At 42.9% G+C, this 239,750-nt stretch overlaps 15 protein-coding genes and 4 long non-coding RNA genes across 41 annotated transcripts in view; 11 read left to right on the top strand and 8 right to left on the bottom strand.

Moving 5' to 3' along the window:
• Positions 1–15,959: 15,959 nt before the first annotated feature.
• Positions 15,960–18,763, top strand: LOC119117393. Its single transcript, XR_005096512.1, has 3 exons — positions 15,960–16,271; positions 17,311–17,460; positions 17,938–18,763. It is a non-coding gene; the product is annotated as an uncharacterized LOC119117393 (long non-coding RNA).
• A 4,265-nt stretch (positions 18,764–23,028) lies between these two features.
• On the bottom strand, positions 23,029–42,044 carry LOC119117392. 2 transcript variants are annotated; one of them, XR_005096511.1, is made up of 4 exons: positions 41,531–42,044; positions 41,345–41,435; positions 40,870–41,228; positions 23,029–23,041 (listed from the first exon to the last, which is right to left on the bottom strand). It is a non-coding gene; the product is annotated as an uncharacterized LOC119117392 (long non-coding RNA). The 2 variants fall into 2 exon arrangements; XR_005096510.1 differs by lacking the exon at positions 23,029–23,041 and having other exon boundaries at positions 40,759–41,228; positions 41,531–42,041.
• A 3,775-nt stretch (positions 42,045–45,819) lies between these two features.
• On the top strand, positions 45,820–46,943 carry LOC119117534 (secretory phospholipase A2 receptor-like). The gene is made up of 6 exons (XM_037243872.1): positions 45,820–46,059; positions 46,126–46,214; positions 46,273–46,394; positions 46,459–46,521; positions 46,599–46,754; positions 46,825–46,943. The coding sequence occupies exons 1-6, from the start codon at positions 45,820–45,822 to the stop codon at positions 46,941–46,943; spliced, it is 789 nt and encodes a 262-aa protein (XP_037099767.1).
• A 787-nt stretch (positions 46,944–47,730) lies between these two features.
• LOC119117355 lies at positions 47,731–49,068 on the top strand. The gene is made up of 5 exons (XR_005096504.1): positions 47,731–47,843; positions 47,909–47,959; positions 48,030–48,194; positions 48,789–48,890; positions 48,967–49,068. It is a non-coding gene; the product is annotated as an uncharacterized LOC119117355 (long non-coding RNA).
• A 1,958-nt stretch (positions 49,069–51,026) lies between these two features.
• Positions 51,027–55,141, top strand: LOC119117050 (NACHT, LRR and PYD domains-containing protein 12-like). 10 transcript variants are annotated; one of them, XM_037243006.1, is made up of 7 exons: positions 51,028–51,186; positions 51,527–51,797; positions 51,979–53,761; positions 53,835–54,005; positions 54,080–54,274; positions 54,373–54,543; positions 54,642–55,141. In XM_037243006.1, the coding sequence occupies exons 2-7, from the start codon at positions 51,542–51,544 to the stop codon at positions 54,817–54,819; spliced, it is 2,754 nt and encodes a 917-aa protein (XP_037098901.1). In that variant the 5' UTR covers positions 51,028–51,186; positions 51,527–51,541; the 3' UTR covers positions 54,820–55,141. The 10 variants fall into 10 exon arrangements, with proteins under 10 accessions (XP_037098907.1, XP_037098901.1, XP_037098909.1 ...); XM_037243005.1 differs by having other exon boundaries at positions 51,029–51,186; positions 51,958–53,761; XM_037243007.1 differs by having other exon boundaries at positions 51,030–51,186; positions 51,958–53,761; positions 54,104–54,274.
• On the bottom strand, positions 55,032–57,400 carry LOC119117052. The gene is made up of 2 exons (XR_005096409.1): positions 56,031–57,400; positions 55,032–55,490 (listed from the first exon to the last, which is right to left on the bottom strand). It is a non-coding gene; the product is annotated as an uncharacterized LOC119117052 (long non-coding RNA).
• A 7,613-nt stretch (positions 57,401–65,013) lies between these two features.
• st8sia1 (ST8 alpha-N-acetyl-neuraminide alpha-2,8-sialyltransferase 1) lies at positions 65,014–70,996 on the bottom strand. Its single transcript, XM_037243016.1, has 5 exons — positions 70,399–70,996; positions 68,655–68,799; positions 66,834–66,943; positions 66,278–66,370; positions 65,014–65,985 (listed from the first exon to the last, which is right to left on the bottom strand). The coding sequence occupies exons 1-5, from the start codon at positions 70,578–70,580 to the stop codon at positions 65,523–65,525; spliced, it is 993 nt and encodes a 330-aa protein (XP_037098911.1). The 5' UTR covers positions 70,581–70,996; the 3' UTR covers positions 65,014–65,522.
• An 890-nt stretch (positions 70,997–71,886) lies between these two features.
• Positions 71,887–74,455, top strand: LOC119117458 (troponin I, slow skeletal muscle-like). Its single transcript, XM_037243734.1, has 7 exons — positions 71,887–72,135; positions 72,417–72,455; positions 73,363–73,404; positions 73,469–73,600; positions 73,659–73,748; positions 73,969–74,151; positions 74,221–74,455. Exons 1-7 carry the CDS (start codon positions 71,902–71,904, stop codon positions 74,320–74,322), a joined length of 822 nt encoding a protein of 273 aa, XP_037099629.1. The 5' UTR covers positions 71,887–71,901; the 3' UTR covers positions 74,323–74,455.
• A 2,681-nt stretch (positions 74,456–77,136) lies between these two features.
• iqsec3a (IQ motif and Sec7 domain ArfGEF 3a) lies at positions 77,137–116,067 on the top strand. Of its 3 annotated transcripts, none has more exons than XM_037242602.1 (14): positions 77,137–77,828; positions 84,422–84,502; positions 92,008–92,521; positions 95,504–96,663; positions 100,422–100,583; positions 102,760–102,882; positions 107,829–107,995; positions 108,348–108,487; positions 110,798–110,923; positions 111,637–111,736; positions 111,811–111,969; positions 112,171–112,260; positions 112,860–112,903; positions 114,674–116,067. In XM_037242602.1, the coding sequence occupies exons 1-14, from the start codon at positions 77,293–77,295 to the stop codon at positions 115,157–115,159; spliced, it is 3,888 nt and encodes a 1,295-aa protein (XP_037098497.1). In that variant the 5' UTR covers positions 77,137–77,292; the 3' UTR covers positions 115,160–116,067. The 3 variants fall into 3 exon arrangements, with proteins under 3 accessions (XP_037098497.1, XP_037098498.1, XP_037098499.1); XM_037242603.1 differs by having other exon boundaries at positions 114,691–114,839; XM_037242604.1 differs by lacking the exons at positions 77,137–77,828; positions 92,008–92,521.
• Positions 116,068–117,061: 994 nt separating this feature from the next.
• LOC119116895 (sodium- and chloride-dependent GABA transporter 1-like) lies at positions 117,062–122,921 on the bottom strand. The gene is made up of 15 exons (XM_037242618.1): positions 122,831–122,921; positions 121,760–122,088; positions 121,567–121,698; positions 121,381–121,481; positions 121,200–121,309; positions 120,984–121,116; positions 120,663–120,797; positions 120,489–120,592; positions 120,285–120,409; positions 120,104–120,216; positions 119,910–120,041; positions 119,746–119,848; positions 119,581–119,681; positions 117,663–117,830; positions 117,062–117,564 (listed from the first exon to the last, which is right to left on the bottom strand). The coding sequence occupies exons 2-15, from the start codon at positions 121,998–122,000 to the stop codon at positions 117,472–117,474; spliced, it is 1,791 nt and encodes a 596-aa protein (XP_037098513.1). The 5' UTR covers positions 122,001–122,088; positions 122,831–122,921; the 3' UTR covers positions 117,062–117,471.
• A 2,133-nt stretch (positions 122,922–125,054) lies between these two features.
• Positions 125,055–136,890, bottom strand: LOC119116894 (sodium- and chloride-dependent betaine transporter-like). Of its 2 annotated transcripts, XR_005096386.1 has the most exons (17): positions 136,763–136,890; positions 136,351–136,552; positions 135,359–135,493; positions 134,371–134,511; positions 134,138–134,255; positions 133,055–133,108; positions 132,520–132,649; positions 131,559–131,693; positions 128,845–128,948; positions 128,654–128,778; positions 128,390–128,502; positions 128,128–128,265; positions 127,535–127,637; positions 127,378–127,478; positions 127,163–127,309; positions 125,812–126,402; positions 125,055–125,676 (listed from the first exon to the last, which is right to left on the bottom strand). XR_005096386.1 is itself a non-coding variant. In XM_037242616.1 (16 exons), the coding sequence occupies exons 2-16, from the start codon at positions 136,538–136,540 to the stop codon at positions 126,250–126,252; spliced, it is 1,887 nt and encodes a 628-aa protein (XP_037098511.1). In that variant the 5' UTR covers positions 136,541–136,554; positions 136,763–136,881; the 3' UTR covers positions 125,055–126,249. The 2 variants fall into 2 exon arrangements, 1 of the variants encoding a protein (XP_037098511.1); XM_037242616.1 differs by having other exon boundaries at positions 125,055–126,402; positions 136,351–136,554; positions 136,763–136,881.
• A 1,090-nt stretch (positions 136,891–137,980) lies between these two features.
• On the top strand, positions 137,981–141,066 carry LOC119116899 (protein mono-ADP-ribosyltransferase PARP11-like). 2 transcript variants are annotated; one of them, XM_037242625.1, is made up of 8 exons: positions 137,981–138,307; positions 138,877–138,997; positions 139,063–139,138; positions 139,197–139,269; positions 139,497–139,624; positions 140,017–140,168; positions 140,232–140,339; positions 140,461–141,066. In XM_037242625.1, the coding sequence occupies exons 1-8, from the start codon at positions 138,191–138,193 to the stop codon at positions 140,532–140,534; spliced, it is 849 nt and encodes a 282-aa protein (XP_037098520.1). In that variant the 5' UTR covers positions 137,981–138,190; the 3' UTR covers positions 140,535–141,066. The 2 variants fall into 2 exon arrangements, with proteins under 2 accessions (XP_037098520.1, XP_037098519.1); XM_037242624.1 differs by having other exon boundaries at positions 140,232–141,066.
• Positions 141,067–142,723: 1,657 nt separating this feature from the next.
• On the bottom strand, positions 142,724–167,118 carry tmtc2a (transmembrane O-mannosyltransferase targeting cadherins 2a). The gene is made up of 12 exons (XM_037242610.1): positions 166,703–167,118; positions 154,415–155,012; positions 148,234–149,062; positions 148,037–148,151; positions 147,178–147,263; positions 146,744–146,928; positions 146,586–146,664; positions 145,891–146,012; positions 145,242–145,323; positions 144,204–144,318; positions 144,070–144,133; positions 142,724–143,461 (listed from the first exon to the last, which is right to left on the bottom strand). The coding sequence occupies exons 1-12, from the start codon at positions 166,783–166,785 to the stop codon at positions 143,270–143,272; spliced, it is 2,550 nt and encodes an 849-aa protein (XP_037098505.1). The 5' UTR covers positions 166,786–167,118; the 3' UTR covers positions 142,724–143,269.
• A 1,196-nt stretch (positions 167,119–168,314) lies between these two features.
• Positions 168,315–173,343, bottom strand: mettl25 (methyltransferase like 25). The gene is made up of 13 exons (XM_037242619.1): positions 173,275–173,343; positions 172,727–172,960; positions 172,391–172,564; positions 172,220–172,326; positions 171,663–172,151; positions 171,445–171,592; positions 170,778–170,872; positions 170,671–170,700; positions 170,308–170,381; positions 169,894–169,987; positions 169,647–169,721; positions 169,332–169,403; positions 168,315–168,839 (listed from the first exon to the last, which is right to left on the bottom strand). The coding sequence occupies exons 2-13, from the start codon at positions 172,950–172,952 to the stop codon at positions 168,753–168,755; spliced, it is 1,671 nt and encodes a 556-aa protein (XP_037098514.1). The 5' UTR covers positions 172,953–172,960; positions 173,275–173,343; the 3' UTR covers positions 168,315–168,752.
• Positions 173,344–173,527: 184 nt separating this feature from the next.
• On the top strand, positions 173,528–175,148 carry ccdc59 (coiled-coil domain containing 59). Of its 2 annotated transcripts, none has more exons than XM_037242623.1 (4): positions 173,528–173,763; positions 174,019–174,561; positions 174,660–174,769; positions 174,848–175,148. In XM_037242623.1, the coding sequence occupies exons 1-4, from the start codon at positions 173,625–173,627 to the stop codon at positions 175,025–175,027; spliced, it is 972 nt and encodes a 323-aa protein (XP_037098518.1). In that variant the 5' UTR covers positions 173,528–173,624; the 3' UTR covers positions 175,028–175,148. The 2 variants fall into 2 exon arrangements, with proteins under 2 accessions (XP_037098518.1, XP_037098517.1); XM_037242622.1 differs by having other exon boundaries at positions 173,529–173,763; positions 174,019–174,592; positions 174,661–174,769.
• Positions 175,149–175,625: 477 nt separating this feature from the next.
• On the top strand, positions 175,626–181,672 carry cracr2ab (calcium release activated channel regulator 2Ab). Of its 2 annotated transcripts, none has more exons than XM_037242612.1 (17): positions 175,626–175,896; positions 175,965–176,076; positions 176,745–176,934; positions 177,008–177,154; positions 177,451–177,541; positions 177,599–177,694; positions 177,772–177,959; positions 178,250–178,321; positions 178,427–178,475; positions 178,555–178,637; positions 178,755–179,274; positions 179,348–179,483; positions 179,871–179,952; positions 180,122–180,236; positions 180,312–180,413; positions 180,505–180,581; positions 181,088–181,672. In XM_037242612.1, the coding sequence occupies exons 1-17, from the start codon at positions 175,756–175,758 to the stop codon at positions 181,173–181,175; spliced, it is 2,289 nt and encodes a 762-aa protein (XP_037098507.1). In that variant the 5' UTR covers positions 175,626–175,755; the 3' UTR covers positions 181,176–181,672. The 2 variants fall into 2 exon arrangements, with proteins under 2 accessions (XP_037098507.1, XP_037098508.1); XM_037242613.1 differs by having other exon boundaries at positions 175,628–175,896; positions 178,848–179,274.
• Positions 180,956–186,720, bottom strand: LOC119116897 (protein arginine N-methyltransferase 8-B-like). 2 transcript variants are annotated; one of them, XM_037242620.1, is made up of 10 exons: positions 186,361–186,720; positions 185,628–185,843; positions 185,078–185,233; positions 184,940–185,003; positions 184,189–184,331; positions 184,030–184,117; positions 183,852–183,967; positions 183,294–183,444; positions 182,383–182,504; positions 180,956–181,782 (listed from the first exon to the last, which is right to left on the bottom strand). In XM_037242620.1, the coding sequence occupies exons 1-10, from the start codon at positions 186,427–186,429 to the stop codon at positions 181,699–181,701; spliced, it is 1,209 nt and encodes a 402-aa protein (XP_037098515.1). In that variant the 5' UTR covers positions 186,430–186,720; the 3' UTR covers positions 180,956–181,698. The 2 variants fall into 2 exon arrangements, with proteins under 2 accessions (XP_037098515.1, XP_037098516.1); XM_037242621.1 differs by having other exon boundaries at positions 183,294–183,381.
• A 1,107-nt stretch (positions 186,721–187,827) lies between these two features.
• On the top strand, positions 187,828–196,129 carry tspan11 (tetraspanin 11). 6 transcript variants are annotated; one of them, XM_037242633.1, is made up of 9 exons: positions 187,828–188,046; positions 189,357–189,464; positions 189,790–189,981; positions 191,779–191,853; positions 191,940–192,044; positions 192,529–192,687; positions 192,766–192,852; positions 193,183–193,303; positions 194,312–196,129. In XM_037242633.1, the coding sequence occupies exons 2-8, from the start codon at positions 189,381–189,383 to the stop codon at positions 193,258–193,260; spliced, it is 780 nt and encodes a 259-aa protein (XP_037098528.1). In that variant the 5' UTR covers positions 187,828–188,046; positions 189,357–189,380; the 3' UTR covers positions 193,261–193,303; positions 194,312–196,129. The 6 variants fall into 6 exon arrangements, with proteins under 6 accessions (XP_037098528.1, XP_037098530.1, XP_037098527.1 ...); XM_037242632.1 differs by lacking the exon at positions 187,828–188,046 and adding an exon at positions 188,107–188,307 and having other exon boundaries at positions 189,360–189,464; XM_037242631.1 differs by lacking the exon at positions 187,828–188,046 and adding an exon at positions 188,107–188,307.
• A 35,125-nt stretch (positions 196,130–231,254) lies between these two features.
• Positions 231,255–239,750, top strand: part of sema3aa (sema domain, immunoglobulin domain (Ig), short basic domain, secreted, (semaphorin) 3Aa) — a 22,685-nt gene continuing 14,189 nt past the window's right edge. Inside the window, exon 1 of the mRNA XM_037242611.1 lies at positions 231,255–231,360. Within this exon, the coding sequence (XP_037098506.1) occupies positions 231,255–231,360 (106 nt within the window). The remainder of the gene's footprint in view (positions 231,361–239,750) is intronic.

Below are 239,750 nucleotides of genomic sequence, written 5' to 3'. Positions count from 1 at the left end.
GACGCAAGCTTGCTTGTGCAATTGCAACACGTTAGTTACAAACTGATTAGTTGAAACATTTTTTTAAAATTATTTTCTAAAGTCCTGATTTGATGAAACAGGGCTTTGTGCTGGTCTGATAGTTTTAGAGCGCCTTGTTGTCAGCTGTGAGTGCCTGCCCTTCATGAAGAAGGCTGCTTATTGTGGATTTCATAGTCTGTGGTTTTAGTGGCTCACAGTCTAAAGTGACACCATTCCTCTAATTTTCATGATAGCTAACAGTCGTGTCTAAATGATGCAGATGTGACTAAGTTGGCCATGAAACCACCAAATCTCCACTTCAAATCTATTACACGCTTAACACCCCGCTGCAGGCTGGCCTCACAAATACGGCTGTTGTTTTGATTTATTTCCTGTCACTGATGTCAATGATTTTTTACAGAACAGTCATTTATCTCACTGCTGTTGTTTTGTGTGTTGACTCAGTTGCTTAATGGAAACATGCTACCTGCTCTGGAGCATCACGTGAACTGCAGTCAATGTCAACTGTCATTATTTCCTTTGAATGCTAATGTGTTGTCACCAGAGTTGGACTATATGACTCAACATGGCGGTGTCACGGCATGCTCCCTCCACCCAAAAAAGTTCAATGGATGTTGAACTCTTTTCACAGATTAAAAAATACAAGTGTGGTGGAAAGTAGCGGTTTTCAGGCTGAACTAAATTAGCTGCGGTTGAGTGTGTGCGCGTTCATCCCAACATAGAACTTTAATTGCCGGGGAAGAACTTCCATCCATGAGACAAGCCAGCATGACTAATAATTAAAGGTTGAACAGCAAGTGTCACAATGAGAGCATGTCTGTGGTCGCTTTTTTTTTTATAATGTTACTTACATTGCATTTAATTACATTTTAATTGTATTCATTTTATTTTATCAGATTTTATTGACACAGTGTAATATTTTGTATTCAATTGAATTTATTGAATTTTACAAGAATCTAGAAATACTTTCAATTTAAATAAATTTTAATACAGTGATAGCAGATAGCAGTCACTTGATGTGTTTGTTACTTTACACACCTACATACCAACTGCGAAAAAAAGTTTTAATTTATATTATTGATAAGAAACTTTTTAGGATTTTTCACACACATACTAATAATTATTATTTGCATTTATATAGAAAAATATGGGGGCTGAGACCAGTTCCTTGAGGGATGCCAGTTCCCATTGAATGCTAATACCTTCCCATTAATTACCGTTATGATACTATTTCAAGTAAGTTATAACGGCCAATCATTCTCATTTGGAGACCTTTGACAGTTTCAATGAAAACCTTCAATGACGTGATCACTTTCACTCGTTGCGGTGATCTTATCACATGTTCACATAGCTGGCTGCATTCAAGTGTTTCGTCTATTCAAACTGGGAACAATGTATCATTCAGAGAGGATGGAAAAAGTGCATGACACGGCACAGCTCATCAGTAAAAAAAAAAAAAAAAACTGTTACATGCTGACTGGAGGGAGATGTTGTTCCTCTTTGGGTCAAGCGAGTGGAAAATAACAATGTTCCTGTTCTTACTCAAGTGCTGTATGAATATGGCTTCCACGAGGTCACTTGATCTTTCTACACGACGCCGTTGCTCCAACGGACGTCGCTTTTTCCACTGGCTCAGCACATTGGCACATGGTGGAAGGCAGTGAGGGGAAGGCTTTTGTGGGCTTCCTCCTTTTCAAGAGGGAGGAGAGAGAGAGAGAGAAGTGGCGAATAGTTTTCAGACACATGATGTGTGGGCAAAGTTTTGAAAACATGTCATCTAGGGTCATTTCTGTTGATCGTATGCTACAGTTTGTTTTATTACTTTTTCTACTCAAAAGGTCTTCAATTATATGATTAGCAAAAGTGTTAAATTGTTTGGAAAATAGCTGTCAGATAAGAATGAATTCATGATACAGGTGTGTGAAGGGAAAGCTTGTGAGCGCGTCGTACAAAGCGCCGCTTGTGTTGTCACTTCTATCGCGAACGGCCCATGTTTGTGTTTCCAACCGCCGCAGGAATTTACTGCAGGCGGCCGCCGAGGGGCCGAGCGTCCGACGGGACAAAGGCCAGAGTTGTCGGGAAAGAGGGAGAAAAAATAAAAATGGAGAAGGGAGCGGACAAGGAGTTATTGTGAAAGACGTGTGGACTGGAAATAGGCGTGATGTTGCACAAAATGACATTATTGAGCAAAATGTGTTTCTTCCTCCAGTACCATAGGTGGCGCTATGCCTCATTTCATCTTTTATTTTCAGTTAATCAAATCAATTACATCCTTAAGTGATTTCTATGTTACACATAAAGACAGATAACAACAATTCTTTATCATATATTCTTTATCATCTGCAAAGAGAAATTAATAACATTCAGGCCAAACAGGCCAAGTCGTACAGACCAAATGGCAGCACAAGCGCCACTGAATTCGAGCAGAAAATAAAAAAGAATATGTGATAATCATTCAATTACATTCTATGCATTTGGGTCATTGAAGTGTTTTTGTAATATATTAAATAATTTTTTGTGTGAGGCCAGAATGGATTTGAACAAAAAAAAAATGTGACAACCGTTTAATTACATTCTATGCATTTGGGTCATTAAAGTGTTTTTGTAATATATTAAATACTTTTTTTTGTCAGGCCAGAATGAATTGAACATATTTAGATTAATTTCAACGGAGAAAGATGATTTGAGTTACAAATGTTGCACGGTCATTGTATTATTGTAATCATCTGCAATCCACAAATTCTGCCTAGCAACAAGTGACAATAGTGTGGCTCGGATTATAGCAGCGTATGAAAATATTTATTGCCATAATCACAACTATTTTCTGTAATCTGTCCCAACCTTATCATCTTTACCCATTTGTCGACATAAAAGTAAGTTTAAAAAATACATTAGTATCTGTTGACATTATGCAACCATGTATCTCAACCACTCTCCAAATTTTCCAGATGTGTTCGCTCAGCTATGAGAAATTCAATTCGGTATAATTTCGTTGCAGTTTTCTAACCCAGTAATTCAATTTTGTTCAGGGCTGTGCAGCCTAACGGCAGCAACTAAAACAATCTGGCCAAGTTTCCACTTGCACACAATAAGTCACTACAAGTGCAAGGAGAAAGTGACCCACCCAGCCTAATAAGTGCATGTGTGAGTGAGAGACTATATAGGGTCTGTAAAAGTGTGTTAGTGTGTGTGTGGGGGCACAGAAGTACCATAGAAGGGTGTTGGCACGCTTTTGGTTGCGGACATGTTGCCTTCTGTTTTCCGTCAATAGCCTGCATATTTACAGCACAGCAGGCAGCAGTGAAGGTTTGACAAGGCGGCAACAATCCGAGGCGCCTAAATAGACTTGATACGGCAAAACACGTCTCAGACATCACCTGAGATCCTGCATTTGAACCCGTGGAGAAGCTAAAGTGAAAAACATAACAGGAAACGTACACGATCAAAATATCAAGTGGTGCTTAAGGACAGTGGAAGGTGTTGGGAGCAAGGATAAATGAGACCAGAGAGGAACTGACGCCTCTGGCTAAGGGGACTTTGGTTAAATTGGAGGCAATTAAGAAGTATTGTGTTAGCTGGTACAGACTGAGGATCAATTAATGTCAAATTAATGAGAACATTTGGAAAGCAAGAGAGAATTGAGTTTTTCCTCCTCGGTGTAGCCGAGTTTTGCCTGGATTGGGCACAGATGGCAAAGACGGGGGCAGATCCAATGGGAACTCGGCGCCCTTTACACCCCATTTCTTCTCGTTCTCATGGGGGGGCTTTCCCCCTGGGAGACGAGAGGGCACTGCGAGGAAAAAGCAATATGTTGCTTTGGGGTCGAACACAAATAAACACCTCAACCTCCTCCTTGAGGTAATAGCCTCATGAATGGACAATGGGAAATTTGAATTAAGATTATTTTCATCTCTTAGATTCGTCGCAGTCCAAGCAAAGCTGCTGAAATATAGCATAATAAAACCTAGCATAAACCTAGCATAATAAAAAAGCGCCACCAATTGATGTTGCAATTAAGCGGCAAGCTGTTCAAACGAGTTGACATGTTTATTGTGGCTCCACAGCGCTTGGACTGGAGAACACATTTCACATAAACCGGTTCTAATGTCAATCACAATGTACCGATAGTAGAGAACAGAACTTAAGTGGGCGGCATCAGACACAATCCATCAAGAACTAATCATCCTTAAAGCATTCACTTATTTCATTCAGGCCCAATAAAAGTCACATCCATGTGGGCGAAAAACATTAGGAACAACCCCGTCATTACACAATGTTCCATCACCACTAGCACTGACACACCCCTAACCCCGATTTAGAGAGGGAAAGATGGGGGGAGCGGGGGTGGGGGATGGGGAATTCGGCATGATCCTGGTGTAGCAGATGGATATGTCAGATATGCTTGCATGGGTTTATGGAGATGCTTATGGAGACGCTTAGCGGTAATGTAATGACCTGAGTGTGTGTGTGTGTGTGTGTGTGTGTATGTGTGTGTCAATTATCTCTTTGGTCAGTCAGAGGGGAAACTCTTAGCTGGATCAAAAACAGCAGGATGTGCTTCTAACTTCACAGTAGTCTGTCGTAAATGAAAAAAATAGTCTTCATTTGGCGAGAGGACTTGGCGGCCATTTTGAATCTGAATTTGTTATCTAGTGAGGTTTTGGAAAAGTAGCTTCAAAGTTTTACGATTGCAGTGTTGTGGGCATGCGTCCCAATACTTTTGTCCATATAGTGTAAAAAAAAAAAAAAAAAAAAAAAAAGGACAGTGGGAAGTTCTTTCAAACGCACTCAACCCTTGACTTTTAACATGCAATTTTCCTCCGCTGTCATCTATTTTCTAACCGAGATGGTTTATGGAAACTTTCCGCCCTTTTAGTGTGTCACGTGACATGCACTTGAGTTTTCCGACTGGTTTGCAGGTCATGTGACACATGGTGCCTAAATCCACAGAGAGCAGACCGCGTGATTCTCATCCGTAGCCCAGTTTAACGGCTAGCCTACTTTTCGGCTAGCCCAGTTTCAGAATCACCCAGAGGAGTCCAAATAAGTCATGGCAAGTGTGAGCTCACGCCAGAGACCTCGCCTCTAAAAAAACTGAACCGGAGTCAAGGATTTACAACCTATCTATCTGGCAAGTTTATCCTCGGTGACACGTGTCTCACTTGGATGGCACGATGAAAATGTCAGAGCCTTGGTCTGCAAGGTCTGCCTGGCCAAGATTGGCGATTGGCTCGGGGCCTGAATTTTCTGTTTTACTTCCCCGTGTCAAACGGTCGAGTGTCAAACACAAACGGTAGGGTGCGAGCGACAATACATTCTCCAGAGCGCTAGCATCTTGCTAAAAAAGGCAAAAAGAATCGAAGGGGAGTACAGCACACAAGTCTGCAAATCATCACGAAGCTTGTTATCTTGATATTCACGTTGGATGCGCAGCGAGACGGAAAACAGCCAGTTCAAGACCTTGTTTTGTAAGGTAGTAAATTATTCCAGGAAGTTAGAATAATAAATGTGATGATTTTTTTTTTCACCCTCCTGTTGAGCCATCTCCAATTTTCCTTCTTTATGTAGGTCACAACCTTGCGACGCTCCCGTCCGGCGCGAGCCTGGAGCGTCATTCGGTGGCTTTGTACCGGCGACATCCATTATGGATGAGGTCCACTAATAATGGATGAGACCGGTGAGTAACCCGAGGAAGCGCTGAGACATGGAGACTGCTCACGGCTTGGCCGTCTCCTTTTCCTCCTCCTTCTTTTTTCTCCTGTCGTCAAGCCATTCTCGAAGAACTTGATCCCGTTCCCGGACACAAACAAACATGGAGGTGTTCTAATAAACCAATACCGACGTGTCAACAAGTCGGTACTTTGCGGTAAAGGAAGGACGGCCTCGGGTTTTACAACCCCGTGTCAAGTCGCATTCATCAATGTGGTTCTGGGATTTAATTAGCGAGACTCGACAGTTCCCAATTGGTGAGTTATTGATCTCATCAGTCCTGGATTTTTGGGATGCTTTAAAAAAAGATCGGAGCGGAAAAGACGCTATCATGACGCTATCTGGCTTCTCGTTCTACATGGGGACTGCTAACTGTTAGATTCCTTTCCGACATTTTCCCGAGAGATTTGCGGTCCAATTTTGATTCAACTTTAAATGAACCTCTATTGAAAACAAAAAGTGTTAGCTTAGCTTTCACTCGCCGATAATGAACCAGGCCGATTATCCAACAAGCGATTGTTAACTCTCCATGATGAGATCTTTAAAGTCAGCTGTGTCCAAACAGCTGCCATGGCTAAAACACACACACACACACACACACACACACACACACACACACACACACACACACACACACACACACACACACACACACACACACACACACACACACACACACACACACACATGCACAAAACAGTTGTGTGAAATCTAATAGCGACAAGGCCCACCTTGCAGTAGCAATCAATGAGCAGCACTTTTGACAGGTGACACTGCGGTCTGCTGAGTAGCGGGTGACAGATGGGGAACAGGGAGGCCTCTGTGTGTGTGTTTGTGTGGGCGGCGGCACTATCGAGTCTCATCCTCCATCACGCTGACAACGGCACGCTTAGTCACACACCTGATGGACTGTGAGAATATGTGTTTAGCGCCATAGAAGCCAGCTAGTTTAGGAATACCCTCCTCTTTTATTCCACCGGCACTCATTGACAAACTTGAACGAGGAAGGGTCAAAAGTGGAGCCACGCCCACTAAAAGCCAACCCCTACGCGAAATTCTAAAGCAGGGGTGTCTAGACTTTTTCACCTGAGGCCAATCCATCAAGCAATTTTTATTACTTATTTTATCCTTTTGTGTGTGTGTAGTTATATTTAACTATCTTTTAAAGGTCAGGAGACAAACACTGTTTTTTAAAATAATTTTGGGGTGGCCCGCATCCCTTATCCCACTAAAATAGGGCAGCCCCTGCTCTGAGCAGAACTTCCCATTCAAAACCAAAACAAGAGTGATAACATGACACATGAGGATCTTAAATGATAATTCATGTGATATGTTCACAAATCAGACCGAAACACAGGCAGCAGAAAGTTTTTTCAATTAAAAAAAAAACAACAACAAAAAAAACAGGCCTTTTGTCCAAGGCTGACTGCGCCACCGATAATTCTCACTCTCCTCCAGTTGACACCTTGCTTTTGCACATTCTGTGCGGTTTTGAGAATGTTGTCGAGCCACTCGATCGCATGATGAGATTACCGCAGAATAATGTTGCATGCTAAAAGGACCCCCCGCCCCCTCCTCCCCACAACTTTTACCAACCAAGGTCACGTCTTTGAATTGTTCCTTTCCATCTGTACAGATTGAAAAACTGACGTCTTCAGACAGGTGGATACAGTAAAATGAAAAATGTTTCTATCAGTCGGTGCAGACGGAACCCTGGCAAGGTTCTTTTGATTGGATCTCTGATTGCTGATAGTGATTGATGACTCATTGTTTGCGACATGAATAGTCCGTAGACATGGGCTGAGTGGATTGTATGTAAGCAAGCACAACCCATGACAAGGTTAGGCTAGCATAGATATAGGATACGTATGTTACATTCGATTTTGTAAAATGAAATTGGAATGCAACATTTCCCGGATCAACATGTAGTGGGTCAGCGGGACTTAAGATAGCAGATACCATTTTTAGAAACACAGAAATTTTTTTTTCCAATTGTAGCAGACATAAATTAGCATGTGATAATTTGCAGGAAATCCACGTTTTGAACCACATGACGCACTTGAGTTGGCCAGTATCATTTTATTACCATCAGAGTGAAAGTTTTGACAATCGAGTGCCTGTGAAACATCACAACCCCCCCCCCCCCCCCCCCCCCCCCGACTCCCACCTCGATAAACCACAGCGGGGGCGCTGAACGCTGCTCTCACCAAAAAAGCAAGAGGAGATTGTAACCAAATCCGCCAGTTAATTTTCAATATCTAATAGTACACATATCCCCACGGGCTTTGGCGAATGTGGTAATCCAGCCTGATGTGATTGGCGAATATCTCAAAACAGTGACCTATTTTATTCTCAGGAGGTTAAAACAGCTGACGAGCCAACGTGTGGCTTAACTGATCGTATCAAACCTAGAACGGATGCTCTCTTATGTCGCAAGGTACCACATTGGAGCGAGCGGGTAGTAACTAGGACTGAACGATTAATCAAATTTAAATTGACATTGCAATGTAGTAGGATGCAATTGAACTGAAATGGATAAAAAAAATATATGGGAAGAGCATCTTGAACAAATAATTGCATATTAAATGGGATTCACAATATTGAGGTGGGAAAAAAATGCAATTAGATTATTTTGCAAAATCGGTTTGTCGCTATGAAATATTTTTAGAATCGATTATTCTACCAATTATTTGATCGATTAATCGGATGCAATTTTATTTGCATTACAAATTATTTTCAAAAAATTCCCCGTTATTGCTATTTATTCAAAAAATTATTTTGTTTATTTTGTATTGTTTAGTGATTGAAATAACTAAACAACTATTAAGCAACATCACACAAGAAGGATTGATAGTTATTGTTTTCTAAAGTAAAAGCAGATGTTTGCAAATTACTGATTTGGATTAAACCGAAAATAAAAATCAGTCTGCTGTCATGAAGGACTAGAAAAATCGGGGAATAATTATGTTAGCGAGCCTGAAATCAGAAGATTTGAACAATTTAAATGTCTTTAAACGATTACTCAATTATTTAAATACAAGATTAATTTGCTAATCGATTTGTTGTCGATTAATCGATTCTGATTCTTTTATTCTATTCATCATTCTTTACATTCTATTTCTACCTACATAAAGTCCAAAACTATAGGGTAGTATTTTTTTACTTTTTACTTTCACTTTCAGTGATATTATTTTCAAGTCTCAGAAGTCATACTTAAGAACAATTTTTGGCTTCTCCAACCACCTCGGCACACAAGACAGTTCTAACCAGTAGAGTGTCCTTTTATTTCACTTATTGACCGCCATGGCAACAAAACAGCAAGTGCGCGGAGACGAAGGGAAGTGCATCATTCACTATTTCTAGTCCAACACAAACCTGGTCATACTGTATGTGTTAATCAAGAGTGTGTCACATGGTGGAAAGGAGATAGGGGAAGACTTCAGCACAAAAGTACTTTATAAATAACTGAGCGCATTGCAGCCGTCGTCAGTGTCGAAAACCTTATCGATTTTAAATCATGGCCTAGCGAAAATATTTGTGGTCAAAGTTCAGTTGTGCGTCAAGCCATTAAAATCAATAAGGGGAACAAGTGAGAGAGTTTGTGGAAGATTGAAGAGGAGGGAAAAACAGCAACATAATTATTTGTGTTTGTGCAAAGGTTGCCTGCTGTGTTCTAGCCTTTCCTATTTTTCAATAATCAGCAGTACGGCAATCAAAAACAACTTCTGACCAATGAGTAGAGAAAAACAGCATTATTGTAGGGAAAGAAAAACAACTATTGCTTCTATGCATTTTTTTTCTTACAAATTGACATAAGACTGAGAAAAAGGTTTTTGATGGTAAAATTAATTTACAACCAACTGTGTGATCTTTTCTAATGATCACAACACAATTCTTACGACCAACCCATTCTCCGTTCACACCAGATGTGTACATACCCCGTTTGTCTGCGACGTTCCTAAACGTGTCCGACTTCCATCATGTTACTTATTCTCTCCAGAATAGACGTGGCGAGCCGAAATTCACTATACGCTGATCTCAAATCCAAAGCGACGCAATAGCGCCATCTACGGGGATCTATCAGTCATAACAGTGGTTTATAAACATGGATTTGACAGAAACATACACGAGACCCTCTTCCATGCCGTTGGAAAATACACTTTGCGAATATATTTGTTGGTGGCGGTAAACGATTGGATTCCAGTTGACGACTATAAACGTCCTTGGCGGTGAATAGCATTTATTGCGATGAAATGTAAATAGAATGACATAGCGACAGGGCAATATTACTACCACACGCACCGTAATCATATTTCTTTATAGGTAGCACACAAGATTATAGTGAGATTACGCAACCCGATCTGCTTGCATCCCATGAATTCCATCCCGCATCGCCGCTGAATTGCACATTCCTGTCCTATGAGGAGTGAGCACACGGGAGGCCTGCAGGGGTCTGTCCTCAGCTGACCCGGGCACAGCGATAACATCATTCCTCCGGAGAACAGCGTTCCCTCGGCTGCCCAGCCTGCCGTTTCCAAGGCGATGAGCAACTCGCCTCTCGGAAGGCTTCACGAGATGCGTCGGTAATGGCCGACTTATTCATGTAGAACAATGAATGGCGAAGCGGGTTAACATTGTGTGGTAAATGCTGTAACCGTGCGTGTGTGTGCTTCTGTGAGTGAGCATCTAATTGGGCTGCGAGGCGATCTGAAGAAACAGAAGTCAGGACATTCATGGAGCCTTGGGGCTGGACAGAAAAAGAACACACAGCAACACACTGGGCTGAAAATATGTACCCAGCTCCCATGGGACATTTTTTCTCTCAATTTCCACTTTAAAAATGCTAATTTCTGAATGTGTGTTTGCATATGAGGTATCTGGTCGAGCAAATAGCGCTCCTTGAGTGTGTTAGCATCTTTATGACACGTTTAATTTGACGGAGAAGAGCTTGTAAGGTCTTAGGGTGGTTATTGATTGACGATTAACTAGCACTCAAGGGGTAAAAATTGAACAGGGGATGCAAATGATATACAAGTGGCTTGATAAAGTTAATGTGATTTTGTGATGGGTGGAAATGAGATTATGCAAATAAGAGTCAAGATATTTTTCATCTGATTTGACTCGTGTTGATACTCCCTGTAAATGAATCAGCGCGAAGACTCTGTACACACGCTAGCTGTTGGGTTAAATTAAAAATAATAATAATAAAAGCCTGCCTACACACTCTTTTGGCATTCTCAGTGTGGTATGCGTGTACTCGCAGCAAACCACGAGGTACTCCGTGACGCCAGCAGACTGAATTTTCAGGCAATGCACATTGGGTTAGCAAAACTTTGAATTCACTTTACAGAAACAGGTTGAGTAAAAGAATAATAATAGACATCCCATTTCAAAGCAAAGAGCTTCTGTAAATACGTAGTACATAAATTTGTCATTGTGAGCGTGTCTTTTATTCCAGCAAACCAAGGACACGAAAATAGCATTTTTTTTCCCCACAAGCTAGAACTACATTACAATGGAAATGACAAGATAAAATATGTCCTCTAAAAACAAACTGGAGCATATTAGTGACCGAAGGACACGTCTTACTCTTGCTGCTATTTCTTGTGTAATTGCAATTTCAAACCTTTTGACAAATTCTGCAGCTTTCTCTGCTTCACGCTGCGGCAAATATTAAGTTTGTCCTTGGAGGGAGGGACCCACACCCACTCTCACTCAATATAGTTTGTGTTTGTGTGTAGAAATAAAATAAAAATATAAAATATATATAAATAAATCAAACATACCGTTTTTTTCCATGTATAATGCGCCCCCATGTATAATACGCACCCTAAAAATGGCATGTTGATGCTGGAAAAAAGCCTGTACCCATCTATAATACGCACCCAAATTTTGACTCCTACTTAAGTCCGTAAACGTAAAATTATTTCAGAAAAAAGATCATCTTTGGGAACAACCGGATGTTATTCTGCCGGTCAGTATCACTGCGCATGCGCTAGCAAACTCAATAGCGAAGAAATGTTTCGGATTTGTGCAGGGTACATTGTGACAGCAAGCGAGCAGGTGATCGAGCAAGCGTCTGATACGAGAGCATTGTGTTCGTATGGAGCGTGTTTGAAGTGAACAGCAGAGAAGAAAGCGCATCTGTAATGGCGGCCTCCGTATGATATCCGGATTAAAAAAAAAAATAAAAAAAATTGTACCCATGTATAATGCGCACCCCAGATTTTAGGACAATAAATTTGTTAAATTTTGCGCATTATACATGGAAAAAAACGGTAATATAAAAATAAAGCATGTAATCAAAGCAATAGTTTGTTCTATTTAAATAAACAATGCTAACACAACAATGCTAACACAAAAACACACAAACACACACCAACCCTAATATATATATATATATATAGTACGTATATATATATATATATTTTTTCCGGCTGCGTTCATCTGTGCACCATCTCAGTCTCAAAACGAAAACGTGACGACTCAACTGCAAACACACGTCGCACACACGCACGCACGCACATAGCGCGTGCTGGCCGAGCGCCACGAGGCCCCGCTGGGACCGACCAGTCTCTAAGTAAACAGATGTGCTCTTTAGTGCAACTGTGGCGATTGAAGGCGTTGCTGGCAGAGTCAAAATGTGCGAATGGAAAGTGAGAAAAGGAGGGAGAGGATGTGATAAAAACAGACACGCACAAATATACAAACGTACACGTGGGACTTGTGTGATGTCACTGCACTCGCACAACTTTGGAAATGGAAGCCTTTGGGGAAGCTGTGTTTATTCCATACTAGATGTTGATTACATTGGAAGGAGAATTTTGTAGAATCTCTCTTTGCAAATACATTTATACACAAAACAAATTCAAACAAATTAAATAACCAAAGTTTTCATTTTGGCGAGAAATGTCCCCTTGTACGGCACTTCCATTTTGTTTTACATATTGAAGCCTGATTGGCAGGCAATTGTCTCGTTAAGATACAACAATGCTTTCATTCATCCCGGACGTACTTGTTTGGTCTCCCGAGGACTTCCCAACAATTAAAAGGTTCGAAATTGACATTTTCAAGACCTTTGCAAACTCATCAAGTCTGTTTATTAGCATTTAAAAGGAGTGAATAAATTAAATGTACTTGATTTCCCCACCTGGGAGTAATCTCATTTTTATCCTTGAGTTTTCTTTGAAAACCAGAGGAGAAACATCTTGTAGTAAAAGTTTCGATTAGCGTGCCGCGTTGTTAGTTGATGACAGCGCAGCTGATTCCCTCGTAGGGAATACTTCCTCTCAACGGGGCTTTGCCGCTTCCTGTTGTGTTTCCATGGTGCAGCGTACAAAAGAGGACAAGCTCCTCTCCTGCAGGAAGCCATAAATATTTGATTGGCGTGTGGCTTAATCAGGCCTGAGGCCCGCCCAGCAATTCCGCAGCCGGCTATAAATAACTCAGGACGCTAATTACGCCATACGTTGACGCAAATGCGGTCGGGTTGGCCTACAAATCGGGTAGAATGTGTCAGTCTGAAAATAATATTTTAGTAGTGTGTTTCGATCGTGACTGCGAGAGGTCATCATGAAGCCGCTTCTCTTGTTTTTGACGGGAGGTAGTCAGTGACAGGAAGTTGAGGGTGCGACACTTGAGAGTCGATGTGCTAACGACCTCTACGTCTATAGCCGGTTTCACCAACGACAGGAAGTGGCGATAATGCACGGGAAACAGTGACGCGGCCGCACCGGGGGAACGGTCGAATGGTGCTTTACGTTTCGAGTGGAGATGACTCACAGTTCAAGGTTAGCTAACAAAGCTAGCAAGTCAAACCTAGCATACAGGGAGGCACCCCGCCAAGCACTTATGTTCACTTAGGTCCATTAGGTTGCCGATTCAGCACTTAGACCACACACAGACAAGACCCAGACTCCAGCCGACAGACAGCTGAATTGATTGCAAACTAACACTATGGCCGGTATACCCAAAACAATTGCAACATTTTCTGGTTGGGCCACGATTTACCCAAGAGAGTATCGTCATGATCACTTAATTTATTCTTCGTTTAACCAGGTAAAGCAATTTAGTGTATTGGTCTGAAATGCTAAAAAGATTTGATTTATTACCTCGATGAAATACTACAACTGCATACAGTATTTCATCTATTTATGCTCATTATGCTGATTGCGCAATATACTCTAATGTCGTCCAATGGCTTTACCACATGGGATCCGTCTCCGTACCAAACACAGCGACATCGGCTAGTTCGGCCCATAAAAGTCATTTCTACAAGGCTTCTAAAAAGGTTTTTGATGTTTATCAAGGCCGGTACAAATGGAGAAGGTCAAAAATAACCAGTGAAGATGGGAGGCGGACAGAGGGGAGGGGAGGGGAGGGGGGGGGCTAGTCCCTTTTCCCGGGGTCATTGCCAAATACGGTCACTGCACTAGCTCCCCCCGCGGCTCTTTTTGCGGTGCCATGAGTCGCTTGGGTCGAGATGCATTCAAAAACAGTCCACAGCATGAGCTGGTTATTTTTTACGAGGGCTCCCAAATGCTCCTTATTAAGTTCCTTCCCAGGATGCAAGGCAGGTTCTGAGGGCCCGAGAGGGAAGCCTAACTGGGTAGCGGGGCCACTTGAGATTAGAGGCAGCGTCCAACCAGGTCCATCTTGGACTTCAGTTTTTTTATTTCCCATATATTTACCCTGAGGTCAACTAAGAACCCAGTTAGAACTGTGAAGGGTGGGCTTGGTACTTGAGTTTTACCAGGTATCGTCCCATATTCCAATTCAAGTTTTTTGTAGATGCCTCCCGGACACGGCTGACGGGGTCTTGGCAATTCAAGTGACTGCAATCATCTGACGACATAACCACTCTGAGCAATTTTATAGCAAATGTTGTCCACCAGTTTAATAATATTTTTGTAATGAATGTTTATATGTGGTAGGTAGCCTGAGGGGTGTGTCATGAAAGGTACCACACACAGAGGAGCGCTCGCCCTCCTGAACTTTGCCCCCTCGTGACAATCGCGTTTCTTCAGAACTCACGACATCAAGTGCCAGTGTGTGTCTGTGTGTGTGAGACCGTGTGTGACGTAACATAAGCCATGCCCTGATTCTGCACAGCTGGGCTTCTCAGTATTCCAGATTACAATAACGTCACCGCCTCGCCCCCGCCCCCTCCTCACCCCCTCCCGGTTGCAGTACACGCTCCACTGAACTCACATCTACATTCAACACACACACACACACATGCAAAGTCCAATGATGTCACTGAACTCGCACTCCGTCTCCATCTGCTCAGAGCACGCCGTTATCATATTTTCCCTGGCAAATGTCGGTTCCACTCTGCATATTTACCGCTCGTCTTATTCGATTAATTTTTTTATTTTGCTTTCCTTCACTTGTTCTCGCTGACTCGCTGAGCTCTTGCATGGAGGCAAAAAATAGAGCACACCGCCAGCCAAATGTCAAGCCTTCATTTTGGCCCATTCGCACTCTCACGAAAAGTAACTACAGCGATTTGCTAGTGAGTGTGTCGAAATAAATGTTTTGTTAGACTGTGCGCTATGTCAGGAAATAGGATGATTCTTGACTCTTGTTTCTGGCTTTGCCAAATTTCAAGTGTCAACCTAATATCACTACTAAACCTGAAAATTTGTCTCGCATCTTATGCCTTCACTTCAATATCTCACCGAGTGGTTGCGGGGCTTCCCGCGCTACGGCTACAGGTGCTAGCCACCAGCTAGCTCATGAGCTAACGAACTCAGGCTTGAGTAATTCGCATCTGCGCAGGATAACTGATGTGAATAAAAGTATTCAAGTTATTATACAAAGTTTGTCACTAGGTGCAATTTCAGATACCCCAAAAATTCAGAAAAACAGACATTGTAAAAAAAACGAGGACCCAAGGTCTGTAAAGTAGTGGTTGTTTGAAGGTATGCTAATTTCCATTAGCTTGACAATGGTTTTTCCCATTGTGTTAGCATTAAGCTTTCATTTTCACACTTTTGTTTGACAAAATCATGAAAACAAAGAGCTGGCGGTGAAACCATCTAAAAAAAATCTTTAATATGGACTCTCCATGTAATGTATTATCATCCTTGGTGGCTGGGCCTGGAATGTATGCTTCACATTAAACTGGGGGTTCACTGTATTACGTTTCACACACTTGCCCCTAAATACAGGACTGGCAAATGATATGTTGCAATATTGACATCACTGTGCCTTGGCCCGTCGGGACACACGTGTCAACCGGGTCGTATCGCTGTCAGGGTGTTGGCGACGAGCATCTGTAGTATCTAAACTGAGCTACGGCAAACGTGCCATTGACGTCAACTATACAGCAATACAGAGCGTAAATACCTGGATCAAAGCTCTGCTAAGGTAAGCAGAGATGAAAACAAGCTCAGAGTGTTTGGTCTCAAGCGGAGATGAAGCTCCTACGCCTGCCTCCTCCTCCTCCTGCTCTTCACGGTGTCATGAGTCAACAGGCAACAGGAGTACAAGAGTGGATACGACACGGCTGCTTATCTGGGTCAGCCGGGGACATACCAGTGAGGAGGGACTATGGCTGTCACTGTCGAAATTTTTTAGAATCGATCATTCTGTCGATTAGTCCATCGATTAATCGGATAAAATTTCACTTTGCATGAAAGTGTATTACAAAACTATGTTCCCCATTTACTGTTGTTTATTGTGTACTGTTTAGTGATAAATAACTAACAGTTAAAGGTGCAGTTACTTTTTTCTGAAGTAAAAGTAGATGTCTTCAAATGTCCTGTTTTGATAAAAACAAAAAATATTTTCATGAATGACTACAAAATTAATGGATAATTACTGTTGAGAAGCTGACATTCAAAGATTTGAACCATTCTGAGGTAAAAAAATGGCTCTAAAAAACTAGTTGATTATTAAAACAGCTGTCAATTAATTTGAAAATCAATTACTTGTCGATTCATCGATTATTTTTGACAGCTCTAGGAGGGACAGTCAAAAAATTATTAAAAAATATACACTGAATTAGCAATTAATGGAGAATTTTAAACATTTTTAACATGGGAATTGAGGAAGTCAGTAAATCTTTTTAAACAGTCAAACGCAAAATGGCAGCTGACGAAAAAAAATTTCACGTCCGACCTATTTCTTCCTGTTACTTCAGAAGAAGCAAACACAAACTTTTAAGTTGCATTGTACAAATGTTATGGATTGAAATTTTATGTAAAATGATCAATTATCTATACAAATCAATTCAATTGAATGATTATATATTTTCTTAGTCCAAAATGACCGTTCACTGTTTGTCAGTCTCCCTGTGTTTCAATAAAAGGCTTAATGGTGTCATTTAGCCTGCTAATGCCTGTTTATTGCAAGGAAGGAAACATTTTGTCTAAGTGGAATATATGATGAGCAGAGAAGTGAGATAGCGAAGACTACACTGCTATATCTCACCTGACTGACAGTAAAACAATAAAGAGGCCATGTATTGATTGGACAGGAGAAACCGGGAAATTCTCTTGCAGTCCTCATGGAGCCTTAAAGAAGGAACCAAAAGAGGGCGTGACCCTGAGGGTTTTAACTCACTTGCTGTTTAAGGGAATGATGGCGACAAATAAGATGGAAGCGTCCAGTAAATGGCTTTTGGGGATTAAAAACAGCGCAGCCGCCGGCGATTGGAAGCGTGACACAACATCCGCCTCCCCCCCTTGTGGTTTGGAGGATGTAGCGATAACGAGGACACAGCAGGTGAGCCATTCCCGTCCCCTGTCCATTTTGTGATTTTGCCGAGCCGAGTTGAGACCTGCAAATCAATTTTCACGCTTGATTGAGGAGGGGATGTGAATTTCAGACAAGGCACACACAATAAAAGGCTTGCCGGCTGAATTTAGCAACAAATTGCTAACTGAATCCAGTAGGCTGGACAGTTGCAATAATGGTACTATTAACTCATTCACTGCTATTGACGGCTATAGACGTCAAAGATCCACTTGGCTGCCAGTGAATGAGTTAACCATAGACATTGACTTTTATATATGGGATTCACGGTTCTTTCTCCATTGGGACTTTAAGCCCAATTGGGATCAAGTGAGTTGACATCACATAATGATAAAGTAAATTAGAGGAATTTTAGTACTGATGAGGTACGGTAGACATTTTTCGTCTTTTCAGGTCAGCTCTGTCGAGAGCACTCTATCGTAATGAGCTGCTCCACTTTATCGACAGATGGAAAAACACACTACGCCACATCACGCTCCTTGGTGTGGCTTCCCAGGCGTCGGCGCCGTGACACAAGTTGTCAACTGATCAGGGCGAGGCCAGCGAGGAAGGGTGGAAAAAAAACACGGGTTCATCAATATTGCAGCAGCAAAGCTGGTGAAAGGCAACACCGAGCGACCAACATATTCCATCATGTCATCGGGACGGCGGATCGAATGCCTCGGCCTGACATGCCAACATTGTTACCTGAACAAACCATGATGCAAAGGCGCTTTCATTATTCATGCGCGGTTTCTTTGAGGAAAAACCCAAATGAGCAATTATTAGTAACAAGTAGGTCAGACCCTGAACGTGAGGAAAGGCTGAAAACACATAAATAATGCTACGGATGAAGTTTAATGCTAACTTCCTGATGAGAATTGATTCTCATTTGCAATACTGACCTGGATTATATTTCATCATGGCATATGATGAATAAAATGTTCTTCAGACTTCAAACATACAGAATGGGGAATGAAGAGGCTAACAAAACTGCTAGGTGTGTGTGGGTGATGGTATGCATGGTGTTTTTTAGCTAAACATAAATTTGTTCTTTTTGAGTATTAGCGTATTGTTCGGATTATTTGGTGCATCGTATTATTCGGCGTAGTATCAATTTTACTTTAGGTTCATTTGATAGCTTTAGCGCTGTTATGCTAGGTTCAGACCTTGAAATATGCGGCGTGTTGCTTGCTTTTGTCACACTGGTCTCACATTGGGATTCTGGAAAGAAAGATGCTCAACTTGCGTTGGGTTTAACCAGCAACCATAGAATTTGGCGAGTTCGACTACATTTCCCTGAACGTATTTTCACCGTTTGATGAAAACATGGACGCCACTAGCAGTTATATGCGGAATGAGAACCCGAACATAATAATGAAAAAAATTGGGATGACAAGGCAAACGATCAAATTTGGAAAACATTAAGTGTTTTTTAGTGTGCCATATTGTCTGAAAAATACGGTTAATATTATATACAGTATATAAATTCCATTCAATGCATCACAGCAACAACTTGAGCTGGCGACTAATGAAAGAATCCATATGAGCTCTAATTAGCTTCGCTCGTGCTAATTCCTCTACTCCCAACAATGACGGTAATTTGAGCACAGTAGGCTCACAGACACACACAAGCACACACACACACACACACACACACACACACACACACACACACGGTAAACGTTAGCAACTACCTCTCAGCTTATTGGTTCGTGTCAGAATATTGTCACCTCTGCCGCATGTTTCTTTGTGCAGTCCGACCGGGGTCAGGGTCAGTGCGCTTTTAATCCACACTGTTTTCCAAGCCACTTTCTATCTATTATTCAAAAGTGGCAAGACCTTCAAGTGTGTGTGTGTGTGTGTGTGTGTGTGTGTGAGTCAGAGTGTGTGTGTGTAGGCTAGAAATAATTCTCCTGCATGTTACTCGCTGATATCATGAGAACCCCTGTTGCATAATCACGCTCCGGTTGCACAACAACGCTTGAATTTGGGGATATTCAAACGGTCCGGTTTCATAAGCAGGCAGCTGAGCCATTACGAAGGGAACAATGTATTTATTTTGGGGGGGGGGGGGGTCCTCTCTGCGAGAATGCTCAAATGTGTGTGTGTTGCAATCAGGCCCAGCGCCAAGGCGGGGTGACCGGCCTCAGTGCTATCAGTGCAGCCCAGCTTGTTTACCCTAATGAACACGACACGGCCAATTGCATACTGATGCCGCGGCGAGGACAATACCAGCGGACCTCATCGGGACGCGGTCAACAATGCCGACTGGACCTTTTGATTTCTTTGTGTCGGGAACTCGCTTAAATAGGTGAAGACTTTGGGGCTTTATTGTCTGTATTCATGCAGGCAGACTTGTACTAATACCGCAGGGTAGAGTGCAGCTAGCGCTCAAATCCAGTAGCTAAAGCTTTAAATCCATCCAAACATGTTTTTTTTTTTGGTTGACTCATTTTGGACCAATAGGAAAATAGTTAATATGAGAGAAGCTGGGGAAACAAACTCCCATTCGTCCAATAGTAGAGCTTCTTAGTTGTTTACTCAAATCTCTAAAATCCCTCTGTGAGCGTTTATTCAGCCAATGTGAGGGTCTGCGGCGATGGCGTGCCTGTGCCCATTACATCATGGTGAGTGGCAAGGAGGCAAGCCCCCCCCCCCCCCCTTACACACACACACGTGATCTTGCAGTTACAGCTCAGAGACACCTCCACGTTGATCTGATTCTGCGGTCAGACCAGTTCCCCCCCCCCCCCCCCCCCTCCACCACTGGCATCCTCGTAATGTCACATCCCATAGTTCACATTTTGACATTTTCGCATGTACAGTCCCAACTCTGTGTCAAAGCTGCTTTGAGCTCTTTGCGCTGACATCATCCTGATTGTCGTCAGTGGGCATGGGCCAGACCATTAGGTGAGTAACAAGGGGGGAGGATTACACGCAAATGCCAATACTTTTGCACTCACTGGGAATCAACTTTCATATTTGACTCACATCATTACAAACCTGATACACCTTATAAAAAAAAAAAAAGTAATTAAACTCTTCCTAAATTTTCCCCATTCAAAGTCTCATACAACTAAAACAGTATCACAGGGGAGCATGTAAAAAGTCTACGATCAGATTAAAATGAAAATTAAATGTAAATAAAAAGTTCTGGATCTTCACTAATATTGAAGACTTATTGAAGTCACTGGTCTGATCCCAATCCTGCTACAAAGTACTTTGTCAAACTTCTAGGAAGGCTGTCTCTCTTTAGTCTGCGTCTTAGTTGAAGGGAAATTGAAAGCTAAGTCTTTACGCCATGATGAGACAATCCCAGTCACACCCTCAGTACGCAAGAAGTTTCCAAAGGTCACACCATGTGTCAGAGTGACCTGGCAAGACACTCACTTTTGAAAATAATCTAAATTTATTCTTGTGATATTACAAGTTGTAGCAAAAAAAACAAGATGTCTTACTCAAAAAATAAAAATTGTATTCCGGTGATACTACAGTATTTTTGTTTTTCTTTAGGAAAAACACATTTTACTAGCAAAAAAACAAAGATTTTCTTTATGATTGTCCACCAGATGGCACTATATTTTCCCATTCAAAGCATGCTGTGAAATTTCAGATTTTTTACCGATTTTCTTCAAGGGTGCCAGACATTTTTATTGTTATGCTTGGAACGACTGCAAAGCATGCAGCCAAATTTTTCAAAAGCTACATTATTATATTTTAAGTGTGAACCTTGACACACTGGAGCTCGAACTTAACAATTTCCACCACATTTTAACACCACAAATAAATTTCCACTCCTTATTCCGTAAAAGCCACCCAGTTTGAGTCGTGCCGGAAAAGTGTGCATCATCGTGTGGGCCGACTCTTGACGCAAACTACTTAAAAGTACTTCACAAACACATGCGGCTGCCACTTGACCATTCAGTCCAAGGACGAAGCCCTGATGCAAAACAAGGTGCAAGTTTCACACGCCTACGCCAATATTTTCTTGCCTTCTGCGTCAAACAAAACAACATGATTTCGCATACATTACAAGGTACTGGAAGTGCAACTTCCACTCCTCCAGAAAGACTTTTGAGAAGACGTGTGGGACATTAAACCTCCCCCGTATCTTCTTGAAGGACTTTCCAGCTAACTTAACAAATCATGTGCTTGATTTGGCTGGCATTCCTGTAAGGACACCCCAGGCACAAGTGCTGGGAAGTACCTTCCTGCCTTTCTGGGTGGGTGGAAATCCCCCCCCCCCACACACACACACCCTTCAGCTGTTCAATTTCAGCCCACTATTTGTTAAAAATAATCTCCTGAAGATGCCACACTGGTCCTGATGACAAACGTCTCCATGGCGATGAGGGATAACAGGTCGTCAAGGGGGTCAGAGGTGGGATCTTCAAGGGGGGGGGGCATGGATGACTGGATTTGGGTGGCTTGGGGAGGGGGAGAAGGGCAGCTGCACCGGGAGGAAAATCCCACTGACGCTAAAATTAAATAGAAGCACATTAAAATTAAATAGTAATGCCTTAAATGGATACTTATTTTGAATCGCACCTCATATTTTTTGTCACCTCTACTTCTCTGAGGAGTGCGAAGGTGCAATGGAAACATTAAAAATGAGGAAGTGAGAAAATGTTGGAGGGGGGTTGTACGTGAGAGGGGAAATCCTCAGGGTCCAAATGCCAGTTAACTCTATGCCCTTAGATTTGGTAACCCCCTCCTCGTCACGTCCGTCCTTAAGTGAGAGTATTTTTTAATGCGCTTGTGACCTCTGACCTTTGTCCCCTTTTAAACACATCTGCGTCTTTTCTCAAATTTATTTCAATTTTTGTCTATTTTCCTGTTGAGTGTGAATGCCTGGCACGTGTTTCATTTCATTCATTTTCCCTTGACTGCTATGCAAAATGATAACCAGCTTGCTCTGAAAGATTGGACAAATGGGCTCTCTGTGCATATTTCAATAAATATGAGTGTGAATAAATGCCCACACGCTGGAGCGCACTCAAATGGGTCAGGAAATTAATAAGCAGCAATGCAGAAGGAGCCATTGTGTGTGTGTGTGTGTGTGTGTGTGTGTGTGTGTGTGTGTGTGTGTGTGTGTGTGTGTGTGTGTGTGTGTCTCTTTGTGCTCTTCACATTCTAATTGGAAAGGGATGAATGAGACCTGAGTGTGGATCCACTCCGCTGCAAAGTAACCAAAAGCCAATTTGGCTCTTTAATTTACGGCTTTCAATGGCTCTCAACTCCCGGAAGGTTCGACTGCGAAGGCATGCGCAACAGGAAGTGGGATGCGCCGTTCGGCCGCACTAAGTGTGTTTGTGTTTGCTTAATGAGTCGAGATCATCAGCGTGGCTAATGGAGTGCGAGCAGAGGCGTTTACATCATTCTTTAAACTCCTTTGCAATCTTCTTATCCCTGAGAATAGGTTACCTAACTGGTCGTGGGCAGCCGGGGGGCCTCGGGCGACCCACCTGACGGCTGCTGAGTCTGAGACTGAGTCACAACACGCCGCGCTGCTCACATTAACATGACAATTACATAAAGACGGGAGGATGTCGCCGACACAAACACGATCCTGTTGGAATATCTGCACAATATTAATTAAAATACATTACAGTTGTAATATTCCATGTTTTTACAAAAAATCTCAACATACAATAATAATTTTAGTATTACGTTATTTAAATTTTTTTCTTACAAAATCCAACTTTACGCTTGTAATTTTTCTTCACAAAATGTGACATTAGTCTGACTATTAAAATCCATTTCCCAAGAAAAAAAAAAATTCCTTGAAAAAATACGACTGGAATACATTTTCATAATATTGTTTAAGAAATAAAATCATAGAAAATTGCTTTATTCAATTCTAGTTGTGAAACTTCTTTTGTGTATTAGTGTATTTTTTTTAAATTGCTCCTTTACATTTTATTTAGTTATGTTAATACTGTGGATTTTTATAAAGTTCAATATCAGAAAGATATTTTCTTTATTAAAAGAACATCAGAAAGAAATTTGTTTTGTTTTTGGGCCAAGCTGGAACACATTAATGGCATTTCCATTCATTTCAATGGGGAAAGGAGATTTGAGAATAAAACTGGTACCACAAGACAATATGTTTGAACCAGCACTTACAATAAGGTTTATTTTGAGGTCTGACACACACACGCACACACACATTGATTCTTTTCTTCCTCCCTGGCATCTCTTGTTCCTGCCGCCATCCAAACAAGACAGCGAGGGTTGCAATTACGGGAAGGAAATCGTTTATTTATAGCTGGCTCAGGATCAGCGGCAGAACAACTAGTCATGTGGCACTGAAGAAGGCTGAGAGTGAAGGGAGCTGGGGTGGGGGGGGGTCGTGGCTAGCGAGGGGTGGGTGTGGTTATATTTAACCGCACTGTGATGTCAACACGTGGCATGCGACGTTGCCATGGTTTCCCCTCCAAGACAGGCGACCGCTTGCTTATCAGCGTGACACACAAGCGGATAAGGCGGGGACGGACGGTTGAACTGGAAGAAAATGCAAAGATGGACGCCGGTGGTCTACAACAGCCCACTTTGAACTTCATCTGTCCTTCATTTACCCCAGACATCTAACCTCTGTTGTTCTTTCATTCGGCCTCCGAACGCAAGACAACACAGATGCTATTTGTTAGCCCTAGATTGCAGTTAGCATTGTGTTAGCATTTCTGCTCATATTTTACAGCACCAAATTATCTGTTTATGGCCATTAGAGGAACGATATTTTAATCATCGTTACCATTCTTTCAATTTGAATAAAAATGGTTAGTCCAGTGTTCGAAAGTATGTCTAAAAATATGCCTGTTAGCCTAATTGAAGGTTCTAAATTGCCCGTAGGTGTGAATTTGATTGTAAATTGTTGTTTGTGTGTGCGTGCTCTGTGATTGGCTAACGGCTGGTCCAGCAGAAAAACTGTTAGGTTTGCACAACTCAGCTTATAGAAGGTTGGTATGGTATTAAAGGTTAGCCTCTAAGGTAAAAATTATAATGCGCATCTCAGGTAAAAACAGCAAGTGTCAGCAGAAGCTGCCTCAGTCCAGCGAGTTAAATAACCCCCCCCGCTGCATCACTCACACTCAGGTTTAATGGCCCCCCAGGGAGGGCGTCATGGCTCCTGTCAGGGGTGCAACACGGATGCTGCCGTGAGACGTCTGCCTACGCTCGCCACGTTATCTTTGAGTCCAGCCAGATTGAGTCCATACGGGCAGTAAAGCATGAGTAAGAATAACCGGGTGGTGGTGGTGGTGGGTCCTCCTCGAATGGCGTCGATTAGCCAAAGCTCCCTAAGCTTACTGCTTCCATTAGCAGGACACTACAGCAGATGAGAGGTGTCACTGATGCTGCAGCTCCAACACTTGAGGTAGACCGACATGTCAAGTGGGCCATGTGTAGTATTTACTCTGGACGCCAGCTTATTCCATATATAGGCTATTAAAACCGTTTATATGAAGCCTTGACATTATTTTTAAAAGATCATAAAGAAGCTGTAAATGCATATATAAATGCGTGTAGTAATAAATACCGTATTTTCCGCACTATAAGGCGCATCTAAAAACCTCCAGTTTTTTCAAAAGCCGACAGTGCGCCTTATAATCAGGTGCGCCTTATGTATGGACCAATATTGAGCCACTACAGCAGGCGTGTCCAAAGTCCGGCCCGCAGGCCAAATGTATATATCTTATATATGGACAGAGTTTTAAAATGGGTCATTCATTGAAGGTGCGCCTTATAATCCAGTGCGCCTTATATATGGACAAAGTTTTAAAATGGGCCATTCATTGAAGGTGCGCCTTATAATCCGGTGCGCCTTATAGTGCGGAAAATACGGTAATCCTTATTGTAAGTGCCAGTTGAAACGTGCAAAAGTCTCGCATTGTATTTGGATATTGATATTATATTTAGATACTAATTAATACTCAAATCATCGTTTCCCATTGAAATTAATGGAAATGTCATTAATCTGTTCCAGCTTCCCCAAAAAACAAAACCCATATATATTTTTTAGGGTTGGTGGCATGTTGGCACATTATTTATTTATTTATTCATTGAACTGGATTAAATAGAACAAGCATGAAAGGAAATATTCAGCCGTCTATATAGGAAGCACACACTACATAATATGAGCAATGTTTCTGACTTGAGGAAAAGGTCAGAGTGATTCAGACCTATTTCCTGATGTTAAAAATGAAATGGTACAAAATGAAAACTGTAAAAATAATGTTATCCCAAAAATAACCCCTGCCCCTTTATTATGCATGCATGTGCAGCTTTTTATTTCCCCCGCAAGACAAAAGGGCGAACATCAAGGATGCATTATTAGCGAGCACGTGAGTCCCGTGTGACGTTTGCACCAAAATAGATCACAAGTCATCTCCAGCGGGGCTTTTGACTCATCAAAGTGAATCTATTCTCTGTAAACGGGGGGGAAAAAGCTGCTTTGAGTGACAGCCCCCCTCTTGATGTTCTATTTTAGGACTGGCTTGGATTCATGGGAAGCATACAATTGAGTTCAGGATGAGGAAAAATAACACCACCAAGGTGAACAGACCATATTTGTGCAAATCTATAAATGTAATATTTATATATTACATGATAACATATATTATTATAGTATATTGATCTGGTAGCTGACTCATGAGTTTTAATGTGGGTGTTTCATATGAACACAGTCCCATCCCCAGTTATAGGAGGGTGTGCATACTTGTGCAACCACATTATTTTATTTCACCTCGAACAGATTTTTTCCCCCTTAACTTTGGTGCATAGGTCGTGTCAAAATAATAACAGAAATGTCCTCATTTTTCTATATCACTAGTTGCTGTACCTAATCTAACGACCATTTCTTTATATTGCGGGCGTTCACTATATACATTTCTTTTCCCAAGAGCCTTCAAATAGATTTATCCATTTGATGTTCAGTGAGGTGTGAATTAAGCCCGCAACACAGCTCCAGGCAAAGCACACAAACGAACACGCAAACACACACACCTCAACCATAACAATTCATCACCCTAATAGCCTCCAATTATTAAGCTAATAAATGTTTGTATCACATGTCCTGACTTTAACTTCCCGGTTTATGATTTTGATGTTCTGTTGCCGTGGCGGTGCGACGTGAGCGTGATGAAATGTGACGGGCCGCATTAAGGAGCCGCAACCCACGCGTTGGGCCCCGGCACCACGTGCACGAGGGGGGAACGGGGCGCGCACACGCTTCTCTTCACGGGCCAGCTCACTAATGTGTTGGGACATGAAGACTGCTCTGCTCTGCTCTGCCCTGCTCATCTTTTTGCTAAGGAACGGCAACACCTCCTCATTTGACGCACTATGGCGAGAATAAGTGCCGATGCTATTAAAAGTGCCGTATTTACAAAAGTTTACAAAATTTCAATAAATTATTACCATTTCACAATTTTCATGTCAATAAAAGCGCAATATTCCAGAACTGTTATATGTTTAGGCTGTTAAATGTAATTGTTTGAATGAGTAAGATAGTTTCTCCTTTCCTTGCATTGGAATGTATTGTGAGATGTTGATGCCATGACATATGGTTTAAAGTTAGCTAAACTTCATTTTACATACCAAAACTATCTACTTTAGTATTTCAGAATCACTAGCAGTTTGAGCTAATGAACGTAATACCTCAACTGTCTGAACGAGCAGCACCATTTTCGTCTTTAATGTGTTTGAATCCGTTGGGAAACGGCAATGCTATTAGCCGCCGTTTATACATTACGACTCCGTTTTTTTTTTTTTTTTTTACTGAAAACTGCTCACGAATTTTACTTTGGGCTATGACGCCTGATTGAGGTCAGAAATTAGCCTCAGAAAAGATGGTGAATACGATATAAGGCACTTTAATAAAAAAAAATTTAAGTTTGGGTTTTACAGTCATATTCAACTAAAAATTACTCAATTTTGATCATTAAGTATTTCAGGATGAAAATAACTCGAACTGTGTTTTTCAGGTTTTGTCTTCGTGTAACCTGCTTAAAAAGAAAACAATCAGAAGCAAGATTTATGATTTTCAGACTCTAACAATCGTCGTCTATCATGGCGAAGGTTCCTTTTAAAAAAAAAAAAGTAATCTGTCACGGATTAGCGGGCGCCCAAGCTCGAGATTTGACCTAGCATTATAATCTTTTGTGTTGATCTAACGTAATCTGATTTCTCTCAATTACTTTGTCTCCAAAATACATGCAGGCAGACGCTAAAGTGAACAATGGACCCGACCGACGTGCTGCTTCAGTCGTCGGTATCGTATCACTCAAATTTAACGCAAGATGAGCTTCGACAATGCAACTCTAATCTAATATTTCAATCTAATAAAATCAAATACGAGAGCTCTATGAAAACAAAATCTCCCTTTGCGACTTTAATAATGCTCTGTTCCGATTAAGACAGTGAGGTTGTGTTCAGAACGAACCAATCACAATCAAACTCGTGTCACAGGAGTCAGCATTTTAAGCAAACCAAAGGCCTGAATTACAATTAGGAGTTTGAACGTGTTTACTTCTGAGCACAGCCACAACGCCCGGTTATACTGGAAAAGGGTGTGCAGACTTGTGCAACCACATTATCTTGGTTGAGTTTTCCGTGTGATGTAAAAGTTTTTTTCTGAGCAGGGGTGTGTAGACTTTTTCTAGCAACTGTGCTTTATTACTTGACTCGGTCAGCGTAGCTTGAAATCTTTTTACGCAGGTATTACATCAGTGAGGCCGCCCCTCCCCTACCCTCCCAGGGGCTAATCTTTTAGCAGTGGAATTATCTGACCTAAAAATGACATCAATGGAGGATTTTATCATATTCAGACAAGAAAAGGAAGATCAAATCAGAGGGCAGACGGAGAAGCAGAGCCGAAGTCCAGATAGCATTTTTATAACCTTTGATTTCCACCGGGCAACCGGGCTTCGCTATCGATCTGATCTTTCAAACTCATTTGAGGCCAGAGCGGAGTCTCGAACGGTGCCCCCGCTAATGCAATATGGGACGCGCGGCCCCTCGTTTGTCATAGTAACCTGACTCGGAGGAGTTAAATATAGCCGTTTCCGGTTTGGCACAGGAGGGATTTCGGGCTCTATTCTTAGCGTGGCGTCCTCCGCATCAAAGTAGACGAACACGCATGAAATCAATGTTGAGCAGGAAATATATAATTGCTAAGGCGGGTTGAAGGGACGGCGGTTGATAAATAGCTTGTTGCAGAAATCTTGCAAGTTGACTAATAGGATGTGTTCAATTTATAACATGGCACTTTTTCACACTCAAATATATTCAAAGACGATGCGACATATAATGACATTTTTGCATCAGCATGTCTTATTTGTAATCTTAATTAGCTTCCGCTTCAAAACTCTGGAGGCAACGCCGCACTTCAACTTCTATGCTAGGCTACAAAGCTCAGTTGTCTAAATAACGGGATTTGACACACAACCAAGCAGAGTATAACCTGGTTATTTTCTTGTCTCTTTCCTGGCTTTCAATGCTAAATTAAGTACAGAATAGCAACGTGTGGGTGTAGTTGTGTTGTCAGATGCTAACGCTTAAAGCCACCTACGCACACTCCCGATGACAGTTCATTTCATCACAAGGCCACGGACCTTTGTCAGCTACAATCCCCATGACAAAATAATAAATATACTTACAATGGTTCTTAAACTTTTTAAATCTCCCAGAAAACATTTTATATTTTATATTTCTGTAAGCTGCGGTGTCATGCGCAGTTTAATGGTGAAAATCTGCCAAAGCAAAATTGTATTGTTAGCCCAATAGCATAATTGCTAATGTCATTTTTAAGATATTGTCACAATATCAGTAATGGGAAGTCTCTTTTCCTGATGTACAGTATATATAGATTCTCATTCATCAGGAATTCATGGTCAAATTTTCAGTGTTGTCCCCACAATCCTGTCTGTAGAAGACAATTGCACCATTTTGACAGCAGTTTATATTTCAGCAACTCTCTGCCAGGAGATGTCCCAAGGTTGATCTATTTGAGGGTTGTTAATCTGCGCTCGGCGGGGCGTCTTTACATGCCACCATGACGCCGCTGGGCTACAAAGGGAAATAGATAGCAGAAATCAATAGACGGCGGGGCCTTTCCTTGCATGATGTCACATCACAGACCACCAAAGTATACGTCATGTGGTGACCTCATCCGGGCGCATTTGGAAATAAAATGGAAGGAGGGACGATATTCTACTGCTGCATATGAGTTCTACATTCGCATTTGTGCTTTGAGGTTCAAGGTTGGCAAGTGGAGTGGGGTCAACCTGATGGATGCACGGAGCGCGGCGTGACGCTCCGACATCAAGGGTGGAGGCTATGAATAAAAAGTGGAGCAATCCCCTTGGTGGGTGTAAAATAGAGCAAATGACCACAAACGCTCAAGAGACTTTATGGTGTACTCTGACTACTTGATAGTCATCAACGTTTTGAAAATTCGGCCCCTCGGTAGGCCTCGGTAGACCCACAAAAAAGTCCAACAAATGTATGCCGACCTCAGGAAGTCGGCCATTTTGGTTTGAAGCAGCCATTTAAGGGTGACACAGGAGTACCCTCTTTAACTTAAATTCAGTTCAAAGCCAGTTTGATTCATCACCATGAAATTTGGTTGCCATGTCGATTTTGAGTATACCCACAAAAAAATCTCAAAATGCCTGATAAAAAGTACAGGATTAGTGATTAGTAACTTAGAAGGAGTACCCTCTCTAACTTAAATTCAGTCCAAAGCCAGGTTGATTTATCAACATAAAATTTGGTCGGCATGTCGATCATGAGAAAACCTACAAAAAAGCCTCAAAAAGCCAAACCTGAAAAATCACAGTAAAAATTCCAATTTTAGTTTCAAGCAGCTTTATAAGGGTGATAAAGGCGTACTCTTTTGACTTTTCTTTTGAAAATTCAGCCCCCAAATCCGGTTTCACTCAGTAACATGAAATTTGGTCAGCATGTCAATCATGAATAGACGCACAAAAAAAGTCTATTTTGGTTTGGAGAGGCCACCTTAAACTATTTTTTTAGCTGTATTGATCGACTACTGATTTTACCCATCCAATCGAGCGCGCCCACCGACCGCCAAGCAGCATCGAGTGACTCTTTAACCAGAGAGAGGCCCCAAGCACGGACGTTTTGTAAGGGGCCGAATGCGGGCCACTACTAAATCAAGCCTGTTGCACTTATTCAAGCAGCAATTATGGTGGGCATTCAGTGAGTGAATGGAAGACATCTTTCTAATAAAGACAGAGCAGAGCATTATTTCTCGCTCTCTGGAGGGCACGCCGCGTCTCCAGCTCAATGAAAAGAACGAAGCTACCTTGACAAATAAAGTGAGCCTTTTTTTTTTTTTTCCTCCCGCTGCTGTCGTCACTCGATTATGCCTTTTCAATATGCCTTTGTGAAGGCTACGCTCTAATGCAGTATGTGTCGCTGCTTGGGAATATGGTCCATTTTGTGTTTTTTTATTTTTTTGTTTTTTAGATAATAACACCAGGTGATGATCTTTCAACTGAGGGCAGAGCAGCCATGACCTTACCTCAAGGGCATGTGAGAAATTCATAAGTGTGCATGGTGAAGGACGTGCCGCACTAGATAAACACGACTCTCAATAAACAGTCGGTGTTGATCAATTTTTATTGACGCGTTTTGTCGACGCTGGCTGGTGTTTGCTCTCCAAAGAAGCTTTATTGTATTCTTTAATTATCTGCCCACAAACATGCACATTAAAAGCTCATTCAAAACAACCCGTTTGAGAACACAGTATCGTTATAAAATCAAAATTTCCTGTGATGTTTTTTTTTTTTTTTTACTGTCTTGTGCAATAATGAAAAGTAAATGAGTAGGTGTCAATTTGATGACATAATCTTTGGACTGCCCAAAGTTGGCAAAAGCGAGCAAAAACAGCTTCACTGCGACACAAGTAATTGCCGGGATTGATCGTGGGAATAAGTGGACTGTTTCCATGGTAACCGCCGCAGGACCAGAGCGGCCAGCGAGGGGATTGATCGACGGCCGCGCACGCCCCGAATGTTGCAAAGTGTAATTTAAGGAGCGATATTTGTGCGTCTCCTTCCGACTTTCTAGTAAACAGTAATTGATTGGTGATTATACGCTGGAATTGTTTTCTGTCATCAGCCAAGCAATTAATTAGATGACTAAAAGCCCCGGAGGACGGCTTGTTGGGCACAGCATGTTTCATTACGAGAGAGGAACGCCTCCGCCTCTGTTTTCTTTTGTTGGTTTTTTTGTGAGGGACTGTCAGACACCCGCTGACCACCGCAGGGTCCTTCCATTTTTTACAAATAAGAAAATAAGACACCTCAATGCAAAAGTAGGAATAATCCGTTGTGTAAAAGCCACATTTTTAGACACTAGTGAATATTCAAAATTCGATTTTTTGTTTCTTTTATCTACCATAAAAAGAAAATATCACCCACCACCTGGGCCCCACTACAGATCTTCCAGAGCAGATCCTTCCACGGTGTTGATAAGCTAAAAATATGCTAATGCAGTTCCTTGATGTCTTCCAGGCTAATTTGCGGCAATGATCAAACATGTCACTTTTAACATATGCGTAAATGCTCTTTAACACTCACACAACCTTTGGATGACCTCTAACATTCGGACTTTCAAGCATTTTATTCACACCCCCAGAGACCCGAGCCGGTTGATCATTGGTCGTTTTGGATGAATGTCACCCTCTGGGCTGTAACCAACCTGCCCCGAAACAGGAAGTGTGAAATTCTCGCCTTCGCCATCCCTGCGGTGTCAAACACCTCGTGCCCGGTCGCCGGTTTGCCTCAGTGGCTAGCAGTGAACTTTCAATTAAGAGGAGCGACATCCCCTATAGCTAAATCAGCGTCCCCCGCGCCATATTTCTCCAAATGTCACTAGTGTGGTGTTAGCATCCCGGGGACAATGAGCGGTATTGAGTTTCGCAGGGAGACTTAGCAGCACCCAAACTTAGCACTGACTCCCTAAGGATGCCGGTATGCGTGTGTGCGGATATACACGGTAAAATTAGCTTCTTAACAACAGGATGTTGCACAATTTATGTAACTGGTAGTTTAGCGACATGTACATTTGGCACGTTTTGACTGTGACTTTTAAACTGGAGGCATCCCAGTAGACAGGGGGCAGCATAACATAAATGCTAACTTCCTTAGCATGAACGCTAAGCCAGACAGAATGTGTTAGTTTCTCGATACAGCACTTGTATTGCAACATTGAACAAAAAGCTGACAATTAATTACTTGGTAATTAAAAGCATAACAAATGCTAACTTCCTTAGCGTGAATGCTAAACCAGACAGAATGTGTTAGTTTCCCAATACAGCCCTAGTATTGTAACATTGAACAAAAAGCTGACAATTAATTACCTGATCATTTTGAAAAAGGATGCAAAAACAAGGCCGCCCGCTCCCCCGCCCCACCCGCAGGGCAAAGTGTGTCGTGCTCAAGTCAAAGTGACACGTTCAACAAACAAGCCAAGGTCACCGGGTTTGTTCATGCAATCTATTACTCATACTTGACTCAGGGCACACGAGGAGAGTAATTCTAGCATTTCATCAAAATAAATGAGTTGCTTTTTTTGTGCTGTTTGAGATGAGAAGACTGATATACCACACACAAAGGCACATACTGGGGACAATAATCCTGGACGGACGGACACACATCTTAGGAGTTCATTTTAGCAGCACTGATGCATAAATCAATGCAGATACTCTATATACATCACTCAGCTACAGTTCCCTATCAAATCTATACCCCGTTACATGGAACTAGTGAGTGTGACTAAGATAAAGATTGCCTAATTTACTGTGCGGCCAGAAAGCAATATTCCATATAAGTGCGAGTGATCAGAGAGGATTTTCATAGGAAGTGACAGCAGGTGCAAACGTGAGGATAAAGGAAGCATTTTCCCTCCCTCGGGGTGAGGGAAGAGCTCCAGCGTTGTCATGAGTGAATCAAAAAAGTAAGAAAAATCCTGATGATGGATCTTCTTTTTCTGGATGGTGGGTGGGGGGCTAAAAATAACCCCTTCGTGTGTTTGCCATGCTAAATGTAATCACAGTCAATATCTCCTCCGACTCCAAATCACATCATTTGAGCACCCTTTTTAAAATCACCCCTCATCCCTGGACACACACACACACACAATCGTGCCAGTGCTCATCACACACACACTCCTCTGCAGGGCATTTCACTGCACACTTCCAAACGGGAAGAGACAGGCCCCCATGTTGGAACCCGAGGCTGAGACAGAGCTCTTCGCTCCCCTCGCAATGCTGACGCCATCATTCGTGCGATCATTTATGCTATGCTATAGCAACACAACACACCTTTCATGAGGATGTGACGAGTGGGCGCGGATTCTCAGTACCGCTGTGCGGTGGGTGCCACTGCCTCCGCTGGGAGAGAGAAAGAGAGAGAGAGATTGATTTTCCACACAGTCAACAAAATGATTTTGTCATGAAGGGTAAATACACAGCCTCCCATGCTCATTTATCCCAAACACACACACACACACACACACACACACACACACACACACACACACACACACACACACACACACACACATATCCCCGCAGAGAAAGTGCTACCAGGCAACGCCATGCAAACACAACGCGCACATGACTCAAACATTGTGCCGCATTTGTGCTTCTGGAAAATTGAGGAATGCAATAGACAGATATGCAGTATTTATTTGACAGTCTAATGGTGTTAAAATGATCAAATGAAAAAAAATAGTCTCAAGTATAATATTCAGTGGAGTACATATATGATATCAGTGATTCTGAAAGAGCGACACTAGTGGTGTGCTGGCTCCCTCTAGTGGTATTCGAAAGAATAGCCGTCCAAGTACAGTTCAGTTGTATTTAACTTTGATATTTTTAGTGAACATTTTTTTTTCTACTTATACCGAGTTATACCAGCGCGGTGCAGTTGCGCGGTCAGCGACGCGCTACGGTTGCGCGTTCGGCGGTGCGCTGCAGTTGCGCGATCAGACAAAAATGCGCAAATGAAAAAATGCTTAAAAAAGGTGGGGGTTTTTTGTCTTGGAAGGGATTAAAATTGTTTCCATTATTTGTAATGGGAAAAAGAGATTCGGAATTCGAACGATTCGCTTCTCGAACCGCCTTCTGGAACGGATTGTGGTCGAAAACCGAGGTTTGACTGTACAATATAATTTTAGGTAGTAGTGTTAAAAGTTTGACATCCAATAGTTTCATATTACAAAATGAAATATTAGTTTGTAATAATTTACAAAAGGACACTTTCAAAGTGCCATTAATTTTTCAGATTTTTTTTCCAAATTATTCAGAATCAATTCTGATGCAACATTTCGCGATTTGTATTCTTCTTTGAAACGTCACCAAAAAAGATAAGCTTTTCAATGTGAGTTTTTTTTTTTTCTGTTCACGGTTCTCGTAGTGCAAAAAGCAATAAATGAATGAATAACTAAATAAATTGACAAACACCTATCTACTACCACCTATTCATTAACCAAAGAAAATGTGCACTCACATTTTATTATAAAACGTGTCAAAAAAAAAAAGCTAAGTGCAGAGTGACTCCCGGACCACTTTGTAGATTCATTTACGATTCAATGCACTTCTGACCAGTTTAAACTTAAGTTGGCCTTTCATTTCAAGAATAGGGAGAAAAAAAGAAACAAAAGCAAGCCTCAATGGAAGTTTGTGATTTGAGAAAAAGTACTCGTTGGATGCATACACAAACGATCACTTGTTTAATGACCTTTTGTGCCAATATGGGAAAATTAATGAGCTGTGACATTCAATTATAACCCCAGCGCCTCCAATCATGGCAGCTCTTTGGAGAGACAAACACAGAAAACGCTTGAGAAGGACTTGCTTGTTTATGTGTGTCTTCATTGGCACGGGGAGACGTATCATTTGCATAATCATGAATAGCAGATACGGTTGTCAGGGGAAACGGACGGGAGGGGAGGGCGAATGCTGCAGTGATGAGCAAAGACGCAGAGCATTCCGCAGCAAGAATGGGACAAATAGTTATTGAACGAGGACGGTTCCGAGCCATTTGGATGTGCAACTTCAATTGAATGATGAAGGGAAAATGTATACATTTATTTTTAACGTGCTAGCAGAATGATTTCAATTACATAGATTTGTTTGTGAAAATCAATATCATTGAATTGTAAAAAATATCTACTTGTAATAAAAATATATAATGTTAAAGTGAACTGCTATTTAATAAATTAATTTTGTTCTGTATTATTTCATTTAGGATTAGAAAAGATTTATTTGAGTTGTTCATTTTAACCTAAATTTTGTAGTAAATAAATAAAACAATGAAATAAACAATAACATAGAATAGAATAATTGTCATAATGTATATTAAAAAGTACATTTATATTACGGAATGTAAATGAAATATTTTTATGCATTATCTTGTCGTCTTAACCTGAATTTAACATGCAGATAAGCAAAAGTACACTTGTAAATGTAAAATTAAACCATTTTTAGATTTACTTATTCATAATTTGAATGAATTAAAAAAAATTAAATGATTATATTGCGTTCAAGTTTTCTATATTATAAAAAAATATAGCTAGATTTCTGTTTAATGTGAATTCATTTAAAAAAGAACGAGGTTGCAAACTACAAAAGTGTAGATGCAACTTCCTTTGTTGCTCACTGTTGCCACTGTGTGGTGAAAGGTAGCCTTGCAAGACGGGGCACAGCCCAAGCCGAACGTCGTAAACCTCCTATCGTGTCATTTTACTGTTATTTGTGGTTAATATTTCTCCAATTCAGGGGCTTGCCCTTCATTCCTGCAGGCGCCTGAATCGCTATTGTCGGAGTGTCTTTGCACGTTGCTTCGCAGTCCCTCGGATGCCCTCCTCTCCCATCTGTGTCATCGCGCGCCCACGCCGCGTCAACCTGCCTCCCTCAAACAGCTCATTCCCTCGGCCTCAGCCCACGGCCACCCTCCCCGTGGCTCAATAAATAAACACACTTCTGCAAACTGGACGGCTGACAAGTAAGATGGACCCCCCGACATGGTGCCTGAGGCCCATCTTTTTCCGCGTAAAGAGCACGGCGAGGATTGTCGTTTTAGTTTTTCATTAGTGATGTCACTTTGCCATTTTTTTCCATCTCCAGGCGATGAGACAGTGAGTCATGCTTCACCACGGAGAATTGAGCAAAAATCAATTTTCTCCTTTTTTTAACCTCTCTCTTGCTTCTGGGGCTCGGCAAGGGAGTGACGGGATAATCGATTGTACTGCCTTTGGCATCCGTAGTTTAGAATATGTGGAATCAATTTCTACGCTGTCAATAAACAACTTCCTATTTTTAAAAATTCACATTCATGTCTCGAAATTGTAGCAACACATATTGAGCTCACTGTTACCGCCCTTAATGTACAAATTGATTTTGAAAGATTTGATCATGATTCTGTTGCCCCCTTGTGGTATAATGTGGAATTGCAAAGTGGGAATTTGTTTCAATTCTCAGCATGGGTTGACAAACTAATTTCTTGCATTTGATGTCAGTTTGCTATTTTGTGCCATCTCGATGCTCTTACTTTACTGATTACTTGATTTTAAAAGTATCTAAATTGCATTGAAATTTATTTTATGAGTTTCTATCACCGGATGCCGACAAACCAGTTCGACAATTCAAAGTTCAATTTTAATCGGGATATTTAAATATAATTATTTGTACTTTTTAAAATGTCAGCCTGTTTAGGATTTTACTTAACGGGATTTTACAACAATGACTTGAATTAACATTTTTTTTCCAGGCAGTCTGCCCTGGCTCATGTAATATTGTCAAGGCTCGCTTAATATTCATAATGCACTTTTTTTACATTCATGTGCTGTTTTTTCCACTCGTGCTACGGAGTATAAGTGGCAGGACAGCGTGGACTTGTATCGCACTGGGTGACAAATAGCTGCCAGGCCACGTGTCTGGTGGCAGGTGTTGGACTGGTGATGGCGGGGCTCATGCTCATATTGTGCTTGGCGCTCTATGCCGTATCGATCTGCTTCAATCTTATTTAACCGCTGCCAAAACTCACAGGTCCGCATCGACTCGAGATGATTACACCTTGATTTTGCCGCGGCGGGTGGCTGACAGGCGGCACCGTCTTTATCACAATTCGGTCACTCATTGCTGGGGACTTTGTTTTTTATGAGAGGATTGGTTAAAAGCCTTTGAGGCCAAATGTCTGATGATTAAAAAATAGTCAATCCTCGTGATTCAATTTAATGGATGTTATGATGTCCCTTCTGGTGTGTGTGTGTCTGTCTGTTTGTCTGTCTGTCTAACCCTGCCTGCCTGTCTACATGTGTTGCTGCACCATTTCTGTTCTGTTTGTTAGCCTGTCTGTGACGTTTCCCTTTGTATTAAGTTTTGCTTGACTTTTTTAGCTCTGATACTGCATAAAAATGATAGCTTTTTATTTTTTAATAATATATTTCAATGTGAATTGTTGAATTAAAAATGTAATAAAATAGTAAATTATCATGATTTAAAAAACAATTACTATTTCGCTGTTCAACATTTTTATTTTCTTTAAATCAGAGATTCATGTAAACTTCTATATTTGCTGAACTGGATTGTATCTCCTATGGAGGTGTCCCTAATATTCGGACTCCCTCATACTCAATTAAAAACAGCTCTCAGAATAATGCACTCCACTTCTGCAGTACATCACAAATGAAAACATGGTGTTAAATAAGTACGTCTATGAAAATTGATCGTGCAGGTGTTCCTAATGTTATGTCCAGTAAGGATACAGTTGCCTTGTTGGAAGGGTTTTGGACCCTGGTCTATTTTTAGCACATTAGCGGCGTTGTTGCTGTCCTGTGCTGATGCGATGTGACGAGTCGGTCTTCTTTTCTTTTTTTTCTTTCTTTTAAATTAACACTAGCCTCAGATGGCATCTCCGTCTTGTTAGAGGCCGAGAGAGCGCAAGGTTGGGGTTAAAGGTCAGGCGGGTTTACAGGGATACCATAATGCGCACACCCACCACCCGTGTATGCACCTGAGCCACGTCGGAGAGGCGCACCAAAGCTGGCTGCTGACTTTTTCTGGCAGCAAATATTAGGAACAGCTCAAAAAAGTATAGACTGCTACATACATTTCTGACTATTGCTGCTGCTCTTCGCTATAGTGAATTTTATTTATGTAGTTTGCTCATGCACATTTTTCTCAACTGCTGGAACGTTAAAAGTTTTGTGGGGGGTTTGCGCCCCCTTGTGGCCACGTTCCCGGTCATGTTAAAAAGCTTATAGGTATTCAGTATGTTGCTATTTTTTGCTACAAACAAATCTGCTGACGAGTATTGCTGATATTCACAGTTTTTTTTTTAAAAATATCGATTTATAATTGGTCAATCCAGTGGTATTAGTATTGTTTGTTTTGTTTCACACGTTTACCGCATGTTTAGATACAACGCTGCGATTGTACTTGCTGCATTCACTTGCATGTGCATATACAGTAATCCCTCGTTTATCGCGGATAATTGGTTCCAAAAACCACCCGCCATAAGTGAAATCCACGAAGTACGGTCACCAACAAGAAGTCCTGGGAAAGATGCTAATTCGCGATCGTGCTAACACGGGGGGAAAAAAGGACTTCTAAAGCAGTAGTTCTTAACCTTTTTCCTTGTTCGCACCCCATTCAATTCACCAACCAGTTCTCGCACCCCTAACCCTAACCCTAAATAATTATAATAATAATTGGTTTACTTTACAGCTATAAGGCTTAATTAGCATTATCCCTAATGCCAATTAACACAATGACTTCTTAATTTCCAGAATTTTTCACTTTTTTCGGTTACCCGACCATTATCCCCGAAAAATTGTAAATTTCCCCCAGGGTATCCTCGTACCCCCTAGGAAGCATTCTCGCACCCCTAGAACCACTGTTCTAAAGGAATGTAAACGAACATTTGGAACAATACTACATTGTCCTAAAGGTTAGACACATGTTTCCTCAATTTAGAAGTTCTATTTTGACTTTTAAATTGTTTTTTAATTTGGAAAAAAAATCCGCGATGTAGTGAAGCCGCGATAAACGAAACGCGAAGTAGCAAGGGATCACTGTACTATACATAGCCGCTAATTGGTATGTTCTATTATGTTCTGAAAAAGATCTATAATGAAAAAAATGGGACAAGGAAAAGACGGGGATGTTACCTCTCTGAGACTTGACCCATCCTGTCTTCCCGGCTCATTAGTCAATGGTCCGAGGGACTCTTGCGCCACATCTATTTCCGTGCTCATCCCCCATTTTGGCCTCTGCAGGGACATGGACAAGTCGGAATAGGACATGTGAAGGTTTGTGACACACTGCAGTAGTATTTCTTTAACTGTGTCAAGGACGTGACATACAGAGTTCTATGAGGTGGAATTAGAAGGTTGGCTGCCATGGTAACGATTCAACTATTTGATCAAATGCAGCATGGCGAGAGAGTAAACTATACTTAGAAACACGACAACCGAGACACCTGGGCCTGGACCGAACCTAAATTGATGGATTGTGTGGCAGCTTTGTAGGAGCGTTCATTAATCCTCCACTGGTGGTCTCGTCCAAGTGTCTGCACACGCTGAAGGTCTGGGAAGCTTCTGGTGCAAATTGCTGGCCGTTTTCCAGCTGCACACCGACAAGGCGCCTACGTGCAGTGGTGACGTCACTCCGATTACAGGTCACCAAATTGTCAATTACACGCATGAAGTTTCAGAGAAGGAATTAAGGTTCATAATTACTGAAAATGGTGCAGTGATGTGGGGATGGATATGTAGCATCCGTGGAATTACATTTGAGAAAGCAACATGCGTTCAGTGCACAAGTGGCTGCTTTTGTGAGACACTGCTGTCACCCTGTGGCTCTTTGGAGTACTGCAGACAGTGCTAGAATTTGTACTTTATCTCACCCAATTATTTACGTAGGTAATAACAAACCTGCATTTTGGTTTGCATTTATCTATTTTTTTCCAGTACTTTTACTTTGTCCAAACCTTTACAGAACTTTGAAGCTGATCCAAATGAGTCAGAAGAACTGAACCATACTGTTCACTTTGTAGAAGACTTGACGTGACGATGACTTTTCTGATCTACTGCTTGATGGATACTTTTAGTTCCCTTAAATTTATCACCGCTTGTAAAAATGCAAATATAGTTGGCAATTTAATGTGATTATGTCGATTGCCTTTTTTTATTTGACCAATATTATTGTCAAGACAACACGGTTCCTTACCTGATCACATTATACAACACAAATTTCCAGTTTACATAATTTCCTTTTATTTTGAACAGCACACATGATTAATTTCCATTAACACATGATTAATCTTCAGTAACAAAAATCCACGCCGCGTGTATTTACAGGACGAACCCGATCCCGCGACTCTCGTCATCGAGTTTATAATAAAATGTCTTCGATTGCACTCTAAAAGTCACCTCTCAGGAGCTCCTGGGTCTCCCCGCAGCAGAGCCTGTAGTCCCCAGGTGGGCAGGCAGGCAGGCAGGGCTGACCTGGAAAACGCTCACACAGTGTGACAGGTTGCATGGCACCATTCAAGGACAAAGTAGTGCAACAATACCTGCCCTTGGTGGCTTGGTTACCTGACTTTGCAAGCAGTGGCCACACCGCCAGCTCGGGTGCCCTTTTGCTCCGCTCGCTCGTCGAGGGGGGCCGGCGCGGGGGGAGGCTTTTGCGAGGGGGAAGAGCACTCCCTACTGGGCGCCCACTGCGAGACAAATACAGCCCATAAATCGTCCGACATTGACATGATTGACACAAGCCAGCACCACTTTTGTTCGATTCGGTCACAAGATCCCAAAGGTGTAAATGCAATATTCACACCTTTTCCGACAGAGTGGGGAAAAGTTGCTGCTGCTTCGTCATTCCGTCCTCGGTGCTACCAACACGAGCCATATATTTCCTCAAAGTCCTTCTGTTGGAATGCAAGATAATTCTCATAATAATCAGAATCCAGCGCTGTGTACACGCTGCCGGGTGAAAGGCATTCGCCGTAAAGAGACGAAGTACCGAGCGAGGCGGGGGTTTCGTTCTCTGGGTTAACGCAATTGGGCGCCATGTTGTCTGCATGCTCGCGTATCAAGTACTGCGTTGTGTTCTCCGGTGCCATTGCTCCAGGGTGAAGTCGTCTTGCGGTTCGTCGCTCCTCTCTCGGTTCCGCGTTGTAAGGGCCGTTGGTCAACTTTCGACGACGGTCCCGTCCGTTTCGTTTCCTGGTGCTTGTCGACTTGACACCGGCGACGCTGCGTCGACACTGTCCGGAGGCCTCGTCCTCCTCGGCGGCAACGCGAAGCTGAGTCCACCGTAGCTTGGTTGCGGGCGTCAAGGTTAACCGTACGGCCTCCATGTGTTTAGAACTGGTCACCTCCATTGAGTCGATATACATTTCAAAAGTTTGTCGATTGAAAAAAGGAAAAATGTGAGCTCTTCTGCTAAAAACTCGGGAGTTTTATAAAGGTATCACCACACGACGTTTGTACGTAACTTCGACGTCGACTATCAGGCAATAGCACGTCCCTTTTATTCAAAGCCTTTTCCCATAATGCACTGTATTGCTCGCCTTTATGACGTTGCTGCCACCTCGTGGTGCGGAGGAACGTCACCCTTTATACAACGATTCAAAGATAACGCAAAATAATCATATACAGTACACATTTGTAGACGGACTTTTTTTTTTTTACACAAAAGGCGCAATAATAAATTGAGAACACTTAAAGAGAAAAGTACTTTTGACACTTATCATTTCACCCTAAAAAGTTGATATATTTCATTGAACTTTGTTTATTGTAGCGCCTTACTAACATCTTCTAAGTGCCGTTTAACATTCATATTGGTCAAGCTACCAAATGTAACGAAATAAATATTTATAGTTACATTAAACCTGCAGTAAGATATGAGCGTGGTGACAATAACAGTGTGGGATTTTGGCTAATGTTGCAATTAAGCACATAGTGGGCCTTCACTTTCCAGCGGGATTCCGTAAGCAAGCTCGCTCATTTAAAAAAAGTATTGCAAATTTCCGAACAAACAATGACAGTGGTCATGTGATGCAAAATATCCACTTTGTACTAGAAAATAATTATGATCAAAATGAAAACCATGCGTGCAATGTTGCTAGCAGAATGTGGAACAAAACCACGTAAAATGACAAATAAAATGGTATAACAAATTACAATAGACTTAATCATTGTTCTGTTATGTATTCATTTTTTTTTAGCATCTCACAATAAGTCCTTTGCTCTTTGTTCTACACTTTGTGATTCTGATGAGGGCATAAGTCACTTTATAGTGATATTAATTAAAATGGCAATAAACAGCTTTGTTTTTTTTGTTCCTTTTAGTGCTTTTTAGGTAACAGGATGAGGAAGAAAGTCACAAAAGGTTTTAAAAACAGCCTTTACTGACTTTGTGTCTCGGGGAATTATTTTAAGCCACACGTAAGCTATTTATGTAAGTAAATATGATTAAGTAGAATGAAATGTATTATTCATTTATTAATTCAAACCATTTGTTGTTTGAAATCAAAAGGCATTGCACACTAACTCATTTTGACTGACACACACACACACACACACACACACACACACACACACACACACACACACACACACACACACACACACACACACACACACACACACACACACACACACACACACACACACACACAAACACACACACGCACACACACACACAAATATACTTTGCAATTTATTGAGGAACCATTTGTTGGATACATGTTGCTTTTCTCAATCACTTTGCAATCTATTGAGGAACAATTTGTTCCCAAATGGATACTTGTTGCTTTTCTCAACCAGTTCGTGCAAAGTATTTTTGGTATGAGCTTGTTCCCACTGCCATCGTGCATGTGCCAAGTACAAGTGAGGCGGACGCAAGAAGAGAAGTTAGGTGCTCTCCAATAAGTGAGTGTATGTCCTCACTGACAAAGACAAATGTGGCAGGTGGACGCAGCAGATAACAGCTAAGAAATGTTTCATTGTCTGAGCAAAATAATCTGTTTATAACCTTGAATGAAACTAAGATGACCTGAGCATCACATGGGGCATGTAGTGGAAACTTTGTTGCCAGTGGCATCTGGTTGGAAATATTTTTCTTGAACAGGGAGGAAGCAGGGAAAAGAAAACAAAACCTGCCTAACTCGCACGCACGCACGCACACACACACACACACACGAGCCAGCGCCCGTCGGACATCACTTGCTTTGAGTGGAGCATTACATCGGGATCTTTGCTTTCATCCTCCGATGGGCTTCGTCGCCATGAGGACCCCGCCGGCCGCGCGCCTGGAGTTGATTCTCCCGTCTTGCGTCGCCTGGATAATGTACTGTTGTGCAGCAGGTTAGTTACATTCAAGAAAATGCCCAACTTTGCGATTGGTGTACACTAATGATCACTTTGGAACGACGCATGGTTCGCATCATGGCAGTGCGGCTCCATCGCTCGGTTGGAAATTGGACCAATCTAGGGAACTGGGTGAATTTGACCCAATTATGAGTGGTTTACCATTTTGGGGGTTGTTTTGTTTAAAAATGGGGTGTGAAAGGCAAAAAATAATCGGTCCGGTTTTTAACCCAAATTTGGTCAAACGTTTGACCCAAATCGTCACGTGACTCTTGTTCTTAAACCTTGTGGGTCATGTGATTGCAAACAGTCTTTTTTATACCTCTTCAACAAACTGACAATAACTGCGAGAAACAATGGCGCATTCCACCCCCCCCCCCCCCCCCCAAAATGCGCACGGGATTTTTAGAGAATTCTGCGAATAAACCGAATCCGAAAAAGGTTCCTTAAATGAAGTGAGACAACAAGAAAATGATTGTAATTGCAAAATATGAACACGCAGTAACCCCGATATCTTGAGCTCCTCAATGTAGACATGAATAAATAAAAGTTTTTGGAGTAAAGCAGCACCCTTACAGTGAATACAAAATTGTGTATCACTTTTCTTGAAAGACAGATTCCCTGTCGTGAAATTAACTCCTTTCTACAATAAAGTCCACTGATATGTTAAATGTGTGCTTTTCAACGTGATGTTAAATGTGTGCTTTTCAACGTGAGGCTAGGCACAAGTGATAAAATAAGCATTTGAGTATTTATGTTTAGTCTATAAAGACCCCTCTATATCTCAATAGGCAGAAAACCAGACAAGCATTTGAAATGATGACCGATATACTGATCCAATTTAAAAGCATTAAAGGATTTAGAACCTATCTCATAGGTCAACTTTTGCTACTTTTTGCCCCTCCCGTCAGACAATATTAACACATCCAGCACCCGATACGGCAGTGTGTCTTTGTTTACACGCGCGCACACGCAAACGCCCTCACACACGTCCAATGGCTTTAATATTCGCAATTACACTTAAAAAACGATTGTTTTTCTCATTCCAATGAAAACAGCAAACGTGTGTCAAGTGTGAGGTCATCAGATGTTTCAAATGGAAACACACGGGCTCCAGCGCGTGCTCGAGGAAGCGCGCACTGGAGCGCCTCTGCGTGTGCGTAGGCAGGAGAGGTAAGAGGAGAGCAGAGGGGGACTATCAGTGACGTGCCTCTGTTATTGATCATACGTGAACAAACAGCTTTTCAATAAATACATAAAATGACGACTCGAAAAAACTTTGCGCCCGCCGCTTTGGCGCCCCCTGGCGTAGCTCTCCTATACCGATGCAAAAAACATCAAAGACATAAAATGGGGAGACAACTAAAGCCAGTTTATTTTAAAACGTTTTTCTGTCAGCTAGTTTATAAAATGTTGACGAGCTAGCCTATCATGCGTATGTTGGAATAGAGATGCACCACAAATGTGCAAATGGGAATGATTTTTTTTTTTTATAACTATGAAAAAAAAAAGAGGCGCGACTTGTCAACACGTCTTCCTTTGCATAGATTGCAAATGACATCTTTAGCGTTGATGAATGAAAGCGGAAGTGAAATTGAATGGAATTTGTTGATGTAGCGCCACCTTGTGGGCAGTACTCGACGAAAACAATGTCTCTGGCCAAGTGGTAGCACAACTGAAGTGAAATGAATTTCCTCCGTTCTTTGACATGTGCAACAGTCCTTGAAGTTATTCAGCATCCTGAAACTCGATGATTATCCCGTGATAAAAAGGATACCTTGTTGATTTCTTGTGACTATATTCTTTTAGGCCTTGTAAAAGTCTTGTCAATGTGAGGAATATCAGTCATGCAGGTGACACAATTTGACAAAAACTGAATTAGGACGACTGCATTCCTGCCTGTTTGCTGAATTTCTGGGTTTCACCAATGACCAAGGCATGTTTGCGGTTTCATCAGGACTATCCGATTATGAGTCAACATGTGACACGGCCAATGGATGGCGTCCTCACGGCTCCAACTGCTACAAAAAGATGGAGACCCCCAACGGTTGGCTGGGGGCTCGTCACGACTGCCTCTGGGAGGGCGGCGACCTGGTCTCCATCACCTCGTCATACGAGGAAAACTTTGTGAAAGCGCAAATGGGCAACAATCTGTACTGGATCGGACTCTCCAATCTGGTGAGACGAAAGTTGACTGACACCGGGCATTGGTTTTGTCAGAACTGTGACCAGTACTTGTGTTAGTTTTTTGAAGCTAGAGAAAATATGCTGACTTGGTCCAACACTGGTGTGACGCCGACCTACACCAACTGGGACAGATATTATAACGGAAGGTAAGAAAGTCACCTCTTTGGTCACCAGGTCAAAAAAAAAAAAATCTTCTCCCGACAGCTCCAACGTTGAGTCCTGCGGGTACATCAGCCAAGGCGTTCACCCCCTCAGTCCGCCTGGCAAGTGGAGACACGGATCGTGCAGATCCTCATCGGCATACATGCGCGAGCGTTCGCCGGACGGTGAGTCTGCACGTCTGTCGTGATGCTGAAAGGAGAAAAGCGCAATCATGTCGTCTTTCTGCAGCCTGTCCGGACGGATGGCCGTGTTCCTACAAAGACTTAGGTTACAGTTATAATCGAGTGGAGAGTGAGTGGCAGCGACGCTTCTTTCGACACCTGCACCGTCTGGTTGTGATTTTGTAATTAATTTCCTTTGGGTTTCAGCTTCTTACTGCAACTCTGGCGAGTTCCTGTTCAAGAACTCTTGTTATTTATTTGAGAAGACATTTAAAACTTGGCAAGCGGCTGAAGATTTCTGCAAGACAAAGCAAGGTCACCTGACCAGCATCCACTTCCACTTTGACGGGGTATTCTTGGCTGGTGAGACAAACTGACAACGCCAGCAATCGTCCCGAAATGTTTCACAAGTGCTTGTTCTGCTTTCCTCAAGCTCATCGGCGAGCAGCAAATGGACGGTACGCTTGGGTGGGACTCAGGAAGATCAATGGCAATTTCAAGTGGTGCGACAGATCACCTACAGCAAGTGACACGTATGCAACAGAGGTCTAAAAAGTTGTCATTTGTCCAGAATGAAGCTGTTATGTTAGAAGGCAAAAAGTTAAAAGTGAGGACAAAAAGTGTCACTTTAGCACAGGGGTAGTCATACTTTCTTTCGCAGGGCCATTAGGACTGAGGATACACAATAAACTGATGAATAACTAGTTTTGGAATCAGAGACTAGTAAGAACTGTTCAAACAATTTAAAAAGATGAACGGTAATAAAAATAGCAATTTCTCTAGTTATAAAAAGTGAAGACAATTTGTAATTTTAGTAAAATATTTATGCAAAATTTGTCTTTGCAAGCCACATAAATTGATGTGATGGGTCGTATCTGCCCCCCGGGCTTTGAGTTTGACACCTATGCAGTTTGGAATAAAAGACAATTGGCAAAATGTTGATGTAAGATTGATGTTAATAAAAATTGCTAGAATTTTTTTTTTTAAATCGAAGACAATTTGCAATTTTAGTACTGACACAAAGTCGATGCACAATTTGTCTTCGTGGGACAAATATAATTACACTGGCACCCCTGTAATTTAGCAGAACAAAGTTGTATTGAATAAGGAGGAAAATGTCAACCTCTGTCAAACAGATTTTAATTAGCTTTGCCTTGAGTCATGTTACAAGGGAAAAATGTCTTTTAGTTTAAGGATTCAAGAGATTGTGAAAATTATGAGAACGGTGAGAGGGGGAAAAAAAGATATGGATCAATGAAACGACTTGGAAGTCGGAAGCCATCTGAGCAACCGCAACTCCAAACGCGCTCAACTCACATCTGCTGTGTCCTCCGCAGTACGACGTCCCGTGGTATTTTCCAAAAGCTTCAGGTGACTGCACATTACTGCACCCCGATGGTCACGTTACCACCGGCGGTTGCACGGACTTTCGGCCCTTCATCTGTAAAAAAGGTCAAAGTCACCACGGCTCACTTTGCCCTTTCTCTTCTCATCGCTGTCATATTTGTTCCTTACAGGGAAGGTCAGAGATTCTCTTCCTCTTCTTCCGCCGTCGAAATCGGCATCAGGTAGGCGTTCACTCGGCAGCCCACATGCTGTGGCTAGTTTGCCCTCAAGTGACTCGAGTCTCTCTTGCAGGCTGGAGTGCAAAGTGCGGCTGGTGGCAGGAAAACCCTAACAACTTCTGCTACCTGATTAACCTCAAGCCCACCAAGACCTGGAAGGAGGCGCGAGACAATTGCGTCAGCCTCAGAGGCAACCTTCTCGGCATCACCGACTCGCACGAACACACCTTCATACATGGTGGGCTGTCCTGTTGCGCTTTCTTGTTGTGGCCGAAGGGCTTGACAAAAGATTCCTTTCCAAAGAAAGTGAAATCGAGAGAACTTACATCAACATTTTGCCAATTGTCTTTTATTCCAAATGGCATAGGTGTCAAACCCAAGTACCGGGGGCCAGATGCGGCCGGCCACATCATTTTATGTGGCCCGCAAAGACAAATTTTGCATCAAAGTTTTACTAAAATTACAAATTGTCCTCGCTTTTTAAAAATAGAGCTATTGCTGGTCATTTTTATTACCATTCATTTTTTAAAACTATTTGAACAGTTTTTACTAGTCTCCGACGTCAAAACTAGCTATATATGTTTAGTACCCTATGTACTCTATGTATATAAAAGTCGTTGACAGTCGTAATGGCCCCCCAAGGGAAACTATGACTACGATGTGGCCGGTGGTGACAAAAATGAGTTTGACACCCCTGTTCCAAAGAAATGATAAAAGACTTCCACCAACAAGAATACAACCCTAACGTCACCGGCACTTTTATTTAAGCGCTTTGCACACGCACTTGTAAGCTGTTTCAAACTCATGTTCTGTGTTTACCTTTGCTCCAAAGGTCTTCTGCCGAACGATCACTCTTTGTGGTTGGACACCATTGTTGAAGACGGGAGCAAGCAATCTGAAGAATCCTCACCCAGTTCCGTCCACTTGGGCGCAAGTGGGTCTCAAACCCCCGCCGATGTTTATCAGCCGGCGACGTTGTGTAGGAGCGCTGAGCACCTGTGGTCTTCTAGGTAACCCCCCCGGTGGACACTGTAACTCCTTACTAAGTGGCAAGGGTGACTGGGAAGTTGTCGACTGCGAGAAGAAGAGCGGCTACGTCTGCAAGAGAAGAGGTAAGACAAGATGGTTGAAACTGAATGACTCTACTTCTTGTCAAACTCATTTTAATAAACAGTAATTACTCATTTTACGTTTTACTGTACGTTTGAGTTTGATTACGTTTGGTTGAATGTATCGATTCCCACATGTAATTTCAGACTCTCCACTTACAAGGTAGCCATACATATGTTTTTCTAAATTGTTCTGCGAAGTGAGCTTCTGTCACTCTAGCAATCAACACATTTGAAGGAGCTCGAGTACCTATGCCTTCCTTAGCAGCTCGATGGTGACAGCCAGCAGGTGGTGACAACAGGTCTTCAGCAAGGTCAGCATGGATCCTCTCAGCTGCATGACAAAAGCAACAAAATATACAGTTCTTATATGTTTGTGCTTCCCTGATTTTGCATGAACTACCAATGTCCTTGCGGAAAACCCCACTAGTTTATCTAGCTAGCTAATTTACCTAGCTAGCTAGCTAGTTTATCTAGCTACACACACGTATTATACTTCCTAAATAATTAATGGAATTTGACCATTAATTGGTTGAATTATTTTCCCCCATGTGGACATGCGTCTATGCTAGATAACGAGAGAGGTCATGAGACAAGAAGCAGCAGTCAATGACGGACATCAGCTACAAAATTCACTTCAGTTCTGCCTTCAACACCATTGTGCCACAACGTCTCATCAGCAAACTTGACATGCTGGGCCTCAGTACCTGCCTCTGCAACTGGCTACTGGACTTCCTCTGTCAGAGGCCACAGGTGGTACGTGTTGGCGACAAAATCTCCGCCAGCATCACGTTGAGCACAGGGGCCCCCCAAGGCTGCGTGCTCAGTCCGCTGCTCTTCACCCTGCTGACGCATAACTGCACTGCAACCTACAGCGACAACCGCATAGTGTAGTTTGCTGACGACACGACTCTGGTGGGTCTCATCACCAAGGGAGATGAGACTCAATACAGGTTGGAGGTCGACCTTCTGACCACGTGGTGCAGGGACAACAACCTCCTGCTGAACGTCGACAAAACCAAGGAGATTGTTGTTGACTTCCGGAAGGGTCACACCCAACACCTGCCGCTGACCATCGACGGTGCTGTGGTGGAGAGAGTGAGCAGCGCCAGGTTCCTGGGGGTGCACATCAGTGAGGATCTCTCCTGGTCCACCAACACCGCATCACTGGCGAAGAAGGCCCAGCGCCCCCTGTACTTCTTGCGGAAACTCAGGCGGGCGGGCGAGCGCTCCTCCGGCCGTCATGACTACATTTCACCGTGGCACCATTGAGAGCGTCTTCTCCAGCTGTATTGCTGTTTGAGGTGGCAGCTGCACTGACTACAACTTGAAGGCCCTGCAGCGCATAGTGAACACAGCTGGTAAGATGATTGGTGCTTCACTCCCCTCCTTGAAGGACATTTACACCTCCCATCTCACCCGCAAGGCGACCACGATTGTGAGTGATGTGAGTCACCCCGCTCACTCTTTGTTCGATCTTCTGCCCTCTGGGAAGAGGTACAGGAGCCTGCGCTCGCTCCCGCACCACCAGACTCACCAACAGCTTCATACTCCAGGCTGTTAGGATCCTGAACTCTCTCCCCCTTTCTGCGTAGTGTCCTGTACTTTTGCGCTATGCTTACTGTCTGCTGTATGCACACTTGCTCCGTTTTGCTCCTCTTATTTATTGGGTTATTTGTTTATTTATTATTTATTCATCACTCTTATTATTTATTGTTTGTGCCTTCTTGTTTTTATTTTGTGTCGTTTACTTGTATGTCTATCGTGTGCTATGTCTCGTCACCGTGGGATAGAGGAAACGTAATTTCGGTTTCTTTGTGTGTCTTGACATGTGAAGAGATTGACAATAAAGCAGACTTTGACTTTTTAATAAATAACCTAGCTAGATTAGTTTTATGCTTATGTTGGTGTGTAACCAACTTGTCAAGCGAAGAATTTGCTTTCTCCCAAAGTGAATTTCCCCGTCTGTCTGTCTGTCTGTCTGTCTATGTATGAAGTGGGCGGGCTTGTACAGACAGGGAGGGCGTTGGTCTGACCTTTGGATGCCACGGCGACAATTACGTTGGGAAGGCGCTCGCTCGCTCACACGGTGAGACCAGACGACGCGAAGGAGGCCGACAAGTGAGTTTGCTTTCTTTTGTTTGACCCGTATAGACACATAGTTTTGCTTTTAAAAAGGAGCGACCGTTTGTGGCGTTATTTAGTGAGCCGGCCAGATGGTCGGACGCTTTCTCCCTATATTGTCAGTTGTTTTCTTTGATTGAGGTTTGGGGGAAGGTGGGTCCCCTACTTCTTTAGGGAACGCAACGACAAGGAAGCGAAGCCAGTAGCAAAGTCAGTGTCGAGCAGCCTCGAGAACCAGGAAGCAAGTCCTAACAAGGGTGGAAATCAGGCCACCTTCTGCGCTTTGGGTGTGGAATGGTATTGTGCAAGGAAATCAAGGTTCGCCTTTTGCTTTCAGTTTCACGGGGGAAAGATGGCTCTGGATGCTGAGAGCAAGGAGCTGCTGTTGAAAACGCTGGAAGACCTGGGACATGACGACTTCAAGAAGTTCAAGTTTCATATGCATCTGCCTAAGAGAAAAGAAGAAAACGCAGACCGGACTGACATCGCCGAAGAGCTGGTGAACAGGTACAGCAAGAACGCTGTGGCGGAGACCATCAAGATTCTGGAGAAGATCAACAACTACGAACTGGCCGAGAAGCTGCGCAGCCACGTGCCGCAAATCAAAGGTAAGCGTGGCTTCTGGTGGTGGGGAGGGCTTTCCACAAAGCAGCTCTCCGATGCTGCCCTACCCCTCTTGCCCCCTTCACTTGCCTCCTTGAGTGGAAGTGGCGGCATGGGCGCAGCACGCTTGCGGCCAGGCCTAAAGACGCGTTTGATCTCCTTCAGGTGTCACCCGTGCGCCCTCAGATAACATCTCCTTAGAGGTCCAGATGGGCGAATTCAAGCGGGAGCTGCAAGAGAACCTGCGAGCCATGTACCGCAAGGCTCCCGAGGGCAACACAGAGCCCAGCCAGCAGGAGGCTCTGGAGAGCGTCTACACCAAGCTCCACATTAGCCGCGGCGTCGCCGGTCTTCCCGACAAGCAGCGCAAGATCCTTCACATGGAGATGCGCGGCGAAGACGAGGAGGAGGAGTCAATCGAGCCGTGCGACATCTTCAAAAGCGAGAAGCCCCTTCGTACCATGGTCAGCGTGGGCTTCGCGGGCATCGGGAAGACTTTCCTGGTGCGCAAGTTTGTCCTGGACTGGGCCAACGGGACAACCAACACAGACGTGGACTTCATCTTTCCCTTGCCCTTCCGCGAGTTGAACTTGGAGGAGGAGGAAAGCTTTTCGCTGGCAGAGCTCATCCAGCACTTCATGTGCGACAGCAAGGAGGGCATCGAGAGGCTGCAGCACATCTTGGTCAGGCTGCAAGATTTGGGCAAGCGCACCTACCAAAGCAGCAGCGTCAAGATTTTGTTTGTACTGGATGGCTTGGACGAGTGCCGCCTCAAACTGGACCTGAGCGACGAGCGCAAGGAGCGCCTGGATGTGACCGGAGCGTACCCCGTGGAGGTCCTCCTGGCGCATCTCATCAAGGGGAACCTGCTTCCCTGCGCCCGGCTTTGGATCACCACGCGGCCCCAGTCGGCCCGCGACATCCCGCCGCGCCTGGTGGACGGCCGAACCGAGGTGAATGGCTTCAGCCGCTCCCAGAGGCTGGACTACTTCAGGAAGAAGTTCCCCAATGACGAGAAGGACGTCATCAAGCACATCCAAAAGTCCCGCAGCATTTTCATCATGTGCCACATGCCCATCTTCTGCTGGCTCACCGCCACCGTTCTCCGAGATTATCGGCAGCACGGAAAGAAGCTGCCCGAAACCCTGACCGAGATGTACACAGAGTTCCTACTCTATCACCTGGGCAGGTCCGAGGAGCGAGGGGGCCAGAAGAGCACGGAGTACGTCAAAGCGCTGGCCAAGATGGCTTTTCGGCATCTCATGAAAAAGCAACAGATCTTCTACGAGCGCGACTTGCGGGAAAGCGGCTTGGATGACCCGCAGGTCGCAAAACACTTGGGAGTCTTCACCGAGGTCTTCGAGGAGGTACTCCCGCTCAAGAAATACCAACGCAGCAAGATCTTTCAGTTCATCCACCTGAGCATCCAGGAATATCTGGCCGCTCTCTACGTGATGATGAGCCTGTTCCAGGACAACAAGAACGTGCTGGGAGAGCTCCCGATGCATTGCGAGCAGACGTCGCTCGTCCGGGTCCACGAGGCGGCCATCCGCAAAGCCTCAGAAAGTGAGGGAAACCTGGACTTGTTCCTCCGCTTCTTGGTGGGCCTTTCCTTGCAGTGCAACCAGGAGCTTATTGGCGAGCTGCTGAAGGCTCCCAAGAACTTCAGCCACAGCAACGCAGAAACAGTCCGCTTGATCGAGCAACAGATAGATAAGAACTCTCCTGAGGAGAACATCAACTTGTTCTACTGCCTGAAAGAGCTGAAGGACGAGTCCCTGCTGAAGCAAATCCAAAGACAAGCGCAGATCTGCGGTGAGAACGTACCTCCGGCCATGTGGTCGGCCCTGGTCTTCTTCTTGCGGGCTTCCGACGAAGCCATGAGCTGCTTCGACCTCTGGAAATACGCTCCGTCTGAGAAGGGGCTCCTGATGCTGCTGCCGGTGGTCAAGGCTTCTCGAAAATCACAGTAAGTGCCGTCGAGCCAGCACGTTGAACCGTCCGCCCACATGTGTCAGCCGGCCGCCCTCTTGTCTTCTCAGGCTCCGGCACTGCAACCTGAGCAAGAAAAGCTGCGAGGCGCTGGCCTCCGTTCTAAGCTCGCCCTGCAGCCTGAGGGAGCTGGATCTCAGCCACAACGACTTGCGTGACGACGGGCTGGAGGCGCTCGCCGCCGGACTGGCAAAGCCGCAGTGCGCCTTGCAAGTCCTCTGGTAAGGCTCTCCTCCACCCCCGTCGAGCGAGCGGCAGAAGGCCAGCCGGCCCAAGAACCTTGGGCTTGTGTCAGCCGGCCGCCCTCTTGTCTTCTTAGGCTCCAGTACTGCAAGCTGAGCAAGAAAAGCTGGGAGGCGCTGGCCTCCGTTCTAAGCTCGCCCTGCAGCCTGGGAGAGCTGGATCTCAGCAACAACGACTTGTGTGACGACGGGCTGGAGGCGCTCGCCGCCGGACTGGCAAAGCCGCACTGCACCTTGCAAGTCCTCAAGTAAGGCTCTCCTCCACCCCCGTCGAGCGAGCAGCAGAAGGCCAGCCGGCCCAAGAACCTTGGGCTTGTGTCAGCCGGCCGCCCTCTTGTCTTCTCAGGCTCAGTAGCTGCAAGCTGAGCAAGAAAAGCTGCGAGGCACTGGCCTCCGTTCTAAGCTTGCCTTGCAGCCTGAGGAAGCTGGATCTCACCTGGAACGACTTGTGTGACGACGGGCTGGAGGCGCTCGCCGCCGGACTGGCAAAGCCGGAGTGCACCTTGCAAGTCCTCAGGTAAGGCTCTCCTCCACCCCCGTCGAGCGAGCGGCAGAAGGCCAGCCGGCCCAAGAACCTTGGGCTTGTGTCAGCCGGCCGCCCTCTTGTCTTCTCAGGCTCCAGTACTGCAAGCTGAGCAAGAAAAGCTGCGAGGCGCTGGCCAAGGCTCTCCGGTCCAACCCCTCCCACCTCCAAAACCTGAACTTGTGGGCCAATGACATCAAAGAGGAAGAAAGGCAGGTCTTGGCAGAGGTCCAAAAGGATCCTCGCTGCAGTGTGAAGCTCGAGTGGTAGGTTCCAAACATCTTCCAGGGCGCTCGCTCGCTCGTCTGAATGGACCGGCGACACTTGTGCGTTGAAGAAAATGGGTAGCTACAAAGACAGATGTGCTTACAGCTCATGGACTAAAGCACCTAAAGTCACACCAGAAAGAAACATTTGAAGCATCTCATTCTAGCTAGTACACACCAAATCAATAACGGCGACAGAAGTAGATATTTTTAGACGAGATGTGATGGACTATGTGGTCATGAGAAATGTTTTGAGAATAACTTGATGATCTGATGATATTTGTATTTGTTGTGCACTTTGAAATAACAAATGTTGCCTTAATGAAGTAAGTGGTCAATGCATGCCAAACGCTTGATGATATCGCAACATTTGTCCTTTTTGGCGTGAACATATTTGCGCTCATACTTGTGATCCGACAACTGAAAATCGAGAGAAGTGGTCGTTTTTGGTCATGTAAAAATTTAGCAAATGTGTGATAAACAGGAGGGAAATGTTCGAATAATTGAAGTAAAGCCTTGGCCTGACAGACCTGGAGGCCTTGTCTTTACGAGTTTATGACTTTTCCTTTTATCTAGGTTCTTCCTCTTTAGTGACAGGGCTGTCTGGCCGGCTGAGGTCGTTGAGGTTGGCCAAAGGGTCATGAATTTCAACGCGTCCGTTTGCCATTAGCTCTGCTGCAAAGAAACACAAAACTAGCGTTTATACAGCAGAATTAAAAGATGAATATTCCATTCATGACCAAGTTGATCTTACAGTTTTGTCGCCCTCTGGTGGCGAGATGATTTAACATTACATTGGAGGTCACAAAAGTGCGTCTTGTGAGTTCACCGAAAGCACCAAGCAAATCCCATTTGGGTTACCGAAGCTGCCATGTACACCGAGACAAACTACAATGCATAGCTTTGTGAGAGAATCTATAATGGTCGGTTATATACTGAAGATTTTATTTCAATGGGTAAACCTGACAGACATAACACTACTACATTGGAAAGAAACGTTTCCCTTGGAGTCAAAACAATGTAAGTAATTAAGACTTTTAAATGGGAGTACAAATGAGATTATAAAAGTAGACGAGCAACATTTCAAAAAGAAAATGGCTTTATTCACACAGCAACTGGTTGAAAAACTTTTGACGAATGGATCAACTCGAGAGGTCAGCAGTTATTTTCAGTGCGACGAAAATGTTACTTAAAGAAAGCTAAAGAAATACTTACAGAATAATGAAGGCTTTTTTTTAACCGGCCAACAAGTCCAAACAAGTCGCTTCGCTTTTTTCTGCCGCCGCCGCCGCTCACTTCTGCGTTCAGGCAAGTGTAATACGTATTGCGTCATGAAAATGTCATGACGTACGCGACCCCACCGCTTCAACGTCAACGTAAATTCATTTCAAACAAGAAAGCACACATTCAACTATATTGACTTTCTTATTGAAAAAATGCCATTTATATTGATACTAAATAATAATAAAAAAACTGAAACAGTTTCCTGGAAATTCCCTGTCGTGATTCATGCGGGCAAATTCATCATCGTTCTTTCACTTCCTAAATGAGCGCTGCAAATACTTTTGTCCCCTAAAATTAAATAAGCTCGCATTGATACGCCCGAGCATTTTGCTCACAAGCTACCAGCACCATGATCGTGGGTGATGGACAGAAGATGCACTTCATACAAGAATTTCAGCGTGTCACTTTTATTTAAAATGAAGTATTAATAGACTGTCCATATTTGTAGATTCCCGGGACCAGAAAGCAGAAATAAGTATGGATGATTGTGACAATGGAAAAAGAGGAAACATGCATTCCAACAAGAGAAACAGCATCATCTTCCAAATAAAGCACTTCAAGTCATCTTCAGCAGCGATACCAAAATAAGCCCGGATATGAAACACTCCAAACAATCATTTAATAGTTGAAACAATAAGATTCATCTTCATAATAATAATAATAATGTTTATGCCAATACTGGAAAAGAATCAATTGTGAGGTCAGAAAATGCCATGCAGAACCAACGCTAGTGAGAATAAATGGAATACAAAATTTTGATTAAATGTGTGGATTAGAAGAAGCAGGCCCCGCCCACAAGCAGCCATCGTCGTGTGCATATCAGTCGAGCAAATCAAAATCAAATATCTTTCTTGGAGCAAAGATGCGCCCAAAATAAACAATTGGTCTTTCAACACAAAACTGTACAACAAGCTTTTCATTCAGTTCACACCATTCAAACTATTTTCATTATCATTCCATCCCAGTCCTGCTTAGAACGAGTCAACTCGTCCGACTTTGCTGTTCAAGTTATCGCCGTACATTCGCTTTGAGATGCACGTGTGGCTCTTTAGAGTTTTTGTTTTGTTTTTCAATCTATTTCAATCAAATTGAGCAAATAACTCACTGGGGTTCAATTCACAACTGAGCGGAAAAACTGCAAAAGGGCCGTCGTCGTTACATGCGAGTCATCTCTACCGTGGCAAAGTTCTTCTCTGATGTATTGATGAGAAAAAAGGCTCGATAAATAGGTTGGGACGTCCGAAAACGAGAAGACAATCTCCAAGCCGAGCGGCGCTCAAGTACAGCACTGTACCTCCCTCAGTGCAGTGGTTGAATGTGTGATTGTGCGATTCCCACATATAATTTCAGACTCTCCACTTACAAGGTAGCCATACATATGTTTTCCTAAATTGTTCTGCTGAGTGAGCTTCTGTCACTCTAGCAATCAACACATTTGAAGGAGCTCGAGTACCTATGCCTTCCTTAGCAGCTCGATGGTGACAGCCAGCAGGTGGTGACAACAGGTCTTCAGCACCAAAGGTCAGCATGGATCCTCTCAGCTGCATGACAAAATACACAGTACATGCACAAGTCCAACATGTAAGAATAAAAGAAGACGAAAACAAACAATATGACTCAGAGAGAGGGCAGAAACAAGTTCATGATCAGAGGTAAAGTCATGCATATACTAAAAGACAAAATGGAGTGGACAACTCAATTCCTCTTAGCTTATCAGTGTGACGCTATTATTAGTTACGCTTTGCAGATGATAAAGAATATATGACTAAGTACTGTTATATTGTGGGTATGTGTGGATCATTTGAATTGAATCTCTTGCTTAAAGGGTTATAGCGCTGCAACATTCGATGCTATTTAGCATTAAGCTAGCAGACTGAAAGTCTACAGTGATGTGTTTGTTTTAAATGCACAAAGCGTATTTCTCTTTCTGTTATGCCCGGTTTGATTGCAAACTCAAACTGGGATTGTCTAAAGAGCAGCTGCCAGCATCTTTTTGGGTGGTAGCAGAAATGCTAGCTCCAATGTGCCACGTTAGCAAAAGTAGCAACTGTAAAAAGGCCCACGAGACATTCAAGTGCGCCCGTTTTCCCCAACGTCATCTGATTACCTTTCACCCCATGGCCCCCCCTGGGCCGATTATTACTCCCTGCCCACCCCCTACACCTTCCTAATGCAGGGGGAGAAGACTCACAGGAGAACGATTAACACATGAAGGAATGTTTTTAGAAGTCAATCTTCTTATTACATCTAAAATGAACCAATTGACACCAAGACACATGCTCTCATATGAAATAAGTCTTTTTTTCCACTGGAGCAAAAATACAGAGGAATGCTTGTATCTGAGTGACTGTGCCATTTCCCCCTCTTCCCCCTTCCAACAAATTCATAATTTACCACACAGCCAACAGTAGGAGGAGAAATAGAGGGCTTGAGGGGCCGCCGGAATGCCTCTTGGGTGCTTTCCAAAAAAGGAGCTTAGCATGGATAGATCGTAGTTTCAGACATCCTTTGTGAAAAATATCAATCATTTTGTGTTTGTCCCAGATGGGACGAAAGAGTCAAGTGTGTTCTGAGAGGAAATGGGAGGGGGGGCAGCAAGTCCTCCAGTTCTTTTAGAGGAGGAAAATTAGATTCTCACTTCCATTCCAGACTCGGCAAAATCTGTTTTGACACTCTGTAATGCCATCTGGCTCGAAAGGTGAACAGGATCCTTGCATGTAAACACGATAAGGAAGGGTCGGATGTTACATTTGACCTGGCTGACTCGGTGCTAATTGATGCATGAGCACAGTCATGCGTTACGCAGGCTAAGAATTAGAATATAAAGAGCCATGAGAGCCTGAAAATTGTCCCAGTAGTAGCTCTTGGATTTAAAAAAAAACAAAAAACAGCCTCTGAAAATGGTTTCCATCAGCAATGTGAATTTTGTATGTCTCTGATGAGTTGACCCACAAAAATCTTCCAAAAAAAAGGCCTCACAACACAGAGGCTGCCTTTTTTTTTTTTTGAAAATTCAGCCCCACTAGCCGCTTTCTGTTATCAACATGAATTTTTGTAGATTTATAACAAGTAGACCCACACAGTTTTTTTTCGTGTGGGTCTACTCATGATAAGAGTCTAAGAAGCCAAACCTGACTGCCATTTTGTTTTTAAGCTTTTATTTGAGGGCCATCTTTGAAGGTCCTTTAAAGACAAACGTGATCTAAATAAAATTGGAACTTTATACATAAGTGAACAAAACCAAATTGCAAAATGATTAAAGTTTTTATCATTTTGTGTGTTTGCTGAGCTTGATGAGGAGGTTTGACGACTTGCCATCATTAGTTCTCTCTGCCTTTATCATTAGGTCTGTAAAGTATGTGTGTGTGCGTGCGTGTGTGTGAATGCGTCCGCACCAGTTCTTCAAGATTTTTATAGAGCACATTTAACATATCCTGTTAGACTCAGCGTCAAAATGGGCGTTGTTGCATAATACACACACATACACGTTCACACAGGTAGTAGATTTCTGCCAACTTAAAATGCAAGAACCGATTGTGCAATTCCAGCTCTACGGATGTTTCTTTTGCTGAATCCGAAGCTTTCTGCTGCACACTGTCTCATTCACAAACACAAAATCAGCATAATTCATCTGTTTGTTCAATCCCACAATGTATCCTAGTGCAAGGATGGAACAATAATATTGTTGGAATAATTTAGCGGTGAAGCCTTGGCCTGCCAGAACTGGGGCCTTATATTTTACGAGTTGAACTCTTTTTGTTTAACTAGGGATGTCCTTTGACCCCCAATCAGTTTTATGTATCCTTCCTGTCCTTCTCTTATCTTTCTCTTTGTTACTGTAAGACAGGGGTCTCAAACTCCAGTCCTCGGGGGCCGCATTCCTACATGTTTTCCAAGTTTCCCTCGTTAAACACACCTGATTCAAATGATCAGTTCATCCTCACGTTCTGCAGGAGCCTGATACAGTTTAAAATAGTTGCATATAAGTTATCCCATATTTACTCAATGTTTGTTTAAGGATCTGCATACCTCGTATTTACTTAATGTGTGTTGAAGTGTTTAGGGCAGGGGTCTCAAACTCCGGTCCCCGGGGGCCGCATTCCTACATGTTTTCCAAGTTCCAAGAAACTTGGAAAACATGTAGGAATGCGGCCCCCGAGGACCGGAGTTTGAGACCCCTGGTTTAGGGCTAGTTACTCATTATTATTGTGTGTTGTCAAAGTCAAAGTCTGCTTTATTGTCAATTTATTCACATGCCAAGACACACAAAGAGATCGAAATTACGTTCCCACTATCCCACGGTGACAAGACATAGTACACAATATACATACAAGTAAACAACACAAAAAGTAAAAACAAGAAGGCACAAACAATGAATAAAAAGAGTGATGAATAAATAATAAATAAACAAATAATATAATAAATAAGAGGAGCAAAAATGGAGCAAGTGTGCATACAGCAGACAGTCAGAATAGAGCGCAAAAGTACAGGACGCTACGCAGAAGGGGGGAGAGAGTTCAGGATCCTAACAGCCTGGAGTATGAAGCTGTTGGTGAGTCTGGTTAGTTTACCAAGAAGATACACTTAGCAAAGGTTTAGTTGCATTGTTCCACAGGAAAGCGGCATTCAACGTGCTTCAAGTTATCTGATCACAGTCCAGGATGAGTCAGCCAACCATGGAGATGACAGCGTTGCTACAGCCACAATTTTAGTGTAGCAACGCCTCTGTAACCAGGGCAACCAAAACATTAAAAAGAGGGGCGCGTGGAGTAAGGACTCAGAATTGATGGAGATTGTAACTGAGTTTCCTTTCTCTATCGTTCTCCTCGCGAGTAAACCTATCCTGGTTATCTTCTCCTCTTCCTTCCAGCGTGTGGTTTTATGTCTGATGGTACTTAGACCTGACAAATATTAATATTATTATTATTATTAATATTATTACTATGATTAATATCATTAACATTATTAATATTATTCATAATATTCATATTAATATTATTATCATTGTCCAGTCCACTGACGGACCTAAAAGCGGTTGCTCGGGGGCACTGAAGTGTTTGGACTTCCCAGGTGCCAGGCCATATTATTGACTTTTTGGTATTTTCCCATTTTTCTGGGTATTTATTTCCCACTCTTAGGGACCACGCTTCATCAGCATTTTTGGAGGAATTTTTGGAGCTTTTAAAAAAAAAAAAAATTTGTTTTGCAGACAGCCTGAGATATCCATGCACCACCTCCCCCCAATTAAAAAAAAAAAAAAAAAAAAACTTGTTGCCAGGCAGAATTAGAGGATCTACCACACGCAGCAGTGAAACGAAAGGGACACCAGACAGGAGGAATTCCGCACGTACTGGGTTGGCACATGCAGAAATGACATCATCCGATATCTCCCCCGATGTCAAACGATATGTGACAAGGTCCCGTCGACGTAAACGCCCTCACAGTATCTTATCACACGAAGCGATGCATCAATTGGGGCTGCTACTTACTTACAACTGGCTGACTGAGTGACGTCTTTTTGGGGCAATGCCCTTGGGCTTGGTGCCATTTACTCCCCCCCCCCCCCCCCCCCCCCCCCCCGCCCCTCAACAAGCCGCCGCACTGCAGAGCAAACTTGAACCGTGCCGAGCTTTAATCAAGACCACACCAGTCGAACTAAAACCACGTTTACTCATAAAATGAGTTTCCGTGAAACCAAAGAGCACTTTGCTGATTTCCTGTTATGTGCTACATACAGCAAAACAATGCTTCATTTCATTCAGGGGCATAATTAAGAGTCTATTGATTGTAGTGTGGCTTTTTAATTAAAGTGCAGGGCTGTGAACAAGCTCTATTATTGTGTCCTATTAATGTTGATTCTTCTTTATTTTGATTTTGTTATGGTTGAAGCCTAAGCAAAAGCCAAAAGCTTATACATTTGCAAGGCACTGTAATTCTGCATGCATTATTGAGTGCTGGCACATCTGCATCTCAGTTCAGAGGGTGCGGGTTCGATTCCAACCAGTACAGGATGTACTTTGCCTACCACCATAAGACTGCTACAAATACACTAAGGCACAGGTGTCAAACTCAAGGCCCGGGGGCCAGATACGGCCCGCCACATCATTTTATCAAATTCGTGTCATTACTAGAATTGCAAATTGTCTTCACTTTTAATAATATATATATTTTTTTAATATTTGACCGGTTTTTACTCATCTGATTTGAAAACGAGTTATTTGTCAGTTTGTTTTGTAGCTTTTACTGTATATAATATGAGGTGCTCATACATTTATTTGGGTTGACAGTCATAATGGCCCTCCGAAAGAAGCTATGACTACAATGCGGCCCGCGAAAAAAAAGAGTTTGACACCCCTGCACTAAGGTGTTTGTCATAATTAGCGGGAAATCTTAAAGTTTATTCGTTGACTGTTCTTTCAGTTTGCTGTCTTAACTAAGTGTCCTGAAGCAGCAGGCAGGAAACTTCAGCGAGCACTGATTTGCAGAGTGGTTCATGAACGACTTCATAAGGAACCGTTTTCAGCATTTTGGATTTATAAATATCAAATTCTTATATCAAATGATTTAGATAGAAGACTTCCGTGCAAGCTTTTATATGTTTGTGCTTCCCTGATTTTGCATGAACTACCAATGTCCTTGCGGAAAACCCCGCTAGTTTATCTAGCTAGCTAATTTACCTAGCTAGCTAGTTTATCTAGCTACACACACGTATTATACTTTCTAAATAATTAATGGAATTCGACCATTAATTGGTTGAATTATTTTCCCCCATGTGGACATGCGTCTATGCTAGATAGCGAGAGAGGTCATGAGACAAGAAGCAGCAGTCAATGGCGGACATCAGCTACAAAATGAAGCTTTAATCTAAATCTGAAGCGGCAAATAACATCACAATGTTCTTCAATTCCCAACAGTCCGCAGCCTCTAAGTAACAAATAGGATGGAATGGGCACAAATATAAAAAAAACCCAAAAAATAGTTTCATTAACCACCACAGCAAAGTCACATGAGTGTCATTCACTAGCACACACCTTTACATTTTGTTCAATTCAATAAATTAACAGAGATCATGTCATCAGGCCGATCAATGGTGCCCATAAATGGAATGATCCATTCACATTGAATTAAAAAAAGGCACTCAACCTTCATCTTGACCAGAATAATAATGAACATATGAGAAAATGGCACATTCTTGTACAAAACAAACAAATCAAGATTTATCAAGCGCACTCTTCTGTCCACAAGCCGCTCTGAAACCGTTATTTGGCCTTTGTGCACGTGCACAAAATCACATTTGTATTTAAAAAAAATCATCAGTTGAATGTGAAACAGCAACAGCGCTACTTACAGAAAAGAAACTGTGCTTGTCGCAAAAAAATCATTGCGAGCGTGGAACTGATGCTTCCTCGTGGATCCTGAGCAAAAACAACAGCAAGTTTTTCTCCTTTTTTGGCAAATGGGCCCAAAAAGCCAAGTAATATGGCATCTAGAAAAAAAAAAAAAAAAAAATGCAGGGAGAATCCATCAATTCAACCACTTGTGGAGTGGTGGGTCAGCTGTGGCCTATCCTAGCTGACTTTTGGACTGGAATCGCCAACCAATCATAGGCCGCATAGAGACAAACAAGCACACTCATTCACACCTACAGACAATTTCAAGTCTTCAATGGACCTAACATGCACATTTTTGGAATGTGGGAGCGAGAAACCCCACGCAAGCACCAGGGAGAAGAAGGGATTCGACCCCAGAACCTCAAAACTGTGAGGCAGACACACAAATCAATTTTACGGCACTGTGGAAAGCCGTTTGGGCATTTATTTGATATCCTACTAGTGCAATGAATGGTCCATGTATGAGTATGTTGTCCTCACTTGTGAAAAGATTAAAAACTATTTTAAAAATTCAGAACAACGTAATACTGATGTCCAATCTACAAGTCCGCAAATGTCATGAAAAAATAAAAATCTGCCGATACTAATATTCGGCAGGATAAAATTCCGCCAACTGATTAATTGATTGATAAATTAAAAACAATCATAATGAATTGTTTAACTTATTTTTTTGATTGCTTAACATTAAACATTATCCACAAGCAAAAAATTTGACTACCGTAATTTTCGGACTATAAGTCGCGGTTTTTTTCATAGTTTGGGTGGGGGGGGCGACTTATACTCAGGAGCGACTTATATATGTTTTTTTTCACAAATTTTTACTTGATCATTAACACATCACTTACTTACAAGTATAGTTGACCACTTCACATGTTATTTTTAGTATAGTTGATCACTTCACATGCTTTGATATCTTTATCTTGAACATATTCAAAACATGAAAAATAGAGAGAAAAAATCAAATAAAGTAATTAACACTTTAAAGCGCCATATCCTCTGGACATGTCCTCTGTCACCAGGATGACATAAAGGACGAGAAATTTGATCGATGGATTTAATGATTTGGAGTGACACAAATGGTTTGATAATATTGTTGTTTATGTGATAGTTATTTAAAATATAGTTTATATATCGTTGTATGGGCCTGTGGAATAATTTGAACTGCGGCGCGGCACACGGCATTGTTGACAAAGGACGATCGATGGATTTAATGAATTGGAGTGACACAGATGGTTTTATAAACGTGTTATTTATGTAATAGTTTTTTTTAAATAACTGAATGTTACGTCAGGCTCGTTCTCAGCTCCTCGTTTGTGTTTGTCACGTTAGCATACCGTAACGTTTAGCCTGTTGTTGCTCGTTCATGTCTGTTCTTGGTGTTGAATTTTGTCGAATAAATTGCCCCCCAAAATGCGACTTATACTCCGGAGCGACTTATATATGTTTTTTTTTCACATTTTTGGGCATTTTATGGCTGGTGCAATTTATACTCCGGTGCGACTTATAGTCCGAAAATTACGGTATGTCCTTTAGTTTTTAACTTTACGAGAGAGAAAAATCTGCGAAAATCCGCTGGGTTGAGGAAATGTTTAAATGTCCTTAAGTTTTGTTTTGTGTTGGAATAGTTTAATGTGCAAAAAAATAAGAATTAAAAGAGATGATGTGGATTAAATCTGCCGGGCGATTAATCGGTTGGGCCCAAGTCTGCATTGTCTTAGTCATCAAAACAAAGCACATAGTACATGGGACAATTCAACGCACTAGTATGGTGTTGAAAAGATGCTCAAAGGTCTTTCCAAAGGCCATCGTGCCACCAAGCAGGAAAAATCTTACCACCCAACCTCCTCACCTCAATAGTCATCCGGGGAGTTCACAATTTCCGAAGCTCCTCCCCCCTAACTTCTGCTGGGCAACTGGGAGTTCTTTAACGGCCGCATCGGCCCCATTTGTCAAGCAGATCTAGTAACAACACCCCCGTCCTTGCCAGTCCCGAGAAGCCGGCATGAATATTTGACGCCGGGACTGCGGCCACCTAACCGCAGTGTCCCAGATTAACACGGAGGGTCCCGCTCTTGTGCAGCTCCCATAGCTGCACGAACTCCTCGGACATAGCGTGGAACCAGCGGTAGGGCTGCATGTCGTCGTAGTAGTGATGGCTGATGGGCCGCTCGGCCAGGTCCGAGGAGAAGGGCCAGAAACCGTAGACGCTCACTTCGTCGCACAGGCCTAGCGCCAGGGTGACCATGAAGAGACCTGTAGAGAGGCGCCGGGCGTGCACACTGCGGGCCTTCCAGAACTGACCCACGTTGCGCAGGAAGGCGGGGTTGGCAAAAAGCATGGTGAGGTCGGACGAGGTGTCGGCCAGCGCGTAGGTGGCGCGCAGAGATGGGTCGGTGCCGGGACGCATGGAGAAAGCCGGCATGTAGACGAAACTGCTACCATACGCTTTCATGCTGTCCACGAAGGCCTTGCGGGACCACATCAGGTTCTGGAATCTGAGGGGACATTTCATTAGGTACACCTGCACAGTCTACATAACTACTATTGCGTGATCAATTCTACTTGTAACTAGTCTCGCACATATATTCTTTATCCTCTGCAAAGAAAACAAATTTTACTGCAGTTTACGGAGTCACCTAGTTGTAAAACTCTTATTTGCCTGTTTGTATTAAACTGCTCCCTAGTGGCCACAGCATGCACACTATGTCGCCAAAACTGCTATTTTTTCCTAATCAATCAGACAATCATCATGACAATTTCTTTTGTTGACGTCAAGCGTGCGCTCACCTCTTCTCAATGATGCTGGGGTTGGCGGTCACCAAGTGCGTTTTGGTGCCCACGTCCTCCACGTATTCCTTGGAGAGCGGCGGGAGGTTACACCTGCAAATATATAATGATTGGAATCCATTTCCTTGTGCTGTATGAGATCATCATTAGTATAATTGGCAGTTTAACAAGCGCCACGACTGGTTTGGGTGAGTCGTGCAAATAACTGTCAAACTTGCACGACTTGTTGGGTCAGGGGTTTTTTTTGGGCTTACATTGAAACATGGGAAGTAACAATCTAATCAGCATACATAAAAAGCATGACTTGCCTTGTATATTTCAACCAGGAAAATTTGAAATATATGAGTTAAAATCACTTTTATATAGATCCACCAATATCTATCCACCAAATTGTAATGAGATTGGTTTAATTGGGACAGGGCAAAGTTTTGGATAGCTATGCAAAGTAACCACCACGATGCTACGTTCATTCAAATTAGCGCAGCGGTGAGTCAAACCGGAGTTTCTCCAAAGCCAAGTTGGAACGGCTCGGGAGACAGATGTCGGCGGACGTCACCTCATGACAAAGTCGGCCTGGTCGATGTCGCGGCCGCATTGGCTGTGCCGGAGGATGCCGCCGTTGCCCACCACTGCGCACTTCTTGAGGGGGAGCGGGAGGGGGTTAGCCTGCACGAATGTAAAAAAACAAAAAAAATATTATATAATATCTGTATTTGTCCTTTATTGAATTGTAAATTACTCAGTGCTAAAATAAATAAAGCAGGAATGATTCAGCTCGTCATCTCATTGCAATGTACTGTACAGAAAATCCCTCTGGAAACATGTCTGGCTTCTAATAACACTCACAAGTGCACACATCTGGTTTCACTCACAAAAAAATAAGTTATTAAAAGGTTGGAGCGGTACAGAAAATGGATGGATGGATGGGATGGACTGATTTTCGTCATTTCATTTACATTGACGTGTGAAAAAGAGGACAGCGCTCCTTATTAGCTTAGCATCTTAGCATAAGGCTAACAAATCAAAGAATTAAAACTGCTTTTTTTTATTTTTAAAGGTACTGAAAGTCTTTCTCCTCTGGGCAAGGAAAGCCTCAGTCACAAATGTACTACCTGAAACATGTACTGCATATTCTCTGTGTGACCAAACGACTGTAGTCTCAATGTCTACTTTCCTTAGCTAATGCCCAAATACAATAAAGGAGCTTAGCATGTGCTGCCAGCATTAAATCGCGGCTCTTTTGAGAGAGGGGCGACAGTGTGAGTGTGCATCCAATGTAGCTAAACAGGCCTGTAAATTAGGCGCTAAAAATAGACGCACGTCGGAGAGTCGCGCGGTAAACGCACAGAATCATGTAACGAAGAACCAGGAGTCATGCAAATGAGGCATTTATTGCTCCGTGAAATGTGATATTCCTCATAGCGCTCACTACAGAGAGACTCATGATTTTTTAAAAATGATTCTTATGTGGTGGGAAGCTACAATTGTTTGTAATTGACACTTCAAAACAACAGGGGGCAGTGTGTTTTGAGGGAAACACGCAGGAAGTTCTGACTAATTTGTTCGGCCACATTCCAAACTGAACACATAGTACATTCCATTCAAGTTTTTGTGGTGACACCCAATCTGAATTTAGTAGCTTCGCAGCTAAGCTAAATTTACGAGCACCGGCGATAGCTTTCAGTTATGCTAATAAATTGATTTAATGCTAATAAATTGAATGAGCATACTAACACCATGACCACCAAGTAAATAAATAAATAATTTGCATAGCCTTTGCAATGGGAAAGGTGAAGTGCTGAAACATTTTATGGAAAATAATTCCATTAGAACTCAAAATACTGCAATTTCATTGTACAATTTGCCACTAAAAGCCTTTCAATGAGCCCCCGGGCTCACCTCTCGAAGGTTTAGCATAGCCGTTCTGCTTCTATTATGTCTATTTCTATTCACCTCCCCCTTCATGAATGAGCATGCACAGCTCGCGTCTGCAAATTAGGGTCAAATATTCACCACACCGCTCCATCCCCCCACCCCCACTTCCCCTCAAGCCGGATATTAATGTGGCGCTCTGAGGCCTCGGTGATCGTCTGAATTATTAGAGCGAGCCCAAAATACATTCAAAACAAGAGAGCCCAATTTGTTTTTGAAAAAAATAAAACTTTACACACTCAATAGGCCCTTTTTTTCTCCCATTGTGTACTTTATGCAAAGAGCGGGTAAGTGGAGGGAATCTCATCTCATATTATTGACCGCAACCAACTCTCCCACCCTCCCCTACCCACCCCCATGATCCATATCATAAAACCCATAGTCGCGTCATGTTGCGCTGAGTGCACGGAAAACAAAAACAGGCCCTCGCTCCTTCTTTGCTCACCTGCACAAACAGCGAGTGGGTCTCGTTGTTGACCGTATGCGAGTGGTAGAACTCGCCGTCATACCACAGCACCTTGCCCACCGGCGCGTTCTCCTTGGTCAGCGCAAATAGACGCTGCGGGTGGCAGCAGTCACTCAGCAGCTTCCTGGGAGGGGCAAATTAAAACGGGCTCACTTGAGTGGACAGACCTCAAAATGAAATGTTTGTCATGTTAAAGAATTTCTGCAGGTATTAGCAAATTTAATCAAATACAATAATATAGTTTTTCAAAAATTTAACACTATTGTTAATTAGCATATAAGTGGGCAAGTATGTTAACCAAACACAAATATGGTTGCTTATGTAAAGTTAAAAATATATTTTTCTGCTACAAGGTGGTATGAGCGTCTCATGTTGATGAAAGGAATTGTACATTTTTCTTTTCAAATTAAGAATAAATTAATTGGAAAATGAAGGAAAAATTAATAATAAATCAATTGGAAAATGAAGGAATAATTACAATTCTAACTTATATCAATTATATTATGTTTGATGTTCATAAATTCAATTTAATGACTGAATGCTTTTTACTGAAAAAAATGAAAAATGATTAAACAACTTTTTGTCATTGTTTTTCCCCCACTTCAATTGCCCTCATAGTTTTTCTTTTATAGTATCAGGCAATTATTTGGTTAAGCTCTTTGGAGAACACTTTTTATATCCACTGTGGCTTCTTTTCACCTGCTTTGTAAAGATTTATGGACTGTCAACAACTTTAACAGAAATTAATTGATTGTGTGAATAATTTTGGCAATTGGTGCCCGTCTTTTGGGCTTCAGCAACTTCCCTCAAAAATGTCTGCGTGCGTGCCAACGTTTTTGACATACCAAAAAGGGGATTGACTCATAATCGGTTGATCGTTGGGGCTTTTTTTTTTACGTAACCAGTACATAAGTATAAGCAGTACTGCAAAGAATAAAAAATTCCACCAAATTTTATCCATCATGATAGATTTTTGTAGTTTTTGGTACAAAAAGTAATCAACTATAATTAGTACAAAAGTGAAATATCCTGGTGGTGAATTGAAGTTTTTTTTCGCCTATCTACTTAAGCATAAGAATTTACTGGAATTTTGTCAAAAATTGAAGTAATTCACTCTAACTAGTGCAGTGGATGGATTTCAGGCTAATAAATTTTGTTTTATGCAAATTAAGATTGCCTGCTCTTGAGTTAAGCCTCTTATAAAATGTCAAAAACTAAAGCGCTTCATTACAATGAGTCGACTGCACATATAAGTATTTTGAAGGGTAGTTAAAGTTTCTGGAATGAAAACTAATATCTTCTGCTCTTGAGTTAGCCTCATTTGATGAGAATTTTGTAGGATTTGGTACAAAACTGTATTTTGTGGTAACTGAGGGTTTTGGGGTGCAAAATAACATTGTCATGTAATGCCTGTCATCGCACAAATTTTGTAGGATTACATACACAAAAAGCACAAATTTGTTCAAATTATATTTCGGGGTGGTAACTGAAGATGTGTTCCAATTCCCAATCCCCTACCCCCCACCAGCACACACACCTTTTTTTTTTCTTTCTTTTTTTTTGCCATGCTAGAGACATACTTGGCTAATCTGTCGTGATAAGCATCTTTTGGAACGGGATTGCATTGGTGTGTGACAATCACTGTGATGATTCAGGTGATGAGATTTATTGACACAATGGGTGTTAAAGTAAACACAGAAGGAACGTGTGTGTGCGTGTGTACCTGTAATGGTCGATGCCAGTCTGGTTCTTCTTCCACGGGTGGTCCTGCTGCCTCAGCACCTCTTCCACGATGTCCTTGTCCCGGGGCACCCGATACACGGGGAACACGTAGTACCAGCCTAGCACCAGCAAGCACACCGCGGCCCACGCCGACAGCTTGGCCCGGTAGCACCGCATCAACATCTTCCCCGCTTCGTACGTCTCACACGCCAAATGTCAGACGCCTTATAAGAGCAGAGTGCTGAAGTGGAGCCTCCGTCTCATGCCGCACACACGCAAGGCGGTGTGACTGTCAGGGGCGGCCGGATCGGAACGGGTGTTATGAAGCTTGCCCTGCCGAACCGGTTTTGAAGGACTGCCGTTCCGCTCACAGCGAAGCGCGAAAACCAATTGCGGGATTCGTCTGCACCGTTGCAGATGAGCCCCTGCAGCCGTCTTCCTTGGCGGGTGTCCCGCCGAATCCACGCCCGCCAAGGAGGCGCTCCTTCCCGGCGTGGCTTCCTCACTCGTCTCGCGGCCTTTCCTGGGCCTCTGCGGGGCTACTGGACCGAACCTCCCCCAGAGTGCGGACCCCCTCTTTTTTGTCCTCCTGTTAACGCCCCCTCCCCCGAAACAAAGCCGTTCTCCATGAAGGGGTACCGAAAAACGGAAATGAAACCTTCAGAGTAAAAAATATTGATATCATTTCTTTCGTCAACGTCTCTCTTTTTGTTTCTTTTCACAGCAGTTTTATCTTCACGCTAGTAGCAGTGCGAGTGACGTTCTAAAAATAATTTTAATTTTAATATAATTATATTAACATCAATTAAATTTTGGTTATAGAGAACTTTAAAACCATTGTTACATGCACGTAGTTGTAGAAGCAATCCAATATAGCAACTACAGCAGTTTTGCCGTGCAATCGTTCTACTATAGTTATGCGTTGTGGAGAAATTGAACAATTAATACGATGAATCACGGTGTAATATGAAGGAGCTGTAGTTTACTTCCGTTTTTGACATGCACTAACTTGACGGACTCCCCGGCAGATTTTAATTCATAGCTCTGTCGCCATCCGGTGGCCAGTTTGAGCACTGACACCTCCCCAGCTTTGAAGCATTCTGAACGTCCATTCATTCCAAGCAATATGTTGTACGAGTTACATTTTCAATGTATCTGTTTAAAAACCAAACACCAAATAGAATGTTTGACCGATTTCACATATTTGTCCGTTTTGAAGTCAATTCGTCGCCCTTAAAACAAGCGTGGTATAAAAACAATAGCCCACAATGAGAAGAAGGTTCTGACATCATCTCTTTTTGTGTGTTTGTGTGTGCGGAGTTGGGTTGCATCAGGAATAGCGCGTCCACCTGCTGAGGATCACTGAAGAGCAATGACAGAACACTCAGGATGGATGGACGGACAAACAGACAGATAGCTAGATCATCCTCCTTGTATTTGCTGATCCCCCCCACTTTTTATTTCAGCCTCATTTGCATAAACAAGAAGCAAAAATGTGTCAACAATGTTTGTTGCAGTAACCGAGGCTCATCATGACTTATTCTTCCGCTTTCTTCCCCCCTGCGGCGGCGATGTCAGAGTAGGTCATATATCAGGCCTGGGGCCGTGCCAGCATTCTTGGTGGACCAGACTTTATCTCGCCTGTTCGCTGGCTCATATAAAGGGGCCCATTGTCCGAAGGGGTCCATTGTTGCAGACCCTTCAACTCCGAGAGCACTACTCAGACACTCCAGGAAAGGTAATGACATATATTTATAAATATGTGTGACTGAGACAAATTTTTAAAAACATATCTTTATAAATATGTGTGACTGATGCTATATGTAAAAGATGTCCAATCTTTTTTTTTTTTTATTAAAAAAAATGGAAGGAAGCGGCGCTATTGTTAACTTCTTTATGAAACATGCACGATTTAAAACCAATTTAATATCTCCCTTCAGTCCCTCATTTGTTCACCACTCCACTTTAAAGTCAAACTAAGCGTGGTTGCTTCATACTTAATCATATTTTTTTTTGCAGATGCAGAGCAGAACAGCGATCAACGCCAAGTGGGATAAGGTGAGTGAGGATTCACACACCGCTAATCTTTCGGGTTAAGAAAAAAAGGGGTCACGCCGTCCTTGTTACGAACATACGCCTAAATAACCGGCTTGAGCTAATCTGCCCCCCGTTGTTATCAGCATCCATGTGAGCTATTAATATAACTTTTATCTTTTCACATGCCACTCGACTGGCGGTTTACCCATATATGACATGCACTGCTGTCGGAGGTTAGGGAGAAGTAAAAGCAACAGCAAGTAATTCAAGGTTGACAAGTGTTACATTTGGTCTATACTATCAGAATTTTGAGGGGAAAAAACTAACATTTAAGGGTTTTTTTTGTTTACATGCATGTCCATCAGAAGGCTACGAATGTGACCATTCTACTGTCCCATTTTTGACATAAAATAGCTTTTGTATTAATTTAATTTATTGTAGTTATTAAGATTATTCTATATTTATTTTTGACTGGATTGTGTGTATTTTTTAGCCAAACGTGTACCATGAACCCAGCCCAAATGATTTGGATTTGTTATTTTTTAGTTATTGACTTTATTTCCAACATTTAATTTAAATATCTATTTTAAGATTTTATTTTAACTGAAAGAAAACTACAAAAATAACCATCTTTTCATTTTTTTGTCAGTTTATTTGTGTATTTTTTTACTTGTTAAATTACTTTTTATGAGCATTTTTGCAATGCTGCTTTAATATCATTCATTTGATGGTTTTTAATATTTGCATATTTAGTAATCATTCATTTAAATAATTAATAATAATTATTATACAAATTACATTTCGTTCATACATCAAATTAATTAAAAAATATATTTTCTGTTATATTCTTGTGTATATTGGTTTCTGTATTTTGTTAAATTTTTGTATAAAAATAAAATTACACTGACAAAATATCTTTTTGCTGCAGCCGAAGTCAAAGATCACGGCTTCCCGCAAGCTTTCCTTAAAGGTGAGTCACTCACCATAGACAGCATCAGGATTTTTTGATTGACATGCCCCTTTCGTCCAATCAGATGCTCCTCCTGACGAGAGCCTGCGAGGATCTGGAGAACGAGAGGCAGGAACGAGAAGAGGAGAAAGTGCGCTACCTGGAGGAGAAGCTGCCTCCTCTGCAACTGTCTGGGTTGTCGCTGGACGAGCTGCAGGTTTGGCAGATGAGACCGTAATTTTTAGAATCATCTTGAAATACCTTCACCTCCTCAGGAACTGTGCAAGGAGCTGCACTCCAAGGTCGACGTGGTGGACGAGGAGAGATACGACTGTGAATACAAAGTCAACAAACACAACACTGACGTGAGATTTTTGCAGTATCTTTCGACGTTAAAAATTCCACTTACGTTTCTGTATTTAACTTAATAAAAAAAAAAAAAGAACATACAATATATGCAATAAAATATAGTATATATTTTTGGGATTGGGGAGTAATCGTAATTTACAATGAACAAAATAGGCAAGAGTCATGTTCTACTTTTAAAAAGAAAAATATACTTTTCCTGTCAATAACATCGTGTAGATACGTGAGCTGAAACTGAAGGTGCAGGATCTCGGCGGTAAATTCAAAAAGCCCGCCCTGAGGAAGGTGAGGGTGTCTGCCGATGAGATGATGAGAGCCCTACTGGGATCCAAGCACAAAGGTTCCATGGATCTCCGTGCCAACCTCAAGTCGGTCAAGAAGGAGGATGTCAAACTTGACAAGGTACGACCCCCCGACCCCCCAATGAGCCCTTACGGCCTTACATTGCGGCTCGCTCTCTGCCTCGACCAGGTGCTCACGAGTGAAGTGGGCGACTGGCGTAAGAACGTGGAGGCCATGTCGGGTATGGAGGGCCGCAAAAAGATGTTCGACACAGGCAGCGCTGCGCAGTGAGGATGATTCCAACGTCGGGGTCCTGACGTGGAAAATGTAGGAATTAGCTTTCATGTTTGACGGTATGTTTTGTATTGTTTATTGGCCGGTTAAAGGGGAGATAAATAATTAAATAATTTTTCCTCATTTGAAATGGCATTCATCATGTTTTATATGTACCCTTCTAAGTGGATGACACACGTTTACATTTCAAAAATGTTTTTTTGTCTGTTTGTCAAAATACCAGAACACCAGCGACGTGTACCCGTACGACTTGGTGCTACCATGACAATCACGAGCAGCGCTAAGTGGCAGCCTGTATCATGTTGAATATTTATTTATTTATTTATTCATCTAGCTATCTATTTATTTAATTATTATATTATAATATATAAATAGTGTAAATATGTAAATAATATACCGTATTTTCCGGACTATAAGGCGCACCGGACTATAAGGCGCACCTTCAATGAATGGCCCATTTTAAAACTTCGTCCTTATATAAGGCGCACCGGACTATAAGGCGCACCATTAATGCATCATGTCAGATTTTTAATCCAAATCAAATCATTCTCCATTTTATCTTTTTTATTTCAACTTCAGACGCAGCTATTTACTTTATAATCACAAAATAATGATCCATAGTTTTTTTGATTCATGATTCATAGTCTTCAGCGGGCCACTTATGATTGATGATTATGATTAAGGCCCACTGTCGGCTTTTGAGAAAATATTAGGTTTTTAGGTGCGCCTTATAGTCCAGAAAATACGGTAATAATTATTATTATATCTTATATCATCGAGGTAAAAAAAATGAGCTGCCTCCTTGACTACGTGTTACAATACCATCAAAAATTCTGCAGTATAAGGTCACACCTAATTTGTGTCTGTGAGGCCCCAGACAGATGGTGAACACCAGGGCTTTTTATTTTTAGCTGAATAACCTCTATATCATTTTGTCTTTGAACAGCACCACACATGACACACATTTACTCGTCTATGCACGGAATGGCTCGTCTGGCTTTCGTCCACGCAACCTTTTGTCATCCCAAGCAAGGCCACACCAGTAATAGCATTTGGATATCTGCTTACACAAATGTATGAGGCATCTCAGCATTCACTTATAAAAGGACGGATGCGGACGCTCGCATCCATCTGCGGCCGATCTCCTGTTTGCCCTTGTATGACCCCGTTGCTAAGCCGTTGACAGTCTCGTCTATAAATAAGCACAACCTTCACATAGAACAAATGCTCCAGGTGTGCAAAACACAAATGTTGACTTGTTGGAGGCTCATCCGGAGATGACGGACACATGCAAGTGTGGCAGTGAGGCCCTTTATCCAAGCCACTAGATGGTAGCAGACCACCACATGACTTATATATGGACAGAAGAAAAAAAAATGGCTGTAAAATGAAATTTGATATGTTTTTGTGAATCTTATGGCACCCCCAAGAAAAGAAAACTTAGAATTAGTATACAAAGAAAACCCAGATTAGCATCTTTTCATTCTTAACATCCACAACAAGTCATCTATTCACCGCAACACTGGAATTGGGGTGGTGGGCAGCTGGTGATTAGATCCCCCGTGACTGGACGCCTTGGGGTCTGTTTATGCATGAAATAATGTTGTGTATGCTGCGGCCTAGTACACTGTTAAAATATCCTTGCAGCATGCTCAACTTTTTCTAACCTTGCAGGGTACAGAAGTCCATTTTTGGGCCAGATTTTGGACTCCAGTGTGGATTCTGATGCTATAAAATCCCAAATAAAGATTTGCCCATGAAGACATTGACCTCCTGGGGCTGATTTATGGTTTTACGCCGACTCATCAAAATTTCCTGCCACACGCAATGACAAATGTTCCAATCCTTGACAATTTAACGGCGTCCATGTCTAGTAGGTAAACATGGAGTAAAATTTGAAATAGAAGATCGTTTTGGAAGGACACATGGAAATACAAAATGGCAGACTTCCTGTGGGCTTCCAGGCATGAGTTTTGGGGAATTTTATGTCTATATTTGTGTCTTTTCATGAAAGACTTGTCCGCCAAATTTCATGGTGTCAATGAAAGCTGGCTTCAGGGGTTACATTTTCAAATGAATTAAATGGGGTATCCCCACCACCATCAGGATGACCTCATGATAACTGGCTTTGGGGGCTGAATTTTCAAAGAATTTCATGGATGGTCCTCCAGTGCTATAATTTGCCTAAAATGGTCGCATCAAACCACAATGGCAGACTTTCATGAGTGCTTGCGACTTTTTTGCTACCAAATTTCATGTAGTTTAGTGAAACTGGCTTTAGGGGCTACATTTTCAAAGAATTGGGTGGGTCGCTGTGGTACAAATTACCCTAATATAGTCACTTAAAACTAAAATGGCAGACTTCTCGTGAGTTTTCAAAATGGCTCCCTCTAGTGGTAAAGAAAAATCACTAACCAAGCACAATTCCTTTACAGTACAGTACACAACATACGATACAATATTTAAATGTGATGTTTAGAAACAGTTTAATCAAGGTAAATCTAAATTCTATGTCTATAATAGTACAATGACTTACAACAAAAGTTGCTTATGATGACTTGGCGACCTATGATTGTCTTAAATGAAAGACTTTGTTTTTTTTACATTTCAAGCTTTGTATTGCATGTGAAAGAAAATCCGCAGGGATTAATACCGTGTATGATTGTTATTAAAATGCATTCAAGCAGGTCATGCGAATGCGGAAATAAAAGAAATGGGTCAAATTGGTGAATCCCCCGCTCTTTCCCTGCGTGCCTACTCCGTGACGTCATTGGTCGCTCATGACCACTCCCCCTCACTCCACTGATGTCGACACTGCCCCCCCTCTTTCCTTGCACATCCGAGAAAGAGCGAGACGACACAAACCCAGCGTCAGTCTCCCGGATCTGCCTCCTCCTCCTCCGTCGACGCAGCCAAAGGAGCGCGCCGGCACCGCGGCTGCACCTCCCTCCCCCCCCGCCGCCAGTGATGGAGAGCCTGCTGGATAACCCCATGAAAGCCGTGCTGTACCTCAAGGAGCTCACCACCATCGTGCAGAACCAGCAGAGCCTCATCCAGACTCAGCGGCAGCGCATCGACGAGCTGGAGCGCAAGGTGGAGAACCTGATCGGCGAGAACCGACAGCTCCGGGACCCCCATCAGTACGTGCAGCATCAGCACCGCCACCACCACCCCGCTCCCCAACCCCAGCCGCAGCCGCCGGCTCCCCAGCCGCACGCCCACCCGCATCAACACCACAACAAAGCTGCGACCGGCCAGCATCAGCATCACCACCATCAGCATCGTCCCAGCTCCTCCCCTCCTCCCCCGGCTGCGACCCCCTCGCCGGCGCAGCACCACCACAACACGCAGCATCTGCAGTTGGTGCCCGCTACTTCGCCACCCGGACAGGCCAGCCCGGAGACCCCCGAGGAGGGCAAGAGGAGCCCTTGTTGCAAGTCACTGGTCCCGCAGACCCCCACCACCACGCTGTGCCGCTCCGTGGGATTGGCCAGGAAGGCTGAGTAAGTACAACACGTACACAATGCATTTTCTATTCAGTATGTTTAATTATATTAACACTTCCTTGATATTCCAATGTCGGAACATTTTCACCTTAGATAGAAAACAGAAACTAATAAACATAAATGACACACATGACAAGTCTTAATTCCAAAGGTCCAACCTGGACAGTAGAATTGGTCACACAGCTGTTCCCCAGTTTAATCAATAAACCCTTTTAATGGGTATTGATTTTTCAGACCATGGCTGGAATTTTATCTTTATTGCGGCAAGCTGAGTGAAATCTAAATGCCTTGCAGATATTATTCAGCATTTTTGTACTCATAATTCGCCAATATTGTCAGATGAATATTATGTATGGGCTTCATGTTGTCGCTGGGGCACGTCCCAATAGGATCAATACACTTTCGTATTTTTCACAAATCGATACTTTTGATGCATATTACTCTATTTCAAATGTTTGAATATTAACTGTTATGAACTCTTGACCTGTAAAAAGTGTAAAATTCCGCCTCTTAGTTACTCTGCGGGAGCCATGCAGCATTATGTCGCCTAAAGATTGAAAGATTTTTTTGATGAGTTTTGAGAACGCCTGATTAGCATTTCTTTTACTGCAATGTTTCAGTTCAGAAGCTGAAATTTTTGAGTTTCAGAAAAATGATAGAATCAGATAGTAAAAGGCTTGATAGGGACGACTAAATTTAAAAAATTTGGTGCGTTAAAATTAAAAAAACATTTAAACATGTTTTAATATATGATGGCAACGTATGAGCACTAGTATGGCGTCAAATCCACGTCAGAGCCCGTTTGCATGCCGTTGCACACTCAAGGTCACAGACTCGGCCGCTGAGCTCCATCTGCTCCCCTCGGCTACATTGTTTGATAATCCTGATTGAATCACAAAGATTTGATTTTGCAAATGTATACTGTCAAAAACAACACGAGGGAAAATGAAGGGAAGACTTTAAACTAGGACGAGGATGAGAGTTGACAAGAGAGATAATCGTGGTTGAACTTGAGATGACATCACAGTGGTGTGCACCAATGGGAACCTGGGTGACGTTTGACGGGCCAAGCGGGATGTAAACAAAAGGGTTACCCCGGCAACCAGAATGGGGATGACTTTGAGAGGCTGCATTTGGGAGATCACTCGAATGTGTCACGGAGATCCATTGGATTTTTCGACAGACGCCTCAGCCTGACATCAATCCTCAGGACGGTGCTGGATTCGGCTCATCAACTGGATTTTTTTTCCCCCTTTCTCATTTGCCTGATTAAAAACAAAAGAAGCAGAGGGCGAGTAATCTATTTGCCAGGCGGTAAATGAAAAATGAAACGCTGGCTCACGTCACACACCTTCCTCATCTCACGCTTTGATGAAGGCAAATCGCAAGGGAATACAACGGCGCCTTGAATACGTTACAGCCTCTCCATAAAATCCAACAAAAAAATATTGTGTACTTCAAAAAGGAAAATGACACTCGATAATTTTGTAATTAATAAACAAACATTCCATAATTATGAAAGTGATGTCAGTAGAAGATCAAACAAACTCAAACGTGGCCACTGGGGGGCAGCGTATTACATATGGAAGAATTTTACAACTAAAGTGCTGCAGTGATATTGTTTTTTGCAGAGGATAAAGAATATATGTATTATATTAGCTGGCTACATGGTAGTTTTTAAATATCAATTGGTATTGGTTAGCCTCCCTATTCAGTTTCCCATTATGTACCGTTTTTTTCCATGTATAATGCGCCCCCATGTATAATACGCACCCTAAAAATGGCATGTTGATGCTGGAAAAAAGCCTGTACCCATGTATAATATGCACCTAAATTTTGACTCCTACTTAAGTCCGTAAACGTAAAATTATTTCAAAAAAAAGATCATCTTTGGGAAGAACCGGATGTTATTCTGCCGGTCAGTATCACTGCGCATGCGCTAGCAAACTCAATAGCGAAGAAATGTTTCGGATTTGTGTAGGGTACATTGTGACAGCAAACGAGCAGGTGATCGAGCAAGCGTCTGATACGAGAGCATTGTGTTCGTATGGAGCGTGTTTGAAGTGAACAGCAGAGAAGAAAGCACATCTGTAATGGCGGCCTCCGTATGATATCCGGATTAAAAAAATAAATAAAAATAATAATAATAATTTACCCATGTATAATGCGCACCCCAGATTTTAGGACAATAAATTAGTTAAATTTTGCGCATTACACATGGAAAAAAACGGCATTAGCATTAAGCTAACGGATTTATGCAGTTTTTAAATAAATAACTATATAATAGTTTGACAGTAAACTTCAACTGGGGGAAGCATTAAAAATAATTATTCAGACAGTCTTTAGGGGAAGAAGAAGTATGAGGAATCTTGACATTGCTATAGGTGCCCACCGTTTCCTTGCTAGCATGTCATCTCGCAGGCCCCTCACCGATTTCCTCGAGGACCAAAGTGGAAACGTACGTGCGTGGCAATTAGAGGCAGCCGAAACAACGGCGCATAGTGCATACTGAGCGGCCCCACTGAGTTCCTGCTGCTGCATCATGCTGGTTCCTCTTGTTCCGAGAAGCTTTGCCCGTCGGTTTAGATCAAGAACAGTTTGTCAGTCATAGAGTTGCTCATGGGGTCTTTTGGTACCAAGTAGTAATGTCAAACGTTCATTTTTTGCAAAACTCTGCTTATATCTGAGTGTTCCGCTTGCTGGTCACGACTCGGCACCGCTAGGATCTAAATCACATTTGGGTGCTTTTAAATGACTTCATTTCTCAGGAGTGTGGAAGGAGCTGCCGGCGGGATGTGAGCAAGTTGAGCAAAGACATTCCCTTGTCAGCAGTGCAGCTCTATTCGTGAAACGTCCAGAAGAGCTGAACTGTAGTCCGGCGTGAGTCACCGTCGTCAGTTTCAGTAAATGTGGGCCTTTTCTGAAACACTGGCGGAGATAAGATTTTTTCCTTCCTTTATGTGGGGGGGGCCAAAAATATCTCAAAGGGTCTGCAAACCCTCCTATTTTTTTTAGAAACCCCCAAAAAAATCTGTAAAAAAAAACCATCTACCTCTTGTACTGAGGCATTCGAAACAGGCACAGAGTGTCCAATGGAATCCAATGGATTTTTTTTTTTTTTTTTATCGGATTCTACACAACCCAAAAAAAAAGCAAGGATGCAACTAATTATCTTGGTGGAGTAATCAATCACTCTCCTTATGACCATTTGCCTCTGCTACAGTGCAAAGGCTGTGCTAGCCATCCTTTATAATCTACACATAGATAAATAATCCCCAAGTGGGGGAGAATTGCATTCCCCTAACTTCACAGCAATAAATCAGTGCCAATCCGCGGACGGCAAATGAACTCCAGGAAAGAGTCCGCATCATTCCCAGAGCTCCCCACTCTCTATTTTTTTTTTCATATGTCAGTTCTGCTTCTCTTTGCGATTAAAAAAGGCTTTTAAGTTTTTATTTTCCTGTGAGAGGGGAGTTGGGAGTTGTTGAGGAGAGTAAAAACTTGAGGATGCTTATGGGTGTTGTTGATGTTGAAGGTGATGATATTCCATGCAGTGATTTTTTTTTTTAAACTTGATGAAAACAAAAAATATTTAAAAAAATGTTTTTTTGGTATTCAGGACTAAAATTGTAGTGATAAAGGCACTGATTTGACCTTAAACAGGTGAATAGTGCGTTGATTTATTGTTAATGCCTTATGTCAATATTTCAAAGTATTTACTAATTGCTAAGCACCAATAAACCTCGGGACTAGTTTTATTTACCATTGCTGTGATTTAAATAACAGCCTAAAAACATTTTCGCTTAATCGACATGAGAGGATTATATAGCTGTGTCATCACAAAGTTGTATATGTTGTTAAAAAATATTATAGTTTTAGTTTTGGCCATGAGTCCAAACATTTTATTTTATTAATTGATAGTGCATCGTTTGATTGGTGACGCCTGCCTTGTAACCCGGAAGTAGAAAGTGCGGCCCGGTAAACAATCATTTTCAGGTATTTTCTCTTATTTGAGCACTTCTAAAGCCTGTAACATTCGTTGTTTATCGTTGTTTTACTTTAATATACTTGCGTAAGATATTTTTCTACATTGAAACAGGTTTTATTTGAATAATTCATCGCTATTTTACCAAGATGCTAGGAAGCTAACTCACGGTAATGCTAATTAAAACGTCAATTAAAACTAATTCGCCAGCTCTATGCTTTTAGATTTTATGTGATCTCACCTCCCCTTTTTAGATGAATATTAAAGTACAAAAAAGTGTGAGTCAAAACTGAGCTTTATCACTTCCTATAGGGCCTCAGTAAAGTGCCCTCTGTCTAGTGACTGCCAACCTTGAACACTTTTCTTTTTCTTTCTTTTTTTTTGTGTAGGACAAAAGCCACACTTTTGAGCATGTTCTTCTTCTGTCCATCAAGCTAAGTCTCCCAAGAGTGATGCATTGACGCAAACCTTTCAAGCAGTCTTTTTTAAGATGTCTCTATTTATATGTGCCTGTGTGTGTGTGCGTCTGCGTGTGTGTTTGTGTTGGCTTTTAGGATGGATTTAGAGATGTCTTTGGAAGGTTGCCGCAATCGCTCGACACACACAGCTGCCCCAGCGTCATGTATTTCTCTCCCTTTCTGCCAAAATTGAAAGTGAATACTTTTGGCGCAATCTTCATTGATTAGGCAAGGTCCTTTTAGCCAGATTGCCATTAGTGGAATTGATAAATGAAGCAAGCTGAAATGACGAGTTATAACCGAGCTAATTGCCTTTCAGCGGTCGTGCTGGCATAAACATGGCGCTAAATATTACTCACATCATGCTTCTTCTATTTTGTGTCACCGTTTAGGAGTGTCATGAGCGGAGAAAACGGTGGTTATTGACACAGCGATGAGCCGCACGCAAACACTTTAGTTACGGAAGGTTAAAGCAACACAGTGGGAGCGCAGTATACAGATTAGACCCCCCACTCCCCATGTCCTCCCTCCTCTTTCTGCAAACATGACTCGGTTTAGAGATTTCGGCGCCCAGGCGGTATTAGCCAGTTTTGGCCGGCAGGGGAGACGAGAAGGGCCAGGCAGCGGGGTCGCGCTAGTTCAATTTAATCTCGGGAAGGCTGCATTGATCAAGGGAGTGTGTGTGTGCGCTTGTGTGTGTATGAGTGAGTGAAAATCGAGACAAGTGTGTCTTCACATGATAAATATGTAAAGGAAATGTCAGAAGATGAAATATTTATGCATGTTTTTGTTGTTTGTGCAGTGGAGCCTCTAAAAGTGAAAACAAGCTTGAAATAATAAGAAATAATGGGACATTTGTCCTTGGATTGACTTTAAAAAATATTACACGCACACACACACACACACACACACAAACACACACACGATCAGGGGTCACCAACACGTTGCCCGCGGGCACCAGGTCGCCCGTGAGGACCGCATGAGTCGCCCGCAGGACTGTTCTAAAATTTGCTCAAATAGCCGCACTTGTCAGTGAGCTGCATCTTTTTATTTTACAGTCAAACCTCGGTTTTCAAACGTCCCGGTTCTCGAACAAATCGGAATTCGAACGAAAAATTCTAGATTTTTTTGCTTCGGTTGTCGAACAAAATTCGGAGGTCGAACCTCGCGAGATGAGCCGGAAGGACCCGAGAAAACCCGACCGCGCGGCCCGGATGCCGACTGACTCCGTTGTTATTGTATTTTCGTTACTTTGAGGATTGTATTAACCCCTAATCATGCCTCCAAAGAAAGCAAGTGGGAGCAGTAAAGCCATCCTAAAACACAAAGACGCTTTAAAGCAATGCGACAGTGAGCGCCCGGCGCCCTGCGGTTGCGCGATCGGACCAAATTAAGCTCCCTGCGCACTGAGGTCCACTTAAATTTTGGAAAGTACATCAGGACTTTAAAAATATTTGTCTTGAAACGGATTAGAAATGTTTCCATAATTTGTAATGGGAAAAATAGATTCGGAATTCGACCGATTCGCTTCTCGAACCGCCTTCTGGAACGGATTGTGGTCAAAAACCAAGGTTTGACTGTATTTTTGCTATTCTTGTTAAAATCACACTTACATGTGAACTGGAAATGACAATGATAACACAGTGAGAGCCAAATTGAGCAAATTGGCTATTTCAGAAGTGTGTGTCAAACTGGTAGCCCTTTGCCTTAATCAGTACCCAGGAAGTAGCTCTCGGTTTAAGAAAGGTTGGTGACCCCTGCACTAGATGCATATACAGGACTGTCTGAGAAAATTAGAATATTGTGATAAAGTTCTTTATTTTCTGTAATGCAATTCAAAAAACAAAAATGTCATACATTCTGGATTCATTCATCAAGAACCTACGTATAATTTAATATTACTAAACAAGGACAATAAGTTCAGACTGAAACTGTTTGTGAGGTGAAGGATGTCACTGCTGTTCTACTGCTGGCAGCCATTTTGATTTATCTTGTTTTGAGGTGACATAACGTCCCAGTATCTCATCGGGTTATTTTGTTGGTGTTTTTTTTTTTATCGCTGTGAAAACTCTTTGTCTATCTCCATGGCGACGCCATCCCGTTTGCCTCCTCTGAATCCTGCTTTCTACCCTTCTTTGTTTACCCAGCAACCAAACGGTTCTCCATCAGTTCTGCTGCCCAGCCCCGGAGGCTCCCGAGGGGGAGACATCGTCCGCCTGTGTCCCCAGGTAAGACCATTGTGTGGCATTTGCGCCACCAAGACTAGAAAAATAAAATTACCATGCTTTGACACAAATGACCCCTGTAGTCCTTTGAAGTGGTTTGTAAACGCTGGAATCATTTTCAGCTTCTGGCTTGAATTCTAGCGATTTAGCCTTCTCAAGACTTAATGATAATTTGTTACTTTTAAATGACCAGATGGCTTTTCAGCGAGCGCGCCAATCAAAAAATTCGATTCGTTTTCGACTATCATCTGTTTTTTTGGTTTTAGTGTCTCAGGTTTTTTTTTAAGTGAGTGATTCATCTGTCCAAAGAGCATCAATAGCAATTAAGCCTTGGGCACCAAAATGCTTTTTTTTTTCTTTTTATCTGCCTTGTCAGAGATAGCAGATACACTAATGGTGACGAATCACATTGGGGCTAAGCCACAAACCCAAAACAATATAAACCACTTATGGAACTTGCAAACCACGTCAAAGCAGGACTTCCCAGGGGGCGGACAAGTCCTTTTTTGTTGTTTTTTGATCACATCTTATCCCCCCCCCTCCCCCCCTTTCTTCCAAATGCTGTTTTATTGTTGATTTCTGCTTTGTTGTCCGTGATTTCACGCGGCATCACTTCCACCGCCCACCCCCCCTCCTACACACAAAGCGCCGCACCTCATCTTGTTCATCACCGTCCATGCTCACACCATGCGGACCTTTGTCTGTCCAATGTGGGTCGCATTGAGTGTCCGATTTATTTATTTATGTATTTATTTATTTCCAACCACCAAAATTGTATTTGTGCAAGGGCGGGGGGTGTTGATGTGTGTGTTGTTTGTAGGGGGTCTTCATGCTGGAAACGTGGTGAGCACATGTAATGCATCCGTGTTCATGTGAAGGCACAAGGAAAAAAAATGATGTTGCATGCTTTTCGCTTGGCAGTGGTTAGAATGTAGTAGCGCCTTGTCTTATGTGTGTGTGTGCGTCAGTGTGTGACCTGTGCACCATCAGGCATATTTTACATACCAGGATGATGCGAGAGACAACTTTGCGGACAAAGATGTCCAATGTTTTCAACTCTCATAGAGATCATAGATTATTTTAAAACCAAAAACAAACAAGACACCTGAGTGACAACGGGCAGCATAGGGCAATGACATCATAGCAATTTGAGACTACAGTATCTGTGATCTTCTTGCATGCATGTTTCCTACAAGGAGAAATGTAGATAACAAAAATTCCCATAAAAATACCCAAAATTATCAATTATTAGTTATTATCAATTATCTGGGGTTGCACCTGGTAGGTCCAAGCATATTTTGGTGGGGGCAGTGCTCCCGCGGCCCACCCTCGAACTGCGCCAGTGATCTAAGTCCGTGTCAAATGGTCATACACAATTTATGGTTCACTATTTGAATTGAAACAATTAATTTAAGTAACTTGATTACAAAAAAAAATTCCAACGCCCACATCACTCACTAGGCTTAGCCCCACCTCCAAAAACCACGCGAGCTGAAAGTCACACATATTATAGTGCTGGACGGAGCTTAATGGCCCCAAGTAGACATAATACGTGCTCCTCACTTATTCTTGTTTTGTAAAGTAATAATTTTTATTTGATTACTCCATTAATCGATTTGAACAACATTCAATAATGATAGCCTTAGCCCTAAGATTCCATAAGATGGTAGTGGGTTGAAAGCAGCAATACAATTAAAGCTAAAGGACATGACCTTCAAAAATTGTCCGGTAATCCATGTGGACAAAAATATTGGGACACGGAGAGAAGTGGGACCAATGGAGTTGTCTTTGGGTTTCCACTTAGCTCTCAGTTTTTTTTTTTACCTCGGCCAATCAGGAGCGAAGGTCATCTCCCTCAGGGGAGAGTCCAGTCAGCTGTTTAAAAATGGCCTCAGGGACCCACGTTGGCCTGAATTCGTCTTGAAATCCTCAACATTGAGTCACTTTTAATTCGATAGCTCATGAGTATCCTGAGGTTTGCCTGACCAACTGATCATAGGCGGCATGAAGGTGTTCATCACATCTGAGGGTTTCTCTCGCTTCTCCATTCGGCAGCTTATCTCCACGTTGTGAAGTGAGCCCAAAAAGGAAGCGGAATGGGGAGTCGTGGGTTTTATTGCAGAAGAGATTTCATAGAAGCGCAACATTTTGATGACTTTGCTGCAGCATCAACCGCGCTCGTGCGTTGCATCCTCTGAATCAGCAGTTTTGACCTTTTTGCTGCTTCATTTTTCAGCTCGTGTACCGCTTTAAAGCAATTTTCATAGTTTGGGAGATTAAAAAAAAGCTATTGATTTTTGACACATCATCACCACAGTTAAAACAAGTTGACTTTTATTTAAATGTCATTGTTATGTCATCGTTAAATATCACGTATGATTAAATGTTGTACTATCGCAAACAAATTATAATATAGCTGAAACAAAGTTGACCTTTGACCTTCACGGATGAAATACTGTTGATTTCGACTAATTATACACTTTCCTAACCCATGCTAATCAGATCCATTCAATTCTCCCCAAGCACTGTTGAATTATACACACTATAATGCGTTAGCGCTATTATAATAGCGTTGCAAAAAATGCTTTAATAAAGCCAATTGCAGCTCAGGGGCTATTCCTCATGCCGCCGTGCTGGAGAATAAACACGTCAGTCCTCTCTTCTGGGATGATATTTTGCACGCCGCATCACATAGACAACAGTTACGGCCGGAGCTGGAGCCAATGTCATTACATGCCGTCTTATTCGTCTCTCAGGGGCACTTAGAACAATTGTGCAGGCCCGTCGATACCTCAGCGACGCTACTGCGGGTACAATGTCCCCTCCCCCGAGTGTGAAGGTGAGTGTTTGTGTATGCAAGGGAGAAGAAAGCAACCACCAAAAAAGGTTTTGTTGAAATTGCCTGCAGAGCCACAATTACAGCGCTCTGAGGGTGCTAATTTGGTGAAGGCCTTGTGTCCCTAAACAGCCGAGCATTCTGGAGGCTTCACCGGCCCACCATCGCTCAGAACTTCGTGCGGGGCACGTGGCAGGCACAAGCTGTAAAACCTAAAAATGTGGTGGCACGGAGACCTTCGTAAAGACTTACAAATCATCCGTATAGTCTCTTTATGCTCCTTGTTTGGTCAACTACAGCTGGGCCTGACGTCAGCAGGGTAGATTAGGGGGGGGGGATAAAAGCGCCGACAAGGCATTACTGGGCTATAATGAATCGGGAAGCAGCACTTGGAGGAGGAGTGTGCCGTTTAGATCACAGAAATGAAGAGAAATAGGGCTGCCATGAGAAATCGAGTAATTTGATTTCCCCCTCCCAAAAATAAAAATCAAAGCAGAATCCCGACTCCGAATTTTCAAATCAAATTTATCTAACTCATTCACTGCCATTTACGGCTTTAGACGTCAAAGATGTTAACTGAGCTGGCAGCGAATGCGTTTATGCAGAAGCAGAACATATTGTGGTCACGGGTAACAAACTGTAAGCAAACAGAAATTTAATGAGCACATTCATGGTCAAACTGAATCGCACAGGACATTAACAGTCAACAAACACTACACCCATATTAATTGACACCCTCTAAAGTCAAACACGCAAAGTCACAGATACTTCAGTTGAACTAAAAAAAAAAAAAAAAAAAAACACCTGCACCTTACATGCATGTTATTGTGTGTCGTTTTTTTTTTTTCGATTAGTCAATGGAATAATTGGTAGAATACTCAATTCAATGATGTACATGAGGTGAACCTCGGGATAAAATATTAGGAACAGCTTTGCATTGTGATATGTAATTTCCTCATTATTCCAAAAATGTTTCTTCCTATTTTGTTTTTGACTGTGTCATGCTTTTGACAATATAGCGCTAAACCGTCGAGCAGTTTTTCTGTGCTGAGTCATGCTTGCAGCGTCACGCTCTCACTCCAGGTGTCGTCTCGGCTTTGGCTCTGCCTGTCACCCTAAATTATCTGTTAAAAAAAACACCAGGGAAAAGAGTGGTAGTGGGAGGGAAAATGTAAAATGTGAAAAGAATGAAAATGAATATTAATAGGACTAGCACAATGGGGAAGACGCTTGTTTGTCGGAGCCGACCCCATGCCACCGTCGTTGAAGCACGCGTTAGCCGCGAGGTTTCACTCGCGAGATGGGAATACCGAGCTTCAAGATGGGGATGATGGAGTTCGCAGGTGCACAAACAAAACAAAGCGTGAGCTTCCTGGTGTCGAATAAATCTTATTTCTGCCAGCTGATGCACGTACACAGCTGCGTTTTTTTGTGTTTTGGTCAACAAAAGTGAGAAAATGTGGCATGATTTAGAAACTCTTGTCAGCTTTGATAGATTAAATATAAAAACACTGATTCACTGTCATTTTTTATGCCGACTTTGCTAAAGAGTGTTATTTACGAGGCCACCCGAGTGAGTTATTGATCGGCTTGTCCATAACGGAGCCATCATTTTATGATTAATGGCACGAGATGAGCCCTGCGGATTTTTGCACTTTCGGTGCTTTTCGAAGGATTACCTATGGCGTTGGCTTTTCGGGAACGCAGTGTGCTGATTTTTGAACACGAGAGAGGTCGACGGCAGGTTAGATGACTCATCGATGGAATAAATGCTGTCAAAGGAAAAATGTTAACCTTAAAATAGACAAGAGGCAGGACAAGCACTGGGTGAATAATCAGAGATACGATTGCTTCAACATCATCAACCTTATGCAACTGTGAATAGAAAGAACTGAATAGTAGCAAAACAAAAACCTAAACACTGCAGTAGTGGTGAAACGATTCGTCAACGAATCAATTTTCCAAGATTTTTTTCTTATTGCATAATTAGACATTGTTAAAAAAATAATAACACTGGTCAACAGAAAATTTTAATCAGAGATGGCTTTATGTAGCCCTAAGAATATTTTCAGTTTTTTATTTTTTTGTAGCTCATCAAGATTTTGAGATTTTTCTTTTTTTTTTTGAGTTTGACCAAAAAATGTTTTGCGATACAGATTTTATAGCGCACTATGATCTTCTAGGACAAAAAAAATATATTAAAATTATAATTATGAAACTTCTGAAACAGCGCTACTAATTCAGCTTGAAAAGTCATTTTTGCATCGCTGATGAAAAAAGAATTGTTGACCAGTGCATCAACATTTTTAACCATTTTTTGGGACAGCTGTTATGGACCAAACCGATATCTGAAACCTAATTAATTCACATTTGTGCACTTTCTGTGCTGTAAATTTGAAATTATGTCTCCAATTTGTCATTGAATAAAAGGCTAAAAATGATTTTTTTATTCCAATTTATTGACAAAATAATAAACCGATTAAAAAAAATCATTGTGGCTGTAGCACTAGACTACAGAGTAGTATGCTTGTCTTTTTTTTTTTCTCTGCTCATATGGAATGTTTTCTTGGCCTTGTGTTCTCCTCGTAATTATGCGAACAGATGTGACACGATAGCGAGAAAGCCCCCGCTCGGTAACCACGACAATTGTTCGGCAATTATGCACAAACACGTGGTTGTTCGTCATGAGAACCTCTGTTCTCAACGTGCCATCTTTATACTTCTTGAGGGTTTAAATTGAATTGACACAGGTCAAAAGATAAATTCAGCCCATAGGTTACCATCTCTGAGTATATGAGCAAAGAGATGCTTATTAATGTAGACTCTTTCCACTCTGCCTGATTCATTCTCAGTAAGGGGCAGGAGATATTGTGCATAAGAGGGGGAGGGTCGGAAGAGATTTAATCAAAGTGACAAGACTCAACTTCAAAATATACCCAAACTCAGGTCGTGGAATAAAGGGCAAAATGATTGTATTCCAAGTCAGGCACATGGAGGACAGCACACTCGTCCATCTTCACCGCCGAGGGTTCGTCTCCGCCCTCGCCGGTCCTCTCTGACACCCCGAGGCGCTAAATCTTCCTACCTAGCGGCGGACGTTAAGAATTGGACAACGAGGCGGCTTGACAGCACCGGTGAAGCCGAGTAAAGCTTCACTTTGTGATGACTCTCCAACTGAGGCGCATAAATATGCACACATGCTGCGCATCTTCGCTGAGGCTGCTTTCAATTTACATACTCAATGATTCATTAGCCTCTGGACCATGTGAGCGGCTTTTTTTTTTTTTTTTTTTTAAATACATGCTTTATTTTTCCCGTGAGGAAAATTAGTTTGTCACAGTAGCAGTACTCACAATATATACACTAAGTTCATCTGAATGTGCGAAACTGCAAAAGTCTAATTATTTTCCTCTGTGTTGGTAAATTTCCATTTAAGCAGTGTATTGTTCCTTAGCTCTTTGTTTTTATACGGTCTCTTCGCACATTTTCATCTTTGTCACATATGACAAAAAAAAATCACAAGCCATAACACCATAACAAGGCACTTAGGAAATGGCTGGGCTTCTTTTCAAAAGACTTCAAGTAGACATAGCAAGCTGCCTTTTTAAGACATCTTCAGACTCAACACCCCCCCAACCACCCACCTCTACCGTGTCTATTTTTTGCTCACCTGCAGTTCTGTGAAGAAGCGACTATTTTACTATCCATTATTCATCCCACGTACATCTATTTTAGAAGGATCCCGCTAAAGCCCATTACAGATACTTTCTCCGCAAGCTAAAGCTCCGCCATGTGTGATGACACCGACAACGAGAGACGCAGATGGGTTATTGCAGATTTAGACTCATCTTTCCGAGGCGAAGTGGTCCAAAAGTTAAGCGTTGTGCCACGTTTTGCCGCCAGGTAGCCATCTTGTATCGTGATGTGCCAGCAGACCTGCAGCACTTACAGCAATCCGTGGGAGTCGTGTTCTGGCACCTCCACTGTGTCAAAATAGTGACATTTCAGCGTGAATTTCCAGTTTTAGGGGGAATTTGGGAAATAAATCCAGTAAGTAGGTCAGGTTTGAACCAGTGGAAAAAGACTGGGATGATATTATGGGATGGGGCAATTTTCTTATTGGCTGCAGGTCCAAATTGGGATTGTCCACTGCTGCGTGGAAAATTTCATGTAATCAAGTTTTCCCCTCAAAACTATGAGATCATTTTTCCCCACAATCAATTTTAATTCACTGCTCTCCAATAGTGGACACATAATAAAGTGTTCAACTTTAAATCCGCTGCATACACACGCAGACCCACGCTGTCAAAAATGAAAGCACACACGCATGACTGTCCTGATTTGTTATTCTGTGTGTGTGTGTGTGTGTCACTACTGGCTGTCAGTTTCACATTTCTTTTTCCTGAAGATGTTGCTGCCGTATTTCTTTTCCATCCAACTTTTTCTGCACCAACCCTGTGGGTTTTTTTCCAGCTGTGTCCTCTCCTCCACAATGTCTTTGTCTGTCAAGTGCATAGACGACAAGCGAGGCACAGTCAAAATAGTAAAAAAAAGGGGTCCCCGTGTCTTACCACTTGCATCCCAGGAGAGTTAGAGAGAGAGAGAGAGAGAGAAGAGGTCATGGCGGATGCAGCAAGCCACCTCACTCTGCGTTTTCTCCTCCTTTCTGCAGCGATGACCTTTCTCCAGACCCATCAGTGGGGGAGGAAGGGAAGGGAGGAGAGGGGGAGCTGCAGAGTGAGGCCCCGTCACAACCGCTGCCCCATCAAGAGACGCCGCCGCCTCCACAGCCCGAGTGTGAGCCCCTCCAGCCGCAGCCCCCACCCGAAACCGAACCAGAATCTGAACCCCAGACAGAAGCCGAGCCCGAACCTCAATTTGATGCCCCGGGTGAGGAGGAGGAAGCGCAGGACGCTGTTGAACAAGAAGGGCCGGATGAGGAGGAAGTAAAGCAGGACGATGCTCAGGAAGAGGCTGAAGTAGAAGACGTAGAAGAAGCACAGGAGGAGAAAGAGGAAGAGGAGGAGGAGGAGGAGGAAGAAGGTGAAGCCGCAAAAGAGACCAGCACGGCAAGGAGAGCCAGTCTCCATCACACAGCGTCGCCCTTGAGGGTGCAACGCAACGGGGCCGGCTCACACTCGGCCACCTCCGACTATGAGCTCTCGCTTGACCTCAAAAACAAGCAGGTAGGGGTGTGTTTGGAATGGGGCTACACCTGGTGCGTGTATGGAACCTTGAAGGTTTTTTCTGTTCTCTATTTGAGCCAGTGGATTGGCCAAACTATATCTGCTTCAACATCATCATTATCATTATCGCCATCATGGATCCCCATCATGCTTTTGTCTTTTTCACCTCTGTTGAATACTTTGATGTATACAGAATGCTGGAAATTGATATTTAATTCTCTCTCTGATACTTAATGATTCTCAGTGGAGCTTCCACAGAGAATAAAAGCACATGATTGTCTCCCATCTTGTCCTGTTCTGATGAATGTCTTTAAAAATATTAAGAAATGTGCAAACATGCGACCCCCGTCCCCCCCCCCCCCAGACAACCCCTCACCCCAACCCCACTCCTCAGGCCTCAGTCTGTCCGTTCATGCTGTCTCATCAGAAAACCCATACCATCTCCATGTCTTGGACCATCATCAGTCATTTTTGCCTTGTATTGTTTTATGTCCTTCAACTAACCCAGCATCCCCCAAGAATTCTGTACAGGTAAGGAAACAGAATTAGTGCCCGTTGGCCACAACACATTGATATGAAATGTGACATACCTGATTTACTTACTTTTGCAACTTCCTTTCTTGAGACTCCTGTGGTAGAACTCTGTCTTTTTTACACCGTCGTCACGACAACAGAGACGTAGATTGCTTCCATCGATCTCCTGTCTGTAGAGAGAAGTGTACGTGGAATGGATGCATCCTCCGATCAATGTGGGACTAATTGGAAGTGCAGGGCGATACCTCGATTGTGGTGCAGTAACCTCATGATTGACAATCAATTTGTGTACGGTTTGCGGAAACACATGGAAAATTATGTTTGTCCCATGTGACCCTGGCTGTGATGGGATAATTCGGAGGAGAAAATACAACAATGAATATCCAACAGGGTCACAGGTCACATTCTTTGAAAGGCATCCTTAGCCAGCGTCACCGACTTTCCGAGAGAGATTGTGGGCAAAGATTCCTCAGCAAAACAGTGACGTCAGATCTTTAATTATCGTCTCGGCTTGGCACGGGAACGTTATGTTGTGTCGTGTCCCACTTCTTGCCGTTGCATAATCAGGTCGTTAATCATGCAGATGTTTCTCCGCTCTGAGACATTTGCATGAGCACGAGTGCAGTAATGACCTCTTGGTTCTCCTCGCTCGCTTCGGCGGTACATCTTGTGTGTGTCGTGATACCCAGTACTTGTGGGGATGATTCATGGCGGAGTGTTTTGGTGTTTGGTAACACTACTTGACCTCCAGTTGTATTCAAAACACTTTTAAGGCGCTTATTCATCAAGACCATCCATCACTACCTGGCGTCTAGATAAGTCAGGACTAGTTGGGAACCATGGAAAGACTCCAGGTTTAAATAGTCCTTAATCATTGTGAACTTCCTCCAACCTTGCATTTTTTGCAATTATCTTCCACCCAAGTAGCTTTGAAGTGGCGTTAAAATATTCACATGTCCCTTGTATCCCCCCGTGTATGCATCCTTTGAAAATGCAGTGTTTACTTTCACCTTATGGTTTAGTTTACTGTGGGTTCAATCTGCCCTTCAAAATCGATTGAGCGAGTCCGGCCGGTGGCAACACAGATCTGCAGATTAATCTCTCTCCATCAGCGCTTTGTCAAGTGATCAGGAGTCCAAGCGACTGCCTGCTACTGAAGAGGAGGGGCGTCTTCCCCCGCCATGTCCTCCCCATTGCATTGTTCACGTGTCATTTTCTCATCTTTGTCTGCCGGAATAGTCTTAATTTACCGAGTCTAAATGCCAGGCTAGTTTTAATCCTCTTTCCTACCTTCCCGGTGGCTGTAATTCCGAGTGTGTCAGACAGGCACAAAGAGAGCAGCGTGTCCTCAAATGGTTTCTTCAAAATCCCTGACCCAGCTTACGCAGAGGCCAAAACAGGCATAAAAACCTGCAACGTTTAATCAAATGACTTTTATATTTTATTCAGTCAAGGGCACCTCTTCAGAGTTTCTTTGGAAGCAAGGGATGTTTTTAGAAATTGTTTGTAAAACTTTTGGGATGCCGTGTTTTGACAATCCGAGCCTCACTGGATGAATTAGCGGGAGAAGAGTAACTGAGAGTCAATCTTTCACACGATACGTATCTCTAGCTCCTTAATGACACATTATTTCTGTTGTACACAACTTGGGGTATTCTCGGTTATCTCCGCATGCCAAAGCATCCTCCACTTGTAGCTTTAATGAGGTTCAGAGAAGCAACAGAAGTATAATCGTCCATTAAGTCTGAACGAGGGCAAGGTTGTGTTGCAAAGATGTGCGGCGCACAATGTGACTTGCCAAGATAAGAGCTCGCACTTGGGTGTTTCCAGAGATACACATGCCTTGATTGTTCCGACTAAGCGCGGGGGTTTCATCAAGTCTTTGAGCGTCCGCCAGACAACGGCGGCGGCTACATGGCGTCTATCAGTTTCCCACAGACTTTTAGCCATCTTTCACAGGCAAGATTAACGGCGCGTTCGCTTTCAGACGATTTAAAGAACCTCTCTGCGGAGTTGGCGGAGATTATGAGTTGTGTTTGCAGAGAAAATGAGCGCTCTGTTCAAATGCTGTGAGTCGGCCGCACGTTTGTTTTTCATGAGGTCCAAGCAGACCTATTGGTATGGATCACTCCAACTCTGTGGATTCATGACCTCGCAATTTCCCCATTTATGTCTGCATTCCCAGGATGTCCTTCCTTTTTACTGCCCAGTTCCTTTCAGTCTGACCCTTTTCTTTCTTGATATTCATCTTCAATGCACCACCAAGGTCGATAGCATCAACAGTTTATGTTCACTGTCCCCATTTGGGCTCCGTTACAGGACATCATGATCGCTTAGAGCAACAAAGGATTGTTTTCTTTTACTCTCCAAATGTTACTTTAAAAGCTTGGTAACATACCTATCCCATGTTCAGCAGTCATTAATTTATATCTCTATCCTTATTTCCAGATCGAAATGCTAGAGCACAAATACGGCGGCCACCTCATTTCCCGCCGCGCCGCTTGCAAGATCCAGACCGCCTTCCGCCAGTACCAGCTCAGCAAGAACTTTGAGAAGATCCGCAATTCCCTGTTGGAGAGTCGCCTGCCGCGCCGCATCTCTCTTCGCAAGGTGCGCGTGCAGAACACTGAGGGATTCTCGGCTGAACGGGCCCTGGCAGAAGGCTGCAATTTAGCGGGCATCCCTCTGGTGAGGTCACCGTCACTGCCTGCCACGGTGGGTGGAAGCTTGACAGACCTGGAGGACTCCTTCACTGAGCAAGTCCAGTCCCTGGCTAAGTCCATAGACGATGCGCTCAGCAACTGGAGCTTGAAGACCATGTGCTCGCTGCAAGAAGGCGGCGCTTATCAGTTCGGTTCAGCAGCAGGTGGAGGAGAGATGTGCGGCGTAGGGGAGTCGGCCATTCATCAAGCTCCGCTGGACCCCAGCGACCTGTCCAAAAGCGCCAGCAAGCTCATGATGGCCTTCCGGGATGTGACGGTCCAGATCGACAGCCAAAACTTCCGCGTATCGTCTTCCGTCATGGAGTCCGTCACGCTGGGCAGCTGCGCCCAGCAAGAGGGAGCTGCATCCATCACAACGAACTTCGCTCCTCAGGCCGTCCCACCCGAAGAACCACCCGCGCCCCCATTAGCTGAGCCCATAGATCCCCCTCCACCCCCTCAAGAGAACCCACCTCCCCCAGAAATAGACTTATGTGATCAAGATATGGAGTTCCCCGCTCCCCCTCCCAGTGAGGAAGAGCTCGGCGGCGAGGACCTACCACCCTCAAGCCCTCTGGACAAAGCGTTTCCCCAGGAAGAGGCCGTGGTGGTGGTGGCGCCGCCGCCGCCGCCGGAGCCCCCTAAACCTCCCATGCCTGTGTCTGACCTCGGGGTCAATCGGAGCAGCTCGGAGACAGCCGACAGCTCGGAGCAGATGAGCAGCAGCAGCGCGTCCACCGAGGCGCGCTCCACATCGGAGGCCTCCTCCAAGGAAGCTCTGCAGGCCATGATCCTCAGCCTGCCGCGCTACCAATGCGAGAACCCTGCCAGCTGCAAGTCCCCCACGCTGTCCACTGACGTCATGCGGAAACGCCTCTACCGTATCGGCCTCAACCTCTTCAATGTGTGAGTAACCGCCACAATATATTGATTTTTCAGGTTAAAATAAAATCTGTGATTGAGATCTCAATTGATGGGTTGAGATTTGGATGTCAATAAGGGCAAGTGACAGTAGTCATTTCTACTTTAGTGCAGAGTGTGAGTACTTCTTCCTCCCCTGGTAACCACTGCTCCACGATTCTTAGTTAGAGAGCTATCCCCCTTCGAAAAGAGCTCAAGCCTTTGATGGGAACATGGCGCGGATTAGGGTCATGCAATCTTTCTTAGAAGTATCTTAAAGTCTCCGCTGTCCATTTCGTCTTCACATCTGCGACTAAAAGGGAAAAAAACGGAAGCAGGCAATTGGACGTTAAGACTCGTGACACACAAGAACGAAGTGGTTCTCGCATGCCGCCGATAGACCTGGGGGTGTTGCCATGGCGACAGGAGTGCACGGGAGCTGAACGCGGTGAAGCCCGCCTGAAACGTGTCACGCTCCGTCGGTTTGGAGGCTGTAAAGTTTGTTGGGCAACATGGCATTGCACTGCACTGGCCACTTTATTAGGTACACTGTGTAATTCTACCGTAGCAAAGAATGTTTTGGTTACCTTATTAAAATCAGAAGTTGTTAAAATTATTATCATGCTGGGATAAATTGGATGTACAGTTGATTCACACAGCCATCTAACTAGTTTCCAATCCAGTGCAGGCTTTCCTATTCCGAAAATTACTAACATTTTTTTTGTTTTGCCTTATTGTATTTGTAAAGACAAAATTTGACAGTTGCTGAATGTGACCCCATGATGATATGTGGGTGTATCTAATGTCAGATTAGCTGTCTCGAAAAATCTAATCGGATTAAATAAAACGAAAACGCCTTCGCCGTGTTATTCACAATGTCATTTGACACTCCTTTGGCAACACGTGACATCACCTCTTGCTCAAAAATGCCGCAAAACATCCCCATCTTGGGTTCTTGCGTTGTCACGGCAACATGTCTGTCAAAGCTCCTTGTCGAGATGGATCCCCCGGGAGCAACTACAAGATTTCACAGCGATATTGGCCCAATTAAGGCTCCTCACGCAAATCTGGAAGAGGCAATAAAAATGCGACCGTAAAGCCGATTATCTTGTGCTTTGCGAGCGTGACGCTTGGAACAAGAGTTGCAGTAGGAGAGCGGAGGAGTGTCATAAATAGCAAGGAGTTTACACACTTTGGAATATTAACATTTAAAGTACTAGTCAGGGGGAAGAGGGCCCGAACAATTCAGCTGTCCATTTTTAACAAAATAGCCTTCCTCAAATGTTAACAGTGTAACACTTCACTGGGGCGGAGCTATTTTAATTGCAAATACAGATAAAATCAGGAAAAGCTGTTTGATTGACAGCTGGTTTATGTCCTCTGAATCTGTTGGACGCATTTTAAAAAGGTCATGGAGACGTGTACACACTTTGGATGTGTTATGAATAACACGCTGTGTGGTTAAGGGGAATAAGGTGACGGAGAGTCTGTTTGCAGTCTCACGATAAGCACACATTTAATCAATTGGCTGTGATGGAGGTGCGTGTCGGGACAGTAAAAACAAGAGGCAAAGCAAGCGCCGGGTTATTTGGTTCCACCACACTCTAATAACGGCAACCAAGGGGAGGGGGGTCCTATCTTGAACAGGCTTCGGGTTAAATGCGTCGCTTCTTCGGCAACGCACGCCAATTAAACCTCACCAGTGGTTGTCAATCAAATTGTTCAGATCGCTTTTATGGATTCTTAGTAACTGTTAGCATGTTAGCATTTGGTCAAGTCGCACTAGAAATGCAACCCGACTATGTATGGGTGATGTAAACTCTTTTTCAACGACTATAGAGAATCGAAATTATGAGTCGTCAACGGGTCCAGATTATTGTGATGTTTCAGACGCTGAGATTTGTCTTAAAAATGAACTAGCGCAAGTGAAAGATTGGTGAAAAAAGCAGTGAACAGGAACTTTCAATTATTTTTCCCGAATTTAGTATTTGCCATGGAGGATTTTAGATGCATTTGAAGTGTTTGGCCCTTTTTTGGGGGGGTGGGTCTACCAAAATAGTGGCAACATATTGCGCTACCACCGCTAGCAGGTTAGCATTCTTTGAATAAAAGCTTGTCATTGGTGGTCATAGATTGTCAATCAAACTCAGGACATTTGCGGGGTCCGATATTTTCATATGTTAGCATGTTAGTGCATTGATCAATTCCAATTCGAAATTTTGTTACTCAGATCTGGGAAAAAGTTTCGCATGTATGGGATGAAGGCGGACAAAAAGGTACAGAGGCAGAAAAAGCTGATCACTGACGGACAATGACAATGGCAAGGTGAGAGATCGTCAAGGGCGACGAAGAGGAAGGTAGTAGGAGGCTGACGTTGGGGTGATATTTACTGTTACATTAATTGCCCTTTCACCCCCGCTCAAGCTGCGCTGATTCAACATCTGAGTGGGCAACGATAAAGTCAGGAAAATCTTTGTGATGAATCATCATCAGATAAATGATAACACAATTTGTTGCAGAGGCCTCCTGCGTGCTTTCTTCTAACACAGCACAGCAGTAAATGTATAGCACAGTTCTGTAGATTTAAAGCATGTGAATCAATGCTAATTAATAAAATAGTCAGCAAAGGGGGAGAGCAAATTGTAATTGTTTTGCACAAGCGTGAGTGTGTGTATACATGCTCGCAAACATCAACATCCTGTTCCCATCCAGATGGTAAGCGTCGGAAAGCGAGTTTTCTCACAAAACCCATCAACGGTGACCCTCGTCACGCTCTTTTGGATATTCACACGGGAATCATGTTAAAAAAAAAAAAAAAAGAGAGAAGTCGCTTTAAAGTTTGGGTTTTTACCGAGGCAAAAAGTGATGCTGGAAAACAATTGAATCGACCAGCTAAATGAACACACCATTCCAAACAGCCCACAGCGTGATTCAACTATCACAATATCGATCATCACTTTGCCAAGAATCGTCTCTCCCTCATTCCGCGCCACTCATCTCTGATTCGTCTCAAATTTGCCACCCCCTCGTCTGTTTGCCGTGGCAAATGACATTCAGCGTGTAGGATCTGCGCACGTGTTGGGAAAACATCAAGTAATCAGCCAAATTCGCTCGGCGACATGTCAGCCGTCAGCAGAGTGGGCGAGCAGATGCTTTCAAAGCCGGGAACTGCCGACTAGCTCATGCTGCTATTTGCTCACATCTGCTCGGTCTGATGCTCTAACAACCTCCCCCCTTGCCCTTTACCTCCCCCCGACCATCTTTCCTCACCTAGCTAAACCCATTAGCCAGGACAGGCGTGCTGTTACTTAAAAAGAGAACACAGAGGGAGGGGGATGGCATTCACATGCTAGCCTCCCTGGAGCATCTCTCCTCCACGTAGGCCTAATAGCATTCGAAATACAGTGGACACTGGGAATTTTAACCGTTTGACTTATCTGGAATAACAATATCGAAAAGTCAAGCCTTGGTTTTCACTTGGCTTGTAGCTAATGCCCTTTTTGGGAGCTTAAGATCAGGGGATGCTTTGAGAATAATTGTCAATTTTTGTCTATGTGAAGCCCTTTGAGACTGCTTGTGATTTAGGGCTATACAAATAAACTTGACTTGACTTGACTTGACTTAATGCTAATTCGTACTACATACATTTTGAGAATCATTGCCCTAATATACGTACAACCTACTTCCCGACATGTTTTAGTTTTAGAAAAAGTTCTTTTTATGCTAGGCTATGTTCTAAAAGCTTCTACCTCCATTTTTCCCAGTAATCCCGACAAAGGCCTCCAGTTCCTGATCTCGCGTGGCTTCATCCCGGACACGCCCATTGGCGTCGCCCACTTCCTGCTGCAGAGGAAAGGGCTGAGTCGGCAGATGATCGGCGAGTTCCTGGGCAACAGCAAGAAGCCCTTCAACAGGGATGTCCTCGAGTGAGTACCTCGGGGATGTAAATCTCATGCGAGCAAACATTTGCATTTAAATGACCGCTTTTTATTGGAGTTGCTTGCTCATTTTCACATCGTGGTAATGGCTGCTTTGACATTGTGATACATCAATTCATTTTGAGGGGATCAGAGGAAGGAGGACAGAAGATGTGCCTCCTTCACTGTCTTTTACCGAGCACACTTTTTAATATTAGCAAGGTCACAGATAAGGGCTAGGGCTGTCATTATCGAATATTTTTCGACTCGATTATTCCATCGATTAATCGAAGAATCTAATAAAATGTAATTGTTCATTTTAGTTTGAATAAAAAAAAATTTCTAGGGCTGTCACTATTGAATATTTTTCGAATCGATTATTCCATCGATTAAAATCGGATAAAATCTAGTTTTTGCAAGATATTTCAAAGCCCTTTTCCCATTTACTGTTTAATTGGTATTGTTTAATAATTAAAAAACAAACAATATCACACTACAAGGATTTATGTTGTATTTTTTTTAAATGATTTTGTTACTGGTGCAGTGATTTTTTTTTTCCCCAAATGAAAAACAAGTTGCAGATATTCTGATTTGATTAAACACGAAAGATAATCAGTCAATTTCAGGAATTACTACACAAATTAATGAATATTCAGTTTTAAGGTAAAAAGTGGCTACAAACAATTACTCGATATTGAAATAGTTGTGGATTCATTTGCTAATCGATTATTTGTTGATTAATCGATTAACGTTGACAGCTGTAGATAATACGTTTTAATGTGAAGTGGATGGAGGTCTACTTAATGCTGTCTCCAGCAAGAGTTGGTTTGACCTCTAATGTGTCTCCTGCGGCGTGTCAGCAATGCTTCATTCTCCGCACGTTTCCTTAAGCATAAACTACACGCATTAAAACGTCGCAAAGTCAATTAAGTCAAATTGTGGTCATGCATTTGACCCGCAGGACTCGTCCCATTGATGGATGTCGAGCAGTAAGATTATTGTCTGGTTCCAACCCCACGATTGTCTTGTTACGCTTCACAATACGCTTCCATCTGGCGCCGTGTTGCTTTTTATGTGTCGCTGCGCCGTCGTCTGTCCGACTGCCAGCTTAGTAAAAATGTACGTTTCTAAGGCTCGACAGCTGCCGAGGTTGTATACTGTATGTACCGGCATGTTCGAGTTGTGTGGGTGTGGGAGGCGGGGCAGCTGTAGAGCATCTCATCTGGTGTTACGTAAAGGAGGAGTGACAGGAGTCGGCGCTGTCACGAGGAGCCGTCAAGACGAATCACAAAGTCACAATATTAGCTACACGTTGACTTCATATGGAAAACTAAATATTTAAAAATCTTTCAAATGACCGTATTTTCCGGACTATAAGGCGCACCGGACTATAAGGCGCACCTTCAATGAATGGCCCATTTGAAAACTTTGTCCTTATATAAGGCGCACCGGACTATAAGGCGCACCATTAATGCATCATGTCAGAGTTTTAATCCGAATCATTCTCCATTTTATCTCTTTTATTTCAACTTCAGACGCAACAAATGACTTTATAATCACAAAATAATGATCCATAGTCTTTATGATTCATAGTCTTCAGCGGGCCACTTATGATTGATTTCATGACACAATGCTTCGGGCCAGTTTAAATTTAGGAATTTGGTCCATATATAAGGCGCACCGGACTATAAGGCGCACTGTCGGCTTTTGAGAAAATTTGAGGTTTTTAGGTGCGCCTTATAGTCCGGGAAATACGGTAGTTGGGTCACTCCCTAATTTCCACGTATAGATACAACAAACTAAACATAAAAAACTCCATGTCTTAATAAAGCACAAGAAAGAAATGAGTTTGAAAGTCCATTAAAACTTACTTCCAAACCTCATTTGGCCTGAACCATTTTGTATCCAGCTTCCAGTGAACTCATGTCACTAACTTTTTTTTTTTTTTCGTTTTGTTAATTAAGGTAATTAAGATTTACTTGTCAGGTGTGAGGAGGATTTTCCGCTCGAGGAGATTTGCACGTTTGTTTGCCAGCTGCATCTTTATCCTCCTCCTCCCTTACGCACATTCCTGCTTGCGAATGTGCGGCGTGTTAAATTTGAGAGAACTCTTATCTTCAGTCCGCATCCCCGGGGCTCATCGATCCCATCGCGCTCACGCGTAATTATTACGTTACCTCAACAGCTGCGTAGTGGATGAGATGGATTTCTCGGGGATGGAGCTGGACGACGCGCTGAGGAAATTCCAGGCCCACATTCGTGTCCAGGGAGAAGCCCAGAAGGTGGAACGTCTCATCGAGGCATTCAGGTAATTAGCAAGCGATTTGCATATTTTTTAATTGTTCTATTGCTAGGATGTGATTATTTTTTGTCTTACCTGTATAATTAATTATTTTTAAAAATATTTTATTGTTATGATATTGTTTATTGAGTTTCATATGATTGACACTCCAAAAATAGTTACTAAGCAATATCCCATTGAACAGCGGTCGTTTATGAAGATAGCAAATGGTGATTTTTTTTTTATCAGGGTTCGTTCAAATTTGAATCTGGCTAACATCTATGTGACCTTGAACGAACTCTGGCGAAAAGCCACTGAGCGCTTTCTTCGCAAACCTTTGCAGCTGAGTGGGATGCAGGCTTTTGTGTGTACTCCCAATACAGTTTTGGGGTTATATACTCTTATTTAACCCCCCAAAAATTTAGATAAATGATTAAACTACAAAAACAGCCCAATTTTCAGTGTTGGAAAAAAAATTACAATTTTTGGGGGGTTGTTTTATCATAACCATCTAATTTTTGGGGTTACTTTGTGGGTTATTTATTCGACCCAACTTTTTTGGTCGGTCCCTTTTTGACACAGTTTGAACAGTTTGGTTATTAATGACCAAACTGTTCTTAGAGTTTGCTCAGTATTTATTACCAATTTGTTACAGCTACAGTAAAGTCCATTCCAAGTAATCAACTAATGTAAAATGTAATGTCTGATGTAAAAAATATGACATGACTCTTTAATACACTAATTTTTTGGCTAAATAAAATGATAAAAACAGTTTTTAATGGGTCCAAATGCAAGGTTTTGACCTTGACCGGTTTTATATCAGGTTATTATTTTTATACATTTATAAAAAAAAAAAAAATTCAGGGGATGAAAAAGAATGTATATATTTTGCATTTTCGAGAAGCTCCAACATGAGACTTGCAAATTTGTGTTGGATCTTTCTTTCGGTCCTCATCACAGTTGAAAATAAACACGAGTTGACGCTGTCTGGCATCTCTGAGTTGAACGGTCACCTGTCACAGTTGCCTGAGGTGCACGACAAGGAGGTAAACAAAATGTGTGGCTCAAGAGACCATGGCACCGGCAAATGCCTGGGCATCTGCGTGTTAGAGCAAAAGGCGTGAGAGCGGAACAAACCTGAGGGGGGTGGCAAGGATTGAAAAGGGCATGAAAACAAAAGAGGGGAGAGGATTTATAAATAACCAGTGTTGCGTAACGTCCACCGGCGTTTCATGTACCCCTCCCCATCCCCAACCCCCCTCTCTTACCTCCCCTGCTGAGATCAGAAGCATCTCCAAAAACAAGCAGGGGGGGGGGGAACGACGCATCCCCCCAAAAATCGTGGCTGGCATGGGAAGCAGCAGCAGCTTCACTGTTTGCTGCGTCAGTGGACAAAACGAATGAACAAAATGGTGCATGCTGCAAATGTTTACACTGTGCATTTGCATAATGTAGCATCCCAAATAGGATTAGCCGTGCTGCGGTTTCAACAGTAAAATAAATACAGTAGTGCCTTGAGATACAAGTTGAAGTTATTCTGTCACCACACTTGAAACTCATAGAAGTTATATCTCAAATCATCTTTCCCCACTGACATGAATGGAAATACCATTAATGTGTTCCAACCTCCCAAGAAATACATCAACAAAAATGTGCATAATGCAAAATCTATAGTATTGTACTTTATATATAAAATCTAATAACTGTTGGAATTCAGTGGACATTTTGTAGTAATACTGTAATAGTACTAGTCGTTCTCCACAGAAGATAAAGAATATATGCCTATGAGTTTTTGATTATCTGTCACTCCACCGTTTGTGTTCAAATATTAGATTAGATTAGATTAGATTAGATTAGATTAGATTAGATTCAATTTTATTGTCAGTGTACAGCACAAGTACAGTACAGCGAAATGAACTTTGACATCCAACCAGAAGTGCAAAAAGCAGTAAAGTGCAGAGTAAAAAGAATACTGAGCAGTAGGTACAGTGCAATCAGGTAAATATGAGGTGAGTTATACTATGCGGGATAATATACAAGAGGGACGAGTGCGGATATGACTGGTTAAGTATTTACAATAAGGTACAGTAGAACAAATATTTGCAGGCGGTACTAGAATGCTAATTATAAATATAGGGTTATAAATATATATAGTGTCGGTATAACCAGATATGAACAGATATGTACAAGCGGAGTAAGAGTGATGAATAAATATATAGATTATATAGAATTATATGCAGATATGGTCAGTATATGCAGGTAATACGGGTGTTGTTGTGGTGGGGTTATTGTGCTGCAGGGTTCAGAATGATAAGAGTTCAGGGGTGTTGTGCTGCGGAGTTCAGGGCGATGACGGCAGAGGGGAAAAAGGTTTTCCTCAGTCTACTCGTCTTGACCCGAAGAGTCCGGTATCACTTCCTAGAAGGAAGAAGAGTAAACAGTCTGTGGTTGGGATGACTGGAGTCTTTGACGATGCTGCGTGCCTTCTTCAGGCACCGTTTTTGGTAAATCGACTCGATGGTAGGAAGTGATGTGCCGATGATGCGTTGGGCCATCTTCACCACCCTCTGCAGTGACTTCCGGTCCGCGGCTGTGCAGTTGCCGTACCAGACCATGATGCCGTTGGTGAGGATACTCTCGTTGGTACACCGGTAGAAGTTCACCAGGATTCGAGGAGATAGATGGGCTTTCCTCAGTCTCCTCAAGAAGAAAAGACGCTTGTGGGCCTTACTGACCAGCGACGAGGTGTTGAGGGACCAGGAGAGGTCATCAGAGATCTGGACACCCAGGAATTTGAAGGTGGCGACCCGCTCGACCTCCTCCCCGTTGATATGGATGGGGTGCGTGTCAGCCTCAGTCTTCCTGAAGTCAACGATGAGCTCCTTCGTTTTCTTGAGGGCCAGGTTGTTGTTGGCACACCACGTCGTCGGGTGCTGTACCTCCTCCCTGTAGGCCGTTTCATCGTTGGTTTTGATGAGGCCCACCACTGTTGTGTCGTCTGCAAACTTGAGGATGGTGTTCGAGCTATGCGCAGGAGTGCAGTCGTAGGTGTAGAGGGAGTAGAGGAGTGGGCTCAGCACGCAACCCTGTGGGATGCCGGTGCTCAGGGCTAGGGTGGAGGAGGTGAGGCCGTCTAACGGACTGGGGTCTGTTGGTTAGGAAGTCAAGTATCCAGTTGATGACAGAGGGGTTGATGTTGAGGTCCTTGTTCTCCACAAGGTTGCCAAGTTTGGTGATGACTTTGGAGGGGATGATGGTGTTAAATGCAGAGCTGAAGTTAATGAACAGCATCCGCACACGGGTGTTGCTCTCGTCCAGGTGGGAGAGGGCTGCATGTAGTGCAGAGGAGATGGCGTCATCCGTGCTCCTGTTTGCTCGGTAGGCAAATTGGTGTTTGTCCAGAGAAGGTGAGGGCCCAGATTTGACGTGACCCAGGAGCAGCCTCTCGAGGCACTTTATGAAGTGGGAGACGAGTGCAACTGGGCGGGAGTCGTTGAGGCCCTTCGCAGAGCGGTGTTTAGGCAACGGCACAATGGAGGTGGTCTTGAAGCACAATGGGACAGTTGCCTGGGCCAGAGACAGGTTGGTGAACACCTCCGTCAGCTGCTCAGCACAGTTCCTGAGCACCCGGCCAGGGATGCCATCAGGGCCAGCTGCTTTGCGTGCATTTGTCCTTTTCAGTGCCGCGCACACTTCAGTGGTTGAGAGAGTGAGGGGTTCAACTGCCAGAAAGATAACTGATGCTTTTCGTTACCCCTTCTATGGTGTTTTCCATTCTGTGTTAGCAAAAAGCTAGCAGACTTAAACTCAACCTTATTTCTAGAACACTTGAACAACAACAACCTCAACTCTGGAAAAGTGCTGTTCATCAAACTAAAAATTAAAATCATACAATCATAGGGATATGAATATTATAAATTAATAATAATAATGTTGCCATATTAAAAAACACATTAAAAAACTACTAGCCTTGCTCCTGCATGTGTGTTTTTGTGGAAAACCAATTCAAGCGAATAAGTTCAGTAGAGCCTTCACACAAGCTCAACAGGCCCATAAAACTGCGCCACAAGCCCAGTGTGTAAAAGATGACTGCTCTAATTAACTATTACAGTACAATACACACACGTTTCCTTCTTTACTTGCTGTCTGATTCCTCATACACCATTGTACTGTTGTATTATTCATCCTCGAGCCTGGGAGTGTTCATACTTTATGCATTTGATTTGAAATAATCCCTCTCCATTGGGTGCACACACACACAGACACATTTTTAAACGGATGGGGCCTTTCTTATGAAACACTATTGGTCGACTACATTTGGTAGTGAGTTAGAATGTTGTGGTTCTCCTGTGTGTTGTGCATTTATGCTCTCTGAGTGTGCACATAGTGTACATAAAAGATTCTGCATGTTTAACTACAGCCAAGGACCCAGCGGAGTTCTCTGTGATGCATGATGCGTTCGACCCGGTAGGACAAATGGGTTTTAAAGCCACAGAGAGGAAAATGTTAGTGTCAAATGAAGTCAAATTAAAGCAATAAATCCATACTAGCTTTCATGCACATCCACGGTATTTGAATATTATACGTATGTTGAATGCTGTGAGATGTGATTCTTTTCTACTTATTGTACAAAAAAATGGATGGATTGTTCTATCTTATGAATTGAGTAATCAGGAAAAATTGTGCTTGTCCAATTGTGGTCATCTCATGTTCCATACTACATATATCTGTGATTTTGTGTGTGTGTGGCTTTAAAAGGCGGAGCCTAACCCGGTGAGTGACGTGGGAGTCAGAAAATAAGAGTGTAAAGTTTGTTGTTTTCAGCTCAGGTTAGCGCGGGCTAGCCATTAGCCAGTCTGTATCTTGACTGTCTGGGTTATTTGTGGCTATCGCAGCTTATGTATTTGACGCCAGACCCATATTTGTCCCCATTTTAATGAATGCTGTCTGTCTATATTCATGCCTCCCCGCAGTCAGCGCTACTGTATGTGCAACCCCGACGTGGTGCAGCAGTTCCACAACCCTGACACAATCTTCATCCTGGCTTTCGCCATCATTCTGCTCAACACCGACATGTACAGTCCCAACATCAAGCCGGACCGGAAAATGCTGCTGGAGGACTTCATACGCAACCTCCGAGGTACGCAACAAAAACGCCAATCGATCAGGCCCGCGGGAGGTCGATGCGCACCAACTTTCGTAAATTCATCCAGACGGAACGCGGCGATTAGATCAAGCGGGAAAATCAATCCCGGCATCTTAGGCAAATGAAAACGTGCCACGAGGTCCCAGCCGGCCTACTTGTCTTTGGAATTTTTTTTGTCATCTCACCGTCCACTACCGTTTGTTAATCTCATTTTGGGAACACTTGGATTGATTGTCTGTTTGGAGGCCGACATAATTTAAACCAAGATGCTTTTTTTAAAAAACTTGTTTCAGAAGTGAGCGGTGAGTATTGCAACATCTATCAACGTTTGTCTCCTATTTCTCAGGCGTGGACGACGGTGCGGACATCCCCCGCGACATGGTGGTGGGCATCTACGAGAGAATCCAGATGAGAGAACTGCGCTCCAACGAAGACCACGTCACTTACGTCTCCAAGGTGGAGCAGTCCATCGTGGGCATGAAAACGGTGAGGAAACAAAAAATCCCCGTCCTTATCCCCGCCTCCCCGTCTTGCTCTCGGCCTCATTTCTTGGACCATCGGGCGGTGTCTTAGTCGAGCGCCGGTTGACGATTTATCACAAGTGCCGAGACTCACGCACTTTCTGTGCCAAGCCGGTCATTATTCAAGACCTTATCGCTAACACCTAGCTTAAGTACTGTTAGCTGAGCACATTTGTTATCCATTAGAAGGCAATGAGTACATCCAACTTGTTACGCCAGCTCCATCCGTCATTAAGTGCCGAGGGTTTCTTGTGTAAGTGTTCTCGGTATACCGCAAGTCCTCAATGCAGTAAGGTCTTTTTGTTTTTTATTCAGAGCCAAACATTTATCTGTACGCTTTCAAAATCAACTACAATCCAACATTGTTAACTTTACCCTCCCTGTTATTCACATCCAACATGGAGGAAAAAGTTAGTCATCTCCCATCGACTTTCTCGATGACATTGAAAGTCTTATTGGCGCCATCTTCCTCACCGCCCCGCCCCCTCCTGTGTTTTTACGCCCCCCCCCTTTAGCAACTGTGTCAGTGATGGATGGGTAGCCATCGGATGACAGAGAGCGCGTAGTCAGAGCCCCAAATGATGGATCGTTGAGACAGGAAGTGACTCCTCATGCCCACAAAGAGCTGTCAGTACCACAAAAGGCAAGAGGAAAAGAAAGTTGATTGTGGACTGACTGCATTGTGCAGTTTTTTTTTTATTATGATTATCCAATCAGGTTTATTTACATAACCCTTGCTCACCCGCATCTAGGCGAGGAAAATCTCATATGCAAAGTAATATGCTTTGATTTAAATGCTATTTATTTTCTGTGTCAGTTTCAGAGGTGATAAATATCAGGAGAACTAAGTGAGGCGCTGAGGAATACTTTAAAAGTGTGCTATAATAGGTTTTGTGTTCAAAGCGTGTAGAAGACTGATATGGTCTCACTCTAATGTGAATTTATACGTATTTGGTCGAAAACGTATTAAACAGTGCCTCACTGTAATGGCTTTCTCCACAATGAAAGTTTGGCCGTTATGAATATTTTAAGGCTTAATTACAGCAAAGTCACTGCATCTCAAATATTTAGCGCCATGTAACTACTTTTATGTCTATTTAGGACAAACTCAAGGGGGTCGTGTAAGTTCATAATAACACTGTCAGGATATGACGTGGGTTTCATACTAATGATGTCATTACATGGCTCTTCTGACATGAGCTGTGATGAAAAAGGAGGCGAGCGGGGAAATGTGCATGATCCCCCGTGGTGACAAGTAGAAGGTTGTGCAAATTATCCGCAGGGGTGCTGGCGGAAAATGAAAAGTGGAAACGTTGGGCGTATATTCGGATCCGATCACAAATAGGAGCCCGGCTGTGCTCGTGACAGCCCTTCCATTGCTTCCCTTTTATTCCAAGGATATGATTGGACTACTCGGCAAAGGCAATTTTGTGCAGCCAAGCCTCTGTTGTGATAAACCTTTACATGACCCCTTTTAATCGAGCGCTGTGCCAGGACCCACGCGGCTCGCAATCAACGTGATCGGATTAGAGTAAGAAGGAAGCAAGAAAGAAGAAGCCGCCTCCTATCCTCTTTTTGAATCTTCATCCAAGTCACCAAACATTGTTTGAATTGTACAATTTGCTGGTATGAAGTTACAATGCTGTTAGCGACGTTAGCGTCAAGTGATTTAGATGATTAAATTACAAAATAATAATAATAATACAGACACGAGCAAAGCCTTCAGAATTATTTGATCAATCAACAACAAATCCATAATCGAATTAATCGGCAACTATTACATAATCAAGTAATCGTTTAGAGCATGTGTTAAACTTAAAATCGCCCAAATCCTCTGATCTCATCTTCTCAACAGTCATTTTTAGTTAATAAGCTTTAATGCAATCTAAAATGTTAGCGTTTTATTCGATTAATCGAGTGAAGAATCAAAGAATAATCGTTTCTGAAAATATTCGGTTATGACAGGCCAATTTGGTCCTGCAAGGCAGTACTGTATCACCGACTCAGTGTTGCTATAGCAACGCCTCAATGATCATTTATGACCAGATTGCTCACTTAGTCCAACACACCTCCACCAAGGCCAAACTATTATCAAAAGAGTTTTTGTGTATGTCCTTTTGTTCATTAGCAGCCTCCCCCCTCTAGAAAAATAAATGTCAACAATGCTTCCATCCTGCCAAGTGACAGAAATGAGCCAATATCCTTTTTTTTTTATTACAGCAAAGTTTTAAGTCTCCACAGTGGTGTGATTAGTTTTTCCCGAATGTGCCTGCAGGTGCTGTCGGTGCCTCACAGACGATTGGTGTGCTGCAGTCGTCTTTTCGAGGTGACGGATGCCAACAAGGCTCAGAAGCAGGCGGCACACCAGCGAGAAGTGTTCCTCTTCAACGATCTCATTGTGGTAAAAAAAAAAAAAAACACGTCTGATTCCCACACCAGTAGATTTCACATGACAAATGACAGTTTAAACCTTCCCGCACGTTAAAGCTTCTTATACTGTTGTGACATCTCTGCATGTGTTGCTTCTAATAAAGTCAAGCGGGAAAAATCCATCTCACAGAGCAGCCGGAAGGTGCGGCTGTAAAAAAAAAAAGGTTTGACTCGGGCCACGGCACAAATCAAAGACTTTGTGTCGGGCATGATTATTATTCTCATTAGGAGTCACATGGTGGGTTATGGTTTCAAAGTCGTTCAGCAGCCGTCATTATGCAAAATGCTGATCTCACACAAATGGGACGACAAAAGTAGTGTCTGCTTAATTGGTGGCTGGAGGTTAAATGGCACATTTCGGGCAGAAAAGTTACAAGTGGGATGAATTCCCATGAGACGTTTGCCGCTCGTATCTGAAAAGTGGGACAAATGTCATCTCAAAGTCACAATGATTGCATTTCATCAGGGAACTAAGCTTTGATTCTGAGACCAAATTGTTTTTAAAATTAATGCGAGGTTAAAAGACAAACAAAATAAATGCAAATGTGGGCGAGTGACATCACTTGCTAAAGATCAAAATGTTCCGCATTTTAGTTATTTCTAGATCCAACAACAAGAATCAACATAATTTTTCTATATTAAATAAAACAGATATATTTTTATTGTGTGTGTGTCCGTCCACAGATATTAAAGCTTTGTCCAAAAAAGAAGAGCTCGGCAGCCTACACGTTCTGCAAAGCCCTGGGCCTTCTCGGGATGCAGTTCCACTTGTTCGAGAATGAATGTGAGTCACCGTCTCTGCATTTTTTACCCATGTAATTGGAATTCATTTTCAATTTGTCCATTTTTCTCCATCAGACTACCCACACGGCATCACCATCCTTTCGCCGTTCGGCTCTGACAAGAAGCAGGTGCTCAACTTTTGCGCTCAAAGCGCTGAGGAGCTGCTCAAATTTGTAGAAGATCTGAAGGAGTCCATCGCCGAGGTGTCGGAAATGGAGCAGATACGCATTGAGTGTAAGATTTTATGGAAAATTGTAGCCAAAACAACAATACAAAGTCAGTGTGATTGGCGGCGACGGGCAATTAGTATCAACTGTGGCATTTAATTACCGCGATGAAGCGCCCGGCGTGGGAGGTGCATGTCGACGCCCGTGTGATAATGGCGACGATGATGAGGGCGGCGGTGCGTGTCTTACGCTCGCTTGCTCACTTCAGGGGAGCTGGAGAAGCAGCAGGGGGCAAAGACGCAACCGATCAACAACGGCACGCAACTGGAGCTGCGAGGAAAACACGCCGGCACGTCAGGTAGGTAATTTGAGGCTCGACTATGCCACTGATTTTAGTCAAGTGAATTTTTTTCTTTGCTATAATATGTTCTATGTGGCCCCACTAGTCTCAAACTGTTTTCAGAATTTTGGTCATGTGCCGTTTCAACCTGAGCCCCTGCGCAACTGTGATGTGATTTTCACTCGACAGCAAGTAGCAAAATGGCTGCCCCCTGAGATGAATAATGCTTAATTCATATTCCACAAACACAATATGAACCAAAATACCTTGTTTACACCATTCCCAGCTTGACTCTCCCTTTGAAAGAGAAAAGTACATTAGCTTCATGCTAACACATAAGGTAAAATGCCATGAACTTGCTAACAAAACTAGCATCGATGTGTTGGCATTATAACTCCCACTTGAAAACAAATCGTGCAGCAACACAAGTAGAAAGACAATGTAATAATACTCACAGGCATATATTCTTTGAGTTTTATGAAAACCAACAAATATTAGTGGTAATAAATATAAAATTACTGAACTTTATTGAAAGACTAGTGGATTTTAGTTGTGTGATTTTTCCAATGTAAAATGTGTACCTTAGCTCAGTGAAGGTTGTAACACTGTGGCTTCAGGAAACCAGGAGCTTGAGGACAGAAGTGGACAAAACGCCGTGGAGGTGAGTGCTTAACAACATGGCCAAGTACGTCCCCAACGACAGGTAAGTGCTCGAGCTAGCGTAGTGAGGCGTAAACAGGATCGATAAAAAAATAAAATAAATAAAGAGGTAGATTGACGTCAAGAGTGGTGAAGGTGGAAAAACAAAACTCCAAATGCATTTGGATTCCCTTTTTCCACTCATCCTGGACAAGCAAACAGAAGCCATCTCAACTACGTTACCCAGGAGGCTTTGCGGCTACAGGATGACCTTTTCTCCCTCCCGCTTCTCTGCGGCGGTGCGTCCCCTGGAGGCAGAGGACACGCACTCAGCCTCAAGTTGACATTGAATGTAACTCAGGCTTGAGTGGCCTAATTAGATATTGAGCTTTTTTTTTTTTTTGGCCATTGATTTAAACCCCATAATTTAAATTACATTTAAGATCTAAAATGATTCTCATTGCGGGAGATTGTCCTCTTGTCCCGCCACACGGGCTGCGGTGAATGTCAGCAGCTGGTGCGAATGAAACGCTAGCTGTCAAAGCGCATTCATCCGGACGGGGAGCGGTGGGGGTGGGAGTCGGTCGCCGCAGTGCAGAGTGCAGCTCTTCTGTCCCCATCCTTTCATCCGTCCGCCAATCGGACGAAGCCGTCGTGCAAAGTCACGAAAACAGCTGCTCGCCAATGACGACGCGATGTGATGAGACGGACAATCAGCTCGTGTTTTTTCACAAAGTGGCGGAAAACAAACGAAAGAAACTTGGACTATTAGCATCAAGAAACCTGCGTGGAGAGCCAATCTTGGATCTACCGCTGGCCTGTTGTGTCAGTCGCTCACAATCATTTGCACTGGAAGATGATCGGATGATCAGAACATCTACTCAGGGACTGGATATCGATAGTGTTCTTCTTCTTAAGCTAGTTCTAAAAAGTAGGGGTTGGACCCATAGGTCGGCGAGTTGACAAATTGACTAAAACCATATCATAGAGCAAAATGGCACTGCTCCGTTCTGAAAAAAGAAAAAAAAAAAAAAAACTGATTGTGTTGGTAATCATTGAAATCACAATTCAAACAATCATTTATTTTTGGATACAAAACAAGACAAACATGTAAAAAATACAAATTTAGTTTTTGTCAATTATATAATCGGTGAGCTTTCTGATTTTTTATTTTGGTAAATTAAAAAAATTGTAGAAAATTGTAGTTTATGACACAATACTTGGTGACCTTTTTTTAAAATCTTACACTCGTTATCGCATTTTCACCTGCTCTAAATACGAATTAAAACTAATACAAAGGCCAAAACAAAATTAAAACTTCTGAAGTGGTTCAACCCCTACTTGGGAGGACAAAGACAGGAGAAAAGAATAAGAGTAGCAATAATAGGACTTGTGCATCGTGCCTTGTTGCTTGTTAGACGTCTTGTGTGCTTGCCCTCCTCTTCTACCAACCGCACGTTCTGGTTCCCTCCACCCAATCCTGAGTATGTCCCCCCCCCCTCCCCATAGCGCCACACAGTGGTTTGGAAGGGCGATACAGGTGCCCTCAGTGTCCCCTTTGGAACCACCCGGCTTCCCCCCACCACCCCTCACGCACAATTCCCAGCATCCACAGAGGACCAAACCAAGCCCCCCCTTCACCCCACGTGTGTGCGTGTTTGTGTTATGACATCACCACCACTTTCACCCCCCCCCCCCAGAAAAAAATGAATAAAGAGGGCTTGACGGATCATAGCGGAGGAACCAGCTTGATAACATTTGATGCTGTTCTCTTGGCTGTTTTCTAAACTAGGTGTCAATTCACAACAGGCTTCAGACGTACCAGCTCAGCAGCAGTCCCGAGAGCGCGGGGCTTCTTAACCACGGGGGGGAGCCGCCGGTCCACCCGGGCACCCCGGCCCAGCGGCCACGCCCCCAGCCCGCCGCCAGCGTGGCCGACCTGCGGCCCGAGGCGCTCATCCAGTGTCAGCAGATCGTCAAGGTCATCATGTTGGACAACGGCGGCCACGCCCGCATGGAGGCCTTCCTCAGCCACGCGCCCCCCCACCCGCACCCCCACTACCACCCACACCACTACTACCAGCATTACCAGCTGAGCCAGTCGGCCACGTCCACACCTCTGCGTTCGCCTGACCCTTCGCAATGCGGCGGCGGAGACGGCTACCAACCCCCTCTTCCTCCGCCGCCGCCGCCATACAACCACCCGCATCAGTACATCCCCCCGGACCCCCGCCTCAGCCTACATCGGACCCCTAGCGGCTCTCGGAGCATGGTGTAAATAGAATTTAATTAACCCTGCTTATTTAACAGTACACAATGTACATAAAATATATCATCAGAAGAATTATTTAAAAAAAAAAAACAACATTTAATTATATTTAGGAAAATATGCTTAGATTTGAAAAAAGCAATGTCATGTGTGGATAACATTTGATTCGATTTTCAAAAGCCACCTTTTTAACTCGAGCTAAAATTGGGATGGACAGAGAGCAGAAAATATCCTCACCTGCGACTGTTGTCCCAAAAAAAATGAGCAAAGCGGAAAAGAAGGACTTCCAAAAATCTACTCACGATGGATGATTGATGGATGGATGGATGGATGGATGGATGGATGGATGGATGGATGGATGGATGGATGGATGGATGGATGGATGGATGGATGGATGGATGGATGGATGGATGGACACTTCCACACTGGCTATTTATTTATTTATTGCTTCTACAAGAAACAAACTGCTTCTATCCAACAACAGACTTTCAAACTGAGACGCACTGTGGCCGCCATGTTTCTCTTCGAGGGGGACGCTGACGCTTCTTCGCTTTTTCAGGGAATCTCGAATTTCCTCGTTCAATTTTGGTTTTTAAAGCCTTTGTGTGTATTTGGTACCTCCCCATTTTCCGTGTGTTTTGTCTTCTCCTATCTCCTGCTTATCTTTCTAACCTGACATTTATCCCCAAAACGCAAGAAAAACAATGAATAAACAACAGCTTTTGTCCAGACAGAAAATGCTGATAATAATAACTGGGGCATTAGTTGAACTTCGTTCCTGGTGCGTGGATTGTAAATATCACATCCTAAAAGATATCGGAAAGGACACGGAGCATCTTAATAATCACATGACTTTCACTCTCCGATGAGTCACTCGATGCCCTGCCTCATATTTTATGCACTAAAAAAGAAAAAAAGCCCCAAGTGAGCATTAACTTCCAGACCCGTCCAGTCAGCTGACAGCCATCAGGCAGCCATCAGGCAGATTTATTGTTTTTTTTTTTTTCAACTCTAGCCATCTTTTATTCACTGATAACATCACATGGACTTTAAAAAAAAAAAAGAAATGTGTGTCCTGAAATGAAACATGAGCAAATCCTGCTTAAAACTTCAGCATTATTGCAGCTAGTTGTGCTTTTTTCAAGACATTTTAAACACATCAAAGTACAATAAAATAGAAAGAATAAGTTAAGTACGCCCCTGAACAAGCACTTCTGTTGATTTATTTCTATTGGCTTGAAAAACATGAGAAAGTGTTTGTTCCAAGATTTTAATTTGGTTTGCATGTATGTTTTGATGCATGATTGAATTAAGTGTGTGAGCACATGAATAGGGAATAAAGGGGTGCATTTTTCGGTCATAAAAAAAAAAAAATCTCAATGCATTGAATTATTACCCCATTCAAGTGGGGTGACCAGTGGAATAAGCAAATGTCAGGTTCCCCCCCCCCTCGAACTTAACTGTTGAATTTTCTTGGGAGATGCTTTATATATGTGTGTGCGTGTACGGGACGTTACCACGGCAACCAATGTAGCATTTAGGGAGTCCCACGAGTGGCTGACTTTCACCTATGACAGGACACTGACCAAAGGGCTCTCCCATATATACAAGTGCACTGCTTCATGAATGACATGATGACATCATATTAGTGAATTTACATTTAATTAATTGATTAAAAAAAAGTTAAAGATAAGGGAGTGTGAGAGAAATGAGCCATGACTTCCCGCGGTTGAATTCCTCTCTTGAACTGTCTTTGCAGTATATCAACATGCTATTAAATATCATTCAAGTTTGTTTGTGTTTGCTTTTGGAAGTTGTTTTTTATTTTTGAAGAATATAAATATTATTTACATATTTATCCAACTAATTGTGTGCACTTTACATCAGAGTTCAATTACAATGCATTCAAGTATTTGTTATATAAACAGCAGGTTGAGTATTCAAATGTCACTGGACACTTTATTAGGTACACCTGAGGAATCTAAAAATCCTTATTTTTTTAAACCACATTCTTTGTTCCACATTATTCAGAAGACTCAGTTTTAAATTGAATATATGTGTCTAACAGTTTTAATCCATTATACGTGTGTATTGCTTTTTCGTCATCAATAATGTATGGCCTACGCTATTATACACAAATTTTAAAAAAAAGATTTTATTACCATATGATGGCCTAGAATCACAGTTATCGACAAAATTTCCCTTTTTAAAGCTTTAAAATGTCACAGCAAGTCGTTACATCCAAGTGTCAAATCTCACTAAATCTGTCCTGACAGCGTGATTATTATTCTAGGGATAACACAAGAGGAGGACGGGGGGGGCTAGACGAGAGCTTCACCAACATTCCCAGTATGCATGAACCCATCGTGACCCGATGGCTTGTCTTGCTGTGACGTCGTCATCCTCTTCCAGCGCTGAAGGTCACAAAAGAGCAATATTTATTGTTTCTATTAACTCCCTGCGTCATTTCCGAGTAGGGGGGGAGAGAGAAAGGTCAAGGGTGACCCTGTACCTCCTTGATGCATCCCGGCGTGGTGTACAGCATATAGATGACGTAGCCCGGGATGAGCACCATGGAGGACAAGGCCATGAACCAGCCGATGGTTTGGCCCCACACGGGGTACACGTACTTGCCCAGAGTCAGGGGTGTCATCTCCACAGCGCTGAAGGTAAACACGCCCTGTAAGCAAAGATGTTTGAATTATACAGAGATGTGTGTTGTTGTTTTTTTTACAATTACCTGGGCAGAACTGTCCTCAGATCTTTGGGGTGTCTGGTTCGTCCATGACGAGCTAGCAGCTAGGCTAGGAAAACTAGCCTATCAATTGACCATTATTTTATGTTCACTTCAACAAATTCTTTGTTTTGCACATTTATATGCAATAATATTTGTTCTATTTTATTTATCTAACTCTTTATTGAACATAAATATGAAAGGTCAAGCCTTTCCATAACAGGACAAAAGGATGCCACATCTTTTGATGGAAATAAAAGTTTCCAGCCTACAGAGGGCTCAGTATATAGACACCCCAAAAGTCAAAGTGAAAAAATGATGTGGCAGGCTTGTCCATTTTGCCTAAATTGAATTTCTGCAACTCAAAATTATTTTCAATATCTTGTGTGGCCCCCCACGTGCTTGTATGCATGCTTGACAACGTCGCGGCATGCTCCTAATGAGACGACGGAGGGTGTCTTGTGGGATGTCCTCCAAGGGCATCAGTGAGCTCCTGTAAAGTCTGAGGAGCAACCTGGCGGCGTCGGATGGACCGAAACATTATGTCCCAGAGGTGTTCTATCGGGTTTAGATCAGGTGATCGTGAGGGCCATTCAATTGTGTCAATTCCTTCATCCTCCAGATACTGTCTGCATACTCTTGCCACATGAGGCATTGTCGTGGATCAGGAGGAACCTAGGACCTACTGCAACAGCGTAGGGTCTGACCATGGGTGCAATGATTTCATCCCAATACCTAATGGCAGTCAGACTGCGGTTCTCTAGTCTGTAGAGGTCTGTTCGTCCCTCCATGGAAATGCCTCCCCAGGCCATCACTGACCCACCACCGAACCGGTCATGCTGAATGATGTTGCAGGCAGCATAGCGCTCTCCTTGGCTTCTCCAGACCCTTTCACGTCTATTACAGATGCTCAGGGTAAACCTGCTCTCATCTGTGAAAAGCACAGGGCGCCAGTGGCGGACTTGCCAATTCTGCTGTTCTATGGCAAATGCCAATCGAGCTCCACGGTGCTGAGCAATGAGCACAGGGCACACTACAGGACGTCGTGCCCTGAGGCCACCCTTGTGAAGTCTGTTTCTGACTGTTTGGGCAGAGACATTCACACCAGTAGCCTGCTGGAGGTCATTCTGTAGGGCTCGGGCAGTGCTCAACCTGTTCCTCCTTGCACAAAGTAGCAGATATCGGTCCTGCTGATGGAATGAGGACCGTCTACGGCCCTGTCCAGCTCTCCTAGAGTAACTGCCTGTCTCCTGGAATCTCCTCCATGCTCTGGAGATTGTACTGGGAGACACATCAAATCTTCTTGCAACAGCACGCATGGATGTGCCATCCTGGAGGAGTTGGACAATCTGCGCAACCTCAGGAAGGTTAAGAAATCGCCTCATGCTCCCAGTCGTGATAATGACTCTAGCTAAAGCCAACACTTGTGGAAAAACAGTTAAAAAAGATCAAGAGGGAGGAACTTGAAATGGTCTCCATCTGCAAAACCAGTCCTGTTTTGGGGACCATCTCGTTGTTGCCCCTCTTGTGCACCTGTTGTTAATTCCATCAACACCAATGCAGCTGTAACTACTGTATATAATCATGTTGACCTGTTTCTTACCACGATAATACCAGACGTATTGATTGTCACCATGATACTGACAGATTGATGTCACAGAGGTCGAGTCAATGAAATAATTTCCTGTTCGCCTACCAGGCAGATGAGTGGCGTGAAAAACTTCCAACAGAGCTTCCACCAAATGCAGGGTCGGTAGCCGATCATGTCCTCGATGTCGTTGTAGAACCTCTCGGCTCCTGCGCCGTTAAATCGACGTCAGGGCAAAAAAGATGAGGTTTAACCGGCTTGGACGCTTCCTACCATAAAGCCAGGCGATGGAGACGGTCTCGAAGAAGACAAGATAGAGTAGGCACATTCCGCTGGCTGAGTAATAATCAAACAGCTTAAACACATACAGGCCACCCTGGAAGACATGGAGGGGGCAAATTTAGCCAATACCAAGATTGTTTTGTCATGTCGTGTACCTGTGTGATATTGGAGAACCCGATGATGAAGGACACGAAGCAGACGATCAAGATGAAAACCTTCTTCCTCTTCCTTAACACTAATGGATACTCATCCATCAGAGCTGTGATGAAACCTTCCACTGTGCAGAACTGATTGGATGTGAAAAAGAGTCATTCCTGTGTCTGTCTGTTACATGTTGTGTTGCGTGTACCTGGCTGTCCAAGCCCAGCATCATGAGCATGGAGAAGAAGAGGATGGCCCACAGGGACGACATTGGTAGCTGCGTGACTGCCTGGGGGTATGCCAAAAACGCCAAGCCAGGGCCTATGTTTTCAAAAATACTCAATTATTGGCTCGCTGTACTTCACAACTCCGACATCTCAATCGAATACCCGAAGCTGCTAGCTCCTGTACAGGCTTCTTAGTGATGTGCGACATGAAGCCCACGATAGAGAAGATGACAAAGCCGGCGAACATGCTGGTAAAGGAGTTGATGCAACACACGATGATGGAGTCCCTAAAATGGACGACAGGACAATCGTCAACGTGTAAAAAAAAAATGGCCAACGTCGTAAAAGGTTGTGATGGGCCCATACTTGTAGACGTCGTTATTGTAGCTATTGTAGCTGCCCAGTGCAATGAGCGAGCCCAGGCCTAGGCCGTAGGAGAAGAAGATTTGGGTGGCGGCGTCCAGCCACACCTTGGACATGTATACATAAGTATTTACTACCAAGGAGATGCCAAAAATAAATACTCCAAGGACGGTATACCTCTGAGCGAGTGAGCTTATTGAAATCTGGGGTGATGTAGAAGCGGATGCCGTCGATGGCTCCAGGGAGGGTGACCCCACGGAAGAACAGGATGAAGAGCATAAAGTAGGGATAGGTAGCTGAGAAGTACACCACCTAAATTGAGGAAATCGTCTCACATCAGCCTCCATCTCCCCGTTTAATCTCCATCGTTTGGTTTTAATTAACTCCTCATGACATTTTCTCTACCTTATGCTTGGTGGTGGACATTTGTACTCCAATGAGCACAGATAAAATTCCCAGATATCAGTCAATTTAAATAGTTACACAAAACAGTCTGACCTTCCCAGTCCACTCCACTCCCTTCCAGATTGAGAAATAGACGAGAACCCATGCGAGTGCCAGGGTGCCCACCAGGGGCCAACGAAGTTCCCCGGGTTCCTCCAGACCACCGGACAACTGGTGCATGTTACGCCTATAAAAACACAGAAATGATCTCTGAAAGGGAAAGACCAATAAATGCCCTTAGGAATCTGATGTGCAAGACATTAGACTCACTCCCAAAACTCTGTAACAGCACTAGTCAGGTTTGTGGTGTCCTTCAGGCTGTAGTTGCAGAAACACTTATCTGTGTTCCAGGGATTGTCACAGTTTTGCCAGGGCAGCTCCTGCACGCACAGAAACAGAACTTCCTGATCTGAACGACGGAAGCCTTGGCGGATTCTTGTTTCTAACATACCGAGCCGAAGGAGTTGAACAAGTAGTAGAGGGCCCAGGCTATGATGATAATGTAGTAGATGTTGAGCCAGAAGGATAGCACCACTGCGGCCAGACCAACACCTGCCGACACACCAGAACCATTCCGCCGGTTTCTACCTTGACCATTCTCGGAATCTATCATGTCATTGGAATCTTCGGTCTTTACCTTTCATCATCGGCAAGAGCTTCCACACCCCGAGACCTCCAACTGAGGTGAACTGTCCAAGAGACGTCTCCAGTAGAAAGAGTGGTATCCCAGCAAACACCAGAGTCATAAAGTACGGGATCAGGAATGCTCCTTGACGGGAATCAGATGAATCAGTTGGGTAAAATCAGGGGCTCAATGGATAAGAACTTACCTCCGCCATTCTTGCCGCACAAATACGGGAACCTCCAGACATTCCCTAAACCAATGGCGTACCCCACGCAGGAAAGCAGGAAGTCAAACTTGCCCTTCCAGCTTCCTCGGTCAGGTGGCTCCTCTTTTTGCTTCTCTTGGTCCGCAAGTGGTGCCGCAAGCTCCATTTCCTCAAAAGGAACCGCTTGCTTGACATCACTCGGTGAGTTCAAGTCTACCGTACTCTGTCCGGTTTTGCCCATGGTGGACCTCCACTAAGAGAGTGGATCCTTTGGCGTTCTCAAACTGGATTATGGTTCTTTGGTAGATGGATGCGAATATGCAGAAAAGCTATAAAGAAATGATGATCCAAGTTTAGCTTTTCTACTTGGGAGGGTACGTTTCCATGACTGGATTTATTCCTAACTATGTATGTCAGTACACCCAAACACCCAACCCCACTATCTTGTATTCCAATTCTGGATGACATCATTTGATCAAGAAATTGGCACACTGAGAGGAAAACATTTGCCAGTGATTGATTGGCCTAGAAAATGTTCACGTCGCTACTTTTCATTTGATCACTGCACTGAATGAGCAATCACATAGATGCAATATTTATAGGTAGTTGCTGATTGATGCTCATGAAAAGACATTGTGCAGTGATGCAAATGATCCATACTTGAAATTTAGATGACTCTTTAATAAGGGAAAAAATGTCAAAAAGTAAAATCCATTTGGATCAAAAAAAGGAAAGTAACTTGTAGATCAGTGGTGTCAAACTCATTTATGTCACAGGCCGCATTGTACTCATAGTTTCCCTCGGAGGGCAATAAAAAAATGCTAGCTATATCTCTGTTTTTAAAAGATAAAGACAATTTGTAATTTTAGTAATGACACAAAGTCGATGCACAATTTGTCTTTGCGGGCCACATAAAATGACGTTGGCGGGCCATATCTGGCCCCCGGGCCTTGAGTTTAACACCTATGTTTTAGATAGCTAACAGATTTTGATTTTATTATTGCTCTCCATTAACGTGCATGCCTTTATCTTTCTCAGCCATACAGTATGACAAGAGGAAGAACAGCCTACCTGGGAGATGTCCACCTCATCAACTTCTTCACAACTTGATCCGAAAGGTAAAGAAAAAAAAAACTGTCAATTCGGGCTGCCTCCTCAGGCCCATGGGAGGCTATCCGCTTCCCGAAAAGACCTCCGACGTTTCCCACTCACTGTTTCTGTCGTATCGCCGCACTGGCTGGTTGTCCTTGTTAGCCGCGGCTATCGAGTAGTTGCTAATAAAGTTCGACCTGTGTGCCTGCTTTGATTACAGCTCAGCACCCGGACCGCCTGAGGCCATATGGGATATGCCGATCACACACACGCACAGTGGTGGTACATTGTGTGTATATGTGTGTGAGAGTTTGAAACTTGCCAGCATGGTTGCCATGGTATTCCCGTGATAGAAAAGGCCCTCATCTTGAAAAGAGCAAAATGATTTACTGTAACCAGCCAAACGTCCACTCTGGCCAGTTTAAAAGAGACGTTTTGATTGGAACATTATTAAATGCAATGAGCTTAAACAGACATTGAGAAGCGACAGGATAAATATTTCTACATGTTTTGTTTCAAAAATTATGTTGAAAGTCTTCCCAGCAGAGCCCCGAGGTGAGTTTTTCTGATCGTGTGCCATTATTTATCGAGGGCCTTGAAGGCAGCAGTTTAGTTCATGATTTGCAAGTTTTCCTTTTTTTCATGGCTTGCGGTATTCCAACAGAATGCACTCGGAAATCCCCTTTCCAATCGAAAATAAATCAAAACACACTTTTCAAAATCACCTCTGGGCTTTTAAGTACACGCAAAGATGGTATTGTTCGATTATTTCATGTCCCTACTGCTGCAGGTCAACATGTACAGTAGTGCCTTGAAAGTTCAATTCATCCCGTGACCACGCTTGCTGATCAAAATACATCTCAAATCATCTATCCTCATTGAAACAAATGGAAACGCCATTAATCCGTTCTAGCACCTTCCCAAAAATTTTTTTTTTTTCAATAAATCAGCATCAATTGTTCCTTCTGGTGCTTGACTTGGCCACATAAGGGCAGTAAAATACATATAAAGAAGAAGGTCATAGTTGTGGTAATGGTAGTTGTTATTTGCAGAGGATAAAGAATATATGCCTCCAAGTCAGGGTATCACAAAAAAAAAGATGTCGGCCTATTTTGTTGCCAAGCTATCCAACTTGGTCCACTTTATGTTTCGCCACTGTTTGTGTTCGAGTATGTTTCTTAAAGACGAGAAAGTTGGGTCGCTTCTATCGCAAGGCGCCTCTGTATTTGTATGAATGGCTGCCATTTATCCTCCATGTCAGGGAAGAGGCCGGGAAGTCTGACACCGAGAAACAGTTGCCCCACGGTGCCAAATGTTCCTCGGCTGAACGGTGCCACTTGTCAACTGGATGAAAATAAGTTTGTAATTCATGACATCACAAGACGGCAATCGTCACTTTGACTTTCATTTATGTTCTCGGCGGCAGCGCCTCCAGAACGTAATCAGCCCCGATTATCTTTGCGAGCGACACTCGGGGGGATCAAAATTAAGCCTCATCGATCGGCAGCCTAGTAAACACACTGATGGAAACCAGCTCTGACAGCCGTAAGCCCGGCAGCCATTTTGGTGCGAGATGACAACGATATGGAGGGAGCCTCATTAAGTGCTTTCAATGGGATCTCATCTTGTCATTTGAAAAATCAGTGCGCCGGTACATTGTGAAAGGGCTCATCCGTCTTCTGTTATGGAAATTAAAGCTCAAGCATGCTTCATGTTTTTGTAAATTGAGAAATGCTGGGAAAAAAAGTATAATAAAAAATAAATAAATAAACCAAAAATAAAAAGCCCCATGATTAGTTACAGTATGTGGCAAATTTGCTGTCATTGTCATTAGATTTAATCAATTGCTTGCAAATTATTTATCACTTAAAAAAATACCCCAAAAAACATCAAAGTTATCTTTATTTTTTGGCTTGCAGGAATAAGTGTTATTTAACGAATACGTTATCATCTCTAGAAAAAGAAATATCGGGATGCGTGGCTATCACATATACAGGAAGTGGAAATATTGAGCTGGTTATAATCAGTAACACTTCAAATTTCCCCTGTTCTCATTTCATCTACCTGCTGCGCTATCATTCTCTCCAATCTATGTGTTTATGCCAAGTCCCTAATTAATAAGCCCGAATGCCGCAGAGATGCCGTTGCTACGGAAACCCCATCAAAGCGAGCCGTGACTAAACGGACGCGCTGAGCGGCAACATGATAATCACGTTATTTATTGGAATAATCAAAAAGTTCATACAGTTGACCACACAATACAAACACATGTATGCGTAATGCAAGCCAGCATTTGTACAAGCACACACAACGAGGATTAATTGTCTTCCCTCAAATTGTGGGGCAACCAATCAAACAGAATCATCTGTTCATCGAATGCCGCTTCACATCACACACACATGACCGACTTTGGCCGTACACACACATGCATACACACTCACATTCAATACAAAAGAATGTGGTCAGATGTGTTATGTTACATGTTATATACAGTTAACGTATGTAATACAGAATATGGACATGACAAAAGTGCTGAAAGTTATATGTTGGAAGCATTATATATGTTTATAATACATGTATCAAAGACAGAATAATAAATTGGTGTCTACATGAGATTAAAAAAAACCTAAATACTCACGTACCTCATGGGGTAATTATTTCGCGCCATGCTAACATTTAAAAAATGTCTTTAGAAACTATCCTTCATTATTAAAACAAAAAAATTGATTTGGCACAATTTTGGTGCCATGGAACTAAGTAGAAGTGAATTGAGGAGCTTCGTCCAAACAAAAGTAGTGCTTTGCCACCATGAACCAGAGTGGTACCTTGAGTGATGCTTGTTTCTCAAAAACACAATAAGTCATCATTTCCCATTGAAATGAATGGAAATTAAATCACTCTGCTCCAGTCTCCCACAAAATAACACCCAGGTGATTTTTTTTTTCTTCAGAAAAAAGAACCGTATTGTATAACAGCATTGTAGTTAACAAACAGTCATAATATTTGCCCACCACATAATGATTAAATGTGGAATATATGAGCACAAACCACAACTGTATCTAATTAGTATCTAATTTGGTCCAACCTCGTTCTTCTTCTGCGAGTCTTGTTGGCTATTGGCAAACCATCGTCATGGCGGATTACCGCCACCAACTGATAATGTCCAATGAAACTAATGTGGATTGATAGTGGCTCGATTTTAGGACATTTGCCGCCTCCATAGTTTAGTGGTGGGGGTCTAGTTTCTTGCTGAATTTCGCGAGTCCCTATCAAAATGGTGGCTACAATATGTTCATGATTCAGGATATGTTAACGATGTAAGATAAGAAATAGGTCAATTAATAGGTCCCTGAATACCTGCTTGAACTGTAAACACACAAGATGATGTCAGCCGGCCTTTAAACACCGGTGACTTCCGACTTCTTAATGCCTTCTCTCGGCAGCCTGGCTCGGGCAGGCCCCTGGACGACGAGGCCGCACAAGGTCAGGGCGGGATTGTGAGGTCGGGCCTGGCGCAAATCGTCAGATGACGTCGTCATGTTCTGGGGAGTCTGATTGGGTGGATAAGAGTTTACGAGAAGAAGATGAGAACATGGAGGGATTTTTTTTTTTGTTCTGTACAGTACAGTGATCCCTCGCTACTTCGCGTTTCGTTTATCGCGGCTTCACTACATCGCGTTTTTTTTTTTCAAAATTAAAAAAAACATTTAAAAGTCAAAATAAAACTTCTAAATTGAGGAAACGTGCCTAACCTTTAGGACAATGTAGTATTGCTCCAAATGTTCGTTTACATTCCTTTAGAAGTCCGTTTTCGCGTGTTAGCACGATCGCGAATTAGCATCTTTCCGCTAACTCGTTAGCCTGCCCAGTACTTCTTGTTGGTGACCGTACTTCGCGGATTTCACTTATCGCGGGTGGTTTTTGGAACCAATTATCCGCGATAAACGAGGGATTACTGTATACCTATTTCAATAGTGGGAACCTGTTTTGGCGAGTTCGACTAGCCTAGTCCTAAAAATACTTTAACACACATTATTTACAGAATTTGTAATGTGCGGTACAGTTTAATTAAATCATAGATTAAGTAGAGCTGGCAAAATTAATCGATTAATCGACAAGTAATATGCTTAGGCCCCCAGGTGTTTGGCCATCTATAATTGACTTTTATGTATTTTTTTATTTTCATAGGTATTTTTGTCCCACATTTCCCACAGTCCCCTATAGGGAACATATTCTAAATGTTCATTTGAAAAAAAAATTGGGGTGTAAAAAAATCCTAGTTTTGCTTGTACTGTAATGGCGAGCACTCACCTTGCCCAACGAGACAAGGATGAACACCGGTATGCAGATGAGCGGCAGGAGGATGAGCAGTGACCCAATGGCCAAGCCCCAGCTGCCCAGCTGGTAGTCATACACCATCAGCGAGTGCGTCTGGACCAGGTCGAACAGCATGATGACCTGAAATTCAGTGTCAGTCAGTCAATGTGACGCCAACAACAGGAAGTGACCGAGGAAAACGGCCTCACCAAGCAGAGCAGCGGCGTGACGAACAACCAGCAGTACTTGAGCACGGGAAACGGACGGTACCCGATCATGTCCTCAATGTTGTCCAAGAAACGATCGGCGCCTGTTAGTGAGAATCATTGAATGCAAATCACTCAGTATTCGTTATAAACTACCTACCATACACCCAGCCAATGACGATGCTCTCAAAGATGGCGATGATAAGCAGGCTGGTGCCGCTCGACCCGAAGCTGTCAATTATGTGGAAGAGCATGATTCCTCCCTTGAAAAAAAATTGAAAGGAAATATGAAAAAGAAGAATGCAAATGTGATTGTATTTTTAAAAATATACAAATATGAATTCCTTCCTAAAAATTATTTATAGAAAAAGTCTACACACCCCTGTTCAAATGCCCCTTTTTGTGATATAAAAATGAGACCCAGATGAATAATTTCAAAACTTTTTTCACCCCAACAAAATTAATAAATAAGGAATGTGGGGGGGAAAAAACAACTGCAACAATGTGATGTGTCTGCATAAGTGTGCACACCCTCAGAACTAACCAGTAATGGGAAGTAATGCAAATATTAATATAATATGGCAATATAACTTGCTGTTAAACCCATATGAATCACAATAATGTATAAACATAATAATCACAACAAATAGTGCATTTTATAAAGTAATGTCTGGCAAAATAATTTCATTTTACAATTTTAGTGTTAGCTTTTCTTTCTTTCACCACCAGGTGGCTTTCCCACTTGCTGTGTACCTCTGTGACGAGGGGCAGGCCCAGCAGGAAGCAGACCACCACAATCACCAGAACCAGGATCTCCCGAGCGTAGGGTCTCCTCATACGTTTTGGGAACAGGTCGCTGATGGCCGTTGCTAAACTCTCCACGCACACAAACTGTGAAGAAAATCAGCTGAGGTTTTTTTTTTTTTTTTTTTAAAGTCCCAATGATCGTCACACACACATCTGTTTTATGTTTATTTTTAAGAAGAAGATGGAATGTGTGAGATGCATGACATGCCTGTGTGTCCAGACCCAGGAGAAGCATCATCAAGAAGAAGACCACGGTCCAAAAAGTGGAGCCGGGTAGCATTGAGAGTGCTCTAGGGCAGGCAATGAAGGCCAACGTTGGACCTGGAGAAAGCACGGAGCCAGTCACGGTGAGTAACAACATCAAATATGTTTTTACCCTTCGTAGATTTGAATTTTTTTGACTTTGACACCATTCTTGCACGACAGGTTAGTAATTATTCAAATTCAAACTTGGACCCAGAATCAAACCCACCGCTATGAATGATGTCCTCCAAGGCCACATCCAAGTTGAACGCCATGAAGCCCAGCATGGAGAACACCACAAAGCCAGCGAAGATACTGGTGACGCTGTTCAGAAGGCACAGCGCCAAGCAGTCCCTGTTGTGGGCGCACACAGGTCAGTAATCTCACAACATGAGGTGGCTACTTACAGTTCATTTGTACCTGTAGCAATTGTTGTTGTACTTGTTGTAACTTCCTAGGGAAGTCAGGACTCCTTGGCTGACGGCGTAGGAGAAAAACACCTGAGTCCCCGCGTCCAGCCAAATCTAGACCAGGAGATATTTTAAATCAGCAGTGTCAAAACTTATTTTCGACGCGGGCCGCATTGTCGTCATAGTCTCCTTTGGGCTGTGATGACTGTCAACCCAAATAAATGTATGAACGCCTCATATTATATATAGTGTAAGGTACGAAACAAACTCTTTTTCAAATCAGAGTATTTAAAACTGCTCAAATATTAAAACAAAAGATGATTTTTAAATGTGAAGACAATTTGCAATTTTTGCAATGACATGAAACTGATGCACAATTTGTCTTTGCGGGACACATAAAAGGATATAGCGGACCGTATCTGGCCCCCGGGCCTTGGGTTTGACACCAGTGCCTTAAATAAATAATACAGTGGATCTCTACGAATAACTGATAGTGACTAGGCCAACCCACAACCCTCTAGTGGAAGTTCCCAGAGCAGCCGCATACCAGCGCCTCCTGTTCGAGCCCCTCCCTGACAACACAAGGTTGCCTTTAGCTACGGGCACCAATAAAACAGATGCAATTTATACGCTGACACATGGCGGCTTCGCTCGCACAGAGGAAGCGGTTATGTCCGGCCTGTTTTCTTTTTCTTCTCAAGTCATCCTCCCTGGCGCCCGCTGTTTCACTCAGGACAAAGGAAACACATTCATAAGTAGGGAAACACCATCCAGCCCAGATGTTTGATGCTCACATGCATAAAAAAAAAAAATCATTAAGAAACCACATTGCATCACATCCCTAATCGAAGAAGTGTTAATTCCAAAGATCTGCATAATGTCATCTTTGATAACTTGACAAGAAACTAGAAGGCATAATCCCCACGGGGTGATAACCTCTGATTTCTGCTTAAAGGCGCTTGACAAATCCCAGATTACTTTCGCTTTCTCTGTTTGTTTTTCTTATTTAGGAGGAAAACTTGGGAGCGGAAACGAGGCAAGAGGAAGAAGGAGTACACATGTGCTGGATGCTTTAAGGGGGCCCCTTTCCTCATGTGGGGCTTTGAGAAAAAGAAGTGGATCTCTATAAATGCATTACGGTTAATGCACTGAAAGGTAAAATTGACATAGTTATGGTAAATTATAATCTACAAAATATTTTTTTTAAAAAGGCTGCATATGCACGTATACATATTTTGAATTCTAATAATTACAAATACAAAATTAGAATGTATACATATGCTATATAATCTTTCTTATAATATTTCTAAATTATTTTATTAAAATTATTTAGTTTTTAATGATACCAAATGTTACATCAGAATTCTATTTTTAATTTGAGTTCTAAAAATTCTGAAAACGAAATATCCACTGTAATAATTTGTTGGAAAGTCTTTAAAATTGTGTGATTTAAAAAAAATAATAATATATGAGCAGTTGATCAGAATCACATAAGACTTAAAAACACATAAAAGCAACAAAAGAGTACATTTGTGAATACTGAAAATTATTTTCTAATAGCGAAATAGGAATCTTGTTTTGATTATACCGTTTTGGCCCGAATATAAGACGATGTATTTTGCATTGAAATAAGACTGAAAAAGTGGGGGTCGTCTTATATTCGGGGCCTAGACATTATACCGATTTTCACTTGTCCACTGTTGTGCTGTTTGTCCGATCGCGGTTTGCTTCGTGTGCGCGCCGTTTGATTGACAGCTCCGGCGCGCTCCTTTAAGTTTGCCACGCATCCTACGAGTAGCCGTTACGCAACGGCACGGCGCCTAACGGTCGCCAGCAAATGTATTTTGTTGTCTCGATCGATGACTTATGTTTGGTCCGTGCGAGCCAACCTAGGGCCAACTGTATAGGGCCCCTATACGGTCCTCAGGCTCCCCAACAATAGCGGTAGCAGTTTGAATTATTTTATTGCAATGTTTGTCCTTATTCAGATTTGTTTCAAGACTACAGTTACAGTTAGACTTCACTTTGATGGTTAATGCAGTTATTGTAATTTTGTTGTTTTATCACAGTGGATTGGTTTATTTACATTTCAAAAACCAGAAGCCATTCATTTACAAACGTGATTGCACTTTAGTTTACATGTTTAAATGTTCAGATATTAAGATGTGATAGACAGTTTTTGCATGATTTGAATGAGGCAAAATAACATGCTTTTTCTCTCAAATATGTTATAATCATTTGTTTCAGGTGTAATTATTTTCTGTATAAAAATTCAATTTGGTGTTCAAAAAGTCTTTTTTCAAACTGGAGTCTTGAAAAAGAGGGGGTCGTCTTATAATCGGGGTCGTCTTATATTCGGGCCAATACGGTAATAGCTACTAAATACATAAACTAAACAATTTATCATGAGTTCTATCTTAAAAATAAATACAAATACAATTACGCTATTCCACATCTATTTTTGTTCATAATAAAAAAAAATATTTGATCCTAAAACAATTATAATACACGTGCAAGTACACAGAGGCCTGAAAGACTTGAAGCTACAAAAAAAATAGCACATTCGAAATACTGCAAACGATTAAGCGCGCACAATTGCGTTTTATGCTTTTGTTGCCATGAGTCGCAACCACGTGAACAACTCCAGTGCATTTAAAGACTGTCATTCTAGATTATTCTATCTCCTATTATTCCATACATTTCAGATTTTCATGTTCTTCTTACTTCAGGGTTGCGCATCTTGCTGATGTCGGGCAAGAGGTAGTATTTCAGGCCTTCGCCGGCACCGGGCAACGACACTCCTCGGATGAAGAGGATGATGAGCAACAGGTATGGGAAGGTCGCCGTGAAGTACACCACCTGCAAAATAAATAATATATAATAAATATTTCAGCATTACATAGAAAAATGTCATTATTGTATATTTGTGGACCAGTGGAGAAAGCAGAGCAAATTTTAGGGATTTATGATAAAGCAGTGGGATTTATCTGGTTAATTTTGGGAAGTCGCCACCTACTGGACTGGAGTGGAAAAGCAAAATATTTTGGTTTTCTTTTACATTTCTACGTAAATACATATATTTTAACCTAACAACTAAAGCTGTGAGCAACATTGTAAAAATGCAAAAACAAAACAACGTTTGGGGCATTTAATGTCATCCATGTGTTAAGTACACGTGGTTCAAATTTATTAGCGTTTGGTTCCTCTTTGAAATTTACACTCAAAATAGACTCTTCTTGGCAGACTTCCTCTTTGGGAATAATTTATCGAGCCCTTTTTGTCGGTCTACTACCCAGTTGAAGAATTCCAAGTGAAATTGGTTTTGAGGGCTGAATTTTTAGCGACCATAACAAGTCACCAAGAATTTTGGAAAGGATCTTAAAATATCCACTGCAAACCAAAATGACAGACTTTTTAGGAATAGCTTCTTGAGATTTTTTGGTGGGTCTACTCATGATAGACATACCTACCAAATTTCAAGTTGCTCAGTGAAACTAGCTTTTGAGGGCTGATTTTTTTTCAAGTGACCAAGATCCTTTGAAATGACCCTTAAAATGGTCACCTCAAACCAAAATGGCAAACTTCCTTTTAGGTAGGAACTCTTGAGAGTTTTTTTGTGGGTCTACTTGTAATGGACATGCCCACCAAATCTCATGTTCCTAAGTGACAAATATTGCAAACACACCTTTCCCATGGATTTAATCCCCTTCCAAATACAGAAGTAGCATATGGCCCAGGCCAGCAGCAGGCAAAGCGCCAGGTCCCAGTGCACCTTGCCGAGGGACATAAACTCAGACATCCTCAACACCCGATTGCTGCGCAGGAAGAGCGAGAAAAACAACAACAACGTGCCCTTCAATCCGTCATCCAATCAATAGAACATTCTGTACAATGCGATAAACAGAGCCGGCTGCAGAACATGCCGACAAAATGAGCAAGACATGTGCGGCACAGGATTGAGACTGTAAAAAAACATGCACATGTTTTCAGTACTTTGCCCCGAACAGCTGGATCATATCAAAATATTTAAAAGTGAGGCTAGTTGTGCAACTTTCATCCATGTTTACATTAAATCCTGTGTCATGAGTGACCACATGTGGCATACATGCATTCTAACACCAAAAGCCGATTATGTTTGCCGGGTCTTTTTAAAGAAATAGTGTCTTTGTCCGTATGTGTGTGAAAGTATGCATTGGTGTAAGTGGTTTTTTTTTTCTCACGTCCAGAATTCCTCCTCAGCGGACTTCAACATCAGGAAGGATTCATTCAGGGATCTGCGGAGGTGTAGCAAAGCACACAATGAGCAAGTCAAGGATGGCTATGATTCAATAATTACTACAAATGTGCAGAGGTGGACGAGCGGGATGTTTCTCCAGCGGGATGTTTTGTGGATTGTTCTCATGCATTCCAAGTGGATGATGCAGTGATAAAGAGTAGTGAGGTTCAGGGTCATATAGTTTAGGATTTTTCATTAGAGGTAGATTTTATGTTGTTTTTACTTTTTTTTACTCAGTTTTGATATAGGGATTGTTTTAAGTTCTTCGTTTTTGCTTTTATTAGTTTTAGTATTAGTTTTATTTTATTTATTGAATTAATTGACAAAGATGTTTGCTGGAATTCTAGTTTTATCAACATGAAATGTAGTTTTATTGACTTTTTTCTTTTTTAAAAAAAAGGACTGTTTTTATTTTGTTTACAAATTCTTTTTTTCATTAGTTTTTGTGAACTATAATAACCTTGGTGGGGTTAATTTTCTAAACTTAAATTCTATGAAACTATTGTATTGATTAAAATATAATTTTATAAAATGTGCAATCTTTTGAGTTAATTTGTATTTTTTTTTTCATTCTAGCCTAACGTGACTTAGTAACAAGTAGTCATCTAAAAAAATACTTGAGTTAGATTTTCTTTAAAAAAAAAAAAACTACTTAAGTACTTTAATGTTCTTTTCTTTTATCAGAACATGAATGTCAAAAGTACAAAAATATCAACTAGGAATGTGCAAATTCAATATCACGTTACCTAAAACAATATTAAATTACATCTTATAAAATTATGTAAATTAAACTAAGACTAAATCGGCCGCAAAGGTCGCACTGCATATTAAATTTATTTTCTTTATTTTACTTTATATTACTGTTCTTTTTTTTTGGATCAGGTTTCGGTTCATTCGGTATGTTCTTTGGTGCTGTTTCAAATAAGAATAGTGTGGCCATCTTTTTTTGCTTATGTTGGAATTTTCCCAGCAGAAGACAAAGAACTTGGCGAACGGGCCAAGCTGGAGGCGGGTAAGAACAACTCACATGTCAGTGGCGTTTTCAAAGTAGTCGTAGGTGCTGATGTTGGTGAGGAAGGACCAGTTGGCGTTTGGGTGGAACAGATGCGGGTTGGCGTAGGCGCTTAAGCGATCGTGACAGTTTTCTGCAAGACATGACCAAAGATAAAGGGCATCTTTGAGGAAGATTTAGGGAGGTGTTCTGTGGGAGAGCACCAGTCGGGCTTAATGGAAACCAGATGCTCCTCGCTGCTCGCTCACCGGTGTTCCACCAGTTATCACATGTGGACCAGGGTAGCTGATGTTGGAAGGAGTTGAAGAGGTAGAAGAGGACCCAGGCCAGCACCACGATGTAGTAGATGTTGGCGTAGATGACGATGATGAGCGAGGCGACCCCCACGCCTGTCGTCATGCATGTTTATTAAAACATGTAAAATGATTGCAAATTTAACATTAATAATTTCACCCAAAAATTGTGAAAATCTTAAAATACATTTTGATGCATTAAAAATAGCTTATAAATGGTTAGGTAATGAGCAATGTTGTTAATTTTGAGAAGTGTAGTGCCCTCTAGTGGCATATGAAAGTATTACTGAATTGCGTGCAAATAAAATTTACATTGAATTGAAGGTGGACTACAATCAAACTGGAGAATTATTTTTTTTATGTGCAATATATTTTACCTTAAGTATATTTTATTTCCACTGCCTTTATTTAATCCCAATGTTAATGTTTGAATTTGCGTACTTCAATAGTGGCTTAAAATATTAAATACTGGGACACTTAATTGGATTAAAACATGCATACATATTGTTGGTATACTTAGTCAAGTATTTTTTTTTAGGTGACACTTGATATAAAAAGTTTGTGAACCACCGATTTTGGATAACCGTGATCGTAACCACACAATTAAGTCCTTCACTACCATTGACGGCTATATACGTCATATTAACTGGGTATCAAGTGACTTCGATAAGCATGATACATGTCCTGACTAAAAGGGGCAGTCACTCCGGGTTGAGCCCCTCCCCGACTCCCCCAAGGCAAATGACGAAATCCAAGAAGCAAAAGTACAGTACAATAACCAATGCATTTGCATTTGTCACGATCATTTCTTGTGAACAAACAACCTTTGAATCGAGCTGTTTGTCACAAGGTCCACAAATATTTACCACTACAGCTGCGCGTCTTTTTTATTCAACAAATCCTAGCCTTGTTTGACTAGTATTCATTTTTATTTTTAACTCACCCTGAAACATCGGGCAAATCTTTCTCCAGGCAGTGACGGTGCTTTGGCTGGTGTACTGACCCAGCGCCGTCTCCAGAAAAAAAATGGGGAGACCGCCAAAGGCCAGGAACAGGAAATATGGGATGAGGAAGACTCCTGTAAGGAGAAAGAAGGTTTGTAAAATATTATTAAATTTTTCCTTCAATTTGCAAGTAAAAAAAATGCATGGTAGTAATAAAATCTCACTTCACAACAAGCATTAGGCAAATGTTCTTATTTATTCTTTTATTACTGAATAATCGAATATTTATTAATATGAATAATCTCATAATATTTAGAAAGTAATATTTCTCTATTACTGCATCTTATTAAAGAATTTTAACTGTCTCCATTTACACCTATGTCTGAATTGTACTGCCCCCAGGTGGCCAAGTTGCATTACAGAAGGAGCAGCACAATGTCCATTGAATTGCAGCAGATAGGTGTTTGTATACCTTCTGCATGTGGGAAAGGAGAGTCACATTGATTTCACAGATGTTTGCAAATGTATTTTGATTTAACGCAAAAGATCATCAGTCTACTTTCATAAAATGACAAAAATCTGAGGCTGGAATCAGAAGATTTGGACAATTTTAAATTAAACGGTGATTTGATAATCGATTTGATGGCGATTGATCGATTAATTTTGACACCTCAAGCACGTGCCACCTCACTCCGCCCCGCCTTTTAATGGCACATGCATGTTCACAGATCATTTCCGTATATTTTATGCACAATGTGACTAAAAGGTTTTAACACATTTTTGTTTAAACCATGTGGAAGGGATTAAACTATGTGTGGGAAAAAGTTTTATATGATCTCTGTAATGCTGTAATTCACCCATATGTTGAAGAGGTTTTTTTTTTAAATCAAACTACAATTGTGTTGGGCCAACATCTTGAAACCATTTTGGAGAACAATCAAGATCAGCATTCCCCAACTCCCACACTTTCTCACAGTCACACAACTCTCACCTCCACCATGCTTGTAACACAAAAAAGGGAATCTCCACACGTTTCCCAGGCCGACGATCTCTCCGGTCATGGAGAGCATAAACTCCCATTTATTGGCCCACTTGCCCCTGGCCGGACCCCCATCATTGGTGTCCACTTTGTTTGGATCAGACTGTCTAGTGGGATTGCCTCCGGTTGTTTCTTCAGTCATGATGTCTCAAATCTATTGCATGCACAGAATAAACATTATAAAGCTGCTCATAAACTTTGCACTCACAATGTTCTGTCATTTTATCTCATTTGCAAAACTAATATTGGTTTTTTGATTCAATCCGATTGCTGCTCAATTAAAAAAAACAATTACCAACCTTTAAATGCAATTAACTGTTAATGAAAGTAAACATAGTGTCTAGAAATGAGACAAGCAACTCACCAGTGGATTTTGCAGTGAACCCTGGTTGGAAAACTCCACAAATGAAGGAGTAGAGTTGAGGAGTGGGGGAAAGTCTTCTCAAATGGGGTGTGTCCTTGGAGGATGCGCAGAGTGCAGGGGTGTGTGTGTATGTCTGTGAGTGTATGTGTGTCTAAGTGACTTGTAGCAAAACCATTTACAAGTGCGTATTTCAATTAACAGATATGTAAACAGAATCCGTGACCACAGTCATAAATGTTCAACACAAATCTACAAATGCGTGACTGAAATCACAAACGTACAACGAGAATCTACAAATGATAATCCTCAATTGCATAACTGAAGTCTCAAATGTGTGATGTAAATTTCCAAGTGTGCACATTGATTTGTATGCATAAACTCAAATAAATGGACTTTTGTTTGGCTGTAGTGTCACATGGGATTTTTACAACAGTCGTGCCGAACAGTCACAAATGCGTGAGGTGATTATGCGTATACGTGTCTGGAGACTTGCGTGTGGTACATGTTCAGATCACCAGGGGGCGCTAATATTCGCATATTTGCAATTTGACTGCAGTCTTGTTCACCTGGCCATCGACTGCATTTATTTTCATTTGGTGTTTCTTCGAAGACTAGAAACATGGATTTAATGGAACTTCTATCGACCCATTGGCAAGCACCGTTTATTCAAATATTAAAAGAAAATCTAATTTGAATATGTTATTAGTAGATTATTGAATTCAAACACACACGCACAACTCTTTTCTATCAATCACAGGTTGATTTTTTTGGGGCATAAAATCGTTCTGATGCTAAGCCATTGCTGTGCAAGGAAAAATCAATAGTTAGTCTCTCTTGCCATCTGGTGGTTTAGAGGTGTAAGACCTCACAACACAATTTTCCTATTTTTCCTGCTTATTTTAGATGGTTTTGCTACATTATTGGCCCCACGGGGCCCCGTAGTTGTTGTATTGCATGTTCAATGTGCAGCATGAAGAGATGATACGGGAAATACAATGATTGGATGTATTACTTTACAACAGGAAATAGTAGCAAATTATCATTCTCACTTAGGTTTATTGGATACCTAGAAAAACAAAATCAGGTCAAAATTCGGATGAGCGTAAGAGTGGCGCGTTACTTTTACCCTGCAGTTCAAAATCAGGGCGAAAACATAGGTTCTTAGAGACGTGATTGGCGCGTGACAGTGTGACGTATTTTGCTTTCTCATTCTAACCAGGACATGAGAATGAACCTGGAAAACGGCAGCGGGCGACTGGAATTCTGACGCCGTGAGGGTCACGACATTCCACTCCCAAGATGCCTCGCCCCGATTGAAACCAGTGTGATTAAATCAAATCACCTCCGGGCCCCCCTCCCCCTCCCCCCTGCCTGCGCCGAGTGGTCGTCGATGTGTTGTTTTGGCATCCATTGTTTGAAACTAGCGCAATGTTAGCCACCAGAACGGCCGAGGATGAGTCCCTGGAGGTGGAGGAGATGGACACCCTGGAGCCAAACTGGTGCTGGTTCTACCTGGCCGAGTGTGGGGTGTGGCACATGTTTGAGGTACTGTACTGGATGACACACGTGAAATTGTTTTTTTTTTTTTCCGGCACTATGATCATACACGGACATACGGGTACTGTGTGACGTAGGCTCCATATGAGAAAACATTGCTGATAACAAATCACGAAACACAATCGATACAAGTGTCGATCCCACCCGATATTGATTGAGCGTAATTGACTTGACACTTTAGTTTTCTGCAAATCTTTGACAATATTTTGTTGAACACCGGTTCAAGGAGATTTTTTTAAATGCATTTTAAATTCTATTTCATATTTTTAAGATTTTTTTTCATTAAATTAGTCAAATAACAAAAATAATTTTGCACATTTGAAGAAATAACGGCAATCAAGGGAGATTTTTAGTTATTGTTGTAGTTTCTGAAGCTTCCGGTGGTATTTTTGTCCATTTAATTTCACTGTACTGCACCTCTTTCACTGTATCGATGTTGGGAAAAGTGTAGCTGTTTATGCCACAGAAACCTATTTTGTTTTTGTCACAAATAGCCCCCATCCTGGGTCCATCATCAAAAATGGAAAGTAAGACTAACGTGACACATCTCACGGCAGATCGACCCGAGCGCTGCTTGCTCCGTGACCAGCGCCCAGATTGAGCAGTGCTACAACCGGAACCAGCGCGGCGTCATGGAGTTTTACACGGCCAAGTACACATACCGACTGGACTTCTCGGGTATGAAATTGACAAGAAGTTTGCGCGGCTGTCGCTCATGTTTGTCTGTTTGTTATAATTACCAGTCATGCGGCAGGTCAACTTGACGACTGGGAAGCAGCGGCCAATCAAGCGCTCCCTCCATTCCGCAACCGGCTTCAGGTGGGCATCATGCGCTGACGTCATCTAGTCTTGTGTTTGACCTTGACTTCACCTATAGGTTTATTTGCGACAACCTGGCCTTGCCCGTGCCGTGTCACTGGGAGAGGATCAACACGGACGAGCCCTATCAGGTACAATAAAGTGATAATATAACATTAACAACACCAAAATGATAAGTTACAATATGATAACAATATCAAAATAATCTTGGAATACATATTCCTATCTAGCTATACCTCAAATAGTATATACTAAAAATAATGAAATAGTTCCTTTACTCAGTTAACTAAAAACAATACACCGAAAACCCTACATCCCATAATTACCAATATTAAAACCTTCCCTTTTTCTGTGATAGCTAGTCCAGTTGGGCCGAGACACCTACGAGTTTAAAGAAGTTGCCCGGCTGTACGAAAGGACCATGGATCGACCCATTAAATCCATCCAGAGGATTCAGAACTTGGATTTGTGGGAATTCTTTTGCAGGTTGGTGGACTCTCAGGGGGGATTCTGCCACAAAAGTGGTGTCAAAACACATGAATCATAACACTTTATGATCATGGGCACCCCTACGTTAACATATGTGACTATACTGCGAAGTAATATTTTAGCGTAAAGCAGAAATAACTAAAAGTACATTGGATCTATAGTTGCGTGTAACTATGTGCAAATTTGGATAGGTCTCATGTCAAGATTTGGCATCCTCTGCTGTCTAAATTTGGAATTACAACGAGGCAAATTTGATCACACCCTAGTGGCGAAATTTGGGATTACAATAACGCCAATTTACCTGGCCCTCACATATACACTTTATATGATATTTATTATTCATATTTATACAATCAAATTTGTATGTGTTTGTTGTCCCCTTTCCAAAGGAAGAAAATGCAACTGAGAAAAGTGAAGCGCACTTTTGATATTGAGGAGCGAAGGCTTTTCCACGGCACGGGATGCAACAACATCCAGGCCATATGCATGTTTAATTTTGATTGGCGGCTCACGGGAAGCAACGGAGACGTATATGGAAAAGGTGCAAAAGCGTCCATGCGTGGCTTTATTATTTCCGACTAAAGTGCCTTTTCCTTCTTTTCAGGTAGCTACTTCGCCCGGGACGCCAAGTACTCCAGTAAGTTCTGCCTCAACACCAGCAAGCACAACAGCAACCTGCACCGGCATGGGCTGTCACTGCCCATCTTCGCTGGTGAACCGTCGTACAAGAGCATGTTCCTGGCGCGAGTGCTGGTGGGCGAGTACACGCTGGGCCACCCGCTCTACTGCCGCCCGCCTTCCAAGGACACCAGCCTCACCAATTTCTTCGACAGTTGCGTGGACGACATGGTCAACCCGAAAATCTACGTCATCTTCGACAGCAATCAGATCTACCCGGAATACCTGATCGAGTTCTATTGAGATTGTCCGCTCTCCCAATCCGAGACGAGCGCTTCAAGAGATGTCAAGGCGATCCTGTGCCTAAGAGCATGAATTTTAAAGTGCCTTCGATGAGGAAGATGACAACTCTGCAAGGATGTTTTTTCCACTGCACGTCCAAATGGGATATGGAGCAAATGAGCTGGAAATGCTAACAGCAATGAAACTTGACTCATAAGTCTTACTGGCTCTATTGTGCAGATGTATCTGCACAGAGCAGCCTGCTCATGGTCTCCATTTTGAAATAATGTCATGAGTAATTACAACACGGAATGTCGCTTTGATATGTGGGCATCTCAAATCATCTTGTTAAGATGTCACTTTTCTTTGTGCGTGTGTACAGTATAGTGGAAGTTCTCGTGAGACGAACAAGTGACGGATTTCACCACAAGGTGGTGCAATAGTGGAAGTATGGTTTCAGAGAAACAGTCAATTTGTGTTAAGAAATCTGTCATTTGTACATAGAGTGACTAATAAATGTGGGCTTTTTGCATACAACCCGTCAGTGAAGTTGATTGAATTGAATTTCACTTATTTTATCAGATAATGGTACATTTAAATATATAATAAAATAAACTCATGGGAAGCGAGCAACGCTCACAAACATCCGGGATATATTCTTTTAGTAGATTTTGTTGACGTCATTGCGCTCACTGACGCTCTACGTACAGGACAAAGTTGATGAGTAAAATTCCCGGATGACAAACTTAAACGCTAGCTGGCTTTTCAACTTGAAATAAAATCATGAATTCGACGCTATTCCACCCTCAACTATTGCCCCTTGACTTTGAAACTGATAAATATCGTCCTTACTTCGTTCACGCGCCAGCCCCCTTTAATTTTGATGATGAGCAACGACAAAAGGAGTCACCTCATTCACAACAAGCCTTTATTTGTTCACGGTGGGTCGGCCATTTTACCCCCCTAATATTATTTATGATGACACATTAACCTTCTGCCCTTCCTTCACTGTGACACACTGACAGGTGAGACCTTTTAATATTTATTTTTTTCCCCGTGACTCGTTCTTTCAACTGTTTTACGTTTGTCCAACAGAGGTCGCTGTTGCTTCAGAAACCACTGAACAAAAAGCCAATCAATTCTTGTCGATTTTGTTGTACTATAATCACACACAGGCAAACTGTTAATCATTTCTTGTTCAACCTAATGCCTGAGATTCTCATCAAAGATTCAATTAATATGATGTGATGTGTCACCTCCTGCACGGCAAGATAAAAAAATTAACTGTGGCATCCACGTTGTCGCTCCACAGCCACAAATAAAGATTTATCAGCCTTAAAAGTGCTTTACAGAAAGATCAATGGTCCTGACCATATGTTCTTTTGCTAGTCCACAGAGTGATGGAGAGGAGCAGGGAGGAAATCTTTCATCTGCCTTGCTTCCTTCCTTGTTGTGTGTTTCGCGTAGGACAATAAAACAGGCAGGTGCTGCTGCTTGGAATGCAAGCCACATGTGAGTAGAACCTTGAAGTTCTTATTTGTGGGTTTTGCTGACAGCTGGTTGAAGCTACTTAAAGCCGCTTAAAGTACAACAACAATCACAACACGTGATTGGCAAACATTTTTATTCTGGACAAAAAGTTCAGTTTTTCTTACAAAACACAAAAGACGTTCTCTAATTGAAACTACATGACCATGAAACACATCTAATGTAATGTTTGGTTGGTGATATTCTTTTTGTATTGCGGGATTTTTTAATGGCTGTCACCCTGCTGAATGATAATGTTGGTAGTTGTGAATTCTGCATTTAAAAAAAAAAAAAATGTAGTGGATGAGGTCATTTCAATATTTAAAAAGTACTAAATGTATATTAAAAAGAAAATTAAGGCCACACCAAATAGAAAAAAAAACTGCGAGAATAAAGTAATTAATTTTAGATAATTAAAAAAAAACAGCAAGCATAAATAATTTCAAGTTACAAATTATATTAACTAATATACTTTTTCAGATTTTTTTTCAAGTGAAAAAGAAGTATTAGTGACATTATAGTTAATATGACAATGTCATATTTATTTTGAGGGAAAAAGTAGTAACATGATGTGAATAAAGCCTTATTTTTGGATAAAAAGTTTTCTTTTTCTGATGAAAAGGGATGCAATATTATGAAATTAATGTATATATTTTTGTAATGTAATTCTTTTAGGAAAGTCTGAATATTAGGATGAAAAAAAAGGTGTTTTAATTTCTAGAAAATACATATATATTTAGTAAATCTGACTATTTTTGCAAGATTATGATTTATTTTTGTCCCAAATAAATGTAACTTTATTCTCATAACATCACTAGTTAATTTTTCCTTTTCACTGTGGCCCTAATAGTTCTTGGTAAATTCACTTTCGTCCAGCTCTTGTGGGGGGGGGCGTTCTTGCGACATCATAGCAGTGCGACACAATGTAAGCAACCAATGATTTCATTGGCTTTCACCACAAAACAATATTAATAAATTAACAAATGACCACACAAGAAACGTGAAAATAGTTTTTTGGCCGGCGTATTTGCCAGCCACAAAAGGCGTACAAGCTTTGGCACCACATGTTGGAGTTTTTTTTTTACACAAATCTTAAGAGACGACGGCCTCCGTATCTTTCAGTTCAGTTGAAGAATTGTGTTTTTTCCAAATGAATAAGAAAAGTCGCCTCAAAGTTCATTTCAGCACCTCGTAAATCTGCCTTGGCCTGCTTATTTAAGTCCAAAGTTGCTCCGTCCTAGTGGCGAGCCCCTGCCGCTCCATGATGTTCCAAAGCTTGCGCAGGTTCGAGCGTGTGATGGCGTCGTCGGGCTTGAGGCGCAGCGCCCGTAGGTAGTTAGCCTCGGCCTCGGTCAGCTTTCCGTTCAGGTGGAGGATGGCGCCCAGGTTCATGAGTGCCGCCGGGTACTGGAGAAAGCAGACAGTCATAGAGTGATTTAGCAGGATAGTAATTTGAGTCACGATCGGGTGGTGCTATGGCTCGCAGACCGCTTTTTGAAAACCACTGGTGTCGAGTTACACGTGCGACAGCACCAGTGGCGACCTTGACTGGATGTGTGAGAACGGTTTTATGTGTCCAGCATCAAAGCCGCAGAGGAAGACAGCTCCAGTCTTTTTACTTTTATGTCTCAAGCTGTCACGGCGCCAACCTTGGGAATGCTGCTCTGCTTTTTGTTTCATGCCAGACTGTCTTCACCATGATGTCATATTTGATCCAGCCGCTATTTTGCGTTAACCTAAAAGAACTACTTTCACGTTTGACTCTGCGGTAGCATTGACATTATTATGCTATTAGGCTAACAATATGCAGTATCATACAACTGGAGGATTCCCAGTGGGAGGTAATTCATGTCTAAAAAAAAAAAAAACTACGTGGAAGTTGCAATGCAATCTCTAAATTACCTCTACTAGACAAAACTATGGATTTATTTTTCTTTTGAAGTGATTGATTCATGCTGCACCGTGACGTGATGGAATAACGCCACATTTTCTGGTGTTGTAAACCGAGTACTTACGTCTGGTCGGAGACCGGCTGCACGTTGGTACTGCTTCTCTGCCGCCTCATTTAGACCGGCCTGCCTGAGAAGATGGCAAAGCGTCAACCCGTCATTAAGAACAGCCTCAGCTGGATTGTTTTTCCAAAGCTAACCTGAGCATGTGAGCCGCGCTGAAAACCACGTCGAACTCCGTGCCTTCCAACTCAGCCGCCCTTTCCGCCATCTTAGCTGCCTCGACGAGTCGCGACTGCTCCAGCAGGAACTGACCTACACAGAGATTGAGAAGATTCAATAATTGCAAACACGACAACAATGGAAGATGAATGAAGCTGGTGAAAAAGACGAGCGTCACAGGAAACGAACAGGAAGACGGCAGAGATATTTTGCGATTTTTCATGACCGGCCACCTGGCCTAGCAGTCACAACTTCCTGTCCCAGAGTCTCTAGATGATGAAATGTTATGGGTTCGATGCTCCTTCAGGCACGTTCCGTCTGTTCTGCAAACAATGGCAGGAAGCACTTGCTTGTCCAGAGCATCTTCCTATTAAAATGGCCGACAGATATCAGGCTCACGTTCAGAGCTCGCCCCATGAACCCCGGACACACTCAAGGAGCCAGATGTGAGATAAGGCGCCAAATAAATATCACGTATTACAAGAGTCTGCAAGATAACGCAAAGGGGAAGCGGCGCCGTCCAAAGACAGCAGTGCTCCACCTTACCAGGTGCCAAAGCAAGCCAAGGGAGAGGAAAGAAGAACGATACGGTGGGACACAATGGCCGCTCTACTTCCTGGAAACAGCGGGACCGGCTTCGAATTACTCGGCATAAGTCCCCACTAAGTTCGAGTTTGTCAAAGTACCGAACACCGAACCCCAATTTCACAAGCAACCAATCCTCTGCCCCACAAGTATCACTTCCTACCCCAACCCCCGAGAAACAATTTCTCCGAGTCCCCGCAATTACAAGTGTTATCAGGTTACACAGGCCGCAACATGAAGTCCACCCTGGTTTAGAACTTCAGCTGGTTGCGGTCTGGATACAAAGTTGACGACGCAACGCTTAAATAGCACATGAAAGCGTCCGAAGATCCCCGTGTAATCGACCAAAAACTCAAAGCCATGAATGCAAAACCCGGACTAGAACAATGCAAGCAGCCCTTTAAAGTTCTGTAGGAGTTTTTGAGTCTTACCATAGTGCATGTAGCAGTTTCCTTTCATGGGGTCCAGCTCAATGGCTCTAAGGTAGTACTTTTCTGCGTCTGTATTTCGTCCCTTTAAGAAAATTGAGGAAAACGTGAATTGATGAGCAAGACTTCATTTTGACCTGTAACTGACTCCTTGAAGACAATAACAACAAAACGGTATCTGATGGGGTGATGTAAAAAGGAAGCCTAGTAATTGTGTCAAAAGTCTGGTCCATTGTCCAGGGTCCAGGCAGATCTCGGTTCCAGGGCCCAAAGGAGGCCGATCCACCAACACTGCAGCTCTAATATTTTAGCTGTGCGTCTGAGCTGAGAAAGTCTGCTAATTTCTTGGCCCTATGTCTTCACTCAAGGAAGGAAAGAGGTCAAATATCCCTCAAGGGTTTATAGAGGGCAACTCCCACAAGTCAAACTGGACTCAGCTGTGAACACATCTGTTGTCACATCAGTGTCAGAGTTTTTTTTTGCCTTCGGGTGGAAGGACAGATTTTTTTTTTTTTTTGCAGCTGCTACATCGCAAGGAAAATGTGGGCATTGGTGTTATGGGGTGCAAGTGACCCAGTTCTTAATATGTTTACATGCACAGAAAAGTGTTTTGCCAGTTTAATTTAAAACAAAAAACTGTGTGTGTACATACTATGATGGACAGCAGTTTTCCGTAAGTAAGATGAGCCGGTATATGGTCCGGCTTGACCCTGAGGGACTCCTTGTACCAGTGACCTGCCTCCTCCAGTTTATTCAGCCTCATGTAGGCCTCTCCTGGTAACAGGAAACAAAGGTCAGGGTTTAATTGAAAAAAGTTCCGAGTGTTGCCTATGGAAAAAAATAACTAACAAGTTAGTCAAGGACAGATTATGTACAGTGTGTTTGAATGCTGGGAAAGAATCAGGAAGACGAATGCAGTTGGCTTTTCCAGTGACATGACATCAACATGACATCAGCACACGACTCCCCCCACCTGACTAAACGAGAGCTCAAGCGGACCATCTCAACTCTAAGCTTCCATTAATGTCATTAGTGTTACAATAACAAGGCGTTGGATGTGATTTATTCCCTGGATTAGCTTCAATCCTCTTCAGTAGAAATGCACATTGAGAAGCTACAGCGCTCCGCTGTTTGCTTTGGCAACGCTTCAACATTTGTTGAATTCACTTTAAAGCCTCTTCTCATGTGGATCATCTTAACAAGAAGTTTCAACAACACATCTCCGGCCAAAGTCAGCACTGCTTGACGTTGTTTGAATGCCATCATGGGGCCATTTTATAAAGTAGGTGTCACCGGATTTATGATCCCTTAGTTTGTCAGTGTGATACAAAATAAAAATTGGCATACCCATCATGTTAAAAAGGCTGTGCGGTGCAAAGTGTCTGGGCATCCTCTGCACTGCCTGCTTGTAAATGGAAAGGGCCTCCTGTAGAATGCAGAAAAAAAAATCTACATAAAATCCACCTTGGAAATGGAACAGATGAAGCATTTTACAACCGCTGTACCTCCTGTTGGCCCTGCTCGTGCAGAAGTTTTCCCAGGTTATACAGGCAACTGGTGACTGAGCTCTTGTGGGTGTGGGGATCCTTCAGATTCTCGTCTGGAATGTTGGCGCATGTCACGAAAGTCCGTTTGGCCTCTTCCAGGCTGCCCTGGTTCATCAGGATGATTCCTGTGTTTAGGTAGGCGGCTGCAGCATAGAAATGACAAAGGACGACCCTGTTATATATTTTCATTCAACGTCTGATCCATCCTTTTTAATTAGCTCTTTACGGATTGTGGGATTAAGCTGAAATGGCCTGATTTCCGAAATGTGGCACGCCTCTGAAATGAAGTGTGACCTTTTGGGTCTGGGTCTAATTACTCATAAGACTGCAGAATGTCAAAATGAACGAACAATCACTGTCGTTATTTTCTATCGACACAAGGTTTTCCTTACATGCTAGCGTTGGCCGACTCCCAATAGCCAGTTTGTAGTAATGAAGCGCCTCTGTAAATCTCTCGTTTTCTTGCAGCAGCAAACCCCTGGACGACATCAAGAAGGGAAAATGCAACTTTGAAACACAGAATGGTATAGAGTTGTCAGAATGCATCGAGTAATCGATTATTAAATTAATCGAAAACTACTTTAATAATTGAGTTTCGATTTTGAGACACATTAGTTCAGTTGTCAAAATGAATCGAGTAATCGATTATTAAATTATTCGACAGCTACTTTAATATTCGAGTAATCGTTTAAAGCCATTTTTTACCTTAGAATCGTCAAAATCCTCAATAGTTAGCCTCTCAACAGTCATTTTTCATACAATTTTTGGCATCATTAATGGAAACAAACAGGTTATATTTTGTGTTTAATCGATACAAGATATTTGCAAACATTGGCTTTTACTTCGGACAACAATAACAGAGTACAACATTCATTTCCGTTGTATGATATTCTTTGTTTTTTTAGTTATTTTTATCAATAAACAATACATAATAATCAAAAGGGAAAATTGTTTTTCTGATCCATTTTGATGCAAAATATGTTTTTACGATTATTCAATTAATTGATGGATTAATTAACAGAATTATTTATTCTAAAAATATTTACTACTTTTAATCTGGGATTTTGGAAGTTATATGGCAACTTTGCTTTTGCTGGTGTGGGAGTTACTTTGTCTGATTTTGCTTCCCGTCTGTCACTTCTTTGGGTTCACCTCGCTTTCTGCCTCCCCCGATATGTGACAGATCGGATTAGCGCAACTCCCATCAAGGGTGTCAGGAGTGGGAGATTGGTCGATGTCTTAAACACTCACAGGTTATACAGCATGTCCGCCATGTTCCCCCTGTTGTGCAAAGCATTTCTGTATGCTTTCTCCGCCTCCGCCATCTTGCCTTGGCTTTTCAGAACATTTCCTAAATTGCCCCAGGCTGCAGGAGACATTGACACAGTGTCAGGCTGGATAAAGTATTAAAAGAACGAATGGAGGCTCATAAGAATCACCCGTCTTACCTTTTGCAGGGTTCACACTAATTCCTGACTTGTACAGATTCTCCTCATTGCTCCAGTCCCTATTCCTTTGAATTGTTCTAAGTCCGTTTAGCAGCACCAGCACCAAACACAGACTCAACAGCAAGGCCCTGTAGCTTCTTCTTCTTAGTCTGACGTACAAGCTTCTTGCGCCAGTGGCTACTAGTAAGCAGAAGCCTATGCTGGGAATATAGAGTACCCTCTCGGCAATGACAAAACCGACATAAAAGAAGAGATTGGACGCAGGGATGAAAGGTAGTGCTAGTAAGGCCAATGAGAGTATTGCAAGGTTTTCTGTGGGGGGCAGGGACATCCAAGGAGGGTCGTCGTGGAGTCCGGCTGAACCGTTCACGGTGATCGTTGGTGGCCCCAAATCTGTGTTGTGGTTCGTGTCAGGTGCATGGTAACCATTCCCATTGGTGACCGATTTTCCATTTGTTATTTTGCTCTCTGCATCTTTTCCTTTTGAGGTAGGGCCGTGAAACCCAAACCAAGTCAGGAGAATGACTCCTCCATAAAAGGCAAGCGTATGAAGATTCCGCCAGTCAGCTAAGGACTTCACTAAGGGCACCGCGTCCATGGACCAGTCGAAACTCAGCTTGTCGGGGCAAAGTAGCAACCAAGCATTGGCGGCGGGCAGGTGGAGGAAGGTCAGCGTCCGGGTGAAGAGATGCGGCGAGTCGGCCGCCGGGTTGTCCGAGTTTGAAAAGTTGGGAGGCTTGTTACCCATCCAGTAGATGCGGCCTGACAGCAGAATGATGCCCCAGGTAGCCAGAACAGCGAGACTCGGCAAAAGTTTCAGGTTCTTCTTCTGAAACGAAACACAATAACTCTTAAGTAGAGCTGTCAAAATCAATTTTGACATCAGTAAATGGGGGAAATTATTTAGTAATATTCCTCCATGCAAAATACAGTTTTATCCGGTGGAATAATCGACTCTAAAAATATTCGAGTCTTGGAGTTTCAACCTCCCCAAAATATATCCCAGATCTTCTCTTTGTAACGATAATAGTAGTTATTCCCTCCAAATTAATTTTGACATGTTCATACTAAATTATCAATGTCTATTATTGTTTCAGATATGTTGGTAGTCTTGATTTAAGCGGGCTTTCCCGGTTGGCTGTCAGGGTTGCCTTGAGTGTGACTGCTAATCATCTTAAATCTCATTCTGTTGGTATGCACATACTGTTTACATCTCATAAGAGCCTTAATTCTGCAGCAATGATGTCGACTGTCACGCAACACTTTTAAACCTTGATCTTTTGATTGCTCTCTATGCTCATGTTGGATGTTTTAGAGGTGAAGGTCAAGCAGAGTTCCCCCTCACGGACTTAATGCGACGTAACGTGAGCGATGATCACCGAAACGCCGTTCACTGCCTCTTTTGTGAGCCCATTTGTTATCTCCCAGTTCGTCTTTGGCATGAACTACATTTGAACCCGTCTCAAGAGCGTACGAGTTCACGCAAACGTACCGTAAAGCATTCTAATGTGCGGGGCAGAACATTTGCAGCGGTGGTCTGTGTCTCATCAACAATTTCCATGATGAAAAGGGAACGCCCTCGACGATGTCATGAATGGTCTAAACATCTCCTTGTGTGTTCTTTTGAAAGGCGACCATGATAGACAACTTCTTGTCCATAACAAAACCGTACATTAGGATTATCGTAAGAGGTTTAGCACGGATCCGCAGGCTCCAGCTCGGCTGTTCGTTTCACCAGATGAGAAGTGGAAAAAACATGAGAGGGTCATCAGGGGCAGGCAACCCCCCACAGCTCCCTCGGGACACTCGCTCTTAAAAGAGCCCGTCGATGGAGGTTTTCGAGTACTTTGACAGGTGCTACATGACGGGGGACATGAAAGTCCTTCCAGCGTTGGCGGCATGGAAGCAAATGAGCTTTATTTTCGCCTTAAAAGCTTTTGCAAGTCCCCCCCAAATTGGTCCTTAATTGCCGCCTCGATGCATGACCCGCTTTCAAGCGTGACCGTGAATCTTCACGCTAATCAGTTTTTTAAGTGCTTCCAGTGAATCAAACGAGCAGCCCGCAGGTGCAAGATTTTTATTCGAGCAGTGTGTTTCTCTCCCAGGTTGCAAAATTTCCTTCTAATTAATGGTTTTTAGGATTCTTGATGGTTCAGAATAGCGAAACTGAGCATAATAATAATAATACTAAGAAGAATCCATAAAACATACCCAGGCCTGAAAAACAACACCTGCGTCAGGTGTTTTTCCAAAATATTAGGTACGCTATGCTAGGGCTGTCACCATTGAATATGTTTAGAATCGATTATTCAATTGGTTATTATATCGATTTATCAATTTAATCAGGTAATTTTTCTTTGCATTAAAATGTATTAATATATATTTTTTCCCCGATTACGGTTCATTTATTAAACATTGTTATTTATTTGGCATCATTTAGTCTATCCATCCATTTTCAATTAAGAAAACCCCCATCTAAACAGAGAATGTCATTGTTTACAAAGTAAAAGTTTTTTATTTTTTATTTGGAGCAAACAAAAGATAAATCAGTTTATTTTAATGCAAGACAAGAGAAATCAGAATTATAACTTTGGAAAGCCTAAAATCAGAAGAGTTTGACAATCCTTAGTTGAAAATATCCCTAAACAATTACATGATCATTAAAATAATGAGGCGATTAATTTTATCATCAATTTGTTGTAGATTAATCGATTAATTTTGACTACTCTGCGCTATAATTACAAAACAAAAATGCCCTTGATCCAGCTGAAATGTGGATTACAAGGCTCAGTTTAATCTCTTTGAGGGTGCTGTATATTTTTAGAACGTTTCTTCACATTTCATTTCAAAGCCACACTGACAATTAATTAGGGGCATCAATGACGCCATAGTGCCACAAAACATCACCGCTGTTAAAATCGACTGCTACTAAAATAAACCCACAATTTGGCTGCGAGTGGTCCCCGGAGGTGGTTAACCACAATAAATGATGCAGATAATGATCATCCTTTACGTCAGACAAGGAAACAAGTGTTTGGAATTATCTTGATTCACTTCGGGTTTTATTTGGAACACTTTAAGACCCGAGAGCTGTTTCTTATATCCCATGTTGGCCTCAAAGATGTCATGTTATCAACGGAGTTCATTGACGTCAAAACTCAAACACGTCTATTTTTTTACTCTTTCGTTAACCCTTCCCTAATTGTCCCCCATTGCCTTTTTCGTCCTATGAATCCATTCATGTGTCAATGCAGCCGTGTGCTGAGAGTATCAAACGCGACCCGAGCGGCAGCAGGGGAACGTGGCTGACTTCGTGCCGAGAGCAAAAAAAGTCCGACAGACTTTTTTGATTAAAGTCGCATCCAATTTAAAAAGTGCTGGTGACTCCTTCCAACTGACTGAGCGATCATGTGTGGCATTGGAATCGAGCGCCATAAAAATCAAGAATACTTTGTTGCGCAAAAATATCGACGAAGTAATCCAAATGATGAAGTCTCAAGCGAGCGTCGACAAGGACAGCTGATCAGTGGCGCTAGTTCAGGATTTCAAGAGTATTAGCCCTTGATGCTGTACATCTGATTGAATTCACATGGATTGTTTTTCTGAGCCAGTTCAAGGATATATGTATTTCTTTCGAAGATTAATACAGGAACTAAAGTTAAGAAGCACAAGGTTTGAAGTTAGGACTGTCACTATTTTTAGAATTGTTTATTCTATCGATTATTCCACTGATTAATCGAATAATCAGATCAAATTTTATTTTGCGTGAAAATGTATTACAAAACCATTTTACCCATTTACTGTTTATTTGGTATTCTTTATTAAAAAAAACAAATAAATAACAATTAACTATTGCACAAGAGGGATAAACGTACTCACTATACTTTCTGAAACCGATTCCGGAACTGTTACGATTATTGCTTTCATTAAACACAAAGGACCGTCTTTGTCTTTATTGTTTCCGATTACAAAAATGAATGAATAATTGCCATTGAGAAGCTGACATTAGACGATTCGGGCCAGTCTAAGGAAGAAAAATTGCTGTGAACGATTACCAGTTGATTACTTGGCGATTAATTGATCATTTTTGACAGCTCTAATTTAAAGTATAAACGTCTTAATTCCTTTGATTGACGAACAACATATTGTTGTCTTTTAGAGATATGTAGCAAAATATTACACAGGAATCAAATTCAGATTTTTCTTTTTTTTTTCTTCCTTCTCTATAGACTGCGGTGCTAACACCACACCCTCCTTTGTCTCCCTCTCCCACTCTCTGCCAATTCTACCGTTCCCCATTTGAAATCTCATCTCAGTCTGATTAGGGAGTAAATGGAATGAGGGATGGAACGCCGGCCGGAGCACATCTGTCGACGGATTTGCATTTCCTTCTCTCTGCAGTAAAGCAGCCGTCCGAGATCTTTACAATCGATGTTACAAAAAACACACCGCTACTGTTTTAGCCTTAAAGCTAAAGACTCTCCTTCAAGTAAAACAAAAGTGGTCCATTCCCAAGACTGGGAACAGATAAAGCGAGGGAAATGAGAGCATAGTTTCCCTCTCCTACATCCTTCATCTCTTTGTTCCCAAGCGTCTCTTTTTGAGACGTCTGGCTCATTATCGAAGAAACAATTGCCCCCGTGGCCGAGCCCGTCGAGTCACAAGCTTCCCTGCCAAGATAACCGCGACTGGGCCCGTACTGGAGGGTACCAGCGGAGTGATAAATGAGCCAGATGTGGTGGCAGGAGGGGCAGCAGTTGGCACCAGGAACACACACGCACACACGCACACACACACACACGCCCTCCTGCCTGCCAGTCGATGACGTGCCCGCACTGAATGATTTGTGACGACAGCCTCTAACAACCACTGAGAGTGATGAAATCTTCCAGAGCGCCCTGGAAGCAAGCGATCGGAACAATGGAGGAAAAAGTGGAAGGCTTCCAGGTTTTATTTGCCAAAGTTATTCCACTGTTTTCCTCGTTGGTGCAATGCAACAATTCCACCCTGCTGTGGCTTAGCTTCTCATGAGCTTTCACCTCAATTTTTAATCCGCTTTGGAAAACAAATGCTATTAATTTGTTTCCACCTTGCAAGATATCGGATAAAAGGTGAAGGTTATTAATCAGAACAGGTTTTACATGAAGGTCTGGTAGTTGCTGAAGCTCTCAAAATTCATTGATTAGTAATAGACAAGTAATCAAATTAATCGACAACTATTTTAATCATCGAGTAATCGTTTGGAGGCATTTTTTACCTTAGAATTGTCCAAATCCTCCAACATCAGCTTCTCAACAGTAATTATTCATTATTTTTTGTAATCATTCATGAAAACAGACAAATTATCTTTTGTGTTTAATCCAAACAAGACAGATATCTGCTTTATAAAATAAAATAATTATTTATAACCGCACGAGTAACTCGGTTCCAAAGTTTGGTCAATACAACATGAATCCCTCGTGTGTTGTTTTTTAATGGTTATTTTGTATTTTTATCACTAAACTACCAAATAAACAACAGTAAATGGGGGAAATTGTTTTTGTAATACACTTTTATGCAAAATGAACTTTTATCCAATTATTCAATTAATCGATGGAATAATAGAATAATCGAGTCTAAAAAGAAAATTGATAGCAGCAGCCCTAGTAAATGGAGAGAGAGTAATTTTCGGATGCTTCCACCCAAGCACTCAAAAAGCTTGTTTGTCCTTGCCCCACCAAGCCAAGGAGAATGTTTTTTACATCTGTTTAGCACTACAAGTGTCGTCATGCTGGCAAGAGAGCACTTTCTCCAATCAAACACCAGTAATCATAGTATCAAGGTTATTCTGAAGAAAAAACCCGCAGCATTTAGTCTGCACATCTGATGCTCGCCTAAAACTGTGTTTCCCGGAAATGCACTCATGCATTTAAGATGTTAATCTTAATCACGCTTACATTTGGGCCTCTGAGCTTCGATTGGAAGCCATGTTTTGCATGGAAGTGGAAAATGACTGTTTTGCTGCTTCGCGCATGATGAATGAGCAAAGCTTCGTTTCCAAGTGTCACTAGAGTGAGGCTCGCACGGACAGACGTTTTTTCTAATCACGCTAGCTAAAGAAATGCAAACGGCGCATGACACAAGGCAATTTTAAGAACCATTAACTGGCAAAGGGGCAGAACGCAGGATGCCCCGGTTTTACCTTTCCAAGCGGGAGCAGGAGCGCCTGGCGGAATGTGAGTCGATTGAAGACGAAGAGGTCGTAGACGGCCGACACCGCCAGCACCGTCACCCCCTGCTCCTTCCAAAGCATGCTCGCCGCTGCACACCACAAGCTGCCCACCATCCACATCCAGCAGCGTGCCACCGAGCCGCCCGCGCTGCAGCATCGCGCCGCCCGCAGCCCGCAGTGTCTCGCATAGCAGAGAAGAGACAGCAGGAAAAACAAAGCCGCGCCGACGTCCGCCCTCCCGACCACGCCGGCGACCGCCTCCGTGTGCACCGGGAGAGAGGCGAAGAGCAAGCCGGCTAGCAGACTCCAAAGTCCTCCGCCCAATAACGGGCGACTGAAGGCGGTGAAGGCGGCCGTTACAAGCCCGTGAAGCGCTACGTTGACCAGGTGGTAGCCAAAAGGCCGCAGGCCGTGCAGGGCATAGTTGAGGCGGAAGGTGAGGGTGCAAAGAGGACGGAAGGACTTGTGGCTGCCGCTGTGGGTGAGCAGGGTACCCCAGAAGTCGTCATACAGGATGTTGGTCCACGGGGTCACTGGGAGAAGATCCTGATTGGTCTTGATGGCTCGGCTGGAAAAGAAGATGCAAATATTACTTCCAAGTTTCGCCTCTGCCTGGTCACGTGTTCGTTCGCACACAACCGTTGCACCGTCACGTACTTAGAAATCCCAAATTAGAAAACAAATATTTAAAAAATAAATTACGAGGTAATCCGCAGGTTTGCGAATACAATAGTTTTAAGTTGTAATATCACTAATCGCTACTAGGTGGCAGACACCTTAATTGCATTCACACCAGGTCTTATTTTGCCCTATACTACAACATAAATAGGCCTTTTTTATAATTTACATTTTTTAATAGGTTTGGAATAATATGCATAGTACCTCAATAATATAAAAGTTTGTTTTACCATTTATCATTTTACAGCTTCAAATAAATTAGACTAAGGTTATTTTGTGTCTGATTAATTTCTTGTACATCGCTCTTTCATATTGTTGATGAGGTACTATAATCTATTTACACTCCACGTTCATGGCAAAAATTAAATATTCCAGTCAAACACTGACTTTGATGTAATCTGACATTTCTACAGGTGCTTTTACAGCCCCCCCCAAGCCCCGCCGTTGATTCCCCTCATTAGCAGGAACACAGGCAGCGAGGTAGAGAATAAGCATCAGCAAAAAAAAAAAAAATGTTGTTCAGTTAGATGGAGCTCATAATAATAACAATTGAAAAGGATGTAGCTGAGCGGACGTTATTCCTGAGAAAGTAGCGCATACATACAAAGAGGAAATAGGAGGCGGTGAAATGAGGGAAAAAGAGGAAGAATGCTTTGAAAGTCCCTTCAATAGAGATTTGTGAATGATAAGAAAGCTGTTCAGGCTTTCTGAATATTACATTATTCATACAACGGAAGGTGGGTGGACAAAATGAATCTGTTCATTTCGAAATGATGGAAGCATATTGCATTCACTTGGAGAAAGAAACTACTTTTGGAGTAAATTTTGAGGGGGATTTCCCCCCCCTGTTTTTGGAATATATATACAATTGGGTTTTTATGTTGACTGCAATATGCTTCAGTACTAATGCTCTGCTCTTAACAAATATTTTTGTTTTATTTTAAAAAAAAATTCTGTTTTATATTTTTTTAATATTAAATTTTTTTTATATTTTTTTTTTCAAAAAATATAAAATATTAAAGAAAAGAAATATGAGCAGAAAAAATTCCATAAAACAGAACTATTATTAAGAAATAATTATTAAAAAAATACCCCTTCTCAAATTACTATTTTTTTCCCAAGTGAATGCAATAACAGGAGTGTTACATTTTATTTACATTTACATTTAACTACGCTCAAGTGCCACTAAAGAGAGAGACCAGACCTCCGCCAGAGCCTACTTCACAGATCCTAACCTCTTTGAAACTATCAATTCACATTACTATATAAAATCTATACAATAAAAACAAAATCAAGAAAGCATTTAAAGTAGACTACTCTTAGAATACAAATTTTCAATGAAAGAGGGCTTCCATGGCACCCACCCTGTTCTTCCTCATGGGGCATGTTGACGATCATTAGCACACTTTCTGTCTTTGTGCATGCATGCCGTACAACATAGAAAGGCTGTGGGGGTGGTGGGGGTTCAGCCAAAGACTTCCTTTGTCTGGAGATTGTACGTTTTTAGCGCTTGGAGCCGAAAAAATAGAGCGGGAGAGCTGCCAGGAGAATTAAAGACTATTTTAAATGTTGACCGAATTTAATTGTTTCGCTGACGAGCCTGTAAAGATGTCTTTGCGTGAGCTACGGTCGAGCAAATTTCCACCGTTTCCCAACATTGTTTTCTGACAAAGAAAGCATGTGTATTTTAGAGGTCTGTTGTCGGGGAGTTCACGTTTAGCGGCCATGACATCATTTTTAAAAAAGATTTTCTACAGTTCCTCATTTGGAAAGCAGGGTCCCCTGTTTTCCAGTTGTGGTAGTAAATCATTTAAATATTTAAATCAGTGCCAGCCAGTCATCAGTCACCGTTTGAATGTATGGATGAAAAAAAACGACGCTTCAAGAAATCCACAATAATCAACCAGGTGTCTGTTTTTGTGTTTGTGAGCGTGACGACTTCATTGAGAACATGGAGTGGTCTCCCGTAGTGACAGAAGAAGGCGGGCAACCTCGGGTGGGGAGATGGGGGGGGGGGGCTCCTTTGTATTCCGCCACCGTATTTGGGCCACGCAGAGCAGGCAGGCTATTCACAATCCTGAAAGTACAGGACAGCTTTTCAGTTTTTTTTTTCTTTTATCTGGGTGTGTGGCTAGTATTTGTTACTGACTTCTTTGACTATTTTCCCTTCCTCAATGTTTCATAATGTAGAACTCCAAAATAATTAAAACACAGCACCCGCCGGCCTCTAATAACCGGCAGCAGCATAAACAGCCAGCGTGTAATGTTACAATTACGCTTTTGTTGTGTGTGCTGCATCATTTGGACTCCCCGGTGGGAGATAAATTCGCTTGTGCTTGCCACAAATTTTCTTTCGTCTTCTATTTCGGGAGGCTTTTGGGTTTTAGGATTCTACTGACGGCTATTCCTATTCCTTTTAATTTCCTTCAATGAATTTTCTTCCCGTCACCATCATCCATCATCCTCCCTCCCCCTGGCTCTTATCTTATCTTCAGAATCCCGTCTGTGACGGTAGGCGAGGTACTACACACTCCCTCATTTGGCTTAAGCTTCCTCCTTAGTTTCTGTGTGAGAGAGCGAGGTAGCAGCAGAGCTCGAGGTATGTCAAAGTTCAGTCGCTGTAATGAATTGTGATAATTCCAAATTAATGACCTGAATTTCAAGAGTTTCAATCGCCGGTTGTTTTCTGGTTTTTGTGGTCTTCCCATTTTGTGACAAAAGGTAATGATCGGGTGATCGTCAGTGTTAATAATTGGCCCAGAAAAATTAAAGTAAATTAAAAATTTTTAGAAACGAGTCCAAATTAATCAATTAATCAGTAAGTAATTAGTTATCAAATTAATTGACAACTACAGGACTGTCTCAGAAAATTAGAATATTGTGATAAAGTTCTTTATCTTCTGTAATGCAATTAAAAAAACACAAATGTCATACATTCTGGATTCATTACAACCCAACTGAAATATTGCAAGCCTTTTATTATTTTAATATTGCTGATTATGGCATACAGCTTAAGTAAACTCAAGTATCCCATCTCAAAATATTAGAATATCATGAAAAAGTATACTAGTAGGGTATTCAACTAATCACTTGAATGGTCTAATTAACTCGAAACACCTGCATGGGTTTCCTGAGCCTTGAAAAACACTCAGGTTGGTTCAGTAAACTAAATCACAAGTATGGGGAAGACTGCTGATCTGACTGCTGTCCAGAGGACCATCATTGACACGCTCCATTAGGAGGGTAAGACACAAAAAGAAATTTCTCTATGGAAAAGAAGCACTGGACAGTTGCAGAGTGGTCCAAAGTCCTCTTTTCAGACGAAAGCAAGTTTTGTATTTCATTTGGAAGTCAAGGCGCCAGCGTCTGAAGAAAAGGCTGGAGAGGAACAAAATCCAAGTTGCTTGAAATCCAGTGTGAAGTTCCCACAGTCAGCGATGGTTTGGGGAGCCATGTCAGCTGCTGGTGTTGGTCCACTGTGTTTCATCAAGTCCAGAGTAAATGCAGATTTTAGAGCACTACATGCTTCTGTCTGCTGAAAAGCTCTATGGAGATGATGATTTCATTTTCCAGCATGATCTGGCACCTGCCCACAGTGCCAAAACCACCAGTAAATGGTGTACTGACCATGGCATTACTGTCCTCGATTGGCCTGCCAATTCCCCTGACATTAACCCCATAGAGAATTTGTGGGGTATTGTGAAGAAGAAGCTGAAAGACACCAGACCCAACAATGCAAATGAGCTAAAGGCCGCTATTGAAGCATCCTGGGCATCCATAACACCTCAGCAATGCCACAGGTTGATTGCCTCCATGCCACGCCGCATTGATGCAGTAATCCGTGCAAAAGGATTCCCAACCAAGTACTGAGTGCATCAATGGACATTTTCAAATGTTTGATTTTGTTTTGCTGTTTTAAATCTTGTTTTTATACTTGGTCTGAGGAAATGTTCAAATTTTTTGAGATAGGATTTTTGAGTTTTCTTAAGCTGTAAGCCATACTCAGCAATATTAAAATTATAAAAGGCTTGCAATATTTCAGTTGATTTGTAATGAATCCAGAATGTATGACATATTTGTTTTTTTAATTGCATTACAGAAAATAAAGAACTTTATCACAATATTCTAATTTTCTGAGACAGTCTTGTATTATAATAATTGGTCATTTGGAGACATTGTTTTACCTTAGAATTGTCCATTTATGAAAACAAACAGGTTTTGAGTTGAATCAAAACAAGACCTTGACAAATAATAATCGCACCAGTAATTGAATCGGTTTCAAAAAGTCTGGTAACATTATTCCCTGCTTTGTAATATCGTTTAACTGTTGTTTACTTTTTAAAATTACCTTTAAATTTACTAAATTACACTAAATAGTACCATATAAACAACAGTAAATGTGGAAAATGGTTTTACAATACACTTTTATGCATAGTAAAAGTTTAGCCGATTATTCAATTAATCAATGGAATAATCAAAAGAATAATCGTTTCCAAAAATATTCAATGGTGACAGCATGGTCTGGGGTCTAATCTGATTAAAGGTAGGGTGTGAATTGTGTTCCTCACTCATCCTGATCATTAGCGATTCATAAGCATAGTGACTAATGTTGCCCGGTAGAAAAATAGCAAAATACAAATAGACTATTTCCTCCTCTATTATCAACTCTGCATTTTGAGGAAGTGAGCGCCACGAGTGTGTTCAAACATCAGACATAAGTTTCACCACTGGCAGAACAATGCCAGCGACAGAAATGGCACCACATTTCTTTTCCCACACATCGGAATATGGAAAGACGGACGTGGGCAAAAAACGCCCAGCTAGCATTTTTGCTAGTGGCGATGGGCCACCTTCCTGATTAGATTAGACCATTGTTGAGCATGCGCTTAGATCTATTATGAACCCAATTATCCTGAGGTCCATTCCCTCATTTATCTTTCAGTGGATTGATTCAAGTCTCATTGCATTCTCGCTAGTAATCGATCGTCCGTGCTAAACGGTCGCTGGAGCCAAAAAAGCCACCGCTGCCGCGTCAGCAAAAAATCAAAGCTAAAGAAGTGGAAGGTCCCGCCACAACTTTTCCTGAGCGATGATGTCAATAAAAGTCAGTGATGAATGTTTAGACTCAAGCGGGGAAGGTCTACGGGAAATCAATGGCGAATAAAACCGACGCTTGGCTCACCCTCAGGGGCAAGCAGGTGCGGGTACTGATTTGGGATTTAATACTTGCAACATGCCCCAAAAGTCTTTGAATCACGATTGTTCTTGAGGAACTAGTTAAACAGTTCATTCATTCCATCAGGAACTTTCCCATTGAAGAAAATCTCACCCAATCAATCTGCTATAAATTCTTAAATGGGATTTTATGGGATTATTAAAGCACCTACGCAGACCAACTTCTGGTCTTTCAATTCCAGCAGTAGAACGACGGCAGAAAAAACCCTCCGGCGTGTTTTTAGGAAAAACCAAATGATCAGCCAATCAGTCCATTCAGAGTCTGCACGGTTAATTACAGCGTCTGACTTTGCACGACTAATTAAGGTGGTCGGTCTCTCTCACGCACTCGCCTACTTCCACAGTGATAAATGTGCCGCTTGATTAAAATTTGGACCGAGCGTTGCTCTGCAACATGGCCAAACAACACACAAACCGCAGCTGTGCACATTCTGGGGATATGAATTATGACTTCCAGGTACAGCAGTTTTTTTCTTCTTGCAGTCATTTAATTAGTCGTACCGTGGAGATTGAATACAGAGCAACACTCCCGCGTTAAAGTCATTAGCTCAGTCGAAGCAAAATGTAGTGCCGAACATGTATTAGAAATCCGCTGAATTAAACATGAAGGAATTAAATACCAAGGATAACGTACGTGTCTGGAATCGATTTTCTTCTCCGGATTAATCTAAATGAGCCATCTCGTTCCAAACAGTATTTAGGGCCAAGGTATGAGGTGCCAATTTAATTTACAAACATGAAATTTGGCAGACACGACGTTCACACAGGAAGTCTGCCATTTTATGGTCATTCTTTTCAGGTCCAGGGATTCCCAAAAAATGATGTCCGATCTGATGCTAAATTTGAAAAACAAGATATTAGAGAATCTGGAGGTTCTTCTGTCGAGAGTGGGTATACCAAAAAATCCTGTCTGTTTGGTTCTGGAGCTTCTTTTGGTGCTTTTTCCGAGCCAAACTAACAAGCCGTGCAGGACTGTATCCAATCCAGTGTAGGTCCTCCTTTCTTTCACCGTGACCATTTGTCACATTCCAGCATTAGCAAGCGGGAAACGGGAGCTAAAGAAGGGGTACCGCAAGGGTTAGGGTTCGTGTTAATTATCTAAGATCTTTTCAAACTGGGAACTGTGATCAACATGGTGGGTACAAGGAAGCCATTTGCCTGACCGTTGCTTCCTCCTAAAAGTGTGAATCCCACCTATTTGACCTTTAACCAAAGCACAACAAATCCTAGCTAGCTATTTCCAAGCTAGCGTATCGACAGAGTCCCCGGTATGCTCCGAACCTCATTACCAAGGAACATATGGTGTCATAAAAGTACATCATATTCCTCCGCCACCTTCTGTCGCTGCCGTGTGGTCGCCGCAAATCTCGCGGGAGCTATATAAGCTTTTCGCCCTCCGCCAAAAAGAATCTCCTGAGAAGGACACGCAGACATGATGTCATGTACAAAATGGGACAAAAAACAAAATAGCAAGCGAGCATCACGTCTTTGCACTTTTTGAAATTCAGTTACTGAAGCGGTTATTGTTTTCCGTAGTAACAGCAAACGTTTGCAAATATCTTGTTTTGAGGAAAAACAAAAGATAATCTGTTTTCATGAATAAATACAAATATAATGAACAATTGCTGGATTTGAACCTTTCTAAGAAAAAATGTCTCTAAACGGTTAATCGTTAAGTAAAATAGTTGTCGATTAATTTGATAATCAATTACTCGGCGATTAATCGATTCATTTTGACGGCTCTAGATAACACCCCAAAGCGGAAAGTTGAATGCCTCATTGCATTCTATAACTCACATTGTGGCTGCTGAAATATTGACAAAGGCACCTATCTCAAAACCAATTTTTTTTTTTCCCTCAACATACATAATTCAGTGACCTTCAGGAGAGTGCGATGGATTCAAAGTAATATACGAAAGGCTAAAGATAAAAATGGGGTGTGGATGTGGCAAAGATCCATTAAAAACAAATTACTTTTTTGTCACAGTCCATCATGGAAGCACGAATAAACCTTGCCTACCGCCTCGCCTATCATCTCCGTCCGAGATTTTTTTTTTTAGACTGGCTGCCTTCATCCATTGTCTCATTTATCACGGTTGCCTTCTGAATTGGGCCACCACCACTGCAATGTTTACCTAATAAGCGGCGCACCTGATATCCAGAGCCGCATCCCATTGCGAGACCATCCATGCAGAAATTCACCCACTTCACATTCCTCGGCCGAAACCGTGGCCCGTAATCCTCCGTGGGTAATAACACAACATTTTATGATAGCACGCTACAGTGATGCCGGAGGCGGTGCTGTCACCTGATCTCCCTTCGACCCGCAGTCACTCACGTCGTCTCTCGGTCCATCTCTCTGTGGTTTTTATGAGGTGTGAAGCACCAAATCATTTCCACACGAGCGCAGACGGCCGAGTCGACCCGCCCCGGCTTCGCAAAGCTGCGGATGCATTTTATAAGTTAGTTGGAGTAACCGTGCATGAAGCGGAGTCAGCAGCCAAGAGTCTCCATGTTTATGAGGCCTGCACCTTCACCGTAGTGCTGTCGGGGAGTTGAAGGGAAAGTGTAGCTTGTGGTTGGGAAAGGCTGTTCTTAATTGGAAAAATCTATGAGTAATACGTAAAACAGATCTCGGTTCGATTTTTTGGGGTCTTGTGGTGCCAAGCATGGGATGCGATTTTTTTAAATATTAAATTTATTATCTAGTCTTCTACCGATTAATCGATTAAATCGCATAAGCATACATTTTGCATTATTAAGCATAATAATGAGGTGTGAGGTGCAGTTTTTATTTTTACCAACCTGGGTTCACCATCCTGAAATTCTGAAATTTGTGATTTTGAGTGTATAAGGCTTGGTGAGTGACGTGGGTGTCAGTAGAATGAAAGTGTAGAGTCGGCACTCATTTTGTTTTGTTTCAGATTGTAGGTCAAGGTCCTGCCAGGCGTTGCTTGGCTAAAGAAATTTGGGTTCTATGATGTAAAATATTTAAAAAAAAAACTGACCTTGTTTTGATTCAGTCACACTCAGGTTTGGTTGTAAAAAAACAATACTAACTCAGGACAATAAATTTGAAAATCGCTGAAAGGTGATAGCGGAGCCCTATCAGTTACAAAGAGATGGAGAGTGCTAGCTAAATGCGAGTGTCGCACATGCACACCCAAACCGATTGTGTCAGGGTTTTAGATTACGCCCGGTTGGTCATTTTTAGAAGCGCGCTTTGACAAAATGGAAATCTAATGCCACAAACAGGAACTCAGTTTACAAGATTGTTGTTTTTTGACGAATCCACGCCTGAATCCAAACGGGCAAGCTGCTGAAATAGCATTGTGGATGAATAAAAACACATGTTCAAGCTTCCCCGGCGATACGACATCACAGTGACACATCGCCAATAGCGAGGGAGGCTTTTCATTTCATTCATTTTGCCTGTTTCTGCTTAAAATGTAATCATTTGGTGACTTTTCATAGACACATTTTAAAAGCTGCATGTCTTGAGACAATGTTATTCATTTCCAAGGAACATTTTTCCTGGCAGGCCAACACGTTGTCACCCCCCTCAAGCTGCATAATATGGCACGCACACACCCGAGCATTTGCTCACATGTCTCTTTGGCCTACATCTTGCACCAATATTTATAGACTCCGAGCACATAGTGTAACTTAAACAGCCGCAATGCAATTTGGCTTTTTTTTTTTTTTTTTTTCCTTCAGCAGATTGCGGCAATTACATCGCGTGCTAGTGGCGCCATTGGGCAAATCATGTCGTTATTACTGTTTGTGTGTCGTTAAGCAGCGTGAGTGTTTATGACATAATAGCCCGCTACCATTTTCAAATTGGGATGTTGAATCTGGACTGATCAGTGGAATTGGGATTTTTGCTTTACTCTTCATGCCAGAAAGAAAGAGGAAGCATGTTTTTCATATAACGATGTCATTTACGTGTGGTCGTTTAACGTTGTCCTCATAAATATTTTCCTCATTTCAAGGCGTTTCCTCGGGTGACTCATGTGTGGCGGAACGTCGAGGCAATTCATTAGCGTTTCAACTCAAAGCGGTTTGGTTTTGAACCGAGATCAAGGACATTTTTGAGGGACATTATCACACTGATGCACTTATTGATGAAGATTAAAAACAGGGTCGGGGTCACAAGGAAAAACATTCGCGATGCTAGAAGCCACTAAGGATGCTCCGCCATGCTGTCGCCTTCATCTTAATTTGAATCATGCGCAAATAATTCGATACTTGAGTCCCTCTATCACGATGCATCGTTTAACTAGATAAAAATCTTGAGAAGTATTTGGTCCTGAACATTGGCTTCATCATATTCCACAATAAAAGTGAAAGGCTTCCTCACGAGTAAATGCTTCCCTCATTTCCATTTATTGCAGTAAAGCTGGAATAAAAAATAAATGCCACCCTCAAATAGCTGACTGTCTTTTTTTCGATGAGTAATAGTCGTAATAATATTTTGTCCGTCTGTTTGCGTTCCAGGGTGCTCTGCAACTTATTTGGTCTTTTAACTTAGTTTCATAAAATAATTACCTCCCCTCCAATAAATGCCTTCCACTAAACTCTTTCAGCAGCTTTTTTTTCTTTTTTTTTAAAGGGCCTTTCTGGCTACAGAAATTAAATAATGTCCGCCACAAGCAATCAATTGTGAGCTTGGTAATAAAACGAAATGTCAAAGAATCGTTATCCACTTTAAAAAAAAAATAAAAGCCTTCCTCAAATAATTTCCCCCATCAAAAAAAAAAATCCCTTCGTCACTAGTCTTCCCAAAAATGTGAAGCACTTAACATTTATATTAAACTTAAAGAACAGTCGCTATGATTTTCCCAAGTCTGGCTTAACTTATCTCCCGTAATAAAACCTGTAATGGTTTGACAAGCAATGTTTTTTTTTTCTCATTGGTATTAGCATTAGCTGTGCCCAGGAAAAACACTTGACCTGATTGCAAAAGCAGAAAGCCACCAGAACATCCCTGCGAGTTGGATTTGCCGTCTCCGAACTCCATGAAGTAGCCAGGGTTTGATTAGAGAGGGGTGAAAGGTCAGATAAGCTTTAGGAAGATCACAACGAGGCTCGTTGTGAAAGACAAACGAGGATGAAAAGGGAAATTCGTCGAGGAGTCTCCTCAGGCAAGCGGCGCAGAGTGATTAGTGGTTCTCCGCTCTTGTTGGTAACCGCTCGTAACTCTTCCGACCTCCCCCCGGGGGGAGGGGGGGGGTCTTCCCGAGCACACGACTCTTGACCCTGAGCGAGGACGCCGTTTGATGAAGAGCCAGGGTGGGTCACGCTTCTCATTGCTATTCATCCACCTTCATCTCGCAGTTGTGAAGCAAAAGCCCCCCTTTTGTTTGTCCCCCCGTGTAAATTACAACCGAGACTTTGATTGATGTGCGGCGTAGGTGGATGCTGAACTTTGACGGCGGGGATGGAGTGTGGGCCCGAACGCGCCGGTCGCCACTTGGGGTAATCCGTCACCCAAAGGCTCCTTGACAAGAGCCCGCCGTGTTACGGTCACATGTACGCACAAGCATGACGGATGGCCGACCGCTGGGCAGCATCACCGTAAAAGTCTGATACGGCGGATAACTGCTCTGGGACACGACTGGAATAGAAAATGGAGGACGTACTGAGATGGATTTTAGTCGCCAGTCAATCACACTGTGAACCACTATTCTCCACTGGATGTCAAAACATCAATACTCTCATTACGTTCAGGGTCAGAAACGAGCTATAGAGTCCATCCCGGTTGAAGTTCTTCAAAACCTGGACTTGGAATTCTGACCTTTAAAAAGTGCCTGCAGATTATTGCCAGACAGAAAGAAAGCACCTGTTCACTGATTGCTCTCACATAAATAATCCAACACATTGCTCACATGTCATCACTTGATGATTTATTGCAAATGTGAGTGTAGCCACAACATCAGGACTCGAGCAGTAGCAGGGATTGTGTTTCTAAAAAAAACAACTGAGTTATGATAGCGGAGAATAAGACTCTATTTTCTTTACGGCTTATCCTCGAGTTGAAGACCCGCCAAGGTGACTTTGGATGAGCGTGACACTTGTAGAATCTCCAATAAATCTAACATGGATTTTCTTGGAATGTGGGAGGAAGCTGCAAGCCGGTGACTTGAACCTCAGAAATGCGAGACAAACGAGCTCACTACTGCCCAGACTCAAGTAACTATTTTGACAACGAAAACCTCACTTAAGTATCAATGCAGATCCAAAGTCCAATTGATTGACAAGAGCACATGCAAAACAAGTGCCGTAGCCATGGTAACCTAACTAGGGTAGCCAGGGTGATGGGGAGGAGGAGTGCGACCCACTTACCTGTCATCATAGCAGAAGTCCGCGTCCAGCGTGTTCACGTACACCCCCACGGCCACGGCGGTGCATAACAGCTCCGTGATCATCTCTCCAAGCCGAAGCGGAGCTTGCAGGCGGCCGGGGGAGAGGATCGCTTCCAAAAGGAGAACGAGAAGTGGATGACGGGTGGATAAGTCTGTTGTTGTTCAGCCGCTCGGCAGCGCGGCTCCCCACGCCGCGCAGGGCTTCTCCCGGCGCACCGAAAGTGTGTCGCGGCGGGCCATGACGCTCACAAGCGGCTCGCGAGCGTTGTCAGGGGGCGATGGAGAGCGACGGCATCCGCGTGTGTGGCCGTGATGCGCATCTCTGGTCACAATGTGCGTGTGTGCGCCCGAGAGCAGAAAGGGAGCGAGAGCCAGGCGCATGTGGTTTTGAAGGCTGCGCATGCGCAATGGCTGCTGCACCGAGTACAATCATTCGCACACAAAGAGGGCTTTTATCATTGTTTCCTGCCGGATTTGAAAGAAATAGTTATACGTACTAACTGTTATTAATGCATAAAATGTCAGAATTGTCCATTATAAAAGCACAGAGCATTTAATTTAACGCATTAATTACTAATGAAAGAACTCATACTACAATTTATTTTAAGATTTAGTAAATTGATCACGAACACTAGCATAGGCTACACAGTTAAAAACGACAAGCAGTGTTAGTCTTCTGAGATAAAGTGGGAAAATAATAGTCAGAAAAAGCCTACTAGAACATCTGAAAGTTATTTTGGGGTAAAATGGAGGAACACGTGTGTGCTGATTCCCAAATTTCCACCAATGCATTTTGTCCCTTACAGGTCGAGATTGCGTATGGACGCACTGGCTTGACCACCAGATGGACCAAAGCCTGTCACACTGTCGGGGGTCTTGGAAGAGGAACCCAGTAGTAAAAGCAAAGCACATGGAGTGGAGGCAAAACATCGTAGGCGGAGGTTGGTGACACATTTGTAACCCTGGCGTTCGGAACAACTCATTAAGCCGAGTGTTTTGTTCACTGATGCTTTGGGATTCCAAGTGTACCCTTATTCGAACCAGCCGGGACGGGGGAAAGTACGGACTACTGTTTTCCAGCCAGCAAAAGTGATTATGGATTAGAAAGAGTAAGGAACAACATTGCCACAGTTGCATATAAACAAGCTCAACATATTACAAGAAGTTTATTTACTCGCCTTGCCTGGAGGGAAATATTCTCATTAAAGTAAGTACAAGCAAACGTGTTTGTTTCACTTAGTCAAAATTCTCTCCGTCTAATTTAAGAGCTACGTGGGAAAAAGTGATCAAAACATTTGCCACGCGGAGCATTTCCGTAGATACTTGCGTAGATACGCCGGCGCGCTGTAGGCCAAACATAGCGAGTAATTTCCCCTCTCATGCTATTTACTCCGGAACCACTGCTTCTTCACCCCTGCAGATAAACATCACGGAGGAAATGGATAATCACAGCTGCAGGGCGGAGTCTGGTTCTCCACTGATGGTATTAATGTCAAGCACCCTGATGTGCACGACAGGAAGCCATTTTGTTTTGAAAGAGTTCAATCATATTTATTGGATGTCATTTCCAACCGTTTTTTTACACAATTTCAACAAAGTGTGAAAATAGTGCAAAAGCGGCAAGACGTTTGCGCTCACCCCGAACGCTGCAGCTCCACACGGCGTCTGATTGCGTTCATAATTCATGCATCTGCACCCCAACAATATTCCTTTCCAAGCATATAAGATTTATTAAGGGAGCGAACAAAACAGCTGTACAGATTAAAGAGGTCAAGGCCTCTTCCTACGACACTAGGGAGTCTGACGATGGTCTTTCCAGACCTGCGTGGCCATCCAGGTCTCGGCCTAAAACACCCCCAATAGGCCCAGCGACTGCCACGCTCCAGCATCAAGATGAAGAAAAAAAAATGACACAGCTCAATCAAACGGGACTTCATGGCGCTTTTTCCAGCTGTTTTCCAGCACGTGTTGCATGACTTGTGGAGCGAGGCTAATAGTCCAATCGATGACTGATGTATAAAAATAGAGCATCAGTCTTTCAGCGCCACAATGGCGTAACATCTTGGCGACAGAAGCGGGTCGAACAGTTGCACCAACGCAGAGAAAGATCCCTGGTTCTGCAAAAAAAATAATAATAATAATAAATGGAAAATTTGGGAATTAGGCGGTTTAGCCCAACCCTTCATCTATTAACTTGTGAAAAAGTCTGTCTGTCTGTCTGTCTGTCTGTCTGCCTGCCTGCCTGCCTGCCTGCCTGCCTGCCTGCCTGCCTGCCTGCCTGCCTGCCCGTCCGTCCGTCCGTCCGTCTGTCTGTCTGTCTGTCTGTCTAGCTAGCTAGCTAGCTTATCGATCTTGATTGGATATGCACCAAATGCATTTTAAATGTAAACATCGTCAACAATTAGGTTAATTTAAAAATTTAAATTACGATTAAAATTTGATTGAGCATCCCAATGGAAAGCCTTTTTCCCAGCAGGAAGTCTTAGTTGTTCGATGCTTTATTAAGGCCCAAGGAGTATCTCAGAATACCCGTTTATGTTCCCCTTCTCTGTAAACCCCTCAGTAGTGCCGGGTGGAAAGAGAACAAATTACTATGGGAGTCTAATTACCTGTTCTTTCAGGTAGCAGAGGCGGTCCAGGAGAATGAGACCTTCAATGCAAGGAGCCAGGGTCACCTTCAACTACACGTGCACAAGAACCAGAATCAGGTTTTTTACAGCTCACCATTTACACATCAAAACCAGCTGCCACTAGCTCCCCGAAAGTCATTTCGCAGTTCAGCGTAGCATCATCGCAACCCTCATGCCCCATCCGACCGGCCGTCATGAGCTCATTTAACGGCAGGCAATTTATTGGGTTTTACGAGAAGGCATGAAAAGGTTTTTTACCCGAAGTGGACTCGGGCGGCTGTGCAAATGGCTCACCAGATTAAAAGCGCGGATCTCAGGCCAGCGCGGCGCGTGCGCGTCGTGGTACTGCTGAATGTCTTCGTCGGAAAGCTGGAAGGGAAACTGTATCATCAAGGGCTGTGTCACCATTTGGCTTGTGGTTACCGTGGCAACCACAAGACAAATGAAGCCGAAATAGCCTTGCAATATCCTTTTACAGTGGTGGTGACATTTGACATGATATCAAAAATTGAATATAAATGAGAAATATTGCGATTTTGACCTTTGAATCATCCAGGTCCAGCTTGCGAAGAGCCCGTCGAACGTAATCTACAAAGGATTTCGCCTTGGCGTAGACGTTTCCCACTCGCTTTTCACTAAGGAGAAAAAGCTGTAATAATAGTCGCTCTTTGCAGATGATAAAAAATATACACACATGCAAGTCGTGTTAAATTGTCTACATGCTACATTTGTTTATATGTCCTTTCTAAATAAGGAAATTAATTAGAGAAGAATATACAAATTATTGTCAAATAATTCTAGGAAAAAAAAATAATAATAATATTGTGTTTTTTTGAGAACTAATAAAAAAATCATTACTGAACATTAGGAGTGCATAGAAATGTTTCCACAAGCACAAATCTTCACACTTCAACTCAGTGGTGCCGTAAATAACTCTACTTCCTGTTCCTGTTACCTTTTATAGGCGCCGTAGTGATCCCGAAGAATAACATGCAGGACCGCCCGGTAGAAAAGCGAATCCATCTGAATCTTGTGTGTAAGAACAACAAAAGCCAGCAGATGAGCCATGTGGGTTTCAATCAAGTCTGTTTTTGCATTCAGCTCCCCCCCCCTCCCCCATGGAGTCATTGCATTAATATTTATAAACATTCCATATTAATGGCAGCTGGCGTCAAGTACCGACTTTGGCCTGGAGCCGCCAGCGCCGCATCCCCCCAAACAAACGCTCTCGAAACAATGAAGTCGGTGACGAACAATGACTTGATGGATTTTTGTTTGACTTATTGACAGTCACACAAACAAACACTGGGTCACTTACCCCATGGCCCACTGCAACTCTTTCCAGCGCCTGTTGTTGCCAGCGAGGAAGGAAACGCAGCGTGAGAGACTCGTCACACTCTTACGTACATGACTCGCGCGACTCACCAAGCATGCTGACATCCTGGCGTTTCTGCCGCAGAACCACGAGAGGCGGCGGAGGTGCTGACTCAGAGGGAACCCGAACGCTCCACTTGAACGCTCTGTGGAGGGCCGCAGAAGTTTTTTGATGAGGTGATCGTAAAGCGCAATTATTCATTCTTGACTTATTCACTGCCAGGCCAGTTAAAACGACCTCTATTGCCGTCAATGGGAGTGAATGAGTTAATTTCGAATGCTAACTGATTGACAATATTAAAAGTCAAGAACAGAGAGTTATTCCCCGGCTAATTAGTGGAAATGGAAAACTCAAGGAAAACATATGCATGTGTGTGGTTTCGGTGGAGATTTAGCTAATTAATTACGTCTGCAGATGATGCAACTGATTCTGACCTAACTCGTTGCTCGGAAAACATAGTCATGCACTCAAATGATAGGTTAGGGTTAGCAAAGTTAGCTTGTCATTATTCCACACCCCCTTAAAAATTTACAACTAGATTGCATATTGACTCATTCACTGCCCGCCCAATTAAAATGGATGTTTTGACGTCTATAGCCGTCAATGGCAGTGAATGAATTAACTTGGACTCAAGTAGCAGTTTGGCTCCGAACCTCAGCTCCTGCAGCAGTAAAAACACACCGTTGAGTATTTTCTGCCAATAATATTCCTTCCCACCCTGTGTGTCTGCCTCGAACTCCTCCGAGAGCTTGTTGTAGCAACATCCCACGCTGCAGACCGCAAGCAGCTCTGCTTTAGCCACAAACATTCGGAGCATGCTGGGCGCCAGGTCACCGCACGTGTGCAGGCCCACCAGGACTGCATCCTGGCGTCGGGAGGAGAGATTTTAAACAAAAGTATAGCAGATGGAAAGTCCATATGTGGGACGAGCTCACCTCAAGCTCGCTGATGAGCTCCCTCAGCTCCGTTTCGGCGGTAACGTAGGAGGTGAGCGGCGAAAAGACGGCACCGGTCGCGCCGGTTCGACTCTGGGCTTTCTTTTCAAGGTTCTCCCTCTTCCTCCTCTGCCTCTCCTCATCAGTCAGTGAGCTGGGAGAAGTTCTGCCAGTCTGTAACACCTCCAATGTCATGGCGCTTAAGAACAGCTCCTCTGTGGGGTTCGGGTCTGACAACTGCATCTTATCCTCCTGCGACTCTTCTCTATCTTCTGCAGCTTTGATTTCTGTGACCAACTGGTGATCTGGTTCTCCTTTCGCAGCCTTCCTGTGTTTCTGGTACACCTTGGAGAACTTTTGCAATTTGCGGTTCCTCTCCTGGGCCCCGTGGGTGTTGGTGCTAGATGAGTCAATGCCGAAGACGCGAAGGCCGTGCTGCAGGGAAAGGAAGGAGCTCAGGTAGCCCTTCCCCGAGCCCACGTCTATCACCTGCACGATGCACACGATGCTTATCAGATGTAATACAAACCAACGGAGGGTTCAAAAATGACACTTTCCTGTTTGACTCCACAGCGCTTGGCCAAACAGTCCACTACCTCCGCCATGGACTGCACCTCATGTGACTTTTTCGTGTTCATGAACTCATCCGGCTCCAATTCAACACCTAAGAGAGAAAAAAAATTACGAGCCTTCAAACCGTTACATCCAAATGAACATCACCGTCATACCCGACTCAGCGCCTAACTCCGTTGGCTTTTGTCTGAGGGCCTCCAAAAGCTCATCCCGGCTCATGCAGACCCCTAGGCCAGGTAGTGAGTGGGCCTTGGCTGAACGCAACATGTTATGTGCGTCAACTAGCCTGTTGGTGTCTTGGCAAAACCCAAATGAAGTCTTCAATTGCTCTGTTTTGGGGGGAAAAAAGTTTTAATTTCATAATATGGACATATGCATAAGCACAGAATATTGTAGATCAATTTATTTAGTGTAAATATTATTATAGTCATATTAAATCATAAAATGTCAACATAAATGTGTTCAGAAGCAATACAGTATCAACGCAATACCGTTGTATCCAATTTGGTTTTGGATCTCTGGCTCCCCCTTTTGGCCATTTATGCCAAGTGCATTCAGCACTTCCTCAGGCGACACGGCCACGAAACGACTCCACACGTCGTGCGTGTAAAACTCCACCGTGTGCGCGTTTGCGATGCTCAGAGTAACCTCGAGAAAACGCACGACTTCATCTATGCGTTGCCGCAACTCTGCAAGGCTGATGGACAAGGGAATCATAGTGAAAACCAGCTCCTAGTGGTAGAGTGTCCGCCCTGAGACTGGAAGGTTGTGGGTTCAAACCCCGGCCGGGTCATACCAAAGACTATAAAAATGGGACCCATTACCTCCCTGCTTGGCACTCAGCATTAAGGGTTGGAATTGGGGGGTTAGATCACCAACTGATTCCCGAGCGCGGCACCGCTGCTGCTCACTGCTCCCCTCTCCCCCAGGGGATGGATTAAAATCACACGGGGATGGGTTAAATGCAGAGGACAAATTTCACCACACCCAGGTGTGTGTGTGACGATCATTGGGACTTTAATCTTAATCTTTAAAAAAAACGAGAAAAATGAGGCGAATAGTAGCAATTCATGTCAGTCATCTACTTCCGATATGATCCAGGCATAAGTAGTTGATAAAGAAATCATCGATGTCCCACTCGTGTACAAACATGATGTTTTGAGTGTTTATGTTTTAGATATTAATACATGATAATTTAATTTCATATTATCAGTGTAATTATAATTGTTTTGTGCTAGTGTTTATTTCGAATTCTGGAGTTGATAATCCCTGAAGATCTGAGTTTGTTTAGTCATGTCTACGGTTTTACGTCACAGTCCCGCGTCTGAAGCTAAAGCGTACTCTTAGCACTCGTGTCACATGTAAACATTTCACATTTCTCGGGTCCAAATGGCACCGACAAATACGAAAATGAAGACAGGTTACGTTCCACGGAAAGAAGGAAACTGGAGGAAGCCACAAAATGCCGGCGTCAGAAAGAAGAAATGGATTCCGGAAGACAAAGTTTTTCAAGGAAGCATTCAAGAAGGTGAGCTTCGGCTTCAAGTTTTGCTCGTAAAATGTTGTTTAAATTTTGTGTTGCTTTGTCTTGATGTTGACCCTTTGCTACATTCCAAATCCTATGCATGATAATTTCGTCCATAATTTTATAAGAATATCATACCCCTCTTAAACCCCTGCAAAAGATATAAAGCTAACAAATTACAGACAAATGCTCACAAAAATATCTACAATTTTAATAACCGCAACCACTATCTGACATGATTTTATCTCCATATCCCAGGTCAAGGTTTTGCTTTTGATCGGAAAGAGAAAGTTAAGCATAACTACAACAAGATTTTGCGAAAGGAGAGAAAGAAACCAAACACGCAGACATCCTCGTCAGCCATGTACTACGATCAGTACCCGGAGCACCTCAAGCATTTGTACATGGCCGAAGCGGAAAAGCTGAAAAACGAGATGAGGACAAACAGAATGAACCGGGTCAAAATGAGAAACGCAAAGAGCCAGGAGAAACCAAACGAGGAAAGTATGGAGGAGAAGGCTGGTTCTGACCCAGAAGGTACAGATGCACCCAAGGGAGAAAGTACGGAGAAGTCAGCATCGGTAGCAGAAAGTACGGAGAAGTCAACATCGGTAGCAGAAAGTACGGATAAGTCAGCATCGGTAGCAGAAAGTACGGAGAAGTCAGAATCGGTAGCAGAAAGTACGGAGAAGTCGGCATCGGTAGCAGAAAGTACGAAGAAGTCGGCATCGGTAGCAGAAAGTACGGAGAAGTCGGCATCGGTAGCAGAAAGTACGGAGAAGTCAACATCGGTAGCAGAAAGTACGGAGAAGTCAGCATCGGTAGCAGAAAGGTAAAAGTTGAATTGTTCATATAATTTTTCACCTGCCTATGTGACCGGGTTTCAATTTTCTCTTCAAGGCTGCCACTAAGCAACCGTATGAAGAAAAAGCTGGGGAAGAAGACTTCCTATCAAAGATCTCTGGAGGTGTGCCAGAGCATCAGAGATGAGCAGAGGAAAAAGAAAGAGGTCCTCATCTTAGTCAGCACTGTTTGACTTTCTATTTTTATGCTTCAATTTTGAAGAATCCATCTTTCTGCTTTGCAGGACTTCCTGAAGCGCAAGCAGCAGCGCGAGGACGCCATTCAAAAGTACAAAGAAAAAAAGATGGAGACCTATCAGATGCTTTGCAAAAAGACCAAGAAGGGTCAGCCCAACCTCAATATTCAAATGGACTACTTGCTTCAGAAGATCCAGAAAATCGCAGAAACGACTCCCAAAACATGAACGTTTTGCTCTAGAAAGTGATTGTTGTGGTACATTGTTACCACTAGGTGGCAGTGTGAGATAAAGTGACAACGTTCATGTATTATTTTATGCCATCTGTAATAAACGTGAAAATACTCCCTTTATAGCCCTTAAATGAAAACCAGTTCGATTTGAGGTTGTCGTCATGGCAACAAGAGATTACGCACCCTCAGGGCTGCTCCCTCATGACATCACATGGTCGCGGAATGACTGAGTAACTTTCAGCAGCAAGACTTCTTACTGCGCTTCTGCTGCCTTATTCACGGTAAGAAAGTTATTTATATGGTTCATCCGGATTTGGGAGCGATAGTTTTGTTATCTTCTGTCATGACAAAGGAGGTTGGTGAGTGTAAGATTTAAATGTGTGCTGCGAAAGCAGATGATTAAAAGTTTTTCTGGCATTATGGGTCTTAAGATAAGCCTCTACACTGCGTGTGATAACACCGCTCTGGGTTTATGAAAAAAAAGAGGTTTTTGATAGCCTGTACTCAAAACTTAGTTTTGAAAAGTGTTGTTTTGACCTTTAAAATCTACAGCATGGGCTAAAGTATTGGGACAGAGCTGGGACAGCACACATGCGAAGTAAACTTTTTCTTCGTCGTCAAGACAACCTAAAGTGGCCCAGCGAACTTAACGCCACCCCCGATGTCTTGATCCCACCGTGACCTACATGCCCGCTCCAAGCTTTTTGGTGCAGAAGAGTGAAGATGGAGCACGAGGAGGAGACCAGGAGACCTGGCGCTCGCAAATCAGGCTGGGGTCGCATTGCCATGCTGGATAAGACCAAGGAGTTCTTCCAGACATGCGACGTGGAGGGCCGGGGCTTCATCACACGCACCGACATGAGGGTGAGAGTCGGCCTGGTGGGTAGGGGGGAGTCGGATGTGTTCGAAAGCATCTGAGGTTGTGATGTCAGAGGCTCCACAGGGAGCTGCCGCTGTCGGCCGAGGAGTTGGAGGACGTCTTTGACTCTCTGGATACGAAGCACACTGGTTATCTCACGCTTGAGGCCTTTTCTTCGGGATTCAGTACGTTCTGCTATGTTCATTCAATAAATTAATTTATTTTTATTATTTTAAATTTGTTTTTATTATTTATTTTAATTGTAATATAATTTATCTTTTTGTGGATGAAAATGTAAAAAAAATAATAATCTTTTATATGTCCTCAAACTAAAGCAAACTATAATATTTGAACTCCATTTAGCTCCAAAAACTATGTACATAAAAAGACCACGTATTCTAATTTCAAACATAAAAATAATAAGAAACACTCGTTCAAATCCTGCTGTGATCCAGATTCTAAACATTCCATTTAACAAGTTCAGACACTTTCCAGTTTAGATGACATAATTTGTGCTAATCTGTTTTTTCTTTTTACATTTTAAACTTCTGCTTTCTTAGTAATTCTCAAATTGCGATACACGGGCTCTCTCTAGTGGTTTGCAGAAGAATCCTTGCCTAAATAACATTTGGATTTGTTTAACTATTTTGGTGCAGTACAGTTTCATTGAGTTGATAAAAAACAGTTTAAAAATAGGTCTATCGGTGGGTTTAACATTTATGAGCAATACATTAAAAAAAAAAAACATTTAGTATGGAGTTGTTTATTTTCTCCAGTTTAACAGTTGTGAAACACTTTCTCATGCTCTTTTTTTATTTTCATTTGGAATAAACTCCCACTGGGTTTACTACAGGTCAGTTCCTCCACGGTCGGAGAATCTCGGTGACCGACGAGCCGGCCCAGACTCAGGTTCCAGGCTCCCGTACCAAAGAGGCCTTCTTCCAGAGCCAATGGGAAGCCAAGCTGTCCGGAGGCGAGGACGAGGAAGAGGGTCACTTCTGTATGTTGCTGGACAGCCTTGGAGCCAGTAATGTTTTTGAGGAGTGCGTGGAAACCCCGATGAGCTTATTCTCCGATCAAAAATATCTCGACTTACTTTTTATTTCCCTCCTCCAGCCCGGACGAGGTGCGCAGTTTGTGGGCGCAGCTCAGGCGGGACGAACCTCACCTCCTGTCCAACTTTGAGGAGTTCCTGGCTAGGGTCACCCATCAAATCAAAGAGGCCCACCAGGACAAGAAGGACATGGAGAGCGCCCTCCAGAGGTCAAAGAAATATGTATATAATAAGGAAGAATGTTGTTATCATACAAACTGTACTTGGAACAATCTCTTAATCAGACTTTATCCGTGTCAAATGACCGCTAATCTCGGTTTTTTAGCCCGCGAGAAAACACACCGCACCCCGAGAGACGATTTAGTCCATGTATGAAACACAAACGTATGCTTGTCGTGAACCAACATAATTAGGCTCATGTTCTCGTGACGCCTCATGGTACGGCTAATTAGCTTTTAGCTTGTAATTGCCGGAGGGGCGCTTGAGGCTGTTCTGGAATGTTCAGGAGGGCGGCGACGCACGACAACGAGATCCGCCACCTGTACGAGGAGATGGAAGCCCAGATCAAGACGGAGAAGGACAGGCTGCTGCTGAAGGTACATTTGGGTTTATAAACAAACATGCACATACGCGCTCAACTTTGACCCCCGCAGGACTCGGAGCGCCTCCAGTCGAGAAGCCAGGACCTGGAAGATCAGCTGTCCTCCAAGGAGAGGGAGCTGGAACTCCTTTTCCAAAAGCAGAAGAGAGTAATGAGCTCAATATCTTTCACGTGCTTTTTTTTAAATTCATTTATTTATTTTTGTGAAATGTTCTTCTCCTTTAGTTGGAGTTGGAGTGCCATGAGCTGAGCAGTGAGAAGCAGGAGAGCCACGTGGAGAACGTCAAGCTGAAGATGACCAATGATGAGCTGGCGCGGGCGCTGGAGAGCACCAGCCAGGAGCTGCTGGTGGCCCAAGACCAGCTGGCCATGCTGCAGGAGCAGGCCGCACGCCTGCACCAGGAGAAGGAGATGTGGGTCCTCACACTGCATGCGCCATTTTCCACACAAAAAATCTAAATTAAAAAAATAAAATATAATTGGTTATTATAATGGCAATCTGGATAAAATAAAAAATAAAATAAAAATATTTTTAAATATAATTGGTTATTATAATGGAAATCTGGATTTTATTTTGTGGATCAGCATAAATTAAGAGGCTTGTGAATTACCAAAATAAATTCTTTGACTTGTGTACTTTATGCGTACTTTTATTCTAACTCATAACACCATTTTAATTTGAAATATTTTTCTTTCCCTCCAGGGAAATGTACAGAGTGACGGAAGGACTGCAAAGAGAGAAGCAAAGCCTCATGAAGCAGCTTGACCTCCTCAGGTCCACCAAAACAACACTTGGAATCATTTTTATCAGAATAAATTTTTACCTTAATCTCTCAGAATTCATTTTTTCCTTAATCCCTTTTTTTTTGCTTCTTCCCAGGGAGATGAACAAACATCTCAAGGACGAGCGGGACATCTGCTCTGGTGTGGTGTGTATTTTATTATTATTATCATTATTATAATCAAAGGAATACAAATGTTTTGAACTCTACGTTTTCTTTCAAACAGCCAAGAACATCTCTGAGGAAAAAGCAGAAGGAGCGAGCCGGCCTGGCCGACATGTTTGACGACAGCAGCCAGCCTGCCAAAAGGTGACCCGTCCATCTTTACAGTGTCATAAAAGGAAAAACAGAGGATATCTGCCTTCTTTGCATTTTTGGAACATAATTAACATTTGAGGACATCCTCTGTTTCTCCTGTTTTCAAAGATCTCCTCTGGTGCCGGATGGCTCCTACCAGTCTCTGGAGGCCTTGCCTATAGAGCACCTTCAAATCGTGTTTGTCGCTTCCTCCTCCTGCAGTGAGGACGACGCCGCCGTCGTGAAGAAGAGCGCCGGATTGGCTAACGGCTACGGCGGCCCCGCCCTTCCCAAATCTCACAACGTGAGAGCCAAGGGCAAGAAAGCCATCGCCAGGTCCTCGAGTTTTAGGAGGACCTCCAGAGAGAGGAGCAAGAGGCTGGAAGCCAAAGCCGATGATGAGGTGCTGGACTCCCCCCCGGGCGGGTGGCCCCTCCGCCGGGTCATCTCCATCGAGGAGGACCACCTGCCTCACCTCCTCCAGGGGGAGCCGCAGCTCCTACTGCACCAGCTCAGCGAGGAGGAAGACAGCGAGGAGGCGCGCAGCGATTTGGAATGCAGCTTGGTCAAAGCGGGACGGTTTTTCCAGGCCAAGAAGAAGACCCCCATGTCGCCACGGGGGCAGCCGGTCGGGAAGGAGACCCAGCATGTAGGTGACATCACGACATTTTAACCCACCCGCCACATTTCTACATAGATTTCTTTTCTTTCTTTCATTGGAGGTGGCGGAAGTGCCCGTGTTAGGCCCCAGTCGACTTTTCAAGGTGGTCCTGGTGGGCAACTCCAGCGTAGGCAAGACGTCGCTTCTTCGCTCCTTTTGTGAGGGACATTTCCATCCATCCACAACGGCGACTGTGGGTCAGTGTCTTTTTTTTTTCTTTTTAAGATGCTAAGGCAATTTGCAAGTCACATGAAATAACTTGTAGATTATGTCAGGCAGGATTAGTTTCTCACTTTCATCTGTCCTAGTCCTCTTTTTTTTTCTTCACCAAACCGTGGTGTGTGCGCACCACTTGGCGTTTAAATAAAAAAGTGAAATAGGAGAAAGTTCTGTTTTTAACTTGAAAGTGTAAAATTAGAATGGAATAAAAGTTACATTGTCTCTCAATGAATAATGAAAAAAATAGATTTTTTTTATTTATTTTTGCCCTCAATTTCTCAATAAGTAATGATTAAATAAAATAACAATATTAATGTTATTTCATTTTCTTATTGACTAATGCATCACTCTTGACTTGTCATTAGGGATCGACTTCAGCGTGAAGACGCTCACCTTGAACAATATGCAGATAGCGATGCAGCTTTGGGACACGGCAGGTCAAGAGAGGTGAGCGGCCATAATTCATTTCCCGCCGCATCCTCTTTGAATCTGCCGGCTCAGCGCAAACCGCGGATAAATCAACTGCGATGGGCTTTAGAAATTGACGGCGCTCTTGGCAGCGGCCCCGCGTCCTATTAGCGGAGGGTTACGGAGGTTGACGGCGTTGTTGGCGCAGGTACCGCAGCATCACCAAGCAGTTCTTTCGCAAGGCCGACGGCGTGGTGGTGATGTACGACGTCACGCTGGAGGAGAGCTTCAAGGCCGTGCGACCCTGGCTCGCCAACGTCAAGGTCTGGCATCGGGAACTCCCCTCCCCTTTCCTTCACTTTTAATTTTACGCCATGTCAGCACTTTATTTTTTTCAGGATGCTGCGGGAGAAGGTGTTCAAATCCTTGTTCTGGGCAACAAAATGGACATGGACGGACACAGAGAGGTGTCGTTTAAGGAAGCAGAACACCTGGCACGGGTATGAAGAACCCGAAAATAGCGTCAAACAAACTCAGTGACTACAATGAATCGGAAAAACAAAACATTCATGGCTTGCGGTTTCCGAGCAGGAAAGCAAGGTGATGTTCTACGAGGTCAGCGCCTACACCGGCAAGAACGTGACTGAATCTTTAACCCACCTGGCCAGGTATGATCACATCACAAATGTTAGCGTAGCATGTAGTATAGCCCTCAATACAGTTGATGTAAAATTCTACATGCTGTCTTCAAATGCCGGGTATTTAAAAAAACGTGTTCCATTCTTAATGAGACCCATTATCGGTACAACTCCATATCTTTTCAAGAGGAGGAGCAAGAATAAACATGCTGAAATGTGTTTGCATAAGTGTACACACCTCTCTTAGAATTGGTGAAACTGTGTTCCAATTGAAACAAGTGCCTCTGATTAACACCAAATATATTCCATTGGCCCACTTAACATGAGTGAATGTAATTGGTTAATTCTAAACACAGCCAAATCCTAGTTATAGAAGGGTGTGCACACATATGCAACTGTAGTACTTCAGGTGTGGATTTTTATTGTTTCCCCTTTTTTTTCCATCGAGGTCTTATTAATTATTTGAATTGATTAATCTTGGTCCCACAACAGTAGACTTTTAATATTCACAGTTTCTTGTTTGAATATGCCCTCAGGGTGTTGATGGAGCAGGAGGACCGGGTGAGAGACACCACCGTCATCCTCAGCACTCATCCTTTGAAGAAGAAGGCCTGCTGCAAATGAACATGCCTTGGTGGAGGTCTCCTTTTATATTTAACATTCGGCAAGGGTGCTCACAATATGATCCGTGTTGTCACTGTTACACAATACTACTATAAATTAGTTTGGGGAAATCATGCTTGTAGCATTAGCTTTAGATGCACTATTGGTAATGTGATTACATTTCAGAATAAATAAAATATTTGCAATTACGTTTAAAATGACAACTGGAAAATTTGACTTCCTCTCAGCTTTTAATTCATAAGCTTTCGTCTACATTACATTATCAGCGGTGCATTTCAGGGCGTTCTCAACTAAGCAAAAGCCTTCACATGCTAAACAATACAGTTAAAACGGGTCAATCTGACCCGTAACGGATCAGGCGGTCCATTGAGGTCGTTCCATTTTTCAGTGTGTCTGTCATTTTTGGTGTTATTGCTGTTACAGATGACATCACTGAGGTCGGCCAGGATGGCGTCCTGTGAGGTGCGCTCGCTCGTACGGACGAGGGAGGGCGCTCAGGGCAGGGATGGTTGTTTTTGAGCGCTTAACGCATCTTGTAGTCGTGGGAGATGGCAGCGTCACACAGCTGGCCTTTAAAGTCCAGCTCCAGGGTGAACTCTAGGTCCCGCTGCAGTCAAAGAACAGGGAAGCAATCAGGAGATGGCTTTTTTCCCCCCAAAAACCCTCTTGTTGCAGTTGTGTCTTAAAAAATTTCATTTTGGGCCCTTGAGTCATTTTAGGGGTCAAAATGACCCATTTGAAGTTTTACAAAAAAGTGTAGAGTGACTTAAGTGTAATCAACTATACATGTACTGTTTTGATTAAAATGGTAGTTTTTGTTCCTGCCACTTTTAGATTACGGGTCAAATTGACCCAGGGACGTAATACATGTGCCTGAGAAATTTATGTTACCATACCATGGAAATTTAAATATATATATAAATGTAATAAAAAGAAAGAACACAACTGTTTTTTTTCCTGGAGCTTTCAATGAGTCAGTCTGACCCGGTGCGTGATTAGTCACCTTTGCTGCCTGTTTCAGCCGCCCCCTGTCTCACTTCTGCATCAACATATTTGCTGCTGTTACGGGTCAAATTGACCCATTCAACAATTTTTAAAATTAAGATTAAATTAAAAAATAAGTAGTATTAATATGTAAATAAAAAAATTGACAAAAGAACGTTAAGTACGGTTTGAATAGGAGGCTTGTAGGATTTGTCTTCCTTACCACGTTCTTCTCGTTGGGCCTGACGGCGATGCTGCCGAATATCTCCTCGCCTTTCTTTACCGTCAGGTAGTCCTCCAAGTAGAAGACGGTCTGCTTCCAGTGCGTGCTCGCCGCGTCCGGCGCTGCAGAAGAGAGAAACGAGAAATTGACAGAGGTGAAGGGAATAGCTCCCGACAGGCAGTCAAAATGGCACCGCTCCAGATGCCGTGATAATTCTCAGCCTTGGGGCCCACCGGCGGCACAAACCAAACATAGAACCTCTTCTACTCAGCATTATGCAAGCGAACATTACATAACACCGTGAGCTTCCCGCACGCAATGTTGCCCAAAAAAAAAAAAAACGATGTGGCGAGTCCACAATATTAGCTATGTAAATATATACAGAATGGAACATTAGGTACACCTGCAAATGAGATGGGCTGGTTTGTGGTGAAACATTTTGCCAAGCTGGTGTTATCTTAGATTTTCTTTTCTGCTGCACTGGCCGGAATATGTTTATTAATTACAATTATGAGCACAGAGCATGTCATGTTTGGAAAAAACACATTCCACAAACAAGACTGATCATGCTATGCTAAAACAATAGATATGTAATTGAATAAATAGACATCGTAGATATATAGATTAAGGCTGCGATTAACGATTATTTTAATCGATTAGTCTGTCGATTATTTTTAATTCGGATGCAAATAAAAAAAATGTGAATTTCCATCCCGTGAGCCAAAATTCGGACATAATTCCAAATTGACTCTGTCGAAAATGCGCAAACAAACATCTCCCAGTTCCTCGTTTACACTGTAACATGTCTAAAAATAAGTTAAAATGTACATCTGACCATTAATTTATCTTCCAGCATTTTGGCATGACTGGATGGTGCAGGTGTACCTAATAAAGTGTCCGGCGGGCCTCACCGGTGGAGAATCCCGTCTTCTTGTGACACTTGCTAAACTCGATGCTGAAGTAGGTGACCAGTGCATGCACGTAGTCATTCCGCTGCACCTGGAGGCAGAACGCCGACGTGAAGGTCAGGTCGTCCGGCTTCACCGTGTAGAGGTCCACTTCCTGTAAGCGTGTGTGTCATTGTATGTGTGTGTAGGTGGCACAAAAAAAGAGCAACAAAAATAAGCTTTTCTCTCATTTCTTTGCAGCATGTGAAGTTCACACTCCCACACACACGCTCTCTCACACACGTATATGTTTATCTTACATGATTATTATTCACTGTGTGTCTGTGTGTGAGCCAACAGGTTGAATCACCGCTAACGAGCGACCGCTCACACCACACATGCTGTGCGTGTAGGCGTGTTGCCGTGCGGTAGCTAACGCTGATGTGCCGCGCGAATCACGTCATGCGGAGACTACTCGGCCCATCCCTACAAGTATGTCCTCTCGCGGGGCACTTTATTAGTTACACCTACACGTAACTCTCGCTGTTTGTTGCCGTGGACTAGGCTAATTGTCTTGCTGACCTTTAGTAGACAGGGGCTGGTGACCACCTGCTTGGGGTCCACCACATCCACCAGAGGCTCCTTGATGGCCACGTTGCGAATGCAGCTCATGTCGAAGCCGTATACGTTTTCCCACCCTACACACATGCATAATAGTAAGTTACTATTGTGTGTTAAAAAGTGACACAAAAGGACTCACAATGGATCTTGAAGTCCTTGTACTGCCTGTCTTCGATGGCCACCACGTAGAGGGATGCCCGGTCCGGGAACATCAGGCCTCGTGGTTTCTACGAGCAGGAAAAGACTTCAGCGCACTCCAAAGTTCAGAGGTCACCGCCAAGCCCTCAGCGTACCGTACCAGCCATTTGTCCCTGGCGAAGATGACGGTATTGAGCATGGACTCGTAGAAGAGGCAGTAGCCCATCCACTCGGAGATGATGATGTCCACTTTGTCCACCGGAAGCTCCACCTCCTCTACCTTGCCCTGGAAGATGGTGATGACTGCAAGCGGAAACACACACGTGACAAAACAAATTGATGAATAACTAGTTTTGAAAGTAGAGGCTGGTAAAAACTATAAATAGTTTAAAAAGATGAATAGTAAAAAAAAAGTGACCAGCATTGCTTTAAAGTAAAGACAATTTGAAATTTTAGTATTGTAAAGACATGAAGTTGATAAAAAAAATTGCTTTCACAGGCCACAAAAAATATGTGGCGGGCCGTAACTAGCCCCCAGGCCTTGAGTTTAACTAGAGCGTACAAGAGCAATTTTATGGAAAAAAAAAATCAAATTTCAAGTGTTTATTTATTATATTTATTTGCATTTTAAATTATTTTTAATTAGAATTTTCAACTTTATTTTTATTACATTTATTTATTACATTTAAATGTATTTAATTTGTACGTAGCTTATTTCCTTAAACTAAAGTAACTTAATTTTGTATAATTGAATCCAATTTCTTTTTTTAAGAACGGAAATTGGTCAGGCGTGTTCTTGTATTTAAATTGAATTCATGGAACCTATTTTTTTAAGGTTAACTTAATTTTGTCATCTTAGTGTGAATTCATCCCAGATGTGAACAGACGATGTAACTGCTTTCAGTGCTTACCATTGTGCAGGTGATTGGACTTGATGATCTTCTCCGAATATTCCGATATCCCGGAACATTCGATCTGCGGGCGATAAAAACACAATTCTTACATGGTGCCAAGTAAGTGTGCTTTACTCAACATCTTTGCCACCTCACCCCGTAGACGTGTTTGGCGCCAGCGTTGGCGGCAAACATGGACAGGATTCCTGTGCCGCTCCCGACGTCCAGCACCACCTTGTCCTTGAACACATGCTTGTTGTGATACATGGCGTTGCGGTAGGTGAGCGTGCGCACTTCGTCCTTCAGCATCTCCTGACAGGAAGCGAAAACGTCTTAAGGAACACGAGCGGGGCCAAGTCTCAGTGACGGCGTCTCGAAATAGTATCACCCCACGGGAGCCACTTGATATCTGACTTCCCATTTTCTCCTGCACTCCTTTGTATGAGAGCAAAGGCCCACTTATCTACTAAATTTGGAATCTCCCGTGTGTAAGGTGTCCTCGAATCTCTCGACTCTCGACATGCAAAGTCATCCCTTGAATAGCTTCTTAAGAGGTTCAAAAGAGCTTCTTGCTGATGGAAGCGATGCCTCTTTTGCCAAAATTATTTTAGCATCTTCATTGACAGAGAGCCTTGGCTGGTATATCACCAAGAGTTATTTTTAACTACTCCTAACCGTCTCTTTAATCGCAATACCATTTCTTTACCTCATGGATGCCAAAGTGGGCGTAGGAGTCAAAGTAGTAATCTCGTGACGTCATCTCCTCAGGGCTGATGAATTTGGCCCCCCTGCCTCGAGTGGGACAGCCGGCCTGTTGGGAGGCCACGCGGGGCACGTGTTGGTGGTGGGCGGCAGGCACTGGTTTGGCTGTGCAGGGCGGCTGGGCCGACTGGGAGAAGTGGGAGGTGACGGCCTGGTGCCGCTGGAGATAATTATCAAATTATTGAATGCAAATTTGTCTACATATTTAAAAAATAATAAAAAAATATATATAACTATACAGAAATAAAAAAATACTGTGCATATCAATAATATAAATATAATAAAGTTTGTAGGCACTTTTGCTTGGAGGTGTTCCTAATATCTAATCCACTCCCACTCAAATACATGGGAGGAGCAATATATTAGGAACCCCTCTTCTCTCGTACTGACTTGCCCAACATCCCCAATAGTAAGTGAGTAGAGAGAGTTTAAATGTTCCAATCACCATCGCATTAATTTGTTGCCTATTAAAACGAACGGTGTGTTTTCAGCACCAAGGACAGCGAAGTCGCGGCTTTCTCCCACGAGGACGCGACGTTTTCAAGTCTTTTATTAACATTGAAAGCGTTGCAGTGACTCTCATTCATACACAAGTGACTACTACAGCATTATGATATCGTGGACGCGCGTGGATCTCGTGCAGGACCCTCCAACCACCACTTCAACCATCTGCTTACCTCGCAGCCGTCCGCCTCCGCCATCTTCCGCCTTAACAGCAAACAACGCGACGAGTGACCGAGTCCCATGAGAGCCGGCGAGACTTGCGCACGAGATTTGATTATTCCGAGCGGTCACTCGGTTGGGTTGGCGTGGAAATGTCACGCACTTCCCAATAATAAGACTCTACAAAATTTAAAAAAATAAAATAAAGTTGCTCGAAATGTGCATTTTAATCCATGTTGTCACTCAGTGCACGTGCACGCCTGCAGGACGTGGCGAGGTTGAGCTCGTTTGCACGCGTGTATTTTGAAGTACACGCGTGCAATCGCGTGCGTGACGGTGGAGTGGAGGCTCCCACGAAGTTTGCAGATGCATCGACTCACTTTCTCACTCTCTCTACCGCTCGCTCTGTAACTGAGGGGCGTTCAAATTTGCGGGAAAAATGCAATTTCAACAGCCATCTTTAGGTACACCTGCAACACAAACTTAGATAAGTTAAATGTTTTAAAAAGTCAAATAAAATGATAAAATCGCACTGAAAGTTATTACTCCTTTTTTTCTATTTAAATCCAAATTACATTAAAAAACACAAATTCAGATGTCCAAAATCATAACAAATTAATATAATTATTTTAATATTTAAATTACAAGTCAATGTATTTAAATAAAAATGATTTTCAAAATGTATTTAATTAAATTAAAATATCCTAAATCCTAGTAAATGTCCTAATTTTCTTTTAATAGTTTGTCTTTTTTCAAGAAATATAATTTACATTTAGACTAAAATAAAAAAATTAAAAATTAAAATTAATACGATGCATAAAAATAAAGTAATAATTAATTACAATAATAGCTAATAACTAATTAAATGATTACAATGCAACAAAACAAAATATAACCTGATACAATAAATTGCGGTGCAGTCAGAGATCTTAGATGGTAAGAAATATATTTAATCCATATTCATATGTATACTACTTAATATGTGTACTACATTTGAATGCACATTATGATTAAACACACATATCATTGCTTACATAATAGTATCTGCATGACTATTAATGTTTACATCAGTCATAATAACTGAAATGTGGCAGGTGGTCCTCACGTCTCAAGAAGGGAACAGACATCTTTCACAATTAATCTCCCCGAGCAATTTTTCATATTTTTCTTCTACTTTGCTAATCATTAATTACTTTCATTCATCCCCATTTTCGCCCACCCAGATGTCTCACAGGCTGTCGTCCAAACAAGCAGACGTCAAAACTTGGCTACCGTATTGTGAATGTTAATGAGATTTTCTCTGTACGTCTAATTTTTCATACCAGTAGGCCTGAAGGCATAACAGCAGAATGAGCAAACAAATGCGCTGGCATCTCTTTTCCCCTTACTAAGTATGCAAATATGAGCAGATGGCAGTGTGGAAAACCACTGCTTTGCAGTCCTCAAACTTGAAGCCCTTTCTTCTCTTTTATCTGTCTTGCATTGCCACATTCTTGCTGGTGAAACGCTAAAGGCTGTAACTGTGGTTTCGTTGTAACCGAGGCTGTGATGTTGAGAGGAATTCAGTCTGTCAAGCAGCTTTGTTTCTTTCTCTCACCCCATGTTGACCCTTCCCACAAGTTCATAATATGAGGCTTTCAATTGCTGTCGGATATTGGAACGACTCCCAATGAAGATGAGTATTTTTAACACATAACGTCGTATGTATTAAAAATAGTACTTTATTCAAATAATGACACACTTTTTTACATACTTTGTGATCTAATGTAGCTGAGATGGGATGAAAAACATGGTAATGGCGTTGAATCGGGGAGAAAAACGAGGTGCTCCAAAAGCAGCGCAAGCTTCTGTCGGACAGCCTGCGAGCAGACTCTACTTGATTACTGCGGTCGTTCCATCTGTTCACATTTGATTTTAAAATCGACTTAAAAGGGACATTTTCTCTTCTTTACGTCTGTCCGGTGAGTATGTTGTCTTCTACGCTACAAAACATCGTTTTGTCGAGCGAGCGGGCAGGTTTTTTTTCCGTTCAACTTTTGTATACTGCGCATCAGTGACGCAAGTGATGGTCATGTTGTCGTTTGGGAGCAATGCTAACGCGAACTGCGGAGGTGGAGGGGAAAAAACATCTGTGCCAACAAATGGGGAATGTTTTTATTCATGTTTTTATTCGATACACATATATAGTGGTGTTTAAAATCCCAGACTTGTTGATATCATGGCCGGAAAACGGTGACCTACGCCTGCGTATTTTACGTTAAAATACTAGTTGATGTCAAGCTATCCCACCTTACGCCAATTTTGTTTCCTACGTCATTTACGCACCCATTAGATAACATTTTATGTCAAAATTCTGTTAACTTTTTACTTTGGTCATCAAAAGAATTGACAAAATATTACTTTACCTATTTTATTTTTTAGTATTTTTCCTGCTTTTTAGTCAATTAAAATGTGGTTTACATCAATATTAATGTTGACAAATCATTAGTTCGTTCTTTATAGCTTAAGTCACTGCACAAGTTTGGCAATATAATAATAATAATAATTAATAATTCATAACAAAATAGAAATATAATAACTAAATAGTGTTTAGAAAATGTATAACATACCTGGTTGTTTTTCATAGCGATGTTTGCATATATAAGCCAAATATCTTGCTCAGTCGTTATTTAGGTCTGGAACACAATTTAAATGACGACGATGATGACATGTATTTTCCGCATAAGACAGTTATACTATATTTACATTTTATATCTGCATGGAGGGATGTTGGGAGAAGCAATTAAAGTGCTTCCCACAAAATAAGACGGGCGTTTATTTCCAGAGTTGGAAGCTGTGCACCAGTTGGGGAGTCATTCAGAGTTTATGCCCTGCTCATTGCTCGGAATAATTCATTGAATGTGTGTGGTTTGAGGATAATATTGTGGAGGCTCCATGCCAAGCTTTGACTTAAGAAATGCAGAAAATAAAGTTCTGTTTGTATTTCACATATCGGCTTGTGTCATTTCAGCAGGACTTAACTAGAAAAAAGAAGATGTCTGCTTACAAAGATGGCGAGGAAGACTGGCTGACTGTGTGTCTCAAATACCTGCTGTTTGTTTTCAACTCGCTTTTTTGGGTAAGTCTGAAGCGATACATTCATCCACAAAAAAATCCACCGCTAATGATAGCTCATATTTAAAAAGCTTTAGTGCTCCCATCAAAGTGCTGGGAGAGCCATTTAGGAGTTTATGGACTTGGCGTGTAATGACTCATAAATTGCTTTAAGAGCTTCGCAGGTTTTCGGCACTCTCGGGGTGACATTTTTCAAAAGTTTGATACACTTAAAGCTTTTTCGCTTCAAAAACTTCAGGAAACTAGGAATTTCCTCAGGAGGAATTTGGAAACCTCCCTTTTATTGTTCAGTAGGAAGTGCACATTGTGTGTGTCATTTGTACTTTCAGGTGGGAGGTGCCGCCGTTCTGGGCGTGGGCGTGTGGACGCTGGTGGAGAAGAGCGAGTTTCTCAGCCTGCTGGCGTCCGGCACCTTTGCTGTCTCCGCCTACATTCTCATCCTGGCCGGCAGCCTGGTGGTGGTCACGGGCTTCCTGGGCTGCTGCGCCGTCATCCGTGAGCAGAGGAGCTGCCTCTCCACGGTCAGTATGGAAAGTTATTTAAAGCATTTTTCATAAGTGAAAGTAACATAAAGACGGGAATGATAATTGTAGGGATATTCGATACTACTTTTTTCCAGACCGATACAAGTACGAGTACCCAGTTCCGATACCGATACCAAGCACTACCACTTTTGATACATCAAAATTTCCCCCTAAAAAATTACAGATAATATCTTTAGCTACCAAGATAGCAATTGTGACATTAATGGTAATTTTGTATTCTAATTTCAAATTTTTAGTTCCTGATCGAAAAGCGGCTGATAATGGTATCGGCCAACGTCGCGAGTACCGATACCGTAAAACAAGGCTCTAACTGGCACTGATACTGATACTTATATCGATGCGCTCTCATCCCAGTAGTATATCAATTATTAATTTGCTGGGTAGTAAACTTTATTTTAATGCAATACCACTATGAGGCAGCCACAAGTTAACCACCCAAAAAGGAACTAGTTTGCCACCTAGACGGTTTGCCGCGGAATGATGGGTGTCGTAAATTGCAGGAAAGCAGATGTATTTTTATTTTCAGGAATGGAATATTCTTTGGTCAGCTTGCATTTTTAAAGGGCCACAAGCGTTTTATATATATATATACGTATACACTATATAAAGCCTTCTGTCACTAAGTTACTTTTATTTGGACAGATTAGATTTATGTAGGTTAAGAAATAGTCTCATTAAAAAAGAAAGTTGATAATAAATCACCGACTTTGTACTTTTTTACTACAGCTAATTAAGCGCCGATTCACAAACAGGTGACTCAGCAGCACCATTGTAACTTTCCTTAAAAGTGAAAGTCCGGGCCAAAGCATGAATCTCCTGTTTATTAGGTGTCCACTGCAGTGCCTGAGCCACTCAAGTCATTCCGTGACATTAAATCCAGTTTTGTCTCTCTCGGTGCGTTAAAAACCATCGTACGAGCGACCGAGGCTGTCATGTCTGCGACGGGAGGCGCTTTCTCCTAACGAGGAAAAAAGTGACAAATGGCTGTGACAAGGCCGTTGCTGGCATCATTATTTTACACGGGCAGGCAGGAGGGGAACCTTGGCTACCGCTGGACTATTTATAGGCTCGTATCTATCTAGCGCGGATGCGATAAAGAATCGCTTGCGTTAGTCTCTTTCGGGTTTTTACAGACTTGCGCTGCGTTCGATCACTATTTATTTTTACGTGTGCGGTATGTGCAGAAAAGATGGTGTCAAAGTATGCACGTGTGGGCGGGAAGCACAAAAGGGGACGAGTGTGCGTTACCAGTAGATACACAGCAGGCAGACATTTTTCTTTCCATGAATCCAAACTTCCCCCGCAGTCGTTTATTTGATTCCATACTTTAGCATGGTCGTACGATACGCGGGATGCCGCCCCCGCTCTTATTTGAACGAGTCTGAAAAGGAGTGGGCGGTTTGTTCACTTTGCAGCTTGCATAACGTCGCCCGGGATTTTCGAGTCTTTACTCAATGCAATTAGAGTCATTAGCGCTGAGCGACTCCCAGCTCGGATCATTAGTTTCGTTTTGAAATCATGCTTTGTTTGCGCCGGGGTGATGATTTGTATTGTTCATGCTAATCACTACGCATAACGGGGATTCTCGGGAGGAAATCACATTCCGCCCCGCCTGTCAAAACTTCTTCCCTGATGTCTCGTACGGGCGCAGCGTCACGGCCGAGAGACAGATGCCACTCGTCTGACAACCGCTGCAAGTTTTTAATGGACTAACTTTTGTTGAGTGACTTCCCTCCCGGGAATTCAACATTTGTATTTGTCACTCTCTCACAGTATTTCTCCTGTCTGCTGTTGATCTTCCTCATTGAACTGGTGGCTGGAGTTCTGGCTTACGTTTATTACCAGAGGGTAACTTGCCAGTCTTAGAAAAAAAAAAAAAAAAAAAAAAAGCTTGGGAAAGGACAAATTTGAGACATTCTGTTGTTTGTTTCCAGTTGAGTGAGGAGCTGAAGCAGCATCTCAAGCTGACCATGACGGACAACTACGCTCAACCGGGGAAGGAGGCCATTACATTAGCGGTGGACAAACTACAACAGGAAGTAGGTTTTGTTCCAAACGGGGACATCCAAACTTACCACATGCAGAAAAAAGGAAGATTGCGAGGGCCACATTGACATTCTCTATTTTTAATTTAATGACACTAACATGCTAATACTGTAATCAATAGTGAGGGGAAAATGAAGCTTCAAATTTGCTTCATGAACCACTTACTCCTCTAGATGGCACTGTTGGATTAAAGGAAGGGGTTTAAGAAATGGCAACGTTGGGGACAGTGCTATCTCGAGCGCTCAATGAACACAACGGGTTCATGAAGCATCGTGAAGCTTCATTTTCTCATCGTTATATATTACAGACAATATTATAATACTCACAGGCGTATATTTTTTCTTCTTTACTGCGGCATTGAAGATGCCACTAAAAACACATTATAAACTTGTTTTTTTTGGAGGGCGGGATTAATGGCATTTTCATTTATTTCAATAGGAAAATATGAGCAATGATTCCATCATTTTGTCCTCTCAGTTCAAGTGCTGTGGCAGCAACAGCTACCAAGACTGGACTGACAGCGTGTACATCTTATCCACGAGCGCCAACCGCCGATTGGTGCCCGACAGCTGCTGCAAGTCGCTCACCCCGGCATGCGGCATCCGCAACCACCCATCCAACATCTACAAGGTGGAGGTGAGCAAGACCCCCCCCCAAATCCTCTCTTGACATCATCGGAGAGGTTCACTCTTAATGGTTGGCCGGCGTCCGCAGGGGGGTTGCATCACCAAGCTGGAGCAGTTCCTGGCCGACCACCTGCTGGTCATTGGGGCTGTGGGCATTGGTGTGGCCTGTCTCCAGGTATGTGAGGGGGGAAAAACATTTGAGATAGTTAGTCTCCCTTTTTCACTGTGATTTCTATTAGAATGCTATGAAGTTTAGCAATGAATTTGCTAGCCCAATCAGCTAAGCTCTAAACAATGAAGTGAGTCCATCGCATCTTATTCCTGAGAAAATGATGTCATGCTGAATGTATTTCTTCAATAATCTGCCCACGTCTGTCCTAATATTGATTCCCATGCTTACATTTAACACATAAATCCAGGTTTCAACCCCCTGGTTGTAGTTTTCCTAATACTTAGTTTTGTGTGAGGCACTAACCCGTCCGTGTGTGTGTGTGTTTGTGTGTAGCTGGCCGGGGCAATCTTGACCGCCTGCTTTATCTATCTTCTCTATAAAGAAGAGGAGGAGGATTTGGCTACGTTGTGATTGTCGTTAGCGCCGCGCTTTTAGCTCCCGTGTTCTTTTGCAGGTGTGAGCACAGTGTGGAAGACATTTGCATGCATGCATGCGTGCGTGGGTGTGTGTGCGTCATGCGCTACATTTGTTTTTGCACAGTGGCTGTCCATCACAACCGAGAAAAGTAGTACTTATAGTAATAGTAGTAGGACTACTAGTTGTAGTACTCATAGTATTAATAGTCATAGTACTTGGAGTAGTAGTACTTGTCGTAGTACTTAGTCTTGGTACTACTTGAAGTAGTAGTCGTCATAGTAGAAGTAGTAGTACTTGTAGTAGTATTACTACTTGAAGTAGTAGTCGTAGTACTAGTAGTAGTACTTGTAGTAGTGGCTCTAGTAATACTAAAATTGGGACTAATACTTGTACTAGTAATAGTAGTACTCGATGTGATTACTTGTAGGAGCTGTACTTGTAGTATTTATACTAGTAATAGTAGTAGTAGTACTTGTAGTACCTTGGACTTTACTGTAGTAGTAGTACTTGTAGTAATAGTAGTGGTAGTACTTGTAGGAATAATACTTGTATTAGTTATTTGCAGTACTTATAGTAGTTGTAGTACTTGTAGTAGTAGCACTTGTCGTCGTAGTAGTATTACTTGTAATAGTAGTAGTACGTGTAGTGATAGTAGTACTTGTAGTAGTAATCTTTGGACTAGCAGTAGAAGTATTTGTAGTAGTCATAGTACTACTTGCCCGTTTGAAGTGTGCTGCTAAGTAAAACAGCAGCACCGACTCCATATTCAGATGAATGACTATGTGCTCTCCATGCGTAGACGTCGTCGCCATCTTCCGTGCTTTGCCACGTGCTTTGGAGACTTTTCCAGTCTGTTTGTCAAGCATGCCATTCGCTTCAGTGGACAACACTTCCTGCTCTGCTTCTTCTGCGCTTTTGTACAAATCATTCTTTGATGGATTTGCTCATCTTGCTTCAAACCCATCCGCATCCCCCGTCGCTTCAGCGGCCGCTCGAGCGCCAACATTGACGCGGTATAACCGGCTCCACGCGTTCCTGTTTTCAGATCTGTGGGATGGTGCTCACCTGCTGCTTGTACAGGAGGATCAAGATGGAGCCTTACTGACGTGCTCCGCGTCCTCTTTGTGCCACATTCTGGCTCCTCGTCTTTTTTGTTTCGTTTTCTTGTCTGCTCTTCTTTGCCCTTTTCCGTGTGCTGAACAACGGAGGCCTTGTGGAGCATGTCTTGCCTTTAAGCTTTATTATGAGAGCACTTATATTGACGCAATGTTGTCTGCCAGCGTTTGTGCTCGTGAATTATGAATGTGTCTGAAACCCCAAAAATGGAACAGACACTGTGTATGTTGTTTAATGTTGTGCCTGATAACATAACCAAAGGGTTTGCTTTGAGTGTTATTGATGCAGAGTATACGGGAAGAAACCAGAGCAGCCTTAATAATACCTTGAAATATTTTATCGTCACCTGCCACAATGTTAGGTATACTTTTGTATTAAAAACATTTTTTTTATTTTTTTTTAAAGAGCAACTACTTCAAATATTTTTAATGAACCATAACTGGTGCTCCAAATATTCCCTGTTCCATCCCACAAATATTAAAAACAGTGACACAATTTCAGTTTGTGTTATTTGAGCCGCCAGGGGGAGACAAAGCTCACATTTAGAAAATCACGACTGCTCTTCTCCACTTGCCCTTTAACTTTGTGTCGCCTGTTACATTGTCAACATTGTCAAGTCTGAGCATTCCCTCAGTTTTATTGTCATGTAATTATATTCCCAGTTAAGGGCTCCTCTATAATTTCTCCAAACTTTGCCACGGTGCCTCGTTCAAACCACATTTAGTTCCCCCAAAAAGCGCTGATGTGGTTCTTGGGGTCGTGGCTAAATGAAATGCTGTACTTTATGTATTACCTCTCAGCCTATTGTTAGTGTGTCATGGTTACCACGTGTCCCGTCTGTTATTCTTTCGTTCCCTTCTCGTAGCGCCGGAGTTTCTACGTCGCAGCCTTGTGTCCAATAACCCGGCGACTTAAGCGTTAGACGCGTGTGGGAAACACTTTTGGGACGTGCACATCTGCACGTGGGGGGGGGGTGGAGTGGGGTCCAAGGTTTGTTTGGCCATAGTTGATTAGCCGTGCATGAAGATGTAAACACTTCACGGGGATTTTGAAGTGAGTAAGCCGTTAGACTGTCTGTTATTTGTCATGTGTCAGCAAGACAGAAAGAAACAAAGTTAATGTTCTAAAAGCCCCCCCCCCTTTTACCCGTGGTTTGTCCACAGACACCTGAAATTCATATCATTTTATCGTCCATACTACAGGAAATTGACCTCAACCATCAAGTGTGAAACTAAATAATCAAATAAAATTTTCAAAAATATTCCAAGGAAGCCGATCTAAATTATAATGAAAAGTGATGTAAAAGTGTCACTGATTTAAATATTTTTTTCGCAAAGGTTTTACATAAATTTACCCTAAATTAATTAAGCATTTATAAATGATTTCAAGCCTACTTTAAAGTTAAATAAAGCTAAACTGTACTTAACAGTTGTGTGGTACTGGATTAAAAAAGAAATTGAAAAAAAAGTTCGGACTTTTAATACAGTAATTCTTTAACATACCATCAGATGGACCCTTCATAACACTAGCGGTGCTTTGATTATCACTACGTTACATTGATTGACAATTTGACGGCTTCATGAAAAAAAAAAAAGAATGCTTCTACTTTTTACGTTGTCTAAGAAGTGATATTTAATAGTCGTAATATAACTCTTAATTTTTCCCGGGTTTTAATGAAATCATGCCCCAGTCATTAAAACAACCTGAGAACTGGTTAAATTGTGAATAAAATTGCATCACTGACACATTTCTGTCTCTGATTGAAATTCTACCTGCATATGCCACCACGGTATCCTAAGAAGCCTCTCCTTCCAAAAGTGCTCATTACGGGCAGAAAAAGTCAGAATTCCTTTAGTGTCGTAACGAAAGAGCGCCTCATTAGTGGAGCAGTGGAGTGAGGGTCGCCTGAGAGCCACTCCACGGAGTCGCAATACGCCGTTCATCTCTGCTTCTCATCGAGTCCACTTTCATGAGACCAGATTTTGTCCGACGGTATTTCCACATAAGTAATGGATGTCGCGTTGGCCTTTCATGTGGGGGCCGAGACGCGGAATGTCACGGCAAGAGCGCCGAGCTTTGAGCGTCGTTACTCGTGTAATTTACGCGGATATGGCAGGGATAACCCCCCACCCCTGTTTTGTGTTTGGAAGACTGACAATTTTTACATACTGGATTCATTTGTTAAAACGGCTAAAAAATACTCTGTGTCACGAAGTGGAATCAGCAGAAAAGCAGGGAGAGCTTGGCATGAAGAGAAGTAGTTACGCTCCTAAAGCTGTCAAAATGAATAAATTAATCGAAAAGTGATTGATCATCAAATTAATCAACAACTCGTTCAATAATCGAATAATCGTTTCGATTTTTTTACCTAATTATTGGTCTCTCAAGAGTAATTATTATTTGGTGAGCACAAAATCCCTCTCATATGATATTCTTGAAAGGTTATTTTGTTATGATGCAAAATAAATTATTTATTCGATTAATCGATTGTAACAAAAAGTTCTAAATTTCAATACTGACGACAACCCTTATCTGCTCCCCACCTGAGATTGATAGCAACGGAAAATGACCTTGACAGGAAGGGTTTGGTCACAACCTCAAAAAAGGCAAGTAAACACTTGACTTTGAGTGTTTTTGCCTGCAGGCTAAGAAATAGCAAACTGGATGGAACACACCAAAAAGACCCTGGGCATTTTCTGTAGATTGGGTTACATTTGGGTTAATTATTTTGACCTGGCAGATTGGGATCAAGATTGGATTTTAGCGGGCTGAAGCTGGTTGTGAATTTGGACGTAGTTGTATACTGAAGTTGAAACAGAAATAAATTTCAAAGGTGGCTGGATGGACCCAGCACCGTGTTTGAAGCCTTAAAGCAAGCAGATTTCCAAGTGACCTTATTTACAAAATACTGATTGACATTAGATTTTTTTTTCTTCCTGAAACATGACTTTCTTCAGTGTCAACATCTGTCCTTGTTCAAGATTCCAACATTCCTTCCCTCAAGTTAAAGCTTTGGAACGTCCCGATGGCGGTCGTCCTCATGTGGCGGCTTTCGCATATAGAAAGGAAATCTTTTGAATTGACACTTTTACAGCACCGTCAGGGTGTTATCAAAGCATATCTAAGAATTTATGAAGCTTTAATGGAGCTTTGTCTTGAATATAAACATAGTATTATGTATCGCGGGGGTTGTGTGTGCATGCACGCAGCGGACCGTTCAGCGCGGATGCGTGGCAGGCCGTAAGGTGCGCAGCTGTGGGGACTTTTTCACGCTCCTTACATCTGGAGCCTCTTTTCCACACTGGCGATCGCTCAAAGTGCGTACGGACAATTCGAGATTCATCCAGTAAACATGAGTTTGAATGTCTCAGTTGACTGCTGCGCGCCATATGCGCCTTGTCGTCGACCGGGTCAGATTCCGGGCGATGAAAAGTGCGGATTGTAATACCCTTTTAGACTTGCTTTTAAATGTTGTGAAATGTACTCTCATGTGAACCGAAAAGAAAATAACAGGACACTCGTTACATGACTGGAAAGGATCTGGATCTGTCACTCGATCGTGGAGAATGTCCCCTCGCGTGCTTGGCGTGACTTGTGGCGTCGTATTCGGATGTTTGTGAACGTCAGTGCTTGTTGACGTCTCTTTTATGGCTTGTCATTGAGCACCGTAAGAAAAAAAAGTATGTATATTATTATTATATTATAATTATTTTTAGGAAAGTGCAGGAGTAAATTATGGAATAAAATATTAATGTTGTTTTTGGGGACTTTGGGCCCTTTGTTGTTAAACATATTTGACAATATATATACAATATACTAAATGTTTTCTCCCATCAGTGCGGAGCATTCTGCAAAAAGATTCTGTGGCAGTTGCTTTGACCAATGTGTGAAAAGTCGTAAGAGTTGAGGCAGGACAACTTGCGCCAGTTTGCTATTTCCTGAGCATCTTCTTGGAGATAGCTCACTCTAAAATTAAGTGAGTCAAAAAAAATAACCAAATCGCGTCAAAAGAGACAGAGCTGCTATGTAGGTCAATTTGCGGCAACTTTCTCAGACTTTTCTCCAAAACAACACAGTCCCAACTGTTTTTAACAAGTAAAAAAAGAGTTTGGTCAAAATTAACCCACTTAAAATTACCCCCCCAAAAGAAGACAAACTTGTTTTTGTTTTTTCATACAAAAATGTGGGTCTGTTTTATGTGTGTACAAAACTACCCAGTTTTTGTTTGTGGGTTATTCGTTTTTGGGTTTCATAATTTACCCAAAAAGCTGTGCTGGTCCCAACTTTTTGGGTTATTTGTTTAACACCAAACATTTGGTTAAATTAATAACACATTTGGGTTTGTTTGTGCAAAACCACCCATTTCTTTTTATTTTGTAGGTTATACATTTGGGGGTTAAATGAATGACCCAAAAAGTTGTCGCTCCTTTTTTGACCCAATTTAGGTTATTTTTAACCCAAATGTTATGAGAGGGCTCCCTCCTCCTCTGAATTGGCTGTGATTTTTTTTTTCCCCTCGTTCCTTCATTTCTAAGCTCAAGGTACTTAAAAATGTACCGGAAATGACTACAATCGGACTCCACCAAAAAGCTCTCGAGCTCCAATTCTGGGTCACTCTGAGTTTGTCTCCGGGGTTCAAATGCTAGCATGGTCATATTTGTATCCCCAATTCTGCGGAATTATCCTTTCAAAAATGAATGCCGGACGCGTAATTCTCTACAAGCCACTAGATGGTGTTGATTGTCCAAATGTTTGATGCCTCATCTCAGTTGGCCTGTGCGGCGCTCGTCAACATTTTCAAGCAGCTTCCCGCAAATAACCGCACGTTTGTTTTAACTGCGCAAAGGTGCTTCCTCGTATTGTGACGCTACTTGGCTCCCCATTGTTGCTTAGCCGATGATGATTGTCGTCTCGTGACTCAACGCCGAAACAGATGCGAGGGGGGGCAAGTTCATTCGATGAAGCACTAAAACAATCACCATGGAGACCGTGGAGGATTCCAGCGTGTGTGTGTGTGTGTCTCGCTCATCCACGCCTCCATTTGGCGAGCGAGATGGTCCACGTTCCGTCTTTGGCCAACTGCTGTTGTGCGATGACAGAGGGAGAAACAGGCGGAGGTGTGAGGCGTAGACGCGCAATTGGATGATTGATGGCGGCCTCGTATCAGAATGAACATTTGTGTGATTCACAAACCGCCGCGCAAATTTTATCAGTCTCACTATGCAAACCCTTATACTAATTCCTCCGGTGCAAAACCTTTTAATTCAAAGCACATGCCCCGTCTGCGTCACCACTAATTGTGCCTCCCTCGATAGTCCAGAGCTATTTTTTTCCCCTACTGGTTACCTGCTGCCAGGAAGCGGAGAGAGAAGAAAGACCAGGGAGATAAGAATGAGAACATATGTGAGATTTTACAAGCAACCAGAGGAAGAGGAGGAGGAAATGAGGCACGAATGGCTTTTAGATGTGGAGGCCACTTGCGTTATTCCCCCTCCAAGAAGTTGAGAGCATCCCAGGTGAGCAGCCCCCCACCCCTTGCAAAAGAAATACAGTAGTTTGAACCGCTTATAATTCCCTGGCTCACCAGTTATTATATTTCAAACAAACAAGAGCCGCTTAGCTAGATGCTATCAAACAATGCAAAACACCATAGACAGGCTAGCAATTAGCATCAATTGTCGCTGGGTTATAACGCTTCAAGCAAAGGATACACTACATCAACACATTTGACTATGACAATACTCTCAAGGATATATTCTTTATCCTCTGCAAGAAAAAATACTGCAGGGTAACGGTAGTAGTGCAACTCTTCTTCATTTGTGGCTTCATGAAAATAAATAGAGCAAAAATACATGGTTTAAAAAAGTGTTTTCTTTCAAAATTAATAACATGTAGTTTCCAGGACAATGATCTGACTCCCAACTTGTCACTCATCGGGCTTGTGGAAACTTGCGCCACCCTCCCCCCCTTTTGTCATCTGTCAATCATCCCCTGCGAACGGTCGCCGCCCCGCTGGGTGTCCCGCCAGGCACCGTCAAATGCCCGCCCGCAGCTGTTCACGGCCGTTTTAGACGGAAGGACTGAGTCATAGCGGGAGTTCAGGGTCGGGGTCATGAAGTTGATCGGCTTCTCAAAAGTCCCACTGAACTTTGTCACACTGTCACAATAACCTCAAACTCCATTGTGGCCTTAGCAGAACCCGAGCCTGCGTTTTCATCTAATTTACCTCCTATTGTGTGTTTCCTCCCATTGTTCTTCCCAAAGTCATTCATCGATTTATCTCGGGGCACATTTTCTGCTTTCTTGCATATTCTTTGTCTTCCTCCTCTCTCGCTTCTTACTATTTGCTCTATCAGCATCGCGTTAATTAATTTCTGCACTGTCACCTCCTCATAGTTAGACACCAACACAATGTTGGAAAAAATGAGGTGGAAACTTTTCAAGCACACATGCCGATGGATACGCCAAAAAGAAAACAAAGCCGATCGATAAACTTGATCCCAAGATGTGGTGACTTCACAAAAAGTCAGCACGTTCCAACTAAAGCGGTGACGTGTCTGTATGTGTGTGTGTATGTTCACATAAAAATCGCCGCAGTGGACTATAAATCCAAGAAAAATATTTCAATGCGTCGCTCGGGTCTTTTCTCTCTCTCTCTCGCTGTCCGTCTTGTCGTTATTCTGGCTTTTTCCTTTTTGTTCGCGCTGACAGGGCTCTTCCTCTCGTTAATAGCGATGGCAGGCTGAGCCACACTCCATAATGCCGCTGATATTTTTCCCACTGGAGACCCCCGTCGTCGTTGACCCTTTCCTCACAAAAAGAAATGTACAGCCATCCCTCCCCACTTTTTTTTCCCCCTTTCTAGCCATCCGTACTTGTGTTTCCTCTGCCAAGCTTCTCCTCGTTCTCTCCCCGGGAGCGCTTCGACAAGACGCGTTTGTTTTGGAGAGCCGAAGCTTTACGGATTCATGCCCAGACGCTCCGGGGTGACTTTTATGAGGCGCAGACTGAAGTAAAACGTTTTCGCATTTGTGGTTTTTCGACAAGAGTTTGCCAATTATATGAAGGCTACCTCAGAATCATTTTTTTTTTCATCGATGGGGAGTCAGTCGCCTGTTAAACCAACTTCATTAGCTTGAGTGTTAATGAATGCACATATCGACGCCGCTTTCGAACACAACCGCTCAGTAACTAGCGCTCGAAATGCTGGATATCAATAACGGAGCCAAATGAGAATGGATCTTACGGGACCGCTATTCTCCTTTGCGGCCAGCCTGCCGATCAATTGCGGCAGAGGCGGCGCGGCCAAGCCGCCGTACCGTTTCGTTAGCTAATAACCTCAAGCTCCACCGCCGCTTTAGCCGAAAAGACCGAAACAGATGAATGAAGTCGTTATACAAAAGAGTTGACGCTGAATTTCTTCAGCAAGCCGCCGCCATATATCTTTCCAGCGACCTTTATTTGACCTGCGTGAGCACTACTGTGGCAACTGCTAATGCTAATCCACCTGCTTGAGGAAAAGATAACATTGATTGTGCTAACAAAAACGATTTTATTTACTATTTAAGCAAGTTTGAACTGTGAGTTTGGAACCCTTTGGGAGTGACTAATTAAATAATGTCAATTATTTCTCAACAAACACATTAGAGTGTCATATTTGAAGCTAATTGTTTCTGAGGAGAGACGCGCTACTAGCCAAAAAAAGCATGTTACAGGCCGTCAGAAATCTGGTGTCAGTGCGGTTTTGCTGGAGATGTCCGGTATTTACATATGCTATACTAGTATGTATGGCCTGAGGAGCACAACTTATGCGGTGATCTTATTTGTATTGCGTCTGCAAATCAAGCCCATATCACGTTACTCACCCGAGAGGGAGAGGAGAACAATAAAATCTTGCCTCAGGTCCATTCCAGCGAAATAATCCTTGCCCAACATTCTGCGTATGATATCATGCTGTGGCAGCATGGAAATATTTGCAAGCCATCCAACTCTGTTGCTACGCTATTAACCCAACAATGAGAATGAAAGGTGAGATTGATTTTGAGACTTCAAAGTTTCTCCCAGAGTCTGTTTATTCACTTCCGACGGCGAGGCGATCCTCCATCACAGCCGACAGGTGCGACTGTATCGCGGCGGCGCACGGCGGCTAATGTGACCGCCGGGACGCAGGGCCGTGCGCGGTATCAATCAGCCGCGCTCGACACCCAGGCTCAAATGGCTTTTCTCACTCACTCAACACAAAGCAGATGTCACGCTCTGATCCGGCAGTGTGCGTGTTTAAATAATGACAAGCGCATGCTAATGATGTTGTTCTGACAGTCGGGGAGCACAAATCTCCCATCATGGCTGCAAATGGCTGCAAGAAACTTTCAGGTTCTCTTCGACCCAAATGGAACTCCTGGGGCTTTAAACTAGCTGCGTCACCACTCAAGTACTTTTATTGGCTATTATTTGTTTGGATGGACTCTCAGCTACTCCAAAAAAAAAATGGACTGCTTTGATTTCTTAAGCATTCTTTTCGAATGTGACTTCATTCTTCTTTGCTGAATCAACATGGAACATCGATCCATGCGTGTCCCTCCGGGTCTCGGAGAACAAGAAGCGAGCGCTATGCTTCTGGCAGCGTCATCTATCTTGTTCCCAAAGATGCTGAGACAGAGAGGATACGCACTGACCTGTGTCCGATAGATCCCGTAACAATGATGGCGATAGTCGATAATAGTTTCGGCCAAGATTGTGGCATCCTGATCTTTCTATTCCAGTCTTACAGTTCTTCTCTCTCTTTCTAAGCGACCATCTTTCTCTGTCCCCATGTGGGCTGTAATCACCTCGAGAATGGGGTAATTAGGACCACTGTTGACTAATTACCCAGAGCTTGAGTTGTTTAATTATGGCCTTTTTTCCTGAGCTGTCTGATGCCAGCGACCGTGGTGTGCCTGCCGCTTGTTGACGACGAGCCATTTTAATCTCTTGACTCCAGTGGCCACGGGGGCGTTGAATAAATCCGAATGAAAATAGGCATCGAGGTTACAAAGTCTGAGATAACGTATGGAGGGTTGTTCAACATGTGGGGTGGTAGTCGAGAACCAGCACAACAGGTTCTTGTTTAAAGAATGTCACGGGCCTCCTTTCAGTAGACCGTGACGGCCCATCGGTCCGTGCGCAACCATCATGGACCGCTACAGTAAATGACCTGTAGACGCGCGTATTTGTGGGCTTAAGGGTAATGGGGGTCAACCCCCAAATGAGGTGAAAGGCTGCCTGAAATCCCCACAACTGGAAAGATGACTCTTTCTACACGGCGGTCTCAGACAAGACCCAAAATAGTTCCGCACCATCCATTGTACATTTCCAAACCTTAATATGAACCATTTTTTGTCCTTTCAACCTGTTGAAACGCTCATTTTGATTTCAGCATCTTTAGGATTCCAGCGAGATGTTTGCGAGCCTTGTTTGGGCGTCCCATGTAAAGGAAGACACTCGTATGAAGATGTCAAATATTTCTCGACAGACAGTGTGACTTTTTGAATCCATTGAAGTGTGATCCCGCTCAACCAGCAAAATGACATTTTATGACACACTTTTTTGTGGAGGTTCATTGACAGAATATTTTCACCGGCTTCACGGAGCGTAGACGTTCATGTGTGAATCATGAACCAGATGTGTGTGGTGCCCACATGATCCAGCCTCTCCATCTATCATTGTTTGAGATGTTTGGCACGCTAGACAGATGTTAGAGCAATACGGTGGAAGTCCGTCGGAAGGGTACCGCTGATAGATGGAGCAGCTGCTTGACAAAGTGCAACAATGGAACCAACTACCTCTCGGCTGTGGCATTTAATGGTTCAAACCCCCCCCCCCCCCCCCCCCCCCTTCTCATGATAGCTCACTGTGCTTTTATGTGAGGAAAACAAACATCAACACTGTTGTGACTGTCACTCACTCCATCATGGTGTGTAAAGTGAGAAAGAGTTGCCAGGAAGATCTATTTTCAGACCACCTCCCAGGAAGTTGCTGTGCGGGATCAGTAGGAGGCCAATAAAGTCGCTGTAATGCTAGTTTTGTTCTATTTATTAGTTTTAGAAATTAATCGATTAATCGACAACTAATCGATTATCAAATCGAGTAATCGATAAGAGCCATTGTTTCGCTTAAAATTGTCAAATTATTCGAATCAGTTAATCTCTTATTCATGCAGTCCTCAGATTATTCGATTAATCGATAGGATAATCATTTTTAAAAATATTCACTAGTGACAGTTTTACATCTAAAAAATATACAACATCTTTGATCAATAGAATAGTTGGCAAGGTTTTCCAAAAATGTTGATATAATTCGCAGCGCTATCGTGAGTGACTAAAGGTTCGTTGCATAACATTTAATTAGCAAACAGTATAAATACAGTCCTCCAGAAATAACCAATGTATTCATAACACATTTTGTTGCCAGCATGTTTTGTCACTTGCATCTGGTCACCTGGCAGATTATCTCGGTTCAAAAAAACACACGGCTGTCTCCAGGGAAAGGAAAAACAACAAACACGACACACTTCAAGCTTCTTTCAAATAATTTCAAAGAATAGAATGAAGAAGTTCACATCAGTGTTCATCTGAGTCTCCAATTAGAGAGTGAAAAACAACCAGTTCAAGCATCGATGGAAAAGCAGCCCTCTTTTTGATCCCGGCAGGCGACGGCGTGAAGAAACCTTCACCGTCTTCACAATTGAGCGCGGCCTCGCCTCCTCCACCTGGCTGACCTTGTCATTAGACTCTCCCGTCTTATCACAAGAGCCAGCGATCTCAGCACTCCCCCCCTCCCCTCTCCTCTCGGCACAACAAAACCGCACTCTCCCGGAGCTGAGAAATAATTAAAGCGGAGGCTCTGTGATTTAGCAGGGGACCACAAATCGATAAGGCTAGGTTTCTGCAGAAAGAAAAAAAAACAACAACCTTTTTATGGATCTGATGCGAGGCTAAGCATCGTAGTTGGCTGCCAAAGTTTTGGTTTTAATTGGCTCCCCTGTGTTGATCATTGGACTTGTTCTCCCTCAGACTGAAGCGGCAGCGGCAACGCTCGCGCCTCGCTGCCTATTAAAGCTGACAGTTAAGCATCCGTCACTTAGCGTCCAATTTTTCATCCTCCCGTCTTGGCGAAAACTCAGAGGAGTCCGCTTTATTCCCTCCTTGTTATTTCTGTTTTGTTGTCGTTTTCTTTCGGCTCCGTGGACGTAAGCGGAATAGCATTAACCTCGTCCTCTCGCACCTGTCAATCAACACAGCGCCTGTCCTTTGTGCGTGGCTTGCGTTTCGCCAGGCGCCTTCGACAGAGATGAAAAAGCCACCTGACCTCTTTAAGCTCTGTGATCGCTCTACCATTTGCGCCCTTCCCCATGGTCTAGGGTTTGCCCCCACATTTCATGGCTTCACACACTCTCACCGAGATCAAAACCCCGAGAGTCCCGATCCCCCGCTGAGACTCGCTCTGAAAGTGCTAATGACCCTGTTGGTGGAGGAGAAAACAGCTCATCGTTTGAATCTGATTGCTTTGCCACCTGTGCGCTTCTCCTACGACCTCCAGGGCCTTGAGGGGTTGCAAAGGCCTGAATTTTTACTGTAGGTCACTATCTTTGGTGGGGGGTCAAAAGTGCTGGTCTGATTTTGGGACTAGCGACGAAGCAAACACCTGCTGTCCTGTTCTGTATCAGAAATGAGTAAGCCCACAACATTAGTTTCAATACAATTTACACTACCGTTCAAAGTTTGGGGTCACTTAAATATGTCCTTATTTTTAAAATAAAATCGCTTTTTTTTTTCAATGAGTATAACATTAAACTAATCAGGAATACACTCCATACATTGTTAACGTTGTAAATGACAAATTTTTAAAGGCCCATTTCCAGCAAGCATCCCTTCAGTGTTCCAATGGTCCATTTTGTTTGCCAATTATGTTTAGAAGGCTAATGGATGATTAGAAAACACTTGAAAACTCTTGTGCAATTATGTTAGTTTTCATGGAAAATACTGTGACCCCAAACGTTTGAACGGTTGTGTACATCATTTGGAAGATTTGGTCGGTCTGATAAAATGGCTCCAGTAAAATTTGATGGAATGGAAATCATACCCCCATGCTAAGACTGAAGCATTAAAATGTTACCAATGGAACACGAGAAAATAATATTATTATCCAGGGAAGCAGGTGGTGTTGCATTCATGGGCTATGTTGGGCCAAAGTGAACCTTTCTCGTCTAATCACGGTGGATATATGAGAACTTGTAATGAAACATACCCGGAATTCTTAGGCCCGCATTTAGTCCTGGGATTAATTATTTTTATGTTTTTGTTTTGGTTCCAAAAGAATCAAGCAAAGAACTTATGTTTATAATGTTTGATTGACTTGCGAAGACAAAACAGTTGTTGGCATCCGGCTGCTTTGTTGACATCTGGCAACGCTTCAAAAACACAAAGCATTCATACGGAATCTGAAAGCAGAGCCATGGCGGCGTATCTGGTGTTTCGCAGCATCGGCGTCTTTCCTTGATGTCAGCAGTTTGGATCGCGACGAGATCATGTGCATAACGATGACGCCCTTCTTGGGTCCGGACCAACTCGGGAGTATAACTGGACTCCTCCATTTTGGGTTCTTGTATTACCAGGAAGCCGCAAAGCAATCTGTAGACAGATAATTTCAATGACGTCCGGCGGTAACTACACGTTAGCTCTGGGTTTGGCGCTCGGACACTAACAGATTTGTAAGCTCTTCGAATCTTGCACGACTTCATGTGTAAGGCCAATTAGTGGTTAAGGCTGATTAGTTAGTGGACTTACTTCCTTATCTTCTTGACAATAATTACTTTTGCAAAAACAGTCTTAGGCACATGCCGAGCTGCCGTTGACTTTCACTCTGCTATATGTTGTCGTTATGAGCTTCACTTGCACGATTACATACTATGTGTTTTTTTTCGTGTGAGATCATAGGTGGTCTTAAAAAGTCCGGCCTTTCTTGTTTTACGGCTCTCATCATAGTGAAAACATTTACAAGCTGCTTGGGATGAACTCTCACTGAGCGTGAAGGTTTCATTTCCACCGCAGATTGCAACGGGAAACATGTCAAGCGCAGCGACCGGAATACTTTCTGGCAGATATCCTGATACCACTCAGAGTCCACAGACCGCTTTGGGGAGGGTTCCTTTCTGCTCCACTACCTGTGTGAAAACCGCATGCTGTATTCCAGAGTCTCCAGTCTGATTAGTTAAGGGTTAGGGCTAAGCCTTCCAGATCCGTGTGGTTTTCAATTTAAAAGCCCCTGACATGCATCCAGATATTCTTGTCGGTGCCGAAATCTGCAATGAAGACGCCGGGGGGATGTGCAGTTGTTGATTTCACAGCCCTGATGTGTTTAACCACTCACAGTCAGGGATGAGCCACGGGGAATGTAAACACTCTTTTGAATCGCAGTGAAGCGCAAACAGTTTATATTGCTCCCCATGTGTCAAGTTCACGATTCCCAAGTGAATCTTTCCTACACCCTCGGTTACTTATCTTTTATATTTAATAACCAGTGTGCATGCGTGACCTAATATTGTGACGTCCTTATTTGGCTGTTCAATGTCAACACCGTACCTCATCTGTTTTGTTTTACACTTGACGGAACAAAAGGACGTCACCACTCGTACGTTCAAGTCTGCAGCGTGTTTTCACGATGCGGTCGGTCGACTTGAGCGGAACGAACAATGTTAGCCGCAAGAAGCCATTACAGAGGAGGTCGGTTCCAGACGTGGCGTATGGTTCTTGAATGCGACCCAAAGGAAGTACCCTCCAGTTGGTCGACATCGAGGGTCGAGATCCAACGGGCTCGCAGCGACAGCGGATGAGTGAAGGCTGACTAGTCCGGGTCACCGCCGGGTCAAGTTTATTCAGCGTGACTAGGCGTGTGCCGAGAACCACGTGGTGCCTCCCCGGACTCCAGCCCCAACACTGACTGACCCTAAGATGGGCTCAGGCCACATCTGGATGCAATTTCACTTAAAATTGTGATAAAGGTTCAGGGAATCTGGGACCAAAAATGGAGGAAGGATTACATTGTATAATAGGATGACTAAATTTTTCATCTGGAATGCACCGTGGCATCTGCCCGCCTTATGCTACTGGTTTCACTGTGGCCTGTCAAATCTGTTAATGTTGAAAAATGTGACATGTTTATATGACTATTTGTAGCCTGGTGGGATTAGGTGAACGAAGCACAATTTTGCTTTTGAAGTCTTTCAAATAAGGCGTCACATTTAATTACATCCAAGTATGGCTTTGCACTATCTGCCAGTACTTTCTGCCAGTTTGGGAAGACATCTAGAAAGGGCACCAAATTTCGTAACCCACAAGTCAAAGGACTCGATGGCTACAATGAAAGCAGTGTGTTTTTGACAGCGATGCCCCGGGGCAACCACCGCTATTAGCGTCACATACTCTGAATTCAACATGATGTACTGCATGTAGTGCCTCATTATGTTTTGTAGCAGTTGCTCAAATAATAGTATTCAATTTAGTTTATGGAGAGAAATGATCATATTCCCTGGCGAATGGACAGTTTGGTTAAAGTGACTCATGCTGTGTTGTGTAGGAAAGTTTACTAATCCTATTCTGATGGTTTTTGTCCGGTCACATTCCGACCACTTGATACGATGCCTTAGGGAGTTTGTTCTCACATATTCGGATTTATTTGGCGTTATCCCTTTAACTTTGTGTTCCCATTTGTAACTTCGATGCCAGAATACTCACAGAAACCCCCGTTCTTCAGTTGGGGTCCGCCCGCCTAGTTGTTTGAACATAATTGATAGTGAAAGTTGTTCATTTGCATTGATAGGCTGTCTACTCGTAAAGTTGAAGAACGTTAAGGTTAATTTAAGGTGACGGGCTAGGTGAAATAGTCATGAATCTCTTTTGACGCCTTCTGGCAGGACTTTAGTCACACAGTGTTTGATTCAGGACCTGGAGTGGTGTAAACCCACCGGGATTCTCAAGGTATCGCGTTTGCTTTCCTGGACACTCGCGTGACCGGCATAGACAGCGGAAAAATGAAAAGCAGCTGGGCGGTGTCGCAAAGTGTTTACCGATATTTATCTGCGTGTCATGCTGATTGCATGAGTACTGTCGAGATGTGGTGAGCCGACGATGGATCATGCGTCACTGAACATCTGACAGTAAACATTGATGAAACAAACGTTGGAGAGAAGCTGAAGAAGATCGGCCATCACAAGCTTTCTGAAACATGAGCAAGACGGAATTGCAAATGAGCAAGACATGGAATTTTGTTTGTGGTACTCAAAGGATTTAGTTCATCTAGCAAAAACCACTCTGTGGTCGACAAAGTCTCCACTCCTTTATTTCTTGTGGGTGATATTAAATTCAAATGAAGTTTTAAACGCTACAAGCTTCACCAGCATGTTTGTAATGTGCTCGTATCACTCTCACGAGCTTGTACCCGTCCCTTTCATGGTTCTTCCCAAACCTCGCCACAGTAACCGCAAAGATCAACAGGCCTTCTCGGTCTCACCTCATCGGATCATGGGCCGCGAGGTCAGGGCCTCGGGATTAGCACCCCCCCTCTTTGTGTTGTTTCCCCCATCTGAGTATTATGGGCCCTGTCAGATGTACAGATGTCAGAAGTCTGGGACCCTCTTCCTGACCTGTCCGTCAGTTCCCGCAGGAATTCCACTAATGAGGCACTATAGGGAACAGATGCAGAAAGGGCAGCCTGCCACACTCACTTAAAGATCACACACAATTATGTCACCTCAACTCTGGTTGGCTGGCTCATGTGTCTTTATGTCACATACAACACACAATAACAATGCTTTTTAAAAAAAAAAAAAAAAAAAATCTCGTTGCCACTAACCCTCGTCATTAAACCTGCTCTCCCTCAACCACAAGGCGTTGCCCTAATAATTTCCATAACCAAACACATACCCCAACCACCTGATATTAAATTTCAGGAAGGGCGGTACCCTCCAGAACACTCTATCATCCCTTTTTTTTTTTCCGAGACACAAGCCGGTTTATTATTACAATATGAAAGTAATATCCGATGCGGTGTGTCAGCTTCCAAATGTATTGCCCAGAAAGACGTCTGGAGTCACAGATGGTTGGTGCTTATCCACCCTCACACGTGTCATCTGCACACCCTTAGGGAAATGGACTCAGTCTGATCCTGCCAGGTTCAAGACCTTTACCTAGATCCCGGCTGTGTTCGTGCTGTGCCTTGAAACTGCTGGTGTGTACCCGCTTGATTAGAACAGGATTAAAGGGTCAGTTCATAAAAACAAAGCAAAGGAGAAGACAAGGGGTCGGAATAAGGGCCAAGAACTCGCTGACTATTAAGAGTCTTTGGAGATGTAAAATGCAGTTAACTCTGTGGAGCCGCATTTCATTTTCTCAGTCGGTCGTATTATTGATACGTATTTATTTTGATGAAGTATGACTGCAGCGATATCAAATTTGCTTTCCCAGTTCGTTGTGGGAGAGCGAGGCAGCTAGTTTCAGGAACATCTGCTCCAGATGTGTGTTGTCAGCTTGTTTGATCAGGTAACCACATGCCTTGTCTGTCCGTCTTTCAGTTGGTCTGTTTGTTTCGCCGCTCATAAAAATGCACCCTCCCTTGGTTTGCCATTTGCCTCAACATCACCCCCCAGCGCGGAAATCCACATGAACCACTGCTTGTCTGTTTGTTCAAGAGAGAACGATGATCCGGAAAATGGAAATGAGTACATACCAGCTGTTAGTGGCTATCAGCTCGCGCTTACCTCAGTCTTGTATCGGAGCACAGATCAAATGCGAAACAGAGAGTCAGCAAAAGCTTCATCTGGACGCTGTCTTATGTCCATACAATCCTGAATGACTTTTTGGCTCAATGTCAGCAGAGGCCCCCCTTTCATGTACTTATTGAGATTCATGACATTCTAGCACATGATAAAAGTGGATTTATGGACTCTGGCAGGTACCTGTAGTAAGAACAGACAGGGGTTGATTTTGGGTTCAAATTGTTTGAGGTATTTCCTTCTTTGGGCACAGACGTAGTTTGTCGACACGCATCAATATTGCCTGGACTGGATCATCTGGAATATAAAATCCAAAGTACTTCTTTAGGGCTGTCAAATATTTTTAGAATTGAATATTCTATGGGTGATTCCATTATTCGATTAATCGAATAACCTGGTAAAATTTCATTTTGCACACATGTATTAAAGATATTATTAAAGATATTTTCCCCATTTATTGTTGTTTATATGGAATTGTTTATTGATTAAATTAAATTTGGATCATTCTATGATAAAAAAAATGTCTGAACGATTACTCAATTCTCAAAATAATTGTCGATTAATCTGATAATCAAATACTTGACAGTTAATCGATTAATTTTGACAGCTCTAATACTGATAAAGTAACAACAGTAACCAGGGGACATTGAATATATCGTAAGCAAATATACAGTAAGTCTCAAATAAATTGCCTATTGTTAATAGTTTACATCTAAAATTTCTTCAACCTTGAAAGCAATTGTCACCTTCTCATGCATGTCCGGTCAGCACAATTCGTCTTGGCAAGTCTTAACATTTTTTTTTTCCAAAAGCCCCTGTAATCATATTGATTTGACCCCCACGTCTCAAGGGTCTGCATCGATCAAGTCATAACACAGAAGACGGGATTATCCAACAAAACGGCCTTAGAATTTAAACCTTGGAAGTCTGAAGGTTAAATAGTCGTAAATGTTACGGAAGGTTGACCTCATTGGCTTGACTCTAAAAATTATAATCTCCATACAGAGCCGTTGTCGGGGTGAGCTTCTTGATTGAATTATTGGAGATGCACCTCAAGGAAATTAGGGGATCAACATGGAGGACTTGGGGTATCTAAGCGAATTGGACTATTGATTTTCATTAATGTGGCTTGCCACTTGTACAAATGAATTCATTATATATTGCTTGGAGCCATTTGTGCTTTCTTCTTCCTCATCAAATCCACATTCCTACCCAATTTTGTGTCTGCCGGATTTGGCAAACTCTGCATCAGGTTGCATGTTTTTGTCCAATGTGAAACCTTGTAATATGAACGTGAAGGACAGAGAGGTGAGTCAAGAAAGGTACCTCAGACTCCAAACCAGATGATCCACGATGTTGTCGACGATATATATTACCACCTTGACGTGTCGTCATTGTAGTGTTGGATGGATCGTTATCAAAGACGTGCTTGTAAAGCAAAGACGTGTCATCTGTACTTTTGTCTGGATTTTCAAGCGCTATCAATTTCAGAGTTGGATCACGGCATGTTCGGCGCTCGGAAGGGCAATCGTCGGCCATTCAGTAGTAAAATATGTATTTTACGATCTAAAGTTTCACCTGGGATTAGATGATCGGAGCATTCGTGCACTTTACCTCTTACCCCGGTAACCTTTTCAAAGTGTTCCCTCAGTGGATTCAAAGAAGCATTAATTGGACTCAAGAATGATTAAACACCTCTTCCTGACCTTCGGGCAGCTCTGTTTTACTCTCGCAGCAGAACGTATAAGCCATAATGTCAACCACGCCCCCCCTCCATGCATCTTGTGGTAAAGATAAACTGTCTGCTCACAAACCCGCTGACCTCGCCGCAAATTCAGGTGCCAGTATTGAGGAATCCTCGGCGCCTGGTATTGAGAGAGAAGCGAGGCAAACGGAAAAACGCTCGGGCTCGGGAATCGATCGCAGAGGCGAGACAGAAGGCCGATGCAATCAAGGCAGCCAAATGAAGCAAACTAAAAAAAAGCTGCTGAGCCAGCAGAACGAGTGTCAATTGGAACCCAACGCGTTCCACCAAACACCCGCCCTGCAAAAGCAACAAAGAGTCACGCATCACAGGATTCCTCCCAAAGTTTATCTCTGGCAAGCATATGCGCTTTCCTCTTGGATTCTCTCGGCTTGTGCCCAGCCTGTATTTATTAATAAGAGCCCCTGAGACAGAGATGGATGAGGTCCATTTTGATTTCAATGCCATTTTGTTTGCAGGGCTAAAGGGCTTCAGTAGGTATGGAAGTAATGTCTTCATTAAAGAATAACCCTGAGGTTGGACGCCATTTTGTTTTTGTGAGCACTGGCTTGTTTATATGTTTGACGGACTTCCAAGTGTGCCTTAAACATCTCTACAAGCGTTTGTGGGTTCATGTGTATTCTTCAGATTTTTTTTTCCGCATAGCTTTCTCTTTAGGGTGGTCCTCTCAAATAGGGTGAGGTCACTACTTTAATTCACGTCCAATGAACGCATCGGCAGCGTGGTTATTGTGGACAGTAGTTGTCGCTATAAAATGAAAGCCGAAACAGGCCAACCAAACCGTACGGGGCAAAAAAACGAAAAAAGGCTCCCCTGGTTTAAATAATACCGCTCTTGTTTTCTTTGTAAAATCTCTGCTGGCTGCCCAAAGCGCTGCCATGCTGTTTTCCTGTCAAATATTCTGTCGGCCGGCTCCATTGTGTACACAACCTCATCTGGGAGCACAGTAGGGAGTTTTTGTGAGCTATGCAGAGATTCCGTGTGACCTTCGCAATTTGCCCGAGTTGCTGTAGGAGCCTTCGTAGGAAGACCCATTGTTGCTTTGACATTTTCTACGGAAAATCTTTCAAGCATGAGCAATGGTGACACCCAGAAACTGTCTCTAATTTTAACTTTGTGCCTCACACTTGGAAAACATTTCTGCCACTCTGTCCTATGACAACTGGTCTCAGGTCATCAGAACTTTTTAGTAGCGTCATATAAGAACAGAGTTGGATTTAACTTTGGGGAAAATTTGACATCTCGTCTCAGAGCTGTAGAAATATGCAGTTCGCATGCATCGAAGAAGGGCAAGCTTCATGTGGTGCCAGCTTAAACAAATCCTAACTGCGTGTTTCATTTCCCTTCACGGAGGTTTTTTTTTGATGGGATGCCACTTTGCTACAAGGAGGAAATTAAAGCAACGAGGTAGGATCTGAAGGTTTATCCGATTTCAACTTTGGAATGGTCACTTATAGGCTCAATCAGAAAACACAAAGACGGATTGTATTATTTAAGATTTGGTTGGTTGCCCCAACCTTCATTCCATCACCAAGGTATTTTTCTGCCCGTTCTGAGCCCGATGGCTGTTTGATCAGCACTCTTGATTTGCAGCGCCTCATTCCCAATCATTGATTCTGGCTTTGATTCGTCTGCCTGATGTTGCCCCTCAGATGTTTCTCATCAGGAGTTTACCGCTCACCCAAACCTTTCCATACATGAAGGTGCCCCCCCCCTCCCGGTTCAGGTTTCAGCCTATTGGCGCTGATGAACCTCGGACAGAAAGTTCCTCTCTCTCTGACCTGGAAAAAAATATTAGCATAAAAAGAACAGACAACATTATTCAGCTGGCTCAGGACAATTGCTAATGGTCCGCACATTACGATCTCAAGTGTTATTATGCTAAGCAGACTCATGCCGATTTGGTTATTGTGCAAATGGCCGCTCGACAATCAGAGTAGTGCTACACGTGCCAGGATTACAAAGCCTGGCTGGACTCTCTGTTTTAAGAGCTCTTGGCCCCCAGGGTTAGCAAAAGCGTCCTATCCTTTTCATCGGTGCACCTGGAACGATTTTATTTGGCGCTGCTGGAAATGTTCGTGCCGCAAAGTGAAGGGGACATTTCTGGAACGCCGGCGAAATGAGTCTCCTGGCTAAACGTTGTTCTGAGGAAAGCCAGAGCACTTCTATTACGACCCTCAACAGAGACTCTCATACGGTTACGTTACATTGTCAGGCCGAGCACGACGAACAATGTGAAGCTGCAGGCCATCCTTGAGATTTGAGCCGCGTCTTTTGTGACGCCGTCGTGTATTCAGGATGTCACGTCTTGACACGTTCACCTTTTCAAGTGTGGCCTGTTTTTTTGAGTCCTAACAGTGTTTTTCGGAGTGGATTATTTTTTTTTCAAACTGCCCGTTTCCTGTGCAGCGTTATTCAATTAACTGTACAAAAATATATCTTGGAAGCGTTTGTGTGCACACGTTGGGCACTCACAACGTGAACACATCTGGTTTCAGTTTCAAATGGCTCTCCTTATATGTTCACCCACACACATGTACAATAGTCTTTTTATTCCGTCCAAAATCTGCTCCCTCGACCACTAGCGCTAATTATCCCGATGAATTGCAACATGCCATTAGCATAAATAAGCGTATTAAGTGATTTTCGAGCTGAATAGATTATGCATTCAGCATAACCTGGCCCGCCCCACTCTAAGTACGTATCTTTGTTGCCTTGACAGGAAGTAACAAAAAAAAAATCTGAGCTGACATTTCACTAAAGGCAATTATCATCAATCATATGGGATTCTTTGTCACAGTGGCCTGGAATTAATTCCTGTACTTGAGAGTGCTTTGACAGAGACATAGAACCCTCCCCTGGTCCGCAAGCAGGAACTTCGAAGATGAAAGATCCCATTGGACCTAATGGGGGGGGCATGCCCCCCCCTAAAGTGTAATGCATGGTCATTGTCTGTCATTATGCCCTTGAAGCGCCGATGAACCGCTGCTTCGACACGGACCATTTCGTGGCATTCGAGTTTGGCTCATAGCTTCCATCTGGAGATGTTGTGAACTAGCCTGCTGAGGATGAACTTTTGATATTGATGGAAGGACTGTATGAGCACACATCATAATCACCTGTGAGTGTTTATAATTCCAGTTCAGGGTATTGTCAGATCTTTGCCCCTCCCCCTTGCTTCTTCGTTACGTAGCATTCCATGCTGGCTAATTAGCTACCTGACCTTTGGGGCCATGGGTCACTGGTTCACCCACCCTCAGGGGAGCCCGGTGATATTTTAAGGAGTTTTTATTTTGGATACTTAAAGCAGAGAAATACCCCCAAGGCCCCAGCAGACCTTCATAAAAGCACCTCCTGGGTCATCTAATGACAGGTGATTAATACCAAGATGGATTTTGTCAAGGTTTTTCCTAATGCTCTCCTCACCCCTAAAAAAAAAACGCTCCAAGGAAATTATAGTTGATTATCCAACGTCCTTCAAAAAACATTGTGAGCTTTGAATTTGACCACTTTGGAAAATTGCATCAGGTTGCTGCTCTTGGACTGTGGTTGCCCAGGAGAGCAACGAGATAATAGCTTACCACAGCTTTATCGTCTTCCAGTAACCTTTTTTCCGCGAAGCCCCAACAGCAATGCATCCCTTGATACACATACGGATAATTGAATTTTACCGAACCATCTCTGTGAGCTTCAATTGGCCTCAAAGGTGGCTCTGCAATGGCCTTGGTTTGTTAAGTCATTCTCTGCCATTGACACATATAGATGTCAAAGATCTATTTAAAATGGGCTGGCAGTGAATGAGTTGAGTAATTATAAGTAGAAACAATTAAAATGTTATTCTGATGAGTAATGGAAGCTTTCAAAAGAAACAATTGCTACCGATACCAGAAATGCATAAATCACATTCCACCAAGTTTCCAACCAGGTGGGACACAAGTCCCGAAACAAATGCACTCTTTGCCCCCGCGTTGTTCGAACATGCAGGCGACCCGACGTGTCGTTAAACCCGAACTCAGGTGCAGGACGTATCCTATGATTTACTCTTTACCTCCGGCTTGCAGCCAAGGCGGCTGTGACTTGTACGGCCAAGGTAATGCAGACATTTGTCAACACTTGAATGGTGTGGGAAATGCACTCTAGGGAGGCGAGATAGTCTAATTTATGGTTTCCTTTTGATGGCACCCTTGCATACATCTTAATGTAATGACAATGTGTTGTATGAACTGGAATTGAAAACAGGTTTCCATATTTAATTGAATTGGTTGTTAAATTTTGGTACTTTTTTGGCAGAACTGTAGTTCTATTTTTCTTTTTGTCGAAGTTGTTACTTATAAATAAAATGTCCATTTTTCGGCGGAACTGTAGTTCTATTTTGCAGCGGAATTAGCAAAGGTGTTGCTTATACATAAAATGAGTCCAAAATTTCTCAATTTCACTTTTTGTATCCAACAACAAATAAGAGCTTTTCACTTTTCCCACCCACTGCCAGGAATGAACTGATGACCCGACCCCCCCCCAGCCACATGCTTGTCTTTAACCTTTCGGGGATCAGTTCAATGCGCATCACCCCCAGATGTTATTTATGACCATGCTACGCCCAATACAAATGGCAATCTTCTTGAATATTATCGTCGTCTGCAATATTTCGGCCCAGGCCATTTGTCAGGCGCAAGCACTTCACCTCTGTTGTGTTCCGCCAAGCTGAGGATTCGCCTCCCGCTGTTCCTAAATCCATGTGTTAAGCATTGGTGCTTTGCACAGTGAGCAGGGCCAGCGGGAAGTTTACAGAGTGCACAAAGCTTCAGTAAGGCCACACAGACAGTAATTTGACTGATAGGTCCACTTTATTACCACGGCCACTGAGTGCTCAAGTCCCCTTGAGGGACACATACCTACCTGTATGATGGATGGAGACTTGAGTCACAACGGCACCACTATTAACATCTGGGGGCCAACCAAAAAAATTTAACAGCGCTATTAAGCCAAAATGCGTACATTTTACTGCGAGGAGTCGAAACTGACGGTGAATCGAAGGGCGTAGTGTGATTAGTTTCCCTCCCGTCTATTCTTCGCTGTACTCGGAGGCCGGCCACTTAAGAAGTTTGGAAAGTGTGAAAGTAAGTGGAAGGTGCGAAGTTGTCAAGCAGCCATCAGGCAGCGGGGTGGATGTAATGAGCTCGGTGTGTGTGTGTATGTGTATAAGCCCCTTTTTTTAATGTGTTTGGGAGGTTCGACAGTGGGGAGAATGTCTCTGCAAAACGCTGGAAGGGTTTTTCAGGGCTGGACTGTCGGGTTAGTTAGGTTTGCCAATCGGTTGTGGTGTTCTTTTTCCCAAGGTCCTTGAATGGAGGTCGCCGTCCGTGTTTGAAAACGTATCGATTCATATGAGGTGGTCGGGTTTATAGCGGTCAACCCCTGATGGATTGTTCTGTTTGGCTACAAAACATGTCAGCCGGCCTGATGGATGCTCAGCTTCGGTAGCATGTCAGTATTGACGGGCAGGGATGGAGGGATTCCGTGCTCCAACATGCCCACGTATTGATTAGTGGATGCAGATGAAGTGTGAGGGTCAGACCGGGCCCTCGGGGGGGGGCGGGCTGCGGATGTTTCGGAATGAATGTCAACCAAGGTTGCATGGAGTCATGCCTTTGCTCCATCGAATCGTTCGTGTTCAAAACCTTTAAAGTCATCGTCTCTGACGAATGACATGCAGGACCTGAGTGGAATTTTCCATTAAATATTGCTCAGAGTGAAAGTTTTGCGGACACCTGCTCGACGTGTCAACATGAACACGACTCGCCACCTTCTATCGGTCGACACTTTAATTTTTTTACCGTCATGCAAAAACACACCTAAAACAACAACTTTGCAACAAACCCTTGGCTAACGTTTTCAATCTCTCGCTATCAAGTCCTCCAAGTCTTCACGGTGTCGATTTCCCCCTTGATATTTCTTATGTAATTACTAATATCCTCAATGCTAATATCTTTTTTTTTTCGGTGAGTTTTGTCACCGTGCTGCAATTAATCTTATCTCGGCAATCCTCCAGGCCGCATTGCCCTGCGGGCGCTCGTCATTTGATCCCGGTGAGCTCACAGTCTGGCCTGTCGTTAGAGAGGAAAGCTTAATAGACTTTCCAGTGAATACAATTCCTCTTTGGCGCAAACACCAAACTGCAACCGTTTGGACAATATTATGACAGCCGCTATTTGTTAAAGTAGCTCCTCTGGTCAACATTGGGGAAACTTGTGTCTCAGCTTTCATTAATCAGTATGAAAGAATTTTTTGATGAAAAGGACGATAAACCTGCATGTTCAGATTTCCCAAACGAATACCGTGCACCTATACCTAATCCTTACGCCTCTGTGAGGAAGAAGAGAAACCCTAGGAGTTTCCTACCCATGCCCTAGATCAGAGGTCCCCAACCGTGGACTGGTACCGGTCCGTGGGTCATTTGGTACCGGGCCGCACATCAAAATAAAATACATTTTTTTTATCGACGATTAATTAATTTAGGCCAAGACGCTCGTCCCAGTCACGTAACATGTTTCCCCAGTCGAGTCCGCAAAGCTACGGAGCAGATACTTAATGGTGAGTTTTATTTTTATGCGTTTTTATTATAAAATGTATTATTTATTTATATATTTATATAAAGGCCAGTCCGCGAAAATATTGTCTGACATGTAACCGTGGCGCAAAAAAGATTAGTAACCGCTGCCCTAGATCACATTTTCATGGCTGTCCAAGAGTAAATTAAAACAAGGAGCAATTTCCTGAGGTCCAATTAGCAGAAAATTGGTGCTGTCTGTTGGAGTGCTTCTTTTGAGTGGGTGGAAAGGAGACTTGGACGGGGAAAGCTTGGCCTGGGATAATGTAAGCGGATTGTCTCAGGAAAAAGATTGTGATAACCAAACCTGACGTGAACATAAGGCAACCATTTTAAAAGATATTTGTTTCTATTTGTCAAGAAAATGGCCATCTCTTCTATCAGCGTTATCGGGCCCTTGTCAGTTGTCAGCACCATCCCGACACACACTTCACACTGCACTTAACGCTAGACCAGAAGGCGCATATCTCCCGGTATTATCATAAACCCAGAGATTGTCCCCTAAAAGTGTTTATTCTGTACTCCTCAGCTGACTTACTCTTGAGTGTCATTTCCACTCTTCCAGAACGTAGGTGTGACGAACGGCGTAGCAGAATAGTAGATAAAGATTCTGCCTTAGACGTAACAGTTTTATTTTGACAGACCTGCCTGCGTAATTCTCCTTTGACAAGAAATTTATTGCTTGGTTAAAGGGGTTTAATGAAATAATAACTATATCGTTTGCTTTAGACTACTACACGCTATTTATCTTCATATTAATAGAGCTGTCTATATTGTGGGACCATACTTTTTTCCTACAGACGTAACCTAGCACCGACGGCTTTGAATAGCATCATAAAAAAATGTATTCCTAGTGTAGTTGACATATTAAAAAGTTTTACAGTTACAGTAAAAACATTTATAACTCAATCCGGGTACTATTCTGCCATAAATTATTTTCTCAAAATCCATAATGACTTTGTGACCATGTAAATTGAATAAATGATAGGCTGTCATTTTAATAATTTTCTGCGAATTAAATAATCATCAAGGCATTTCCATTAACATCTTATTTTATTCTCCTCGGCATCAAAGGCCCAGCAGAAACTAGAATATTCACTCCTTTACTAAAGAACGTTCCCTTTGTGTCTCGGGTTGTTGTTCCTCACTGATAAGATTCAATTCTCTATCAAGCCCATCCATCTAATTGTCTGTCTACCTGCCCGCCTCCGTCCGTCACCACTCCGATCCATCGTTATTCATTCCAGGCAGGACAAACATGACACGATGACCTCCAGCCCTTACAAACCTTTCAACCTAAGAAAACGTACGGGAAATAGATGGTGACCCTTTTTAGCTGCAGCGCCGAGGGTCACCGGACGCCACTGTTTCAATGCCATCGTCAATAGCCTCAACTTCCGCAAGCCAGGACAATGAGTCCCCCAAGTGAAAGCATTGTATTTTTTTTTTCCAACATTACTGAGTGCGAAGGCCCATCTTATCCTCCACTTGGAGGTTAATGTATAATCACATCAGTCTTCTTCCTAGATCTCAAAGGAGGAGCTTGACCTGGATTTTTGTTAAGCTCCAGCTCTGTGTGACTCTTCAAGGCTATTGAGACTTATCATACTTTATTTTTTTTAAGTAGCGAGTTTCTTAAAAAAGCTCTTTACAAAAGGTGTCTTGATTTCTAGGAAGGTAATTTCATGGCTGCTTTCCTGCAGACAGGTATCAGAGACAGTGCGCCATTATCAAGGCCAGGGGGTGGGGAGTATCAAACCTACAAATGTGTAGACAGGTCGAAAGCTCCCGAGTATTTGCGGGCGGGTCTGGAGCTCGCTGTGCACTGTGTATCAAGTTGCGCTGTGACCGCTGTCACCATATCAAAGAACAAAGGCGTGTTCATGTGTGACTGATTGTTTTTTTTTATTCACGTCATGCCTCACTTCACGGCTCCTTCACCTTCCGAGACCTTCTTTATCGTGAGGGGGAAATGAAGCTTTAAATTTGCGTCATGAATCAGCCGTTGGATTTTTGAGTCCTCTAGATCAGCGGTCCCCAACCTTTTTTGCGCCACGGACCGGTTACGTGTCAGAAATATTTTCACGGACCGGCCTTTAAAGTCCGGGGGGTAAAAACAACGAAATAAAATGATACGACTGGCATAAAAACAAATATAAACCACTTAAACATAAAACTCACCATTACGTTGAATTACAACAGGGTTTGTTTAGCTTTTTGTCCCTTGCGGACAACCGTAGTTTGTTTTAGTTTTCATTTTAGACGCGACATTTATTTATATATTTTTTTCTGTGGGGCCCGGTACCAAATGACCCACGGACCGGTACCGGTCCGCGGCCCGGTGGTTGGGGACCTCTGCTCTAGATGGCACTGGTCGTTATTAATTTAAGGGTTTAAGTCAGTGTACTTTGAGCCCAACAGTGTGCCATCGAGAGGAGTCAAAAAATACCACAACTGGTTCATGAAGCAAATTTGAAGCTTCATTTTCCCATCACTTCCCCTTTGGATTACTTTTGTCTTCCACCTTACTATACGAACCTCTCGCAAGCCTGGGGCCTGCCTCGTATTCTCACAAATAAGTTCCTCTTTCTCCCCGAGAGCCATTCAAACAGTGGGAAAGGTTAATTGCTTGAAAGACCTGCCGTGTTATTTCAGCTGATTCCAGGAGGGCTCACATTTGTTACCGAACCTCGCTGAAATAAACGGCATGTCCTTGATGTGTTTTTTGTACACAGAGGCAAAATGGGCGCACTGTATTTGGGAGTTAGAAGTGCTTTTCCGTCCGCGTGAGTGACGGGAGCATGTGCAGAAACCTGCACTAATCCCAAATGACCAAAGCGGCCCACGGTATTGTCACCCTATGAAGGCTATTAGCACCGTAGCTGCAGCTTAGATCCGGGTCGATTGTGGCTTTAGGAACAGGAGGAGATTTGTGGGTGCCACACTCCAAATCGTTTAATGTCATTTAATTAGGAACAGAAAAATTAAAAACTTGTGATGTGATTGTCAAACTATCAATCAAATCAAATGTGAAGTAAGTCGGCGTCAATGAATAGCAGCTGCACAATATTCCGCCTGCTGGAGTCTTATCAGATGGACGCCGACTTGCCTCCGATGTCAAATTCAATCATTAAAATGACCTTCAAAGTCTTTACTTGGCCTTGTTCCGCCCCCCTTCCCCATCTGTCTTTAGAATGGCTAGCACACATGTTAGCGCTTTTCAATCCATTGTGTTTTTCTGGCTGTTTAGAGCAGCTCAGTGACGAAAAACGGCTTTTATGAACGTTTAGTGTTTTTTTTTTTTGTCAGCAAGGCTTTGCTTTAGTTTATTTTTATTTCTGCATCCAGTTCCATGGGGGATCCATTTGTCTATAGCGAAACACATTAAGCATGAGAGGCGAGCGCGGTCAAACAAATGACCCGACGAGAGCCCCATCGCCTGCGCTCTCATTGATTGAGCATGAGAGGCGGTGTGTGGCATTCTTTGTAGCGGCCATGTTTAGGCGGAGATGGCGTATTTAAACACATTATGAATAAGAGGAATGGGGGGGGGAGGTGGCATCACTAAATGCATTAAAGACTCAACGAGGACGCAGGAGTGCTATGTTTCTAAACGCATTATGGCCGAGTGCTTGATTGGTGTTGATGGGGGGGTTGGAGAGAGTCGGCGGTGGGGTCAAGAAAGTTTCTGCTTAATTTCAGTGAGTTGTGCTTTGTCTGCCGTCTGAGTGTCGACGGAGTTTTGACATGCGCACACAAGCTTTCCACGGGGTTTGCGTCTCAATGGCGCGCATACTGTACATGCACATAGGCGAGAACTTGTATTTTCTTCTCGAGGTCTCCAATAAAAGCCGCTCATTGGTGGACTGTGACCCTGCCAATAAAGCCCGCCGTGAAAGATTAAGCTCAAACCCAGCAAAACACTTCAACACTTGTTCCCTGCTACTTCATCCTGGCACTGAGTCCAGCCCAATTAACCTTACAAGCAGAGACTTTTTCAAGCTCCGAGGGAGAGAGAGTACTACCTCTTCCCCGCTGAATTCCTCTTTGCTTGACAACAGAACACCTTGAAGGAAAACATTCTGAGAGGGGAGGGCTCCTTGTACTCCTGTGGCGATACTCCGGTTGAACCTTTTCAATTAAACAGGTTGACTTTGCATGGCTAATTAAGTCCTCATCCTTGACGACCTGTCTGACTTCTCCGGCAAGCGCCTTACCCGGGTCCGGGGCTTACATCCCCACGGGGACCACTGGCCAGACGGATTGTTGTCCAGCTTGGAATAGGATTAGCAGCGCGCCAGGGGCCCAGGGCCCTCAGCCCCTGATCCTTTGTTTGAGTCTGAAGTGTTGAGTTGGATGGGGCCAAGCGCAGAGGATTGAGGTAATCCCCCCCATCTCTTCGGAAGGACGTAGCCCGCCAGCTATGCTGCAACCAACAGAATTCTGCAGACCACCAACCACCGTCAATGTTTACTCATCACACCCCAGCAGGTAGAGCGCTAAATACGGGGACCTCCCCAACCCCCCATGTTTGTCCTGATGGATAATTTCCACAACCTAATCAAAACATTCTGTTCCTACCCAAGCTTAAATGACAGGAGGGTTTAACTGCAGCTTGTGATAACCAACCACTGGCTTCTAGTTTTTTTCCCCACTTAGCGCTGTTAATAAATGTAAACAAGCAATTTGTAGACAAGATAAGCCCTTGACTTGGCACGGTATAAAAAAAAAAACCATGAAGATCTTGTATGTCTCCAGTAGACGGCAGATGAATCAAAACAAAGACATTCCATCAAAGGACACGTCGTGTTTTGTCACGTCGTCAATTTTCCCTTGACAAATTGTTGTTTCAGGTAATCCTTGGTACAGAAAAGGAAAGATCTGTTGATCACAAATAGCTGAGTCGCCGAGGTAGAACTTGTCAAGTGCGCAGTGTTCCACCACAAAAGAAAGCACTTTGTTGTTTGTTTTAAAAGGTCCCGCCCTTTTTAAAGGATTAGCGAACAAAACCAGCACAATTCTGCCGACTCCTAAAGTAGTCCCTTCATGAGGTGTTTCGTATTTATTGGACTGGCAGTTCTCCAACTATTATTCAGGCTTAAAAACCGCACCGTAAGGCTTTTACATCGCGACCTGACCTCTCCCATGGTGCACCTGTGTATCCGCCCTGGAGCCAATAACAACGGCCCTGCCTTTCTTTCATCACCATGTGACTGAAGCACACCAGATTAGAGCAGAATCCCGCCAAAAACAACTCGGTTGAGCCCAGGGATAATCCAGAACCCTAACATCAGAGGGTAGCCCTACTTCATCTAGAGATGCATCACTATTGTCCCACCTCAGTGACACGGGAAAAACAGGATGTGATGCCCGAGGTGACGGGGGAACAACGGCGCTATTATCTCGGAAAAAAACTGTGTTGGTATCGCAGCCAACAAGAAGTCACTCCATTATGTTGCACTTATTTGACATCCAGATTCAGTAGAGAACCGTGCCCCGTACTTAATATATTTAATAATATTTTATACCAAGGGTGTCAAACTCATTTTTGTCGCGGGCTGCATCGTAGTCATAGTTTTCTTCATTATGACTGTCAACCCAAATAAATGTATGAATGTCTTATATTATGGAGAGTATAAGCTACACAACAAACTGATAACTTGTTTTGAAATCAGAGACTAATAAAAACTGTTCAAACATTTTAAAAGATGAATGGTAATAAAAATTGCTAGCAACATCTCTATTTTTTAAAAGTGAAGACAATTTGCAATTTTTCTATTGACACAAAGTCAAATTCACGGGCCAACAAAAATACACAGCGGGCCAATTTTGGCCCCCGAGCCAGATTTTGACACCCGGTTCTAAACCATCTTAGAGTATTTCCAACAAGTAATCTACACTGGATCATGTGATCGAGTACGTGTGCATCAAGTTTTACCCGATTTCTCACCAGCAGGACTTGAAGCTTTTCATTTATCTTTCGAGCTACTCGACTTGCATCAACTCCCTCAGATTCCGACATTGACCGGCTGAAGAAAAGGAGCCTCCGACCGGTTAGGAATGAGACTGATCCTTTGCCAAGCCATCTCAGCGAGGGGGAACATTGTTGTTCCTGAGAATATTCCCCTATTGTATCGCCTGCTTTGTCATTGTGCTAGAAATGACGATAAAACCACCTGTGGAAAATTCACAATACTTTGATCTACTTTACGGGACTGTAAAAGCGCAATAGTGTTTCATATGCCGTTGTGAGATCAAGGTGCCAAATGTTTTCAAAGTTGAGTGTAAATGCAGTAGCCGTGAGAACAACGGCATCTGCGTTTTTGGATTTGGCTTTAACAGCAATTTTAAAGTCTGCCAGCGAACTCGGCGGCAAGGAGGTGCCATTTACGATGTTCTAACCGAGGGCTACCTCGAGGTAAAGGAGGGCATAAAAGCAAGCACGCTAGTTTCCACACGCAATTGACTTTTTAATCGCTACTGTTGATTGTTCTACAAAAGATTCGTTTCAGCTATTGTGATGGAAAAAAAATCCGTACGTCAACCTGGATTTTAAATAAGTCGCTATGATTCCCATTCCATCATATGATATGTCAAGTTAAAAACATTGTTTGGTTAGAGAATATCTCAACTTCGCATGTATATCTATAAACCATTCAGAAGGAAAGTAAATGCATTCCTTCTGTATCCAAGAGAACAAACTGTCAAAATATTCCTATTTAGTTTGGCCTGTGAAGAATATAAAAAGCCTTGGCAAAGGTCTGCTCTCTGTTGAAAGATTGCGCAACCCTGCTTGTTGCTTGATTTCCAAAACTCCCCCCACAGTCCTGAACTCTCCCTCCCTTGCCTCCCTCCTCGCATGAAGAAGACTTTTTAGTATCTGGCTGACGATGTTCCTCGCCAGCCAACTGTGAAAGATAATTGGCCACCTCGGAGGTTTTAATGGAGCCTCTCTGATGGAGTCATTTGCCCGCAACCACTTTGCATTTCATCACTCCCCCGTCTGTCAATTATACTTGATTTACAAGGCGTCCGAGGGACAGCCGATGTGAAGCATCAATTTGTGCCGCGGCTGATTGCGCCAGAGTGAGGCGAGATGACGGAGATATATCATTCATTAATACGGCAGAATGTCCTTCAATTATCCCGCATCGAGTTGGAGAAGGAGTCATCCGGTTCATTAGTCCTATCAGAAGTTACCTCTCTCAGGTGTGGAGTTGGAATTTTTTTCCGACTATTTTTCTGCTTCATTCATCGCTCGTGAAGTTTGTGTTGACACAGATGGTTTGCATCCACCTTTGGGCCCCCGCATGAAGACTGGAAAGGCGAGCATGTGACTGTTCTTTCAATCACATGACATGGAGGTCTTTAAAAGTGACAGACAAAAACCAGGCAAAGGTGATAACGTGTTAATGAACACCCCAAGGATAATAACTATGAGGTAATAACACTTTGAAAAAATGAGCATGAGGACGATCGTTGATGAGTGACAAACGTGCCGATTGCAACGGCTTTTTTCTTGGAAGTGTCCGCAGCTGCAAATCACGGCGCTTCTATTACGCTTCTACTATTTTAAAAAGTTAAGATGGAATATATCATCTAATCTTTCGAAGGCTTACTGCTACATGGCAGGGATGGATGTAGATGTCTTCAAGTTCCCTTCAGCTTTTATTATTTGCAGGTGACGGGTGTTGCTTGTAATTTTTTTGTATCGCAACGCGATCCCGACGCACGCGGCGCTCACTTCCTCAGCGGGAGCAATTCAATCCGACGCACCGGCCCACGCACATGGCCGTGATGATCCGATTTCCATACGTTATCGCGTTTCAAAGCCAACGGACCTCGTACAGGCGGCGGCTTTAGCCGACCTCAACGGGAGGCAACCGTCAGACAAAAAACGATGTGCATGGTGTCGTTCAGACACAGCAGGTGGAATGCTCTATGCCGATAGAAAATAACTTTCCAGGATTGGAAAATGGAAGAAAAGATTTATGTGGCAAGAACATCAACAGCATTAGTTCCATCGCTTCTCCACCATCCAGTCCAATGTTAAATACTTTGATTTTTAAAGCTCTTTGGAGACCTCTCAGAGGTCCTTTTCACTCTAACGGTGGGTGGGTGGGTGTAGATGGGTGAGGCCCTACCGATTCCTCCGAGGCCCCCGTAAGCTCTTAAATTTGACTCTGAAGAGGGAATAATGAGCTTCTCTGCTGTTGTCTCTGCCTCTCTAAACCTCCATTCACAGCCACTATGTTCTGCATTGACACATACGTTTTAAAGGACTCTCGGATTAGTCCGCACCCCCTTATAGGTTCCAATTGGTCCTTTCCGCATCAGTGGTTGAGCCTCCTTTCGACTCCCACGTCTCGGGAGTCTTTTATCTGATAGTTTGAAGTTGCTCAGTCATTCAGTGTATTGTGTTTGCTTGTTAGGTGCTCTCCTAAGATTTTCCTCGTGAAAAAATTGTGGGTTACCAACCAGTTAGAAAAGTCGGCTTTTTATTCAAAAAGTGAATGGTAGGAAACCTACCTCGACTGACCTAGGTCAAAACAATGACTTGGATTTTTCTTCCTGGTCACTGGTTGCTAGGCAGAGTTCAAAGAGCACATTGGTCCTATAGACCAATGAAAAAATGGTCTAAATGAAATAAATGTAATGCAAAGTCACCAGTTTTGTTTATGTCACCTACTGTGATATAATCGAGACCTTCACCTCTACAAATGTCAGCAACAAGTCTCAGCTGGAAGTCATCCAGCATCATGAATCAGTGTGTGTGTGTGTTACCATCATAGTTCCCCCACATCCTGTAAACGCTTCCCGATTACCAGCGTCATCTCGGACACGTGCTTATGAGCCAGAGATCCCCGCGGGGGGGTGAGGACGTCCAGCCGGGCCCAGAAGACGGATGAAAATTCAGTGAATAAATTCACCACAACAACTTCCTCAATTCTTTTAGTGGCTACTCCAGATGGTTCAGTGCACTAGCGACGTGCTTCCGCTTTGATTTAGCATTGCGGTCCTGGGTGAGCCAAATGCAGTGCTAAAGGAGATTAGCGTGTGCATGACGGGGTTATGTGACCCCATTGTAAACCCGGAGGCTGACCTTTGAACTCTCGGGAAAGCGATGAAATCGGCCATTTCCCTCCGTTAGTTCTCGCGGCGTACAGAAGAAGCGTCAGTGGACTCCGAGGCAAAATTATGAGTAACTAATAAGTAACAAGTTAAACTCAAGTTGTGTCAGGAAGTGGGATTCTAGTCTGGAATAAAATGGGGAATAAATTAGCAACCCAAAGTGAATGTGTGTGGGTGTAACTGGTTGAGACATTTACTTTTTCAGTTATCACCATAATTGCTCAGCCAGATGTTCCTTACCCTCGTCTACAAGTTCAGGTAAATGTTTAATGCCGGCGGGTCAGTCGCTGATGTATTAGGTGGTACGCCTACCCCATACGATGTGCGATGAAAAAAAAAATACAGACTTGCACAATTATCTCCCGAACCCTCCCGTCCTCCCTTGTCAGTTTTTGTTATCCCATTCCGCCCCCTCCCTTGTTGCCGATGGCGTAATCGGAGCTAGATACTTCCTGGTGCGCATACCGGTGTCCGAGCCAATCACTCACGTCTTTTCCGCACCTCCTGACAGAGAAAGCTGCTTCAAGGTCTGAGTTGATCATAACTTCCACTGTATGCTTTGCTACCGCTCTTCCTCTGGTCATTTGCACATCTTTCCTGGTGTCAGTCCACCTTTTTCCTGGATGTGTCATTTGCTGATTGAGAGGCTGCTAGGTGACCTGTTGTAACCCAAATTTAGAGGTTTGGTGAGGGCGAGTAAGCAGGATGTGGCGTAAAAGGAAGTGGAGGGCTGGTTGTACCTTGAACTTGATGAGGTGTTACCTCGGCCGCAGAGGTGATAGGTGGAAGGACAGTCCGGGCGGGACGTTTCCGGTTCTTCATCATGTAGTGCCTTGTTACCATAATCATTTTTTCTAAAGTGCCACCAAATGAAGATGTATTGAGCACATACAGATTTTGACACGCCTAATCCCACCCTGTCCGCCACATCCTAATAAACAGGGTGTCTGGTGTCCTCTCCTATTTTTACCAGCGGGCGCTGAGAGCCTCTGGAAGCCCCCCGTCAATGCCCATCTCATTCCCCACCCGCCAGCGTTGTGTCACCATTTATTAAGTCGTCATTACTCAGGTCCGCCTCGGCCCGCTGGAGGGTATCTCGAATAGGTCGACCCTGTTGCCGCGCTCCCTAAAGGGCAAGCCTGCTTGAGACGTGTTGCAGCAGATCGATGCAGGTAGCTGGGCAGCCATTAGCCGGGCTAATGCAGACAGATCAGAGGGAAGCAGAGGTCGATGGATAGCGAGGACACTTTCATATGTCTGTCTGCACATTGCCTTGTTTTGGGTAAACATCCAAAAAGGCTCTTTGGGCTAAAAGGCTGATGAGATATGTGGGGTGATGGACACCATGATGGTGTAAACCAACTTCACAAAGGAAAATGCTGAAAGACTTTGACAGCCTTCAGAGAAGATCACATGGTGTCTTGGTAAAGAGTTACTCGATTCATCCCACAGGGAATTCTAGTCGGATACTTTCTTGTCGTGGGGTTGCCGAAACATGATGGTACCCTTATCAGGGGGCTCGGTCTTCTAGCGTTGTTTTCTTTAGACTGCCTCGAGGTGTGCCAGTTGACACATCAGCACCCGTGTTTATCAAAGCTTTTATCACCTCAACACTGCAACCCAACCATCCACCCCCCAACGAACGGAAAGGAAGCAGGAGGTGCCCCCCCCCCCCTCCCTCCACCCACACGGATATACACAAGCAAACCAAACCACCTGCAGGGACGTTGGTGGGTGTTGGTTTCGCTGACCCTCCTCCATTTATGTGAACGACTTTTCCAGAGACCGGATCAGTACCAGACTACCAGCATGTGTTGTGGAAAATATTATAATCAAAACTGGTGGAATGTCTAATGCTGAGCCATTAAATTCTAAAACAACTTTGCCGGCTCGCCTCCCCCGTCTTTGCAGAGGTCCATGTGTATCTCTAAAAATAAAATCCATTTAAAAGAAAGCAGAAATGCTGAGCGTGTAATAACTGAAAAAAAAAAAAAACAAGGAACTGTGGGCAGATGAGACAACACGATTCATGTTAGCTGTCAAGATATCCCGCCCCCGTCGCTCTCTCTCCCATCTCTCGCTCACCTCCCCTCCCCTTGCTCTCTCTTGTCCTCTCTCTCTCCTCGGCAGTCTGCTGGAGCTCCACGCCAGGATTAGAGGGTTGCCGCCACTGTCTGCTCATAAAGAAAGAAAAAAAATACCCGGAATATAAAACAGCCTTTACTTGAGACATTTTGACAGTTCAACTCGCTCTCAAGTGTCTGGCATCTTATTGCTAAGACCTCACCTGGGGGAGTAGACTGACAGGGACTACCTTCTGGACCTCCATACGGAGAGCCATGTGAGCTGCACCCCACCTCACACTGCCCATCACTCCTAAGATAAAGGGGGCACACCTTTTGGATTCTTCCCCTTCCCCTGGACCGGGTCACTTTCCATACTCACCAAGAGGGATTCTCCAGGCTTGTCGCTCTGCCCCCCTGGAGCCACTCGTCTTGGGGCGCTGGTAGGGCTGTGAGTGCCCCCCTGGTCTGGAGGCCAGCCGGCAGCACTCCAGCACCATGGATTACCTGTTTGGCTTTGTGGTGCTGCTATGCGGGGCGGTACAGCCGGGAAGTGGACTAGAGCCCAAGCACAATGTACCCAGGCTAAAGCTGTCCTACAAGGGTAAGCCCATTCTCGTTTCAGTCTCCTGGGTAATGTGGGACTTTTGCAACACAAGGCTCGTCTAGTCTTTTTCTTGCCCACGGGCGCTCTTTCATTCTTTTCTTTTCATCTATTTTTTACTCACAAGGATTTTTTTTTTACTCCTCTAATTTTGCGCGGCTATTTAAGTCGCCGGTTGCCTGCAAAAGCATCTCCCGTTAACTTCTCTGTTACTTAGCCTCTCTCTTGCTTCAAATTTGCTATTCACGTTACAAATGTCCAGATTGGTTCCATATGCTGAGGTAGAGCTCTTGCCTGAAGTTAAATGTATATATTGGCCCTTGTTCCCCCTGTGCAGCCCTGTTAAGTGCCCTGGACAGAGCCTCCGTTTTAATGGCTTCTGTCCCAAAATCTAACGTCAAATAAGGTAGAAGATGGGAGGGGGGGTCATTTTAGACACTGATCCTTTCTTTAAGCTTTAGCTATGTCCCAAATAGAAGTTTTGAATAAATATGTCTGCAGAAGTTTTTTTTTTTTTAAATGTTGACTAGTGCATTTTCTGGACAAACACGGCAAATGTGTCATTGCCTCCTGTTGTTTCTTCCAATTTTCATTCCTCCTCACCTCCCGCTAAATCCGACTCTTTCTAATAGTAAACTTTTCCTCTTCACTCGGAAAAATGACATTTTCAGCATACTTTTGGGAGGTTCGGAGAAAGACTCTTGTGGTTCTCGCCCGAAAACACGATCCAAAGTGGCCAACAGAGAGTGTGGTCTCTTTATTTTAGTCTCTCTCGTAAAACCTTCCCTCTTAAAATTTATGATCAATCGCTGTCAATTTGCGAGTGACAACAGGACTTTGTGGTGGAAGCTTTCCCTTGTGTGCTCGACTCGCTTTGGTCTCTGGCATAATTTTGCTCTCGTTGAGAAATATATTTAGAAATCTCGTGAAAGAGGTGAATGTAATGTTTGCCACTCTAATTGATGTTCTATCTTTAACCGTCTTGTTTGCTGTAACTTATGTTTAGCGGCCTGCTATATGACATGTTTCATCCTTCCGACGAAGCCCAGGTTGTAATTTTGGTGTGATATATTTCCCATTATCACAGTTTGTGTCCACTCTGACCCTGCTTTTGGGCACCGATTCTCAGCCTTTTGGCCTAGGCAAGAGACGAGACGGCGACTTTCATTGAGTCGGAATAATCGCCGGTGGTGCAAAGTGGGCGGTCGCCCAAGTTGAAATCTGTGCGCCTTGATCAGAAGCTGAGGCTGCTGACAGTAGCGGTGATCAGTTGCGGACAGTCGAGATGTACATGAAGCGTTACCTGGGCAACCGAAGCCTGGAAAGCCGAAGAATGAAAGGCTTCATGCATGCTCCTCGGAGGACGCGTATAAATCTGCCAGGACTCACCTGATCCGAGTCATACCTCCCGTGGGTGCCATAGTGGAGGCCCAGCCTGCAGGCGTGATGGGGAAAATGTCATCCCTCCCTTGGCCATCTGTGTGGAGAATGCGAGAATGGTTCCCTGACAGCTACTCAAGAGAAATAGTCTGTCATCCAGTATCTGGTATTAAGTGCATGAGTGATAAATTAAAAAGCACAACCTCTTTGTTTTTACATGCAGAGGGACTCAATGACTTGCCTTTTTTTTTCTCAGTCTTATAATTTGACACCTGGTTGTGCGCGTATGGATCTGGCAACAAATATGTCGTTGATTGTGTGCCTCGTCGCTCGCGTTGTGTCTGGAGCCCCACAGGTGTCTCAAGGCGATGTTGATGCCTGTCACGGGACTTGAAGGAGGGACGTGGCCAGGATTTGGCAGCAAGACGGTCACAGACGGAAGGGAGGCTGGCCGTGGAGTGAGGTGTCACTCATCTCCTCTCCCAGCATAGTAATTAAGTCAAATAAACGACAAGACTGAATCCTCTCGAGCGGAACGACCACACGGGTGCTGAGTGACGCCCCGGCGAGGTGGACGGAACAAGCGAGGCCTGTGATTTTGGGACTGTCAAATAAACAAGCCGGCACACGAAGAAGCCTCCTCAAACGGAAGAGCCGACCGAGAACAACCTTTCGAGGAGTCGGACTACGTCTCTGATTTAGATCAAGTGGAAAAGACGCAGTGACGAGGGGCCAGTTGGCCGCGCAAAGTGGCCGACAGATAAAATGAGCCCTCACGGGGCAGCTGGCGCGGCAAGTGCAGAGTGAATGATTTCCCAGAGGGGGCCAGTTGGGACATTGGACAAAAAAAAAAAATGTCCTGGCTTCTCCGAGTGGAAGATCGCAGGAGTTAATGATTTTTCCCTCCTCGTGGGACAAATACTTTTACTTCTCGTCCACAAGGGAGGTGAAAGGAGAACTCTAAGTGGAGATGGACTTAGGGATAGTAAACATAATCACGGGCTTCCTGCTGTAATTAGTGATGGCTAGGTGAGGATGGAGGGTGGAATGGAAAAGCGGCGGAAAAGATTAACTCCTTCACGTTCAATGCACAAGTCACAACATATGGGAATCTCAATTTGGAAAAATGTGCAGCATGCCGAAGGAGTCTAGTGACAACAATAGGCGCTGACTTCTCCAACTGGGGGAATCTCACTCCACCCACCTTGTTATAGATACGATTGCTCGATTTACAACCGGTTAGAAAAAGTGGATCATTACTTTGTTGGTGACTTCTCTTTGCGCACGAATGCGTCTACGAACACAATGCTTTACTCCCACGGTTCAATGCACTTATGCATTCCTCAACACAATGCCTGCACAAGCCTTTTAAACTGCAAACAGTCAGCAGGAGGAACACTGCCTCCTATAGGTCGAGTCGTGTAAATATGCGTGATAGAAAAGCAAACAGTGAACCCCTAGTGATCCCAAAGCCTAAAACGCTTTGGGAACCTGATAATTTCTGTCAGCTCGGGGTAATTATGGAGTCCAACCGTGAAGTGAAGAAGGCTGGGAATCTGGATCGGACTTCCAGCGCTTCAAATAGACTCTCGATGTGGAACCGCATTTATTGCAGTCTGGACTCCATAATAAGCCAGTCTCTATGATTGTGTCCTCGTCGGATCCAAAAGAGTCTGGTGTACGTTTTGGGATGTCGGCTAATCAGCGAGCATCTTCTGTCTGTCTCGTCTGTCCACCCTGTCGTGCCGGATGTGTATAATTACAAGGTGTTCGCCAACTTTAGAGACGCCGGCCTCTCTGCGGAGCTCCTCCTACGCACAAACCACAACGCCGCCGACTTAAAGTACAAATCTTTAAGAATGTTTTGCATTCTATCTGCTTGATATGCTTAACTCTCATCAAGGGTGCCCCATTTGTACACATTCCTACGACAGCAAACCCATGTTTTGCCGTGGCTTTGTTGTAAAAAAAAAAAATTCCAAATACGCTTGTGTGTTAAACCCAAATATATAACAGTCCCACTCTGATTCACTCGTGTGCAGACGCCCTACGTGCCGCACATTCTGCAAGAATCTACTCGCTATGACTAAGAGAAGCAATGTAGAACCCGGTGGGAAGCGCATTATGTGGAAATGTGGAATGTGTTTTATTTTCGTCCACAGGGAATGACTTGCATTCATTCACTCATGGTACCAAATAGTTTTTCGGGGAGGATGAACGTGGATGCTTCCATGACAAAATCAGGTTTCTGATCATCCAAAAATTGTGTCAGTTAATATTAACAGTTTTTATGTAGTGTGTTTACTAACAATGATTTTATTCATTTAGTCTGACAATAAACATTTTATGGCCGTAAAACCAAATTTTATTGCAGGGTAACTGCAATAAAAAAAGTATATATAATAATAAAATAAAATAAATAAAAACAAGTTGATTTTTTGGGTGCCATTTTTTTATTTAATTTTTTTACTACGTGACTCTGCACATAGCATTTTCTACTAATTACAATTACCCCATTTGTCCATTAGCAGGAAGTCGCATTGTGTGGTGTTGCGTATAATCCGGTTGTACTATTGTTGAGTTCCGTCACAAACAATCCTGTTTGTCTAGACTGTTTCAATGCGGATTTACGTCAACAATCAGGATTTTTGTTGGCCGCCGCAATATCCCCGCAGAATGAATGTCGGGGAAACGGTCCACCTCGCCGCTGTCTTTGCATCTGCCGTGAGGGTCTCGAGTTACAGCTGAGGTGCGGATTTGCTGAAACGCGGGTATGAATGGGTGCTCCCACCTGCTAATGCTCGTCAGTCACAGAGGAGAGGAGGGCGCACCGCTCGATCCTTGTAGAATCAAGTTACAAATTAGTGGAGTGACGGACTGATGGACAACACGTGGACATGTTTGATGGGACGAAGGAGTCGGGCTGCTTTTTTTCTTAGATGGCCAAACTTACTTATGATTGGAGCTCAGTTGGACAAACTCCCCCGTAGAATTAAATGTGCCTCCAACTGCTTCAAACTTAAATGGCTGACTTCCTGTTGAATGTCAGGCATGGGTCCTTGAGACTTTTTGGTGTGTCCTATCATGAGAGATGGGTCCACCAAATTTTGTGTCATTGGGTCAAACGTGTCAGGGTTTTTCCACAACTTTTTTAACAAGTCCTACATTTTGATCAGAAAAGCTGCTTTAAATCAAAATGGCCGACTTCCTGTTGAATTCCAGGCATGGGTCCTTGAGACTTTTTCGTGCGTCCTGTTATCAAACATGGGTCAACCAAATTCTCGCTCTGAATCTGGTATCAGACTTTCAACCTTTTTAGCAAAGTATTGCAGTTGGATCAGAAAGGCCACTTCAAACCAAAACCGCTGACTTCCTGGACTATTTTGGACATGGGTCCTTGAGACATTTTTATGCGTCGTGTCATGATTGATGGCTCCTCCAAATGCCGTGTTGCTCAGTGAAACTGTTGTGAATGTTGTTTTTGGCAAAACTGGTGTCGACAGCTGATTTCTAACTTTCTAGATTTCCTTGTGTTCCCAGTCTGAATTAATTAGCGCGTATTGCTGTTTTCTCTCAAGGGGCGCCGACCGCCATTGTGCTCGCCATCCACAATTTGCCCTCTCGCTTTCTGCAGCCTCGCCTCATTAGTCTGGAATGAAATGTCAGCGGCGACACGAAGCAGACACACGTGACCGCAGCGTCGGCGTTTGATTCATCTGCAGAGCCGGCCGGCATTTGCATACAAACCCCATCTGTGTGTGTTTGTGTGTTAAATGAGAAGCAGAGAGCGTGGATGTCGCATGAACATTTAGCGGCGTGCACGTGTGGGCTCGCTGCGGTGGGCGCCACCAGGCCTCCAGCCTGCCTGTGGTCGGCGCGCTCGCTGTGGTCCCGCCGCGCAGTGACAGGAGGAGACGCACTAATCAAATGCTTCCATATTCAACCACTATTTAGAACGTGTGTGTGCTTCTGTACGCGTCTGCATTTTTCAGACGCTCGTGTTGAGTCATCTTGAGTTTAATATTTGGCACAATGCTTGCTGCGCTGTGTCCCTTATATTTTGGCCTTTCCATTGATGATTAGGAACCCCTCTTAACTTCTGAAAGAAAAATCAAGCAAACCTCCACAATAATCTTATAATTGCGACCGTGACATGACCAAACTCAGAAAACAGGTGATTGGTCTTGAGGCACCTGTGATGTCATTTTCAGTCGACAGCAAGTAGCAAAATGCCCGAGGATTTTCCAGCTTAATTCATATTCCAAAAATGCAATATTAATCAGAGTAACATTTTTAGGCTCGTGGGGCAGCATAAAACATACTATTGTAAAGATTTGCTTTTTACATGACTTCCCCTTTAAATAATAAGGCAATGGGGGCAAAAATTAATACAAATATTACAGTAAAGATTGAAAATTTGAGGAAAATCTAAATAAAATAATTATACAAAAATATGGAAGATTGAAAACAAACAAAAAAGTCTACTAAAATTAAAAGTAATCTGTAATTAATTTTGTCCAAAAATGTTCTCTTGTGCCAGTAAGTTTAGTAAACTATTATTTCTCTACTTAGCTTTTAAATGTCTTCAGTTTTTCTATTTTTTAAAGTGGTCTAAATTAGTCTTTTTTTCAAACATTTGACTATTAAATGTTTTGTAACTGCGTAAGACATATTGAGTTCACTTTTGCGCTATATCAATAAACTTGCCTTGCCTATTGATACATTTTAAAAAACTAAATACTGTGGAAAAAACAAAACTGCTTTCAAGGAGGAAATATGTTAAGTATTAAAAGTAAAATACAAATATTTATAGAATAGAAAGAAGCTTTAAAATTTGTATACAAAAAATAATACTGTGGGAAAAGATGAATATATATTTACCATGCCTGGACATTGACTTTGTATTTATTAAAATGATCATAAACAAAAGATAAACAATTTCTTTGGAGGGGACGTGAAAACAAATTACCCACTAAGTGTAATTGTTTTTAATCATGCGTGTGCAACTCTTGTTCGAATGTGACGCATAGGGCCGAATGTTTCATTTTCTGCTCCTTTTGTTCCGCTCTTCACTCATCCAGCCCCTTGAGCGCCGATGAGAGAGTTCGGACATTTGACACACACTTGAGCCAATGCTTTCGGAAAGTCTAACTCTCCCAAAATATGAGAACCATTTAAAACGTGGCAGCAGAAACGAGAGTAGTGTGCAAACTGTCATCTTTGTACCTGGCACCTGGTTGTGTTGTTTCCTGCGTCGCCACGGCAACAGGCCCACACCTGCTACTGTGCTCTCGCCTGCAAGGCGCGAAGAAGAAAAGCCAGAGAGGGAGGAGAACTTTGTGTGGATATCCTTGAGCTTAGGATAATATTTGAACACATTGTGGAGCGCCGCACACATTTTCCATGCCTCTTTTTTTCTTGCCATTTTTCCCGCACCTGTGTTTTGAGGCCGAAACCTCGTCGAACACACACTGAGAAGAAAAGGAAAGGGTGGAGTTCTGAATTGGAGGTTGGAAAACTCCAAACAAAACGTGCAAGAACGACACATCTTTGCTTTTACAAAAATCAAATCATGCTTGAAGGTCGCCAACTCCCTTTTTTTCCATCCTCATCAACACACTCCCTTCAAATGATTTATTCGTACAGCTAAAAATGTGACGATTATCCCGCATGAGGCCCTTTAAGGGATCTAAAGCAGTTTTGTTCATCAAACAATATAAATTCCTAAGACTTTTTCTTAAATTAAAACAACAAGAGGGTTCCAGTAGCTTCTAAAACCTGGTAAATCCATATTTGCATTTTATAATAATAATGTGACTAACTTAAAAATGACTTGAGATTTAAAAGATTAATTTCAGCATTCCAAAAATATCATGCATTGATGTAATTTCATTAGTGCAAAATATTAAAAACTATGTGAAAAGCTAGATGAAAAATCTTAATTTACACACGATAAAATTGAGAAAAGCACAAAAATTATTGCAATAAAGCCCCTTATTTCAATTAAAAATGACAACAACAAAAATACACCAATAATGCTGTTATGGTAACAGTTGATTAATATTACAAAAGTTGTAATTTCAAGTCTAAAAAAAGGTTAGAACGCACATAATGCTGTAATAGTAGCCAGAAATATAATAAATGTCAAATAACACATTGTGTGCAATATGAACTAATTGTTATTAATCGTCTGTTCGTCACACACGCTCACACAGCTGAGTTCTTCCAACGTTTCCAAAGGGGAAAAAAAAGAAATCCTGCCCATGGGCTTGTCTTTCATTACTGCGCGGCGTGTGGGCGTCGACGCCTGTTTGCCAAATGGTCACTTCTCCACACAATGTCAATTCATTGTTTCCTCTTCAGTCAAGTGTGTTTTCAGAATACAACAATAAAACAACACCACTGTGGTTCACACTCAATGTCAACCGTGTGTGTGTTTTGCTCCCGCTGGTTTTTCTTTTTTTGCACACTCCACTACGTACGTCAGATGGCAAAATACGTGACACGTGAGTGTGTGACTGTTACAATCTGCCCACTATGCGCTCGCCGCACCCAAAATTTGTGCCGAGTAAGCAGGAAACGTCAAGTAGATTAGACTGTGACCAAGTGTGTGTGGCAATAGTTTTGTAAACTTGCACAAGGGCATGAGTCTTATGTTGCCAAATCGTAGTGGCGCGTGTGGCTTCCAAGCGAGCGTGTCCGTGTTTAGGTTATAGGTCGCCGTATTTCCCCCGCTAGCTTACACACACAAACATGCACGAGATTCCAGCCATGATAAAGATGCTGTTAGTGTTTTTGTGTTTGTGTGTTGTCATTGCAGTGCCTTCAACTGTTTTGACTCTCCAGGCACAATGGAAACACAATCACAATTGGTAGAGAGATTGTGTCACACAATGACATCAGCGATAGCATCGGTAGCTAACGGGATGGAAGGGAAGCTTTTCTGATACAAAATCAATACGGTGATGTAAATTCACGTTAACAGATTGTTTTGCTTTAGAATAAAGCAT

This window comes from Syngnathus acus, chromosome 23, assembly GCF_901709675.1.
Source record: "Syngnathus acus chromosome 23, fSynAcu1.2, whole genome shotgun sequence".
Lineage (NCBI taxonomy): Eukaryota > Metazoa > Chordata > Actinopteri > Syngnathiformes > Syngnathidae > Syngnathus > Syngnathus acus.
The sequence above is the reverse complement of the archived record's forward strand: the minus strand, read 5'-3'. Positions and strand labels throughout refer to the sequence as shown.

Bases quoted from the DNA above. Each gene is read 5' to 3' on its own strand.
- LOC119117050 (XM_037243005.1), top strand. From the start codon at position 51,542: ATGGCTCTGGATGCTGAGAGCAAGGAGCTGCTGTTGAAAACGCTGGAA. The intron at 54,006-54,079 runs GTAAGGCTCTCC...GGCTTGTGTCAG, and splicing joins TGCGCCTTGCAAGTCCTCTG to CCGGCCGCCCTCTTGTCTTC. The intron at 54,544-54,641 runs GTAAGGCTCTCC...TTGTCTTCTCAG, and splicing joins TGCACCTTGCAAGTCCTCAG to GCTCCAGTACTGCAAGCTGA.
- LOC119116895 (XM_037242618.1), bottom strand. From the start codon at position 122,000: ATGGGCAAAACCGGACAGAGTACGGTAGACTTGAACTCACCGAGTGAT. The intron at 121,482-121,566 runs GTAAAGACCGAA...GTGTGTCGGCAG, and splicing joins GCTCTTGCCGATGATGAAAG to GTGTTGGTCTGGCCGCAGTG. The intron at 119,849-119,909 runs GTACACGACATG...CATGTCTTCCAG, and splicing joins GGTTCTCCAATATCACACAG to GGTGGCCTGTATGTGTTTAA.
- cracr2ab (XM_037242612.1), top strand. From the start codon at position 175,756: ATGGAGCACGAGGAGGAGACCAGGAGACCTGGCGCTCGCAAATCAGGC. The intron at 178,638-178,754 runs GTGACCCGTCCA...CTGTTTTCAAAG, and splicing joins AGCAGCCAGCCTGCCAAAAG to ATCTCCTCTGGTGCCGGATG. The intron at 179,484-179,870 runs GTCAGTGTCTTT...ACTTGTCATTAG, and splicing joins ATCCACAACGGCGACTGTGG to GGATCGACTTCAGCGTGAAG.
- mettl25 (XM_037242619.1), bottom strand. From the start codon at position 172,952: ATGATTCCCTTGTCCATCAGCCTTGCAGAGTTGCGGCAACGCATAGAT. The intron at 170,873-171,444 runs GTGGGAAGGAAT...GGCCCTCCACAG, and splicing joins GTTCGAGGCAGACACACAGG to AGCGTTCAAGTGGAGCGTTC. The intron at 169,404-169,646 runs GTGAGCCATTTG...GTGCACGTGTAG, and splicing joins AGATCCGCGCTTTTAATCTG to TTGAAGGTGACCCTGGCTCC.
- tmtc2a (XM_037242610.1), bottom strand. From the start codon at position 166,785: ATGATCACGGAGCTGTTATGCACCGCCGTGGCCGTGGGGGTGTACGTG. The intron at 155,013-166,702 runs GTAAGTGGGTCG...CTTCTTTTCCAG, and splicing joins GACTTCTGCTATGATGACAG to CCGAGCCATCAAGACCAATC. The intron at 146,013-146,585 runs GTATGCCAATTT...TCCTGTTACCAG, and splicing joins CAGCCTTTTTAACATGATGG to GAGAGGCCTACATGAGGCTG.
- LOC119117458 (XM_037243734.1), top strand. From the start codon at position 71,902: ATGTTTGTTGCAGTAACCGAGGCTCATCATGACTTATTCTTCCGCTTT. The intron at 73,749-73,968 runs GTGAGATTTTTG...AACATCGTGTAG, and splicing joins TCAACAAACACAACACTGAC to ATACGTGAGCTGAAACTGAA. The intron at 74,152-74,220 runs GTACGACCCCCC...TGCCTCGACCAG, and splicing joins AGGATGTCAAACTTGACAAG to GTGCTCACGAGTGAAGTGGG.
- LOC119116899 (XM_037242624.1), top strand. From the start codon at position 138,191: ATGTTAGCCACCAGAACGGCCGAGGATGAGTCCCTGGAGGTGGAGGAG. The intron at 139,139-139,196 runs GTGGGCATCATG...CTTCACCTATAG, and splicing joins CATTCCGCAACCGGCTTCAG to GTTTATTTGCGACAACCTGG. The intron at 139,625-140,016 runs GTTGGTGGACTC...CCCTTTCCAAAG, and splicing joins TTGTGGGAATTCTTTTGCAG to GAAGAAAATGCAACTGAGAA.
- tspan11 (XM_037242633.1), top strand. From the start codon at position 189,381: ATGTCTGCTTACAAAGATGGCGAGGAAGACTGGCTGACTGTGTGTCTC. The intron at 189,465-189,789 runs GTAAGTCTGAAG...TTGTACTTTCAG, and splicing joins TTTTCAACTCGCTTTTTTGG to GTGGGAGGTGCCGCCGTTCT. The intron at 192,688-192,765 runs GTGAGCAAGACC...CGGCGTCCGCAG, and splicing joins CCAACATCTACAAGGTGGAG to GGGGGTTGCATCACCAAGCT.
- LOC119116897 (XM_037242620.1), bottom strand. From the start codon at position 186,429: ATGGGACTCGGTCACTCGTCGCGTTGTTTGCTGTTAAGGCGGAAGATG. The intron at 185,844-186,360 runs GTAAGCAGATGG...AATTATCTCCAG, and splicing joins CGGAGGCGGACGGCTGCGAG to CGGCACCAGGCCGTCACCTC. The intron at 185,004-185,077 runs GTGAGGTGGCAA...TATCGCCCGCAG, and splicing joins GCGCCAAACACGTCTACGGG to ATCGAATGTTCCGGGATATC.
- iqsec3a (XM_037242602.1), top strand. From the start codon at position 77,293: ATGGAGAGCCTGCTGGATAACCCCATGAAAGCCGTGCTGTACCTCAAG. The intron at 84,503-92,007 runs GTAAGACCATTG...TCCTTTCTGCAG, and splicing joins TCGTCCGCCTGTGTCCCCAG to CGATGACCTTTCTCCAGACC. The intron at 112,904-114,673 runs GTGAGTGCTTAA...TTTCTAAACTAG, and splicing joins GTGGACAAAACGCCGTGGAG to GTGTCAATTCACAACAGGCT.
- LOC119117534 (XM_037243872.1), top strand. From the start codon at position 45,820: ATGTTTGCGGTTTCATCAGGACTATCCGATTATGAGTCAACATGTGAC. The intron at 46,395-46,458 runs GTGAGTCTGCAC...GTCTTTCTGCAG, and splicing joins GCGCGAGCGTTCGCCGGACG to CCTGTCCGGACGGATGGCCG. The intron at 46,522-46,598 runs GTGAGTGGCAGC...TTTGGGTTTCAG, and splicing joins CAGTTATAATCGAGTGGAGA to CTTCTTACTGCAACTCTGGC.
- LOC119116894 (XM_037242616.1), bottom strand. From the start codon at position 136,540: ATGACTGAAGAAACAACCGGAGGCAATCCCACTAGACAGTCTGATCCA. The intron at 128,949-131,558 runs GTAAGAAGAACA...CTCCTGGTCTAG, and splicing joins GCAAGATGCGCAACCCTGAA to ATTTGGCTGGACGCGGGGAC. The intron at 127,310-127,377 runs GTGAGGCCGTTT...ACTGAATTTCAG, and splicing joins TCACGCCGCTGCTCTGCTTG to GTCATCATGCTGTTCGACCT.
- ccdc59 (XM_037242622.1), top strand. From the start codon at position 173,625: ATGGCACCGACAAATACGAAAATGAAGACAGGTTACGTTCCACGGAAA. The intron at 173,764-174,018 runs GTGAGCTTCGGC...TCCATATCCCAG, and splicing joins TCAAGGAAGCATTCAAGAAG to GTCAAGGTTTTGCTTTTGAT. The intron at 174,593-174,660 runs GTAAAAGTTGAA...TTTCTCTTCAAG, and splicing joins TCAGCATCGGTAGCAGAAAG to GCTGCCACTAAGCAACCGTA.
- st8sia1 (XM_037243016.1), bottom strand. From the start codon at position 70,580: ATGTTGATGCGGTGCTACCGGGCCAAGCTGTCGGCGTGGGCCGCGGTG. The intron at 66,944-68,654 runs GTGAGCAAAGAA...ACATTCGTGCAG, and splicing joins CCCACTCGCTGTTTGTGCAG to GCTAACCCCCTCCCGCTCCC. The intron at 65,986-66,277 runs GTGAGCGCACGC...ATGTCCCCTCAG, and splicing joins CCCAGCATCATTGAGAAGAG to ATTCCAGAACCTGATGTGGT.